Raw genomic sequence first — 288,358 nt, forward strand, 5'->3', positions numbered from 1 at the left:
TAAATGAAGAGAAGTGTGTGTTAATACATGTAACTTACGGAAAAATATAATTAATTATAAATATGTCAAATTTATCCCGAACACCCTGTATATATAAATAAACTTGGATAATCTAAATCTTTTGCTGCATATATTAGCTATGGTCAGCATATTTTTTTAAAGACTGGAATAGAAGTTTTTTTGTCAATAATCCTTGTTTTCTGAGTTGCATTATTTCATCTCTGATAGCTAGGCTTAATCTAGTTTTAGGCATCCATTTGAAGTGCTAGATGGTTTATGACTTCTGCCACCAAAGTGGTAGCAGTATTTCCCCCTCCGTCTCGCGAATAGGATTTACTGTATATCCAGTACTGAACTCCGTTTATTTGAGAATGAATGCAATAAAAATGATAGTCTTAGTTAGTCAACATGGAGTTTTGTTAGCACTTGATTTCTCCATCAGATTGTCATGACTTAACTTTAGAGGCTTAGATGATTTATTTTTTTTTTTTGTTTTACTACACATTCCTAACATGCAGAAAGATCACTTTCTAGCTGAATCTGTATGCAAAAGCACCCAATTTCTCTATCAACTGACTTAACTTTGTTTTGATTTAATTTATTTAAGTAAGCATTTCTGATAGCGTTCTTGATTCTATGGAGGTCTGTTGATAATATTATCAACAGACCTCCATAGAATCAAGACTCATCATACCTCATCCTTGCACTTACCACTCAGGCAACGCACATTCCAATCACTTAACACTCTGTGTAAAAAACTTTACCTCACACCAACCTTATACTGCTTCCAAGGATGGCCTTTTGTTCTCCCCGTCTCCAGATAAACTATGAAAAATGTCATCCAGGTTAATCTGGTAATTATCCCTTACCAACTTATACATCTCAATCAAGTCCCCCCCCCCCCTCTCTCTCTTCATTCTATCCACTAGGCTCTAATTTGCATCCTCTCAATCTATCCTCATCCTCATATTCCACATTCCAGGTCATTTGTCTCTAAATCCTCTCCAACATCATCCTTTTGAAAACCTGGTAACCAAATCAGTGCACAGTAATCTATATGCAGCCTAATCAAAGCCTTGTACAAAGGAATCAAAACATCCTTACTTCTACACATCATTCCATAACATGCTGTGTTGTCCTCACAATTTTAGTAAAACTGTAGGTGAAATTTCAAATATCCACCATAACCCCCAGCTTTCATATCTAAAATATCCTCACCAATCCTATGCTGTACATTCCATCTTCGCTTTCCAAATTTTAAAACCATACCCTTTGTTACATTAAACTGATATATCCCCACACACACACTTGCCCATTCAGTCTATTTAGTTAAGACATTTCCAATGTCAATTACATACAAATTAAACAATGTTCCCAAAAGAGACCCTTGACACATGTCACTAGTGACTTTCCTCTTCTCGTATATCACTCTCCCATACACAACCTGCCGATACTTATCAGGCAACCAATCTCCAATTCAACACACTAATCTACTATCCAACCCCATCTGTTCCAATTTAAATACTAGTTTATCATCTGGCAATTACTGAAAGCCTTTGCAAAATATAAATATACTGCTAATATAAATTTAGTTTAATCCTTTATCCAAGTGTAAGCAAACAAAGTTTGCACCTGAAGTATCTTCAGGACTGAGGCGACTCATGGTAAAGGGACTAAGCTCTCATCATCATGACGAGAGCTTAGTCCACCTTTGAGTTTTATTATAGTCAAACCAAGTGAAAAAAAAACTTCCAATAAATATACTACTGTATTTATTCCCTTGTCCAATTTATTCGTCACCTTATTATATAATTAAGCAAACTGCTAAAACACAATCTTCCTTCAGTAAACCCATGCTGTCCACTGAGTTCTGAATCCTTATCCTCACTAGTTTCTCCAATACCTTGACCACAAGTGATGTGTAGGAATATTTTCTAGTTGTATATATTTCCTTGAGGATAAAAAAAAAAAACCTAGAAGACAAGAACCATAAGCAAAAGAAACCCGAAGGAACATTATATCTAATGTTCCTTCGGGTATGAGGAGAAAAAAAAATCTTAATAGGTTCTATTAATTTATACAATATATAAATTAACCACAATATCAACAAGTAATACTTTAGTTGGAAGATAGAAGAATAAAACTGCATATTTAACAAACTACAAAATGAGATGGACAAATAAATCCCAATTAAATGTAAGATATCCTATTCCATGCCAAAGTCACAGAAGAACAAATGGAATATAAATAATAAAGTATCAAGTAGTAGATGAATTTCATCACCAGTATAAGATCATCACTAGCATACTGGAGACTTAAAATAGCTGGAAAGATGCCCACATTAATTCTACATAGAGAATGGTTTCTAGATCTAAAACTTAGTTTGTTACAGTATATACCATGGGTGGCCACAATGTGGATTGCATCCGTTCGTCATGCAGCTCTTCATAATCTACCAGGAAAAAAACAAAAAGAGACAAGGAGACAAAAAAAAAAAGGAACAAAATAAAGAAGAGAGAGAAAAACAGGGTTAATAAAAATTACTGCAATAAAAAAAGTTTAATTTGAAACACATTAAATGAAGTTTACTTTGAACATTTAGAATAATTTTAAAGTCAAAACAATCATTTTAATTATTTACTAGTGGAGGCCTTCCTTGCATCCATTTTCTTAGTAAGCTCCTTAAAATTAGGTATGTAATTAGTAAAGCAGTTCTTACAAGCTCGTTACAACCTTACCATGTGTACACTCACTCACTCCTGTACCATTGCAGTCAATGGTTGTGGCTCTTCTAAGTCTTACCGGAATTATTTTGGCTCGAAAAGGACGCATAGTTGGCCACCCCTGGTATATACTATAGGTTTAAACAACTTTTTGTGGGTGGTATTCATGGTTAAATAATTTTATTACTAAATCATTTGCTTCAAATATGCTAACAAATAGTGAACAGTTCTTGTTTTGCATAATTGTGTTTAATGTAGCATTATTGAGTCAAGCATTTTAAAATCTCATTCTACATATTTCACATATTTTAAAGTGTCAAGCTACTATTGATGTCTTTTTTTTTTTTTTTTTTTTTTTTAATTCAAGCAAAATACACTCAACTTTGAAGAAAAATTATAACTATTACCAATTTGGAGTATTTATTTCATTGTAAATTAAATTATATCTTGACCATTAAGGTCATCTGGAATATGTACACAAGCTACATTATATCTCCAGGACAGAAGTAGCAAATTACGTACCATTTAGTATTTCAGGAGTGGTTGTTGGAATAATGGAAAAGTTAGTTAAAGGTAAGATCCAGAAACAAATGGATAAGAATATGATACTATACGATGAGCAGAACAGCCTTGTGAAATGTAGGTAACCTAACTTTTGTGGACAGTTTAAAGATAGCAAACATTCTGATTATTGTAATACTTTCAGACAACCCTTATATGTTACACAGAATGGTTATTGCATATTTTTCCTTTCAGGTGTATTCTCATTGAGAATTGACTTAATCATTATTTATAGATGTTTTACCAATTGCTTGCTTATTGCATTATCTTTTAACACTGGCTCATTGGGAGTAAACTATTATTGCTTTTTTTTTGGTGATTGGGACATTGTGAAAAAAAGCACATACATTAAATCTGAATATGCCACTATCATTGAGTAATAAAATAATTTACAAAGTGATGTATTTCTTAAATTAAAAATATCCTTTTATACCTACCAACTTCTTGGCTATATAATTAAGGCTGTCAAGTTCCTTCGTCAACAGCCAAAGTGACATGCTATTTGTATATTTTTTGGATTACTCTCATGAAATTCTTTGGGATGCAGGGGAAAGAAGCTAATGTTAAAAAAAACAGTGCCACAATTTCGAAAGTGACTGACAGAACGCGGTTTTCTTTTTTGATGTGTTTAACTGATTTGAGTCATTATTTGACACCTCCAGGGAGTCCAAGGACTCATCGAGGGAGGGTACTTGCTATACAGCTCTGTCTCCACCATTCAATCACCAACTGATGCAACTACACCAATGTCATCTACAACTGACCACTACTGGTATTTCCACAGACAATCACAAAAATCCAGATACGCTATCCACTCGGCCATTGTTAAAGACTAATAGCCTTATTTTTTTCCTAGAAAGCTGTCAAAGTTGGGATAGTGGTAATGTATAGTGAGCAAATTTACAAAAATTTGATGGTCATTAATTCTATTTTGGTATAATTTCTGATTATTGGTTTTGTTTATTTTGTTTAATATTGTTTTAAATATTACTTCTAATCATATTTCATCTGCTAAATTGCTTGGAAGGTATCTTAGACCTCTTTCAATGAGATAAAAAAAAATTCGCTTACCATATCTCAGCTAATGTGTAAGTTACACTTTTAACAAGAGTTTGCCATTACTGAATGTGATCACTGCTTGCTGGTGGTTGGATGCTGTTGGTGTCACTGACATTGGATACTCCCAGTAGTTTTTTGTTTTTTTTTTTGAAGCAAAGTTTGAACAACATTTCAATTTATTGTTATATTTCTTTTATAACATGTCAAAAAACAGGTTTGATTTACATCAGTGCGATATACATGTTTGTTCCTGGTATAAACTGGATATACATGTATTTTGCTCTACAATTAGAAACAAGATTACATACAATATAAAAGATGCTGATTAAAGTTAATGAAATCAGATGAAACCAAAATATAAAAACAACCAAATAATCAAAATTGGTAGCAGTGGCAGAAATAAAAATTTGAATGAAAGCAAACTAATACTGGAACAAGAAAAATATCAAGATAAAAACTGATAGATATGGAAGAGAATATATTAACACGTGTAAAATAAAACTTAACTAGAAGTTATGTATTCAACACCCCCATCCGCAAAAATGGTTAGGTCTGACTGATAGAAAACAAAGGAATGAATACATTGGAAGTAACCCTACGAGTAAAAATTTAGACAGCAGCATTTTTATGTTTGAGGAAACTATTTTGTTCAAATCTCAATAATTTCAGTAATGAAATGAAAACATTCACTGAGGAAAAGCTTTATTACAGGAAAAATGTACTAAAATGCACCATGATTTTGGAGCAGTTACGACAGCTCAGTTTAAACTTTTTTTTTTTTTTTTTTTTTGTATTCATATACAAACATCAAAATAGAAATAACTTGGACATAATTTCAGTTTACAGGTATACACAACAGGATTCTGCTTCATCTCCCGCCCACCGATGCCGATTTTTACACTATTTATTTAGAATAGTGGGACTTGTTGCACATACTGAAAATTCAAATCACATCATTTGATTTTTACAAGTATATGAAAGTCCCACATTTCTTCATTCTTTACACAATTTTAATAGTACATATACAATGTGGAATCACTAAATTACATACATTATATCAAACTTTTTTTTATATATAATACTAAATATAAAATCTTTTTTGATAATATATATATATATCTCTTTCAGTTTAGCATAACTTCAAATTAAAACTGTTTGAAAATAGCTGCCTTCCCTTTCTTTCAGTACAATAGGTTGCAACCTATTACAGTATTAAAGACATAATTTAACAGCAAACATTTTTTGATTCGTTTTACTATTGCATCATACACTCTTGGATACTCAATTACAGAAATAATACTCTAGAATATATGTATAATATATTTATAAAAAGTGCTTTTAATACTGTATTAGGTACTCACTACCTATCTCTAGAAAACAAGCCCTTTCAAAATAACTACTGCACAGCAGAAATCTGGACTACCAACCTAACACTTAGCTACAATAGAATCTTGATGCATCACTTTGGTTTTATGTATCACATTTTTGATGAAATTATTTTACTTTTTTTTTTTTTTTTTTTAAGCATTTGCTAAAGTTTTAGCTTTGCTGGCAAAATGAAATAGGTAGTAAGCAACATCCACCCGAACAAGCTTTCTTTAATGTATATCAACTATTCAAAATAAACTAATATTAAAATTTTCATTGTCTTTTTTATATATATAAAAAAATTTTACAAAGAAAAAAAATAACCAAAAACTTCAAACAGACAAAACTTGTTAAAAGGCAACTGCCAGAATATCTATGAGCCACACAACAGTTGACCCATGCTATAAAATGGAGCACATGCTCTGTGGATGGAAAAAATGGCAAAGCCAATGTGCAACATATAACCTCTGACTAGAGAGTAAATTTTCTGGTCTTTGCCTGAACTGCTGGCAACCTACATATCCTGATTTAATCAAACAGAAAGCAAGATTATCAGTGATGCTCCTCAATACCTTCTGCTGCTACAGCAAGGTGGACGACTTCGGTTTCTGTCTTCAGTAATGACTCTGTTGCATTAGCTATAGTAGAAGGAATAGATAGACAAGCCAAGGTATCAGGGGTACCAACTGCTGAATCTGCTCCAGATGTTTCTCTCTTGTTGACTTCTAAAGAGCCTTTTTCCTCAGGTGTCTGAGAATTCTTGGGATTTTTAGTTTCAGTTATTGTTTCAGCTTTGTGTTCAGCCTTTAAGTTAGGTAATGTTGATTTGGATGCATTTCCACTTCTTGAAATAGTTTTGGTTTTGGTGTCTTTATTATGATTGGTTTTGTTTGCTAGATGTTTAGATGTGCTTACTGGAGGTTTCTGGAAGGCAGATCTTGCATCTGTTTTATTTCCTGATGAAGAAAACTTTGAAGGTTCGGGTTTCTTAGCAATAGTTCCAGTTGGTGCCACGTTCCTTCGGACCACATCTCTAGGATGAAGAGGCACTTTAGCAGTAGAAGAAATTTGTTTGTTTACAGTTTCTTTAGTTTGCTTTGTATTGAATCTGGAGGTAGTACTCCTGGTTGGTGCAGAAGTTGATAATTTTGGTTTGGTTTCACTAATAGGAGTATTGGACAAAACAGGTGAAGTCTTAGCTTTGTCTATTTTAAGATTTGAAACAATTCCTTTTGTAGAAAGGGGTGTGCTTGTTAGAGGAGCTTTAGGATGTGCTCTAGGAGGCAATTCCCCGCCATTCATTTTCAAAGTATTTCCAGGCTTGTTCTGGGGATGACTAGAGTTACTGCTTTTAAAACGATTTGTAGGTGCACTTAATGGACGTGGTGGCCGTGAAGAGGCAACTGATGGGACGGATGGCCGAACAGATGGCTTGGATAATGACATTGAAGAATATGGTGGAAGCTTATTAGACGCTGTTTGCTGTTCCCTCGTTGGGGCTGGACGTGAAGCCTTTGTTGCAGTGGACGGCTGGGAAGCACTTGGCCTGGGAGTGGAAAATAATCTAGCACCTGTACTACTGCCAGGTTTAGATATTGATCGTGATGGCAAAGTTGATGGTTTTTTAAATGTTGTAGATTGGGCTGCAAGTGGTTTTTCTTGCACCATTTTTAATGGGGCAATTTTTGTACTAGATGTGGGTCTTTCTTTTTTATCTTTTCCATCTAATTTCTTTTCCAACTGGGTTGCTGGAGCTGATTTCATCTGTTTTGGTTTAGGTCTTACACTTGATATTGGTTTTTGCACTGGCTCTTTCTTGGCAGGTTTGGAAGCAGTTCGCAAAGTTTTATCTTGCTTTTTTGCTTCAATACTTGGAACATCAGTTGTTAATGGTACTTTGGTAGCTTCAGTAAGTTTCCCATTTTGTGCTCCATCACCTTTGATATAACTCCAGCCACCATCCTTTTCTGAATCTGTATCAATATCTTCAGTAACACCTTCTGCCTCAGGAACACTATCAGGAATAGCTTCAATAACAGCAGTACTTCCTGGTAAAGTATCTTCGGTTAAAGAGTCTGAAGGAGTAGGTGTTCCAGTGGTTTCTTGGACTGAAGACTGTACTTCAGGAGGTAAATCTTTAGCTACAAGTGGTTCTGACAATTCATTTTCATGTAATTTTGCTGTTACTATTTCATTTTTACATTCTTGAGCATGTAGAAGAGAAAGAGATGAGGATTCTGCAGCCATTAAATTATGGACATTTTGTATCTGTTCATGACTGCTAATATCTGGAAAGAATGGATGTATATTCATAACACTGCGTACTGGGGAAGACGTTGCGGTGGGTTCTGGAAATTTCCCATCTTGAAGACCTCTTTCAAATTCCAATGCATTTTGGAGTTCAGCTCCCATGTCACTTGGGCCCATTATAGTTCCACATTTTGGAAGCACGTCACTGGTTTTTAATGATGTTTCATTATCATCTGTTTTTATTAAACTACTCTGATTAGAAAGTGACAACTGAGATGCATCTCTAATGATTCCACTACTTAAATCATCTAATGGTGTATAACTTTCTTCTACTGCAGAAACACTTGCAGTATTATCACCTGAAAGAAATTTATCTCTTATTTCAGATTTAAGGTCATTTTTATTCTGCATCTCCAAGATGTCCATATGCTCATGTTTCATTTCATCAATCTGTTGACTTTTAATTTGCTCATTAAATTCTTCTGTTGGTTCCAGAGTAAAGTTTCCCAAATTACTTGTCTGTGTTGAATGAATATCATAATTTACTGCATCTATTGTATCAGATGTTTCTTTTACTTCATGCAGAGACATAAAGCTCTCAGTTGGTATTTCATTTTTGCACTCTAACCCAGAATCTGAGTTACTGATATTTATCAAGTTTTCTACAGGATTTTCAATAGAAAGAACAGTATCTTTTTGAATGGCTGGAGGTACGATGTCTAACATTTTGTTTTCTGGGACATATTCAAACTGAGATTGAGTAACAAAGGGTGGAATGACTGCTGCATCGCTTTCTAGATGTGGTTGTTCAAACTGAGCTTGAGTGACTGGTGATGCAATGTTCAATTCTGGACTTTGTGGAAGTGGCTCTTCAAGTGCAACTTGAGTGACTGGTAATGGGAAGACTAATGCTAGACTTTCTGAGACCTTTTCTTCAGACTGAAACATTACAGTATCTTCAGTTTGACAGTCCAAATCCAATAAAGCATTTGTATCAGGTAACATGCCTGTTTCTTGAATGGAGGAGGGAACATTGTCGTTCATTATTAATTGTGGAGTGTCTTCCAAGAAGTTTGGAGATACATTATCTGTCAAAGGTGTCTGCAACATATCGGGTACATTAAAAATTTCATGTCCTTCAGCTACTGGTGGTGCTTCATTCATCTTTAAGTCAAACTCACCAAGGATGTGGCTTTCATTTACACCTTTGAATATTGGTGTTTCTGATACTGCCAGTCCAGTATCTTGAAATATATGCAAATCTTCTCCCACTGGAAAAGAAAGATCAGGAATATGTTGATCATCCTGAGAAGCAGGAAAATTTAATATCTCCTTTTCTTCCACAAAAGGTGCTCCAGTTGAAAACATTAACTGTTCTATGCTATTACTAGTAATACAATTATCATCTAACTTTGGCTGGAGAGAAGGTAAAAGTGGTTCATCAACCAAAGATGGCAATGTGGTAATAGGTTCATTTGAAGCTGGCTGTTTCAACAATTCTTTATACAAATCATGCTCCTCATAAGATGATCTAGAATTAATCGATGATTCTTCATCTAAATCTTCTAATGGACCTTCTTCAAGACCACTATCATCACAAAGAATATTTTGTGGTGATGTTATATTAGTAACTTGCTGAACAGCTGTTTCAATGGCTGTACATACTATTTCTGAAGCTAGGTCCACTGCTTCAGAGCGATCAGCAACTGGAGACTGCTGCAATTCATTATCCAATTTATATTCTTCTGCCTGAGTAGGCACTGGTATCTTATGAAGATTACAATCAAGAATTTCATTACTTTCCTGCTGGTTAAAATTTAACCTATTTGAGGGCTGTGTAATAAGAGCACCTCCCAGCTTCTGTGCAGCAATGACTTCATCTATTGGAGGGGTGGGAAGTTCACTGAAAGCTGTAGCTTCTGGAGGAAGACCTTCAGCAACTGGCTTGTTAAAATCTTGTTCATCTGTTAGTGGAAAGTGCATATTATTTGCATTATACTGACATGGTAGATATTCTTCTGCATGACCTGGTGAAAATCCCCAATACAGATCTAAAACACTTGGTTTGACAGCTTGCTCAGAATAATCAATACTATTGATATCTGAATGATCTTGAGCATCACCATTAAGGAAAACTTGTGATGGTCTTCCAAATTCAATATGAGGAAAGCAAGCTGTATATCCAGGGGCTGCAGCAATCAGAGTATTCAAATCCTTGAGAAACACTATGATGGTAGTAATATTATCACTAGAACCTTGATCCTTTGCTTGCTGTACTAGTTTTGATGCTACATTTTGTGCATCATCAGGACCTTCTGCTAGATAATGGTAAGTTGCACTTCCCACATCAGAAAATTTAAATCTATCCCACAAGCCATCACAAGCCAATATGAGAAAATCTTCACTTCCATCTAGAGGGATGGTGACAACATCAGGCTCACTGCTAATAAATGGTTTGTGTTCAGCATCACCTATAATTAAAAAAAAAAAAGGGGTTTTTGAACATTTAATTTTATTAAGCAATTTTTATCGAACTATTTTATTAAATAATTTATGCTAACATATCTAAAAATTAATTAATACTAAGTAATAGTAGTACTAATGGTAACATGAAAGAGATAACGAATGATTCAAGAGTAGCCATGCATGGATATTCAATTATCAGAGAGGTGGGTGGTAACGAGAGGGTGCATAAGGCTTGCTTTGCTGGGGGAATTTGAGCAGAGTGATTGAAGTACAGGATATGAGGAGTAAATGACCTCATTACCAATCAAATCACAAATGAAGCTGGTTTGGGTAATGTATGGCTTCCCTTGATGAACAGTTGACTCCCTGGAGGTTTAATAATAATATGTGAGGCATTATTATTATAAAGTCTTATAGATTTAGAGGAAAGAATTGAACATAAAAGAAAGGTAGATAATAATATTGATGGTTTAAAAATAAAGGACTGGCTGGGGTTGAATTATGTAGAGTAAGAGTTAACATTAGCTGAATAGAAATGATAGGGAGCTATTACCAGATTAACACAAATCAGATTTTTCATAGAATGAGTGAAGACAAGGGGAGAATAAGAAGCCATCCCTGGAAGCTGTATAAGGTATGAAGTTTGTTTTGTTTTTTTTTGTCCAGAGAGTGGTAGATAGTTGGGATGCATTGCCTAAAAGTGGAGAGACTGCGGAGATAAAATACATTTAAGATGTGTGTGATAGCAGCCCACCTGCAATGAGTTATTTTGACTCAATGGAGGTCTAATAATAATATTCTAGCAGTGTTTGCCAATCATCCATGAGAAGTTTGGGTGTGGTCATCCAAAAGCCTTTTAATCAAAAAACACTAAGCATGGCTGAAAAATCCAGTGTTCTCACCAGGGCCACCTAGAGGGGGTGACATCTGAGACTTTGTCACGGGCCCAGTATCAAAAAGGGCCCGATCGTCGGGCTCTGACGTTCACATAACTGTGTTTATAATGCATGGTTTTAATTCTCGTAATAATACAACAATGATAAAGGCATATCGAGAATGATACTGTGTTTTGTTTTAGACTGACAGCTACGCTCTTTAGCTTGTCGTGAGTGTCCGGAAGACACAGATTCTCTCTGTGCGGATCGCTATAGTTATAGCGGGTGATGACTTCAATGACAACAAGGCGTTGTTGCAGTCGGCTGTGCTAGCTAGTAATTGCATTCACAGTAATGTTCCCTGCCAGAATGCTTCGTTCTTGTTAGTATTTTGATAGACGAAGGTTTTGTGATTGTTTGCAAACTGTGCAACTGTATAGTGCAGGCTGTGCGCTAAAAAAATAAAAGTAAGTATTCTTATTAATTTGATTTTTTAATTATTGAAATTATATTTTTAATAATAAAAATTTGACCAACAGAAATGTATCATCATAAATCTAGAGGCAATAAAAATATAAAAATTCTCTTTTTATTTATTGTTTGTATTTTGTATGGTATGTAATGTATCGAATTTTGAATTTATTGTACACTTTTTTAAATAAATGTTTAATGTTTTATATGACTTTTTTTATTAAACAAAAGTGATGCACTTTTTTAAGTGGGGCCCGGGACCACAGACTTGTCAGGGGCCCGAAAATTTCTCTCGGCAGTCCTGGTTCTCACAATTATCTGTCTTTCACATACCTAAACCTTCAGTTAATTCCCTCAGTTAACTGACCATAATACATATCACACAAACCTTGTCATCTCAACTATATAACTCAGATCTCTTTCCTTAGGGATGGGGGCACCCACCAAATAAGCAACTGCTTTCTTAATAATTCAGATGATATTTAATTAGTGATTACAGAACTCATATTCCATGTTACACACACACACAATTTTGACTTAAGTCAATAAGAATACAATTTGATCAGTAAATCACAAATTTCAAGCCCAATATCATTTGTTTGGTATCCAGCAGATAGTGTGCCCATTAAATAAGAGATTGATTATTTACAGAGCAGCCCTTAGAATAAGAGTAACAAAAGTAATAAGAATACAAAACAGAATAATTAGAGCCACAACTATTACCGACTTCGCAAATTCAACCAATGATATGTATGTCATTCATAATATTCTACCACTTCAGAAACTATATATATCTATGGTTGTCTGTTATATGTAAAAAGAAACATTGAAAGTTTTTTGGTATATAATGTAGATTATGGATTACGCTGTGATCAAAACATGCTGATAGTAACCAAGGCAAACAAAGAAATATTTCATAAATCCTTCGAGTACCTAGCGACAAGCAGCTATAATAAACTTCCAAATGAAATTAAATTTATAATCTCAAAATATACATTCAGAAAAAGATTGAGAAACTACCTAGTGGGATTAAACAACGTTGACATTTACTTTAAACGTATAGTATAATAACTCATATATCATAACCAATTAAGGTATTGGTATACTAATTAGTTCATTCAATTATGTATTAATATATTAACATGCACATCATTATAACCAGTAAGATAGCCCTCATGGATGCATCCCTGGACTCAGAAGAGCTGTTTTTGAGCTAATTAATTCTCTAATAACCAGTATGGCTATGGCCCTTGGTTACACATAAATGTATAAACTAACTTACATTATCACTAAAACTAGTAACTTATAAACTATGAAACCATTCAAAATATATTATACTCTACTTGCATATGAGAAAACTTTTTATTAATTATAATAAAATAATAGCCAAAAATAAGTGTTAGTACCAATAGAATATGATAGTAATACTTGAATTTTTATTCTATAATACTGTACTGTACATTGAATTGTATTGCGAAATATTGTAAATTGAATTATACAAGTTGAATAGTATAATATGTATATCTTGTATACGTGATGTGAATAAACTGTTAAATTTGTTTATAATTTTATAAGTTTATAATTATAAGGTTGTTGTAATCACAGGTACACCTTTTGAGTTAGGTAACAGCTGTTTATGTGGTAACTGTTGGAGTAAGAGTGTGTGAGTGGAGCATGTCAGAAGGTGCATCGCAGTGCAAAGAGCTGTGACAAAATTTTACTATAAATTAGGAAAAACTGCTACAGAAGTATCAAGACCTAAAAAAAGTTTACAAGCAAATGACTGTCTGAGCCATGCACAGGTGTTCTGCTGGTTTTCAGTGTTCAAAGAGGGGGAAGGGGAATCCCTGGAGGATGACCCACATTGCAGATGGCCAGTTTTTACATGGACAAATGAAAATTGAAAGTTATAGAAATTGTTGCCCATAAGGAGATGAATAGCCATCAGGCTAATTGCTGTACAACTTTGTGTCAGTAAGGAATCAGCCAGATTAATCTTAATTGTCACCAGTGATGAAAGTTGGTGTTTTCAGTTTGATCCAGAAATGAAACACTAGAGCATAGAATGGTTTGGAAGACAATAGTCAAGATAATTGCCTTCTAGACAGTGGTCATTGTTTTTTTTTCAATGCTGCTAGAATTATCTACTGCAAATTTGTTTCTGAGGGCAGCACAGTTAACAATCAGTTTCAATTATTTAAGAGTAATGTAATGTCTATATGCAATGCATCAGGAAAAAAGCAAACTGTTCCACAACAATTGGTTTGTTGCATGATAGCATGCCTGCATATTATGCACTGTTTGTGAAGCATTTTCTGGCTTTGAAGTCTGTGTGATCTAACATCTTCCCCCTATGGCTAGATTTGGCTTCTGCAGAGTTTCTTCTTCCCAAAGATGAAGTGTGCCTAGAAAGGGTAAATTCGAACCCAAAAGAAGAGAAATGAAGTTTAAGATGCGTACTAAAACTGAACTAAGAACATACAGAAAGGAAAAATATGTTTATGCATTGTCATGTGATGTCACATATGGTCATATTCGATGTTAATAAATATAAAGTTATGCACTTTAGCATGATGCAATATAGAACATATTTTATTGGTGGGATTATGCTTGGAGTAAATGACTAGGCTAGAGATCTTGGAGTTATGGTTGATAGGAAGTTAAAGTCACATAATGCAATATTGATATGTAAGAAAATGGAAGTCATTTTGCCTCTTAAAAAGGCTTTGATATGATCACAGCTGGACTAATGTGCACTGCTTTAGTCTCCTGAGTTCAAATGAGATAAAGAAGCTGTGGAAGGGCTGCAAAGTAGTTAACTATGAAGATAACTTGAGTATGCAGACTACAGACAAAGGAAGACAGAAGAAAGAGGGGTGACATGATAGAAGTTTAGAAACTTTTGAGAGGGTGTTATAGGCTATCAGTTGATAACATTTTTCATCATATGGAAGGTGGAGAGAGGACAAGGGGGCATCTGTGAAAATTAAGTGTACATGTGTTAAGAAAGGGAGAGTTTTTTTTTTCTCATAGAAGTGTTAATGAGTGGAAAGTTTAACTGTAGTGAGTGCATCTAGTGTAAATGACTAAGAAATGTATGTCAGATGGTGTGGATGATATATAGCTTCCCTTGATTAATTGAGAGAATATGGTTCAAACCTGACTGGCTAGGCTGAATTATATAGAGTAAGAGAAGCACACAAACGAGCCCATAATAGCCAATTTCTGAATGGATATGACTATTTATTTACTTACATAAAATATTTATGTCAATAAATATTATCAACAAATTCCAAGTTCAATTAATATTAAAATTGTTGATTTAATAATCTTTCTAAATAAAATTCAGATTTATGAAATAAAGCAAGCAGTTGTTTTGAATTTAAAATGTTAGCACTTGAGACAAGGCTGGGAAAATAGCTCTTGGATCATCGGGAGTTTTAATGTAACCTCGACTACATACATGTGCAGACCTCTTCTCAGAAAGTTATCTATAGTCTGAGGTTATTATTATTACCGCAAGACCCCATGGAGTCAAACACACATCTAGGAGATCCTTTATCACACACACACACACACACACACACACACACACCTCATCATACCTTGCTTTAAACACACTCAAATTCTCTGCAGACATCACACTCTCAGGCATGGCATTCCAATTATTTATAACTCTACATGCAAAAAAAACCTGCTTTTCACTCCCCTGCTATTGCCCTCCTTATACAGCTTCTAGTGATGACCTCTGGTTCTCCACTGCTTTCCCACTGTTTTCTGTAGAACTTCACATTGATCCTATAACAACCTCTTACTAACTTGTAGTTCTCTATATCTCCCCCTCTTTTTCCTATCCCCTGAACTCTAAATTGCATCTTCAACCTTTACTTACATTCAACATTCCAGAGGTCAGAAACTACCTTATTTGCCTCTGGACCCTTTCCAACATCTTTGTCCTTTTGAAAACCAGGTGACCAAATGTGGTCACAGTAGTCTATGTGTGGCCTAATCAGAGCCTTATACAATGGAACAAGAATCTCCCTACTTCTATAAGTCAGTGTTCTCTGCATCATTCCCAGAAGTCTTTGTGTTGTCCTCACAATTTTGGCAATTGTGTTCCCTAAATTTCAGATCCTTATCCACTATCACCCTAAGATCTCTTATTTCCTCCACCTCCAACAATGTCTCCCCACCAAGCATAAATTCTACATCCCATCTTTGTTTCCCAAATTTTAAATTTGGGAAACAAAAATTCTAATATCCAACCCCATCTGCTCTAGATCTACAATCGCAGATAAAAATATCACAGTGGTTTTCACATGCAAACTTTTTTCCCCCTGGTATGAGAGCATCTCAAGGAGGATATAAGAAGCACATACTATGGTGCAATTAAATGAAATGCGATTAAAATTTCTTTGATAGTTAAATTTTCTTCCAATCTTGTTCTTTGTCAATTTCCTAATATGATCTATCAGTGATTAAAACCTTTAACATTTTTGGTCGTAACTGCATTCATGCATCTAATTTTGGTTTCCTCTGGGAAACCAAAGTCTTGTTCATACAATCTTTTCTTCAAACATCTGTTCTTCATCACCCTTCAAAAGGTGAAAGGATATATATATATATATATATATATATATATATATATATATATATATACACATATACATATGTATACACACACACACACACACACACCATTAGATTATTAATATTCAGGTATTTATAAGCAGCATAATTAGATTTTTACATTAACTAAACAGCAGTCAACTGTATTTTTAACACTTATTAAAAATACCTTTTCTTTCATATAATTTATTCAAATAGCAAAAATAGCAAGAATAAATCAAATCAAACAGTGCTAACAAAGTGGAAAATAGCTTATACTCATGCCAATAAGATTTTATTTTAACACTACATACTTTTTTTTTTTTTTTTTTTAATACCAGTTCCATCCCTACCTCCATTGATAATGTGTCTTGCTAATTTTCATTTCACTGACTTTCCTTAGCCTTTTCTCAAGCACATTTACACCATCCTTTCCTTCTGAATTATGTAAGAAGCCACCGTTACAGTGTCTACACTACATTGTAGTCATTTTTAAATGACTATTAAAAAAAAGCATTATACCTCCAGACCGAATGCAGGGGAATACTATTCCCACAAGCTCTCTGGTCAACTTACAAAACTTTCATAGTTTCTACATTCAACTTTGAAATAATTATACCTCCATATTTATGCATTTCAGTTCAAATTATCTACTTCAACTGCCATTTCCAAAACGTTTAATGCTTTTTCTACCTTTATTATTGAAATATACTCATGTTGCATTCATCCTTAACACAATTTAATGGTTACATAATATACCAGCACATCTAACCCTTAAAAAGCACACAAGATTACTTATTCAAATTTTCCACACAGGACAGATGGGTTGTTCTATATGGGATAACATGTTGAGGATATTAAGAAGAAAACACAAATCAGCTGTTGCTTTTCACATGGAAAGGCAATCATCTTTCATAGAGGAAAAACAGGCTTATGTTGATTATGGCAATTGTGTGTGAATATACATGTATACACACATGCATATGTTTATGTAGCTTTATAGAAATATTTGCATCTATAGTGCTAGGCTGCCTGAAGGACTGTTTTAAGTTCAATTTAGTCACCAACTACAGGAACGTTAGTCCAGAACACAATCAGAAGAATTGGACATTGCACCCTTCGACTGTAAAAGACCCAAGTTTGGTCCTCTTTGTGAGCAGAGATATCCTTATATGGGATTTTTCAATTAAAGGAAAGTTAACCAATCTCATACAAAACAGGCTGAAAACTCCAGTTTATTCTGCATACAATACAGGCAAATCGGCCATGGGAACACACACTTCACACAAGGAGAAGACAAAAAAAATACTATTATTGGGTGGGCAATAGATGGTATTATGTGTGCAGTTGGAAAATAATGAAGGAGAGTTGGTGAGGTGTGTGTGTGTGTGTGTGTGTGTGTGTGTGTGTGTGTGTGTGTGTGGTGAAGCAGAGCACCCTCCTGTGATGAATCTTGGACTTCTTGGAGACATGACATAATAATTATATGCATGTGGGAAGGGAGGGGATATAACTGGTGTTACAGAGATAAAGAAGACAAACAAGTGACATCCCACTACATAAGTATAAGATGTTATATTCAAACAATAACGATCGAGTAAAAAAAATAAAAAAAAAGGACTAGTGATAGCATTCAATACCAAATGAAGATAAATTTCTTGAGTGGAAGGCAATTTCAAGTAGTTATATGGGCAAACCTAAAAATGGGGAAAATGGACAACGAAACTTATATAGTACCAACAAGGTTCTCCTAAAGAAGTGAAGGAATTTTTCGAGTCATAAGAGCAGGCACGTGTTAAAGAAAATGGAAAAAGTGGTTCTTGTTGGAGATCTAAACAGCAAAGTAGGAAATAAACCCTGATCAGAATAGAAAAACATTTTGGGAAAATTTGAATAAAAGAACAAAGCTGATAGTAAGTAACCACTGAATTTTTGTTCAGGATATAGATTAGTCATTATCCATGTTCCACCATAAAGATAGGAACAAGTTCACAAGGAAAGAAGACAAGAAACAAGAGAACTATTACCAAAGTCAGAGCAAACAAGAATGGATATGAAGTTAGATAGCATGGATAATGGGTAACTGATATCCAGACATCAGTAGTATGTGGTAGAGTGGAATCTAGGAGAATGATGAAGACTCATTCTCCTAGGTGACTCAATGGAATACCTCAGAGTTCTATATTATGGCCACTACTCTTAATAAGGTTTAAAGGATTTAAAAGGGGGATTCAGTTGTTTGCTGATGCAAAATTGCGAGGGCAATAGTTGATAAAGGTGATATAGCCTGCAGGATGATTTAAATAAACTGGTATTGTGGGTGAAGGATAATCATTATCAATTTAATGTTGAAAAACAGGGAATGCAGTTCCAAAGCCTTGTGAATAGGAGAAAGAGCGAAGATATGATTAAGACATTTTAGTTGGTAAAAAGTTACCAGGTTAATGTGGAAGAAATATTTCACAGAATGGGGAGGGTCAAAATAAGAAGACACCACCTGTGAGCAGGGGCATAACAAACAAGTTCTTGTTAGTTATGAAATGCATTGACTGACATTGTGGTGAATGCAGATAAATTGAATGAGTTTAAAGCACAGTTTGATGGGCTTTGTGTGTCTCCTGTGATGAGTCAATTCCATGAAGGTGTGGCATTAATAAAGGATAGATTGGAGTAATATACAGGGAGAGTTGAATCAAGGAGAAGGCAAGTAACCAGCAGTGTACTGCACTGACTACTGCTATTTAATTTATATGTCAATAATTTAGAAATTATTTAATGAGGAATATCTAGTTTGCTGATGATTTAAACAGACTAACAGCATGGACATGGGATAGTTCTAGTTTAATATAGAAAAGTATAAAGTGATGCGTTATGGGATAAAAAGATTACATTCTATGTACTTGCTGGCCTGGTTGGCCACTTGGCAAACCAACAGGCTGCATGTTCAAATTCCCCTGTGAGCATAGATGTTTGTGATTATCTTTAGGTGGGAGATGAATTTCATCACCTGTATGAAACCACTGCCCTTGTTATTGGAGACCTGGAATGGCTTGAAGAAGTTCCATATTTAGTCTCTAAAGCAAGGTTTCCAAACTATGTAAAAAAATAAATGAAAATATACAAAAATATATAAAATTAATAATTATAAAATAAAAAATCCTTAGCTCACCCACAGTATAGATGTATTATAGGTTTATAGAAACCTTTTGTAGGTGAAAGCCACATAAAAAAAACTACACCAATGGCTAGACTGTACAAAATTGATGAGCTAAGGTTTCAAAGAAAAAGGTGGACAAGTTGAAGTTCAGAGTGCATGTACAAAAGTAGTCAAAATACTCACTGGATTATCAGAATGCTGAAGAACACTGACACAAAATAAGTTATGTCACTTTATAAAGTTTTCATGAAGTCACATCTGGGCTACTAAACACAGATCTGGTCACCTAGATTCCTTGGGGAATGAAGAAAGAGGATTTAGAACCAGGTGACCAGTCACAAATTTCTGGAATGCTAACTGAGGGCAGATGAAGGAGTGTGTGGGTTATAAAGAAGAAATTTTTCAATTCATGACAAGAGAACTAGAAGTCATCCTATGAAATTATATAACAATGTGGCTAGCAAGGATGATTATTTTGCTTAAATAGTGACTAATGGGTTGCCAGAATTGGTATAAGGGCTCAATCAATGATTTCAAGGAGTGGTGTTACACCTGATATCTTAAGAATGTAGAATTCTCAGCTATCATGGTGTAACATGAAGAATAAATAAATTAAAAACCCTGCAAAAGAGATAATAGATGAATTATTTAAAAGAAAAAGAAATATTCTTGCATCCAATAAAATATATAAAATATAAAGGTGTTTGTTAAACTAACTAACAAAACAGAAAGAATATATTAATGTTGTAATATGGTATAAATGAGAAAATTTAACTAAATAAGACAGAAAAGGATTAGTCATAAAAGATGGTATGTGAGAGGCTAGAGATTAAAATATTAAGTAAATTCATAGAAAAATTTTGAAAGGGGATTAAGTTAGAGGCTAGCGAAAGAAAAACAACAGACAATCGCTTAAGGTCAATTCCTGGATTGAGACATCGTTACGGGCTCGCCGATCAAAGGACGTTTGGCAGAAAAACGCCACCCTAATTGGTCGGTAAAGTCAAGTCAAGGAGGAGGGCAGAGAAAAGAAGTTAAAGAAGGTGCCGTTAGGAGAGAGAGGGTATAAAAGGGTTAGAAACACCCCCAAAGGGGCTGTTTAGACTTTTGGCTTTTGATTCTGTTCCAGGAGAGTTCTTCGCGAGCTCCTTCGTATAGGTTCCACGGGGTTTTCCTGAGTGGCGAGACGGAGTTATATCTCCTTCGTCACAACACGGAAACAAAAGTGAATGGGATTTCGATTCCGTATTTCCTATGTAAGAAGCGAAGAAGAATATAGTCAAGGAAAAGAAAGCATATTCTTTGTGTTTCAACTTCAGTGACAACCACGAAAAAGGGAAAGCTGTAAAGAAATCGATATCCATGTCGCGAGTTGCACAGCCGTTATATAGATGATTCAAAGTGTGTCTTGAATTACAAAAGGTTAAGACGACCATGTAAGCATAGTTCAATTCAAAGGGGAACATAGGAGAGGTTATACCAGGATACTTCGATCAGAAAAAGGTAGAGGCCCATATGGAAAATTCAAGAAAGAAAGGTACTGTAAAATATATCTTGTGTTAACTAAGATTCGTCTGTATTAGTTATCATTATTCTAATACTGAACTGTTGAAGTGACCAAGAAAACAATACTAGGACTTTAGTATATGGCAGAATATAATGAAAGTAAGCTTACTAATGTTAATATTATATGAGTAATTAAGTGTCCTGAGAATTTTGCATGTCTAATATATTGTATAAGAAAGTTTAAATGTCATAGTTATGTGTCAGTGCAGTAAATGGTTTAGTTAATTACTTAAGTTTGGATAGTTAAGTAGTGTGAACTAATCTTATATGTCCGTGTCAAATGAATTTACGTGTTGAATGTGTATGGCGGCATGATCGTAATACCCATTATAGGATCATAGCTTAATTATTTATGATAAGCTAATGTCAGTTTGTAAATATTTAGTATAGCATTGAATTGAGTAATAACTAATATTTGAATTGTACCATGTTAAGGAATTTAATAAACCTTTTGTCCAATGATAAAACAGTTGTCTGAAATTGCTGTCCAATGCACCACTTGAAAAATTACGAACCTAATCACGCGGGAAATTAATGTGTTAAGAAACGAGATGAAGTGTCACGACTGCAACAGTTTCACTTTCAGACATATTTTAGTTCTTTCTCCTTGTTTTTGTATATAATATCTTGAACTAAATGTCCCAAAAGGCGCAGGCATAATACAAATATTAGGGATACTAAGGGGAGAATTAACTTAAGTATTAGTAAAAATTTTGGTGATATCTCGTGCATAGATAATAGTTGAACACAGATAAAGGGGAAATAACTAGATAGAATAAAAATCATAAATTGGGACACAACAGTAGCATGATAAGTACTATGAATAGTCAGTTGATCATCCAGTTAGTGACTGTGATGATACTTGAAAAATTCCAGTCATTTTATAGAAAATGACAGATTTAATACTGAAACTAAGATACCTTTTTAGCAACCTTGATACTTTCAGCTTATATACCAATTACAAACGCCAAAGGAAGAAAATCTTGTAACTTTTACAGGAAAAACTCAGATTCCTGACATATACCCTCAGGGATATGCAGGATTTATGACAGTACTACATGAAAAGTTACATCATTAGTAACTTTCTATCAACAATTTTCCTCCAGATTAGCCTGTTATCTGTCAACATTCCAATATTATCAGATCTTATATTTCTGTCTTCTAAGGCACTTTTTACTGTATCAAATCTACCTACATTTTGGTCTTCCTCTGGGTCTTTATCCTGCCATCCTAGCAAATAACACTTGTTTAGCTAAATTTTTCCTCTCCCATTCTGTTTAAGGGGCCATACCATCTACAATTAGCTCTGCTCACACATTCCTGAATGCTAACAATGCCAAGTTATTTCCTAATATACTTGTTTTTAATATGATACTGCCATATACCATCTGTTCAGTCTCCTAATCTTTCTCAAGACTCTCATATCTGTGGTCTCCAGTTTAGGAGAAGTGTTTTATTTTTAACCCAGCTCTCAGATCTTCCTCTGGGTCTTTATCCAGAGGAAGAAAGCGGAAGAACTTCGGCGGGAGTTTATGAAAATGAAAAATGACCTTCATCTTCTTCATGAGGAAGTGGAAGTGATCGGTAAGGAGATACTGGAAGTTAAAGCTGAGTTTAATGTGTTAAACAGAGAAATTAGGACTATAGAGATTACTTTAGCTGAAGTAACTAGAACAGGATTACATATGGGTGAGTCTTTGGTGAATGATTCATTAATAAATAGTATGGGAGTGATTGGGAGTCAACATAATAAAACCACAAGTGGCCAAGAAGAAATGAGATGTAGTGAGAGTGGGGGGTAAGTAATAGAGAGTTGAGTAATGAAGCTGGGAGGGTCATGCTGAATAGTGTAGAGAATGAGTCCATGAGTGTGAACTTGAATGAAGTTAATAGTGGTAAAATATATGGTGATTCTATGATTAAGGGTATGGAGAGTGGTATGCATGAGGAGTGCTTGGCTGATGGTACAATAGAAAGAGTGGCTTTAGCAATAAAGAGAGGGCATGAAACAGATAAGATGATAGTTATGGTGGGTACGAATGACCTGAGAGGTAGTATAAATCGGGAAGGAAAAGATTTAAGAACATTATTAGATATTGTGAAGAGGAAAAGTGTCAATGGGAGAATAGTGTGTGTGCTACCTCGTTTTGACAATTACGAGTTAAGTAGACGAGCAATGATAATGAATGATATGATTGCAAGAATGTGCAGAAAAAGAGGTCTGGAGTTTGTTGATGTTTGGAGTGTGTTTGAAGGAAAAAGGCAGTTGTATGCTAGAGATGGACTGCATCTTAACATGGAAGGACATAAGAGATTGAAGAAGTTATTGTTTTCTGAACAGGTTGAAGTTATTGGGCAGGGAAACTAACATTGAAAAGGTTGAGTGTAAGAGAGAGAAACTTTAGCACTGATTGTGTATTTATTGATCCTTATAGGCAGAATAAATTGCAGAAGAGAGGAAAAAAAAAAATCGGCATAGGACTACGGTAGTTAGTGACTTATATATCAGTTCTAAAGCCGGTACAAGATCTAGAGGGAATCTGCAATTTTTGTATACCAATGCTAGAAGCATTAGAAATAAGAGAGAAGAATTTTTGGCATTAGTCAGTGAAATCTCACCAAAAGTTGTAGGCATTAGTGAAACTTGGCTGTCAGCAGAAGATGTGGTCACTGGAATTGAATGTGATGGGTACAGTATTTTCAGGGAGGATAGAGAAGATAGAACAGGAGGAGGAGTACTGTTGATGACAGCTGATGTGTTGCAGCCAAAGAAAGTAGTATATCATGATGATAGACATGTGAATGAGAGTTCATTTGAGGCAGTCTGGTGCGAAATAGTGACCAACGCAACCAAATATACAGTTGGATGCTGCTATAGGCCAGGGAGTACAGGGGGAGATATTGAATTCATGCATCAGCAACTTAGTGCAATGAGTGAAGGCTTAGTGATTATTATGGGGGATTTTAATTATGGTGATATCAATTGGAAGGAGGAAATATCACGTAGCAAAAAGGAAATGGAGTTCATACATCTGCTACGAGATAATTACTTGAAACAGCACGTAACTGAAGGGACACGTGGTGTGAGAGTGTTGGACCTGGTTATTGGTTCAGAGGTTATATGCATAAGTAAGGTGACCTCGTTACCTCCAGTTGGTGAAAGCGATCATGTGGTATTGACTTGGGAGGTTGCAAAATCTGTGGATTTTTCTATTAAGAAGGGGTATGTACGAAACTACAGGTTAGGCAATTATAACAAGCTTCGGAGTGAGCTTGCAGCCATCCCATGGCAGAACATATTGCAAGGGAAAGATGTTAGCAGTGCTTGGGATAAAATCAGCGGGTATCTGAGGAAAGCAATATCAGATTGTGTTCCCATGGTCAGGAGGTCAAACAAGGCAGGCATTAGATGGATGAGCAGTAGTATCAAGCTTGAACTACAAAAAAAGAAAATGTTATGGAGAATTTACAAGGAGAAGGGCGATCAGGACACCCATGAGCAGTACAAGGCTCAAGCTAGGAAGGTTACCAGCATAGTAAGAAAAGCTAAATCAGATTATGAGAAGACCTTAGCCAAAGAGATCAAGGGTAATCCCAAAGAGTTCTTCCGCTATGTGGCAAGTAAGAGGAAGAATGACTTCGGAAGGATAACCTTAGTGGGTGCTGATGGTATTGAGGTGACAAAATCAGATGTAATAGTCGAGTTACTGAGTGATCACTTCTCAAAAGTCTATCACCCAAGTGAGGATATCTCTATACCTATAGCAATACCTAATGTGAGAATTGAAGCTAAAGAATCAGAGGTATTAAATATATTGCGAAACTTAAATGCAAACACTGCGGTAGGCTTAGATGGAATATCAGCTCGGGTGTTGCGTGAATGTGCAAATGAATTGTCAACCCCTCTTACCTGGATATTTAATTTAAGTTTGAACTCTGGTATGGTCCCTAGGGAGTGGAAGTTAGGCAAAGTGGTTCCTTTGCATAAGGGTGGCTCTAAAACTGCAGTATTGAATTACAGACCAATCACCATCTCAGGAGTAGTGGTAAAAGTATTGGAAAAGTTGGTTAAAGACAAAATTCAAGAACGGGTGGATCAGGATATGATACTCTATAGAGGCCAACATGGTTTTGTTAAAGGTAGATCCTGCCTTAGCAATCTATTAACTATCCATAATAGAATAACATCAGAGTTGGACAAAGGAACTGGCTACACAGTGGTACTTCTGGATTTTGCTAAGGCTTTTGACAGGATACCCCATAGAACACTGTTACGCAAATTGGAGCAGATGGGAATGGATATTAAATTGGTGATATGGATAGGAGAATGGCTCAGGGAGAGATACCATAAGGTGGTGTATGGAGGAGCCGAGTCCAGAATGAGGCAGGTGACCAGTGGTGTGCCTCAGGGCTCTGTGCTTGGGCCAATGTTGTTTAATTTGTATATAAATGATATAGGAAATGGCTTAAAGGGAGATATTCAGTTGTTTGCTGATGATGCAAAGTTGTGTAGTGCAATAAAAAATCAAGCTGATGTTGAAAGTTGCAGGAGGATTTAAATAAGCTGGTAAAATGGGCAAAAGAAAATGGATGTCAGTTTAATGTGGAAAAGTGTAAAGTCCTGCATTTTGGGATTAAAAGATTACCAGCTGTGTACTACATAGATGGAAAGGTACTCCAAGAGATTGATGAAGCTAGGGACTTAGGGGTATTGGTAGATAAGGAGATGAAGTTCAGAGGACACATTGCTAAGGTGTCCAAGATTGCACATAGGATTACTTGGTTGTTGAGGAACACACTGACATCCAGAGATAAAGAGGTTATTATTCCCCTTTATAAAGCATTGATACTTCCACATTTGGATTACTGTGCTCAGGTCTGGTCACCTGGATTCCTTGGAGATGAGGAGGCTGTGGAGAGGGTTCAGAGAAGAGTGACCAAGTTGGTGAGTGATATAAAAAATGCTCCCTACATTGATAGATTGAGAGCTTGTGGATTGCAGAGATTGGTTGATAGGCGAAGAAGAGGGGATATGATAGAAACATTCAAATTACTAAAAGGTTTTTATAGGATTGATGCAGGGGAAATGTTTCAGCTGTGTGATAGTGATGGAAGAACAAGAGGTCATCTCTGGAAATTAAAGAAGAGTGTGGTTAACAAAGGTGTCAGAACAAGGTTTTTTGCCTGGAGGGTGGTGAATGAGTGGAATTCATTGCCTGACTTTGTTGTGAGCTCTTCATCTGTAAATGAATTCAAGAAGAGATATGACAGATATTGTTTTGCTAGTTTGGGTCTCCCGCGATGAGTCTACTGACTCCATGGAGATACCCGTAATAATAATAATAATAATATCCTGCCATCCTAGCAAATAACACTTGTTTAGCTAAATTTTTCCTCTCCCATTCTGTTTAAGGGGCCATACCATCTACAATTAGCTCTGCTCACACATTCCTGAATGCTAACAATGCCAAGTTATTTCCTAATATACTTGTTTTTAATATGATACTGCCATATACCATCTGTTCAGTCTCCTAATCTTTCTCAAGACTCTCATATCTGTGGTCTCCAGTTTAGGAGAAGTGTTTTATTTTTAACCCAGCTCTCAGATCCATAAGTTAAAATTGGTTTGAACACTGTCTTGTATACAGTGTTCAAACTAATTTTAACTTATGGATTTTTTTTAACTTTTGACTTCTCTCTCTTATTCCATATAATTTTATTCAGTTGACCCCCCCCCACACACACACCACACCAGCTTTGCTAATTCTTCTGTCTATTTCCAAATTTAATTTGCCTCTAAAAATTGCAACTAAATAGACAGCAGAATTAGCAAAGCTGGTAATTCATCTATTAGGGATCATAATGTGATCCATAATAGATGAATAATAGTGGAGATAATATACACCTTGTTGGCTACATGACTTATCAAACTATCATCCTGTAGCTCCTTCAATTCCAACTGCTGATTTACAACTCAAATAGAGATTATATATTGTTTAATATAATGTCCTATTTAAACCATATAACTGGAGTGTTTTGAACAGCTTTCCTCTTGGCACCTTGATGTCTTGTCATATTCCTTTACCAGGAAAAACTCTTCCCACTTAATATTTTCACACTGTTCAAACTATTTAGACAATACAATTTTTAGTTTGGTAAAATATACTATGGAGAAGGAAAGGTTAACAGGCTCAATTCCCTCACATAGTGTTCAATTTATTCACAGTCCTTTGAAAGACAGTCCATGGATGGTTACCACATGAAACTGAGAATGTGTTCTTGATAGCTAGTGGTATTCATGGGCTTAAATGGATAATTCACTTGTCTGCTTTACACTGGAACTAAAAGGCAACAAGTCTCTCCAATTCCTGGAGATTATTATTATTCGTGACACCTCCAAGAAGTCCGAAGACTCATCGTGGGAAGATACCTACTGTTCAACTCTCCGTTTCCACCACTACATCGAACCTCTACTACCAATCGTCTACATCATCGCCATCTACTGCCCACCACCACTAGTATTTTTTTTTTTTTTTTGTCTGTAAATTGTGTGTGTTCTGAAGGGGCGATGTGTCTGTATGCAGGATGAAAAACCAGAGTTTCCGGGAGAAAAAACCCTGCTACCTCCATATGAGATCAGCTAACTCGCCTTCAATTCAAAAAGTCCATATAAAGATTCCTCCTGTCATGATGGGAATCACAACAGGAAGAAAATACTGAGAGTATATGGCATTTGGGTGATAAAGAGAAAAAACAAGAACAAGACTACCTTTGAGAAATTCTGATGCAAGATGGTCATAATCCCAAGACAATAAAAAAACATTTTCACAATTTTACACCCACAACATTCTTAAAAAAAAAAGAAAAAAAAAAAAAAAAGGTGTTGGGGAGACTGCAAGCGCTCCTATTTTAGTATTTGCATTTACTACCCAAGTCAGAGGACCACTCAAAAGAAATCCAATTGGTAAAAAATGTTAGGAATGTTCAAAAGAGGGCACAAACTGTGCCTTGCTTTCCACACAAGTGAAAGTCAAGTTCTCTGTCAGAACAGCTAGAACTAGAATAGTCAGAACTAAACAGCTTCTGCTGCATATGACAGTTATATCTGAAAATATAAAAAGGCTTATGAATTGATATAAGTATTTTATCAGTAGACCTCCACAGAGTCAAGAGACTCATTGTGGGAGGTCTCTCGTGCACACAGCTCATCATACCTTGACTTAAATGCATTCACTGTCCCTGCACTCACCACACTCTCAGGCAATGCATTCCAATCACCTGCTGTTTGTCTTCACAATTTAACAAAATTGTTCATGAAACCTAGTCCATGCAAAAAAATTACTCTTACCCACCTACTCACATGGTCCTATACAGCATTCAGGGATGACTTCTTGTTCTCCCATGTCTCCAGACATTCTACAAAAAATTACACCCACATTAATCTGGTAATTACCTCTCATCAACTTTTATGTCTCAATCATGTCCCACTTTGCTTCCTTCTCTCCACTAGGCTCTGCAATTCACATTCTTTCAATCTATCCTCATACTCCACATTCCACGGACCAAAAACAGACAACTGTCTCTGAACCCTCCAACAACTCATCCTTTTGAAAACCAGGTGACCAAATCTGTGCACGTAATCCATATGTAGTTTGATCAAAGTTGTACAATGGAATCATAGCATCCTTATTTCTACACCTGTTCTCCACATTATTCCATAATTTTCTGTTTGTCCTCACAATTTAACAAAATTGTTCATGAAATCTAGTTCATATCCACCATCACCCTAAGATCTTTCATCTCCTCTGCCTCCTCTAAAACATTCCCATCAATTCTATACTCTGTATCCTATCTTTGCTTTCCAAATTTTAAAACCTTATGCTTTGCAACATTAGGCTGACATCTGCACACACTCACCCTGCAGACAGTCTATTCAAGTCCTCTTGCAAGGCCACATTCTACTGTACTTCTCATAACTCTCCACAATTTTGCATCATCTGCCGACCTGGTTGGCAGTGGTTAGTGTACCTGCTCTCAAACCAACAGGTCACAGGTTTAAATCCTGCCATGGGCATGAATGTTTGCAATTGTCTTTAGGTGAAAGATGAATTTCGTCACCTGGTGTAAGACCACCATCCCACTTATTGGATGCCTGAAGAGGCTGAAAAAGTTCCATGTTTGATCTCTAGAGCAGGGTTTCCAAACCATGTGGAAAAAAAAAAAAAAATCTGTATATGACCACTTAAGTCCCTTTCAATGCCATGTACATACAAATTAAACAATGGTCCCAAAACAGAACCCCTGGTGTACACCACTGGTGATATTCCTCTTCTGAGATTTTGGGATATCACTTCCCAATACACAACCTGAATATCTATCAGACAGATAATCTCCAACCCAATGCACTAATCTACTGTAGATAGTTTCTAATATTGAGACATGTTTTCAGATAATTAACAAGTTATGCAAGTCAGACATCGCCAGGAGTATCAGCAAAAGTTGTAAATTACAATTTAGATGTTATCAGAACATCAAAATTGATACATATTAGATAACCAGAATAAAAATCTTACATTTATTACTGTATACATGTTAAGATGGTGACAAGAAAGGCAAACAACAAATGAGTACCTCTAGTCTCGGCAGCATACCACTGTCTATTGCCAACAAACCGAATAACAATATGAAGTGCCACAGTTGTAAAACCGAATTATCAATTTCAACCAGCCTTTCTTCTGTTCGATGCGCCTTCCTTCAGAAAAACAGCTACTGAACTTAAGCAAACATGTCAAAAACCTCAAACAACACCTTAATTGAAACTTTCTCTTCCAAAATCCAAGCATGGGAAACTAAAGCTCGAAATACTTGACCAGCACCCAATCGCAAGTGTACCCTTGCCTGCTAACAAACTCCGTGACCTAATTACATCAACGGTACACGAGTTGATTGAGGCCAAAAAACTTATGCAGTTATTCTGAACTTCCCAACAGAAAATGGAAAATCATTAAAAGAAGCCATCAGCAAGTTAGCAGAAGAATGCAACTTAAATCCCAGAAACGTCAAATGCCATCGTTTCGGACCCATAAAGAAAAGAAAGGACAGAACGAACTTTCCACATCTCCTGAAAGTGACCTGTGACACACTGATATATGCATCGAAATTAATAACAGCAATAAATAACAAGTTAAAGGGCACTTGTCCCCAATTGCACATACATGCTTGACTTAACATTTGCCTAGAGCAGGGGTCGGCAACCTGCGGCTCGCGAGCCACATGCGGCTCTTTGGATGTGAAGCTGCGGCTCTTTAGTTCCATACGCAAATATTATTTATTTTATCAAAAAAAAAAAGTATTAAAAATCGTTCTGAATCGATTAACGAGGATTAGGCACCGATTCTATCTCTCAGCCACTTGTACTCGCTTTTCACCGCAACCCTCCCCCGTGACACGCATCGTCACTGTCGTCAGTCCGTCGGAAGCTCTCGGAAGTTTATATGTTTGGCAATTTTCATTGATTTCGGCATAGCTGGGCATAACACCTTTACTCGTAAACTAAGTAACTAATATTTGCCAAAATTAAAAAAAAAAAAACTAAAATGTGGAGACTGCGCCGTGATAAACACGTTCTGACAAGTCCGTTCGTGCCAGTCGGCGATCACCGCACACGGGAGGCGACCACAGATGCGACGAAACTATGTACTTATAGTCAATCAGTACGTGAGAGAGTGAGACAAACAGTGTTTCGTGTCTAAATTATTTATTTTAATAATTAAATTATTAGAGAATTATTTATTTTATTTAGGTAGGTATTTTTAATTGGGAAATATCGTTGTAAAATGTTTTTTGATAAATTATATTTCATTATGCCCAGCTTCTCGTATCCGCTAAAACAGTACAAGATCTTCTTATTGTGCTATCTTCTATCGAATGTCAGCGACCATCTTGGCGAACAAACCGCGCTCTTGTGCTAATCTGAGCAGTTGTGCACTGCTCTTTCCTGTCCAGTACAAGATAGAATAGCTAAAATGTCTTCAAATGTAACATATTTGCAGGTGGAAGATATTCAACCTTCTTCTGCCTTATCACTTGCTATAGATGAGTCTTGCGACATAAAAGACACGGCACAAGTTGCCCTTTTTGTCAGGTATATGTCTTCCCAATTTCCAAAAGAAGAACTTCTAGGATTGCTACCGCTCTCGGGACAAACTAGAGGGGAAGATATAGCGAATGCCGTGCAAAAATGCCTTGAAGACAATAAGATCTTGTGGCTCTTTAAAAACTTTTTAAAATTTTGTGGCTCTTTAAAAACTTTGAAATTTTGTAAATTGTAATTTTTGACTCTTCCGACTCAAAAGGTTGCCGACCCCGGGCCTAGAGGAAACAAAAATGCCAACTTCAAAGAAAACTTGAAGAAAAATGCCAAAATGGAGACAACAGTTAGATCAGACTACAAACAAGCCAAAACAGTGCAAAAATCAAGTGACACCACCAGCAGCCACCAAGGAGACCAGTATGCAGGCACTGCATAGGAAACGTGCAAGACACTTGCTATCAAATACATGCCTCACAATACCATGCATATCCACTTCAATATCCATGGCCTCAACTCCAGCCTTAGTGTCCACTACCATCTGCAGTCCAAACTCCACTTATTCTTTTTAGCAGAAACTCAAATTTCACCTCTTCCCCCAGCACTACCTCAAACCTTCCAAACCACACACTGTTTAACTCCTTTTGACCCAAGGATGGCATCTGCATACATATCTGCAGTGACATACCCTGTCAGAGAACACATAACCTAGAATCACCCAACTTTGACCTCCTTTGGTTGAAAATATTCCTTCCCCACTTAGTCAAATTCATCTACTGTCTATCACTCTCCTAATGCCACCAACCACTTCAGCTCTAATTTCCTCTCCTTAAAAATTGATTCTCTAGTCCCGCTCTCCTAACAGCAAAATCATCCTCCTAGGAGATTTTAATGTCCATCACACCAACTGGCTTTCCTCCTTCAGTTGTACAGATCTTGCAGGCAGAGATGCTGAAACATCTACCATCACTAACAACCTTGCACAAGTTGTTCACATGCCAACCAGAATACCAGATAACCTAAACCACTACCCAAATACCCTAGATCTGTTCCTTACCAATGATCCTTCCAAATATGCAGTAAATGTAATGAGTTCCCAGGTAATTCTGACCACAATCTAGTGTGTATCCCCCCCATGCAACAATGCTTACACAGTCACTCCCACACAAAAGTAGTTTGGCATTATAACAGTGCAAATGGGACAGCCTCCACAATTACTATGCTTCATTCCCATGGTTGGACTATTGTTTACAGTCTTCCAATCCAAACATTTCAAAGTAATCCTCACTGGCATAGAAACATACATTCTTCAAAGTTCTCTGATATGCCATCCCCTATCTTAACCATGGTTCTCCAGAAGATTTGCCAAGGCTGTACAAATGAAAAATCTAGCATACCACAACTGGCTCAAATCAAGAACTCCATCCATCTTCAATGCTTTTACTGAAGCCTGAAACAGATGCAAGAAAAACTATCAATGCTTCCAAAATAGAATTTGAATGGACAAAAAGCAGGAAACCTGCAGCCTGCCCAAATGGCAGCCATGCTTTTTGGTCTCTTGCCAAAGCAATTGGGTGTAACTTTTGCCCTACACTATTCCCACCTTTATTATACCCAGATGGCTATTGCATCATCGCCCACAGAATCTCCTGGCTTCACACTTTGCCTCCAATGCATGCATAACTGACAATGGCAAATGTCCCCCAATCATTCCAAATGCCCAACATACAATGTCCCCCTATATCCTTTTGCCAGAAAGAGATCAGAAACCTATTGTCTAAATACACAAAAAAGTCTCTTGGTCCTGGTGGCATTCCTCCAATTGTCCTGATGGTATGTGCACTAGAACTAACTTCTATCATATGCTGCCTGTTGCCTGTACATACAATACTCTTACTCCACTGGTATATATCCCAAAGCCTGGAAACTGGCCTATATTCAACCCATTCTTGAGAAAGGTAATAAATCACTGTTATCTAACTACTGCCCTATCTCGCCTCAGTCCTATCTAAAGTGATGGAGAAAACCATAAATTCAACTCCTACACTACCTTGGAATCACCCAGCTATTAAGCTACCACTAGCATGGATTCTGTCACTACCAATCAACAGGAGATCTACTCTGATATCACTCATCTCTGGACAAATGCCATGGAGAAATTTGGTGAATCTCAAGTGGTTGCACTTGATATCTCCAAAGCTTTTGACTGGGTCTGGCAAAAAGGCTTATTAAAGAAACTCTTATCATTTGGACTGTCTCAGGACTTCTGCAGTTGGACTGCTAGCTTTCTGTCTGAATGCACACTATGTGTGATGGTAGACTGTTCTCTATCCTCTCACCATCCAACCAATGCTAGGGTCCCACAAGGTTCTGTTCTCTCACCAATTTTCTTCCTTCTGGATATCAATGACCTATTTCGGTTGACCTCCAACCCAATATACAGTTTTGCAGACAGCACATTGCACTCCTCCCTTTCATTTGATAAACCTTACTCTATACAACTCATCTCAACCTACAGAACATCAACCACCACCCTCAATTTTGACCTCCAAGCCATCCTCCAATGGGGCTCATAACCTCATTAACTTCAATGCTAGCAAAACCCAGTTCTATCTTATTTCTCACAAAAAAAACATTTTCCCCCAGTATTATTTTTGATAACACTCAAAATTCCAGAAAATATGAGATCTCTCTTTTTGGAATTATCCTGACATCAGGCCTCCCTTGGCATAAACACATCGCAATCATTGCATCCTCAGTTTCCTTCACCTCTAAACAGCTGTTAACCTTATACAAATCACAAATCCACCCAGCTATCAAATACTACTCTCAACAATTGGAGTGGGGCTCCTAAAAAGCTCTCTCAAAATGTTTGACTCAATATAGAGGAGAGCAATTAGGTTGATAAATGACCCATCTCTTACCACTCTCCTCACTTTCATATAGATGTTGGTCTCTGCAATTTGTGTATTCTATTTCCATGGCAAATGTTCATCTGAAATAGCATCAATAATTCCCCACTCAGTACTAAGTCCATTGGAACACATACAGCTGCCACCCAACATCCTTACACAGTACACCTTGAAACCAACAGAAGCTTTTCTTCATCCCTGTTACTGATGTATTGTGCAACAGTCTTCCCCTGATGTAGTTCCCAAGGAATACAATATAGACTTAAATCAAATGTAAACAAGTTTCTCCTTTCCCAACCCACTACCCATATATGGTAACATATCCTTATGACTTCTGCATTACTTCAACACTGGTATCACCTCTGGGTCTGGCTCCCATTAATACCTGAAAGGTTGAAACCAGCCAGGATAGTAACCCTTCCCATAATGCACAGCATTATACATGTCTAAGGATATGTACTTTGCATTATGGGATACCAAGGCAAGTGATGTGAAGTCATTTGCTTCTATATACAAGTTGTCCAGTCCTGAAAATACTTCAGGTGTAAACCTTGTTTGCTTACACTCGGATAAAGGATTACACTAATAATATAATTTTTTGGTATCTTTAAGTTATGTATGCTCTATCTCTCATAATATTTTAATCATGACTATCTTTTGTAATGGATGATGGTGTGAAGCTGTGTGTAAAAAATCTAGTTGCGATAGGTTTTCTGTATACTGAAAAGGATAATTTCTTTTTTCTTCATTTATTTTGAAAAGGATATCAAGGAATGGTAATTTGAGATATTCCAGTTCAAGAGTGAATTTTATATTGGGATGCAAGTTGTTCAGAGTCTTTGAAATCAAAGACATTAAGTCATCCATTGTTCTTGACTTGCAAAACTTGTGGGGTTATGTTTCATTAAACTCTTTAATTATCTTAAGGATTTAGTCTCAATACCAGAAACCATCTACAGAACTGCTAAACCACAAACTTATGTATGCACTAATCTACTATCCAACCCATTCAGTTCCAATTCAACTACTAGCTTGTCATAGGGCAATTTATTAAAAGCCTTTGCAAAATCTAAATATAATACTGTATATGCATTCCTATTGTCCAATGTATTTGTCACCTTGTTTATAATAAGTAAGTAAATTTCTAAAACATGATCTTCCTTAAGTAAACCTATGCTATCCATTAAAGAGAATTCTGCTATTAATCCAGTTCTGAATCCTTGTCCTTAGTAGCTTCTCCAACACCTTGACCATCTTCCTACTGCTCAAGTTCTGCATTATGCTACAAGGATGAAATACTTTAATGAAATGCTCATTTACATCACTCCATTCTTCGCAGTGTATCATTCTTCCTTCAACTGGCCGGATATAAAAAAAAATCCCTAGGATAGCCTCATTTGCTAACTACTGCCTTCATTTGCTAAAGTCACCTTCCTTGCTTGCTCTTTATACTCAAGTAATGATTATTGCCACTCATTTTATGCTACCTCTCACATACTTTTTTTTTTTGAGAATGCATGCTCCACCTCTTCAGTCATCCATTTTATACCTGCCTTATTTAATCTCCTGATCTTTGGATTACACTCAGGCATTGCATCTGCCAGATGGTTCCTGATTAGAGACCAAGCATGCTGGCCTGGTTGGCTAAGTGGTTAGAATACCTGCTCTCCAATTCGATTCTAACCATGGGCATGGATGTTTGCGAGTCTTCAGGTGGGAGATGAATTTCACTGCCCAGTGGGACAACTGTCTCATTTATTGGCGACCAAGAGGGAAAAAAATTATATAATTGATAAAAATGGCAAAAAATCCTTAGTCCACCTATGGTACAAAAATGTGCAATAGGTTCATAACCTTTCGTGAGTGGGAACCATAAAAAAAAAGCATTGACTTCCTCCCCATCCAATTCCTCATTCCATGCTATTGTTGCAAATAGCCTCCTGAGTTAGTCATAATTATGTCATAGTTCTACATATAACACTTGATATGGATTTTTCACAAAAATCCATATCAAGGAATATGTGCCAACCTCAATTCCATGTGTAGCCTGTTACATACTGCTTAAGGTAGGTGTCCTTCAAAAACTCAATTCATTCTCTTTGGTTCCAGATGCTGTCTCTTCATTCTAGTCTATATTACCATAATTGAAATCACCCATAATGATCACCCTTTTATTAGCCCAGACCAATTTGCCTCACCACCTTCCAAATTACCAGGTCTATAGCAACAGTCAAAACATTTGATCTTGTCCACCCCACTTCACACCATACTGCTTCAAACCAGTTACCTCTGCATTTCCATCCTAAATTAGCAAAAGTCCTCTGTCATCATCATCAATAACACTCCTCCCTTTATGCCTTGTCCGTTCTGTCAGAATGTCATCCTCATTCAACCATGTCTCACTTATTCCAACAATTTTTGGGTGAATGAACTATCAAATGCTGCAATTTCATTCTACTTGTTTGAATACTTCTAGCATATGTAAATATATAAACTAACTCATTTGTTTCTATAAAGAGTTAGTGACCCTTCTCAGATATGACTCCTACACACTCCACTCCCACATCCTTGACTATCTTAATCCTTTCTTGCACACCCACATCTACTCCTAAAACTTATCTACACTTCTTATGCAGCGTCTCCTTGTCTAATCTGACCTCCCCATTTCCCTGTCCACCTTGTGTTCCTTCTTTCTTTTCACTTGTGCCACTCATCTCTGTTCACAAACTTCCCAAGATTACTCTTTTGCTTCCTCAGGTCTTACATTCACTTCAGTCATTTTCTTTTGCACAACAGTTTCTCCAACTGACTCACACTAAACCCATTTAAATGGAGCTTCTCTTTGAATCACTTCTAACCACCCTTCAAATTCATGCCATACATTTGCAACTCCTTTCTCCTCACACAACTCTGTTAGCATACTACTCAATCTTTGCTTGCCTTCAACTTATTATCATACCCAGACAACATGCTAACTACCTTACCTACCACACTATTATCTTTCTCCTTAAGTCTCCTGACATCCATCCTTACATTCTGCTTATTACCAGTCAAATCATTTATGCAAATACCAACTCTTTCTTGCATACTCCTCTTATCTAATTGCTTCAACTACCTTATTCATTCTAACCCAGAAAACAAACCACCTTTTCACTCACCTCTAATAATCAAATCCTCATACATTGCTACTCTCAATTCATTCGATATTTCTTTCAAATATTTTATCCCATTATTCACATTTCCATATGTACTCCTACACAGCAACAGAAATTACTGCCTTATTCTAAACCATGTTCAGTCCTCATTAGACATTTAAACCCCTTAGATATGAGATATGATAAACATTATACCTGTCATTTAAACAATAATACATGTAGTAGTTACATGCCATTAATAGTTTAATTATAAAAGTCATTATTGTTTAACTATTTTCCTTTTGAATGATATAAGGATTGCTCTGCTTTATATATCCAAAATTGTACTTATTGACCCAATGAATCATGTCCCAAAGGATGTAAAACAGTTAAAAATTTCAAGTGTGTTTTCATTGTGTGGTCACTCTAGATGTAGTATGAATAATCACAATAACAGCCTATAGGCAAGAATGTTTCTTGTCAAGTTGATGGAAAGTTTGGCCTTCTTAAAATTGCATTACACAGAGCACAAAACAAACTTTGTACTTAGTATAATGCAGTTTTAATAACTGATTTTATCAGTTATTAAAACTGATAATCTTTACCTTTCTTTTAGGCTTGCACGGTGATCCGAATGCATTTTTGGAAATTATGGAGACAACTACCGTGTTTGAATAAAAGCTTTAGTTTAATATTACTAAAATTGAGGCGGAAGTGGGTCAAGCGCTGCGGACGTGTTTTGAAGAGCTCCTGATTCAGATAAGTTTTACTAGGAATAATTAAGTATATATGCGTAATTGTTTAAGTAAGAGTGGCTGTAAACGTTGTGGGCTACCGATATTATTAGGGTGGGTTTTTTTTTTCTTGTTTAAACTAAATACGAAATCGTTAATATTAGACCTAGTAACCTGCAGAGAAGAAAAAAATAATAATAAAAATAAATTAAAAAAAAAAAAAAAAAAAAAAAAAAAAAAAAAAATGGCGACGGCATTGTCATTCCATGATTTTAATTTGGATTTCAGTCGTTTCGTTAAGTGTGAGGTCTGTTATATGTATTCCTCCGATTATATAAATGCTTTGTGGATGTTTAGTGCAGATGGAAGAAGGGTGTGTGCGAAATGTGACCTGAACGAGGAATTGATGAATGCGAATATGAAGTTGATGACAGAAAGTGCTAGTACCGATTGTGTCGTGAGTGCACGTTTGAAAGAGAAGGATGGCGAGAAAGACAGGAGAAAAAAATGTTAGAAAACAAAAAAAAAAGAAAAAGAGCGATTTGACAACTGTAACGGATGTTAAAAGGGACGAAAGTGAGGCGGAAAGAAACGAAATTGAGAGAACAAATGAAAGTAGAAATGGCGTGATGCAGAAATCACAAGTAAAAAAAATCAAAAGAATGAATGATAGCGAAAAAAGAATGACTGATGGCGAAAGTTGGACGCATGTTGGAACGAAAGTACTGAACCAAAGAAAGATGAATGACAGTAAAAGTGAGAAGAATGATAGCGAAAGTTGGACGCATGTTAGTCCGAAAGTACGGAAACAAAGAAGGATGAATGAGAGTGAAAGTGAGAAGAGGGGAGTTAGAAAGATTTAATGATAGAGAGAATGCGTCGCGAGGTTCGGAAGGTGAATTGGATCGGATGAAGCAAGAAATGAAATAAATGCGAAATGAAATCAAGATAATTCAGGTCAAAACTATTAAAATAAATCATGATGGCATGAAAGAGTTAACAAAAGATGGGTGAGTGGCGTTGTATGGTGACTCCATTATTAAAGGTGTGCTAGAGGATAAAATGCACAAGGTATGTTTTCCAGGCAGTAAAATGAGTAGAGTGATTGAGGCATTGAATATGAGGCGGGAACGGGCAAAAGAGTTAATTGTATTAATTGGTACAAATGATTTGAGAGAGAACAAAGAGCATGTCAAAATGAATGTCAGGAGACTGCTTGGAAAGATAAAGGAGAATAGTGTGACAGGAAGGGTAGTCAGTGTGTTGCCTAGGTATGATTGTGGTGAAATGAGGCAGAGAGCAAGGATTATGAATGATATTCTGGCTGAAATGCATGAGGAGATGGGAGTACAGTTTGTTAATGTGTGGAATGAGTTTGAGGGACGAAGTGAGCTGTATGGGAGCGATGGACTGCATTTGAGTGGTTATGGTGGGAGTTGCTTGGAGAGACTGCTGCTGGAAGTGGAGAAATGAATAGAGAGAATGAATCAGATTGAGCGGGGAATGATGTGAAAGAGCAGGAGAGTAAGACAGGAGAGATTGAAGAAGTGGAAATGAATGGGCAAGTGGGTGGTATGAGTATAGAAAATGAGAGAATGGGTGTGCAAGAGAAGCAGGGAGGCTCAGGGTGGACAGGGATACACAGCGTGAGAAAGGTGGATGCTCCAAGAGGAGGTGAGAGGATGTGTATGCAGGAAAGTAATGGGATGATCACGGATCAAAAGGAAAAGATGGAATTGCAAAGGGTTCTAAAATGAAGAAGCAGAAAGGGAAATGGTCCCAGTCCAGCATGGAGAGATCACATCGAGTGAGTGGTATCAGTGGAACTAGCTGTAGATCCAGAAATGAGTTGTGTTTGTATACCAATGCTAGAAGTATAAGAAACAAGGCGGATGAAATCATTGCACTAATTGCGTCTGTGCACCCAGAGATTGTCGGAATAAGTGAGACATTGTTAGATGAGGATGACATCCTTACAGGAATAGAGATGAAGGGTATGATGTGTTTCGTGAGGATAGAAGGGATAAAAAGGGAGGGGGAGTGCTATTGATGATAAAGAGTTGTGTCCATACAAGGTAGAGATGCAAGAGGGAAATGGGGCCAGTAGTTTTGAGGCAGTATGGTGTGAGATAGAGGTGAATAGAATCAAATACTTGATGGGATGTTGTTACAGACCTGGTAATGTGGATGGTGGTGATAGTGAAATGTATAGTCAAATAAACCAAGCAAATAAGAAAAGGGTGATCATTATGGGTGATTTTAATTATGGCAATATAGACTGGAATGAAGAGATAGCAACTGGAAGTAAAGAAAATTTGTTTCTTGAGTTTTTGAGGGATAACTAAATCAGACAGTATGTAGCAGAGGGCACAAGAGGATTAAGGATCTTGGATTTGGTCATCTCATCTGAGGATGTAATTATCAATGAGGTATCAAATCATCCACCAATTGGTGAAAGTGGCCATGAGGTGATTACTTGGGTGGTTGCCAGCAGTGCAAGGACCCCTGTGAAAATAAGGTATATGTGGAACTACAAAGGGAGTGATTATGAAGAGCTCAGGAGACAGCTTGCAGGTGTAGCATGGAATGAGGAGTTAGCTGGAAAAGAGATCAATGCAGCTTGGGGGATTTTCAAAAAATATTTAGTAGATGCAATGTCTAAATGTATACCATGGGTGAGAAGGTTAAATAAGGTAGGTGTGAGATGGATGAATAAAGAGATTAAACATGCAATACAGAGAAAGGACATTGTGGAGGCAGCATAAGAGAAGTGGAAGTAACCAATTTCATGAGGTCTACAAAGACCAGGCAAGGAGGGTGACTTGGTTGGTGAGAGTAGCTAAAGAGAGGTATGAACAGCAGTTAGCTAATGAAGCTAGAAAGAATCCTAGGGAGTTCTTTCGATATGTAGCCAGCAAAAGAAAGAATGATTATGGAAGGATGACATTGATTGGAGGAAATGGTATAAAGACAGCTGTTGCAGAATGTGTGGTGGAGATACTTAATGAGCAGTTCATAAAGATCTTTCAATCTTGTGAATGTGACTTCATGGAGAGATTAAGAGCAGTTGATGATGGGGAGGAGAGACTGACTGTAAGTGAGCAAGAGGTGTTTTGGGAGTCGAGTAAACTAGATGTAAATAAGGCTGTGGGACTTGATAATATATCACCGCGTATTCTGAAGGAATGTGCCAGAGAGTTGACACCTGCCTTGACATATTTTTTTAATACGAGTCTTGCACTCGGTCAAGTCCCTAAAGAGTGGAAGGAGGGCAAGATTGTGCCACTTCATAAAGGAGGTGATCGAACTCAAGCATCAAACTATAGGCCTATCTGTGTGTCAGGTGTTGTGGTTAAGTTGTTAGGGAGAAGCTTGTGAGAACTAGGATCCATAGTTGGGTTGACAACAATGGTATAATCTTTGATGGACAGCATGGATTTGCTAAAGAGAGGTCGTGTTTTAGTAATCTACTTAGTTATTACAATAAAGTGACTGCTTCCTTGGACAGAGGAGAAGTATACACAGTAATATACTTGGATTTCGCAAAAGCTTTTGATAGAGTACCTCATGATAAGTTGACAGTCAAACTAGAGCAGATGGGGTTGGACATTAGATTAGTGCATTGGATTGGAGACTGGCTATCTGATAGGTATCAACAAGTTGTGTATGGGGGTGCAATATCCAGGAAAAGGAAAGTCACTAGTGGAGTGCCTCAGGGATCTGTTTTAGGGCCATTGCTATTTAACTTGTATATTAATGATATTAGCGAAGATTAGGATGGAGATATTCCGTTGTTTGCAGATGATGCAAAGTTGGGACGAACCATAAATAGTGAAGATGTTGTGGCCTTGCAAGAAGACTTGAATAAATTGAGTGATTAGGCAAGCAAATGGGGATGCGAGTTCAATGTTGCAAAATGTAAGATTTTAAAATTTGGAAAACAAAGATGGGATGCAGAATTTATGCTTGGTAAGAATATATTGTTGGAAGTAGAGGAAATAAGAGATCTGGGGGTGATAGTGGATAAGGATCTAAAATTTAGGGGACACATCGCCAAAATCGTGAAGACAACACAAAGACTTCTGGGAATGATGCGGAGGACACTGACTGTAGAAGTAGGGAGATTCTTGTTCCATTGTATAAGGCTTTGATTAGGCCACACATGAACTATTGTGCCCAGATTTGGTCACCTGGTTTTCAGAAGGATGAAGAGATGTTGGAAAGGGTCCAAAGGCGACTGACTAAGGTAGTTTCTGACCTCTGGAATGTCGAGTATGAGGAAAGATTGAAAAGATGTAATTTGCAGAGTCTAGTGGAGAGAAGGAAGAGGGGAGAGATATGATAGAGACCTACAAGTTGGTAAGGGGTTGTTATAGGATCAATGGTGGAGAAGTTCTACAGAGAATAGTGGGAGATCAGAGGAGAACCAGAGGTCATCCCTGGAAACTGTATAAAGAGGGTGTGAGTAGGGGAGTGAGAGGCGGGTTTTTTTCGTGCAGAGTTGTGAGTGATTGGAATGCCTTGCCTGAGAGCGTGGTGTCTGCAAGGAGTTTGAATGTGTTTAAGACGCGGTATGATGAGGTGTGTGAGATAAAAGGACCTCCTAGATGAGTCTTTGACTCCATGAGGTCTTGTTTAATAATATAAAATTTTATATTTAATAATAATATAAAATATAAAATTTTACAATTTGACGTTTCGACCTTTATGTCAAGGTCATCTTCTGGAGTGTACAAATATACACAAGAAACAAGTTATACTACAATCAGATTGGTTCGTTAAAGACACTGACCAACCGCTACCACAATTTCACCTCTGGTGAAAAAATAAAAAAATAAAATAAAAAAAATAAAATAAAAATAATTAAAAAAAATAAAAATAAAATAATAAAAAAAAAATAATAATAATAAAAAAATTATACATCACTAGAGTCCTATTATTTGTGTTGTCTACTACATACATATATTAACATCATTCCAGCCAGTTGGAGTGGAATGGTTTCTAATACTAGCGGATTGGCTAGAGTCCTGACTTATGTTGAATCTTTCATATTAGGTTGGCTGAATGTGTGCCATCCAGATCCTTGGAATTTTCATACCATCTTTATTGTTGATATTTGGGTGGTTTATCAGGATTTCGTAGGATTCTTTAAATTTTCTTTCGTACCATGTTTTTGTGCGGTGTAAGGAGCAGGTGCTTTTCCAGTTGATTTGGTGTAAGGTGTTAAGTGCATGGTCTGAGAGGCCTGCTTCACCATAATGATTATATTTAATGTGTTCTCTCTTGCGTATAAGGATTGTCCGTCCTGTTTCACGAATGTACGGTAAGTTACAGGTGCAGCGGATGCAATAGACTCCAGGATGTGCTAATGGGAGGAGAGGATCCTTAGAGGAGCTGAATATGGTTTTAAGTTAAGTGGGTGGTTTAAAGGTGGCATTGAGGTTATAATGTTGTAGGATTCTGTTGATTTTTTCTGATAATCTTTACCAGTGGTCTAACTGATTAGATAAACAGCTTCTTCATCACCAGTGGAGTACATGTGGTAAAAACAGTGGCTGATTTTTATATCAATCAAAACATCTCACACAATCAGAACATATTCCCTTACTTAGGAAGATATGAGTAACATCCATTAGTATTTCTCAATGGAGAAACATTATCCAGCATAGGTGACAATTTTCTTACTTTTGGGTTCTCTAAAATTAGAGAAATCAGAGGAACACATACAATTCAATTATAATTAGAAAATTAATGACTTTCAATCACATGATCAACACCTTAACTTAAAATGTATCTTTTAAAACTATCAGTACATATGACTAGGAATATCCTCTTGTAATTGTACGATTACACCAGTATAATGCTAATAAGATTTATGCTTTGAAAAAATGCCTCATTTCACTAAAATAATTTTTTTTATAATATAATTTCTGCAGAGTAGAGCACAAGGACATTCATTAAATATCAATCTTTAACTATTAAAATTAACCAACAAAACAACACAAAAATATAATGCCAACAAATTTTCCCAATTCTTGTGATACAATAACAAACATACCCAAAGCTCTTGACACGGCTAGAGTACCATTTACTCGCCAAGTCCCATGGAAGACTACAAATCCTCCCAGTTTCTCTATCCTCTGTTTTTCATCCTGAAAGTAAAATTAAAGCATATTTCACAGATTAATGCTGAAAACTATAAAAAAAAATAACAAATATATATATATTTATTATCAAACTAATACTGAAAGAAATGGATGGGCTAGCAAACTGGCACCTAGTCAACAAGCCACATAATTACAATAGGTGTAATTATGTGGCTTGTTGGCCACATAATTACAATAGGTACCCAAGTTCATATCAGTGTATTACTTGTATTATTTAACCTTATAAATCACAATATGATGAAAAAAAAATAGGTGTGTGAACACTGTAGCTATCTAACTCTAAGACTGCAGCAACCAAATGGGTATCACTGGTTGGACGATGCACAGACTACATGCTGTGTCAGAAACATTTCATTAGAAGTTTTCTTTGGATTGACCATCTCCTGATTAACATAAACTTTCATTGGAAGCTTTTCCAGTGTCATCCTGAACTCTGGATTGGCACAAATCAGATCTACTTAATTTGGAGACTGCTTGTATTTAAGTTATAAGACTGGATGATGGTCTGATGTAAGATCAGGTGTGGGAAGGCACTATTCCACTTAGCTACACACATCTAATCATCTCTCCTACTATTTCATTCTCTTAATACACACAACTACCATCAATACCATCTGCCACCCAGCACAGACAAAAAACACAACAGTATTTTTTGTCTGTGCATCTACAAAGTTCAGGAACGAAGAATTTTGTTTCCAAACTTGTAGATGGGGAACACGTTGAAAGTTTGTTTAGTATAAATGTCAAAGACTGTTTACCAATTTAAGTATTAATATTACGATATTAATACTTAAATTGGTAATCCCTAGGTAAGTCCCTAGTCATCAAGAGATTGATGAGGCTAGGGACTTAGGGGGATGTTGATAGATAAGGAGATGAAGTTCAGGAGACACATTGCTAAGGTGTCCAAGATTGTACATAGGATTACTTGGTTGTTGAGGAACACACTGACATCCAGAGATAAAGAGGTTATTATTCCCCTTTATAAAGCGTTGATACTTCCACATTTGGATTACTGTGCTCAGGTCTGGTCACCTGGATTCCTTGGAGATGTGGAGAGGGTTCAGAGAAGAGTGACTAAGTTGGTGAGTGATGTAAAAAATGCTCCCTACATTGATAGATTGCGAGCTTGTGGATTGCAGAGGTTGGTTGATAGGCAGAGAAGAGGGGATATGATAGAAACATTTAAATTACTGAAAGGTTTTTATAGGGATGCAGGGGAAATATTTCAGCTGTGTGATAGTGACGAAAGAACAAGAGGTCATCCCTGGAAATTAAAGAAGAGTGTGGCAGTTAACAAGGGTGTGAGAGCAAGGTTTTTTGCCTAAAGGGTGGTGAATGAGTGGAATTCATTGCTCGACTTAGTTGTGAGTTCTTCGTCTGTAAATGAATTCAAGAAGAGATATGACAGATATTGTTCACACTGCTTGCACTCAATGAGTGCAAGCAGTGTGAATGAATGAATTGAAAAGTTTATATTGACAGATTGGTGCTTAGCAAGATCTGGGTTAGAAATAAAGTAGTTTAAAAAGATCCATGAAAGTTGAAAAAAAAAAATTAGGAGTGAAAAGAACAGAATTATATTAATAATATTAAAACATTGGACACTATTATCATTCAATAATGTATGCAGAACTTTTGTCTGTTTATATATACTTTCTGGAGAATTTTACAGCCAAAAGAAAGAGAAACCAAGATGTAGTGCAGTTAGTGCCTTACAAGACAAATTTAATATTTTACCATGGAGACCTTGTAAATTATATAAGTAAATTAGCTTACAGTAGAGCATATAACAGAGCATTTAGTATCCAGTTGTTCCTCAGCGCTATTTGAATGATGGTGGCAGCCAAAGCTCCAATTACAAATGGTATGTTGCTAAGTCCCCCCCCATTTAAGGGGTATTTTGCATAATATAATACAGAATTTTGTGGCATGCTGTACTTGTGGTATGTATGCATCCTGGCAGTTGGATATGTGGTGGGTGAGAGAAAGGGGAATGCATATATGCATAAAATATAGGCAATGGGAGTAACTTAGATATTACAATAACCAACCTCGTTGCATCTGGGGTGGGAGAATCTCAACCTAGAGAGACGAGTAGTGTGATGGAGGGTGAGAATGATGAGCACAATATGAATGAAAAAATAAGAGTGGGGAGTGTGGAAGGCTTGAATGATTATGAAGTTTTTGGAGATTGTCTTGAGTGGAAGGATGAATAGTGAGCAAGAGTGGCTAACTAGCAGAGAGATGAGCTGAAAGAGCAGGTGGAATGTCTTGGGAATGAGATAAGTATGAAAGATGAGATTAAGCGAATCAGAGTAGGAGTGAGAGTTATGGCAACAACAGAAGAGGAGAGAATGGAAACAGAGAGAGGGAATGAGAAGAATGAGAGAGAGTGCTGGAACCAGGGATACAGTGATGCCAGGACAGCAGGTAAGTAGGGGAACACACAGTGAGAGAGAGATGGATGCAGGTGAGCAATCAAGGAACAGAGTGGTAAGAGACGTGATGTATGGAGACCCGATGATCCGTGGTGTGCAAGATAGGATGCCAGAGGAGTGTTTGCCTGGAGGAACGATAGTGTGGCTATGGCAATTAAGTGAGGGTGAAAGATGGATGATATGATTGTGATGGTGGACATGAATGACTTGAGAGGCAGTAAATAGCATGGAGAGAGAGATCCGAGATTCATGCTCGAGGTTGTACAAAAGAAAACACAGAGGAAAGATTGTGTGTTATTACCCAGGTATGATGATGATGTGTACCCATTTATATAGTTTGCATATTCTTTACTTATTTTACGTTTATATCTTTATCTAATCTTGCTAGTTATATATCTTACTCACTCATACAAATTTCCCTTTTCTTAAACAAGCTAACTTTTGGCCGTTCTTAAGTTTAGACAAGTGTAATTTAATTTATGATTAGGGCTTTGTCCAAGTATGGAACGCTGCTCTTAAACATATACTCTGAGATAGTTCACCTGATAAATATTGACAAATTTATATTTTAACTACGCCAGCCAATACTGAGGATAGACGAGGCACTTATCCAAGGTGGCTCTCTCAGAGTGATACATAGTAATAAACTTCCAACAATAAATAAACTAATTTCTGTTCTCTTTATCTTAGCATGCAGTCATGGCTCTAAATATCAAATTATACTCGTGGGTCCCTCCCGCTTGGTTCGTTGGTAATTTTATGAGTGGCTATTTGAATTCATATAACAAGCTGGACACAGGCAAATTCTACGAAACATATTTATTAAATCAAGATATTATACATGAGAAAACATAAATGCATGGTCAACTATAAAGTGTTGCTAGTAAGACCTCAATTTCAATATTAACATTACAATACATGAACAAATTATCAGGACCACTTCTATGTATAATTTAACAAACTCCTAGCTTATGTAGCCTATCCTTTATCACACACGTGGTCACTTGTTATATTTCTCAACATATCACAATCATCTCTTATACAAATCCCTTCTAGGGAAACACTTCTCTAACAGGGACAGATCAATGTTAAATTAGGGATAGTTCCTAAAGTTCCTTACAATAAGTCCATTTATGTGCGAAATCCTAAAGATTTCGCACATAAATCCTCAACTGGAAAACAGAATAAGACAATCTACATTAGCGTTCGTAGAATGACTTTCAGTTCTTTCTTCAGCCTTGTCTGGACATCAAGGCTCCTTTAAGGTCTACAATTCTCCGGGTCACACACGATAGCTGCACGGCCATATTCTCTGAATTGGAAAGGCTAGTGCCGCTCAGGACTAGTATCGCAGGCACATATCTGGATTACAATCGCATGATATAGCATAGCTATCCTGGTCTGAGGAAATAGCTAGCCCCAACTCACATGCTACAGCAGATGACTCATACCTTCCATGGCCAGCCTAGAATCTTCTCCGCTGGCAGAGACCGAGAGCCAACATCCATGAGGTCAGGAAACAGGAACCAACAAGCCTCGTGTGGGGGAGAATTGCCGTTTATATTGCCTGCTTCAACCTCCGAGATTCGCGCACTTCGTCACATTGTTTATCGTGCTCCGCACACCTCCATGTGCATGTGGCATATTTTCTTGGAAAGCGTTCAAGCTTCCTTTTCGTATAACTTCCTTTCCCTCTGGCCATACGTTATTCTGGACGGCAAAAATGTGACCCTTGGGACCTTAGCTTATACACTTTGCTTTCTTATAATACATGAACAAATTGCTTTAAATAAATTAATACCCTAAATAGATTTCTCTACTAGACTTCCTGGAAAACAGGTTAAGTCTCACATATTTTCATATTAAATATTTCTTCACTTCTATCTTAGTGTTATTTATACATATATACACTGTGCTCATTGTCAAAACACCACATTCTCTACCTACAATCAAGGTCAGTTGTTCCTGAATAAATTAATGTTTTGTCCCACTTATTTCCTTGATTATTCAGGACACAACAGCGAGCTAAGTAGAAGAGCAGTAATAATGAATAGCTAAATAGCTAGAATGTGTCAGAAGAGAGAATTGGAATATGTGGATGCTTGGAGGGAATTTGAGGGATGAAAGGAGCTGTATGCGAGACTGCTTGCATTTGAATGAGGAAGGATGTAGGTATCTGGAGAGATTGCTGTGTTAATGCAAGGAAATTAGAATTCCCAGGGTGGATGGTAGCAGGGGTGGGATCTTGTGGGAATGGGTGCTTGGGGGAAGTGGGATGACATCAGGTAACACTGAGTCCAGTGGAGTCTGGAAGGGATAATGATAAATATAGAAGCAGTGACATTTTTATACTTTATACTAATGCCAGCAGTATCCAGAATAAAGGAGATGAATTGGTGGCATTGATAGCATCAGCCTGGCCAAAGGTTATTGGGATCCGAGACATGGTTGACAGAAGATGATATAACAGAAGTAGCAGGGTACAGCATTTTTCTGCAGGATAGGAAGGGAAAAATGCAGTGGTGGAGTACTGATTATGATAAGTGATGATTTATGTCGTGGAGGCTTTGGAAGGTAGTGATACTAATGGTTTTGAAAGCATATGGTGTGAGGTAGAGGTGGGCAAGACAGGATATTTAGCAGGATGTTGCTACAAGCCAAGGAACACAGAGGGTGGGGAACAGATGTTTAGGCAGTTGAACTTGGCAAGTGCAAGAAGAATGATTGTTATGGGAGATTTTAACTACAGCAGTATAAGTTGAGAAGAGGAAAATACATGTAGTAATAAAGGGGAATTTTGAAATTCTTGAGGGACAGATGTCTTAGGCAAGATGTAATAGAGGGAACAAGAGGTTTGGATTTGGTCATAACATCAGAAGAGCTGATAACTGAGATCACATCTCTTCCCCCCTGTTGGAGAAAGTGACCATGTAGTTTTACTTGGAAGATGAATAGACATGCAGGAACATCAAAGAAAAAGGAACGTATATGGAATTATAAGGCAGGTAATTATAATAGTCTTAGATATCAACTTGGAACAGTTCCATGGAGGCCAAAATTGGAAAGCCAGGATATCATTAGTGTGTGTGGGAAATTGTGAAGGAATATTTGTTAGCAGCAATAGTAAGCTGTATTAAACAAGTGAAGAGGACACAATTTGGTGCAAAGTGGATGACAATATCAAACAGGAACTGCAGGTGAAAAAGAGATCATGGAAGAGATACAAGGAGAGGGGGTGGAGAGCAGATTCATGAAGAATATAAGACTCAGGCCAGGAAAGTGACTAGTATGGTAAGGAAGGAAAAACTGGAATATTAGAAAAGATTGGCCCTAAGATCCAAAGAAAATCCTAGGGAATTTTTTAGCTATATGGCCAGCAGGAGGAGAAATGATTGTGGAAGAATGACATTGTGGGATAAAAATGGGAATAGAATGACTAATGCAGAGGACATAGTGGAGTTGCTCAATGAACACTTTATTGGAGTATTTCATTCTGAAAAAGTAAGTTTTACTACTAGAGAGATAGGACAAGATCGAGGTGCAAGAGGAGAGTGTGTTCCAAATACTGAGTACCCTGGACGTCAGTAAAGCTGTGGGACTTGATGGTATTTCACCATGGGTTTTGAGGGAATGTTTTGAAGAACTGACAGCTCTCTTGACTATGAAAGTCTGACTATGGGAAAGGTACCCAAGGAATGAAAGGAAGGTAAGATAGCGCCATTGCATAAGGGCAGTAGCAGACTGGATGTGTCTGACTATAGGCCAGTTTGTGTGTCATCAGTAGTTGTTAAGGTCTTGGAGAAATTAGTGAGGGACCATATACAGTGTTGGGCAGATGAAGATAATATTATCTATGAGAGTCAACATGGATTTGTTAAGGAGTGCTCTAGCTTTAGTAATATGACTGCCTTTTATAAAGTGACGAGAGCAGTTGATGAGGGAAAGGCATATACTGCTTTATTTGATTTTGCAAAGGCATCCGACAGGGTGTCACATGATTAGCTGATATTTAAGTTGCAACACATGGGTTTAGATGTTGCGTTAGTCAACTGAGTTGAGGATTGGCTGTCTGATAGGTATCAGAGAATTGTGTATGGTGGGGGGATCAGCTGGCAGTATCAAGGTTACAAGTAGGGTCCCATAGTATATATATATATATATATATATATATATATATATAAGTAGTTTCCCCAATATATATATAGGGAAACAGTGGTGTGTGGAAGAATGAAACAAGCAAATACCAAGTTATTTTATCACTGGATTGTTATAGTGCCTTTCATAAATGTTATGAAATGCTGGCCTGATTGGCCATGTGGCTAAAGCACCTACTCTGCAACCAGTAGGTTCAAATCTTGCCATGGGCATGGATATTTCTAAATGTCTTTAGGTAAGAGGTGAATGTATGCTGTGTGGTGAGAGACCACTTCCCTACTTATTGGGGCTTGAAAAGTTCCATGTTTGGTTTCTAGAGCAGAATTTTCAAATTGTAAAAAATAAGTTAAGAAAGCTTAATGTCTTAGCCTACTCACAGCATGATATACTATACATTTACAACCTTTCAAGGGCTCTACATAAAAAAAAAAAAAGAAGAAGCAAAACTAATATTATTAATATTTGACTTCCATGGAATCACTCATTGTGGGAGATACACACTGTGCCTTCCAACTTCAATTCAACTGTGCCTTAAACTGATTTAATGTATCCACACCCACAACACACCCAGGCAATGCATTCCACTCACCAACCACTCTCCATGCAAAAGAACCTACTCTTCAATCTGCTCACACCCTCCTTATACAGTTTCCAGCAATGACCTCTTGCCCCAACCCTCTCTCCCATTTTATGAAAAAATGTTGACATGATAACAACCCCTGACTAGCTTATGTTTCAATCATATCCCCCCCCCCATCTTTCTCCTATTCATGAGGCTCTACCACTTAGATTCTCTCAATCTGTCCTCATACTCCACATTCCAAAGACCACTGACCACCTTTGTGAATCTTCTCTGGACCTTTCCAACATATCCTTATCACCATGAAAACCAGGCGATCAAATCTATGCACAATAATCCTGAAGCCTGATCAAGGCCTTTCAGAATGGTATAACCTCTGTTTCTGCATGTCAAGGTCACTGCCATTATCCAATGTGACATCTTCACAACTTGTGCAATGTTGCCCATGAATTTCAGGTCCTCGTCCACCATTACTCCTAGATCTCTGATCTCTACTTCTGTTAAAGTTTCCCCACAAAGTGTATACTTTACATCCCATTGCTGCTTACCAAATCTCAAACCTTACACTTTGCAATACTGAACTGATAGTTCCATTTACCTGCCCATTCATGCAATCTATTCAAATCTTCTTGCAAGGCCATAAAATCTGCTTGACTCAGCATTGCTCTTCCTAGTTTTGTATCAACTGCAAACAGCTGCATATCATTAGTTAAACCCATCCCAATATCATTAACATACAAATTGAAAAACAGCCCCAAAACTGACCCTTGCAGCACACCACTAGTGACCTTTCTCTTTCAGGATATCACATCCCCCATATACAACTTTCTGATACCTATCTGACAGCTAGTCACTGATCCAACTCAGAAGTCAGTTATCCAATCCCATCTGTTTCAATTTATATTAGAGCTTGTCGTGTGGCAGTCTATCAAAAGCCTTTGCAAAATCTCAGTACACCACCTATATGCATCTCCCTTATCCAAAGTATGTCACCTTGTTATAGTATATAAGTTAGTGAAACATGATCTCCCCTTAACAAACCGATGCTGATAACCAGAGATACTGCTTTTAACCCATTTCTGTATCCTACTTCTCACCAATCTCTCCAGTACCTTCACCACAATTCCAGATATACAGACCAGCCTATAATTTGAAGCTACAGCCTTATCACCACCTTTATGCAGTGGAACAAATTTACTCTCCTTCCACTCCCTTGGAACCTATTCCAATTCCCTGGAATGTTCCCTTAAGATGAGTGGTGATGTCATCAAACCCTATTGCCTTATTGACAATCTTATTTCTTCAAATACCTCCTGCTCACTCACAATTAAGCCATCCCCTCTTATGTCATTTAGTTCCTCATGATTCCACCCTGATCAAGATGAAACACTCTTATAAATTGATCACCAAATACTTCAACAATGTCTTCTACAGCAGTTACCATTCTGCTACTTTCATCCATTAACTTCATCTTACCATGATCATTCTTCCTTCCACTTGCCACATATCTAAAGAACTAGTATTTTTCTTTGCCTGATTTGCCAATTTCTGCTCATACTCTACTTTTGTTTTTCTTACTGAGTCACTCTCCTGGCTTGTTCTTTATACTCTTCATGTGATTGATTACTATTATTCATCTTGTACTTCTTCCCAAGTACTTTCTCTTTCCAGATTATGCTCAAGCTCCACATTCATCCATTTTACACCTACCTTATTCAGCCTTTTGGAATACATAACAGCATCAATGTGCGAATGTATTTCTTTGCCAGTTCCCATGCAGCATTTATTTCCTTACTGCTCAACTCCTCGTTCATGTTATAGCTCCAAGCTGTCTCCTAAGCTTGCCATAATCACCAGCCTTATAATTCCACATGTATCCTTTCCTCACAAAAGTCTGCATATGACTAGCCACAACACAGGTGATTACTTCATGATCACCTTCAACTGTATGAAAGTGTGAAACCCCTCTCACAATCACATCCTCTGATGAAATTATCAGATCTAGGACTCTCGATCCTCGTGTGCCCTTCTTTATGTGCTGCCTGAGATAGTTCCCTCTCAAGAAATTCATTTTCCTTATTCCCAAATAATCTTTGTTCCAATCTATACTGCCATAATTGAAATCACCCTATAATAATTACCCTTCCTTTGTTCACTAATCCAAGTTGTTAACACATTTCTTAGTCACCCCCCTCCACATTCCCAAGCCTATAACAACATCCAACTAAATATGTCTTCCTCTCATATACACACACACATTCACTGCTGCTTTCATCTCCTATAATTTCTATAGACATTTTGTATAATTTATCTTTCAAGGGAAAAGAGGTGCAGCTCAATGTACATAAATATGCACTGCATATATATACTTTTTTTTCTTTACTAATCCTTCACATTTATTATTTTAATCAGCAAGCACCAAGCTAATTATGTTAATTTGGTCAAAGCATTAGGTTGTTTTCTTATTTGTGTGCTTAAGTGCTGGGAGGACATGTTGAAGATTTAATGGAGTATTGACAGTACTAGCAAAGGATTAAAAACTAATTTTAATGCTTCCAATATTGTCTCAGTCACTGAGATATCTTCAGGGAGTACAAATAACACTTACAAGTTTTATGCATCTGTAAAGATTACGTTGATTTCTGAGTGCTACTGCAGATTCCAAAAACAGTCTATCCTTTTTAAATTTACTATGGTGGAGCATGGCGATTTTCTTCCAGAAGATCCTGCAAGTTATATCCAATACATGGTCTACAAAGCTAGAATGACCATATTTGTGATTGTAGATGTACGATTTGTGTTCATCTAAATGGATAGTAGGTGAGCCTAACTGTCTGAAGCAAGCCAATTTGCAGGAACAGGGTATTTATATACTCCAGGCACTGAGAGGGGAGGTAGCTGATCTTTGGCAGAATGGATAAAAGTAACAAGTTTACGGCAGGGTCTAAAAGCTGTGTAGAGGTGTTTTTTTTTTTTTTTTTTTTTTAAAGACCTGGCTATTTTTTCTGATGTGCCACAGATGTAGGTGATGGTATTTTTGAAATCCTTCAGACATGATGGCCGAGAATGGAGAAGGAACTGATTATTATTTTTAATTCTGTAATCACTGTAGCCATTAGATAGGAAGGTGCTACGTATATGGTTGAGTTCAGTTGAAAGTTTCTGCTGGAAAAAGGATTATAGGCTCTATTGGTTAGTTTTAATGATGCCATATTGTTGAGAGGGAGGAAAGTGTGAAAGATTGTGAATGTATACGACTATGTGAGTGGGTTTTCTATATACCATGAAGAGCTGGTTACCATTTGGAAGGCATGTTACTAAGGTGTCTAAGGAATGGTAAAACTTATTTTCCATTGTAAATTGGATTGTTGGATGTAGACTATGAGGTGACTAAGGAAGGAGTAATGTCTGGAACATGAGGCCAAATAGAGAACACATCTATGTATCTTAGCCAGATATGTTTGAGATCAGCTGAGTCCATAGCTCGTTTTTCAAAATTTTCCCATGTGAAAAGAACCCTATAAATTAAAGATGCCATGAAATTATATTCTTTATTTAATCCTTCATCCAAGTGTAAGCAAACAAAGTTTGCACCTGAAGTATTTTTGGGACTGGGCAACTTGTATACAGAAGCTAATGACTTCACATCAGTTGCCTTAGTATCCCCATAATGCAAAGCATAGCATTATGCATGTCTGTAAGGATAGATGTACTTTCTATCCTTACAGACAGGATCTGGAGACTGAAAGATGTCAGTTTTCACCACTATATAAGAAGGGAGATATGAAGGCTTGCAAAAACTATAAGTTTAATATTTAATGCAAGCAAATTTTTATTGAAGATCATGCTAAATAGGATTGAGGCAGAAAGGCCCAAGGAACAAGGTTTTAGGAAAGATAAGGGCACCATTGCCATAGAAATCATAGAAAGTATAAAGAATTCAAACTACATCTGATAATGTCTCTTAGACTACACTAAAGCTTTTGGGTGTTCAGCATGTGAAACTGGGAAGGTAGTGAAAATAATGGGTTTTCCTCAACACACTATCAGGTTGATAGCCAACTTGTACAGGGAGCAAAAAGCCACAGTGTTGGATTGACTGATTGACTTCAAGGTGGGAAAAGGAGTTAGGCAAGTATGTTTAGTATATATGCAGAGGAGATCATGAATGAAGCATTGGATAAGCTCAAGACAGGAATTAGGATAAGTGATAGATTGATCAGTAATCTGAGGTATGCTGATGATACTGTACTCCTCTATAATGACAAGGAAGGACTAGGACAAATTCTTGATAAAGGTAAGAAGATAATAATAACAGAGGACTTCAATTCAATCTTAGCAAGACAAAGATTATGGTTCTCAAAGGAAATACAAATAGGGAAGCTCTTGAGAAAGAAGTGTACCTTAATGGAGAAAGAATTGAGGAAGTCAGCAAGTTTGAATACCTGGGATCCATTATTAATGTGAAGAATTCCTGTTCAGAAGATGTCAGAAGAAGATTACGAATGGCTAAAACAACAGTCAGGGACTTGACTAAAATCTGTAAGGATAGATCGATCTCCATGGGAACAAAGTTGAGGATTTTGGATGCAGATGTTTTTCCAACAGCAACTTATGTGAGACTTGGAACCTAAAGAAATCAAATAAGAAAAGAATAGCTGCTTTTGAGATGTGGTGTTACAGAAGGCTGTTGAGGACATTATATACTGAAAAGCATACAAATGAATAGGTGTTAGAAAAGATAAGCAGAACATTAAGGCTCCTCAAGGATAATGACAGAAGAAAGTTAAAATATTTTGGACACATTGAAAGGATGGAAGGAAGACTTCCCAGAATAGTAATAGAAGATAAAGTTCCTGGAAAAATAGGAAGGGACAGACCAATGAGATGGATGGTGGGAGTGACTGATCTTCAGAGAGTTGAAGCCTCCAGAAAAAGCATACAACAGGCTACATGGTGATGCCTGGTGTTGCACATCACTGAGCATCCGAGTGACTATACGGCATCTGGATGTCCAGTGAACATATGAATGTAGTGCAGCATCTGGTTTGGTTCCAATGAACTTTGTATAGTGTAGATGACATGAGAATTAGAGCATTTATTCCAGGATTCTAATTATATTTCCTCCTACTTATACAGCTGCAACTGAGACATGTGGAGGTATGTGCATGCTGTATGAACACAAGAACTTTGTTCTTTTGTTCATATAGCATATATTGGTTAATAAGAATTGGTTCATACCAATTCTTCTGTCTTCTCTCTGAATGAAGCTCATGATATGCAGAGTGAAATATACAGGAGTAACAAATTCCATTTAGTTTTCTCTTGCATGTGTGAAGCCATTATTTCAAATATACTATGTCTAACATGCATGCCTCCATTAAAACATCTAATATAACCAAATATAACTTGCCTGATACCCAAATTTCTAATAACAATTCAGCAAGCAACAAACTAAGTCAAGAGAAAAAAAGAAAATCCAAGAGAATGTTGCTAGCTGAGGGTTATTTGGGATTATGGCCAAAGCCACTGAGGCTATGAAGCCAGTGCACCATGTCTTAACTGCATATTTTTCTAGCTAGTTTGTCTATTTGCTGGATGAAAATTCCAGTTACTGAGAGGAAAAAATCTTGTTACACCCATATGAAACTGGAGAAATCCCCTTCAGCTGAAAATCTATTAAAGGTTCTTTGTGTCATAGACATGAAGGATATCATCAATACCAACCGAGCTGAACTATGGAAGCTCCTTTCCCACTATGTGGCAAACACGAAGTATAATTATGGAAGAGTGACACTGCAGATGGTAAAGTGACCATGACAGATGTAGAATTATTTAAAAAAAAAAAAGTCTGTGTATCATACTGATATGATGCTGTGCAACATCCATCCCTTCTAAGTGTACAGAAAAGTACCAGATATGAGGTGTGACATTAGTATTTTAACACCTATCACTACTAAAACTTTATGGAAATGAATAACATATCTTATAAACTAAATATCATAAACTGAATATAAATCATAAGCAATGAGGATTTAAAAAAATAAAGTTTAAAAAATTTACATACTTGTCTTTCAGGTTTGTGAGGACTCATAATAAATTCTGGAATTCCATTTCTCACTAAAACAGCTTGGGAATCACCAACCCATGCTAAATACAATGTTTTCTCTCTAATTAGGGCACATAATGCTGTGCAGCCACTTTTGACATTCTGAAAAATAATTAAATTTTATTTTGTCTCAATTTTCAAAACACATTACATTAAGACTTAAAAAGAAGCATGAAAAAATTGTTACACTAAAGCATAATAAGGTTGTAACTTGGAATTAGTGAGTTTTTATAAGAGCGTCATGTATTTGAAATTGTGTGTGTGAGAGAGAGAGACAGATTTATATATCAGTATTAGTCTGGAGACTGGTCTCCAGACACCAAAATCCTCATTCTATGAAGAGGGCAACCTGGCTAATTAATGATTCCCCTCTCTCTCACTCACACACACACACACACACACAAAACTTCAATCTCTGATATTCAGTTTCTGCCTTATGCCTCTTCTACAGATACTTTCATGAACAGTGCTCTGCTGCATTGGCTATTATCATTCCTCCAAACTCATTAGAATAAGAGCCACTGCTAACCAACACTCTAGTACAGTTCATCTTGAAACTTAGTGAACCAACTTCACTGCCTTTTCTTTCATACCATCTACTTCTGTTCTTTGGAGCTGCCTTCCCCAAAAAATACAACCTTCAGCTGGTCGAATAAAATGTGAACAGATTCCTCCTTTTGTTTCCTCTTGCCCACACATGGTACCTAATGTGCTTATAGGTTTTGTGTCCTTTCATGTGTGGATCAGATATTAAAAAAAATACTGCTTTGAAAATCAAGGTCTTTCTGTTCATTTTGCAAAATTATCTGGTTGTTCATGAAATGCCACCTAAAAATTAGATAAAACAATATTACAGAAATCATTAAATAGTGTAATTATTTTAATGGAAGATAAAATAACTCCAAGCAACAACTGTTCACATTTTATATTTAATTTGTTTATTCATTAGATTGCAGATGAATAAAGTGTCAGATAAACAGAGGAGGCTGAAAAAGTCCACAGTTCGCAATAGGTATTAGAAGGCAGTCTTTGTCCTGTGATAAAAAGAAAAAACTACATACAGGAAAAAACTCATTTTGGTAAAACTTATTTATATGTCCCCAATACAAAGGCTTCCATAAAACAAATTGAACTGCATTGTGGCAAAACTGTCCCCATCTGTTAAGTGTACATATAAAATACCAGATCTTTTATCAAAATTTCTAAACAATTTTTAGAAAAGATCAAAAATGTGCCCATCTAGAGTGGAGATGCAAGGAGCAAATAGCAGCAGTTGTTTTGAAAGAGTATAGTGTGGAGGTGGACAAGATGAAATGTTTAGCAGGGTATTACTATAGATCTGGTAATGTGGAATGCAGTGAGAAGGATATGTTTAGCAAATTATTCTGGATAATAAAAGGAGTTTCTGGCACTGTCAGCTCAACTTGTCCAAAAATAATTGGCATCAGCAACACCTAGTTGTCAGAGAATGACTTATTTATAGTAATAGAATGTAATCAATATTGTATTTTCAGAGAAAATAGGACAGAAGGAGGAATATTATTAATAATAGCTAAGAATTTCAACTAAAATAGAAGTTAAGATCATAGATCTGATGGAAATGGTCCATTTGAGGCTGTTTGGTGTGAGATAGAGACCAACAGGACAAAATATATTGTTGGATGCTGCTATAGACCTGGAGTCCAGAAGAAAATCTGGACAACATGCATCAGATTAGCACAATGAATGCAGGCTGAGCAACTATCAGGAGAGACTTCAACTATGGTGATATAGATTGGAAGGAGAAAAGGGCACATGGAAAAATGGAAATGAAATTAATACAGTTGTTAAGGGATAATTACACGAAATAGCACGTGATGGAAGGGACCAAGGGTTTGAGTGTGTTGAATATGGTAACAGCATCAGAAGATACCATCTATAACTGCAGTACCAACTCTACTTCTGATCAGGGAAAGTGACCATGCATGTTTGTCCTGGAAGGTTGCTCAACATGTAGAAGTTTCAATCAAGAAAGGGTTGATTTGGAATTACAATGCAGGCAATTATGAAAAACTTAGGAGGCAACTTCGAGCAATGCCACAGCATAAGAAACTACATGGAATTAATGTCAATGCATGGGAAGCAGTCAAGGATTGTTTGAGCAAGACAGTATCAGAGTACATACCCAGCTCAGAAGGATAAATTGAGTAGAGATTAGGTAGATAACTAGCAATATTAAGCAGCAGCTTAAAAAAAAAAAAAACATTGTGGAAGGAATATAAACAAGGTGATCAGCATAAAAGCAGTATAAAGCAAGCAAGAAGAGTAATTAGTATGGTAAGGAAGGTTAAATCAAATTAAGAGAAAATTATCTAAGCAGGCCAAAGTAAATGTAAAAAAGTTTTTTTTTTTTTTTGCTACATAGCAAGTAAGAGAAAGAATGATTATTAAAATTATCTTGCATGAAGCGGCTAAAGAATTATCAGTGCCCTTGACCATGTTGTTTAATCTGAGTCTCAGGTCTGGTTTAGTCCCGAAGGTGTGGAAAGAGGGGAAAATAGTTTCACTGCATAAAGGAGGATCCAAGACTACGGTTGCAAATTACCGACCGATCAGCATATCAGGAGTCGTTGTCAAGGTCTTAGAGAAAGTAGTCAAGGGAAAAATACAGGAATGGATTGATGAAAACGTGATACTGTACAGGGGATAGCATGGCTTTGTGAAGGGTAGATCATGCTTCAGTAACTTGCTCAAGTTTTATAACAAGGTGACGGCTGAACTGGATAAGGGAAATGGGTTTACAGTGATACTGCTGGACCTGGCAAAGGCGTTTGACAGGATACCACATGGAATACTAATCCGTAAACTACAACGTATGGGAATGGATATAGGATTGGTGAGATGGATAGGTGGTTGGTTGATGGAGAGATATCAAAGAGTAGTTTATTCAGGAGCAGAGTCCAAAAGACAACCTGTGACTAGTGGTGTGCCGCAGGGTTCTGTTCTTGGACCACTGCTGTTTAATCTGTTCATTAACGATATAGGGAAGGATCTAAGTGGAACAATTCATTTGTTCACTGATGATGAAAATTTGGGTAGGGCAATAGTGAATGCAGAAGATGTCAAAGTCTTGCAGGATGACTTAGATAGATTGGAGTTCTGGGCTAAGGAGAATGGATGTCAATTTAATGTGACAAAATGTAAGGTTATGCATTTTGGGGTGAAAAGATTAGCAGCAGTATACCACATTGGTGGAACTGTACTCCAAGAGATTGATGAGGCCAGGGACTTGGGAGTGTTGGTGGATAGGGAGCACATTGCAAAAGTAGCTAAATCAGCTCATCAACTCACTTGGTTGTTGAAAAATACATTGACGAGCAGAGACAAGCAAGTTATTGTACCTCTGTACCGAGCCTTGATAAGACCTCATCTCGACTACTGTGCCCAGATTTAGTCACCTCGGTTCCTTCTTGATGGGGAGGAGGTGGAGAGGATCCAGAGGCGAGTGACTAAGATGATAACAGGTCTATGGAATGAACCATATGAGAACAGGTTGAAGATTTGTGGGTTGCAGAAACTAGTTGATAGGCGGAGGAGGGGAGATATGATTGAGACATTCAAATTGCTAAAGGGATTCTATAGGATTAATTCAGAGGATATTTTTGAGATGAGGACTGGTGGTGGGAGAACTAGGGGACACCTGTGGAAGCTGGGCAAGAGTGTGGTTAGCAGGGGTGTTAGAGCTGGGTTCTTTACTTTTAGAGTGGTAAATGAGTGGAATAAGCTACCAGAGTCTGTGTGGGTGCTATGACGGTGAACGAGTTCAAGACAAGGTATGATAGATACTGTGAGAATGTAATCGCATAGTTGTGTGTATATGATGTTTAGGGCCTCCCTCGATGAGTCTAAGGACTCCTGGAGTCGCCCGAAATAATAATAATAAAAGGTAATTTCAGTCTGTGCTGATGGCAGGAAAGTAGCAGAAGAAACAGTTCAGTTATTAGGTGATCACTTTGCAAGTGTATATATCATCCAGGTGGTGACTATGACGTCACTGAGGTGACAGACTGATGTGAATATTGAGGTAGAAGAACTGGAGGTACTCATAATATGGAAAAATATCAATGTAAATACAGCAGTAGGCCTGGACATGTCAGCTCCTGTACTATGAGAATATACAGGTGAACTGGCAGTGACTGACAAAGTTGTTTAAAGTCTCAGCTCTAGCAGGGTTCCAAGGGAATGGAAAGAAGGCAAGATAATTCCATTACATAAAGGTGGCTCCAAGATAGAAGTAACAAATTATACACCAGTTAGTATCTCTGTAGTGATGGTTAAATTATTGGAAAGGTTGGTTAAAAGTAAAATTCAGGAATGGTTGGATGGGAATATGACACCCTATAGGAGGCAACATGGCTTTGTAAAAAGGTAGATCTCCCTCAGGAATTTATTCACATTTTATAATAAGGCAACAGCAGGATTAGATCAAGGAAATGGCTACACCATGATGCTATTGGACTTTGCAAAGGGATTTGACAGAACACAACATGGAAAACTATTATATAAGTTGGAGCAAATAGGAATGGATAGAGGGGTGACTAATAGACATGGTGGTGTATGAAGGAATGAAATCAAGGCATGGAAGGTGACTAGTGAAGTGACCCAGGGCTCTATTCTAAGACAACTACTCTAATTTGTACATTAATGATACAGCAGAATACTTGAAGGGTGATATTCAGTTGATTGCTGATGATGCAAAACTAAGAAGAGCAATAGTTGATAAAGGTGATATAGATGTCTTTATAGAATGATTTAAGTAAATTGGCAGTGTGGGCAAAGAACAATGGTTATCAATTCAAATGTTGTAAAATGTAAGGTGATGCACTTCGGGATGAAAAGATTACATACTTCATATCATATTGATGGTACTGGTTTACAGGAAATTGATGAGGCTAGAGATCTTGGGATGATGGTGGATAGAGATTTTAAATTCAGAGGACATATTGCAAGCGTTGACAAAATAGCTCACAGGATTACTTGGATGCTGAACAACACACACTGACAAGTCAAGATAGGGTGGTTATTATCCTTCTTTATAACAGTATGATTTGACCACATGTTGACCACTATGCAGATTTGGTCACCTGCATTTCTTGGGGATCAGGAGGTGATGGAGAGGATTCAGAGATGAGTGACTAAGATGTTAACAAGTCTGTGGAATGTTCCCTATGAGGATAGATTGAGGATGTGTGGTTTGCAAAGTTTAGCTGACAGGCAAAGGAGAGGGAATATCATGAAAACTTAGGTTACTAAAGGGATTCCAAAAGATTGACACAGAAGAAATTTTTAAATACATGGGGGAGTAAGAGGAAAGCAAGGGGTCATGCTTGGAAGTGTCTATGAGTGTGGTAAGTAAAGGGGTGGTGCAGACTAGGTTATTTACTTGAAGAGTGGTAAATGAGTGGAATGGATTTCCAGAGGTGGTTGTGAGCACCCCAACAGTGAATAGGTTCAAGGAGATGTATGATAGGTATTGAGTTAATGTTATTCCAAGGAGTAACCATATAAGTTACTTCAAGGAGTAACCATACAAGAAGAAAAGGGTGATATATGGGCGATTTCAATTATTGTAACACAGACTGGCATGAAGAGACAGTATCTGGAACCAAAGAGAATGAATTTGAATTGTTGAGGGAAAAACTACCTTAAGCAGTATGTAACAAAAGTTACACAGGGAACAAGGGTTTCTCATCATAAGATGTAAATGAAGTAACTTATCTTCGTCCAGTTGGTAAAAGTGACCATGAAGTGATCACTTGGTGGAAAAGGTAAGTGGAAAACATGACTGAAGAGGTGAAGCATACAATCTCAAAGAAAAAATGCATTATGGAGATGGCACAAGATGAATGGTGATCTGTTACATGAGGACTACAAAGAGCAAGCAAAGAAGATGACTCACTTGTAAAGATGGTAGCAAAAGTGCAGTATGAACAGCAATTAGCAAATGAGAAAAGAAATTATATAGTTTTTTTTCCCTGTGTGGCCAGTAGAAGGAAGAATGCTTATAGGAGGATGTTGATCAGTGATAATGGGAGAATGATTATTAGTAGTAGTACAGGCAACTCCAAGGAGTCCTTAGACTCATCGAGGGAGCTAACATCATATCAAGAACAACTATTTAACATTCACACAGTATCTATCATACTTCGCCTTGAACTCATTTACAGTCGTGGCATCAACGACAGACTCTGGCAGTTAATTCCACTCATTCACCACTCTCCAAGTTAAAAACCTAGCTCTAACACCCTTGCTAACTACACTCTTGCCCAGCTTCCATGGATGGCCCCTAGTCTTCCCACCACCAGTCCTATTCTCAAAAACATCTTCTGAATTAATCTTATGGAAACCCATCAGTAATTTGAATGTCTCAATCATATTACCCCTTTTCTGCCTATCAACCAATTTCTGCAACCCACAAATCTTCAACCTGTTCTCATAAGGTTCATTCCATAGACCTACTATCATCTTGGTCACTCGTCTCTCCACCTCCCCACCATGATACAGTAGGTATTAAATGAGCAGTTCATTAAAGTATTCTATCCTTGTGTTTATAATATAATGCAGAACTTGAGAGCAGTGGGAATAGCAGAGGAACCACTAATTAGGAATTGAGTGAACTTTATGTCAACAAGGCAATAGGGATGGTATATCACTGTCTTGAGGGAATATTCCAGGGAGTCAACAGCTTTAACTTACCTTTTTAACATGTCTTAGATTAGCCCAAGTTCTGAAGGAGTGGAAAGAGGACAAAATTGTTCTGCTTCATGAAGGGAGTGATAAGACTAAGCTTTGAATTATAGGCCCATCAGCATGTTTGGGAGTTGTGGTTAAGTTGTTGGACACTGCTAGTGAGGACAAGAATTCAGCTGGTAGTTAAATTGGAACAGACAGGATTACAGTAACTAGTGCATTAGATTAGAGATTGGCTGTCTGCTAATCAGCAGGTAATGTATAGAGGAGTGATATCCCAGAAAAGACATCACTAGTGGTGTGCCCCAGGGGTCTCTTTTGAGGCCACTGTTGTTTAATTTGTATATAAATGACACTAGAAAGGGCTTAAATGTATACTTAAGTATCATATACAGTTGTTTATGATATAAAAACAAAAATGACACTTTAACTACATATTTAGTAGTAGTTACATATACATTCAATGTATGAATTTTCAGGTATTGCAGTATAGAACAACGATAACACAGAACGAGCATGCAAGCATAAGTTGAAAATATCAGCAAGCAGATGGAATTTCCATAACACAGTAAGAGAGAGAGAGAGAAGGAATAGTTACCGATAGAAAAGCAAGTAAAAATGAGGAACAAGTTGTTACAATGGAGAGTTAAAAGCTCAGTACTGCTAGTGAAAACAGGAAATTCAATAACCATGAAATGAATTTTAAAAAGATATATGAATTGCCATAATGAGTTCTGAGGTCAGAAATCCATTATTTATTGATGAATGATCATCAATAAAGCCAAAAACTTCCACCAATAGCATTATTTTAGATTGCATTTTTGTCCCTGACACTGCAAAGAGTTAAATCTGCGACTTGTTTGTATAAAAAGATACAAAGCAAATCCTTTAGGATGCAAAACATTCAACTCTAAAAAAAATAATCATAAAATTATTAAATCTTGAGCACTGTTGTTAAGAATATTATTTAATAATTAGATGCTCAGAAGTATACTTACCGTTTTCTGTGCTCTCTCTAGGAACTGATTATCAGTAATCTGAAAAGCTTCTTTGATGGCCAATTCAGTATCTTCAAAGAAAGCAGGATGATTGACTATATTTTGATGTAAGTGTGCAGATGCATAACTAGCAGTATCAACTCCAGCATGACCGTCAAATACTGCATAATAACTATGGTGTGGTGCATCCTGACAAGGATAAATCAGTTTTTTAGTGAAACATAATTTAAAAATCACAAATGAGAGTAATAAGTCTGAAGCAAAAAAGTTGATTTTTTTTTAACTTTACTAAAAAAAAAAATATTCATTTATCAAGTTTATAAAAACTGATATTATCAATAGTTTAAATCAAGTAATGAATTTAAGTATTCTTATATTTTTCTTCTCTGTGTAAGTACTTGGACATGAAAGTATAATACTTAAATATCACTCTTGCACTAGTACAATAAATTATTTTATCTTATAAATTAAAGATACCAAGAAATTACATACTTGGTTTTATCCTTTATCCTAGAGTAAGCAAACAGGTTTGCAGCTGAACTATTTTCAGAACTAGATAAAGGATTAAACCAAGTATATAATTTAAATTAAAAGATTATATACTTGGTTTAATCCTTTATTATTACCCCAAGACCTCATGGAGTCAAAGACTCATCTGGGAGGTCCTTTTATCACACACACATCTCATCATACTGAGCCTTAAATATACTCAAACTTCTTGCAGATACCACACTCTCAGGCAAGGCATTCCAATCATTCACAACTCTGCATGAAAAAAACCTGCCTCTCACTACCCATACTCGCATCCTCTTTATACAGTTTCCAGGGATGACCTCTCTCCCCTGATCTCCCACTATTCTCTGTAGAACTTCTCCACCATTGATCTCATAACAACCCCTTACCAACTTGTAGGTCTCTATCATATCTCCCCCCAGACTCTGCAAATTACATCTTCTCAATCTTTCCTCATACTCAACATTCCAGAGGTCGAAACCACCTTAGTCAGTCGCCTTTGGACCCTTTCCAACATCTCTTCATCCTTCTGAACACCCAGTGACCAAATCTGGGCACTAATCAAAGCCTTATACAAGGAACAAGAATCTCCCTACTTCTACATGTCAGTGTCCTCTGCATCATTCCCAGAAGCCTTTGAATTGTCTTCACAATTTTGGCAACGTGTCCCCTAAATTTTAGATCCTTATCCACTATCACCCCCAGATCTCTTATTTCCTCTACCTCCAACAATATATTCTCACCAAGCATAAATTCTGCATGCCATCTTTGTTTTCCAAATTTTAAAACCTTACATTTTGCAACATTGAACTCTCATCCCCATTTCCATGCCCAATCACTCAATTTATTCAAGTCTTCTTGCAAGGCCACAACATCTTCACCACTCTTTATGGTTCATCCCAACCTTGCATCATCTGCAAACAACTGAATATCTCCATCCAAATCTTCGCCAATATCATTAATATATACAAGTTAAATAGTAATGGCCCTAAAACAGACCCCTGAGCCACTCCACTAGTGACTTTCCTTTTCCTGGATATCACACCCTATACACAACTTGTTCATACCTATCAAATAGCCAGTCTCCAATCCAATGTACTAATCTAATATCCAACCCCATCTACTCTAGTTTCACTATCAACTTATCATGAGGTACTCTATCAGAAGCTTTTGCGAAATCCAAGTATATTATGTATATCCTTCTCCTCTGTCCAAGAAAGCAGTCACTTTATTGTAATAAGTAAGTAGATTACTAAAACATGACCTCCCTTTAGCAAATCCATGATGTCCATCAAAGATTATACCATTGTTGCCTACCCAACTCTGGATCCTAGTTCTGACAAGCTTCTCCAACAACTTAGCCACAACACCTGACACACAGATAGGCCTATAGTTTGATGCTTGAGTTCGATCACCTCCTTTATGAAGTGGCACAATCTTGCCCTCCTTTGGAACTTGACCAAGGGCAAGATTCTTATTAAAAAAATATGGCAAGGCAGGTGTAAACTCGATGGCACATTCCTTCAGAATACGAGGTGATATATTATCAAGTCCCACAGCCTTATTTACATCTAGTTTACTCAACTTGCCAAACACCTCTTGCTCACTAACAGTCAGTCTCTCCTCTCCATCATCAACTGCTCTCAACCTCTCCATGAAGTCACATTCACAAAATTGAAAGATCTTTATGAACTGCTCATTAAGTATCTCCACCACACATTCTGCAACAGATATCTTTATACCATTTTCTCCAATCAATGTCATCCTTCCAAAATCATTCTTTCTTTTGCTGGCTACATATCGAAAGAACTCCCTAGGATTCTTTTTAGCTTCATTAGATAACTGCTGTTCATACCTCTCTTTAGCTACTCTCACCAACCAAGTCACCCTCCTTGCCTGGTCTTTGTAGACCTCATGAAATTGGTTATTTCAACTTCTCTTATGCTGCCTCCACAGTGTCCTTTTTCTCTGTATCACATGCTTGATCTCTTTATTCATCCATCTCCTCACACCTACCTTATTTAACCTTCTCACCCTTGGAATACATTTAGACACTGCATCTGCTAGATAGATTTTGAAAATCCCCCAAGCTGCATTGATCTCTTTTCCAGCTAACTCTTCATTCCATGCTACACCCACAAGCTGTCTCCTGAGCTCTTCATAATCACCCCCTTGTAGTTCCACACATACCCTTTTCTCACAAGATTCCTCTCACTGCTGGCAACCACCCAGGTAATTACTTCATGGTCACTCTCACCAATTGGTGGATGATTTGACACCTCAATTTATAATTACATCATCTGATGAGATGACCAAATCCAAGACTCTTAATCCTCGTGTGCCCTCTGTTACATACTGTCTGAGGTAGTCATCCCTCAAAAACTCAAACTCATTTTCTTTACTTCCAGTTGCTATCTCATCATTCCAGTCTATATTGCCATAATTAAAATCGCCTATAATGATCACCCTTTTCTTATTTGCTTGGCTAATTTGACTATACATTTCACTATCACCACCATCCACGTTACCTGGTCTATAACAACATCCCACCAAGTATTTGATTCCATTCATCTCTATCTCACACCATACTGCCTCAAAACCACTGGCACTATTTCCGTCTTGCATCTCTACTATGTATGGACATAACTCTTTCTCTATCATCGATAGCACTCCCGCTCCCTTTTTACCCCTTTTATCTTCACGAAACACATCATACCCTTCATCTCTATTCCTGTAAGGATGTCATCTTACCATGTCTCACTTATTCCGACAATCTTTGGGTGAACAGATGCAATTAGTGCAACCATTTCATCTGCCTTGTATCTTATACTTCTAGCATTGGTATACAAACACAACAGCTCATTTCTGGATCTACAGCTAGTTCAACTGATACCACTCACTCGATGTGATCTCACCATGCTAGACTGGGGCCATTTCCCTTTCTGCTTCTTCATTTTAGAACCCTTTTTAATTCCAACTGTTTCCTCTTGATCCCTGGTCATCCCATTCCTTTCCTGCCTACACATGCTCTCACCTCCTCTTGGAGCATCCACCTTTCTCACGCTGTGTACCCCTGTCCACCCTGAGCCTTGCCATTTTCCTGCTCCTCTTGCACACCCACTCTCTATACTCATACCACTCACTTCTCCATTCATTTCCACTTCTTCAATCTCTCCTGTCTTACTCTCCTGCTCTTCCACATCACTCCGCACTCCATCTGATTCATTCTTTCTATTCACTTCTCTACCTTCCAGCAGCAGTCTCTCCAAGCGACTCGCACCATAACTACTCAAATGCAGTCCATCGCTCCCATACAGCTCACTTCGTCCCTCAAACTCATTCCACACATTAACAAACTGTACTCCATCTCCTCACACATTTCAGCCAGCATATCATTCATAATCCTTGCTCTCTGCCTCATTTCACCACAGTCATACCTAGGCAACACACTGACTACCCTTCCTGTCACACTATTCTCTTTTATCCTTCCAAGCAGCCTCCTGATATCCATTCTGACATGCTCTTTTTTCTCTCTCAAATCATTTGTATACCAATTAATACTATTAACTCTTTTGCTTGCTCCCGCCTCATATCCAAATGCCTCAATCTCTACTCATTTTACCACCTGGAAAACATACCTTGTGCATTCTATCCTCTAGCACACCTTTAATAATGGATTCGCCATACAATGCCACTCACTCATCTTTCGTTAACTCTTTCATGCCATCATGATTTATAATAATAGTTTTGACCTGAATTTTCTTAATTTCATTCCACATCCATTTCATTTCTTGCCTCATCCAATCCAATTCAACTTCCGAATCTCGCGACACATTCTCTCTATCATTAAATCTTTCTAACTCCCCTCTTCTCACTTTCACTCTCATTCAACCTTCTTTGTTTCAGGACTTTAGGTCCAACATACATCCAACTTTTGCTATCATTCTTCTCACTTTCACTCTCATTCAACCTTCTTTGTTTCCGTACTTTCGGTCTAACATGCGTCCAACTTTCGCCATCATTCATTCTTTTTTCACTATCATTCATTCTTTCGATTTCTGCATCATGCCATTTCTAGTTTCATTCGTTCTCTCAATTTCATTTCCTTCTGCCACTCTCGCCTCACTTTCGTCCCTTTTAACATCTGTTACGGTTTTCAAATCGCTTTTTCTTTTTTACTGATTTTTAACATTTTTTCGCCTCTCTTTCTCACCGTCCTTCTCTTTCAAACGTGCACAGTTGTTTGCCTTGGTATCCCATAATGCAAAGCACATCTCCTTGCAGAGATGTATAATGCTATGCATTATGGGAAGGGTCACTACCCAGACCTGTTTCAACCTTTATTAAGGTCTCATCAGTGGGAGCCACACCCAGAGATGATACCAAGGTTGAAGTAATGTAGAAGTCATTTTCATATACGAGTTGACAAAAGGTGTCACACCTTATTATTATAATACTCTTGTCAAAATACTCAGGTATTATTATAATGAAGGTTGGAACCAGTCTGGGTAGCATTATACATGCCTGCAAGGAGATGTGCTTTGCATTATAGGATACTAAGGCAAGTGATGAGGTCATACCACCTTTACAAAGAGTTGACCTAGTCCTGAACATACTTCAGGTGAATCCTTAGTATCAACCAAGTGGAAAAGCTTTCAACAACTATCTATCTCAATTCCAGATTATTATAAGGTATGACACCTTTTGGCAACTTGTATATGAAAATATGAGTTCTGCATTACTTCAACCTTGGTATCACCTCTGGTTCTGGCTCCCACTAATGAGACCTCAACAAAGGTCGAAGCTGGTCTGGGTAATGACCCTTCCCATAATTTATTATTATTATTGTTCCAGGAAACTCCAAGGAGTCGACAGACTCATCGAGGGAGGCCCTAACATCATGTCTGGAACAACTATTCGCTAAATTATCAAGTTAATTGACCTAGCAATTAGCTTCATTATTGCAAATAGGCTCTTAACATGACAAAACAAGAAGAAATTATCATAATTAGTAAAATGAAAAATGTTTTATAAACTAAGTAGTAAAAGAAATGCTTGTCTTTGAAACTTAAATTGCAAAAGTGAGAGAGCTTACATGAATACAACCTTCATAATAGTATTACATAAAAGGTGATTAATCTGGGTCAGGAACTTGGCCTCAGAGCTGTTTTGAACTATTGATTACACAGTCCAACACAATTTTTGCCGATTTTTATATGAGACTTGTTTTTTTACTAATTTGGGTGCGCTGATTTCAAATATCAAACCCGTTTTTCTCTATCATGTCAGGTTTTTCCTTTATGGCATTTTCTTTTTTGCTAATTTGTAAGTTTTTGATAGTTTTAAGGAGGCAGTACTATTTAGAGGATCAAAAAAAATCGATTTTTTAATATTATTTTCCGAAAGTATGTACTTTTAAAAATCTGTTCCTAACTTTTTATCAAGAAATTCGAAAAATTTCCGTAGACATAGCCTATTATTCAAAGCAGTGCGCAGATCAGAATCGGAACGCTCACCACTCTCTCTTGTTAGTAAATGAATAAATGCGTAAGAACCTGCAACGGCCGTACTGGCGCTTTGAATATGAGAGAGGCTGATAATTAGATACATAACTATAACTACTTAATAATATTCATTAAAAATTACAACAATATTTATAAAAAAAATAACAATTTTACTTACACGAGTTTCAGGGAATAAATTTTTGTTTGTAGCAATTTCTGCTGTGTGTTCTGTTTTGGCAATCCCTTTGAATACTCCAACAGTAGTCTGCCATCATGTGAGAAACCCATCTTCCTTGGTACCAATCTTCCATAGTTTTTAAGTCTTGATGAAATCTTTCGCCTTGTTCATCACTTACAGCACCTAAATTCTCAGGAAATCTATCAAGATGACTGTATAGGAAATGAAGTTTTATGCTCATGTTGCAACCTAGGTGCTGGAAATTTTCAAGCATTGTTTCCACTAGATCTTTGTAATTGCATGCTTTTTTGTTTCCAAGAAAATTATTCGCAACCATCGTAAATGAAGTCCAGGCCTCTTTCTCAATTTCGTTCATAGAGTTGATGAAATTTGGTTCTCTCATTCAAGTTCTAATTTGCGGTCCATCAAATACACTGGCTTTAATTTTTTCATAACTAAGTTGTGGAAATTTTTAACAAATGTATTGGAAACAGTCACCTTGAAAATCTAAAGCTTTAACATACTGTTTCATAAGACCTAGTTTGATGTGTAGAGGTGGAAAAATGAATTTTTCTCTGTCGATTAAAGGTTGATTTATAACATTCCGTTCTCCAACATTTAAGGATATTCTAAGAGACCAATGTTTCTGACTTCAGTGTTGGTTTCTAGCTCGACTATCCCAGAAGCATAGAAAACACTGAAACTTTGTATATCCTCTTTGAAAGCCAAGTAAAAAGTTCACCATTTTAAGATCCACACAGATGATCCAGTTATGGTCTGTATATTTAAATAACTTCAGAACCTTTTTAATGTCCTCATATGTTTCCTTTAAGTGGACTGAATAGACAATAGGAATTGAGCCATATACATTCCCATTGTGTAGTAAGACACACTTGAGACTTCTGCTTGAACTGTCAATAAATAAACGCCACTCATTTGGATGATATTGTACAACACTCATTTCAGTTAGTAAACTTGAAACATTGTTACAGTAAACAAACCCACACTCGTGTTTAAAATATTGTACAAGATTACTTTCCCTGCTACGATAAAAAGTTATCTTCGTATCTTGCTCCAGAAAGTTTTTTTTTCATTTAATCTTGAACAATTCCGATGATTCCTCAATTCCACTTGAGTAAAATGTTGCGGTCCAGAACTAGAAATTAAATTTTCATGGTCTAAATCAACATCCGGGTCTTGCTCCTCCAGAACATCTGGCATATCCCGATCATGCTCGTTCTTAAGTAAAGGAAGTCCTTTATAAATTGGCACGGCTATTTCATTGGAATGAGCAACTGGCCGAATTGCTGAGTCGAGATTTGGATACACAATTTTTTCTTATTCTTCTTATTATAACCAGACGTCTGAACTAAACAAAAAATAGCAATCATCCATGTGATTTTTTGGTTCATGCCAAATCATCGGAATGCCAAAAGCTAATTTTTGGCATTTTCCCTTGCTCCACTGTCGTAAATTTTCTACACGACTTACTTTATTTGGAGCACGACTTGTCCTGATCAGCAATTTTTACGTCAAAGTATGTAAAGTACACTTTCTTAACGAAATTGGTGATATTTGTCCTTTAACTGGGAACAGTAAAGCTGCCACAAATGTAGCAGAAGGAATCTACACTATTGACACATTTTCGAGTAGTAGACATGACATTTTCTTCACTGCCGACTAACATGCAATTAACAAGACAAAAAAACCAGAGACTTTATTGAAACGTTATAAGCGCTCATACTTTCACGATCTACTGATTTCGATCGTTCTTTGTCCGCTATGACACATATAGCATTCGTTTGTTTTAGGCAGTTGTCATCGCCTACTTTTCATCACCTAAATGTATTAGGTCGGTTATCGGCCTCTCTCGCATTCAAAGTACCACTATGTGCCGTTGCAGATTCTTACGCATTTATTCGTTTACTAACAAGCGAGAGCAGTGAGCGCTCCAATTCTGATCAGCGCACCGCTTTGAATAATTGGTTATATCTTTGGGAATTTTTCAAATTTCTTGATAAAAAGTTAGGAACAGATTTTTAAAAGTACATACTTTCAGAAAATAATATTAAAAAATCGATTTTTTTGATCCTCTAAATAGTACTGCCTCCTTAAAACTATCAAAAACTTACAAATTAGCAAAAAGAAAATGCCAGAGAGGAAAAACCTGACGTGATAGAGAAAAATGGGTTTGATATTTGAAATCAGCATACCCAAATTAGTAAAAAACAAGTGTTAGATCATAATCAGCAGGAAAAAAAATTTTTTTTTGTTGGCCAGTGTTATCACAAAGAATCATATAAACTTCCTATAGACAAAAGATCCTCTCCATCCATGAAATATCATGGTAGTCTGAAATCATTAAAAATTGCTGTAAAAATCCATGGTTATAATTGCATAAAGTTGGGATCCTATTCCACTAAAATCCATTTAGGGTTGGAATAGTGAGTGTGTATATAAGAGCCAAAAGCCTTCATTTCACCAACATATTAAAAGAAATAGAAATTATAAATTCATCTTTATACACAGCAGAATGTACAGAAATTAAGAAAATTTTGAAAATAAACCTATAGATTATGAAGATACAACCTTCAGCATCAAAGCTGACTTAGCACTGTACTATTTAAATATGAGAATTGCTGAAAAGTTCATATTTGCACCTTACACCCCATGGATAAGGTGCATCATGCCGTGTAATGATTCCCGTGTTTGTAGCCAGTATAAATTGAAGTAATGCGATGCTCTCAAGACAGTGCAATTGTGTACAGATGAATTGGCTGCTTTCAAAAACTAATGGAGTTTGAAAGAGGAGTTGTGATATGATGTCATGTTGTAGGCCTATCTGATTAGCAAACTGTTCAGAAATTGGGTCATCCAAGGTCAACAAGCAATGATACCATACTGAGATGGAAGCACAGGGAGTCATGCAAGTACTACTTGCATGACTCCCCACCATACTCACTAAAGTGACTGTAGGGTACTACGAAGAATAATATGTAAAAAAAAAACACAATTTGTTGGCAGACACATTGAATTTGGAGTGCTAGGCATCAAATGGTTGACAAATCTGCACAAAAACATTTAGACCCGAAGCTCACAACGCAAGTTTCCATGGTAGGACTGCAAGATGTAAACCCAACATGAAATGTTGTCCTTGATGGTGTAAAGAGCATGTACAGTGAGATTGGATGGAAAGCTGTGTTATGGAGTGACAAATCATGCTACACTCTCTACCAAGCAGATGGATGGGTGTGGTAGATGCCCAGTGAACATTTCTTACCAGAGCGTGACCCCAACTGTGAAATTTGGAGGTGGCAGTGTTATGTATAGTCCTGTTTTCCCTAGTCCTCTCTGATGCCACAAACATTTATCTCCAAGATGTATCTGAACATTTTAGACGATGCAATGCCTCCTACTTTGTTAGCATTTCTCGGGAACTGACCAATGTCTCTTTTAGCAAGAAAATGCACTGTGTAATAAAGCTGCTGCTGCTGCTGTAACTGTAGTTTGTAGAAATGAATATCGCCATACTTAACCAGACGTCTGAACTAAACAAAAAATAGCAATCATCCATGTGATTTTTTGGTTCATGCCAAATCATCGGAATGCCAAAAGCTAATTTTTGGCATTTTCCCTTGCTCCACTGTCGTAAATTTTCTACACGACTTACTTTATTTGGAGCACGACTTGTCCTGATCAGCAATTTTTACGTCAAAGTATGTAAAGTACACTTTCTTAACGAAATTGGTGATATTTGTCCTTTAACTGGGAACAGTAAAGCTGCCACAAATGTAGCAGAAGGAATCTACACTATTGACACATTTTCGAGTAGTAGACATGACATTTTCTTCACTGCCGACTAACATGCAATTAACAAGACAAAAAAACCAGAGATTTTATTGAAACGTTATAAGCGCTCATACTTTCACGATCTACTGATTTCGATCGTTCTTTGTCCGCTATGACACATATAGCATTCGTTTGTTTTAGGCAGTTGTCATCGCCTACTTTTCATCACCTAAATGTATTAGGTCGGTTATCGGCCTCTCTCGCATTCAAAGTACCACTATGTGCCGTTGCAGATTCTTACGCATTTATTCGTTTACTAACAAGCGAGAGCAGTGAGCGCTCCAATTCTGATCAGCGCACCGCTTTGAATAATTGGTTATATCTTTGGGAATTTTTCAAATTTCTTGATAAAAAGTTAGGAACAGATTTTTAAAAGTACATACTTTCAGAAAATAATATTAAAAAATCGATTTTTTTGATCCTCTAAATAGTACTGCCTCCTTAAAACTATCAAAAACTTACAAATTAGCAAAAAGAAAATGCCAGAGAGGAAAAACCTGACGTGATAGAGAAAAATGGGTTTGATATTTGAAATCAGCATACCCAAATTAGTAAAAAACAAGTGTTAGATCATAATCAGCAGGAAAAAAAATTTTTTTTTGTTGGCCAGTGTTATCACAAAGAATCATATAAACTTCCTATAGACAAAAGATCCTCTCCATCCATGAAATATCATGGTAGTCTGAAATCATTAAAAATTGCTGTAAAAATCCATGGTTATAATTGCATAAAGTTGGGATCCTATTCCACTAAAATCCATTTAGGGTTGGAATAGTGAGTGTGTATATAAGAGCCAAAAGCCTTCATTTCACCAACATATTAAAAGAAATAGAAATTATAAATTCATCTTTATACACAGCAGAATGTACAGAAATTAAGAAAATTTTGAAAATAAACCTATAGATTATGAAGATACAACCTTCAGCATCAAAGCTGACTTAGCACTGTACTATTTAAATATGAGAATTGCTGAAAAGTTCATATTTGCACCTTACACCCCATGGATAAGGTGCATCATGCCGTGTAATGATTCCTGTGTTTGTAGCCAGTATAAATTGAAGTAATGCGATGCTCTCAAGACAGTGCAATTGTGTACAGATGAATTGGCTGCTTTCAAAAACTAATGGAGTTTGAAAGAGGAGTTGTGATATGATGTCATGTTGTAGGCCTATCTGATTAGCAAACTGTTCAGAAATTGGGTCATCCAAGGTCAACAAGCAATGATACCATACTGAGATGGAAGCACAGGGAGTCATGCAAGTACTACTTGCATGACTCCCCACCATACTCACTAAAGTGACTGTAGGGTACTACGAAGAATAATATGTAAAAAAAAAACACAATTTGTTGGCAGACACATTGAATTTGGAGTGCTAGGCATCAAATGGTTGACAAATCTGCACAAAAACATTTAGACCCGAAGCTCACAACGCAAGTTTCCATGGTAGGACTGCAAGATGTAAACCCAACATGAAATGTTGTCCTTGATGGTGTAAAGAGCATGTACAGTGAGATTGGATGGAAAGCTGTGTTATGGAGTGACAAATCATGCTACACTCTCTACCAAGCAGATGGATGGGTGTGGTAGATGCCCAGTGAACATTTCTTACCAGAGCGTGACCCCAACTGTGAAATTTGGAGGTGGCAGTGTTATGTATAGTCCTGTTTTCCCTAGTCCTCTCTGATGCCACAAACATTTATCTCCAAGATGTATCTGAACATTTTAGACGATGCAATGCCTCCTACTTTGTTAGCATTTCTCGGGAACTGACCAATGTCTCTTTTAGCAAGAAAATGCACTGTGTAATAAAGCTGCTGCTGCTGCTGTAACTGTAGTTTGTAGAAATGAATATCGCCATACTTGACTGACCCCCCCCCCCCCGAGCCCTGATCTCAACACTACTGAACATCTGTGGGATGAACTGGAATGTCAAGGGACATCAATGGATGTCCACTACACAATAGTCCAGGACTGCATTACATGCCTACAGAAAGAATGATCTAAAATTCCCATTGATCATGATCTTACGCTTGCAGAAAGTATGCTGCATAGGATCGCTGCAAAAGGAGGTCCACATCGTATTAAGTGCCATGGCTGTTTCTTCTTCTTCTTCACACTATGGTGACTTCTTTCCAAGGAGTGTATACATATAAACTCAGAAAATTTCAAAAGAAGATAAGAGCTTATGAAAATACAACCTATGGCATCAGTGCTGCCCAGGTGCCCATATTTTTGACTAAGGTTTTTCTTTATTATAGTTGTTTCACTGGCATGACAGCTGTTTAGAACTGTTGGTTCTCAGAGATGATACAAACCTTAAGAGAACAAAAATTCAATAACAATTGAAATCCTGAGCCAAATTTGCAATTTTCATGAGTGAAACCATGGTCTGTACACAAAAGTAATTGTCAAAGATAGGCCTAGAAGTCTTCATTTCGGATGGATTTAAATTTGCCTAATTAATTCAGGTCTATGAAATATGGATGTAAAATCCATATTTCATATGCCTATTGGATTTCTGTTCAGGATGGATTAGTTATTACTAAGACCACATTCCAACATAAAAATCTTTAAAAATGCATATGGAAAGAAGATGCAAGAAATAAAGTCTCACTGACTAGGTTTTTAGTTGATAGCAATGTTTCCCCACTGGTTCAAGACACAAGAGTATACAGAGGATTTGAAATAGGAAGTGATCACTATTTAGTTTTGGGTAGGATAAAATTGAATTTCATATTGAAGAGTGTGGTTAGTCGAGTGGCTATGCTTTTCGCAACTATATGCCTAGGAAAGGAGTGTCCTAGTTCGATTCCTTGCTAACATGAGAAGCTTAGGATCTTTCTCAAACATAGTCAAATTAGCCAGTCTTAGGCATGGACTGCAGGTTTTTCTCCCCAGTTTATCTGGGGTTTTTCATCCTACAAGCAGGCAAACCAGCTTTGAGAACTCAATGCTTCTACAGACATAGGATACACTGGGAGGCATAGGGCTAACTACCTTATCCTTGTGTACAGTTGTGGTTAAATGAATAGAAAACCCTTGACACCACAAGGGAAAAGGAAGAAGAAAGTAAGAAAGTTTTAAAATTAATCCAGGTTGAACAGATGTCAGAGATGAACTGTAGACTGAAATACACAAACATCATTCAAGAAAAAATGAAAGTTTGAAAACAAGAACCAAACCTTAGAGATTCAATGGCAAATTCTAAAGAAAACATTAATTCAGCCAGAGAGGCATGTGGCAAGGTTATAAGGATAGAAAAATCAGAACTCCATGCTGGGCTCAAAGTCAAAAAGGCAGTGAAAGAAAAGAAAGCATATTGAAAGTTCATGGTAAGTAAGTCAGCTTGTGCTCTTAGAGAATACAGAGCAAAGTGCAAGAAAGCAAAGCACTGTAAAACTAGCTAAACAAAAGTCATGGGAAGACTTGTAAGAATATAGAAAAAAATATTAGGAAGTTGGCAAAATATCCCAGAGGGTACCGAAAACACTTAGAAATGGAGTAAATATTACTGTACACAGAATCAGATGATAAAGATGACAAGAAAACTGAAAGATATTCCAGAAGTGTAGAATATTTACTTTCAAAACCTCCTAAATGAAACATGCAATGTTAGCATTATGGCAGAAAACTCTCAACAGAATACATATCCATACTTTAAGTAAAAAAGTCAAACACCTGAAATGTGAAAGGCAGATAGAGTAGATGAAATTAAACCAGAAATGCTCAAATATGGAGAGTAGCTGCATTGCATAATTCAGAAGGCATGGTCAGATGGTTGAATTCTAGATGATAAGATCAGAGCTCTCATAGTACCCATCTGTAAAAGGGAAATAAAGCTGAATGTGAGAATTACAGAGTTCCTTATTGAGTGTTCTTGGTAAGATTTATGCAAGTATACTTGAGAAACAAACTAAGAAAAATTGTGAAAGGGAAGCTTGGTAAAGAACATGCTGGATTCAGGTCAAACAGATTGACAGGATCAGATTTTCACTTTAAGACAAACAGTTGAGAAATCTTGGGAATACAAGGATTTGTATTCAAGTTTTGTTGATCTGGAAAATGCATATGACAAAGTGCCAGGAGTAAAGCTCTTCAAAACACTACAGTTATGATGTAAATGGAACATTAAGCAACTGCAAGTCAGCAGTTAGATTTGGAGGTACAGGAAGATGGTTTGAGGTGTGCAACAAGGGTGTACATTACATCCACTGTTATTCATTATCTATATGGATCACATTATGAAGAAAAGTGGCATTAAATCTGATATCAAAATTACTGATATTAATCTTAGCTCTTTACTTGCAGATGTTATATTTCTGAATAAATCCAGTACAAGTCTGCAAGATCCCTGGACTAAATTGAATAACTGTTGTAATAAATTTGGTATGAAAATCAGCAATAAAAAGACAATTAAAATAGGCTGAAACATTTAAAACACTGAAACCAGGATACAGTTGATGTTTAAAACTTTTTTACTTGATTAAAAACAAGTAAAACATTTTGGGTATTTAGGCAAAAGCCATCCCTGGAAGTTACGAAAGGAAACTGTGAGCAAGAGGGTAAGGAGTGGTTTCTTCGTGTGGAGGGTGGTTGAGCCGTGGAATGCATTGCCTGATGGAGTGGTGGGAGCGAGAACGGTCAGTGGGTTTAAGGAGTGGTATGATAAACTTTGTGTTTCTCAGGGGGGGACCTCCCCTCGATGAGTCTTGACAGACTTTATGTCTTAGAAAGGACCTCCCTCGATGAGTCTTTTGACTCCTTGGAGGCCTGAATAATAATAATAAAATTTTTAGTGAAGATTGTACATTAAATATGAGAATAGAAAACAGAATTAGTAAAGAATTAGCAAATTAGAAAACAGAATTAATAGGTATGGTAGAAAGACAGCTGAATAAATTTATAAGGAATAAGAAAGAAATTAATCAAACCATTAAATTAGCTGTATACAAGATGATGTTCAAACCAATTAACTTATGGAATTGAGAGCTGGGTTTGAAATAAAACACTTATATCAGAGGTCTCCAGTCTTTGATCAAGTTCTGAGAAACAGTGGAGTGAACAGATGGCATCAATGGCAGTATCACATTAAAAATGAGGAAAGCCACTGTTATCATTCAGGAATGCGTTAGTAGAGCTAATCTCAGGTAATATTGTCACTTAAACAGAAAATGGGAGAGGAAATATTAGCAAAACAAGATTTTGCCAGGTTTGCAGAGAAAAGACCCAGAGGAAGACCAAGATGTAGATGGATTGATACAGTAAAAAGACAGAAATATAAGATCTGATAATATCGGAATATTGACAGATTAATTTAGTGGAAAATTGTTGATCAGAAGTTAGTACTACATTAAAGTTACATCACTATCATAATTATCCTGTACATCCCCCTTAGGGTACATATTAGGAATGTGATAAATTATGATGTAAGAAATGAAATTTTTCAGCGTTTATGGAGAAGCTTATATCTGGTTTCTTCATATTTCCCCTTCTGAAGAACTCTTGAATACCACTTTAGCTGGTGATGAAAGAATTTCCTAAGAAACTGTATGGTGCAATAAGTTTATTCATTAGCCTTGGAAATTTAAAAAAGTATGGTGTTATGCAAAGCAATAATTTCAGCCATATGTGCAAAGATTTTGCCTGCATCATCTGCACTTTTTTTAGATTATCCATTGGCATAAAAAAAGCATTCTGGGGGATTTACTTTAGATTCTGCGTTCTTGCACTGTAGAACAATATTTCAGTTTGCATAATATTTCAGTTTAAAGTTTATTTTTCACTTGGTTAGACTATAATAAATTTAGTTTTAATCCTTTATCCAAGTGTGAGCAAACAAAGTTTGCACCTGAAAGTATCTTCAGGACTCTGGTAAGGTGGTACAATACCGGGCAACTCATTGCAAAAGTGGAGCAAGCTAACATCACTCCTATCTCAATATCTCCCATAATGCAAAACACATCTCCTTGCGAATATGTATAATGTTATGCATTAAGGGAAGGGCCACTACCCAGACTAGTTTAATAAAAAAGGTGGCACTTACCCCAGTCCTGAAGATACTTTCAGGTGCAAACTTTGTTTGCTCACACTTGGATAAAGGATTAAACTAAATTTATATTTCATTTATTATGCAAACTCGTCAAAATTGCATTTTTACATGATTAATCACAGATATGTACTTCTGTTTCCTGTGTCACTAAGATATTTTGTTTGCCTATCTTACATTACTCAAATTCTAAATCTTCACATAAACTTCCAAATATTGCTTCATTTTTCTATTCAAGGCCAAAACTATATTTTTTTAAGATTTTAAGACAAATTTTAATCATCATATCACTAATTACAGGTATAGACCATGTTGGTCTATTCCGGTCTCATTATCCATCCAATATCCTTTTTTGAGGTCTACCCTGCCTTTCTCTTTCTGATTGGCTTATATTTAACATTTGTTTTCTATGTTGGGTGTTGGCCATTCGGTTTACATATTCAATCCACTTTTGTTTATAATTGTTTAGTTTGTCTTCTATTGATTTTGTTTTTAGTTCTTTCAAAATGTCTTCATTCTTTTTTGATCTAATAATGTGTATTTTGCAGTTCTTCTCATAAATCTCATTTCACTTGTTTTTATTCTTTGTTTATTGCCCAAATTTCACTGCAATATAATGTGAGCACTTCTAAAGTATTGTATATTTTCAAGCATGTTTCTTTTTAGAAACACGCTTGAAAGGGTTGAGTGTTCTATTTATCATGCCTATAATCTGTAAAAATTTTGAAGTTTTTAATTTTGTCTTTTTCTCCATCTTATTGGATGGTGGCGCTAGCGTCGCCGTAGCACGTGGCGGTGAATTTGAGCTATGCAGAAGAAAGTGATTTTTAATCGGTGAATAGTCCGTTTTTTTCCCCGTTTTTCTACGTTTTTGAGTGCTGAATTGTTTCTCTGAATACAAGTGTACTTCAGTGGTTGTTTTTCGGAAGTTAGTTGCTGTCGCGATATAATATATGTTGGTACCGTCAGAATCGAACGCGTAACGGTGGAAGACAAAACGAAGCTAAGTTACTGTATTTAGTTATATTTCATTTTATTTAATTATATTAGTACTTAAATGTTCTGATGTTTGTACTTTTTTCCCCTCTTATTTATTAATTGAATAATTATTAAGGATTACGCTACTCGGCAGTAAGGAATGATGGTGGATTCAGCAGCAGTCGCAAGTGGCGTAACGCCAAGTCTCTCCGCCATTTAAGAACTCAATTATTAGCAATATCATAAGGGACTTTGTGGCATGCAGTACTTGCGGCATGTATGCTTCTAAGGAATTACATATGTGGTTTGTTAAAGAGAGTGGAGAGCGTATGTGCGCAAAATGCAGGCAGTTGGAGGAAATAAGTACATTAGATATATCGATATCCGACTTTGTTGCTCCAGGAACGGAGAATGAATGTAGGAAGACAAGTAGTATGATAGGAGAGAATGAGAAAATAATGGTTGATAGTGTGGAAGGTGTGAGTGACTGTGGAAGTTTAGGAGATGGTTTTGTTTGGGAGAGTGAATTTAGATTAAGAGTGACTGACCTGCAGAGGGAGATAGATGAGTTGAAAGAGGAGGTGGAATGTCTAGTGAATGAGAGCAGAAGTATGAAAGATAAGATTAGGAGAATGGAAGAGATGAATGCAAGGCGAATCAGAGTAGGAGAGAGAGAGAATTTAAGGAGTATGAGTGAGAGGTATGGGGGTGCTAGAAGAGGAGAGATTGGAAACAGTAGAAGAGAGGGAATGAGAGAGAGGTATGGGAATGCTAGCAGATGAGAGGATGGAAACAGTAGGAGAGATGGAATGAGAAAGAGATATGGAAGTGCTAGAAGAGGAGAGAATGGAAATGGTAGGAGAGATGGAATGAGAGAGAGGTATGGGAATGCTAGAAGACGAGCGGATGGAAACAGTAGTAGGAGAGACAGAATGAGAGAGGGATATGGAAGTGCTAGAAGTGGAGAAAATGGAAACGGTAGGAGAGAGATGTATGGGAGTGCTAGAAGAGGAGAGAATGGAAACAGTAGAAGAGAGAGGTATGGGAATGAAAGAAGAGGAGAGGATGGAAACAATAGGAGCGATGGAATGGTAAGAGGTATAATGTATGGTGACTCAATGATCCGTGGTGTTCAGAATAGGATGCGTGAGGAGTGTTTGCCAGGAGGAACAATAGAAAGGGTGGCTATGGCAATTAAGAGAAGTGAAAGGGTGGATGAGATGATTGTGATGGTAGGAACGAATGACTTGAGTGGTAATGTAAGTCGGGCAGCGAGAGATATGAGATTTTTGCTTGAGACTGTACGGAAGAAGACAGAGAGAGGAAAAATAGTGTGCGTGTTGCCTAGGTATGATAATGATGAGCTGAGCAGAAGAGCGGTGATATTGAATGGCATAATAGCGAGAATGTGTGACAAGAGAGGACTGGTATATGTGGATGCTTGGAGTGCGTTTGAGGAAAGAGAGGAGTTGTTTGCGAGAGACCGTTTACATTTGAATGAGGAAGGACGTAGGCATCTGGAGAGATTGCTGTTCTGAACGAGTCAGTGTGTCCCAGGGAGGATGATAGCAGGGGTGGCCTCTTGTGGGAATGGATACTTGGGAGAAGGAAGACAATGTCAGGTAAGACTCAGCCCAGTGGAGTCTAGAAGGGATAATGCTGGGTATAGAAACAATGGCATTTATATGCTGTATACTAATGCCAGGAGTATCCGGAATAAGGGAGAGGAATTGGTGGCGCAGATAGCATCAGCCTGGGCAAAAATTATTGCGATCACTGAGACGTGGTTGACAGGAGGGGATATAAAAACAGGATTAGAAGTCGCTGGGTATAGCATTTTTCGCCAGGATAGGAGGGGAAAGCGTGGTGGTGGGGTGCTGCTTATGATAAGTGATGACCTATGTCCTCTAAGAGTGGAGAATTTGGAAGGTAGTGAGACAAATGATTTTGAGAGCGTATGGTGTGAGGTAGAGGTAGGCAAGACAGGATATTTAGTGGGGTGTTGCTACAGACCCAGGAGCACAGAGGATGGGGACCAGGAGATGTTTAGACAGCTAAGTTTGGCAAGTGCAAGAAGAATGATTGTTATGGGAGATTTTAACTTCAGTAGTACAAATTGGAGAGAGGAAGATGCATGTAACAATAGGGGAATGGAATTTCTAGAATTCTTGAGGGACAAATGTCTTAGGCAACATGTAACAGAGGGAACAAGAGGTTCAAAAATTTTGGATTTGGTTATAGCATCAGAAGAGTTGATGATAACTGAGTTGACGTCTTTCCCACCAGTTGGAGAGAGTGACCATATGGTTTTGACTTGGAAAATGAATAGACATGCAGAAGTATCAAAGGCAGGTGATTATAATAGTCTTAGACGTCAACTTCGGGAAGTTTCATAGAGGGAGGAATTGGAAGGCCGGGATATCACCAGTGCGTGGGAAATTGTGAAAGAATATTTGTTATCAGCAATGGTAAGTTGTATACCACGAGTGAAGAAGAGGGCGCAATTTGGAGTAAAGTGGATGACAAACAATATTAAACAGGAACTGCATGCGAAAAAGAGGCTATGGAAGAGATATAAGGAGACAGGTGAAGAGATGCATGAGGAATATAAGACACAGGCCAGAAGAGTGACTCGTGTGGTAAGGAAAGCGAAACTGGAATATGAGAGGAGATTGGCCCTAAGATCCAAAGAAAATTCTAGGGAAATTTTTTAGCTATGTAGCCAGTAGGAGGAGAAATGACTGTGGAAGAATGATATTGTGGGATAAAAATGGGAATAGAGTGACTGATGCAGAGGAACATAGTGGAATTGTTCAATGAACACTTTATTGGAGTATTTCATCCTAGAGGAGTCAGTTTTAATGCTAGAGGGATAGGACTGGTATGAGGTCTGGAGGTACAGGAGGAGAGTGTGTTTCAGATACTGAGTACTCTGGATGTCAGTAAAGCTGTGGGACTGGATGGTATTTCGCCACGAGTTTTGAGAGAATGTGCTAGGGAATTGACAATACCTTTAACGTGGCTTTTCAATGAAAGTCTGGCTTTGGCAAAGGTGCCCAGGGAATGGAAGGAAGGTAAGATAGTGCCATTGCATAAGGGTGGTAACAGACTGGAAGTGTCTAATTATAGGCCAGTCTGTGTGTCATCAGTAGTTGTTAAGATCTTGGAGAAAGTAGTGAGGGACCGTGTACAGCATTGGGCAGATGAGGGTAATGTTATCTGTGAGAATCAACATGGATTTGTGAAAGAACGCTCTTGTTTTAGCAATATGCTAGCCTTTTATAATAAAGTTACAAGAGCATTAGATGAGGGAAAGGCATATACTGCAATTTTCTTAGACTTGGCGAAGGCATTTGACAGGGTGCCACATGATAAGCTGATATTTAAGTTGCAGCACATGGGTCTGGATGTCAGATTGGTCAACTGGATTCAGGATTGGCTGTCTGATAGGTATCAGAGAGTTGTGTATGGTGGAGCAGTTTCCAGGAGGCAGAGGGTTACAAGTGGGGTCCCACAGGGCTCAGTACTAGGACCTATATTGTTTAACCTTTATATCAATGACATAGCCAGTGGATTGCAGGGGGATATTCAGTTGTTTGCAGATGATGCGAAGCTTGGAAGGATTATTAGTAATAGTGCAGATGTGGTAGCCCTGCAAGAGGATTTAAATAAGCTAGATAGATGGGCAAATGAATGGGGGTGTCAGTTTAATGCAGCAAAATGTAAGGTCTTGAGGTTTGGGAAACATCGATGGGATGCTGCATACTCTATGGGAGGAGTTATACTGGAGGAAGTAGGGGAGACAAGAGATCTGGGGTTGATGATTGATAGAAACCTGAAGTTTAGGGGACATATTGCAAAGGTGGTGAAGGTAACACAGAGGATTGCTGCTATTATGAGAAGGACACTGACCTGCAGAGATAAGAGGGTTATCATTCCGTTGTATAAGTCTCTGATCAGACCACACTTGGACTATTGTTCTCAGATTTGGTCCCCAGGATTTGAAGGGGATAAATTAACTGTGGAAAGGATATAAAGACGGATGACAAAGATGGTTTCAGGACTGTACAAGGATAGTTATGAGGATCGGCTGAGAGAATGTGTACTGCAGAGTTTGGTGGATAGAAGAAGGAGAGGTGATATGATTGAGACTTTTAAACTGTTGAGAGGTGGTTACAGGGTTGACACTGGGGAGTTCTTTCGCTTGGGTGATCAGCGGGAAGGAGTGATGACAAGAGGCCATCCCTGGAAGTTACGAAAGGAAACTGTGAGCAAGAGGGTAAGGAGTGGTTTCTTTGTGTGGAGGGTGGTTGAGCCGTGGAATGCATTGCCTGATGGAGTGGTGGGAGCGAGAACGGTCAGTGGGTTTAAGGAGTGGTATGATAAACTTTGTGTTTCTCAGGGGGGGACCTCCCCTCGATGAGTCTTGACAGACTTTATGTCTTAGAAAGGACCTCCCTCGATGAGTCTTTTGATTCCTTGGAGGCCTGAATAATAATAATAATAATAATGATGATGATGATATTTCACCTTCAAGATAACTGAAAGTATTTATCTGTTCTATTATTTTATTATTAATAATCATTTTGCTTCTAATCGAAGTTTGTACACAAAATGTCATTGTTTTAGTTTTATCTATGGAAATGTTCATTTCAAAACTGTTCTACTATAATGTTGAAATTATATATTGCTCTTTATAAATTGCCTTCCTTATCTGATATTATTATCTGATCATCTGCAAATAATATTGTATTTATTTTGTTATGATGGGAAATTTCTATACCTTGATTGTTTAAGGTGTTCCACTGTATTAATATTTATTTCATTAATGTAAATATTGAATAGTGTCGGAGACAGAGGGCATCCCTGTCTTATTCCTTAGTTTATAGATGGCTTTTCAGACAACTTTTCATTTATTTTTATTTCATTATCTTTATATATATTCAATATTGCATGTAGTAAAATATTAGGTATATTTATTCTTTGTAATATATCAAACAGTATATATCTTTTTACTTTCTCAAATGCTTTTTCGTAATCTATAAACAAAAGATGAGTTTCCAAATTAAATTCTCTTCTTTTTTCTATAAGTAGTTTTAAACAGAAAGCTGCATGCATTGTAGAGTGTCCTTTTCTAAATTCATTTTGACATTCTAATAATATTTTTTCACTGTATATTTTTAATTTTTCATTAAGCATTCTGCTATATATTTTGTAGCATGTATTCAATAAACTAATACCTCTGTAGTTAGCAGATTTTGTTTTATCCCCTTTTTTAAATATAGGTATTACTATGTGCTTGTATTGGTATTTGTATGTATTTTATTTAAAAATTTTAGTAATTTTTGATGAAATTTTTTTTCCAGCAAATTTATAGTTCGGAGTTTATCCCATCTTCTCTTGCTGATTTGCCAATTTTTATTTTATTTAGGTTGTCCTTTAATTCTTTAATTGTTATCATATCATTTAAGGTATTTTGTAAGTTTCTGGTGTAATTATTTTTGATGCTAGTATTATCCGTCCAAAGATCTGTAAAGTAATCCAAGAATTCTTTTATATCTGCATTCATGTGTTTAAGTATTTTGTATGCAGTGGCTTATTTTGTACATGTCAATTTCTAGATATGATACAAATTTTTCCCAGCTTTCTCTGTCTCTTTCTGGTTTGTCTTTTTTTATATTCAATTTCATCTTGTTTTTTGCTACTTAACCATCTTTTAAAAGCCAGCTTTTTATTTTCAATTATTGTTTTTATTTTATTGTCCCATATATGTAATTTTTTGTTTTTATGATTTTTTTGTGTTCCTAGACTTTCAATATGCTGCTGATGCAATTATTTCTTTTATATTATTCCATTCTTTCTCAATGTCTTCATTTTCTTGTATTTATTCTTAAGTAGTTATTAATCCTCTGTTGGTATAAATTTCTTATACTTGAATCATTTAGTAGTCTTACTTTGTAATTAGATTTTGTTTCTCTAGTTTATTTTTTTTTGTAGCCAGTTTGGTGGAAATTTTAGTTTTGCCTGTACTAAATAGTGATCTGTATCAATTTCTAGCCCTCTTCTAACTTTAACATCTAGGAAGAGGTTTCTGCTTTTTCATTTGTTATAAAGTAGTCTATTATTGATTTTTGTCCTCTTGCACACCATGTATATTTTTATGTTTGTGAAATGTATTCATTATTTTTAAATTATTATATAATCAATGAGTCTCTTTCCATTTATGTTTGAGTACTTCATAATATAATTAACCTTTTTAGGACTGTAGAATAAATAAACCAAAATAAAAACACAAAAGCAAGCATCTATAGCAAATGCAACAAGTCTTTGAAGTCATGCAAGATAAGGGAAGGCTTTTCCTCTATTTATGAATCTTGCAACAGGAATTTTTCTTCTTTGGCGAGCTGAATGCCGAATATCTGAAAAACACACTGAATATTTCAGTTTGGGTGGTTGCCAGCAGTGTGAGGGCCTCTGTGAGAAAAGGGTATATGTGGAACTACAAGGGGAGGAGGGGGATTATGAAGAGTTTAGGAGACAGCTTGAGGTGTAGCATGGAATGAGGAGTTAGCTGGAAAAAAAAAAAATCAATGCAGCTTGGGAAATTTTTAAAAACTATCTAGTAGAAGAAATGTCTAAATGCATTCCAAGGTTCAAAAGGTTAAATGAGGTAGGGTGAAATGGATGAAGAAAGAGAATTAAGCATGTTAAAAAAAAAAAAAGGGCATTATGGCGGCAACATAAGAGAAGTGGTAATAACCAATTCCATGAGGATTACAAAGACCAGGCAAGGCAGGTGTGACTTGAGGGTAGCAAAAGTGATGTATGAGCAGCAAAAAAAAAAAAAAAAAAAAAAAAAAAAAAAAAAAAAAAAGGTGGGATGACATCGATTAGAGAAAATGGTATAAAGACTGTTTATAAAGCTGTTTTAGCAAACAGCTCAACTCCATCCAAGCAGCTTTATTGAAGCGGGCCTCCCGTAATGGACCAAATTAACTTCGAGGAATCAGCATAGCACCCTTCTGCTTCCAGAAACCAACAACAAGTGAATATAAAGGACATCTGTCGGCTTCACTTTGGGGAATCATAACTACAAAATTGATTTTTTTTTTGTTGTTGCCAAAGTTTTCTATATTCTGTGGCTTAGAGTAATCCCTGATATTTAAAACATCGAGGGAGGTCCCCAAAATTCAAGTTTGTGTACATATGTACCATTCTAGGAAATTATTATTATTATTCAGGCCTCCATGGAGTCAAAAGACTGATCATGGGAGGCCCTTCCTAAGAAACACAAAGTCTATCAAGACTCATCAAGGGAAGGTTCCCTCGCCCCCGAGAAACACGAAGTCTTATCATACCACTCCTTAAACTCATTTACCGTTCTCGCTCTCACCACTCCATCAGACAATGCATTCCATCCATTCAACCACCCTCACCCTCTTGCAAACAGTTTCATTTCGTAACTTCCAGGGATGGCCTCTTGTCATCACTCCTTCCCACTGTTCAACCAAGCGTAAGAATTCCCCAGTGTCAACCCTGTAACCACCTTTCAACAATGATAATCACCTCTCTAAATGATAATTATAATGGAAATGTCCTATTTAACAGAACTGAAACTAAAAAAAATTTTAAAAGTAAGTGCCATTTGAACCATGTAAAATCGAAACATACTGTGCAAAAATAGAATTGTGTAAAAATTGTGTAAAAAAAAAAAAAGTTGTGTAAAAAGAATTAGCTGTATTTGGTTTGATCCTTTATCGAAGTGTAAGCAAAGTTTGAGCCTGAAATATTTTCAGGACTGGGGCAACTCGTGGTAAAGGTGATATGATTTCGCATCGCTTGCCTTAGTATCTCATAATGCAAAGCACATCTCCTTGCAGACATGTATAATGCTATGCATTATGGGAAGGGTCACTGCCCAGACCAGTTTTGACCATTATTGAAGTCTCTTCAGTAGGAGCCAGACCCTGAGGTGATACTAAGGTTGTAATAATGCATTAGTCTTATTTTCCTATAAGAGTTGCCAAAAGGTGTCACACCTTATTATTAAATTACTCTGGATTAGAGAAAAGTTGGAACTTTTTTTCACTTTGTTATACTATAAATTAAAGATACCAAGAAATTACATACTTGGTTTAATCCTTTATCCAAGTTTAAGCAAATAAAGTCCTGAAGTATTTTCAGGAATGGGGCAACTCGTGGTAAAGATATGACTTTACATCACTTGCCTTAGTATCCCATAATGCAAAGCACATCTCCTTGCAGAGATGTATGATGTTGAAACTGGTCTGGGCAGTGACCCTTCCCATAATGCATAGCATTATACATGTCTGCAAGGAGATGTGCTTTGCATTATGAGATACTAAAGGCAAGTGATGTGAAGTCATACTACCTTTACCATGAGTTGCCCCAGTCCTGAAAATACTTCAGACTGCAAACTTTGTTTGCTTACACTTGGATAAAGTATTAACCTAGTATATAATTTCGACTCTTGTCGCGATGGGAAGAATCTTTATCTGGTCGATTTCAATCGAAGGTGAGTTAGCAAATCTCATAAGGAGGTAGCAGGGTTTTTTCTCATGGAAACTCGGGTTTTTCATTCCGCATACATACAAATCGGCCCTTCAGAACACACGCAATTTACAGAAAAAAATTACTAGTTGTGGTGGTGTTGGGCGGTAGATGGCGTTGATGGAGATGATTCGTAGTAGAGGTTAGGTGTAGAGACAGTTGTAGATGTCCTCCCACGATGAGTCTTCGGACTCCTTGGAGGTATCAGGAATAATAATAATAATTTCTCAAATTCCTGCCATGTACTCTCAAGGGGTGTACAGGATATGATAGTACTACATGAAAAATTTACATCATTACTAACTTCCTATCTACAATTTTCCTCCAAATCAGTCTGTTACTTGTCAAGACTCCAATATTATCAGATCTTATATTTCTGTCATCTAAGGCAGCACTTCCCAAACTGTGGGCCACGGCCCCCTTGAGGGCCATAGGTTTTGTTGAGGGGCTGTGAAATAATGAAAACAAATTTTAAATGTTTTAAGACTAAGAAGATTTTTTTTATCTTAAAAGAAACATATTTAATTTTTATTATTTCTTTTTTTTTTTTTTGTTACTTTTTATATTTTAATGGAAAAAAAAAAAAACACATTGGTGTTGGTTCACAAATTTTGCTTCTTGCATATTTTGGAGATTAATGAATATTAGTAAATATATGCTTATTCATATAAGTTTCATTTCAAAGCAGAAATCTAAGAATTGCAGTTTCAAATATTTCATCTGATATTGTTATAGCAATATTGAAACACATCCATCACATTAAATTATTAAACTCCTTTTAAGTTTTTAATTCTTTCTTTATTACTAATCATTTTACGTTTCATGTGCTTGTACTGCAAATGTATAATAACAATATCTCAATCTATATAAAAATGAGATAATGTGCCATGTCAAATGTGTATGTAAGATGTTAGAAATGTAATATTTGCATTTGATTTTTGCAATATTCACTGTGTATGTTTTGTATTGAATATAAATATAAAAAATATAATAATATATGTCTATATTACGATTTTTTTTAGGGGGGGGGGCGTGAAATATTTAAATTTTTCCAAAGGAGGCCCTGATATCCAGAAGTTTGGGAAGCACTGATCTAAGGCACTTTGTATCGTATCAATTAACCTATATCTTGGTCTTCCTCTGGGTCGTTTTCCTGTCAACCTGGCAGAGAACACTTGTTTTGCTAATCTTTTCTTGCCTATTCTGTTTAAGTGACCATACCACCTGAGATTAGCCCTGCTAACACATTTCTGGATGCTGACAATGTCCAGTTCTTTCCTAATATCCTTGCTTTTAATATGATGTTGCCATTGATGCCATCTGTTCATGCCTCTAATCTTTCTCAGGATTCTCATATGTGGTCTCTAGTCTTTGGTCAAGTGTTTTACTTCTGACCTAGCTCTCGGATCCATAAGTTAAAACTGGTTTGAACACCGTCTTGTATACTGCTAATTTAGTGTTCTGACTAAATTCTCTCTTATTCCATATGAATTTACTCAATTGACTTTCTACCATACCAGCTTTGTTGATTCTGTTGTGTATTTCCATATTTAATTTACCATCTTCACTAAAAATCATGCCTAAGTAGGTGAAATGTTCCACAGATTCTCTGTTCACAACGCAGTTGACATTTTCAACAATTCTGCCCATTTTCATTGTCTTTGCCTTTTTATTACTGACCTTCATACCATATCTATTACAACAGTTATTCAATTTAGTCAGGGAATCTTGAAGACTTATAGGGTATTTATTAGGAGTATTAATATCATCCGCATAAAGTGAAGAGATAACATTAACATCCCCAATTTTGATATCATGTTTAATACCACTTTCCTTCATAATGTGATCCATATAGATAATGAATAATGGAGGGGATAATGTACATCCTTGTCTTGCACCAGATTTAACATTAAACCATCTTCCTGTACTTCCTTCAATTCTAACTGCTGACTTACAACTCAAATAGACTAAATATTGCTTGATATAATGACACCATATAACCGTAGTGTATTAAATAGCTTCTCTCTTGGCATCTTGTCATGCCTTTTCCAGATCAACAAAACTTAAATAGAGATCTTTGTTATATTCCCATGATTTCTCAACTATTTGTCATAAAGTGAAGATCTGATCTTAACAGCATCTATTTGGCCTGAATTCAGCTTGTTCTTCATCAAGCTTTTCTTCCACAATTCTTCTCAAGTATACTTGCATATATCTTACCAAGAACACTCGTAGGGAAATACCTCTGTAATTCTCACATTCAGTTTTATTTCCCTTTTTATATAAGAGTACTATGAGAGCTCTACTACAATCATCAGGAATTTGTCCCTCTATCCACCCCTTCTGAACTATGCAGTGCAGCCACTGTAAGACTTTTATACCTCCATACTTAAGCATTTCTGGTCAAATATCATCTACTCCTGCTGCCTTTCCACATTTCAAGCCTTTGATGGCTTTTTCTACTTCAAGTATGGATATATATTCCTGACTATATGCCTGTTGAGTGATTTTTTTTTTTTTTTTTTTTTTTTTTTTTTTTTTAATCACTGTGCGCTCACTGCTTGTTTCATGTAGCAATTTTTCAAAGATATTCATGATTACTCCATACTTCAAGGATATATTTTTCTCTCGTTTTCATGTCACCTTTATCATCTTTAACAGCACTCTTTCCTACATTTCTGAGCTTCTTCAACAACCTCCAGAATATTTTGCCACCTTCTTGATATTTATTTTCTATGTTCTTGCCGAAGTCCTCCCATGACTTTTGTTTAGCTTTCTTACATTTGTCTCTGTATTCTCAAAGAGCAGAAGCCAACTTATTTGCCAGGAACTTTTGATATTCTTTCTTCTTTTCCTTCACTGCCTCTTTAACTTCTTGTGTCCACCATGGAGTTCTGATTTTTCTATCCTTGCAGACAACCTCATCACATGCCTTTCTGGCTGAATCAATCAGGGTTTTCTTCAAGGCTTGCAACTGAATCTCCAAGGTTTGGTTCTTGTTCTCAAACTCTTTCATTTTTTCTTCAATAATCTTTGTGTATTTTAGTCTACAGTTCACATCTGAGAGCTGCTCAACTTTTATTTGCTTTAAAACTTTCTTACATGTTATTCTTTTCAATATGAAATTCAATTTTATCCCACTCAAGACTAAATAGTGATCACTTCCAATTTCAAATCTTCTGTATACTCTGGTGTCCTGCACCAGGGAGAAAACATCACTATCAACAATAACATAGTCAATGAGACTTTTCTTATTCCTTCCCACTTCTCCCCTTGTGAATTTGTGCACATTTTTTATGTTGGAGCATGGTGTTAGTAATAACCAGTCCATTTCCTGAGCAGATATCCAATAAGCATATGCCATTATTATTAGATTTGCTCTTTTCTCCAAAAATTTTCCTAAAATATTTATGTATGTCTGACAATCATTTCCTATTTTATTTAGATCCCCAACAAGGACCAACTTTTCCTTTTTCATTGTGTCAGTTGCTTTCTCTAAAGCCTCAAAAAATTCCTCCACTTCTACCTTATTAGAACCTTCTGTGGGACTATAAGCACAAACAAGTCTCATTGTCCAGTTCCCCATTCTGATATTAGATCAGATCACTCTACTTGAGACTGCCTGCGATTCAAGAAGATTAACCTCGAATTTAGTGTTGAATACTATGGCTACTCGTGTGGACAGACTTGTGTTCGTCGAACATGTTGTTTATTATTTTAACGGTATAATAGAACACAGAAACTAAGTAAATAATTAATTTATTGACTTGATGCTGATATTTCGCTGGTATTATAACCAGCATCTTCAGAGCACAAAAACACTGTTTGTCACAATGCGCGAGACTAAAACAACATGGTGTACTTAACCAAAATTGTAGCAGCAACACAAAGACTAGAGTCCTGATTTGGGCACCTCTATCTGAAAAAAAAAAAAAAAAAAAAAAAAAAAAAAAAAAAAAAATGCTATCATATATTACTAGAGTCCTAGAAAAGTGCTAGTTTTTTTTTTAATATGACTGTCTCCCAGATCTTCGGCAAGTTAATACAGCCATATTTGTTGAGATTTGGAGTGTGTTTTACACACTCCAAATCTATTATTATACTGTTAAAATAATAAACAACTATGGCTACTCCTTTTCCTTGATTGTCATTGCCTGAATATAACATTGTGTATTTATTGCTCAGAAAGACCTTGCCAGTTTTTGTCATTTTCGTTTCAGTCACCCTTATTATGTCGCTCTGGTACTTACTAATTCCTCAGCTAGCTCCATTTCTTTGCCATTCAGGCTTCTTATGTTGATAGTACCAATCTTTAACTCTGATGATGTTGAGTTGGGGTGCGTTTTCAGATTTGTTCCAGTAGCTGACTTTTCGCTGTTCACCCTGGTTCCCTGGCAAAAACAACGGGGACCTTGTTTAACCAGGTGACACCCCAGCCAGCATGAAATGTTGTTATGTTGTACCATCATTTTGTATTTTGGTTTAAGCCAATAAGAATACAATTTGGTCGGCTAAATCCCAGATTGCTAGCCCATCCTTATTCATTCAGTATCCAGGTAGATACTCAACAGGGTGCACCACGAGAAGGTGAGGATTGGACATTAGGTCAGAAGCCCTGGTCAGTTCTCTGCATTCCTTTAAAGGCTATGTGGAGGTCTCCTCTCAGTTATACAGCTTTGATCCTTAAGCACCTCTATATAATATATATAATTTCTTGGTATCTTTAATTTGAAATAGAGGTGTATCAGATGTTGGTTGGGTCAGAATGTGAATAAGGCTGAGGAAATGGATGACATATCACCACGTATTCTTAAGGAACGTGCGCCACAGTTGGCTATGCCCTTGACCTGGTTATTTAAGTCTTGTAGTGGGTAGGGTTCCTAAGGAGTGGAAAGGCAAAATAGTACCACTTCACAAGCATGGTTCTAAGACTGAAGTTTTCAATTATAGGCCAGTCTGTATAACTGCAGTTGTGGTCAAGGTGTTGGAGAGATTGGTAAGGAATAGAATACAGAATTGGGTTGATGGACATGGCATTCTTTATGATGTCAGCATGGATATGCAAAGGTAGGTCCTGGTTTAGTAATTTACTTGCATTTTATGATAAGGTGATAAGTGTGTTAGATAATGTAAAATCATATACAACTATATTCTTAGACTTTGCAGAAGTGTTTGATAGGTTGCCACATCAGTTGGTGCATAAGCTGCAGAGGATGGGAATAGATAGCATATTGGTTAGATGGATCAGAGATTGCCTCTGAACAATACCAGGTTGTGTATGATGGAGAAGTGTCTGAAAAAAAAAAAAAAAAAAAAGGGGGGGGGGGGAACCAGTGTCATGCCCCAGGGTTCTGTTCTTGGACCCCTGCTGTCTAACTTGTTTGTAAATGATATCATGTGGACTGACTGGGGATCTTCAGTTATTTGCTGATGATGCAAAGTTAGGAAGAATTATAAGTAGCATTGCTGATGTTAATTCCCTTCAGAAAGATTTGAATAGACTTTTTACTTGGACAAAATAGTGAAGTTATAGTTTTAATATCAATAAGTGCAAGGTGTTGCATTTTGGAGTGCAGAAATAAGGCTGTGTATTATATTGGTGCTGTACTGTAGGAAGTGGATGAGATTAGAGATTTGGGAGTGATGGTCGACACACTGAAGTTTAGAGGGCATATTGCTAATGTTGCAAAGGCCACACATTGTAGTGCTGCTATGATAAGAAATACTTTAACATGTAAGGATAAGGAAGTGGTTGTGAGACCACACTTGTACTATTGTGCTCAAATCTGCTCACCTGGTTTTTCATTATGATGTAGACATTGGAGAGGATCCAGAGGCAAGTGACAAAGACAATGTGGATTACAGAGTTTGATGGATAGGAGGAAGAGATGTGATATGATAGACATTTAGGTTGGAGGATTTTATCAGATTAATCTAGAGGGGATTATAAAATGAGTAGAAGGTGAGAGAGGAAGAACCAGAGGTCATTCCTGGAAGTTATGTAAAAAAACTGGTTAAGAGGAGTGTGAGGAGTAGTTTTACATGGAGAATTGTCAGTGAATGGAACATATTACAAGGATGTGTTAATGCATGGAGTGTTAAGGATTTTAAGATTCTGTATGATAAATATGTTGTCAGTTGAATGAACCTCCCACAATGAGTCTGTTGACTCCATGGCAGGTGTAATAATAATACCAGAGCCAAACCAAACATTCTGTGCATCCCTAACGAATATCATGCATTCATTCCCTTGGCTTACAGAAATGCTCCAATGAACATTTTCTATTCACTATCCCCATATCGCACCACAGATCTTAAAGCAATTTAATATTATTGCCAGCCTGGTTGACCAAGTGGTTAACATATCTGCTCTCTAGCCAAAAGAATGCAGGTTTGAATCCCACCGTGGGCACGGATGTTTGCTATTGTCTGTGAAAATACTAGTGGTGGCAGCAGTAGATGGCACTGATGTAGATGAAGATAGTTGCAGTTGTTGGAGGCAGTTGTAGAGTAGGTACCCTCCCTCGAGTCTTTGAACTCCCTGGAGGTGTTATATAATATTTCCATAATAAATTTAGTTTTATCCTTTATCCAAGTATAAGCAAAGAAAGTTTGCACCTGAAGAATCTTCAGGACTGAGGCAACTCATGGTAAACTTCAGGTGCAAACTTTGTTTGCTTACACTTGGATAAAGGATTAAACTAAATTTATTATAACCTAACCAAGTGTAAAAAAAACTTCCAACATCTTTCTCTAAATCCAGAGTAATTTAATAAGGTGAGACACCTTTTGACAACTCTTATCGACGACACCTCAGTAAAGGTCGAAACCAGTCTGGGTAGTGGCCCTTCCTTTTAATGCATAGCATTATACATGTCTACAAGGAGATGTGCTTTGCATTATGGGAGATACTCAGACAAGGAGTGATGAGAGCTTGGTCTACCTTTACCACGAATTGCCTCAGTCTTGAATTTGCCCTTCAGGGGCAAACTTTGTTTGCTTACACTTGGATAAAGGATTAAACTAAATTTATTATAGTCTAACCAAGTGGGGAAAAAACTTCCAAAATAATATTTCCCTTTAGCTCTCCTACTGAGTAGCCACAGTTCATCTGCTATTCCTGCCCATGTCTGATTTTTGTAGTGTGTAAAACACACTCCACTCCAAATCTCAACAAATATGGCTGTATTAACTTGCCGAAGATCTGGGAGACAGTCATATTAAGAAAAAACTAGCACAATTCTTTAACAGATTTTGTTTTGATTCTGATGTGATAAATCATCTATACATACTATATGTATATATAGTATATAGATGAAATTACATAATAAATTGCAGAATTTATTTTGTAATTTCATGATCTATCAGACTGTGGATAACTACATGGTAGAAATATTTAAGATTTTTAGTAACCAAAATGTTTGCCATTGGTAAATAAAGGCAAATGATAATATTAGAACATTTTATATATAATACTTACTTGCAATCCAAATAGAATATTCAAATCATGTAATACAACATGTCTGTCCTCCATTTTCCTTCTTATATTTTTTATTGCACTTACTGATGCTGTATAGGGAAAAGGAGAGCAATGAAATTCTGATAAAGCTGGGTAATCTCTCCAGTGGTCACATAAATCATGCAAGCTATTGAGGGTTTCCATATACAAATGATGTGGCTCTAATACTGAAGGAGATAAAATTCTCATTAGTAGGAATAAAGATAACCACTAATAAATTACATTAAATTAGAATAAAATAAATTTCCAAATATTTTATTCATCAATTAAAGATGCTTAGAAGTCCTAAAAACTGAATAATGCACTGTAGAGAAGTACTCACTGGTTATATTATGCAAAACATATGCACCTAAGTCCCTCAAGACATTACACAGAAACCTTCCTGGAATCCAGACTCATTGCAGGAGACCAACACTAAATTATTCCTACATAATTAACCCATTCCACTCAATTCTTCCCTATAGAAGCAAACATCTAGCCTGACATCCTTGTTGACCATACTCTTACAGAACTTCCACGGGGAATTGTTTTCTCCTATCATGTATGGAAATTTTTTTCAGTATCTACTTTATAAAACCTTGGTAGTAATATGTTTGTCATCCATCTTTTCTGCCTATCAATTAAACTTTATAACCTTTAAACCTTCAGCCTATTCTCAAAGTAATCACTCCAGACCAGTTGCCATTTTAGCAGTCTGTTCTCAACACTTCACCATTGGCAAATGACCAAATTTGTGCTAGGTAACCTAGATGTGGTCATATCAAAGCCTTAGAGAGGAATAATTTATCTCTACTTATCACTGTTCAGCATTCAAGTGATCCTCTTTATTTTGGTCATTTTTGCAGTATGCCTTATGAACTTGGATTTCCTCTCCACCACCACTCCTCCAAAATGCACAGCCTCAATTCCTTGTAGTCCAGTTCAATAATGTAATATGAAACTTTTAATCTTCTCATCTTACTTAATCCACATTTTGTCTGTAATGAGCATTCAGACAGAAATCTGTCTGAACGCTCATTACAGACAAATTCAACCCAGCTGCATAAGTCAGCCCATGATGGGAGGTTATTATAATATAGTATCTCCATGGAGTCCAGAGACTCATGGGAGACCCAAACTATTGTACACACAAAACACATCATGCCTCTCCATAAATTCATTCACTGTCAGGAACTTCAACTAATTATAGCAATCTATTCCACTTATTCACTACTCTCCATGCAAATCTAGTCTACACAACCTTACCAACCACTCTCTTACACAATTTCCATGGATGACTCCTAGTTCTCCGACTATTTGTCAGACATTGAAAACTTTCCTTTGCACCAATTTTTATAAAACCCCTTTAATGACTTAAAGTTTCTATCATGTCTCCTCTTTTCTGCCTATCAAAGCTACAACAAAAAAAAATTTGAAACTCTCACCTTCAACCTATCCTCATAGAAAACATTTCGCAGACCTGTCACCAGCTTAGTCACTCATTTCTGAATCTCTACCACCTCCTAGTACCCAAGAAACACAGATCTGCACACAGTGGCAGCTGAATCACAGCCTTAAAGAAGGATAACTTCTCTATCTTTGTTAGTTCCTTTGCAACATTCAAGTGATCCTCTGAGCTATTTTACCAAATTTTGCAACATGCCCACCAAACTTCAATTCTGTCCACCATTATCCAAGTTCCTAGCCTCAATTTCCTGCAATCTAGTACCATCAATACGATACACTGTGTGCAACTTTCTCAATCTGAGGTGCATAACCTTACATTTAGCAACATTAGATTGATAATCATTATCCTTTGCACACAATGCATTTATTCTGCAAGATAATTGATTTAAATTATCCTGCAAAATACCTACATCTTTATCAACTATTGCTAAATTTGTTGGTTATAATTGTATAGCTATCAACAATAGCCCACTACTTGTCCTATTCCCTCTACTCTCCTTGAACCCCCCCCCCCCCCCACCCCCCCCCCCCCCCACCCCCCCCCCCCCCCACCCCCCCCCCCCCCCACCCCCCCCCCCCCCCACCCCCCCCCCCCCCCACCCCCCCCCCCCCCCACCCCCCCCCCCCCCCACCCCCCCCCCCCCCCACCCCCCCCCCCCCCCACCCCCCCCCCCCCCCACCCCCCCCCCCCCCCACCCCCCCCCCCCCCCACCCCCCCCCCCCCCCACCCCCCCCCCCCCCCACCCCCCCCCCCCCCCACCCCCCCCCCCCCCCACCCCCCCCCCCCCCCACCCCCCCCCCCCCCCACCCCCCCCCCCCCCCACCCCCCCCCCCCCCCACCCCCCCCCCCCCCCACCCCCCCCCCCCCCCACCCCCCCCCCCCCCCACCCCCCCCCCCCCCCACCCCCCCCCCCCCCCACCCCCCCCCCCCCCCACCCCCCCCCCCCCCCACCCCCCCCCCCCCCCACCCCCCCCCCCCCCCACCCCCCCCCCCCCCCACCCCAAAAAAAAAAAAAGGGCATTATGGCGGCAACATAAGAGAAGTGGTAATAACCAATTCCATGAGGATTACAAAGACCAGGCAAGGCAGGTGTGACTTGAGGGTAGCAAAAGTGATGTATGAGCAGCAAAAAAAAAAAAAAAAAAAAAAAAAAAAAAAAAAAAAAAAGGTGGGATGACATCGATTAGAGAAAATGGTATAAAGACTGTTTATAAAGCTGTTTTAGCAAACAGCTCAACTCCATCCAAGCAGCTTTATTGAAGCGGGCCTCCCGTAATGGACCAAATTAACTTCGAGGAATCAGCATAGCACCCTTCTGCTTCCAGAAACCAACAACAAGTGAATATAAAGGACATCTGTCGGCTTCACTTTGGGGAATCATAACTACAAAATTGATTTTTTTTTTGTTGTTGCCAAAGTTTTCTATATTCTGTGGCTTAGAGTAATCCCTGATATTTAAAACATCGAGGGAGGTCCCCAAAATTCAAGTTTGTGTACATATGTACCATTCTAGGAAATTATTATTATTATTCAGGCCTCCATGGAGTCAAAAGACTGATCATGGGAGGCCCTTCCTAAGAAACACAAAGTCTATCAAGACTCATCAAGGGAAGGTTCCCTCGCCCCCGAGAAACACGAAGTCTTATCATACCACTCCTTAAACTCATTTACCGTTCTCCGCTCTCACCACTCCATCAGACAATGCATTCCATCCATTCAACCACCCTCACCCTCTTGCAAACAGTTTCATTTCGTAACTTCCAGGGATGGCCTCTTGTCATCACTCCTTCCCACTGTTCAACCAAGCGTAAGAATTCCCCAGTGTCAACCCTGTAACCACCTTTCAACAATGATAATCACCTCTCTAAATGATAATTATAATGGAAATGTCCTATTTAACAGAACTGAAACTAAAAAAAATTTTAAAAGTAAGTGCCATTTGAACCATGTAAAATCGAAACATACTGTGCAAAAATAGAATTGTGTAAAAATTGTGTAAAAAAAAAAAAAGTTGTGTAAAAAGAATTAGCTGTATTTGGTTTGATCCTTTATCGAAGTGTAAGCAAAGTTTGAGCCTGAAATATTTTCAGGACTGGGGCAACTCGTGGTAAAGGTGATATGATTTCGCATCGCTTGCCTTAGTATCTCATAATGCAAAGCACATCTCCTTGCAGACATGTATAATGCTATGCATTATGGGAAGGGTCACTGCCCAGACCAGTTTTTGACCATTATTGAAGTCTCTTCAGTAGGAGCCAGACCCTGAGGTGATACTAAGGTTGTAATAATGCATTAGTCTTATTTTCCTATAAGAGTTGCCAAAAGGTGTCACACCTTATTATTAAATTACTCTGGATTAGAGAAAAGTTGGAACTTTTTTTCACTTTGTTATACTATAAATTAAAGATACCAAGAAATTACATACTTGGTTTAATCCTTTATCCAAGTTTAAGCAAATAAAGTCCTGAAGTATTTTCAGGAATGGGGCAACTCGTGGTAAAGATATGACTTTACATCACTTGCCTTAGTATCCCATAATGCAAAGCACATCTCCTTGCAGAGATGTATGATGTTGAAACTGGTCTGGGCAGTGACCCTTCCCATAATGCATAGCATTATACATGTCTGCAAGGAGATGTGCTTTGCATTATGAGATACTAAAGGCAAGTGATGTGAAGTCATACTACCTTTACCATGAGTTGCCCCAGTCCTGAAAATACTTCAGACTGCAAACTTTGTTTGCTTACACTTGGATAAAGTATTAACCTAGTATATAATTTCGACTCTTGTCGCGATGGGAAGAATCTTTATCTGGTCGATTTCAATCGAAGGTGAGTTAGCAAATCTCATAAGGAGGTAGCAGGGTTTTTTCTCATGGAAACTCGGGTTTTTCATTCCGCATACATACAAATCGGCCCTTCAGAACACACGCAATTTACAGAAAAAAATTACTAGTTGTGGTGGTGTTGGGCGGTAGATGGCGTTGATGGAGATGATTCGTAGTAGAGGTTAGGTTGTAGAGACAGTTGTAGATGTCCTCCCACGATGAGTCTTCGGACTCCTTGGAGGTATCAGGAATAATAATAATAATTTCTCAAATTCCTGCCATGTACTCTCAAGGGGTGTACAGGATATGATAGTACTACATGAAAAATTTACATCATTACTAACTTCCTATCTACAATTTTCCTCCAAATCAGTCTGTTACTTGTCAAGACTCCAATATTATCAGATCTTATATTTCTGTCATCTAAGGCAGCACTTCCCAAACTGTGGGCCACGGCCCCCTTGAGGGCCATAGGTTTTGTTGAGGGGCTGTGAAATAATGAAAACAAATTTTAAATGTTTTAAGACTAAGAAGATTTTTTTTATCTTAAAAGAAACATATTTAATTTTTATTATTTCTTTTTTTTTTTTTTGTTACTTTTTATATTTTAATGGAAAAAAAAAAAAACACATTGGTGTTGGTTCACAAATTTTGCTTCTTGCATATTTTGGAGATTAATGAATATTAGTAAATATATGCTTATTCATATAAGTTTCATTTCAAAGCAGAAATCTAAGAATTGCAGTTTCAAATATTTCATCTGATATTGTTATAGCAATATTGAAACACATCCATCACATTAAATTATTAAACTCCTTTTAAGTTTTTAATTCTTTCTTTATTACTAATCATTTTACGTTTCATGTGCTTGTACTGCAAATGTATAATAACAATATCTCAATCTATATAAAAATGAGATAATGTGCCATGTCAAATGTGTATGTAAGATGTTAGAAATGTAATATTTGCATTTGATTTTTGCAATATTCACTGTGTATGTTTTGTATTGAATATAAATATAAAAAATATAATAATATATGTCTATATTACGATTTTTTTTAGGGGGGGGGCGTGAAATATTTAAATTTTTCCAAAGGAGGCCCTGATATCCAGAAGTTTGGGAAGCACTGATCTAAGGCACTTTGTATCGTATCAATTAACCTATATCTTGGTCTTCCTCTGGGTCGTTTTCCTGTCAACCTGGCAGAGAACACTTGTTTTGCTAATCTTTTCTTGCCTATTCTGTTTAAGTGACCATACCACCTGAGATTAGCCCTGCTAACACATTTCTGGATGCTGACAATGTCCAGTTCTTTCCTAATATCCTTGCTTTTAATATGATGTTGCCATTGATGCCATCTGTTCATGCCTCTAATCTTTCTCAGGATTCTCATATGTGGTCTCTAGTCTTTGGTCAAGTGTTTTACTTCTGACCTAGCTCTCGGATCCATAAGTTAAAACTGGTTTGAACACCGTCTTGTATACTGCTAATTTAGTGTTCTGACTAAATTCTCTCTTATTCCATATGAATTTACTCAATTGACTTTCTACCATACCAGCTTTGTTGATTCTGTTGTGTATTTCCATATTTAATTTACCATCTTCACTAAAAATCATGCCTAAGTAGGTGAAATGTTCCACAGATTCTCTGTTCACAACGCAGTTGACATTTTCAACAATTCTGCCCATTTTCATTGTCTTTGCCTTTTTATTACTGACCTTCATACCATATCTATTACAACAGTTATTCAATTTAGTCAGGGAATCTTGAAGACTTATAGGGTATTTATTAGGAGTATTAATATCATCCGCATAAAGTGAAGAGATAACATTAACATCCCCAATTTTGATATCATGTTTAATACCACTTTCCTTCATAATGTGATCCATATAGATAATGAATAATGGAGGGGATAATGTACATCCTTGTCTTGCACCAGATTTAACATTAAACCATCTTCCTGTACTTCCTTCAATTCTAACTGCTGACTTACAACTCAAATAGACTAAATATTGCTTGATATAATGACACCATATAACCGTAGTGTATTAAATAGCTTCTCTCTTGGCATCTTGTCATGCCTTTTCCAGATCAACAAAACTTAAATAGAGATCTTTGTTATATTCCCATGATTTCTCAACTATTTGTCATAAAGTGAAGATCTGATCTTAACAGCATCTATTTGGCCTGAATTCAGCTTGTTCTTCATCAAGCTTTTCTTCCACAATTCTTCTCAAGTATACTTGCATATATCTTACCAAGAACACTCGTAGGGAAATACCTCTGTAATTCTCACATTCAGTTTTATTTCCCTTTTTATATAAGAGTACTATGAGAGCTCTACTACAATCATCAGGAATTTGTCCCTCTATCCACCCCTTCTGAACTATGCAGTGCAGCCACTGTAAGACTTTTATACCTCCATACTTAAGCATTTCTGGTCAAATATCATCTACTCCTGCTGCCTTTCCACATTTCAAGCCTTTGATGGCTTTTTCTACTTCAAGTATGGATATATATTCCTGACTATATGCCTGTTGAGTGATTTTTTTTTTTTTTTTTTTTTTTTTTTTTTTTTTTAATCACTGTGCGCTCACTGCTTGTTTCATGTAGCAATTTTTCAAAGATATTCATGATTACTCCATACTTCAAGGATATATTTTTCTCTTCGTTTTCATGTCACCTTTATCATCTTTAACAGCACTCTTTCCTACATTTCTGAGCTTCTTCAACAACCTCCAGAATATTTTGCCACCTTCTTGATATTTATTTTCTATGTTCTTGCCGAAGTCCTCCCATGACTTTTGTTTAGCTTTCTTACATTTGTCTCTGTATTCTCAAAGAGCAGAAGCCAACTTATTTGCCAGGAACTTTTGATATTCTTTCTTCTTTTCCTTCACTGCCTCTTTAACTTCTTGTGTCCACCATGGAGTTCTGATTTTTCTATCCTTGCAGACAACCTCATCACATGCCTTTCTGGCTGAATCAATCAGGGTTTTCTTCAAGGCTTGCAACTGAATCTCCAAGGTTTGGTTCTTGTTCTCAAACTCTTTCATTTTTTCTTCAATAATCTTTGTGTATTTTAGTCTACAGTTCACATCTGAGAGCTGCTCAACTTTTATTTGCTTTAAAACTTTCTTACATGTTATTCTTTTCAATATGAAATTCAATTTTATCCCACTCAAGACTAAATAGTGATCACTTCCAATTTCAAATCTTCTGTATACTCTGGTGTCCTGCACCAGGGAGAAAACATCACTATCAACAATAACATAGTCAATGAGACTTTTCTTATTCCTTCCCACTTCTCCCCTTGTGAATTTGTGCACATTTTTTATGTTGGAGCATGGTGTTAGTAATAACCAGTCCATTTCCTGAGCAGATATCCAATAAGCATATGCCATTATTATTAGATTTGCTCTTTTCTCCAAAAATTTTCCTAAAATATTTATGTATGTCTGACAATCATTTCCTATTTTATTTAGATCCCCAACAAGGACCAACTTTTCCTTTTTCATTGTGTCAGTTGCTTTCTCTAAAGCCTCAAAAAATTCCTCCACTTCTACCTTATTAGAACCTTCTGTGGGACTATAAGCACAAACAAGTCTCATTGTCCAGTTCCCCATTCTGATATTAGATCAGATCACTCTACTTGAGACTGCCTGCGATTCAAGAAGATTAACCTCGAATTTAGTGTTGAATACTATGGCTACTCGTGTGGACAGACTTGTGTTCGTCGAACATGTTGTTTATTATTTTAACGGTATAATAGAACACAGAAACTAAGTAAATAATTAATTTATTGACTTGATGCTGATATTTCGCTGGTATTATAACCAGCATCTTCAGAGCACAAAAACACTGTTTGTCACAATGCGCGAGACTAAAACAACATGGTGTACTTAACCAAAATTGTAGCAGCAACACAAAGACTAGAGTCCTGATTTGGGCACCTCTATCTGAAAAAAAAAAAAAAAAAAAAAAAAAAAAAAAAAAAAAAAATGCTATCATATATTACTAGAGTCCTAGAAAAGTGCTAGTTTTTTTTTTAATATGACTGTCTCCCAGATCTTCGGCAAGTTAATACAGCCATATTTGTTGAGATTTGGAGTGTGTTTTACACACTCCAAATCTATTATTATACTGTTAAAATAATAAACAACTATGGCTACTCCTTTTCCTTGATTGTCATTGCCTGAATATAACATTGTGTATTTATTGCTCAGAAAGACCTTGCCAGTTTTTGTCATTTTCGTTTCAGTCACCCTTATTATGTCGCTCTGGTACTTACTAATTCCTCAGCTAGCTCCATTTCTTTGCCATTCAGGCTTCTTATGTTGATAGTACCAATCTTTAACTCTGATGATGTTGAGTTGGGGTGCGTTTTCAGATTTGTTCCAGTAGCTGACTTTTCGCTGTTCACCCTGGTTCCCTGGCAAAAACAACGGGGACCTTGTTTAACCAGGTGACACCCCAGCCAGCATGAAATGTTGTTATGTTGTACCATCATTTTGTATTTTGGTTTAAGCCAATAAGAATACAATTTGGTCGGCTAAATCCCAGATTGCTAGCCCATCCTTATTCATTCAGTATCCAGGTAGATACTCAACAGGGTGCACCACGAGAAGGTGAGGATTGGACATTAGGTCAGAAGCCCTGGTCAGTTCTCTGCATTCCTTTAAAGGCTATGTGGAGGTCTCCTCTCAGTTATACAGCTTTGATCCTTAAGCACCTCTATATAATATATATAATTTCTTGGTATCTTTAATTTGAAATAGAGGTGTATCAGATGTTGGTTGGGTCAGAATGTGAATAAGGCTGAGGAAATGGATGACATATCACCACGTATTCTTAAGGAACGTGCGCCACAGTTGGCTATGCCCTTGACCTGGTTATTTAAGTCTTGTAGTGGGTAGGGTTCCTAAGGAGTGGAAAGGCAAAATAGTACCACTTCACAAGCATGGTTCTAAGACTGAAGTTTTCAATTATAGGCCAGTCTGTATAACTGCAGTTGTGGTCAAGGTGTTGGAGAGATTGGTAAGGAATAGAATACAGAATTGGGTTGATGGACATGGCATTCTTTATGATGTCAGCATGGATATGCAAAGGTAGGTCCTGGTTTAGTAATTTACTTGCATTTTATGATAAGGTGATAAGTGTGTTAGATAATGTAAAATCATATACAACTATATTCTTAGACTTTGCAGAAGTGTTTGATAGGTTGCCACATCAGTTGGTGCATAAGCTGCAGAGGATGGGAATAGATAGCATATTGGTTAGATGGATCAGAGATTGCCTCTGAACAATACCAGGTTGTGTATGATGGAGAAGTGTCTGAAAAAAAAAAAAAAAAAAAGGGGGGGGGGGGAACCAGTGTCATGCCCCAGGGTTCTGTTCTTGGACCCCTGCTGTCTAACTTGTTTGTAAATGATATCATGTGGACTGACTGGGGATCTTCAGTTATTTGCTGATGATGCAAAGTTAGGAAGAATTATAAGTAGCATTGCTGATGTTAATTCCCTTCAGAAAGATTTGAATAGACTTTTTACTTGGACAAAATAGTGAAGTTATAGTTTTAATATCAATAAGTGCAAGGTGTTGCATTTTGGAGTGCAGAAATAAGGCTGTGTATTATATTGGTGCTGTACTGTAGGAAGTGGATGAGATTAGAGATTTGGGAGTGATGGTCGACACACTGAAGTTTAGAGGGCATATTGCTAATGTTGCAAAGGCCACACATTGTAGTGCTGCTATGATAAGAAATACTTTAACATGTAAGGATAAGGAAGTGGTTGTGAGACCACACTTGTACTATTGTGCTCAAATCTGCTCACCTGGTTTTTCATTATGATGTAGACATTGGAGAGGATCCAGAGGCAAGTGACAAAGACAATGTGGATTACAGAGTTTGATGGATAGGAGGAAGAGATGTGATATGATAGACATTTAGGTTGGAGGATTTTATCAGATTAATCTAGAGGGGATTATAAAATGAGTAGAAGGTGAGAGAGGAAGAACCAGAGGTCATTCCTGGAAGTTATGTAAAAAAACTGGTTAAGAGGAGTGTGAGGAGTAGTTTTACATGGAGAATTGTCAGTGAATGGAACATATTACAAGGATGTGTTAATGCATGGAGTGTTAAGGATTTTAAGATTCTGTATGATAAATATGTTGTCAGTTGAATGAACCTCCCACAATGAGTCTGTTGACTCCATGGCAGGTGTAATAATAATACCAGAGCCAAACCAAACATTCTGTGCATCCCTAACGAATATCATGCATTCATTCCCTTGGCTTACAGAAATGCTCCAATGAACATTTTCTATTCACTATCCCCATATCGCACCACAGATCTTAAAGCAATTTAATATTATTGCCAGCCTGGTTGACCAAGTGGTTAACATATCTGCTCTCTAGCCAAAAGAATGCAGGTTTGAATCCCACCGTGGGCACGGATGTTTGCTATTGTCTGTGAAAATACTAGTGGTGGCAGCAGTAGATGGCACTGATGTAGATGAAGATAGTTGCAGTTGTTGGAGGCAGTTGTAGAGTAGGTACCCTCCCTCGAGTCTTTGAACTCCCTGGAGGTGTTATATAATATTTCCATAATAAATTTAGTTTTATCCTTTATCCAAGTATAAGCAAAGAAAGTTTGCACCTGAAGAATCTTCAGGACTGAGGCAACTCATGGTAAACTTCAGGTGCAAACTTTGTTTGCTTACACTTGGATAAAGGATTAAACTAAATTTATTATAACCTAACCAAGTGTAAAAAAAACTTCCAACATCTTTCTCTAAATCCAGAGTAATTTAATAAGGTGAGACACCTTTTGACAACTCTTATCGACGACACCTCAGTAAAGGTCGAAACCAGTCTGGGTAGTGGCCCTTCCTTTTAATGCATAGCATTATACATGTCTACAAGGAGATGTGCTTTGCATTATGGGAGATACTCAGACAAGGAGTGATGAGAGCTTGGTCTACCTTTACCACGAATTGCCTCAGTCTTGAATTTGCCCTTCAGGGGCAAACTTTGTTTGCTTACACTTGGATAAAGGATTAAACTAAATTTATTATAGTCTAACCAAGTGGGGAAAAAACTTCCAAAATAATATTTCCCTTTAGCTCTCCTACTGAGTAGCCACAGTTCATCTGCTATTCCTGCCCATGTCTGATTTTTGTAGTGTGTAAAACACACTCCACTCCAAATCTCAACAAATATGGCTGTATTAACTTGCCGAAGATCTGGGAGACAGTCATATTAAGAAAAAACTAGCACAATTCTTTAACAGATTTTGTTTTGATTCTGATGTGATAAATCATCTATACATACTATATGTATATATAGTATATAGATGAAATTACATAATAAATTGCAGAATTTATTTTGTAATTTCATGATCTATCAGACTGTGGATAACTACATGGTAGAAATATTTAAGATTTTTAGTAACCAAAATGTTTGCCATTGGTAAATAAAGGCAAATGATAATATTAGAACATTTTATATATAATACTTACTTGCAATCCAAATAGAATATTCAAATCATGTAATACAACATGTCTGTCCTCCATTTTCCTTCTTATATTTTTTATTGCACTTACTGATGCTGTATAGGGAAAAGGAGAGCAATGAAATTCTGATAAAGCTGGGTAATCTCTCCAGTGGTCACATAAATCATGCAAGCTATTGAGGGTTTCCATATACAAATGATGTGGCTCTAATACTGAAGGAGATAAAATTCTCATTAGTAGGAATAAAGATAACCACTAATAAATTACATTAAATTAGAATAAAATAAATTTCCAAATATTTTATTCATCAATTAAAGATGCTTAGAAGTCCTAAAAACTGAATAATGCACTGTAGAGAAGTACTCACTGGTTATATTATGCAAAACATATGCACCTAAGTCCCTCAAGACATTACACAGAAACCTTCCTGGAATCCAGACTCATTGCAGGAGACCAACACTAAATTATTCCTACATAATTAACCCATTCCACTCAATTCTTCCCTATAGAAGCAAACATCTAGCCTGACATCCTTGTTGACCATACTCTTACAGAACTTCCACGGGGAATTGTTTTCTCCTATCATGTATGGAAATTTTTTTCAGTATCTACTTTATAAAACCTTGGTAGTAATATGTTTGTCATCCATCTTTTCTGCCTATCAATTAAACTTTATAACCTTTAAACCTTCAGCCTATTCTCAAAGTAATCACTCCAGACCAGTTGCCATTTTAGCAGTCTGTTCTCAACACTTCACCATTGGCAAATGACCAAATTTGTGCTAGGTAACCTAGATGTGGTCATATCAAAGCCTTAGAGAGGAATAATTTATCTCTACTTATCACTGTTCAGCATTCAAGTGATCCTCTTTATTTTGGTCATTTTTGCAGTATGCCTTATGAACTTGGATTTCCTCTCCACCACCACTCCTCCAAAATGCACAGCCTCAATTCCTTGTAGTCCAGTTCAATAATGTAATATGAAACTTTTAATCTTCTCATCTTACTTAATCCACATTTTGTCTGTAATGAGCATTCAGACAGAAATCTGTCTGAACGCTCATTACAGACAAATTCAACCCAGCTGCATAAGTCAGCCCATGATGGGAGGTTATTATAATATAGTATCTCCATGGAGTCCAGAGACTCATGGGAGACCCAAACTATTGTACACACAAAACACATCATGCCTCTCCATAAATTCATTCACTGTCAGGAACTTCAACTAATTATAGCAATCTATTCCACTTATTCACTACTCTCCATGCAAATCTAGTCTACACAACCTTACCAACCACTCTCTTACACAATTTCCATGGATGACTCCTAGTTCTCCGACTATTTGTCAGACATTGAAAACTTTCCTTTGCACCAATTTTTATAAAACCCCTTTAATGACTTAAAGTTTCTATCATGTCTCCTCTTTTCTGCCTATCAAAGCTACAACAAAAAAAAATTTGAAACTCTCACCTTCAACCTATCCTCATAGAAAACATTTCGCAGACCTGTCACCAGCTTAGTCACTCATTTCTGAATCTCTACCACCTCCTAGTACCCAAGAAACACAGATCTGCACACAGTGGCAGCTGAATCACAGCCTTAAAGAAGGATAACTTCTCTATCTTTGTTAGTTCCTTTGCAACATTCAAGTGATCCTCTGAGCTATTTTACCAAATTTTGCAACATGCCCACCAAACTTCAATTCTGTCCACCATTATCCAAGTTCCTAGCCTCAATTTCCTGCAATCTAGTACCATCAATACGATACACTGTGTGCAACTTTCTCAATCTGAGGTGCATAACCTTACATTTAGCAACATTAGATTGATAATCATTATCCTTTGCACACAATGCATTTATTCTGCAAGATAATTGATTTAAATTATCCTGCAAAATACCTACATCTTTATCAACTATTGCTAAATTTGTTGGTTATAATTGTATAGCTATCAACAATAGCCCACTACTTGTCCTATTCCCTCTACTCTCCTTGAAAATATACCCTTCAACCAGGTGACACTGATGCCTATAATTTGACCAAGTTGAGCTGACCAATGCCAAAAACTTTGATACTTCTAGCATTCATGTACATGCATTTTGACATCTTATTGTACCCATGATTACCCTTGTATAATATCATCACTAACCCATTCAAACAGGAAATCTGTGAATAATCACAGATTATTCATGCTGAGTATATATGCTCATTTATCACAAGGATGACCAGACACTTGATTGCAATTCCCCAACCACCAATTTCTAGTTTTCCTGATTTCCACTTTTAAAACTCACTAAACACTTTCTTCAAACTCTAACAATTTGAACGTACAAGGGTGAGATGAAAAGTTAGAATTTTTTCAAAACTTCTGACATGTCTTCTTGTATATCCTAACATAAAAGAAAAATAAGAAATGATCACAATTTGATGAAACATGGGATTAAAAGGTTTTTAGATATGTTCTTTCTTGTGGTTATAGCAGTTGCTTTAATATCACTTTTGATCTAGGTGTTTATTAGTTATAGGTGTCCATCAAATTCATTCCATACAACAATAAACTGCACATCATTTCTCCTGCACAATCTTCTCATTAACAATCATGGCCCTTCTCAATTCTGTTTTAGCATACCAAGGCTTCATTTTTTATTTTCACTTCTTTCAACAACTTTTTTTTATATCTTCTCTCATTGCATATTCCTCCCCTTTCAAATCATTTCTTTCTGCCATAACAATCTGTTTCAGTTCTCCCATCTGCAAATTAACAGCTTCGCTAACATCCTTGATTTTTACACATGGGAAACTTGCTTTCATCACTTGACCATTAAATAAACCTCTTATTCAAATCTCCATACAATGCCTTTTTATTTCCAGTTTCTAGTCCTTATATAATTTCCAAATTTACTGTCATTTTCCTGCCTGCTGTACCACACAATCATTTCTCCAGTCAGTCTAGTTCCCGTTTTGTCTTGTGAAGGATGCAACATAAGAATGCTATTTCACTGCTTACTGTTTAAATTTTTGTTAAATTATACATACCTTCCTTAGTCTTTTTTGTTCTTAACTCAAACTTCATGAAATGGATGACTGCCTTAACTAATGACTGCTGTCATTTATTTATTTCTACTAGATCTTATGTTCTCACGCTCTATAGTCTAACAAATTTTTGTTTTTTTGAGTGTGCCAGTTAGACTATGTATTGAGTGTGAGATTATAACATTTTTTAAACTAAAGACAAAGCAGATAGTTTTTCCCTCCCTTGCTTATGTCAATCTTCGGCGGGAGTTTATGAAAGAACTTCGGCAGGAGTTTATGAAAATGAAAAATGACCTTCATCTTCTTCATGAGGAAGTGGAAGTGATCGGTAAGGAGATACTGGAAGTTAAAGCTGAGTTTAATGTGTTAAACAGAGAAATTAGGACTATAGAGATTACTTTAGCTGAAGTAACTAGAACAGGATTACATATGGGTGAGTCTTTGGTGAATGATTCAGTAATAAATAGTATGGGAGTGATTGGGAGTCAACATAATAAAACCACAAGTGGCCAAGAAGAAATGAGATGTAGTGAGAGTGGGGGGGTAAGTAATAGAGAGTTGAGTAATGAAGCTGGGAGAGTCATGCTGAATAGTGTAGAGAATGAGTCCATGAGTGTGAACTTGAATGAAGTTAATAGTGGTAAAATATATGGTGATTCTATGATTAAGGGTATGGAGAGTGGTATGCATGAGGAGTGCTTGGCTGATGGTACAATAGAAAGAGTGGCTTTAGCAATAAAGAGAGGGCATGAAACAGACAAGATGATAGTTATGGTGGGTACGAATGACCTGAGAGGTAGTATAAATCGGGTAGGAAAAGATTTAAGAACATTATTAGATATTGTGAAGAGGAAAAGTGTCAATGGGAGAATAGTGTGTGTGCTGCCTCGTTTTGACAATTACGAGTTAAGTAGACGAGCAATTATAATGAATGATATGATTGCAAGAATGTGCAGAAAAAGAGGTCTGGAGTTTGTTGATGTTTGGAGTGTGTTTGAAGGAAAAAGGCAGTTGTATGCCAGAGATGGACTGCATCTTAACATGGAAGGACATAAGAGATTGAAGAAGTTATTGTTTTCTGAACAGGTTGAAGTTATTGGGCAGGGAAACTAATATTGAAAAGGTTGAGTGTAAGAGAGAGAAACTTTAGCACTGATTGTGTATTTATTGATCCTTATAGGCAGAATAAATTGCAGAAGAGAGGAAAAAAAAAATCGGCATAGGACTACGGTAGTTAGTGACTTATATATCAGTTCTAAAGCCAGTACAAGATCTAGAGGGAATCTGCAATTTTTGTATACCAATGCTAGAAGCATTAGAAATAAGAGAGAAGAATTTTTGGCATTAGTCAGTGAAATCTCACCAAAAGTTGTAGGCATAGTGAAACTTGGCTGTCAGCAGAAGATGTGGTCACTGGAATTGAATGTGATGGGTACAGTATTTTCAGGGAGGATAGAGAAGATAGAACAGGAGGAGGAGTACTGTTGATGATAGCTGATGTGTTGCAGCCAAAGAAAGTAGTATATCATGATGATAGACATGTGAATGAGAGTTCATTTGAGGCAGTCTGGTGCGAAATAGTGACCAACGCAACCAAATATACAGTTGGATGCTGCTATAGGCCAGGGAGTACAGGGGGAGATATTGAATTCATGCATCAGCAACTTAGTGCAATGAGTGAAGGCTTAGTGATTATTATGGGGGATTTTAATTATGGTGATATCAATTGGAAGGAGGAAATATCACGTAGCAAAAAGGAAATGGAGTTCATACATCTGCTACGAGATAATTACTTGAAACAGCACGTAACTGAAGGGACACGTGGTGTGAGAGTGTTGGACCTGGTTATTGGTTCAGAGGTTATATGCATAAGTAAGGTGACCTCGTTACCTCCAGTTGGTGAAAGCGATCATGTGGTATTGACTTGGGAGGTTGCAAAATCTGTGGATTTTTCTATTAAGAAGGGGTATGTACGAAACTACAGGTTAGGCAATTATAACAAGCTTCGGAGTGAGCTTGCAGCCATCCCATGGCAGAACATATTGCAAGGGAAAGATGTTAGCAGTGCTTGGGATAAAATCAGTGGGTATCTGAGGAAAGCAATATCAGATTGTGTCCCCATGGTCAGGAGGTCAAACAAGGCAGGCATTAGATGGATGAGCAGTAGTATCAAGCTTGAACTACAAAAAAAGAAAATGTTATGGAGAATTTACAAGGAGAAGGGCGATCAGGACACCCATGAGCAGTACAAGGCTCAAGCTAGGAAGGTTACCAGCATAGTAAGAAAAGCTAAATTAGATTATGAGAAGACCTTAGCCAAAGAGATCAAGGGTAATCCCAAAGAGTTCTTCCGCTATGTGGCAAGTAAGAGGAAGAATGACTTCGGAAGGATAACCTTAGTGGGTGCTGATGGTATTGAGGTGACAAAATCAGATGTAATAGTCGAGTTACTGAGTGATCACTTCTCAAAAGTCTATCACCCAAGTGAGGATATCTCTATACCTATAGCAATACCTAATGTGAGAATTGAAGCTAAAGAATCAGAGGTATTAAATATATTGCAAAACTTAAATGCAAACACTGCGGTAGGCTTATATGGAATATCAGCTCGGGTGTTGCATGAATGTGCAAATGAATTGTCAACCCCTCTTACCTGGATATTTAATTTAAGTTTGAACTCTGGTATGGTCCCTAGGGAGTGGAAGTTAGGCAAAGTGGTTCCTTTGCATAAGGGTGGCTCTAAAACTGCAGTATTGAATTACAGACCAATCACCATCTCAGGAGTAGTGGTAAAAGTATTGGAAAAGTTGGTTAAAGACAAAATTCAAGAATGGGTGGATCAGGATATGATACTCTATAGAGGCCAACATGGTTTTGTTAAAGGTAGATCCTGCCTTAGCAATCTATTAACTATCCATAATAGAATAACATCAGAGTTGGACAAAGGAACTGGCTACACAGTGGTACTTCTGGATTTTGCTAAGGCTTTTGACAGGATACCCCATAGAACACTGTTACGCAAATTGGAGCAGATGGGAATGGATATTAAATTGGTGATATGGATAGGAGAATGGCTCAGGGAGAGATACCATAAGGTGGTGTATGGAGGAGCCGAGTCCAGAATGAGGCAGGTGACCAGTGGTGTGCCTCAGGGCTCTGTGCTTGGGCCAATGTTGTTTAATTTGTATATAAATGATATAGGAAACGGCTTAAAGGGAGATATTCAGTTGTTTGCTGATGATGCAAAGTTGTGTAGTGCAATAAAAAATCAAGCTGATGTTGAAAGTTTGCAGGAGGTTTTAAATAAGCTGGTAAAAATGGGCAAAAGAAAATGGATGTCAGTTCAATGTGGAAAAGTGTAAAGTCTTGCATTTTGGGATTAAAAGATTACCAGCTGTGTACTACATAGATGGAAAGGTACTCCAAGAGATTGATGAGGCTAGGGACTTAGGGGTATTGGTAGATAAGGAGATGAAGTTCAGAGGACACATTGCTAAGGTGTCCAAGATTGCACATAGGATTACTTGGTTGTTGAGGAACACACTGACATCCAGAGATAAAGAGGTTATTATTCCCCTTTATAAAGCATTGATACTTCCACATTTGGATTACTGTGCTCAGGTCTGGTCACCTGGATTCCTTGGAGATGAGGAGGCTGTGGAGAGGGTTCAGAGAAGAGTGACCAAGTTGGTGAGTGATATAAAAAATGCTCCCTACATTGATAGATTGAGAGCTTGTGGATTGCAGAGATTGGCTGATAGGCGAAGAAGAGGGGATATGATAGAAACATTCAAATTACTAAAAGGTTTTTATAGGATTGATGCAGGGGAAATGTTTCAGCTGTGTGATAGTGATGGAAGAACAAGAGGTCATCTCTGGAAATTAAAGAAGAGTGTGGTTAACAAAGGTGTCAGAACAAGGTTTTTTGCCTGGAGGGTGGTGAATGAGTGGAATTCATTGCCTGACTTTGTTGTGAGCTCTTCATCTGTAAATGAATTCAAGAAGAGATATGACAGATATTGTTTTGCTAGTTTGGGTCTCCCGTGATGAGTCTACTGACTCCATGGAGATACCCGTAATAATAATAATAATAATAATCTTTTCCTTTAAATTAGTCGTGGCTTCATTTGATCACTTAATCTTATGAAGGTTCGAAACATTTGGCATATAATGCATTGACAGAATCAGTCAAATGTGTTTCACAATCATGTTTTTGCAAAGCACATTCACAAACCATTTAATCAAAACAAAAGGCATCATTTACAGTCTTTTGTTATTGTCAATTCTTCCTAATTCAAACTTAGTTCTACCTTTAAAGCTAAATCACAATTTAAATATTCTGTTAGTCATATATACTCAAACTTAAAAATAGGGCATGCCTTGAGTAACCTACTTCAACGTTAACTTACAATCTTATTCTATCCATGAACAGACACTAGACGTACATTCTTACTCTGAAATACAAGTACTTGCAATTCTCGTTCGGCACTATCTTTTTATTTTACATGAATCTTTTGTTCACACAAAAGTGCTCCTTTTCTTTCAGCTGGTTCATTCTTTATCTCCCACAAATTTTCTTCTTTGAGTCTATTATTCTATGCCCTATAGGACCCTTAATATGGTGGCACTGTGTAGCTCCTTCCTAGTAAGATGCTCCAACGATCAGCATAATACTTCATGGTGGCAGACCCAGGTAAGAAAAGATCGAGAAACCCAAGACAAAGTCCTTGACAATTCGGCTTATAAAGGCCCAGACTTCCATTGTACGCATGCATGCATGTCTTCCATATATGGTCATGTACTGACATCTGAACGTGATTACATCATACTTCGCATGTCTTTCGAAATTGCCATATATGAACATGGGTTAACAGCATTACATACTATCATTCGTCACATTTTAACAAAGGATCGTGGTTAAGTTATAACAAATACAAAATTATATTATCCGAGACCTCCAGGGAATCAAGGACTCATCAATGGAGGCTGTAAATTACCTTCCCTTATATTCATTTACACTAGACTAGATGCACTCTAAGGGCAAATTATTCCACTCACTACTCTCTGGGAGAAAAACCTACCTTTTACCCCTTTCTTGACTGAGAACAACCTTAACTTCCATGGATGCCCCCACTGTTCTCTCCCCACCTTCCATATAACGAAAGATTTCATCATTTGAAATACTACAACACCCATTCAAAAGTTTATAGATCTCTATCATATCACCCCCTCTTTCTCCTGTTAACCAATCTGCAATCCACATACTTGCAATCTGTCCTCATAATCAAAATCCCATAATCCGGATATAATCTTTGTAACTCTTCTTTATCCCCTTGGAACCCGGGAGACCAAATCTGCGCAGAGTAATCCAGGTATGGTCTTACCAAAGCCTTATAAAGAAGCAAAATTACTTCCTTATCCTTACATGTTTTTAACTCACTTTAACATAGCAATCATCCTCTGAGTTGTATTTGCAACTTTTGCTAAGTGACCTTTTGAACTTTAAATTCTTATCCACCAAGTTCCCTTGCCTCTTCAGTTTCTTGTAGCATAATCTCGCTAATATAATTTGCTGCTGGAACTAAACACACCAAAATGCATAACTTTACACTTATTAACATTAATATAACAGCCATATTGATTTGTCCAGACTTCCATTCTATTCAAATCATTTTGTAATTGCTGAATATCAGTAGCATCTGTGATTGCCCTAACTATCTTCACATCATCAGCAAACAATTGCAAATCTCATGATAGACCTTGCTTGATGTTATTAATGTACAGATTGAACAATAATGGCACAACTGAACCCTGAGGTACACCACTGGTTACCTTAAATCTGGCAGATTCACAGCCACTGAATACCACTTTTTGATATCTGTGTCAACTATCCCTCCAAGTCAATCAATTATATTCCAATCCCATTTTCTCCAGTTTATGCAACAGTCTATAGTGTGGTATCCTATCAAATGCCTTAGAAAAATCAAACATTATCATAGTTTATCCATTCTCTTTATCCAACTCTGCTGTAACATTGTTATAAAATATGAGCAAATTGCTAAAACATGACCTTCCTTTAGTAGACCCATGCTGTTCCCTGCAGAGTATAAAATGCTTGTCTACTCATTTTTGTATGAAAGTTCTTATCAACCTCTCTAAAATCATCACTACCAACACCTGAGATACTAATAGGTCGGTAGTTAGACATTAGTTTTTGCACCATGCTTGTGAAATGGAACTATCATACATTCCTTGCATTCCTGTAGTATCATTCCTGAGCTGAGACTCAAGTTATACAAATGTGTGAAAGGCCTAGCCAATTCAGCTGAACATTCCTTTCACAAACAGCTGATATTTTATCTGTCCCTATTGACAAATTCTTATCCAGGTTATGCAAGAGCTCTTCATCCTCATGAAAATGAGGTTGAAAAGCCTCTAACTTTGAAAAGTTAGAGGTTGAACCTCTAACTTTTCATCCAATGTAGCAGTAGCACCATGCTACACACATTGATATATCTTAGCAAAGTGAGCACTCATTAACTGAACAATCCCCTTAGCTTCTGACACTCGTGTACCATCTGCATTCAATAAAGTTATTCTTCCACATTCATTCTTTCTTTTGCTTGTGACATAAAGATAAAATTCTTCTGGATTGCCCTCAGCTTGCACGGCCAATTTCTTTTCATACTCCGTTTTAGCTTTTCTCACAATACTCTTTACTTTTCTGGCCTGAGCTTCTTATATTTCATAACTCCTCTCGCTCTTATTCTCACGGTATTCTTTCCACATCTTTTTGTGAATCTCTTGCTTAATAAGGCTGCACATTCATTTCACTCCCAACCTATTTATTCTTCGAACGCTAGGGATACATTGAGATACCACCTCATTCAAGCACTTCAAAGATTTCCATGCATTGCTGACATTTTTTCCATTCAGTAACTCATACCATGGGACCAAAGATAGTATTCTTCTAAGTTGATCATAATTTCCAGCTTTGTAGTTCAGCATGTAGCCTGTTTTAATCGGAGCTTCAATACAATTAGTTATTTCCCAAGAAAGAACAGCATCATCACTGTCACCAATTGGTGGTAAAATAACCATATTCTTGACAGAGATCCCTTTTGATGCTATGAGCAAATCAAACACTCTTTAATCTTGAGTTCCTTCTCTCACATGTTGCTTGAGAAAGTTGTCTCGCAACAATTCAATAAATTCCATGAGATTTTTCTTCTACCCAATCAATGTTTGGAAAATTAAAGTCACCTATAATGATCATTTGCTTGGTACTCATAAGGCTAAATTGGCGATGCATTTCTTTGTCCCCTATAATTGAGCTGCCAGGTCTGTAGCAACACCCCACCATATATTTCATTCTGTTAACCTCCACTTCACACCAGATAGACTCAAACTCATCGCTACATGGGACATTGTTATCTTGTATTTCTACCCTAACTGGACTTTAGTTATCTGATATCATTAATAACACTCCTCCTCCTATCATTCCTAAAAATAATATCCGTTACACTCGATCCCACTTACCATATCTGATTCTGAGAGCCAGGTTTCACTAATGCTAACAATCTTAAGCCACATTGTATTCAATAAAGGAACCAACTCAACTCCTTTGTTTCTAATGCTCCTGGCATTTGTGTATAGACATAATAAATTACGACCTAGCCTAATCTTATAATTAGATATGCAATCTATTTGGTCTTGTTCTAGAATTTTCTCGTCCCTCCCCAGACATACTTAAAAGGTCCAAACCATGTTCAAAAGGCATTCATATCTTTATCACGTTTGTATACCATAGCTGAACTTTCACACACATTTTTCCCATTCCTCTGTTGATGATCTAGTTTCCCTGACTCTCTGCATTGGGTTTCATACCAAGAAGTAATTTCTCCAGGTTTCTGATGCCAAATGAATTCAAGTGCAATTTGAATTTGGCATTCAAATTTTGAAAATTTAGAAAAATTTGACATAAGTGCAATCTCCTTATAAAAACAAAAACAAATGCAAGTTACTCATCATGAAAGATTTTAGACTGTCACTTCATCATCCACTTTACTTTCAGTGACTTCTTTCATGTTCTCATTTTGCACACCATCATTCACTACTTCCTCATTCGCCAGAACACTTTTGCTATCTTTCTTTGCATTGTTAACATTCATCATTTCATTTTCCTACTTTCCACATAACTCATTTCTTGCACACCACACATTTATGACAAACTCCATTCTTGCTTCCATACCACAACTTGTTCAACTCTTGGCAATGAATACATAGTACATACACTACATCATACAAAATCCGACATGCTAAACTTAGTAACAAGGAAGCCTTGGCCACCATTTTCTTCTTTTTTTTTTTTAGTATGCAATAGGTGCCATTTATAGAAAATGCTTTCTAAACAATATCCCATATTAAATTTGAGAAAAACATACACAGTCAACATTAGTCTCAAATAAGCAAGATATAGCCAAAAATAATTAGTAAAAATTACTAATATTCACTAAAATAAGACTTCTGTAGAACACATGCAACACTACTATGCTAGTGCCATCCTTACTTAATAGTACGTACTTTATACCAAAATCAATTAAATGCCTTGAGATTAAGAGTGCCCACTTGAAATTCTTCACTGGTTCATGTCACTGATCCAAAAGGTAAGTTATCTTACCTATCCTTTATAAGCAACAAAGTCATTCCTGTTGAATGATCACGGGAGGTTTCAAAGTAGCAACAGCAGCTGACTTAAATTTTCTGTTACTTTGGAAAATAACAAAAGAAAATGGATTAGTTTAATGAAGATCTGTCACCCTTCTTAGGAATGGAATAACACTGGCTAATTTCCAGGCTGTAGGAAATTTCAGAGGAATAGGAGGAAACAAAAAACAGAAGTCGACACTGATGCAAAACGTCAGAATAATTGGCATCTTTTGTTCTTAATGCATTTCTTAAAAGTGCAGCAGTTAATTATGCCATATGCACAGTGCCCTTGCCTTCCTGCAAGGAGTCCTTGAACTCCATGGAGGTATCGTGTAATAATGAATCTTTTTCTCTTTCTGGCAAAGAAAGGGAACAGAATGTTGTATGTATGGAATGGTAGGAAGAAATTTACCAAGATTAACTTATGCAAAATTAGAGAGAAAAGTAAGATGCCAGGAGACTTATCTGCAGCTAATGACAATGATTACTGGCAAATGCTTTGACAAAAGAATTAGAAAGCATTTAACTGCCATTTGAACCACAATGTAAACTTTTTATTATCTGAAACCTCCAGGAAGTCAAAGACTCATCAAGGGAGGCTATATAAATCACCCAAACCAGATGTCATACCTTGCCTTAAATTCACTCACACTAGATGCACTCACTACCCTTAAAGGCAAACTATTCCACTCACTCACTGATCTCTGGGAGCAAAATTTGCTTTGGTTTATAGTTTATTTGGCACAAAAACTACAAAGTTCACACTGTGCTATACTGAGGTTACAACTATACATAAGCAGTTAAAGAAATTGTGAACAATATGCCTGTACAAAAATTAGGTTCCACAAAGCAGAACATATAAACAGGACTGCTGCAGAGGACACAGCAACACACAGGGTTAAAGGTCATGGTAGTACAGAAGTTATCAACAATACAAGTTAATAACATGTAGAAGACACCAAGCCAAGGTATGCACAGTATCTACATAGATAAAATTTTAATATTTATATTTTTACAGCAGTAAAAATAGACAATATATAGGCAAACAGGAATTATTATACAATATGCATGCATAAAAATTAAATTTATGCAATGTGGTATCTACATATAAACAAAATTACAAGAAGGTTACAGAAATATACAAGTGAAACAGGTGTGTTGCAATACATAATTAGTCAAAAAAATAAACTAGTAAATATGCGCAAAAGTTAAACAGTGCAGTATCTACATATAAACAAAATCACTGCAGCATTTAAGGCAGTACAAGTTAATAAACAAAATGTATGTACAAAACCAAAATCAAGGAATACAGTATCTACATATAAGATTACAACAAATGTTATTACAATAATACAAAAGAGTCAAAGAGGAATTATTATACAATATGTATATATAAAAATTAAGTTTGGCAATGTAGTATTCACATATTAACAAAATTACAACAAGGTCACACAAATATACAAGATCAATGGCTACATGATTGGTCAAAAATTAAACTAATGAATTATATATATATATATATATATATATATATATATATATATATATATATATAGTACTTAACTTTTGTATGTATATTGCAAAATATTACATATTTTGCAATGTAATTGTGGCAGAGGTTAAGTGATGCAATACAGTATTTACATATAAACAAAATTATAGTCAAATGTGTTTGTATAAATTAATTCTTTGTAAAAAAATTTAAAAACATCATGCAATCTACCTGAGTGTATATGGTCTGGCCACATAGACAAAAATTTCATTCCTCTCTCATGCAAAGTGCTGGCACTCCACCAAAATATGACAAATAATGAGATGGGTATTGCATTTTTCACATATAAGAGGGTCATCGCCCTCAGTAAATAAGAATATGTAAGATGACTGTGACCTACGTGGAGCCTAGTAAGAACAATTCCCTCTCTTCTTTTTATACGTCGACTAGAATGTTTAATTTCGGGTTTAATGTCACAATTTGTTAATGCTTCCTGCCATTGAGTAATTAGCTTTGATCTTATAATCTGTCTATAGTGTCAAACTGTATGTGGAAAAAATATGAGCTGATTTAGCAGCTGCATCTGCAGCTTCATTTCCCTTAATTCTAATGTGGCTGAGAATCCAACACAACTGAACATCAAAATTAAGGATTTTGTGAAACAGGTGTAAGTACTGGGATGTGGTTTATACATAGGAGAGGAAATAGCCTATAAGGAGCTCTATGAGTCTATATAAATTATACACTTTGGTAGCAGTTTTCTTTTATATACACAAGTGCAAGCTGAATGAAATGCAACTCTGCTGTATAATTACTGCAATCAGGTGGGATCTGGTTGGAGATAGTAATGTCAGGAAATACAGCAGCACAGCCAACAGAGGTATTAGTTGAACCATCAGTATAGATAGGCAAGAAATCAGAGTGCTGTTCTGTGTGCATTAAACAATTGGAGATAGACAGATGGAGTATGAAACTTCTGTAGCTGACAAAGTGAGAGATTGCAGGATGGCATGCAAACCTGCCATTATTATTGGTGCAGGCAACGTTGTCAACATTTATACCAACAGCTTGCACAGTCTCTTTAAACATGTATACCAAAAGGACGTATGGAAGAAGTTTGAAATATGTGTTACTGAGCTTCCCAATGCAGAGAGAAGAGACTTGTCCATTTAGGATGATTTGGGAGAGACTATCTTTAGGGCATAATTAAGAGAACGGTTTCCATCAAAATGATAGAGCTGGTTCATTTGCTTCAACATAGACTTTGAGTGGGTGATGCGCAAAAGGTACCAGTAGCTATCCGTATATTCCGATGATGGATGAAATCCAACCATTGCAGATCACTGTCTTGTAGAACCATAGACTTGAGACCCATAATCCAGCTTTGAATGGTAAAGATGAAGCAATGAAACTTGATCAGCACCCCCACTTAGAAGATAAAGTGTGAAGGAGGTTCAAAGCTTTCTTGCACTTTTCTTAGTTGACGAATGTGCTAGAAATGCAAGTTTTCTGTCAAAGATAAGTCCCAAGAACTTTCCCAATTCTTAGTTCAGGGTCTGGGTGAGGAGTGAGTTTTCAACAAGTGTACATAGACACTTTTCTATTGAAAACCTAAACCCATTATTAAAAGCCCACAGAGAAAGATGATCAATTGCTTGCTGAATTTGTCTCTCAGTTACCCTCATGTTATGAGAGTAACAGTAAATCGTGAAGTCATCAACATATAGAGCAGGGGTTCTCAAACTTTTTCAAATTTTGTACCACATAAATAAAAATCAAAATATATGTACTACCATGTATTTATGTACCACCATTCGCTTTGCTTTATATTTTCGATTAGTGTTTGTTTTACTTGAGCTGCCATTTCGTTAATTCATCCCAGAACAGTGTCATCTGACAAAGAAACTGTTTATTATAATTTTTTTTGTACATACAAAAATACTGTTTCAAAATAAATATTAAATATGAAAACCCTTATGACACACTAATGAGACTTCGTATCTGAAAATTCACATAAAACTGCAATAAAATTTGTTCGTTTTATAGCGAAAAGTGTCACACTTAAGACAGAGCCTTGGGGGGACACCCTGTTCTTGATGATATGGCCAAGATAGCATACTCCCCCACTCTGACTTGGAAAGTTTGCCTGGACAGAAAGTTTTTAATAAATACAACAAGGTGTCCTTTGAGACCTAGGTTATAAAGGTCTTAATATGCCATATCTCCAGGCTATGTCATAAGCTTTTTCCATGTAAAAAAAAAAATTGAAACAAGGTGTTCTTGCTTCAGAAATGCATCTTTTATACAAGTTTCTAAACAAACCAAATGGTCTAAAGTTGAATGATGTCTATATAACCCACACTGTGTATTAGAGAGAAGACTGTTGCTTTCTAAATATCAGAAAAGTCTGGCATTAACCATTTTCTCTAGTATTTTACAAAGACAGCTGAGCTGGTCAGAGCAATGGGTCGATAATTATTATTCAGGCCTCCATGGAGTCAAAAGACTCATTGCGGGAGGTCCCCCCTAAGAAACAAAGTCTATCATACCTCTCCTTAAACACATTGACCGTTCTCCCTCTCACCACTCTATCAGGCAATGCATTCCACGGTTCAACTACCCTCCATGCAAAGAAACCACTCCTCGCCCTCTTGCTCATAGCTTCCTTTTATAACTTCCAGGGATGGCCCCTTGTCATCACTCCTTCCTGCTGTTCAACCAAGTGAAAGAGCTCCCCAGTGTCAACCCTGTAATCACTTCTCAACAGTTTAAAAGTCTCAATCATATCACCTCTCCTATCTACCAAACTCTGCAGTCCACATTCCCTCAGCCAATCCTCATAACTAACATTGTACAATGCTGAAACTATCTTTGTTATCTGCCTCTATACCCATTCCACAGTTAATTTATCCCCTTCAAATTCTGGGGACAAATTATTTGCTGGTGTTGGATCTTTTCCTGGTTTTGGGATAGCATTGACAATTGAGTAATGCCAAGAATTCGGAAACTCTTCCTCTGCAAGTATTCTATTATATAATAAGAGAAGGAGATCCATAGAAGATGATGTAGATGTTTTATTATTTTGTAATGGATATCATCAGGCCCTACTGCATTAGGGTGAGATAATAAAGAGCTCTTTTTAGTTCGTTCCTCCTTAACAAATGGCTGATTGTATGGTTCAAGAACATTGGTAATTGTTCTTGAACCATAGAAAAATTTAGCCTTTGTTTCTCTTGCTGCTCTTTCAGAATTAAAAATTCAGGAGGATATGAAGCTATTGCAGAAATTCTGGCAAAATTTTCTCCCAAAGTGTCTGCAATGGTTTTGAGATCAGCAACAACACTTCCATTATGGTCTAAGGCAGATATAAAACACATCTGCCTTTCATTTTCCAGATTTTATTCCATAAAATATTTGGACTGGTCATTTGATTAATTGATGTAGTGAATTGGATCCATGATTATTTTTGACTGATGTTTCACATAGCATGCTTTGACTCTAGCACGTTTGAAAGCTATAAAGTTTGATGCGATATCTATAAAATATATCCCATGCTCTGCATTTTTTTTTTTTTTTTTTTTTTGGCTGTCTTGACATTCTGGGTTCCACCAAGGTTTTGGATAGAGTGGAAACTGAGATGTTTTTGGGATGGAGGCTGTTGCTGCCTGCACAATGCACTGTTATATACGTTACTGCATCACTGATAGATGTTTGACTTGTGGTATCAGCATTAAGTTTTGCAAGATGAGAAAAAGTGTTCCAGCCAGCCTGGTCCATTTTCCATATAGGTATCTATGTGGGTGAACATGGTTCCTGTGAAGACATTGTACAAAGAACACGAAAGTGATCACTTCCATATATGTTCTCTTCAACATCCCATGTGAGAAGTGGAAGGGGAGCAGATTGTAAGATCAATTGCAGACTATGAACAGGCAGGCATATGGAAGAAAGTACTGAGTTTATTTAAAAAGGGAGAGATTTTAGTGTTGGTACTACCCCCCCCCCCAGAGTACCATGACCATTAAAGTCACTCATCAAAAGGATGGGTTCAGGCAGTTGCGAGATAAGGTTATCAATATCAATTTCATTTAACTCAGCACTTGGTGGTAAATAAATGGAACATACTGTAATAAAAAATCCCACAGAGATGCAAATCACTAATGCTTCCAGAACAGTATTAAGTTGGACATGATGGAAAGGAATATGACTGCCCACTAGGATAGCTACTCCTCTATGAGCAGGACCACTTCCAGTTCTGTTCTTGTGTACAACAGTGAAATTCCTAAAAGTGGGGTTCTCACTAGGCCTTAAGAGTACATTTCTTGTAGACAGAAACAGAAAGGTTTGTGTTTCTGCAACAAAATCTTGATATCAGTATTCTGGCAAAATCCACAACAGTTCCATTGTAAAAATTTTTCTACTTATTTGATTTTATAGACTTATCTGGTTTTCAGGAGGTTGAGGGCTTACCTTTGTCATGTTTATCAACTGTTTTGGGAAAGTATGGACAGCCAGTGTCCACCTCTTCCTCTGGTAGGGTATTCAATACGTCTCTGTTAGGGTCAGTTGGCAAGTTTAGTTTACTTTCAGTGGATACCAATGTATCCATTTTTCTGTTGGAGTGTCTGATGGTTTATCTTTAAGTGATATCTTTGCCATAATTTTTTTTTTTTTTTGACAAGTGAGTTTTTGTTGAGTGGGACCATTTTGGAGCTGTCTCTGGAGTAAGGCCATAGATCATGTGATTGATGTGCTCAGAGAAGCACTGGTGATCATAAGGTGCAGGTATGGTGAAATTAGCTGATGGTGGAACAGACATACAATTATTATTATTTCGGGCAACTCCAAGGAGTCGACAGACTCGTCAAGGGAGGCCCTAACATCATGTCAAGAACAACTATTCAACATTCATAGAGTATCATACCTCGCCTTGAACTCATTCACGGTCATAGCACCCACAACAGACTCTGGCAGCTTATTCCACTCATTCACCACTCTCCAAGTAAAAAACCTAGCTCTAGCACCCCTGCTAACCACATTCTTGTCCAGCTTCCATATATGGCACCTAGTCCTCCCATCACCAGTCCTATTCTCAAAAATATCTCCTGGATTGATCTTATAGAAACCCTTCAGTAATTTGAATGTCTCAATCATATCATCCCTTTTCCACCTATCAACCAATTTTTGCAACCCACAAATCTTCAACCTATTCTCATAAGGTTCATTCCACAGACCTGCTATCATCTTGGTCACTCGTCTCTGGATCCTCTCCACCTCCTCCCCATCAAGAAGAAACCCTGGCGCCCATACTGTGCCCAAATATGGGCGCCAAGAAGAAACCCTGGCGCCCATATTTGGGCACAGTAGTCTAGATGGAGTCTTATCAAGGCTTGATACAGAGGAACAATAACTTGTTTGTTCTCTGCTTGTTAAAGTATGTTTCAGAATCCAAGTAATTTGATGAGCTGATTTAGTCACTTTTACAATGTGCGCCCTAAACTTCAACTCCCTATCCACCAACACTCCCAAATCTCTGGCCTCAATCTCCTGGAGTACGGTTCAACCAATGTGATATACAGCTGCTAATCTTTTCACCCCACAATGCATAACCTTACACTTTGCCACATTAAATTGACATCCATTTTCCTTAGCCCAGTCCTTCAAACTATCCAAATCAACTTGCAAAATTTTGACATTTTATGCACTCACAATTGCTCTACCCAACTTTGAATCATCAGCAAACAAGTGAACACTTCCTCTCAGATCCTTTCCTATATCGTTAATGAATACATTGAACAGTAGTGGTCCAAGAACAGAACCCTGCAGCACACCACTAGTCACAAGCCGTCTTTTGGACTCAACTCCTGAATAAACCACTCTGGTATCTCTCCATCAACCACCCTCCTATCCATCTCACCAACCCTATATCCATCCCCATTTGCTGCAGTTTACTGATTAGAGTTCCATGTGGTATCCTGTCAAAGGCCTTGGCAAGGTCCAGTAGAATCACTATAAACCCATTACCATTATCCAGTTCAGCCGTCACTGTGTTATAAAACATGAGCAAGTTACTGAGGCATGATCTACCCTTCACAAAACCATGTAGTCCCCCATACAGTATCCCATTTTCATCTATCCAATCTTGTATTCTTCTCTTGACTAATTTATCCAAGACTTTGACAACGATTCCTGATATTCTAATCGGTTGGTAATTTACAACAGCAGTCTTGGAACCTCCTTTATGCAGTGGAACTATTTTCCCCTCTTTCCACCGCCTCAGGACTAACCCAGACCAGAGACTCAAATTAAACAAAATGGTCAAGGGTACAAACAAGGGTACTGACAATTCTTTAGCCACTACACTTACGACTTGAGCTGGTATACCATCCAATCCCACAGATTGTATTGACATTTTGCAATTGACTACTCACCTCCACTTCATTCACCACAATTTCCATATAATCTATTGGTTCATTCATTTCTGCAATGTCACCACCTGGATGATATATTCTTGCAAAGTGCTCGCTCAGTAATTCAACTATATCAATTGATTCGGTTACCTCTCTACCATTGGCATTCTTTAAAATCATTCTGCCACATACATTTTTTATTTTACTTGCAACATATCAAAAAACTTTTTGGGATTCTCTTTAGCCTGCATGGCCAATGTTCTTTCATAATCCTTTTTTGCTTTTCTTACCACACTTGTTACTCTTCTGGCCTGCACTTTATACCGTTCATGTGCCTGTCAGTCACCTTTCTCCTTAAATTCCCTCCATAGTTGTTTCTTTTTTTGCAGCTCAAGCTTAATGGTGTTATTCATCCATTTAATCCCTACTTGATTTATTATTCAGACTCTAGGTATACAGTCAGCCATTGCTTCATGCAAAATACTTCTTAACTGCCTCCCATGCACTATCAACTTCTAGCCCTTGCAGTTGCATATGCCATGGCACTGAACCAATCAAACTCCTAAGCTTGTCATACTTACCAGCCTGATAATTCCACATGTATCCTGTCTTAATTGTAAGGTCCACACCTTTAGTCACCTCCCAAGTCAAGACCCTATGATCACTCTCACCAATTGGTGGCAACATGGTCATATTCGTTACAGTCAAATTCTCAGATGCAATTACTAGGTCAAGCACTCTCTGACCCCTAGTATTTAGTATTTTCCATTACATGCTGTCACAGATAGTTATCCCTTAATAATCACAAAATCCAATTCCTTCCTCCCATGTGTCCTCTCCTCTTTCCAATCAATGTTACCATAGTTGAAATTTCCCAAAATAATTACCCTCCTTCCACTCATTTCTTCTATGTGCTTATGCATACTATCGACACCATCTATTCCATCACCTGGCCTATAGCAGCACCCAACTGTATATTTTGTTCTGCTAGTTTCAATCTCACAACAAATAGCCTCAAATGTGCTCTTTTCTCTATCCTGCAGTTCCACTTCTATTCTCCTTGGCTGTAGCTCATCAGCTATATACAAGTCTGAGTTGCTGTTGCTACTTTCTTAATTGTTACCTTCTCAGCATAAGAGGATCTCAGAGCAGTGCGATAGTGGCTAGCTTTCTTTTTGCATCCTGATATGCTAAGTTTTGTTCCATTTTCATTCTTTGTACATCTTTTTCGTCTTTCCATTTCTGACATGTACGAGAGCAAGCTGGATGATCTCCCTGACAGTTGACACATTTAACTTTTTTTTGCACAGCAAGATTTGTTATGTTCTTTACTATCATATTGGACACAGGTAGTAGAACCACAGACTGTTTAAGCATATGCACATCTCTGACATTTAAAGCATTTCAGTGTCCTGTTAGAATGTACATCTATACATTCTAACAAGATAGATGAGATACCCTGCTTTTACAGATGTTGGAGGTTTAGGTGTATAAAAATTAAGGATGTTCTTGGTTGGAACCAGGCAACCATTACTACATATCAGGATGCACATCACACTACCACTCCTTGATCTTTAAGTTCTGAACATATCTTCTCATCACGAACATTAAAGAGATCCCAGTCTGATATCACTCCTCTACAGGAATTGAGTGTTTTATGAGGTGTTACTGTAATTTCTATTCCATCCATTGTTGTTGCTTTCAGTAGTTTTTCAGAATGTTGCTGACATAATGTTTCCACAAGGAAATCTCCAGAATGCAATTTCTTAACAGTTTCGGGAGGTGGTCCTGCCAGTCCTAAACCATTTTGAATAAAGAAGGGTGACATTTTCCCTATTGGTATTTCACTTGTAGCATGAATGATTAAAAATGTTGGTACATTTGTACTGGTATCATATACCTTTTGTTTCTTACTTCTGTTTCCATATGCTGTATCTATGGTATCAGTACTCTGATGGGAGTTTGTTAGAATCCCTGAAACATAGGATGAAGGATTCGTGCTCAAGGAGTTTTTGGTTCGGCACCAGAGCTCGCAACCCACTATGGAGCCACACATGGACACCCACTGCCTGGTGAGCAATGGCTGCGCTCAGGAGTGGAATGCTAAGGCTACCCCAGACACTATACCAGCACTACAGCAAGCCAAGGATCCCAATCCCAGACCACTGGGTGAAAGACTTAATGAAATACCCACTAGACGATTGATCCTGGCTGGGCTGTCCAGAATCACCAGTCTGGCTGAAGCAGGGGCTAAAGTAGAGCAAGACTAACTACCAGGATGGATCCCCGTTCAGGATACCCACGGGTTGCACCGCACGGCAAACACAGTAGCAATGCGTTGGATTCAAGTGATGGTGGTTTGGAAAAAGGATAGTGAAAAAGACTCAGAAGAAGTAGAGCAAAGAATACTGGAAGAAAAGCAAAGGAAAACAGGAAGAATGAAAAGGGCCAGTACCATCACTAGGAGGTCCCCTCCACCACAAACAGGTATCCCATATGGAGGGGCAGTTTTTTGAAGCATAATCACAGCTAATAGAAGGCTTGAGCCTTATATACTTCATAAAGCCTCTCGCTCTTATTCTTACAATATTCTTTCCACATCATCTTGTAGACGTCTTGCTTAATAAGGTTGCATATCCACTTCACTCCCAATCAATTTATTCTTCAAACATTAGGGTTACATTAAGAGACTGCCTCATTTAAGCACTTTATCAAAAGATTCCCATGCAATGCTGCCATTTTTCCCTTCAGTAACTGATACCATGGGACCAAAAGATAGTATTCTCCTAAGTTGGTCATAATTTCCAGCTTTGTTGTTCAGCATGTAACCTGTTTTAATCAGGGCATCGATATAATTAGATACTTCCCAAGAAAGCACAGCATGATCACTATCATAAACTGGTGGTAAAATAGCCATATTCTTAACAGAGACCCCTTCTGACGCTATGAGCAAATACAACACTTTGACCTCAAATTCCTTCTTTCACATGCTGCTTGGGAAAGTTGTCTCACAACAATTCAATAAATTCCTCTTCTTTCTTATCATTAATTTTCTCATCAACCCAATCAATGTTTGGAAAATTAAAGTCACTTATAATGATCACTCGTTTGGCACCCATCAGGCTAAACTGGCAATGCATTTCTTCATCCAGTGAAACTGAGCCACCAGGTCTTTGTTATCTGCCTCTGTACCCTTTCCACAGTTAATTTATCCCCTTCAAATCCTAGGGACCAAATCTAAGAACAGTCTAAGTGTGGTCTGATCAGGGTCTTATATAATGGAATGATAACTCTTATCTCTGTAGGTCAGCATCCTTCTCATTATTGCAGCAATCCTCTGCGTTACCTTTACCACCTTTGCAATACGTCCCTTGAATTTCAGGGTTCTATCAATCATCAACCCCAGATCTTTTCTCTCATTTACTTCCTCCAGTATATCTCCTCCAATAGAGGATGCAACATCCCATTGATGTGTCCCAAACCTCAAGACCTTACATTTTGCTGCATTAAACTGACACCCCTATTCATTTGCCCATCTGTCTAGCTTATTCAAATCCTCTTGCATGACTACCACATCTGCACTATTACTAATAGCCTTTCCCAGCTTCACATCATCCGTAAACAACTGAATATCTCCCTACAATCCACTGACAATGTCATTTATACAAAGTTTAAACAATATAGGTCCCAGCACTAAGCCTATGGGACCCCACTTGTAACCCTCTGCCTCCTTGAAACTGCCCCCACCATACACAACTCTGATACTATCTATCGGACAGTCAATCCTGATTCCAGTTGACCAACCTGACATCCAAACCTATGTGCTGCAACTTAAATATCAACTTATCATGTGGCACCCTGTCAAATGCCTTCGCTAAATCTAAGGAAATGGCAGTATATGCCTTTCCCTCATCTACTGCTCTTGTAACTTTATTATAAAAGGCTAGCATTCAAAACACCAAGCCTATATGGTGTAAATGAAAAAAATTTATACAGACTGAAAACAGAAGCAAAGGATATACAAGATGATCTGATGTTTAACTCTTCAATGGCACAATTATTTATCTACAGTGTGTGTGCATGTGAGCATGCACACGCACACACACACACACACTAATAATAATGTTTACACTAAACCTAATATTTAGATAGATGTTTAGCTTACTTCTTATAACATGGATGCTATTAAAGTTTCACCAATATCAAATAACTGTGTTGCAACAAACAATGAAAAGACACATACAGCAACTGCATTCTCAGAATTAGATGTATTGAACTAATTTAGCTATTCAAGAACAAATTCTTTGCAAATATGATAAATTAAATATGGAACAAAATAATGCTGGTATAGTGCAAAGCTGATGAAATAAATTCCACTCTGACATGCAAAAGGAGAAGAATTATGGAAGTAATACTGGGGGGGAAGGGGGTACCACAATAACAGATTTGGTTGAATTATGAACAATGCCATTAGACATTGTATATTTCACTCTGTGCATTGTTGCTATGATAAGGAGGTGGTTAAAGTCTGAATCACAGCACAGATATAGTCACTTAATTACTGTGATAAAAGTAAAAAGAGGATCCAAAGACATCTCTATAATCTTATATTCAGGTTTTCTTGTGTTGGAGTTTTACCATCATGTTCTGGATATTATATAGGTTGCAGATGGGTCCTCAAGATTCTTGGAATTACTAATGCATCATTCTTGTTAAGAATGCACAATACTATTACTACTACACTGGATGAACAGAAGTGCATGAAAATGAGGTTAAAGCAGTGTTGCAAAACCTGGATAACAATTCGGCAATAGGGATAGATGGAATATCCGACCGTATGCTAAAGGCATGTTCAGCCAAATTGGCTAAGTCCTTTAACATGTTTGCATAAATTCTCAGCTCAGGAAAGATATCACAGGAATGTAACGAATGCATGATAATTCCATTGTACAACAGAGGTGCAGAAACTGATGTGCCTAACTACTGAACTACCAGTATCTCTGGGTGTGAAGATTTGAGATGTTGGTAAGAACCTGCATATAGAAATGGGTAGACAAAACTGTACTCTGCAAAGAACAGCATGGCATCATTAAAAGGAAGGTCTTGTTTTAACAATTTATTCATATTTTTATAACAATATTATGGCTGAGTTGGTCTTTTCCATATAATATAAATCCAACTATGATACTGGATTTTGCTAAGGCATTTGATAAGATACCACATGAAAGGCTGATACATTAACTAAAGTACATGGGATATGGAATATAAAAACTCGACTTGTGTAAGTAGATGGTTGGTAAAAAAAAAAAAAAAAAGTGGTATACAGTAGATGTGAATATGCCAAATTTAAGGTAACCAGTGGTGTACCCTAGGGTTCAGTCCTTTGGCCACTGTTGGTGAACCACGATACATTAATGACATTAGGCAGGAGATGTGCAATTGTTTGCTGATGATGAGAAGATAGGCAAGGCAATCAAGGATGCTGATATCCAGCATTTACAGAATGATTTGAATAGGCTGGAAATTTGAAAAATGTTTGGAATAACATTAAACTGAGAGCCATTTGCAAAATGGCTGTCAGTTTAATGTTAGCAAGGGTAAAGTTATGCAATTCAATTTAATTATTGCCATAGTCAGAAGACTCAACTAAGTCAGAAATACTAGATTATTGAAACAAGATTTCACTCAACCAAACCATGTCCTTTGTAGACATTATCCTCAATCCAATTTTTTTCTATTACTACTCTAACCAGCTTCCCCAACACCTTCACATACACAAACTAGACTAATCTGCCAACTGTGATTTGGGTTTTCCCTTCCTCTCATCCTTTAGGAAACATTCCCCATTACCAATTTTGGTCCAACAGACCAAGTCAAGGACATTGTATCTTACAAAATAAAAATTTATTGTTACAAAGACCATATATTTACAACGTACTTAAGCTCTTACAAATTGCCTACCAGTTTCGCTAGTAACTGACCAGCTTTCTCAAGGCTTGCATAGTACAAAAAAGAGGTAAATGCAAAAAAAAGGTTTCAAAATACAAACAACCGTTGGTACCTGTTAGGTAGCTAGGGTGACACGTTCACGTGACATAACTACTCAGCATCATGAACATGCGTTACATGCAAACGCGTAATATTATTTGCGTACTGTAGCTCTGTTGAACTGAGGGAGTTAATTAGATTTTTCCAGGTATCGTTCAGAATGGCCCCTTGATTTCTGTTTAGGTTACTTCCCGTACGTAGTACAACTGCCGCTTCTTTAAATACTCCATGTCTGTAATCCTCGTCTAATTAGGGCATGGAGCTGTTATTCCAGTCTATAGTGTGGTTTGAAGTTGAAAAGCGATGTGCCAATCCTTTCAACTTCGAACCACACTATAGACTGGAATAACAGCTCCATGCCCTACATAGACGAGGATTACAGACAGAGTATTTAAAGAAGCGGCAGCTGTACTACGTACGGGAAGTAACCTAAACAGAAATCAAGGGGCCATTCTGAACGATACCTGGAAAAATCTAATTAACTCCCTCAGTTCAACAGAGCTACAGTACGCAAATAATATTACGCGTTTGCATGTAACGCATGTTCATGATGCTGAGTAGTTATGTCACGTGAACGTGTCACCCTAGCTACCTAACAGGTACCAACGGTTGTTTGTATTTTGAAACCTTTTTTTTGCATTTACCTCTTTTTTGTACTATGCAAGCCTTGAGAAAGCTGGTCAGTTACTAGCGAAACTGGTAGGCAATTCGAACCACACTATAGACTGTTATTCCAGTCTATAGTGTGGTTCGAAGTTGAAAAGCGATGTGCCAATCCTTTCAACTTCGAACCACACTATAGACTGGAATAACAGCTCCATGCCCTACATAGACGAGGATTACAGACAGAGTATTTAAAGAAGCGTCAGCTGTACTACGTACGGGAAGTAACCTAAACAGAAATCAAGGGGCCATTCTGAACGATACCTGGAAAAATCTAATTAACTCCCTCAGTTCAACAGAGCTACAGTACGCAAATAATCATATTACGCGTTTGCATGTAACGCATGTTCATGATGCTGAGTAGTTATGTCACGCGAACGTGTCACCCTAGCTACCTAACAGGTACTAAACGGTTCTTTGTATTTTGAAACCTTTTTTTGCATTTACCTCTTTTTTGTACTATGCAAGCCTTGAGAAAGCTGGTTAGTTACTAGCGAAACCGGTAGGCAATTTGTAAGAGCTTAAGTAAATGTAAATATATACAAAGACCATATATTTGTAAATATATGGTCTTTGTAACAATAAATCTTTATTTTGTAATACTTTATGACCAAAACATGTACAATTTAAATAGACATTGTATCTTGTTTGCATATGAAGTATTGTGATAATGCACCACAAATTTATTAACATCATGCTTGCTTAATATTTCAAGCATTTTATTATTATTAACTGTTAGTGTCTGCTCTTTTTTCAATAGTATTCTATGCTACTCCCAACCCTGTATGCTATCAGTAGCAATTAGATTGTCAGTTTTCCCGTACTTATCCTTTCTTTTACTAGCCAAACAAATGCAGAAGTTTTAGAAATTTGCTCTGTTTCTTCTACCAATATGGTGGATCGAGTGGAGACAGTTGTAGAGCAGGGCCCTCCCTCAATGAGTCTTTGGACTCCCTGGAGGTGTCTAATAATAATATCCTTTTCTATGCTAATTTCACCTTCTTCTAATGCTTTAATGTAACCTAATACTGTCCCAACTCTGAAATATTGGTAGTACCATTGATGGAATTAGTTTCAATTAAGGAATTATCCTATCTCTTAAATCTAGAGCTTAGCAATCTTTAAGAGAGAAAGATGACAAATGAGTTGCACTTATTATAAAGATAAAATTTTCTGCAAGTTGCATCAGTATTTCTTTATAATGTCAAATGCCTTATTTCATATTTTCTGTCAAAAAGATTTTTGCTGTAGTTTTACATATTTATATCTTGTACTTTGTACTGCATTTCTAAAAATAGAAACAAAACTGTTTTCAACTAGGATCGGTCCACTACTGGATGAAGATCTTCCCCAATTTCTTCCATTCCACGTTTCAGCTTTTCTCATCCTATGTACTCCAGCCATCCTTAGTTATCACCTTGCCATCTCTTCTTTCCTTTTATGTACTTTGCAACACATGATCTGATTTAGGCCATTGTATGTTGTAATGTGTCCAGTCCATTTCTACTTGGAATGTATAATGTATCTGATGTCCTATACACACCTGTTCTTGATCACAAATGGAAGGGTTTCTGCCTCTAAGCATCACACAAGCATACTCTTTTCCACCTTCCCTAGGTAACTCAATTTGTGAAACATTTTAAATCGCAGGTTTCACTGCCTCATGTAATTACAGGTAAGATATATTGTTCAAAAGATTTCCCTTTCAAACTAATTGGAATGATGTCTCCAAAGATATCTTCCAAAAAGCATACTATACCTCCAAATCAAAATTAGAATAATCAAAAGAAAATGAGTTGAATGATTTGTAATTCAAATTTATTGCATAGAAAATAATTATTGTCAAATATGAATTAGCATAATCTAATTCTACGAGGTGGTATCAAAAAGTTTCGAGACTAGGTTTGTAACACTCCAACAAATGGCAGCACAAGGCTGCACACACAGTCACAGGGAACACCTACCTTCATAAGTCAGTGGGCCAAAAGACATCGTCCTGTGTACACTAGGAGCTGTGCAACTGATGCTATTCTGACCACCTGCGTTACCACAACTGCGATTTCATCATGGGCAGCAAGTTAGAACAAAGAGCAAACGTGAAATTCACATTTGAAAAAACATGAAATTCGAGGATCATTACCGGTGATGAAACTTGGGTGTACAGGTACGACTCTGAGATGAAGCAACAGTCTTCACAGTGGAAGAGCCCATCATCTCCACAACCGAAAAAGGCGAGGCAGGTTAGCAGCTCGACCAAGTGCATGTTTATGGTCTTTTTCGAAATTCACAGCATTGTGCATCGAGAATTTGTGCTCAGGGTCCAGATCGTCAGTACCGAGTTCTACTGCCAGGTTTTAAAGGCATCTAAGGGAGGACATTCGGCGAAAGCGACCAGATCTGTGGTGTGCGAAAAACTGGATGCTCCACGACGACGATGCACCCTGTCACTGAACTCTCCTCACACGCGAGTTTCTCGCCAGAAACAACATGATCTCACTTCCACACCCACCCTACTCTCCAGATTTGGCTCCTGCAGACTTCGCCCTCTTCACGAAGATGAAGATCCAGCTCAAAGGTTTTGACACCATTGTGGACATCCAGCGTGAATCGCAGAAGGTGCTCGACATGCTTCGAAAAGAAGACTTCCAGGACACGTTCCAGAAGTGGCAAGAATGGTGGGAGACTGCATGGATATGCAAGGGGACTATTTTGAAGGTGATAGTGTGTAAACGTAGATAAAGTAATCTCTCATAAACAGAGCTAGTCTTGAAACTTTTTGATACCACCTCGTATGTACTTCGTAGATTACAGGGAATATAAATAGAATACAAAATGCAATATAAATTATAAGAACACATTCACAAAATTGGAATAATTTTTAATGTGGTACAAAATATTAAAATATTCCAATTTTTTCCCAATTGCTTTTGAGGAGAGCATAGAAATAGCATATTTCAGTAGCTGTGAGACTGACTTGTGTGTGTGAGGAATCATTTGTGGGTAGATTTCAGTCAATCATTTGCTAAACATGGGTTGAACGAGTGACATATCACAAGCTAAGAAGTTTCTTATGGTATCTCTACACAAAAAAGGCCAAACTCAAGAGTTTATAGTTAAGGAATTGAAATGTTTTCAAGCAAGCGATTCAAGTATTGAGACAGTATTCTAATATCTGGATTTTTTCAAAATAATCTATGCAGTAGCAGTTGAAATGTAATAATTACATCAAGATATGAGAAGATTGAAGAATATCGTGAAGAAAAAAAAACATTTACAAAGCGTAAGGTATTTTCACAGGAGATGGAAAGAACTAGGTGTGAACGTGTTTAAATCTATGATACAAAGATGACTTCAAATTGGATTTTAAATTATGTGTCCAAGACAAAGCAGCTAATGACTTCAAGCAAAAGGCAGCTAGAGTGCAATGGTGTAACAAAAACCATTGTGGGGTTAAGAAGACTGGAAAAGGTACTTTTTAGCAAATAAAGTAACGTTGTGTGTCCAATGGTCATCAAGGGATACGCGTTTGGCATCTTAAGAAAGAAGCATTTGATAAAGAATGCATGAAACATTCTGTGAAATTTGCAACTTCTGTCATGGTATCGGCTTGTATGACCACACAGGGTCCAGGTAGGTTATGTATTGTGTACGAAAGAATCAATTCCAAAGTGTACCAAGAAAATTCTTGAGCACTTTATATGTTACTGCCATCTGAAGATTTATGTAATGGGGATTTCCTTTCTTAGCAAGATTCAGCTCCTTGTCACACTTCCAAAGCCACTACTAGATGGCTCAAAGAAAAGCAAATCAATGCAATTCCTTGGCCAGCAAACTCACTAGATTAAAACCCCACTGAGAATTCCCAGGAAATTATGAATTGTCTTCAAGAAGTTGTCCCAAGAGACAAATTAACTTGTTTTTAGTCTGCAGACCATATTGACATGTTTTGATAAAAGACTGAACTGCTAATAAATAATATGCTAAACTGTTTAGTCATAAAAGCTAAGGGGGATGCAACGAAGTTGTAATTATCATGTTCCCTTTGACTGCAATTTGTGCATTTATTCTCCCATTATTCTAATATTCAACCACATTAAAATATTATTCTAATTTTGTGAATGTTTTCAAATAAGTTTTCTTATAATTTATATTGCATGTTTGTGTTTGCATGGTTATATAATCTACAAGGTATGTATATTTAGATGATGCTAATTCATATTTGGTAATAATTATTTCCTATGCAATAAATTAGAATTGCAAATCATTCAACACATTTTCTTTGATTATTCTAATTTTTTGATTCTGAGGTGCACTACTGGAATGCACCTTCAATTTTCATGATCTGTCCCAGATAAACATATGAATCTATTTCTCTCCAATCCTCATCTTCAGTATATTTTGATGTTACACTGGCAGTATGCTGAAAATTTTCAAGGGTATGGTGCAGAATTATGACTAATAAATTTCATATCCGAAGTTTAATCAGATTAAATTGCTTGAATTAGACTGATCCTAATAAGGATGATGTCCTAGAAAAAATATACAAATGAAGTTTGCGAAACACTACTCAAGAGAATCTCTTCATTTGAAGTAAAAAGCACTATCAAAACAAATGCTAACAAGTATTTGTTTTATGTTTTAAAAACAATTTTAAGTTCTTGAAATCAATTTCTATCCTTACAGTTTTTTTCTTCTTCCACAGAGTTGCTGCCATAATCTAACACCCACTGTTGGACAGATGAGGAAAGGCTGTCTGCCACATTCCTGGCAAGGACCAATGCTAAGGTGGGTGGACATCTCCTTATAAAAGAAAATTTAATTTCTAAATTAAAATTTAGAAATTAAAATACCATTTTTTAAAATATATATATATATAGTAAATTTATATAATTAAAATTTGTTTTAGTTTATATGAAACAGATTTCTATCAATTAATCATTAAGTTCCTCATAATCTGTTTGCTCTAATTTATTGGGACATGGGATACTCAATTTATGTTCCAAGACCCATGGAGCCACTCATCTAGGAGGTCCTTTTATCATATACATACAGCTCATCATACAACACCTTAAAAACTCAAATTCTCTGCAGACAACACACTCTCAGGCAAGGCATCCCAATCATTCACAACTTTGCATGCAAAAAAAACCTGCTTCTCACTCCACTGCTCACATTCTTTTTATACAATTTCCAGGGATGACCTCTGGTTCTCCCCTGATCTCCCACTGTTTTCTGTAGAACCTCTCCAACATTGATCTTATAACCCCTTACTAACTTGTAGTTATCTAATCATATCTCCCCCTCTTCCTCCTATCCACTAGACTCTAAATTGCATCTTCTCAATTTTCCCTCATATTCGACATTCCAGAGGTCAAACTACCTTAATCACCTCTGGACCCTCTCCAACATCTCTTCGTCCTTTTGAAAACCAGGTGACCAAATCTGTGCACAGTAGTCCATGTACAGCCAAATCAAAGCCTTATACAATGGAAAAAATCTCCCTATAAGTTGGGTCCTCTGCATCATTCCCATAAGTCTATGTTATCCTCACAATTTTGGCAATGTGTCCCCTAAATTTTAGATCCTTATCCACTATCACCCCAAGATCGCTTATTTCCCCAACCTCCAATAATATATCCCCACCAAGCATAAATTCTACATCCCATTTTTTTTTCCTCAAATTTTAAACCTTACATTTTGCAACATTGAACTCTCATCCCCATTCCTGTGCCCATTAACTCAGTCTTCCTGTAAGGCCACAACATCTCTACTAATCAAGATAACGAATAATTAAGGAATTGACAGCATACACTAGAAATATAAATATATATTTTCCGATATTTCGGCAAACGTCACGTTGCCATCTTCTTGGGAACTTAATACAAAAACACGTGCACACAAGTACTACATAACAGCAAATGAGAAATGAAGCTAGGAAGCTAATGTGTTTCCTAAAGTCCTGATGGTGCCCCCTGGCAGGCTATATTGGTAGTTCTTGGCCTTTGGGCTGAAGTTCTTCTGATAAATGTTTCCCAAATTTGGGGCAGTCTCATGCATCCAAATTTGTTGAGGTTTGGCATGTTCCTAAGGGCTGAGGCTGATTCCATGAATAGTCTTTCATATTTGAACTTGCTGCAGTGTATTACTGCGACTTTCTTCCATCTTATTCTGTGGCGAGTATCCAGAGCGTGGTCTGCAAGCCCAGAGTGGCTGTACTGGTGAAATCGGATGTAATCCTTGTGTTCTGAGATTCTGATATTTGCTGTCCTGCCTGTTTGGCCAAAGTAGGACAATTTACAGTTGCAAGGGACCTGGTATACACCAGGTAGGTCTAGGGGAAGTGGTTGGTCTTTAGTGGAGCGGATAAGGGATGCCAATTTTCTATGTGGTCTGTAACAAGTGGTCAAGTCATGTTTTTTTAAGATTTTGTTGATTTTTTTCCGAGATGCCTCGGATGTAGGGAATGGCGATGGATATTTGCCAAACCTCAACAAATTCGAATGCATGAGACTGCCCCAAATTTGGGAAACATTTATCAGAAGAACTTCAGCCCAAAGGCCAAGAACTACCAATATAGCCCACCAGGACTTTAGGAAAACGTTAGCTTCCTAGCTTCAGTTCTCATTTGCTGTTGTGTAGTACTTGTGTGCACGTGTCTTTGTATTAAGTTCCCAAGCAGATGGCAACGTGACGTTTGCTGAAATATCGGAAAGTATATATTAAAGTTTATTTAATTTATATTTCTAGTGTACGCTGTCAATTCCTTAATTATTAGTTATCATGTTCAACCAGCGTATAAGCCTCTCAACAAGAATAATGTCTACTATTCATAGTTTGTTCCAACTTTGCATCATCTGCAAACAACTGAATATCCCCATTCAAATCTTCGCCAATATCATTAACATACAAGTTAAACAGTAATGGCCCTAAAACAGACCCCTGAGGTACATTACTAGTGACTTTCCTCTTCCAGGATATTGCTCCCTCATATACAACTTGCTGATACCTATCAGATAGCCAGTCTCCAATCCAATACACTAATCTAATATCCAGCCCCCATCAGCTCTAGTTTGGCTATCCAACTATCATGCAGTAATCTATTAAAAGATTTTGCGAAATCTAAGTATATTACTGTGTATCCCTCTCCTCTGTCCAAGGAAGCAGTCACCTTATTGTAATAAGTAGATTACTAAAACATGATCTCCCTTTAGCAAATCCATGCTGCCCATCAAAGATAATACCATTGTTGTCAACCCAATTCTTGATCCTAGTTCTCACCAGCTTCAACAACTTAACCACAACATCCGACACAGATAGGCCTATAATTTAATGCTCAAGTTCAATCACCTCCCTTATGAAGCAGCACAATCTTGCCTTCCTTCGGAAGGTGACCCAGTGCAAGACTCATTAAAAAAATATGTCAAGACACATGTCAACTCCCTGGCACATTCCTTCAGAATACATGGCGATATATTATCAAATCCCACAGCCTTATTAACATCAATTTTGCTCAACTCCCATACACCTCTCACTCACTTAGTCTCTCTTCCCCATCATCAACTGCTCTCGATTTCTCCATCGAGTCATTCACAAGAATGAAAGACCTTTATCGAAAGAATCCCTAGGATTCTTTTTGGCTTCATTGGCTAACTGCTGCTCATATTTTCACTTTTGCTACCCTTAACAACCAAGTCATCTGCCTTGCCTGATCTTTGTAATCCTCATGGAATTTATTATTACCACTTCTTATGCTGCCTCCATAATGTCCTTTCTCTGTATCGCATGCTTAATCTCTTCATTCATCCATTTCACACCTATTTTATTTGACCTTCTGACCCTTGGAATACATTTAGACATTACTTCTGCTAGATAGTTCTTGAATATCCCCCAAGCTGCATTGATCTCTTTTCTGGCTAACTCCTCATTCCATGCTACGTCTGCAACTAAAGTCTCCCCATGAGTTATCTACTTTTACACATTGCTCTTCACATTCTTCTCTGTATTCACTCAGAGGACATGTCCACTCTCTTGCTAGGGACATTCTATACTATTCCAAGACCACCTCTTGGGTCCACCATACTTTTGATTTTTCTATCCTTGTAAACAGCTTGCCTCCATAGTTAAATCAATGTTTTGAGTCAGCTATTGAGTTGACCAGGTTTGACTATTTTTATACTCATTATTTTTGAATATTTGCGTATCTGAGTCATACAGTTTAACTCCGAAAGCTGCATGCCTGTTTTTTCCCAGTGTGAAAATATCACTATCAAGAATAACAAGAGACTTATTTCTTGCCTCTCTAGGTGAATTTGTGCTAACTTTATGTTGGAACATGGTGTTAGTAATGGCTAATCCGTATCCTGAACAATATCTAGCAGATATATTAGCTCTGCTCTTTACTCCAAATTTCCCAAGTCTGATATTCATTTCCCTCTCTGTTTAGATCTCCAACAAGAATCAACTTTGTTAGATGATTTCTCTAATGACAAAATCTCTCCTTCCATACCAGAAATTTGCAGGTCTAAATATACAAATAAATCTCATTATGTGCACTTTTCCATTTTGATGTTTGCTCTGTCTTGAAATTGATGTTTAGTGCTGAATACAGCTACTCTGTTTTCCCCAAATGTTATTGCCAAATAACTACAAGATGTAAACATGAATCACATCTATACTACTAATTCTTCTGTCAGTTTCACTTCTTTTCTGTTGATACTTCTTACAAAGATGATGCCTATCTTGATACTGGTGCTACATTTTAGCATGTTCCAGTAACTGATTTGTCATGGAACCATGGTTCTCCCTGACGAAAATAGTGTTAGGATCTTGTTTAACTAAGACATATGCCAGTCAGCATGTATATTATTATCTTCTAGTTTAAACTAATACAGAATACAAATTTTAAATTAAACTTGCCAAGAAACTATATTCTTGTTTGTTCTTTTATGTCACTTCAGTTTTAATGTCACCTTTATAATATCCAATTCATATTATAGTACTTTCCTTTACTATTTCAACAGCCTCCATAATATTCATTTAACCTCCCACAAGCATTTATCTTCAATATCTTACCAGTCTTTCTCTTCCTATTAATTTTGTTCACCTACCTTTATACTTAAATTCTTTCCTTCTTTTTTAGTTCTCTCAGAATAGATGTTAACTTACCCTACGAACTGTTGGATTCTGAATGAAGAGAAATTTAAATTATTAATACTCTCCTCAGAATCCAACATAATCCACCATGGCAAAGGCTACATTTGTAAATATTATTTAATGTAAATCACTTGTTTACAATTTAATATTCATATAACTACCTTAATTGTTATTATTATTCAGGCCTCCATGGAGTCAAAAGACTCATCGTGGGAGGTCCTTCCTAAGAACATAAAGTCTGTCAAGACTCATCGAGGGGAGGTTCCCCCTAAGAAACACATAGTCTATCATACCACTCCTTAAACTCATTGACCATTCTCACCCTCACCACTCTATCAGGCAATGCATTCCACAGCTCAACCACCCTCCATGCAAAGAAACCACTCTTCACCCTCTAGCTCACAGTTTCCTTTCGTAACTTCCAAGGATGGCCTCTTGTCATCACTCCTTCCTGCTGTTCAACCAAGTGAAAGAACTCCCCAGTGTCAACCCTGTAACCACCTCTCAGCAGTTTAAAAGTCTCAATCATATCACCTCTCCTTCTATCCGCCAAACTCTGCAGTCCACATTCCCTCAGCCGATTCTCATAACTATCCTTGTACAGTCCTGAGACCATCTTTGTCATCCATCTTTGTATCTTTTCCACAGTTAATTTATCCCCTTCAAATCCTGGGGACCAAATCTGAGAACAATAATCCAAGTGTGGTCTGATCAGAGACTTATACAACAGAATGATAACCCTCTTATCTCTGCAGGTCAGTGTCCTTCTCATAATTGCAGCAATCCTCTGTGTTACCTTCACCACCTTTGCAATATGTCCCCTAAACTTCAGGTTTTTATCAATCATCAACCCCATATCTCTTGTCTCCCCAACTTCCTCCAGTATAACTCCTCCCATACAGTATGCAGCATCCCATGGATGTTTCCCAAACCTCAAGACCTTACATTTTGCTGCATTAAACTGACACCCCCATTCATTTGCCCATCTAACTAGCTTATTCAAATCCTCTTGCAGGGCTACCACATCTGCACTATTACTAATAATCCTTCCCAGCTTCGCATCATCCGCAAACAACTGAATATCCCCTTGCAATCCACTGGCAATGTCATTGATATAAAGGTTAAACAATATAGGTCCTAGTACTGAGCCTTGTGGGACCCCACTTGTAACCTTCTGTCTCCTTGAAACTGCTCCACCATACACAACTCTGATACCTATCAGACAGCCAATCCTGAATCCAGTTGACCAATCTGACATCCAAACCCATGTGTTGGAACTTAAATATCAGCTTATCATGTGGAACCCTGTCAAATGCCTTTGCTAAGTCTAAGAAAATTGCAGTATATGCCTTTCCCTCATCTAATGTTCCTGTAACTTTATTATAAAAGGCTAGCATATTGCTAGAACAAGAGCGCCCTTTCACAAATCCATGTGGACTCTCACAGTTAACATTACCCCCATCTTCCCAGTGCTGTATACGGTCCCCCACTACTTTCTCCAAGATCTTAACAACTACTGATGACACACAGACTGGTCTATAATTACACTTCCAGTCTGTTACCACCCTTATGCAATGGCACTATCTTACCTTCCTTCCATTCCCTGGGCACCTTTGCCGAAGCCAGACTTTCATTGAAAAGCCAGGTTAAAAGGCACTGTCAGTTCCCTAGCACATTCTCTCAAAACTCGTGGTGAAATACCATCCAGTCCCAACGCTTTATTAACATCCAGAGTTCTCAGTATCTGAAACACACTCCCCTCATGTACCTTTAAACCTTGAACCTGCCCTATCCCTCTAGCATTAAAACTGACTCCTCCAGGATGAAATACTCCAATAAAGTGGTCATGTCATTGAACAATTCCACCATGTCCTCTGCATCAGTCACTCTATTCCCATTTTTATCCCACAATATCATTCTTCACAGTCATTTCTCCTCCTACTGGCCACATAGATAAAAAAAATTCCCTAGGATTTTCTTTGGATCTTAGGGCCAATCTCCTCTCGTATTCCAGTTTCGCTTTCCTTACCACGCTAGTCACTCTTCTGGCCTGTGTCTTATATTCTTCACGCATCCTCTCTTCACCTGTCTCCTTATATCTCTTCCATAGCCTCTTTTTCACATGCAATTCCTGTTTAATATTGTTTGTCATCCACTTTACTCCAAATTGTGTCCTCTTCTTCACTTGTGGTATACAAGTTACCATTGCTGCTAACAAATATTCTTTCACAATTTCCCATGCACTAACGATATCCCGGCCTTCCGATTTCTCTTTCCATGAAACTTCCCGAAGTCTACGTCTATTATAATCACCTGCATTATAATTCCACATAAGTTCCCGTCTCTTTGATACCCCTGCATGTCTATTCATTTTCCAAGTGAAAACCATTAATTGTCTAATATTTAATTATTTAATCAAAGATATGTATTAATAATGAAAAGACAGTATTAAATATTAAGCTATTTTATTCATTACTATATTAATATTATAAGAACTTGTATTTGATAATTTAACTGCACATTAATTGAAATGTAAATATTCTTTATTTATTCCTATTTGTAGAAGTTTAGCATTATGCAATACCTCAATTTTATTATGTTTTGTTTTGTTGTCACGGAGACGTATGTAAGTGAGCGAGCACGTTTTGGAACAGCACGTGGGGAGAAGGTTTATTGAAAAGAGTTTTAGAAAGAAATCACGAGAATAATTTAGGCACGAAGAAGGGATATATAAGCGATGAACGCTGAAAGGAGAGATTAGATTAATTAAGAGAGAGAAAGGAGAGAATTGGCATTAGGTTGGAATCTGAGCATTCGGGAATCACAGTGCGATAATAGCGAGTCGGCAAGTCACTCAAGCAGCTAAATAAAGTCTACTAGTCGAGAGGCGGTTAGCTAATAAGTTGTAGAATAACAATTATAGCTACGGAAGACTGCTGAGTGACTACTAAATAGACTAGCAATACTTGAGTTGAGATTTAATTTCAGGGCCGACCTGTCAAGGACACACAGAATCTTGAAATAAAGCACGGAGTTACTAGAGTAGTAGAGGCTGTAAAGTTGAAGTTTACCGTTAGCTGTGTTCAGAATTATAGTGCCTAAAGAATTATTTGAATGCAGGAGGAATGAACAACTGTGCATATAAAACCTCAAGTTAAGAGTTATTGTGTGTTGCCTTATTTCATGAGTGATCAGTAGCACTTTATGCGACAAAATTTGTTTATATGTATTGTGACCGATGATTAATTCAGGTTATTGCTTAGAAGAATTTATTTAACGAGTGCCACATACTGCTCAAAGTGTTTACAGTTATAAAAAAAATGTTTGTGTGTAAGTTTATGAAGAAAGAAGATTATCGGTAAGATTATTCCAACCATTAATATTCCTTTGCAGAGAAGTGTGCAAGTTTCATCCTAGAATTTCCTCATACTAACAGTAACTATTGCAGAAGTTAGCTAAAGCGTAAATTTAAAAGTGTTTGTTTTTGAAGAGGTATTATTGCAATTTTTATTGTATTTGAAACTTAAAGAACTATGAGATATTGATGTGAATGATCATTAAGGAACTTTACTAAATAGTTAAAAGGAACTGTGAAAAGACTGTACTAGAGATAACAGATTTACCATTGTATGATTGAATTTATCTGAGGAGTTAAAATGTTTGTGATATCTTAATTACTGATTTGAATTTAAGTGTAAAATTTGTGATTCTAAAATTAAATGTTCGTTTTTGTTAATCTAAAGTTGTATTTTGCCTGAATCTCGTTTACTGCATCATTCATAAAATATTCGAACTAAAGCAGGTGAATTAAGTAAGTGAAATATACTTGGCCAGTATATATATTAATAACATATTAAGGAGAAATAGTTGAGAGTTGGTTTATCTTCAATTCTTGAACTAATTCAGATATAAAGTGGTGCAGTCTTTAAATATAAATTTTCTTTATATTTGAATTAGAAATCAACTTGCAACCTATCAATTAGTAAGAACATCGTAATAGTAATCATGTCAGATCCAAAGTATAGATTGAGAAGAAGAAGGATCCAACAGAACTATATGCTTTCTTCCAGGACTGTCTCTATCTTAGACACTATACTAAATATAACAGCATGCTTATTTTGCTCAGAAGCTGCCTATCTTTTTGAGCCCATGATTCTTGGAGTTTTCTCATCATCATAACACTAATTATGGGTATAGACCATATTGGTCTGTTCAGGTCTCATTATCCATCCAATATCCTTTTCTGAGGTCTACCCTAACCTTCTCTTTCCAATTGTCTTATATTTTAGTATTTGTTTAGGATTTCAGGTGTTGGCCATTCGGCTTACATGTTCAATCCATTTTTGTTTAGTTTACGATTTAGTTTTTCTTCTATTGATTTTGTTTTTAGTTCTTTTAAAAATGTCTTCATTCCTTTTTTGATCTAATAATGTGTATTTTGCAGTTCTTCTGATAAATCTCATTGCACTTGTCTTTATTCTTTGTTTATTGCCTAAATTTCATGCTGTTTAAGCTACTATTTAAAGATTTTTTTTAAATTTTTAGTGAAAACACTAAAAATTATTTTCTGCTAAAGTATTGTATATTTTCAAGGGCGTCTATTTTTAGAAACACGCTTGAAAAGGTTGAGTGTTCTATTTATCATGCCTATAATCTGTAAAATTTTGAAGTTTTTAATTTTATGTCTCTTTCTCCTTCATGTGATATTTCGCATCCAAGATAACTGAAAGTATTTATCTGTTCTGTTATTTTATTATTAAAACTATTTTGCTTCTAACTGGAATTTGTCCACAAAATGCTATTGTTTTAGTTTTATCTATGAAAATTTTCATTCCAAACTGTTCTACTATAATGTTTAAATTATATATTGCTCTTTGTAAATTGTCTTAACTGATATTATTACCTGATCATCTGCAAATAATAGCATATTTATTTTATTCCAGGAAATTTCTATACCTTGACTGTTTAAGGTGTTCCACTGTATGAATATTTCATTAATGTAAATATTGAAAAGTGTTGGAGACAGAGAGCATCCCTGTCTTAATCCTTAGTTTATAGATGGCTTTTCAGACAACTTTTCATTTATTCTTTATTTCAGTATCTTTATATATATATTTTGTTTTATGAAGAATTAAATGACTAGAACCAAGATTTAAGTAAAAAGGTTTTAATATAAACACACTACTAGTTTCGGCCTGTAACAGCCTTCTATTATCAATAATAAAAGAAAAAACCTGAAGAAGGCTGTTACAGGCCGAAACTAGTAGTGTGTTTATATTAAAACCTTTTTACTAAAATCTCTGTTCTAGTCACATTTAATTCTTCATAAAACGATGTATGTTAACCGAGTCAATGATCATTCTGTCATATATATATGTAGTAAAATATTAGGTATATTTATTCTTTGTAATATATTAAACAGTATCTTTTTACTTTCTCAAATGCTTTTTCATAATCTATAAACAAAAGATGAGTTTCCAAATTAAATTCTCTTTTTTTCTATAAGTAGCTTTAAACAGAAAGCTACATCCATTGTAGAGCGTCCTTTTCTAAATCCATTTCGACATTCTAATAATATTTTTTCACTGTATATTTGTAGTTTTTCATTAAGTATTCTACTACTGTATATATTTTGTAGTTTGTATTCAATAAATTAATACCTCTGTAGTTAGTAGGTTTTGTTTTATCCCCTTTTTTAAATATAGGTATTACTATGCTTGTATTCCATTCTATTGTTGTCCATTTCTATATATTTTATTTAAAAATGTTCGTAATCTTTGATGAAATTTTTTTCCAGCAAATTTATACAGTTTAGAGTTTATCCTATCTTCTCCTGCTGATTTACCAATTTTTATTTTATTTAGGTTGTCCTTTAATTCTTTCATTCTTATCATATCATTTAAGGCATTTTGCAAGTTTCTAATGTAATTATTTTTGATGCCAGTATTATCCGTGTCGAAAGATCTGTAAAGTAATTGAAGAATTTTTTTACGTCTATTTCACAATTTATATTTGCAGTTTCTTTTATATCTGCATATATGTGTTTAGTATTTTGTATGCACTGGGTCTTATTTTGTATATGTCATTTTCTAGATACAATACAAATTTTTCCCAGCTTTCTCTGTCTCATTCTGCTTTCTCTTTTGGCAATTGCTAGTCTTTTTATATTCGATTAAATCTAGTTTTTTGCTACTTAACCATCTTTTAAAAGCTAGCTTTTTATTTTCAATTATTGTTTTTATTATTATTCCCTTCTTTCTCAATGTCTTCATATTCTTGTATTTTTTCTTTATAGCAAGTAGTTATTAATCCTCTGTTGGTATAAATTTCTTATATTTGAATCATTTAGTAGTCTTATTTTGTAATTAGATTTTGTTTCTCTAGTTTGTTTATTTTTTTGTTTGTATTTTTTGTAGCCAGTTTGGTGGAAATCTTAGTTTTGCCTGTAATAAATAGTGATCTATTTCTAGCCCTCTTCTAACTTTAACGTCTAAGAAGAGGTTTGCTGCTTTTTCATTTGCTATAAAGTAGTCTATTGATTTTTGTCCCCTTGGACACCACGTATATTTTTGTGTTTGTAAAATGTATTGATTATTTTTAAATTATTATATAATCAATGAGTCACTTTCCATTTTTGTTTACTGTTGGTTCTTCAAGTTTTTGTATATTATTTTTTTTTCATTCCTATTCTGGCATTAAGATCTCCAGCTATAATTAATTATATGGTCTGTTTTATTTAATTTTTCATATATTCCTTTCAACTCTTTGTAAAAGTAATCATTTTCTTTTCCTTCTTCAGGGGCAAACACTCCAACAACTGTTAAATTTTCTTTAATTTTAATTGCACTTCTAATATTCTTTCATTCTAGTATATATAATGAGTTATTTTTGCTTTAATTGATTTATGGATCCAAATCATTGCACCAGCTTTTGCATGCATTTGTTTGTCCACTCCACTATATATGATATTGTAATTATCTGTTTCTTTTTTTCTATATATTTTCTATACATTCTATACAATTTCTATTTTTGTCATTTAAAATTTTATCTAATTCTTTTTTGTGCTATGCTTCTAATGTTCCATGTAGCATATTTCACCACGTTTTTCTTTTTCCAAAGTTTCTTAAACTTTTCCAGTTTGTGGTCGTTTCCCATGTTTTCTGTCCAGTTTGGATTTCTTTGAGACTTTAAAGTAATGTGTTTCCCTATGTCAAGGGACTAGCATGATGATAGGTATCCTAGAGGTGGGGCTGCCACCTTAAGACCACTAGGCTTGCTTTTTTTTTTTTTTTTTTTTAGTAGATAGTGGAAAGAGTCACCCCCTCACCCTCTGATTGCTCCAATAGCATTGGTGAGGTGGGAGTAAAAAGTAAGAGAGTAGAGGGAAAGAAGAGTAGAAGACCAGTCTCCAGATATGATATACCAAGTGCATACTGTACGAAGCAAGATCAGGTCTAGCTTGAGTATCTCGGGTTTGTCATGCCCGTACTCGCCAATGTGAGCTCTTGAGTTTTCTATTTTTGCAATAAGTGCATACAGTGTGATGACTCCCTGGCTGAATCAATCAGCCAGGGAGTCATCACAATTTTCTTCAGAAAATAACTGGGTTTCCAAAGTTGAATTAGGTGTTTTCATTTTTATCTACAATTGAATCAATAATTCACTTCTGAAAGCTACTCAATCCAGATGTTTCAAATTTTCATACATCTTTTTCTTTTCCTAATGATATTCATTTCTTATCTTGCTTAGAACTATAAATAGTGACCACTTCCTTTTTCAAATTCCAGTTTATCTTGAACCAGTACAAAGACATATCACTATCAACAATAATACTGTCAATAAGACTTCTGATTTCATGTGTGCTGTCACCCCATGCATTTATGTTGAAACATGGCATTTGTAATAACTAGTACTACTGAAACCAAAATATAAAAATAAGAAATGGTGTAGAAATAAAAAAATCTCAGCCCACTTTTTTTTTTTTTTTTGCAATTCCCACACACAAGATTATCCTGTAGGTTTGCAATTTTGCAGGGGGTCACAACATTAACTCAGTTTACTTTTTCTTACCATTGCTTTTCTTGATTATTCCTATTATTCCCACTCTTGTGAGAATCTTTCCTTTGCCACACCTGTTTCTTGAATGTTATCTTCACAAGAAGAAATAACCTTATCACAGTATTAATTAGGTTTCCCTGAAGCCAAGTTGCTTGGCTATGACAAGCTATCAAATTTAACACAAAATGGAAGATGAACATTATATCAATTAAAATGTTACATAGAAGAATGAAAAGTTAAATAGTAACTAAAAAAATTGCTACATATTTAAGCATGATTAAGTGCACTGATTTTCAAAAGTATTTGAACACTGTATTTGAAAATTAACTTATGTGTCTATTCATATTGGTAATTTTGAGATTATCAGTGTGAATATGTAGTGGCTTAAACTCGCACAATACAAAACTTATAGCACATCAGTGGCATGTATAGGTTAATGTTTTTCTTGAACAGCTGGAGGATATATTCCTTAGGAAACAACATGGAGGCTAGAGAATAGACAGAATGGAAGATGAGAATTAATTTAAGTATGAAGCTAGACTGCAAATGAAAAGTTGACCGATACTGTGTATATATTTACAGGATTAGAAGAAAGAGGAATGATAACTAGTTGAGCAGAATAATGCCAATGAAAAATATTAAAGAAGGAATAAGACAAAAAGAACATCTATGAGAAATTAAATGATCATTCTCATAGATGTTCTTTATGATCAAGAATGATCAAGGGCTGGATTGCCTTTGTCTACATAACATGAAGAGTTTTAAAAGGTTTTTGGTACACCACCGAAGATCTGAAATTTGTAATATTAGAAACTGTATAGGCGAGGAGTGAGTAGTGCCTTGAGCAGAAAACAACTTTTTGAATTCAGAAAAACTATATATGCATTTGAACCAAACAGACAAAAGGCAGACATTTTGGTTTTATCAAACCAATAAAAGGGGTGGTGGAGGAGTAAGATATTGCTTGGAAGAAAAATGAGTAAATCTAATGAACATTAGATTTTCATTTCTAGAAAAAGACAAAATTGATTGCATATGTAATTATAAGAATAGGCTAGGTTGTAATTTATGTCTATACACAAATGCCAGGAGCATTAGAAACAAAGGGGTTGAGTTTGTTGCTTTATTGAATACGATGCATCCTAAGATTGTTGGCATTAGTGAAACCTGGCTATCAGAATCAGATATGGTAAGTGGGATCGAGTGTAACAGATATATTTTTAGGAGTGACAGAAGAGATAGGAATGCTACTAATGATAACAATGACTTAAGTCCAGTTAGAGTAGAAATACAAGAAAACAATGACAGTAACAATGTCCCATGTAGTGATGAGTGAGTATATGGTATAAAGTGGAGGTTAACAATGAAATATATGGTGGGTCATTGCTACAAACCTGGCGGCTCAGTTGTAGGGGACAAAGAAATGCATCACCAATCTAGCTTTATGGGTACCAAGCAAATGATCATTATGGGTGACTTTAATTTTCCAAACATTGATTGGGTAGAAGAGAAATTTCATGATAAGAAAGAACAGAAATTTATTGAATTGTTAAGAGACAACTTTCTCAAGCAGCATGTGAAAGAAGGAATTTGAGGTCAAAGAGTGTTGGATTTGCTCATAGCATCAGAAAGGGTCTCTGTTAAGAATATGGCTATTTTACCACCAGTTGCTGTGCTTTCTTGGGAAATATCTAATTATACTGATGCTCTGATTATAAACGGGTTACATGCTGAACTACAAAGCTGGAAATTATGACCAACTTAGGAGAATATTATTTTTGGTTCCATGGTATCAGTTAGTGAAGGGGAAAATGTCAGCAATGCATAGGAATCTTTTCAAAAAGTGCTTCAACGAGGCAGTCTCAATGTAACCCTAATGTTTGAAGAATAAATAGGTTGGGAGTGAAATGGATGTGCAACCTTATTAAGCAAGACATCCAGAAGATGATGTGGAAAGAATATTGTGAGAATAAGAGCGAGAGGCATTATGAAATATATAAGGCTCAGGCCAAAACAAAATAACTAGTATTGTGCAGAAAGCTAAATCTCAGTATGAAAAGCTTGCCATGCAAGTTGAAGGCAATCCAAAAGAATTTTATCATTATGCTGCAAACAAAAGAATGAATGTAGAAGAATGACTTTATTGAATGCGGATTTCAGAAGCTAAGGAGACTGTTAGTTAATGAGTGCTCACTTTGCTAAGTTATATCAACCAGTGTATGTAGTATGGTGCACAGTGCTACCTGTTATGTTGGATGAAGAATTAGAGGTTCATGAAAATGAGGTTGAAGAGCTACTGCATAACATGGATAAGAATTTGTCAATAGGGAGAGATTGAATATCAGCCTGTTTGCTAAAGAAATGTTCAGGTGAATTGGCTAGGCCTTTCGCACATTTGTATAACTTGAGTCTCAGCTCAGGAACAATACTGCAGGAATGGAAAGAATGCATGATAGTTTCATTGCACAAGGCTGGTGAAAAACTGATGTGCCAAGCAAACAACCTAGTAGTATCTCTGGTGTGGTAGTGAAGATTTTAGAGAGTTGGTAAGACATATAGAAATGGATAGACAAGCATTCTATACTCCACAGGGAAGAGCATGGATTTACTAAAGAAAGGTCATGTTTTATAACAATGTTACGGCCGAGTTGGATCACAATGATAATGTTGGATTTTTCTAAGGAATTTGATAGGATACCACACTATAGGCTGTTGCGTAAACTGGAGAATATGGGATTGGAATATAATCTATTGACTTGAATCACGGGTTGGTTGACACAGATATCAAAAAGTGGTATACAATGGGTGTGAATCTGCCAGATTTAAGGTAACCAGTGGTGTACCTCAGGGTTTAGTTGTACTATTATTGTTCAATCTATATATTAATGACATCAAGCAGGGTCTATCATCAGATTTGCAATTGTTTACTGATGATGCGAATATAGGCAGGGCAATCAGGGATGCTACTGATATTCAGCAATTACAAAATTATTTGAACAGACTAAATAAATCTGGGCAAATGAAAATGGCTGTCAGTTAATGTTAGTAAGTGTAAAGTTATGCACTTTAGCATGATTAGAGTTCCAGTGGCATATTATATTAGCAGGGTTATGCTACAAGAAACTGAAGAGGCAAGGGATCTTGGCGTATTAGTGGATAAGAATTTAAAGTTCAAAAGGTCACATAGCAAAAGTTGCAAATACAACTCAGAGGATAATTGCTACGTTGAAGCAAACCGTGACATGTAAAGATAAGTAATTTTGCCTCTTTATAAGGCTTTGATAAGACCACACCTGGATTACTGTGCACAGATTTGATCTCCCAGGTTCCAAGGGGGAAGATCTGGTTAACAGGAGAAAAAGGGGGGGAGAGGTGATATAGAGGTCTATGAACTTAGGCAAATGCAGTTAAGATACTGGCAGTCAATTACAAAGAATGGAAGACATTTGATATAATACTACTTAATCAGTAGGATTATATCAAATACATAATCCTACTGATTAAGTATTTGATTCTTTCTTCAGAAAGAAGAAGTGAAAAAATTTGGAACAAATTGCAATCTAACCTAAAAAAAAACATGACATCTTAACCAAGAACTAGGTATGAATGACCCAGATACTTAAAGAGCTTCATGTGTACTTTGACATAAATTTCTGATCCACCAAAAAAAGTTATTTAAAAATGCAAGTGAAACATGGAAGAATTAGAAATGTTACAAAATCATTTTTGAAAACCGTTACAATATTTTTATATTATACTTCTCCAGCCTGACTAGTTAAAAAACATTTCTCCTCTCCGATCTAAAACATCCCCATTTCTCTCCCTGCTGTCCCTAAATAAGTTATAAAGTTTACTAATTCTTAATGACTAATAATTTTATTAATTATTGAATATAAGTTAACTAATAATGCAAATTCCAAAAATATACTGGAGTTGTATTCTTGACACACCACTGATCTAATTATAAGGTGTGTGTATGACTTTTATTATTTTTTAAGGCAGATCTTGGTTACTGACCGGCTTGTATTGTAGATAGAACACCAAGGAGTCAAATGTTGAAGCATGTACAATCCTCACAGGGGAAATTTCCCACGATCAGTTTCGGTAGGGACAAACTGAAGGATGTGCTTCTAAACTCTCTTTCTCTAGTTAGATGTTTGCAACAGAAAGACTTAGGATTTGGAAACTTATTAACCAAGCTCGAGCAATGCAGGCATTGCTGCTTCCTAGTTTGAGTTTACGTGAGAAAGTTTATGAGATAAGGTGGGCAATGTCAGGTGTGTGACGTAAATAAAAAAATTGTTACTTTTATTAAAATTTTTAATCTTTTTTTGTTTGGCCAATTTAAATTCAGGAAAATTCTTATAAATCCATTCAAAACAGATAATATGCATATAAGCAGTTTCTATGATGTCTGTTTCCCCATGGATGCAAGCAATTGGTTGCTTTCCTGAAAGGTTGAATTCCAATGCATAACCTAACCAGGCTAATAAGCAGGTTAAGTACTACCCTAGTGTATTCTTGACATACCACTGGCCTGAATTATAAAGCATTTGTGTGTGTGCACACACAAACTGGAGAATGTTTTTTTTTTAAATAAAAAACTTTCTGTGAGGCAATTATTTTTCACAGCAGGATAGTCAAATGGAAATAGTTTTAACTGACAAATAAAAATAACTATCTGAAATTCGATGCAAGTTATTCTTTTAAATTTCAGTAATTATAAAATTCATGGAGATAATTTTTCTGGCATTTAATTATAATTGATACGTACTTCGCAAATATCCCAAAAGTCTTGCAATAGCTGCTGTGGTGAGATTGATTATTATTATTATTCCTGATACCTCCAAGGAGTCTGAAGACTCATCGCGGGAGGACACCTACAACTGTCTCAACCACTACACCAAACCTCTACTACGAATCATCTCCATCAACGCCATCTATCGCACCCTTCCACCACCACAACAACTAGTATTTTTTGTCTGTAAATTGCACGTGTTCTGAAGAGCCGATTTGTCTGTATGCGGGATGAAAAACCAGAGTGTCCGGGAGAAAATGGATAATAAAGATATGCAATTTTAAGTGGCTTTAAAAAAAAAAACGAGCGCCAGAATCATTCGAGGGCATGATTTGTGCACCTCATATCCTTGATCACATTGTCAAAAATAAAATTCACTAATGTGCTATCGATATACAATTTCTCTTATGCGGGTTTGATATTTGAATATATTCGTCGTTTATGCCATCTACCGACGATTTTTCTGACTAAATCGTTTTTTTTTTTTATTATCATCGAAATCAACAGGAACTAATGAGAATCTTATTAAATGTAATTTGCATAAACATTAATGATCGTGACAATTTATTCTCGCGGTCTGCAATTATCAGAAAGACAAACTCCTTAGCAATACTATAAATGTAAAAATTCTGCGTGGAATTCAGCCTCTCTACAAAGACTACCTTGTTTGGAAAAGGAAGTTACTGGGAGCCGATGCAGCAAACAGTCAATAACGGTAGTTCAGTCAGTACTAAAAGCCAAAACAAGGCTTTGCAACCGACGTCCGCTCTTAGCCTTGGGGAAACGTTCGCTCATGCAGCAGTACAGATTAGCGTTCGATTCCGCGAGCGGGACACTTTAGGAATTTGAGAGAAGAAAAAAAATCAGTGAAATGATGTAACGCGATCCATTCTCTGAGATTTGCAGTTCCCGTGATCCTGCGCTACAGATGGTAGTGCACCGTTAGTAGAATTCGTGATCTCTCCCAGGTAGGGTTCTCCTATCAGGGTGACGGTTGCTTTCTACTAACTCTCCCAAATAAGGGAGCGGGAGCAGCAAGAGATTAAATGCAATGTCTGATCACTGTCAAAGCTTTTTGAATAAACCAAAGCAAATCGTATTCTGAAGGATAAAGTGAGGTTAATTATAGCTATTATTATTATATATTATAACGACTAATACTCAATGAAATAGACTAAAAATTAATTCGTACTGAGCATTTTAAAATTAGTTATGTTATTACCCTTTGTTCTGTCATTATGAATGGCGAGGCGAACCGCAGTAATTCCAACGAGGATCCTAACGGTTAGTAAAAATCATTAAATATTTTTATACAATTAATTACCCATGGCTACAAAATTACTCATTAAAAGTGATGTTTTAATATGACTAGCGGTTCACAAACTGCTAGAATTCCTCGTGTCGTTTTTTAACACTAATTTGCGAATTCTGTCAATAACGCATTTCCACTTTGTGAATCATTACTCAACGTCAATTCCCTTCCGGTTTAAACGAGTTGATCAGATTACAATGATACTGTACTGTGTGACCTTTATTTATACATGTGCACTATTATCAACGATGTCATGATTATAGCGTTAGCATGTGCTGCCATCTAGTATCAAGCATTAATACTTGCACCTTAAAATGTGCACGTTTTCCATTTCTGAACCGAAAAAGCACTTTGAAGAAAATTTAGATTACGGCAAACAACTTTGAAAGCAGAAGTTCAAATTCGAGTGCAAATTATAGCAAATGCAGCATTATTTTGATGAAAGTAAAAGTCAAATCGCTAAGATTGTCAATCCCTAAATCGCAAAATAATTCGGGTATAATTGAAATATCTGCGAATCAGAACCTTTATACTTAAAGAATTTATTTTGAACTATGGACAGATGTAATCCTAGATGCTCGTAACAGAATTTAATGAAATTTGTATTTAGGATCTTTACTCAAGGTTGACCACCTGGCATGTTCTTGAGCATCGGAGTGACCATGCCGTACCTGATGTCCAATTAATAAATGGATAATTATTAAAACCATGTTGCTGATTGTAATCATTCAAACTAGTTACCAAATTAGTTAAAATCGCTAAATACAGTAGTCTTTTAGTGACTTTATTCTGATAAACAAGAAAAATCGGTACCGTACTGTAGACTATTTTTTTTTTTTTTTTTTTGCGAATATTTAGATCCAAAATATAGAATTGCATGAGCTATGCATCAGGAGGGACAAAATGAAACGAGGATCGCACTGTTGCGAAACACACTCAGAATAGCGAAGATCCATTGCTGTGGTAAATGATTTGACAGATAAAAAAAAAATGTAAATATATTTTAAATATTTTGTAAATTTTAAAAAGATATTTAAAACGCACCTGAAATATTACGTTGTACGTATACTAACATCGATATTTCATTGGTAACTCAATGAAAACTAGTAGTCCATCTTCAATATTTTGTTGGCGGGTCCGATTGTAATTACGGTCGAAGCAATTAAGGCTGTGAGACCAGTGTATTAAGCCTGTTGCTTAGCGTCCGGTTTGCCTCCTGTTTTTGCAAGAGGAAAACAGGAACTCCATATAAGACCGGGTAACTCGCATTCAATTGAAAAGCCGTTCTAAAAGTTCTTCACGTCGTAACCAAAGGTTTTTCATTTGGTTAAGAATACCGTGTTACTGCACTACGGTGTCCCGATTAATAGAAAACTGGGTTTAGGACAGTCTCTCAAAATGCTGCTAATCGCTCGTTTATCGATTTGTATTCGAACATGAAAAATCGTGTCCATTTGTGTGCTTGAAACAAAACGTTAAGTGTATTCAAGATACCAAGCAATTTTATATAAACTTGGTTTTTAATACTATTTCCGAAGTGAGCAAACAAACAAGAAAGTCAAGTTTGCGCCTGCACGTAGTGCAAGTCTGAGGCAACTCATGGTAAAGGTGGATTAAGCTCTGATCACTTCCCTTAGTATTTTTCCCTTAATGTAAAGCGCATCCCCTTGCGGAGATGTATGATGCTATGCATTAAAGGCAATGGTCACTACCCAGACCAGTTTCTTTATTGAGGTCTCGTCAGTGGGAGCCAAACCTGACAATGCTAAGGTTGAAGTAATGCAGAGCTTATGAATTTTACCTAAACAAGTTACCATAAGGTGCTTTGACCTTATTAAATAAAATCACAGGATGAGAGATAGATGTAGAAAGTTTTTTTTTTAACTTGGGTATCTTATGTATTCAAGATACCGAGTAATTTTATATAAACTTGGTTATTAATCCTATTTCCCAAGTGAGCAAAACGTTAAGTATTCATATGCTTCATTTAAATATTGCTAGTTTTAGGAACAGAAATACTTGCGAAAAATTAATGACCTAAATACACATAATTCGATTGGACTGTGGACCAGCAGCATGTAAAAATTAGGGTTCATATTAAAAAGTATGGCCTTCGTCGCTTGTTTTACGATTTAAAAAAAAAAAATTAAATTTTAAAGCATCAATTGAGAGGCAGCCGGTGGAGAAGAAACGTGCTGTATTTTCCGGAAGCCATGTGAAATCAATCCGCCCCTCCTCCCACACAGGCGAAAATACGTTGCCTAAAATCGATCTGTCCGGGGAGTTTAATTCATTTCGGTTCAGATCTGCTTGATGTTCAATACCACAGAAGAGAAATCACTCTGAAGAACATCCTTACTAATGAATAGGAGAGCAGCCCTATTCATCCAGGTGAATTAACGCAACCTACGGAATAGCAAATTAGCGATGCAAACGTCATCTGGCACACGTGCTCAGAATCTGCAACGCGCACCTTTTAATTTCGATGCAACCCGGGCCAGGAAGTTCGTAGGACGAACGCCAAGAGAATTAGAATACAGTACTAGCAAGCGGCTGTATTTGTGCGTGCACTTTCGAGCGCAAATCATTTTGTTTGATGGGCGTAAAGGGACTGCAAGCCCTCGATAAAAGGGCAGCGGAAGTTTTACAATTAAAAACACGATTTGAATTCAGATCGCGTATAAATTTTACCTGTCTGGGAATAAAGGGCATTACCGCAATGAATTATGAATTGCCAGATAGGTTAAGAAGTAATAAACGAATGGACCAGAAACTTTCACGCCATACCAAAAAAGGAGGACTATAATGAGAAGATCGTTTATCCCTCGCCAAGAATACCCATAATGCACTGCGCCCCCTTCACTTGCAAGTATTTCTCGAAGCCACAGGTTGAAGCTATTTGGCGAGTCAGAAATGACTCGTCTTGCCTCGTGAACTGTTTAAACTCGAATATTCTCGAGAGCGCACAAGAATAAACACGCGCATCTATTTCTGGCGATGTACTTCGATTGCAACACATCGTTTCATAGAGACGCTGTTTAAGATTGCCGCTACGGCTGAAAGAAATCGTACATCAATTCTCAACCGCTTTTCCGCGGAAGGATAAATTAGAGCTTGACAGGTACACGGACGGCCCATTTACAGTCAAGAACGTACCAGTCTCTGAGGCTACCCAAGAAGGGATGGGGGCGGTTCCGCAGGAGTTATTATGAAACGCACTTTAAAAGAGAATGTTTTCACTTGGAGCGAAAGAGATCTAAAGTGGCCACGCAAGTATTTGATCGGACGAAAGCAGCACTTTTTCCAGGGGTGGGCAAATAGGTTAGTGGAAATCATCCGCAAATTCGGACACTAAGAAATCTTTATCGTAAGTGACGACCACGAGTCGATTTGTTTACACAGCGCAACCAAAGCGAGATAAAAATCTGACAGTTGCGTGTGATCAATGACGTGGCAACGCAAAAGAAACATCGAAGAGATCCGCATATTCGGGCTTGAGGGATGTTTCCGGAAGTGGGTGCGCATCACGTTAAATTCGTCAGGAATCGCAACGAACGTGTATGGAATTAAAATACTCTGCTGATCGACAATAAGGTCAATGACTTTTAAAGGTTAAGCACATTTATTTGTAAGTAAATCAGGAGGTTCATCGCACATTTCAGGAATTTCTCCCTAAACCCCGGGTTTCCTGCTGGGATGCCACTTTGTAGATGAACTCCTGATTACTGTAAGATTCTCTTGAACAAGGCACGTTTTTGATCAATCAGGAAAAGCGCTTGGTAGCTGCAAGCTGAGACAGCCGCAGTCCGTTCAGGATCCCCGTCAGTATTAATATTAAAACAACGGGTCACAGTCTTAGCTACGCCGCTCTGGGACACCATCCAGTACTCTTATTCAACTTAATCAAAAATTTGGTTTCCACTGCGAAATTCTTTCAACCCCCCACCCCCCCACACACAACAAAACGCTCCTGATGCTCACCGGCCCGTTACATTGCTTCTGCGCAGTGGCTCAGGTGGTAGGTACACCTGTCACGGGTCGCAACGTCACAGTGGTTAAATTAGAACGGAATGCAGCCACGTAAATAGTGGCAGACGGAAAGAAGCTCAGTCGGCAAGGCACCAGTGCTAGTAGCAAAAGGGTTGTTTATGTCTAGGCAGGAAGTCGCTTGAACCACTCCAGGAAAGGTGGGATGAGAGAGTTCAAAAGGTTTCCTCGAGTGGGAGGGCACGGACTTCAAGTCCAAGTTAAAGGAAACTCAGCCAATAAAACTATGCCAACACAATGCTCCATTTTGAAGTAAAAATGCGCAACTGCAAGAGTGAAGGGGAAAGAAGCCATCAGCAACTTACTCGGCATTCTCTTCTACTCCTTACATATGCTCCCATCCTCGTGGGTGTGTGGAGGGGGGGGGGGAATTCTCTTGCAGAAGCCACACATTCCAGAGCACAACACTGCCGTTGGGGGTATTAACGGGATAACAGGGGAGTTTGGAAAAAGGTGTCAGATGTCTTTCCCTAGGGAGGGAGTTCAGGTATTTACAGAACCTCATCTCGCAGCACGACACAGGAAGGATTTTAACTCGAGGTGAAAGAAGGGAAGGACACCCTACGGCACATCTTTAAGGGGCTTAAAATAAACGTCACTTGCACGCTGCTCTTCGCGAAACAAACATTAAGCAAAACGGAATTAAGTTTCCTTCAGGAGGGAATTCCACAGCATCGAGAAAATACTTGAAATAAAAACACGATTAGGCTTTTTTTTTTTTTTTATTATTATTCGCGGGGTTTTGTCTAAGAACTTAATTCACAGAGCTAAAGCACCTTCTGATATTACGTAAGGCTTTGGATGCATTAAGCAATCGTATTTTAGTTATTCGAGCAGCGATGGCTACGTCAATTACTGTAATTATGTGACGCTTGGTATCTCATCTGTCCACTTTTGCAGACAGCTGGTAAACAGACACGGTGTCTCGATTATCACGGACAAAAGGAGATGGTTAACTTTCCGTTCTGATAAGAGGTGTTGATTCAAAAGGAAACTGAAATAGCCTATAAAAAACGAGTTTCATTGCCTTGTCTGTAGATTCATAATCCTGGGCACAAAAATCACTTTTACAAAACTGCTTATCCGAGCACTTCAATGAAATCTACATTTTGAATATTTGCCACTCAAACTGGATCCTCTTAGATTTGTTTTCATTCATTTCGTAGTAATTTATTTAAATGAAATAGCGTATACACCTTTAATGCAATTTTACAACCGACTCACAAAATCAAATACGCGAGTAATCAACTACTAAAATAGGCGACTTCTTACATCGGACTTTCACTGGATTTCACTTATTGGAATTGGTTGCATGTACAACTAATCCCAGTATATTCATTGGATACATACTAACGTATTATTAACAGCAGTATCTTCGGGCCAACTTTTTATAACAGAAGTTGAGATTAAAAAAGAAAATTCTTTGATTTACTAATCATTTCTGCTCCAGGTTTTCAATAAGTTTGGGAGCTCAAATTCTGAGTGATACTCAGAAGTCTCGTTGTTGCGAATAGTGACCGAGCATTTTACTATTTATTCGGAAGGTGCATCCGTAATCCAGTCGGTATCGACGCTGCTCTTCAGCTGCAAAGATCTAGGTTCGAATCTCGTCTATGATGCACTCATTCCGTAAAAACAAGCTAAACCGTGAGTCCAGACCAAATCTTCCTCCGAAATCATACGCTTGTAACTAATGCAGTAAATTAGCAGAGCGTCAACTCCTGTGTGAATCTGAAAGTTATGCTGATGTATGTGTAATATACTGGCATGGCGCAATCTTTAAGTTGAATGAGTACCCGATTTTTTTTTTAAAAAAAGTCATTCTTCAGCATCTTCCACTGGCAGTCAATCATACGATGTTCTACTCTCCTATCTTATGAGAATGCAAAGAGCATCTGGCAAATGTACAGTGTTTTTTTTTTTTTTTGCTTGTTTTTACTTAAGACGATCGTTACAAGCAGATAAGAGCACTGGTTCTCATGAAAAAACATGGAGTCCTTTTCTTTTTTTCCCCTTTTCAGACTTAATGCACTTAACTAGAAAAGGGGATAATGGGTCCCATCATTAGCCACGAATCTAGGAAAATTAAGAAATGATCCTATTCGTATTTGAACATTTCTATGCATGAATGGAACCAACAAGTCTACTTCATTAGCATGCTTCGATTTTTTTAAAAAAAGAAACCTGCTGTAACCACTTGTGCATATCAAATATGATGGCTCTCTGAGACTCTCACAAAATGAACGCTGAAAAAATGCAATCAAAGACGAACAAATCTCAAATGCACGCGCCCTTCAGGTACGAATACGGAAACAGTTATTTTACCGCCCAAAACACTTTCGCTATTTTCTTTCTCCAGCCGATATTTATTCTGAAAAAGGGGAAAGAGGAGTTTTAAGGCAAATGAAACAATGCAGAGTAGGCCCAGCGGTGTGTATGGGGGAGATCTGCAGATGGGCTTTTGCACTATCGAGTAATAAGTGTCTCTTCCCTCTACTTTCTTCGAAAGACATTCTTAAGATGCTCCGGGCGAACTTAGCTGCGATTCGCATTCCACCACGCCATTAACCATTCGAAAATAACTCTTTCCCTCATTCGCATTCCACCAGATGACAGACTCACTCCATCGCATCAACATCGACCTACACCGCATCCTTCCTTTATCTTCGCATCTTTCAACCTCCTCGCGCCTCTCCCTGCACCTCCAAGGCGTTCGTACTACGCACTCTCGGGGCTTCTCCGGCAATCTCTCCTTTCAAGGGCGACGTGGAATTATTCTGAGGGCGCGTTTATAAATTATGTCTCGAAGCATTCGCACCAATTAAGACCTGTTAAATGAACGTACACCACACCGCTCTCGGTAGAAGGGAATCTGTAGAGCAAATGGTGTTGGAGGAATTATTAATTGCTCGTAATAACAATCAATAAGCGGATAGCAAACAAAAATAATCGCTTACGCCATAAAGACAGCATCTCTTTAAAGTAAACGAATTTCCGTTGGTTGGTTTGACTGTCTTCCCACAAGGATGAAAATGAGTTAAAATTTCGTATTCAAGATATCGGAGGTTAAATTTTATGGCTTCGCCTGCCCTTCCAAATATTACCGTCAAGAGCTCAAATATTCCTTTGAAAAACTAACCCCATCATAATAGGCTGAAAGCTCCGTTTGAGGGAGGGGAAAGAATCCATACGATTGATCTTATTTTCAAGCAAATAAGAAGGGAAGCTTCTTAAAAGCGGGGCCTTCATATTGATCCCATTCCTAAGACGCATACCACCCCGACATGTTTCAGGGTTAACTGGCACCTCGCCAGAGGGTGCCAGTTAACAACCTAATTGCTATTTCAAAATGCAACAGAATGAAGCCCTGCGTTACACTGAATTGTCTCGGAAGACGTAGTACTGTCTGGAGAAAGATTTCTCCACAAAAATAGGGGAGAGGATTAGAATAGCCATCACATTACAGGAAAGAAACCAATTCGGACTAGTGATCAACAAAAGAAGTGATGATAAAGGAGAATATAATTATCTAATTTAAATGAAAACAAGTATACAATAATTTCCAGCTTCCGTCAAACCTAAAATCTATGCAATAAAATGTGACAGAACTCGCCTTCCTAATCGGTCGATATTTATTAAAACTGGAAACGACTAAATCAACTGTTATGACCATCCTATCCCACCATTATGGCTAAGCACTACCAGGCAAGAAAGTGACAGTGCACTTTCGTGATAAATAAGAGAAAAGCGATTCCAGAATAGTCCCGTTGGGAAATGATATCTTCCTACTTGGAAGAAAGACCAACTGGACATCTCGGATGATGAACGAACATCGTCATCTTTGCAATGGGCGAAGCCTAAAGTGAATGATGTACGTTTGGTTTCCAGTGCATCAGTTCCGGCATTTATTACTTTTTTCATGCCGAGTGAGTGTGTGTACATACGAACACGTTGTGGGGACCCACTCACTACCTTGCCTAGAGAATCGCTACTATCAATACCACGCGACTAATCTTTAGAGCAGGGTTCTCCCAACCTTTAATACCTTGCTAAATATCTACTAAGTTTAAAACCCTTCGTGTAGATTAAAGGGAGAAAAAAAATCTGAACCCAAAAGTATCAAGCTTTGCAAGAATTGGCTTAGTTTAGGTGCAGTTTGATAAATATATGTACAATATATCAAAAATATATCATGCATTCAAAATGTAGATGGGTTGGACAAATTTCAAACAATAACAAGATGACTGAAATTAACAGAATGGAGACCTGATGGCGGCAAAGGAAGAGATGGCAAAATGAAACTGCTAGGATTACTGGAATGCGATGGATGAGAAAAGTTAAACAGAAAATGGTGGAGTGGGGGGGGGGGTTCATCCAGCAGTGGACCCATTCCAGGTTCAAAGAGAAGAGATCAATGTCTTGAAGTTTAGGGACTCGCAGTACATGTGAGCTGCAGGCTAACCCACCCAACGTTACTCTGGAGGTAAAGCGGTTTTCTTTTGAAGAGTCTGCTTTGAAATCCATTTCATCTTTTTTCAAATCACCTGAAGGAAAAATAGAAAGAGCCACATGTTTAGAGAACACGAGGAAGATATCAGCCTGTAGTAGTCCATGCTGGAACAGTTGCTCAACCGTCATCCTGCCAAAAACTCTACGATGTGGAGGGTCAAGAGATCGCGAGACCTATGAGAACATGAAGCTTTGTGATGAGATTGGAAAATCAGTGATGTCACTGGTAGAAAGCTCAAAAAAATAAATAAATAAATAAAAAATGAACTGGACATTTTTAGTAGACTATTCTTAGCACAGCCTAAGACTGATCAGGTGACGTATAATGGTTGCGACGTAGAATAGTTTATTCATCAGAACCAAAGATGAAGGACCAAGTTTCCAGGCTGGAAAGTCTCTGCTGAAGACCATTTTGGTGCTGAACGAGAAACCATAAAAAAGTTCCAGTTACGGCAGTACCTTCACGGAAACCATTCAAGAATTTCTCCACTAATTATATTTAAAAAACGCAGCTAATATTACATTTGCCCTTAATCTCTTAAGTGTAACGCGAGCCAAAGGCAAATGGTCCCGCTTCCAGGTCGGGAAGCCACTGGAGAAGGGTAGTGATTGATTACAACTGACGTGATGAAATCCCGAATGTTCCACCCACCCACAAGTGCAATCGGAAACGCGATAGGACATACTCTTTGATTGAGAAAAGTCCCGTCGCCGGCAGAGAGAAGAACACGTCTATGAAGTTTTTTGTTCGTTTGTTTTTAAATGGAGGTGCGAGTTGGCCAGCCTCATAAGTTGGTGAGATTTTCCCTTTTACGGACTGGGAAAGCCATGCAGCGAAATTCACTGAAGTGTTCGAAGTTGCTTGAATGCAGGGAGATGAAATCTACGGGGCAGAAAACCTGGATTATCTAAAAATGGGAACAAGTGCGTTGTGTTGGCTGGATAAACGTCGAGTATGATCTGAGAACAGATGTCGAGAACTAACACTTTCGTACAAGTATTCGTCCCTCTACCCAATCCACAGAGAAAGCAAACCGAACAGATTAGAATTATCACGAAAACAAATTCGCGCATGCCCAGCAAGAGAAACCATATCATCTGAGTGTACCGTCAAAAATGTAGGCTTAACTTTGGCATGCGATGACAATCTCAATAGGGTAGCTTCAAATGGGTTGAATACCACCCATTAACAGAGAGGTTTAGGCAGTATTCACAGAAAAACAAGGTTTCCATTTGTATCGATTAATACACTTTTCAGTGTAAATGTACAACATCGAAAGAAGGCAATAAATGCCATTCTACAGATGGTCATCTAAGGAATAGGAGTGTTCAGGTTTTTTTTTTTTTATACTTTAATCTTATCTTAATAGTAATCCATTCGTTTATTGTAACTACACCCAACGAAGTACCCGATCTCAATGGCGTGTTGGCTCACATTATCCTGACAATTATCTGGCGTTTCGAATGACCTGTGCTCAACTCCGTGGTGATGACAATTATCAAGCTTTTGAAACAGGTCTTCGTGTTTCAACAGCTAGACGAGTTATCAGGAAGATAATTTATGGTCAGCTGTAATACATGTAAACAACCTTCAGCTCAACTTTTTCAAAAAGACTGGCGGGAATAATAAATCCACCCCAGGTTCAACGGCTGTGAGTGAAAAGATCAAAACACGTGCGATATTCCATTTTGTTTACTCAGTTCAAAGTTCGATGTGGTTGTCGGATGCGATGTCTGCAATACTAAACCTTGACCTAACGGAAGATTTCAGTAACGAAGAAAGCGCTCGAAAAAACGCCAAGAAAACTCAGCACTGAACAGAATATTAATATCTACGTTACTTGTAACACATAAAGTCAAGGTTTATAAAAATGCGTATCAAGGTCTGGAATTTAAGAGACAATCAGCGCCATCTATTGGAATTTCCAAGAGACTAGTATATACAATATTAATTGAGTAGTAACTTTAGAGCTGGAAAAAAAAAAAAAAAAAAGAACAGCAATTTACAGGAAGAAAAACGCAGATGAAATACAAAAGACGAATAAACAAAATCGGAGGCGATGTGCCAAGTTCGCTGAGAGCAAAAGTCAACGAAAAGGGTCAAAGTGTGTGCAGTGCGTTGTTTTATTCTTAAAATAGACAACTAGAACTCCTCTTGTGTTAAGTATGTGTGTCAGCAACGCCCAGTGACAGAAGTCGAACATTATCACAATGCAATTCACGTCCTATTAGGCTTAATTCTTGCTCACGTGAAAAGCCGTATTATAGTCGACGTGTGAAATTTAAAGAGCTTAATGCCGGGGAATAATAGGATTGATTAGGTTATTTAAACCCGTGTTTCTCAACCTCTAACGAGCTATACGTGACAATATTTCCCAGTAAAATTTATGCGAAATTATGTACGCAGTGCATTTAAGTACTTATTTGTGTAAGACTACTTAAATAACGAATTCATAATTGTAGCTGTATGCATTTCAGAGGAATTTAGACTTCAGTTGGTGGGATTTCGCCGGATTAATACGCAAGATTCAGAGGGAGAAAAGACCATTCCTGGACGTTGTATTAAGACTGGTGAGTAAGACAAGCGAGTATGCGTGTAGTATATTTCACATTGGGTCCTTTTTTTTTTTTTTTTTTTTTTTTTTTAGAAGTTTCGTCTTTATGAAAAGAAAATTTACTTAAGAACAATTTACAGAATTTCGTTTGTCTCACAGCCCTAGCGTAATCAAAACCACTAGCCTCACCCTACCTCCTTTTACGACTTGCATTTATGAGTCCCGCCATATATTTCAGTCTAAAATATTTTTCGCAGCCAAATTAATTTGAAAACATTGATTTCTGAAAAGTTAAGAGGAAATCGTGCTAGAAAAGTGAAGTCTGTTTCCCATGCACAGCCTGGATTTTTCTCATCTTCCTCCTCATCTTTTGGTCATACATTCTCTTGTCGGATCTTATCATAACGAACTAGAAAAGATCCCGAATCTTAATCAGACTTGGGATTTTCATCTGCGGAGGTTAATTTGCACTAATTGGAACGCGAGATAAAAGTAGATGCCTGATAACTCGCGCCGTTTTGGGATAATTAAAACGCCGAGTCAACGGCGATATGAACGATGATAGATTCCCGAAAGGGCTTATCGACTCAAGCAATTATTTGCTTTTTTGCATCCACTATTATCACTTGCACACAGCCATTCCTGTACATAACTCATTCGCGGTAACAATGGCTTACAGAACACGGTAGATGTAATGCTTGCAACCTGCATTCGTATTGGTCAAGATTGTAATCTTTTGTATGGAAGATGAGCGTTTTTATTTCGTCTATTTTCCATTGATATTTATCACGAACCATGGGCACACTGCCCGTTGGTATCCGATGCCTCCTTCACTATCTCCGACACCTTTGTCCAGAGCGCAGTTTCTGTAACCCCCATTCCACCAGTCCTTTGTCGTCTATCCATTCTGTTTACACCATCCACACCAAATTATGGATAATGCCGTGCAGCATATGGCTATGTATAGTAACGGTAACAGAAAACGGAGATTTGAAAGAACAAAGAACTGTGGTATTTCGATTAGGCCAAAGCAATTAAGTGATTGCATTTCATCTATGCATTTGTTTCTCGGACTGCCTCTCGCTATTTTCGTCGATTACAAATCAGTTTCGGGCGGGAAAAACTCACTGCTATCTCCATCACAAATTTCTCAGACGGGATATAAAAGTCAAGTCTCGATGCTAAAAGAAGTCATCGAACTTTGGGCATACGCTCTTTTTTTTTTTTTTTCAGATGGGAAATGTGTAAGAACCTATTAAATTCATTTCGTCAGTTAATCCGTTCTGAATGCAAGTTCCAATTAGAACTGAATAAAATTAGATGTCCAAATATTAGCTTTTGGTTTCGATCTCACCAGATCATTTTTAATGGAAAGATTCTATATTAATACTGAATTTATATTTGATAATTTCACACTGGCGGAATGAATTTGCAAATTTCGTATACAAGACCAATATCAAAAATTTAGTTTCCACTGGAAAATTGCAAAATTAAAATAGTCCAATAAACAAAACTGCCTACGATACATACGCAAAAATAGTCGATAATATTATAGAGAAGGGAATAAAATATGAAATATTATAAACTCGTCGTTTAATATTGCGAACGAAGTAAATTTAGCTTTCAACATTGTTTTTTTTTTTTTCAAATATAAAGTCAGCTCCCACACACGAGGTCTCAAGATCTTCTGGAAGAATAAAAGAATCTGCTAATCTGAAAGAATGTTTCTTGAAGACTTCCGAGATTTTATTCTTTGAAGAAAGTACGGGGAAGACTCTTCCAAAGGACAGACATGTGGAATGAAGAAAGGTGATAAACTAGTCGTGAATTCGAAGCTGAAAAAAAATATGGATATTGACGAGCAGCTGTTTGTGTTTGCACCTAATAGGAAAGTGGAGAATTCAGTGGGGTAGCGACAATCCAATCCAGAAGAAGCTGGCAATTTACCTAAGGGATAGGAGGATGCTTGGAAGGCCGTGACATCAAGCGTTTTGGAAATCTAGGGCGACCATGAGATTCGCCAAATCTTTCCATAGCGTGTCCAAAGGTGGACAAGGTTTGCTGTAGAAAAGAACGGCGGAATTCATATGGGTGATCAAGTACACCATCAGTTAATTAGTGAAGCTGGTCGTTAACTTCAATTAAGCACCGAGACAACAGTTTTAAGATGACTTATTTTCCTATGTAGAAAGGGACTGGATAAAAGCTTGCTTTCGTGCTATTCGCATTTCATGCCAGAAATTGAATAGTATGAGAAATTGTAAGGACAGAGGATAGGTGTTAGTTCTGGATTATAAGCTCTTAGAACTGGGGAGGGGGGTGATGTTATCTGGGGACGAACGACTTACTAGCAAAGCCAAAATAATATTTTTGTCCTAACGAAATATTAGGGGAGACAAAGGGCGAATTTGTGGAATAGTAGGGAAGATTTGCTTTGGTGAAAGAGTAAGGCAAAGAGGTCTGCATTATCATTAGATGTTGCTATCAGACGACAGAAGTTTTGCCTGACAGCCTTGGCAAGAAATCAGAAAGCTCGACTGCCATTCAAAGCGAAAGGTCTCGCCCTTACAGTCTACTTTAGATTCCTCCCTTTCCCGACTCAGTTTTGGCATATTTCTTGGCTTAGGTCGAAGATTTTTAGTGGAAAAGGGAATACAGGCACTCATCCCAGCACAAATCAATTCAGTTATTTGGCAAATTTAGCTTTTGCAGTCAAGGCTTAACTGAGTGTATGCTCGTATCTCACAGGCGGAAATATATTTCCTCGTGTGGAAATGATTACTGTTAAAAACTAAACATAAAAATCCTCTAAAGGCATAACAGAATTATGCCTCCTACACTTCAGTTTTGTTTTGTTTTTTAATGGAGTATTCTATTCATGCAGACTACGAAGGTTGTATTATAATTTAAAAATAAAAACTATTGCGCGTGTTATTTTAAAAAAAGTTAACAGTAGTTCATTCCAGAAAGCGAGCACCCCCACATATAACAACAGCGACTATTGCTTAGTGATGAAAGCAAAGAATTCACTAAAGCGAGCTTTCATCAAATACGTTTATGCACGTTTCCGGAGTAAAAAGCATGTTTTATTGAGCATTTCTAACAATCAAGCTCTCCTCTAAATATGTGTGGGGAAGGGAGTACAGCAGATAATCGATTAAACATCTTGTTAGGCGATTGATTTTGTTGGAATCTTAGGAGGGGGGGGGGGTGCTAGGGATGCGATCGGTCAGAAATCCACCATCAAATGCTGACAAATCACTACCACCTGTAAAGAATGTCAGGAAGTATTACATCCCTGAGCAATCTTTCATTTCTCCCCCCCGCCGACACTTTCAAATAAAGGACGATGTTCTGTAATAAATCAGCCTTTCGATCCATCTACCTGTCTGAGCAAAGAATGTCCGTTTTCTTTAAATTCGCTTGTGCCTATAGGCTACACTAGCGACATTCGAGTCATACAAGAAACTCGCCAAACACGCGTGACCTACAAGTGCATCAGACGGCGGGTAAATAACCTTGTCGAAAGGGGTTTTCACTGGGGACCTGGCAATGGTGCTAAGAATAGGGAAAGGTAAAAGACGCAGGCCACTTTTAGAAACCCCTTTCTTGTTCGGAAGCCACGCTTGGAGACACACGTGAACGGTCTACGGCGCAAGGCAAGCTGCACAGAAAGCGGGCATGCGTACAAGACATGTCGTGGATAAGATGAGCACGTGTAACCGTCTAATTAAAACTCCGAAAACTACAACAAGCCTGATTAAGCTGTCCATCAAACACTTAATGTATGCAAGCTAGCCCGCCAGCTACCGGTACCCCCCCCCCCCCCACCCCACACACACGTATTAACTCCCTCATCGTGTTTTCTACTACTGCTGGGATGGCAATTCCTTCTCCCGAAGACAGCAGTTCATGGATATGGCTCGAGTAAGCGGCAGAGAACCAAACTAAATCAATAAGGAAAGAAAATATTGATGCGACAACTCATTACCACCCACTCGTGAATATCGATCGATGGAAAGAGGAGCTAAAGAAAACAGGGAGCTTAAGCTATTCGATTCTATAATCATCTCCATGGGGATGTCATCTGAACTTTGCGGAAGATAACTTCCATGGCGTTTACAAGTAAGATCACATCATGCGTCGGGTGGACTTTATAAAAAGTCAACTTCATTATGCGTAAGAGAACACCTGGAATTCCCGAAAAAGGTCGTTTATCTGTACGAGAAAGGAAAAGACTGAAAACTAACGAGCATCGCCTTTGTAAATTACGATGTATTCGGTGGTGGTTATTCTTCTAAAAGAAGTTATTACAGAGAAGGATGGAGATTTGAAGACGTTTCAGATCGACAGAATTGCATGCAGTATTGAACTACTTCAAAGCACGACCACCACACGTGGAAAGGGAACTACGTTGTTTCTTTGGGAACGGGGATGTAGATGAATTAAATTCCCAATATAGTTATACATGATTTATGATGAGTTTATGCTCGAAATGTTCAATATTGAAAATTTCTGTTCTTTAGGAAGAGTGGTCCAGGAGAGATGCGATACGAAACGTGATGTGAAAAAAAGTTTGCTATAAAGGTAGACTGTGCCTACACAAACCGCCTCTGCACTTTACCTATGCCTGAATTACTAGTTTTAAATCTCATTATCACCGTTTAACCAATTAACAGTTTGAGATAGTTTGTCTATTAAATCAGCGCTTTAACCCTGAAAATCTTGAGGCCGTGTGTTAAATCCAAATGAGAATTTCTGGATCGCGTGTAAATAATGGGGGGTGGGGGATTTCCTGAATATTTAAGGAGTTTAGATTACTGTGAAGTAGCCTTGTGAAGTGTAATAAGTTGTCTGTTGCTCTGATTTTTAGAAGTAATTAATAGTTGAATGTAGATATTAAATGAGTGCATTGATGCATTTATAAAAAACTTATATTTACATTTTATGTTGATTACAAAATGCAAGAAATATTACAAAAAAAACGGGCGTGAATGGAATCAAAAATCTCGTCCACAAATAAATCTCTGAACAAATGAATTGTTTTTCATTTCGTTTGTTCCTTTGATATGCCCAAGTTTTGTCATATTACAAACCGGTTCTTTTGTTTATTAACTCTCTCTCCACCTAAAGACGTGGTAAGAAAAAATACTGAGCAATTTCGCCCAGTAAAAGACCGAATACTCGTACAATAGCCGTTAAAAATAACTATTTTTCATGAGAATGTCCTACAGAGATTTCTTAAAAGCAATGGTCTGCCCTTTACAGTCAATGTACAAGCCATGAAAAGCTAAGATGGCGATTAAATTAGCTTTAACAATGTCGTTTCGTTTATTTATGACTCAGAAGCGGGTGCAAGGCAAAAACACATACAAGATTCTGTACAGAAGCCAATAGTGAACATGTCAGATAACTTTTCACTTTATCTTTATTTTCTGAAGAACCGGCATGGGAGAATTTCACAGGTCAATATTAAAGGTGTTGAATGGGATTTAAACGGTATTGATGCGAACACAGATTGATAAGAAAATAACTATTTATTAACTTGAAAGCTAATATTTCGCTGGTATTATATTCAGCATCTTCAGAGCACACAAAGTTTGTTACAAATGCGAGACAACCACAATTCGGTGTAACAGTGGGGCTAGTATAAGTACCGTATTTTTCGGACGATAAGACGCACCCCAAATTTATGAGACGATTTTTAGAAAAAAATATTTTATTATAAAGGTATTTACAAATTCTTACTTAATTTTTATTTATTGTTACAATCATTTGTATTAGCAATATTCAGTTCATCTTCACTCTCGGTACCATCACTCGTCTCGTTGATGTCACCGTTCGTATTACTTTCGTCTGAACTATTGATGTCACTCCCTTCAAAAATTGCGTCATCTTCGGTACCATCCATCTCATTACTTATCCCGCATTTCTTAAATGACTATAATCGTCTCTTCTTTCACAGCTTCCCATGAATTTTTCACCCAAGTACATACTTCTGAAATTGTTGGCCATTTCATACGTCCCGTTGCTGTAACATCGTGATTTGGCTTTGCCATCCATTTGTTCCACTCTTCCCGCATAAAATTTTTGAATGGTTTATTAATAGATCCATCCAAGGGTTGTAAGTGACTTGTAATGCCTCCAGGAATGACAGCTAATTCTGTATTCATTTTTTTTTTTTTTAGATTGATTGGTTGATTCTGTTTTATGCACTCTGAATTGATCCCACACTAACATTGCAGGCTTTTTAAACAACGCGCCTGGACGTTTTGCCCATATCAAAAAAAAAAAAAAAGTATTCATAATTTCATTCTTGTTTCGTCCATCCAGCCTTTATCTTGAAGGTGGATAATAATGCCACGAGCAATTTCATCTCTCGGTAACGTTTTTCTCTTGAAGATTAACATGAGGGGTAGTTTTGTTCCGTCCACGAAACAAGCTAAAACTACAGTGTAGCGAGTTTTTTCGTGACCTGTTGTTTTGATCACTATTGGTTTGGTGCCTTTTGAATCTACTTTCCGATTTGAAGGAACATCAAAGATTAGAGGCGCTTCATCCATGTTCGCAATTTGATTAAGCTCAAAGTTAAATTTTCTTCTCGTTGATATGACAAATCTGTGGAATTCTATAATTTTAGCTTCATAGTCAGCCGGCATTTTTTGGGCTAGAGTGGTTTTTGTACGCATGCATAACCCGTGTCTTTTCATAAATCTAAAGCACCAAGACGGTGATTCGGTAAAATCTAAAATTCCATTAGCAGTTGCCCATCGTTTCGCTTCAAAAATTATCATTTTTGATAATCCCATGTTTCGATGATTTGTTACCCAATTTTTCATTTGTACTTCTAATTCTGGCCATTTTTCTAGGTACGAACGAAATGTTTTCTTGTGTTTCCATACCAGTTTTAATTGTTCCTCTTGTTTTCTCTACTCGCGAACTATTTTTTCTGTTGGTGGTGGACCAAAATGTGTTTCTGCTGCTGTTTCCATATTGTTTTGCATAATTTATCACATTTAATTTATAACTCACGTTATATGAAAGTCTTGTTTTACACTCACTTTTTCTAATTTTAAGATTAAAAATTTTAACGACTTATAAAAAATAATTCAAATGAACCGTACAAAAGCACATGTTTACACACTAATGACTATTGACGCTTTAAATCGGTGATTCACCCACATGCAGCGGGATAACTTAGGTACTACCTTCAGTGGCGTACTTACTAATTTTATTAAGATATTGCGCCAGTAATTGAACTTCGCTAACAGCTTCGGTACAGTGTAAAGATTCGTATTTTAATGTTACCTTCGAACCATAAGATGCACCCCAATTTTAAGTCGATTTTTCTATGTAAAAAGGTGCGTCTTATGGTCCGAAAAAAAACGGTAATTGCAACGTGCAATACAAGACTAAAGTCCTAATACGGCGCCATTTAAGTTTAAAAAAAAAAAAAAAACAGTAGCCCAAAGTTTTGAAAAAAAAAAAAAAATTTTATTTTTTCAAAACTTTGGACTACTGTTTTTTTTTTTTTTTTTTTTTTTTTTTTAAACTTAGATGGCGCCGTATTAGGACTTTAGTTTTGTGTTGCACGCTGCAATTACTTATACTAACCCCACTGTTACACCAAATTGTGGTTGTTTCGCATTGTAACAAACTTCGTTTGTGTGCTCTGAAGATGTTGGATATAATACCAGCAAAATATTAGCTTTTAAGTTAATAAATAGTTATTTTCTTATCAATATGTGTTCGCATCAATACCGTTTAAATCCAATTCAACATGTGTACGAACACATAAGACTATCCACTAAGGATGTTCCTTTAAACATTAAAGGAACATCCTTAATCCTTTGAGAAAAATTTCCCCACCCTTTTAAGTAAAAGGTTTAGAATCAGTTTCAAAAGGACTATACGTAGATGTAAAATGACCAGGTATAAAAGAAGCCTGAATACTGCGCCCGTACTGTTAAACATGTCCACAATAAAATAGATCTGAGCCATAAAAGCGAGTCTGTGCCAACTGCACTTCGTTCGGCCAGTTTTTGTGATGAAAAGAGATTAAACTGTACCTAAATTGCATCTATTCCTCTCATACGGTTGTCTTCGGACGCCCGCTCTGGTCTGTGCAAAAATCTGGATTCACCTCGCGATGGTGCTATCCTCCACCTCAGCCCAATTAGTTTGATATTGGAATTTCCTTCTGAAGCGAGCGATCAAGTTGACGGCATCAATCCCTAGTCTGGGTTCGAATCCTATCGTGATAGGGATAGCTGCACGAGCCTTCTAGTGGAAGATATTTCAATCGACTAATCGGTACGCTACTTTAAACCTAAAACATCGTATACAAAACCGTATTTGAGAAAAGTTCTTAATAATGAAAGGTTAGCAACCTATAATACCCAGCACAGGTGGGAAAAGGAGCTGGCAAGAAAGGAAATAAAATTAAAGTGACTGCAGTGTTTGAACGGCGCTGAGCACGTTTGTTCAACGCATAGTACAAAGTTGACTAGCTCTCCAGGAAGGTATCAGATTTCGGTGGTTCACAAACCAAAATAAGACTCCTTTCATAATTGTTGAAATTTACCCCCCCACACACAAACTTCCGGAACTTATCTTGATAATAATGCAGGAAGCGAGTTGCACGTTTTACCCATCTCAGATGATCTCTAATTTGCATAATCTCTCTTTCGAATACGGATCGTGGGATACGTCGAGTTTTAGGAAACCCACGGATGAGATGAAGGTGCACCTCATCCGTGCTACAGATGAACGGCCATTAGCTTTTTTTGATGTTTAGTCAAAGTGGCTTTTGACTGATGCCTGCTAAAGAAACCTATATCAACGGATTACCAAGTAGCTGGTTTTTCGTGATCGAGTACACACATGGACAACTACTTACAGCGGAGTCGAACAATAGAAGGAAAAGTAACAAGAAAATAACGTCACGACAAAGCGAGTAAAACATGACAGCGAGAGATTATCTTCGACGGTGCTGCCGATAGTAAATGGCACGCGACTTCGAAGTGCAAGCGTCTCTTGGGTGGAGTTGGAATAAATCATTCATCAAGTTTGTTGTGCGTCCGCACAGTCGGAAACCTGTCCATAGTTGAAGCGAATGGGAGAGTTTGTGTATCCCATAATGCTGACCGCGCGTTTCCGTTGAAGTGGCCACATCGTTTCAACGGTGAATCGAACTGCTACAGCAGCATGTTTCGAGGGCCACACATATAGAGGGTTTACAAATAACGCGAGCAATTGACAGACGCATCCCATAATCTTCCTGATACAAACCTTCATTCCCATGAAGGGGGGGGGGGGGAATCGCCCGCACATTCATGCATTAGAAATACTAATTAAAATTACGTTTCGCAATTCTAGAACAAGAATGACAACTATGATAAATATCGGTATAACATCAGTGATATCCTTTATTGCGTTTCATGTTTTATTTATTAAAACCTTGGGTATGAAATTGGGCAATAAAAAGACAGCCAACTGAAAATGGGTAAAAAATATCTTAACGCATCGTCAGGTGCATCCTGAATGGAGAACCTACAGAACCAATAAAAACATTTCAGTTATTGAACCATTTTTAGTGAAGATGGCAAATTAAATTTGGAAAAACAGAATTAGGGAAACTGGTATAGTACAGAGTTAAATGAATAAACTTGTGGAACCACAGATAATTAAAATACTAAACTAGCTGTTATGCAAGGTGTTCATGTAAAATATCGCGAGAAATAACTTTTGTTGAACGGATTTTCGCTAATTATTTTACAATTAAATTATCCAAATTAAGGGGATATTAAATCCCACATAGTTTTAAAACGGAATAAGAAACTCAAAGATTGGAATCGGAGAGTTTCATGCTGAATATAGTAAACTATAAAGTATCGGCGACCACTAGCGTGAGCTAATACAAGTGACCCTAGTACGTAGTACAATACCGGAGAACTCAATTAAATTACAATTAAACTTGCAACTTTAAGTTACAATTAAATTTTTGTCTAGAATAATAAAATATAAGAATGTACTATGTAATTGCAATAATAAAAGAATTGTAAAGATGCATATGCTGCTAAAAGTGCACCTGCACTAAAGAAATGTTACCGAGAGATTAAAAAGACATAAGTCGGATTAGCGCCGAGCGCCAAAACGATCGTAAAGTCAAACGGCCTGCGATGACGTAGGTTCATTCATTGCTCGTGGCTAATCCTGGAATGTTCCGAATTGAGAACAAAGAACAGTGATTTGAATAAAAGGGCAACACAGCACGTGGCTCAGGGCCATTTTTCGACCTGCGGCTGACCTTTCCTGGACTTGAGCGCAGCACCTACGAGGTCTCCTTCGTGAGTTGAAAGATGGTTGTTGTTCCCGCCGCCGATGCCTGATGTATTTTTGCCGCCCGCTCGCTCTAGGCTGCGGAAGCCACGGCAGAACTCCAGTGCATAATTCGAAGGAAGACCATCGAGGATTTGACCTGAGAGAAGTGTCCACGTGTATCATTAAGGAATCGAACTTCCCTCTCGGGAAATTGTTAAGTAAGCCCTCGTTTTGTTTTGCAGTATGTGATACGATTGTGTCTAGAACTCGTAAATAGAAAGAAAGACTAATTGTTAACTGGCGGCTATATGTGAACTGAATGTCTTTTTTTTTTTTTTTTTAAGACCTTGTTTTGTTCATGTTATCTAATTCTCGAGATGCTTGATACAATATCTGAATTAGCCTTAATTAAGAAGTAAATGTAATGGAAGAGAATTAACTGTGATAACAATTGTGTATGCTTATGAGTTATATTTATCACAGAATATCCTCTATGGGACAAGATTAAGTAATTTTGCTAGTAAAAGTGTGTTATAATCTATGATGTTCAGATAGTGAGTTAGTGTGATATACGGTGCATTTTGTTTAGGTTAGTGTTTAATCATTCTTTCTATGTTTTGTATCATGTCTTTGAAGTCTAAATAAATGTTTTGTTTTTACAACTGCCTGATTCTAATTCCTAAGCCAATGCACTATCCTGAAAATAATTAACGAACTTGTGGGAGTAAATTAGAACATCGAACCACGACTTGCATTTTTTGGATATTTGTGTAGAAGTGCAAGATTACATTTTGTCTTCTTCTCGTCCTGACTGTTAACATAAATTAGATCAATTAAATTAGATCAGTCGAAAAATTAAAATAAATTTCTTAATTGATTTGTGTACGATTGCTCGGGGATTTCCACGCCAGATAGATCTTAAAAAAAAAAAAAAAAAAAGAGGTCTATCTAGCAGCAGAATTAAAGGGGGAGGCAAGAAGTAATACTAAGTAAGATAGATTGAAAAATAGAAGACACTGTAAATATTACATTCAAAACCCGTTTTACGTTATGGATCTCAGAGCTGGATTAGAAATTAAAACTTCATTAAAGAGTGAAGAAGATAGGTATGAGTTTTGAGAAAGATTCGGGGAAGATGGCATCAATTACAAATCACATTAAAAACGATGATATTTTAGGAAGGAACATGGCATATAATGTTAGTATTGGAGAATGTGTTAGAGAATCTAAGGTAGTAAAGGTCACTTAAACATAATGAGAAAGGAAAAGCTTTTTTCAGGAGACCCAGAAGAAGACCAAGATCTCGATGGACTGATGCAGTAAGAAGTGCCTTAGAAAAGTAAAATAAGGTTCCATGATATTGGAAGTCCTGACACATTGATTTGGAGGAAAATTGTTGATAGGAAGTTAGTAATGATGTAAGCTTAACATGCAGTATTCTCATATCTTGTACTGGAGATCAATATATAGGAATTAATAATTTATTAACCTCCAGGACTTTTATTAGAGGATCGAAATATATCCCACAACAAACAAAGCTGCGTAAAGTGGAAAAGAAGTTGTTCTTTCTGAATCAAAATTAAATTTGCTTGTGTCAGTGGGATCTGATGCAAAAATTTATCTCTCCGTGTCAAAGAAACCACGACTATGTATTACGGACACACGGTATAGCCATAACACGTACTTTTATTTTCCCTTCAGTAGTAAAGAATGCATGAAAAAAATTATAATTACACCTTGATACTTTTTACGTGCAGAATTAGCTACGCCAATAGTTTTTGTAATAGACGTTACGTGTATTTTCAATTAAAAATAATTGTTATAAAATGGGTTGCGTTTGCAATCCAAGAAGTGAACAAAGGCGCCATACGATATTAGTTTAATGGTGCGGAGAATCGACTATGGACCTAGAAGAAGCTGTTTGCTATTTTTTTTTAATTTATTTAAATTACAACGTATTGTGAGCCAGTTACTTCTCTCAATAGTTGTGTTCATTATAAAAAAGCAAAAAAAAATTAAAATCCTGAAGTATTATCAGACGTAAATCACACTGTACATTTACAGAAATATTCAGCTGCAAAATAAAGATGGGCCGCATTAAAATGTCTGAGCTAATGTCAAGTGAAAAAACTGAATACCGTGATGAACATCTGCCTACTTAACCAGAAGAGCCTTGACGTGTTCAAGGATCATTAAATACATGGATCGAAGTACTGTATACTGAATTGAGATAACACGTGGATACTATTATCAATAACATGAAATAGTTATGCTTCGTATCCATCCATATGGCCATCTTTCGTTAAGTACACTGTTATACTCGTGAGTTTGATCATTACCCTACGAAAATAGTTTCCCTCTGATGATTACACTGAAATAATGAATTCAGTGCATTTTTCAAAATGCACCTATTAGTTTTCTCAGTAGGTCTACAACCAAGTTATTCCTGAACTCTAGCTAGACGAATTCTAAATTTGGTATTTGGAAACATTAAAAAAAATGAAGCAATTTATTTTTTCCCAGTCAGATCATTTGCAGGGAAAAAAGGATGAAACGTATCCAAGTTATAAGTTCCATGAGTTCCAGTCTGTTTATTGGTAAAATAATTTTCCCCATTCCCATGAGAACAGGCAGTCTTAACTTTGCGAAGACAAACTGGCAACCACACTTCCAACCCTTCAATGGTAACTGATTTCAGGACTACATCAATGCATTAATACTATCCGGGGAAGAGTGTGGTATAGAACATACTCGTTTTTTCGTTATATACTGCAGAAAAAACACCTGCAATTACAAGACAGCACACCAGCTTTTGCCTTAGTTTGTCATAATCACAAACTAAGTTTTTTTTTGCGAGTTTTCAGCATCTTCAAGATGCTGAAGTGCTACTAATAAGATTAAATCGGAGCTATTCTCTGCGAATTATAAAAATTACTAGCAATCGCCTATAAGAATAGTGTGAATGTGTGTCTGGCATCTTCAACTGCGGTACATTCGTGTTTGTCTACTTGCGTGATGTCGATAATAGCTCGCCAATTTCTGTATTACGTAGACGCACGTTGCGATAAGTTACATAAAATACCCTCCCGAGATTGCTCGTCACGTGGCAACTGTTAACACTTCCTGTGCACAACGAGGCAGGAAGCAGCTAATACGCCGATTCATTTTCGTACAGAGGCCCTCAATAGTTCTCTTAACCAATTATGTCGGCAATCAACGAACACGGAAAGGGGTTTCGACGAGTGCTGTAATTCTTGTAGAGGTAGTCGTTAAACCGTTAATAATGTTTAAGGTAGGCTCCACCATAGTAGTGAGATATTAAAATAAAAAAGTAACATCGAAAGTTCATGCACCTTGCAAGTGTCATGACTGATTTAAGATGGAATTGATGCAGAACACAGGGATGATAAGTGACTGGCGAAAGATGAAGTACGCAATCCCACTCCACTGAGCAAGGTCCAGAAAGCCAATTCGATCAACTAAATGGTCCCACTCAAGTAGAAGTCAGAAGGCGTTAAGACACGTCCTCTGAAAAATGATGCGAGGTGACGCTTCCCGATCGCGCGACTATGTGCTAAGGCTTTATTCCATCGCGAACTCTCGCCATTCATTCTCCCCCCCCCCCGCCCCCCTTCTTGGAGAAGTGATAGAGCGCGTTATATCAAATGACATACATACTACTCTATCCCAAGAGAAGTGCAAATCCTTTCCAGATCTGATCATATGTCGACCATCGGATCGATAAGTTAATTACTATGACAGTGTCTCTAAGATATAGGGGAAACGTGTGTTAAGTGGCTAGTTCTGGCAGATCGGAGAACTGAATGTGCCTATAACTGAATGTCTGATGCGCAGAAAAAGAGAAGGCGTCAAGTTAGTTTTGTTCAACTCCATTTTTGAGGAATCCCAAGCAATGCGACATCACGCAGTGCTAAGGAATGCGAAAGAAAAGATGAAATTCCAATCCTTACTCGTGGGGCCAGATGTATAACGAGTTTCCACTTAGGAGGCAGACGATGTCCGTGATCGAGAGCATTATCTGTAACGTTCCCCAGAAGTACCTTACGAGACAAATGGCTGTCATTAGCACGCATGAAGAAACTGGCAGCGTTCCGCCCTTGCGCCTCCCTGCACGCACGCACGCATAGGGTTCTTACATGGTAAGATAATGCGGCGATGGATGAAAATCGGGTGAACTTTGATGGATTAACAGGTTTCAGTAGGAGAATGTGGAGGGGGATGTTATGGAAGAGTAATCCCTGCTCATTTTGAACGAATCGAACATTCGCTGATCAAAATATCCCAATTAGTGAAAAAAGCAACGACAGTTAATTAAACTATTATGACTTTTTTTTTTATCACATTCGAAACTACTAATGTGCAATCCATAAGGACAACGTAATCCCTGTTAAATACGCTGTTTTTTTTTTGTTTTGTTACACCAGGGAAGATTTAGTGTGCAGATTTTAACATCTTGCAATCAATAAATAATCACTTGTGTAACAAATACACCATACTAACATACTATCCTTTAAGATATTTATACGCCTGTACGGTAGAGCTGTTCATAAAAAACTACAATGAATACGTAAATATCAAACAAGATGCTTTCCTTAGTAGACATAAGAGCCTAAAATATATAGCCTAAAGCAAATAAAAGAGGAAATACACAAACTTATTTTGCCAAAAGTATTCAACACACTACCTTTAACAATAAGAAAATAAATATTCTTTTATTCGAGTTTTGTATTTCTTTGAAACTAAGCCAAAGAAATACAAAACTCGAATAAAAGAATATTTTCCCACAGAAACGAAGCTGTTCAAAATAATTGTATAAATGATTAGTTTTTCATATTGGTATTAAAAAGATCCAGTTGCAGATGTAAAATGTAAAAAATTTAAATGCTATTTAACTGCTTCGTTTTATTTTATTCCTAATTAATGTTATGCAACTTTGTACATATTAGCATGTTTTCAGTGATTTTATTATAATATGCATATTATATGGATGTGTATACAACTCATAACTTTGTTACTTTATGCATATTGTAACCTGGACGAGTTGTTGCTCTTAGGTTACACATTGATTAAATTGTATACTAGAATATGAAGCTTACAATACTTATATGGAAAGAAAAACAATTGCTGGTATAAATTCAAGTATCGTTTTATTTGGGTAAAACGATTTCCAAAAATTAAATTTTCTTGCATTTTTAAAGCAAAGCAATTCGAAGTGCTTTTTTTTTTTGGCAGGTACGCGTATGCGGTTAAGATGGAGTTAAAACGATATTGAAATGACTAACCTATATTCCTGGAATGAATTTTCTAGTGATCAACAACAGTTGATGTTTACGATATTGCCGATTAGAATTTCCAAAAACTTCTGCCATACGAGACAAGATGAATCTGAAGTTCCCTTACATTTATTCGAATATCAGTTTCCCTATTTTTTTTTTTTTTCTGGTTTCTCCATGAGAATACACACGATGCCATTACTCCACGTAATTTTTTTTTATGTACGAAAATTCATTGCCCTTTCGCGACGAGTTTTTTTTTTTTTTTTGGACTGCGAGAAGGTGTTATGTAATAAAAAAAATTAAAGGATATACAGACCCATTTCAAGAACCTTCTTAGCCCATCTCTCTCGTGTACACATTAAATCCTATGGGAAAATATACTACGAGATGCCAACGGGATTTCGAAGAATGCGTTCTGAATTGGGCATATGATATAACCGAAAACCAAAATAAAATTTTTGTAGATGGATTTTGTCATGGTACATGTCTACAATGTGCTTGTAATGCAATTGACCAGAGCAATCATTAAGCAGAAACGAAACAAAGGGTCATAGTAACTGGCTTATTACTTATTTTAATGGATTCTTTGTGTCTCTGCAAGGCTTCCCCTGTCACTCGATAATAATCCGTTACGCGAAGGTCTTATCTCGTCATCTTGTTCTGGGTGGCTCCCAGAGACCAAATTGGATAACCTATCACATGTGCTCTATTTGCAAGCCCACACCGAGCGCGTCAGATCTCATAAAAAAGCAATGAATCGCGTTTCAGGAGAATATCGCATGATGTCCTCGCTAGCAAAAACGACTCTTGGTGAAACATATCCGAAGACAGGATACGGTCTCGCATCAGGAATACATATTCATTTTATCCCCTTTTCATTTTTGAAACTGGAGGGAAGAAAAATATTACACGGGGGGGGGGGGGGGGCTTTCCATATTTGAGAAGAGCTAAATACCAAGATATTTTGTACTAATTTTCATACCGTGGCACAAAAATTCGTTTCAAGAACCTTTAAGTATTAAAATAACATTCTACTAACTAAAAAAAGGAAAAATTCCCGTGAATATAACTAGAAGAGCCAATAATGCAATAAAGTTTTTGTAAAAAATGAATTTTGCTCATGGTGAATCAATGAAAATTACAACTAGTTGATTGCCGAAAAGATCGGTTCCCCCCCCCCCCCCCCTTAAAGGAGCATTGGCAAGAACCACGAGTGAATCCTTTTATAATTACACTGATCTTAAACATTTCAGCGTGCTAATTCGAAAAACATACGATGCAAATATTACATTTTGCATATGAAATACAATGTAACATTACGACTTTATAATACAATCACAGCAAAAAAAAAAAAAAAAAAACTATAATAAAATAACTCAATACAATTAAATTTCATTCTGGTATCTTTTGTAGTTAGTACTGGACAAGTCTACTCAAAAAAGCATGAGATTTCGTTTAGATTTGCAGTACATTCCAGGCTCGTATGCTAAAGAAAGAACCATATGTTCGCTTAAGTATTAATTCAAAGTCAGACAAGCAAAGTAGTCACCAGACGGCACTTCTGGGAAATTACTCCGACCCAAGTGTCGGTGCTATTTCGAAACTTGCCTTAAATACTTTGGATTCCTTTGAAAGAAACATGAGGTTGTCCCTTTTCTAAAAGATTTTTCCAATTCTCCAGCAGGAATACCAAATAACTCGACACTGAAAAACTGCAGAAACAAAAATCAATGCTTCGAAAGAAGCAAAAAAAAAAAAAAACTGGGGGAGGGGGAGGAGAAAAGCGCACATCCAAACTAAGATCTGTTGCCAAAGAGAAACGCGTCTCACAAATAGTTGGCCGATGGCACGAGACGTAAGGCACGTGGCGTTGCCAGGGGCGACAGCAAAAGCAAAACGGAAAGGTAACAGGATGGAGATAATTTCTATCAGACGACACACAGCTCCAGCTGGATGCAACTCGGAAAGAAACGACATCTGGAAGGGTTGCCATCAATGTTATTCTGAGAGGCATACTACTCCCGAGTCTTTTTTTTTTTTTTTTTTTTTTTGCGAAATTGTGGAATACTTGAAAAACCAAGACATGACAGTTTGTCCTCCAAAAACGACACTCATTACAAATGCCGAACTACACAGTTCCTTGGACACGCTGCGTTCTAACAGCATGGAGAACTCGACCTTCCGACTTACTCCTCTTGCAATTACTGTGCATGTTAGTTCTACCTCGTGCACACCCTTTAAAGGCGAACGCGGCACAATCTTCAGAACGCAGGGTGGGGTAAGAAGTCGTTATTTGAGCAGTTAAGAAAGTCCGGGTGCACTTCAGAAGCTGTCGATCGAAAAGCCACAAGACAATCCACGCCTCTAGCACGAAGTACGAGCTAATTGGCGAACCTTATCGATTTCACGACAATAATAAAAAAAAATATTTCCAAAAGCCATTCAATTTACGACCGCGAACGAAGAACAAAATATAGCCTGCACATAAATTAGTGAAGGGGTGCTTTCTTTCAGAAAGCCGGAGAAGATAAAAAAGGGGGGGAAAGAGGGGGTGTGTGTGGGAGGGCACAGGCCAAGAGAAAGAAACACAGCTTCTAGAAGGGTTTGCAAGACTATGAAGGGCCATGAATTTTTCATTACAATTCTTGTCAAATGTGCCGGGAAGCAGATCGATTAGCGTGTCCCGTCAATGAAAAACCTCATCTCAGAAAGACATAAAATGAAGTGGAAAGAAATTTGCAAGTCGAGACAACACTGAAGGCGGGCAACGAACTGATTAAACCCATCCTCTAGCTTCAATTCCTGAAAAAACCTGCCGAATTATACATGCAAAGCCGAAATTAAATTTGGAAGCATCTTGCAGTCGCAGTTTCGATCAACTTTAAGGTGCAAAAGAAAATTGAACTCCATTGTACAACTGTAATTGCGAGCACTACTAGACAGCAAGCAGGATCGACGCACTGTTAAAAACAGCACATGCCAGCGAGTCCCACTTCCTCGGGAGAGGGATACAATTTGCCATTTATATTCACGCACTGAATATATCTTTCGGGTAGATAAACTAACAGACTTCCTTACTTTTCAACGTTTTAATGGAGATTTCAAAAAATGAAATGTTGCCCAGTGGTTTAGATTAAGTCAAAGCAACTAAGGCGTTGAAGCAAGTGCATTACGAACGAAAATGGCATATTCAATTGCGAGAAGAAAAGGAGGTTATGATACTGGCTATAAGGACCTTTTTAAAGTCCTTATTGAAATATTTTTCTTATTACGCGATGAGAACTGAATCATCGTTGTTGGTCATAGAAGCAACTGGAGTTGGCATCAGTCGCGTTAGGAGTTGAAAATTGTGTCCGTAGCAAACAAGCAGGGGAAAAAAAAAAAGAAAAAACTTCTTTCCTACGTTCAAGGCCCTCCAAGAATAAGTGAAGACTAAAAAAGGTACCAATCAATATGAACGCCACACTACTTGAACTGCGAAAAAAAAAAAAAAAATTACTGATGCTGAACAATTTTAGGTTTCTTTGGTTTGGTATTAGGGTTGGCGCAACTAAGATGTGTTCCTCGCGTCCTACAAGGAGATTAGATTCCAGGTGTTCAACTGAAGATTAAATGTAAATAGAGCCTATGTTAAATGATTTCTCTAACATTCAATATTACTGGTGCGCATTCATATTGATGCTTCTGTATGAGAAACATTTCGGTTGAACGTAGGCCTAATACTGCACAGACGTTTAATCGGGATTTGCTGTTTGCAATTGCGACTCGAGGAACTATGTGTTCTTGTCCGTTTGCGAGATGAAAACATCCCACCTCGTCAAGACCGGTTTCGAATCGAAACCTTTCTAACGAAATGGCATCGTTAATACTCCCGTAACGAGTTCGGGCGTTAACTATGATTTGTGGTAACTCCCATCACTCCAGTGAAAATCATTCACCGTTTCCATGTTACACTAGCAGACAGGAGATATGATTGAGACTTACAAACTTCTGAAAGGGTCATACAGGATTTCAATTTATGGAGAGCGGGAAAAGGACGAGAGGGCATCCTTGGAAGCTGAGAATGAAGGCCGCTAAGAAGAGGGCGAGGGCTAAATTTTTCTCTCACAGGGTGGTGAGTGTGATTCACAACATCCAATGGATTGCCACTGGATGTTGCGAGTGCAAGCGAATTTAAGAATAAGTACGATAGCTGGTGTGTAGTATGCAGCCTCCCTGCAGGTCTTTCTTAATAATAATTATAGTTTAGCAATTTAGATAGAGAACCGCACTGAAAATATTCAAGATGGATCAAAGCATACGTCGATTGGTCGTTTTTGAATTATGACTAAAGCAATTAAGGCTGAAATCAATGTAGTCATATTACATCGTGTTCTCGGTATGCCTGCATTTGCGGGATTAAAAAAAAAACTGTCGCCTCCTTATGAAACCAACTCACTTTTAGTTGAGTTAGAGCATAAATAATTAGGGGGGAAAAAATCGAACCTTTAAAGAAAAACTAAAGATTGTGGGAAAAGTTCATAAAAGATGAAAGCAACATGGGATAGGTCGACTACGAACAAATTAAAAGCACTAGACAAATTTATTTAAAAAAATTAAAGCGATTTAAATAAATTTTATCTAGAAAAAGGTATTCAATAAAATAATTTGAGTATAAGAAATTACAAGGCTATAAACTCAAATGACTCATGCCATAGTCGAAATTGTACTGAAATGATTTAAATACTAGAATTAGTCAGTAGTTGCTGCAGGCGGTATCTACCTAGGGCAGGAAATACATGGCTCGGAGGCAGAGTAATCTCTCTGAAGATACCGGGGGGGGGGGGGTAATTTTATTTACATCATTAACAGGAATTCTTCGACTAGAGGTGGGGGATCTAATTCCAAGTTATTCCACATCATTGCTTTATAAGGGATAGAATAAATCATTTGAAAATAAACTGCTGACTTCACATCCTTCAGTACTTCAATGTACACATTTTTCTTTGAAAGCATTGGCACGAGGTCACCTCAGAGACCCATTTCGATTGCGAGGTCTTACTGGAAGCAAGACCTGTGGAGAAACTGACAGCTGCGATAATAATGCATAATTTCGCTACTCATATGGAAAATTACCTTTTCCATCGATTTAGCTCTAAATGTCTATGGGTTTAGATGAGACCGCAAACGTCGGAACAGGTCTAGACAGTGATCCTTCCCGTAATACAAGACAATGTAGACGTCCAAAGGAGCTAGCTGTGCATTATGGAATACTGGAGCAATCCGATACGAAGTAATCTCCCTCCAATACACAAGTAGCCCAGTCGTGAAGACACAATGCAAACTGTTTCCTCACAATCGGTAAAAGAATAAAAACAAGTATATAACTAATGATATATTAAGTGTAGACACAGGTATACAACTACTAAATCCCGAAGATGTCTGTCTCCATAGCAAAGTGAATAAGAGACAATCATTAACACCCCAGAGTCCACTTTCATATGGTAAAAACACATCAAATGCTACCTTTATGGAATAAACTATACAGCAGAATTTATCAGGGGAAAATTGCGTCTACAGGTTTTGAATATGTAGTTCAGACGGTAACAATGTTGTCTTTTGGAAAAGACCTTGATTCGAATCCCAACTAGAATGAGAACATTTATAAGGGATTTTCAGATGACCGAGTCGGCCGGTCCCCTAAGGCAGCGCTTTCCAAATTGTGGGTCGCGGCCCCCTTGGGGGCAGTAGGTTTTGTTGAGAGGGGGCAGTGAATTATTGAAAACAAATTTAAGATGTTTTAAGACTAAGTATTTTTTTTTTTATCTTAAAAGAAACGCATTTAATTTTTATTATTTTTTTTGTTATTTTTTATATTTTAATGGAAAAAAAATCACACATTGGTGCGTTTTACGTTTCATGTGCTTGTACTGCAAATGTACAATAATAATATATCTATCTATATAAAAATGAGATAATGTGCCATGTCAAAATGTGTATGTAAGATGCTAAAAATGTAATACTATTTGCATTTGATTTTTGCAATATTCGCTGTGTATGTTTTGTATTGAATATAAATACAACAAATATTATAATATGTCTATGTTACGATTTTTTTTCGAGGGGGGCGGTGAAATATTTTAATTTTGCCAAAGGGGGCCCTGACAATTCAAAACAAACCAAATCAATCCATAACATTAATTCCCGTGCTATTATTAGCACTACATTTTGTCTAAAGGAAAAAAAGTGCATTAAAAATAGGATGGGAGAGTACATCTCTAAGAGTTCAAAATGCTGGTTTCGCTTCCAATATGTAACCGTTCTACTTGTACTTTAAACAGCACAGACTGAAGCCTGATTGGACATCGCAAAGTCGGTTAAAGTAATCTCCACGCTAAAATTAAGATATGCTAGTAATAGTACGCCAAGATGCAAGAGAACTGGGTTATTGACCTAGCTTCTACTAACACGGGGTTAAAGGTCAGTTTGACTGCTGTACTTCTACAGCGTCGTTCCCGCCAGCACTCGACATATTTAATGAACAGCATAATGGTATGCAAGTCTGCGTGTGGGAGGAAGGTCATCGGTGGACAGTGCTTTGTCATGTTGGAACCCACCATATTATCTCTCGTGTGTGTTAAAAGCAGAGGAAAAATTCTTGCCTACTTGAAGATTCTTCACGTATACATTTTTTCATAATTTTGCTTTGAGCAGACATCGAGCGAACACTCAGTTTGTTTTTTACCCAGGGGATAAAAAACGAGGCGTTCAATCCCTTTTCTTCTATAAGCAACTCACGGTAAAAATCCTAAAATAAGCCCAATTCAAAACAGGGGTTCAACTTCAGATTATGCTGGTTTAGAAGACAAAACATTTGTGGGTCCCAAGCAAGGTGTATAATTACTCTTCTCAAATGACGTACAAGTTTTGGTTCCAACAGTATTGCTATCAACACCGTACACCAAACTAAACCTCCTTATAACAGGTTTCGTTGACATATACAAATTACATAAATTACTTCCTAAATGAATGCTTATTACTTGAGTTAAACCAACCGATCATGTCATGGATGCTATTGATTATTTCACTAAAAACACCTTTCATACGGCAATAATAGGCAAGTCAAAAACAAGGGAATCGTAGCTTCGTCTGCATCTAAGTCTAAGAAACCTTTGATAAACGCACTTAGTCGATACCTTCTGGGAGTGAGAACAGAAGAAAATTACTCTCTTCCCCAGTCGGATGGAACATTCCCTTTGGTGCATGCAGAGTGGAACTGAGACAAGATACTTTGATGTGCTACAGAAAGTGATAGTCTTCCCACTCCTCTTTGTTAGCACAGGATTGTTAGGAATTGTCCGTTAAATGCATGGTTTTTTCTGTTCTGCAAAAGAGGGAGAAACTGTTTTATTGAGGAAAATCCGGAGTTAATTTAAATACCGCACTGTGAGCAAAAACAAACCTGCCATAGAGCTTGATGCCATCCAAAAGGGGGACAGTCGCTTATGACCTTCCCTTACACCGATTCCAGTCACTTTCTCAAAACATTCTTTTTCTGTATTTCACCTTTTCCTTCTTTCATTCCGTCTACTTCAGTTCTCTGTGGGAAAAAGACTTCCTCACACGATTTCCTCCAAGACGGGGAAACCATATTCTCTGGCTGTTCAAGAAAAAGTTTCTTGTTTCTCCGTAACCACTCATGAGGCACCGCAATGTTAAAGTTCTGCTACTTCTAGTGCAGGAGATAATTATGACTTGAAGCTTTTGTGTGAGCTCTTCGAAGTCGATTATAGAGTGATGACACCAGTAAGATCCAAAAGGTTACTACTTCGGATATGTTTAGAAAAAATAACCTGCTGAAATGGGGAAAATATCGATTCTTGTTTGACCATCGCATAAAACAATTTAAAAGCTGGAGTAACCTTAGAAGCGTGTTTATGCAATTAGGAGAAAAATATATGCGGTGTAAACACGAACATGCATCATAATAGCACACGCAGGATAACGTAAGGGGAAAAAAAAAATAAAATGAGGTAGTGAAGCGTAACGGGAGTGGGGAAAAGAACACTGCATGAGCTAGTAGATGAGAACTAAAGCGATACAAAACTGGAGAGGAAACTAGATGCAATTAAAATTTAAGAGGAAAAAAAAAGAAAAAATGATTAATTCTCATTTTTAAGTGGGAAGGTTAATTTTATTCACTTTTTAATTTCGTCTTTTTCCAGTTAATTTTAATTGCATTCATTTTCTTCATATTCTTGCAATCTGATTTTACTATACGACTTTAATTTTTTTTATATGAATCCTACACACGAGAGTTTGTATTTCATGCATTAATACGCGGGAGATGTTAACGGTTAGATGATAGGGAACCCTGTTCTAGAGACAAACATGAAACCTTACAAATCACTCCTGGCCTCCAAAAAGGGACAGCAGGTTTCACACTGACGATGTAAGTCACTTAGGCATTCAAACATCAATGTTACACTGCGATTGGAAGCAAAAGCCTGACTGGTGGAGAGCAGACAATCCACTCGACCAACCGCACATAAAATATTTAGTCACTATCCCCTCCCCCTTCAAGTCTTGGGATGATCGCAAATTCTACTACTTTGTTACATATTAAAAGAAAGACAAATACCAAATAATATCCTAAAAGCTATCATAAGTGCGTGTGTGTGAAAATAAGCAAGATTAAATCATGAACTATCATATACGAGAGATAAACCAAGGAGTCGACAGGGATGTCCCTTCTCAGCAACTAATATTTACCTAAATGAAATAATAAAATAGAATAAAAATTTCCATAAAAAAGGCATTAAACTTTCCCCTACTGTGAACTTAAACACTCCTTTTTGCAGATGACCAAATAATTACAAATTCTGAAGATAATTTACAGAAAAATAAAGAATGATGGCCTTTAAAGGACAAGATCCAGCAAGAACTAAAATAGTAATAGATAAGATCTTAGAACAGGTGAATTCATTCAAATACCTAGGATGTATGATCACGTGTGAAAATGAAAAGATATAAACGTAGAAATTGCAAAATATTTAAAATAGCAGGTGTACTTAACTATATTTAAACCAAACCTAGTTCAAAAAATAAACCAGACTAAAAGTATACAATACATCAGTCCTAATTTATGGAAGTGAAATCTGGACAATGAAACAAAGATTAATAACAGCTGAAATGAAGTTTGAGAAAAACTTCAAAGAAAAAATTAAAAAATATAAACAAATGAATGGAACACGTTCAAAGAATGAAAACAGAAAGATTACCAAAACAAGCCTTAAAAAGTACAAGCCATTAGGAAAACGAAAACCACAGGAAATCCTCTTAAAAAAGGTTCACCGATGACTTAAGGTCAGACAGAACAGGCCACACTAGGCCAAAATCCTTAATAGGCATGATGACTGTCCCCCCCCCCCTCCAAGTCTTGGGATGATCGCAAATTCTACTTTGTTACTAAATATTTTATTTTCTGATATGCTACAGATTAAAACATGCTGCAAACATAATGAATATATTACGATTCGTGACGATACATTCGGGTAAGAATATCTAAATGATTCTGAATGGAATCTACTTAATGGCGGCACCAAACTTTAGTGTGGCGGCACAAATACGAAACAGCGCAGGCGTTCATTTCGTATTTAATCATGGCACAAGCCTTCATGCGTTCCCAAGGCACTGGTCGCAGTTGTTGGGCAGTTCCAATGCACGAGCACATTTAGGCGATATGGTTGTACGATCCGCACGTGATATTTCGTCATGAAAAGGAAACGAAGCATAAGATCAACCAAATGGAACATTCAGCAAGGGAAATTCTCATTCAGGTCATTTACCTCCGTTCAGGTCTACGAAATTATACTTTGATGTGGTACATGTAACAAGGTAGCCTTTCTCGACGTGCATAATAAAAGCATACGCAGGATTTTAAAAATGCAAACGTCTTTCGTTCCTCAATAACATCGAGGGTTTTTTTTTTACCCTTTCAGAACTCAAATTCTTATATCAAATGCGAACTAAACTACTGGATAACCGGCGCAAAAACAAACGGCATATCGTTTTGTTCTAATCTACCGTTTATCAAAGAGTTTTGTAGAGTCGATAATAGCTTCACAATGATGTTTGTTCACGCATCGTGCGTGCTAACAATTCATGAAAGACAAGCACCCATTTCCAATACGAGTCCATCGGAAACAGTATCGCCATACACGATAGGACGTAATAAACAATGGCCGACTCCCACGCTGCCGTTAGTGTTTGAAAGAAAAGGAGCCTTTAAAACTTTACACACCAGATGGCAAATACGACTACTAGTGGAGGCTGTCGATAAACACGCGAAACGAACAAAGAGCAGAAAGATGCATCAGCAAGACCGTCCTATGTCATCCAATAAATCGCGTATTCGAGCGCTGGCAAACACTGTCGAATAGAGAAACAGAGGTAAACAGCGTTCGGAGATGTTCAACGAATATAATTTTAGGGATGGGGAAGGGAGAGAGAGAGAGAACGGCGTTTTCAATGAAATGACTATGGTCAGTCTTTGCGCACGCCTTCTTGCAGAGAAGGGAAGGCAAATCTGATTTGCCAGAAGATGGGTTTTTACATTTCTCAACTGACACACCATACAAATGACGACAAAGTCTATCATATTCCGCCACGGAGTTTCATCCTTAGAAATCGATTTGGCCGGTGTTTTTCAATGTGAATGGTAATACTGTGTTTCTCCAAGAACACGTTCAGCATTCCTGAAGACGCAACTGCAGTTCTTGTATCGATTTGATTCTTAGAGTAAAATGCAAGTTGGGACGACGGGGAAATACAAGGGAGGAGCCTCCCGTAAAAGTGTCGCGCTTTCACAAATGTTGCCTGCCGGGTTCCCACACGATTCTGTAAGTAGTTATCTAAATTTAAAACTTTAGTTCCTATTAACCGGCTTGAAATGCGACGTGGCTAAGACAGCACAAAAAAGGTCTATTCACTCCAATTCGTGCGCCATGTTTTCATTCACAGCCATCCCGAACACAAACGTCGACCTTCGAACTGGACGTTGACTTAACTGGGTTTGACCGTCGAGACCGGTTTTTCTCCTCATAGTGCACACTGTCATACATACCCGGATGTACGCTCCCAGGGGAACGTGTCAAACAGTAGCTACATCTAGTACAGCAACCTGCACATAAAACAGGTGATCACACTAATTCCCCAACCCCGAAAGGGGAAAAGTGGAGGATCAGCGGGGAGTGTGCAACTCAAACGTGAAATAAGTTATTTTGTTGTTATTTAAACAAACTTCTCTTCGGGAAAGCACATAATTATAGCAGAGGAAATTATCGTGAGCGTTTTGAGATAATGCATGAATAATGTTGGGTCACTTAATGACCAGCTACCGAGCGCCTCGTATGATCATTTCAAATGATTCAAGGTTTAAAAAAAATGATCACACCATGTGTATTCAATAAGACTTGAGAGGGGGAATAGAAAAAGTTTTAACTATTTTAAAACTTCAGCTTTGAAGAAAAATGTTGACGAGTTTTTGAAAGTACACGTGTAAGCCTTCTCCGTTTCCGAAGAAAAATCGTTGGATTCGAGACAGAAAGGGAGTTGGTAATCTGCTGCATCCGTCAAGATAATGGGATCGATCTCGATATCAACCACACAAGCGTACTGATGCTGTAAAATGCGGATTTGGCCCCTCCCCTCCGTCATCTCGAGAGCAGCAGACGAAAACGCACGTTTCAACATACAAGAAGCTGTCTACAGTTTGTCATCAACTAGTAGGGGGCGGTTTCTCCTTCCCCCCCCCCCTCCCCCGAAGCATCCATCGCTATTTCGTAACGGCAGTGGATGAGCCATTTCGAAAGTCGATGCACGAAAGAAATTCTCAAAAGAAATCTTTGCCGGAATATAAAATAAGGCAGACGAATGGAGGGAATAAAGCAGGTTTGTCTATAGTTCGCAGTTGCACGCTGCGAGGGCCCACGGGCAGGAGAGCGAGAAAGTAATATGCTTACCGTAAGTCACCACGGTGTTGCCTTCGAAATAAAACGGCTTTTGCAAATATCGTAACATATGAAAGGAGCAGGATGAGTACATATTAATGCACAGCATCCTGAGAAGGTCAACACTGTACACAAACTCCCAAACATTCCGAAGATTAGTTATTGAAAAAGAACAGCAGTGATTGCTCAGAAAATGAACAAATAAGGCTAGACGGAAAGCACACTGCGTATCAGAAGATTATGACTACAGCCAACTGTTCGTCCGTACGCACGCACATAACTCTTTGGTCAGATAAATGATGTTTGGCATTTCGGAACCAACTTTCAGTAGAAAAAAAAATTTCCCTACAGTAATAGGAAAAAATTTAAAGTTGTTTTTTATACATTTATTTTATACTGGGCAACCTTTGGTGCTAAAATTAGCAACTGACGTTTTAGGATGAAGCGGTAAGAAACAGAGTATGGAAATGTGGTGGTGGTATGTAACATTACTGTACAGCTGAAGGACGAGATTAACAGTCTTGCAGCAGGATATATAAACAGGCTTGTGGTCGCAAAGTTCATCCAACCAGTGGTTACACAATTAAGTTGTAAATGCTCTGATCCCAGTGCTATAGGTGGAATTCCCAGGAAAAATAAAAATATAAGCGACCTTTTCCGGGAGCTCCAACCTCTGAGATTGAGCCTTTCGTGAAAATTCCACCCATAGTGAGAGCAGGCTAACGGTTAGTAATCCACGAATTTTGCTGGACCACACTGGTTTTTTTTTCCTCTTCCCAAGCCAATTCAGTCCAAGCAGGACGACCTTTGAGGTCTCTTCAGAGACCTCAATAAAGATCGAAACCGGTCTGGGTAGTGACCCTTCCCTTAATGCGTAGCATTATACATGTGCGCAAGGAGATGTGCTTTGCATTATGGGATACTAAGGCAAATTATGTAAATACCACCTTTACCACGAGTTGCCCCAGTCCTGAAAATACTTCAGGCGCAAACCTTGTTTACTTATACTTGGATAAAGGATTAAACCAACTATATAATTTCTTGGTATCTTTAATTTATAGTATAACCAAGTGAAAAACTTTCAACAACCACCAACTGCCTTCATCTGACAACCGCGTTGTCGGAATTGTGTAAAAGACTCAAAGGATGCATACAAGAAGAGGCCTTATCCACTATCAAAGGAGACATGTCAACTTTAATACTATTGTTTAAGTTTGAGGTGCAAGCGGACGCTAGTAGCTTAACATTGTATCGATCCCCCCCCACACACACACACCATCTCGAACTGAAAATAGTCATACGCTTTCGAGTGAAGTAATTAACGATGGAAGCTGATCATCGTAACCATACCGATTTTTTTACGCGAGCATGCTAAACCTTTTGGCAACTCCCATAGGCACAGATGACTTGCTACTGCTTCTGCCTGGTATCTCCCGCTCTGGGCCTGGCTCCCACTGAAGAGACCTCAATAAAGGTCGAACTAGTCTGGGTAGATGGCCAATCCCTTTAATGCATAACAGTATACATATCCACATAGGAAATGTGTTTTGCATTATGGGAGATACTGGGTTAGAAGTGCCTGGTAGCTTGCTCCATCTTTGCCACGAGTTGCCTTGGTGTTGCACTACTTACTGGATAAGATAGTACAACACTATATTTAGTCCTGAAGATATTTTCAGGCGCAAACTTTGTTTGCTCTCACTGGGATAAAGGATTAAACTAAATCTATTATATATATCTTCGGGTTGTTGGAAATTTTTTTTTTCTCGTATTCTGGAAATGTCAACTACATGCGATAGCCCTCCGGAGGGTAGCTGCAGAAAGGAAGGAACGTCCAATACCCGTAGTTGACAGTTTGACTTAAGTAGTTCTCTTCCCGTTGTCTTTGCAGAAAATCGATAGTGGCGTCGTTATTGTTTCTCGCTTGTTTGGTAGAATACTTGAACGGATGGGCAGAGCTTGACAATTAAAAACATGATTTTCAGAAGACAAATATTAACGCGATAGCGTTTTCGATCTCTGAAATGGAGTTAGGAGAATAACGGAAGTGAATTCTGGATGGTGTTCGTGCTCGAATTAAAGTTTAACATAATACCAAGCTTTATTTAAGCATTTGGAATAACGTATTCCAGGCATTTTTAGGGATACGTTTTGTCTTAAGTGTCCGGTAACAGTATTCGTATTCGAAGATTACTCCACATGTAACTGATATGCTGACCGAAATGGGGAGGCTCGGCAGTGCGAATTTAAATTGGCCAACTGTGCTTTTCAGCAACGCATCATAACTAGGGTACGGAAATAGTCCAAGGTCTCCTAATCCACATCTTCCTCTTTGAATTCAGATATAAAGGACGCTTTGTTGAATATCGCGGTAAAGAGGTATTTATCTTTACAGCGGCGGTGAGGACACACTAAACTGAATTCGTCAACATGGAATAATCTCACTATATCGAGTTTCTCTATATTTCTACTGCCAATGAAGAAATTAATGATTTAAGCAGAAGAATCTGCTTAAATCATTAATTTTAACTACAGTTATCAACTTGGAGTAGCTTTGATATTAGCATGCTGCATTAATTCTCAAAACAACCAAGAAAAAGAAAGCTTAGTCTTGAATTGCTGAGAGAAACAAAAACATACCATTGAGAATACACGGATGTATTATCGAACTGTCTCCAATGAAACACAGAACTTAATCTTATAAATATAACTGTGTTCATCAAAAGGTTGTTTCATACACTAGATAATCTTCAGTCAGGTGTTTACAGAAATATCAATGCCAAAGTAATCGATATCAGGCGGAAAAATAAATGCGTACAGAGGATTCTCGAAATATCGCCCACAAGAAAGATTAAGTTGTGTAATCGCAACAACTGTCTGATAAAAATTCCATCCCCGAAAAATCCAAGTGCATATTACTCGCACTTGGACGGCAACTGTTAGGGTACAGATCTTAGTTTGTGATTATAGGTGGGTACCCGCATCATGCATGCATGCGACGGAAAGTAGTGAATAGTGAACATAAAGCAAAAAAACTAGGGAAATGAAAAAGACTAAATTACTTTAGCTTCCAAGGAAAGTTGTTAGTCATTTTTTTACTTATCTTGCAGACATTCTTTGGGTTACTAACAAGTCTGACTTTTGTGGGTTTTTCATCCCACAAAAGTCAGACTAGCCAGAAGAACAGACGCCATTAAAATCACAGAATACACAACGATCGAGTCCCCTAAGAACAGCAGGATTTAAATGCAAGTCTTCCCGTTTCTCGATTGCATCTCCTGAGGAACCTTATTTGTCAACTGCGTTTCGTTTTACACGTTCAATGAAAGAGCTTTTCTGAAAGATGTTAGGAAATCGTTCTTATGTTAATGCTTCTATATTTTCAATGAAGGAATGTATAGTTGCTCAACACGTCTATCTGAACCATTATATATTAAATAGATTGGCCCGTACACCATGAAACAACTGGCGAAGAAAGTCGAAGCCAACAAGAATTGGCGATATCCATATTCTGTGTCAGTCCATGTTTAGTGCTTCCTCCGTCTACGAAGAGCGGTTCATTATACTTTCCGGCACACGCTGCAATCTTAATCAGGAACCAGTGAAGTGCACAGTAGTGTCCTAATGGATACTAATTAACTGCAAGTTATTCTCACAGTAGGTCTTCTTTGCAATTAGTATGCCAGTAGGTGTCGGACTAGAGGAGAATTTTTACTGAAAATTAGATCCTACTGTTTAAAACGAAGGGCAATAAACTGCAAAAATTGGTAACTGTTGAGAACTTTGGTATTAAGGATGTCGAAATAACATTGACGATTCGTATATCTGGACCTTCGTGCCAAATATACCAAACACAAACCCGAAAATGTTGAAATGAAGATTTTAATTTAGGTGACTGCCCTTTACCCATTTCAAGACAAATTGCGAAGCCAACACAGCATCACCCGACATCCTGTGTCTGCTTGCACGAAGGGGTAGTGGTGGGCGAGGGCGATTAAGAGGGAAATTCGCTTCAGCGAATGTGCCACACCGAAGTTCCGCTTTGTATAAAAGCGAGGATTTAATCACCTGTCTGTGGAACTCCACCAGGCAAGTACAGTATCCAACTTGAACTTCAAATACGCCCACGTGTCTGACAGCGCACAGAAAGGAGAGAAACAGTTGCAGGAAAGTGCAGTTTAAAAAAGCAGTCTCCGTATTTCTACGGCGCCTTCCTTCTCGCAGTTTTAATAAACACACTTGGAAAAAGAAGGGGAGGGTGGAGATTGTCAGCGACTGTACAGGTCACGCAACGTTTGTCTTTAAAGCATTTCCTGAGCATCGAAAGAAACTTCGACATTCTGTTGGAATTAATCCCGGTAATTGGTTTTGTCGAAGGTTTAAAACTTACCGTGGTACCTGGAGAGAAAGAGGGCGTGATTTTTGAAAACGTTCTCTAATTATTAGCAAAAATCTCGAACAAAGCCGGCCTAGCGAAAGCTACTGTATGGAACGAGACGAAGCTAAACTAGTTATCAGCAGCCCATTGTTTCCATCGCGTTAATTACACACGCGAATGCATGGCGCGCGCACTTTCAGTGCAGGGAACCTTAATTATACAGTGTTGACAAGAGGACTTTCTAGTGCAACGATTCACAACTCAAAAAAATAAATAAAATAAAGCGCTTATAAATTAAAGTGTTACTACCAGGCATCCGTCTTTCCCCACCTAAAAAGTGTCATGGACGCTTCACCAGGTATTGTATATGAAGCGTTCAGTTGTTGCACATTTGAAGACATCCTCTGAGCAAAGCAGCCTTTCGAGCGCGCACACGTCAAGTTTTTTTCTTTAAATGTGTACCCAACCCACGAAAGGTAAACCTACAGTATCGTGGATAACCTAAATATTTTTTTCGTTCAATTTTTTGGACTTTTACGTGAATGTGCATTCATCTTCGGCACTTCCAGTCAAACCGATTTTAAAGCGAAACTGAATTTTTCACTATTAATACGCATAAAACAAAGTGAATCAGCCGAGAAAAAAAAAATTACTAGTCAACTACTTGAAGTTTATTTAACCATCACTAATTGAAAAAAATACCGCGAGCTTCCAAAGCTCAGCTGGTAACGTCGTCCCTCGACTGGGTTCGAATCAGATCTGCACTGTGGGGAGCGCTTCAATTAAATACGAAATCACTGGACTCAAGATTCCTGAAAGTGTTTCGATCCTACAAAAATGTGGCTCAAAGAACACCTGCAATAAAATAGACATACTGGTATTCACAACCTTCGATGCTTCGGCAGTAATTAAAATCACACCAAGTTTCCTGTGGATGAAAAAAACCGGAATAGTTATATTTACTGCCTCTTTCTTTGAAGCCACTCAAACCAAGGCAACTGGTGTCGATTGAGGCAATTGGCACAGATTCCTCTTGGTCGGATGTCTAGGTATCTGTAAAGAGTTTACCGCTCAAAACCAGCCCAGGTTACTGCATTGACGCCATTTGTGGGAGATGATAAAAACTGATAGGTAAAAAAAATAATGAATATAACATTAAAAACAAGTATACAAGGTGATAAATCTTGCATTTTAAACCAGCATATTGAACTACCTTGGACTAGCGTGTCCTATTGGAAAACATGATGAAATGGAGGGCACCTTGCCTACGGAAGGAACAAGTCCACCTCTAAGACAAGAGAAATCTAGCAGTGCGTCATTGTGAGTTTGATACCTAAATTTAATCTGCATGATGTCGGTCGACATCATGTAGATTAAAATTAGTCTGAAAGATAACTGCTATGCTTCTAGATTGGGAGAGATGGAATTCTGCAGCTGTATTTCAATACAGAGCATTAAGTTCTCCTGTGGATTAAGTTATGGAGGTAAGGGACAGCCATAAAAAGGTAACCGATAGACAGAACCGCAACGGAAAAATGCATCTAGAAAAGAGCTCTCATATGGAACATTCCCGATGACTGGAAATGGTTTTAATATTTGGAAACATTTTCTCGTCCAAGGATTCGTTGTATGAAGGTGTATATAGTTATCGACATACTGAACCTGTTGTTCTTTGCAAAAACAGACATGGGCACCTCACCTCAATCATATCTAGGAAGGACCTTCATAGAGACTTCCTCAGATGAAAGCGAGTCTCAAATGGCGGTTGCTGGTTTTTCATCCCGCAAAATAGGCAAGCCAGAATATCTAACAGAATACACGGGCATCAAGGCCTTAGTTGATTTCGTCGTAATTCAGACCTCACTCTTTACTCCAATCATTTTTACTGTTCACCCCAATAGTAGGATTCGGATTTCATCGGAAAGGATCATTTTCGCGCAAGATAATGACTGCCTTCATTCTATGCTGCACAGCAGTTAACCTGAACGCCGCCTTTGAAGTTCAGTGGTGCCCGTAGCATCTTGTTACAATCAACTTTTCTGAAGTTATTTTTAATCGCAATTTGTAATTAAAAATAGCACTTCTCAATAATGCTAGACTGGATATTTCTTGTATGGCACCACCAAGTCCTTTCTTGAAGTCAGTTTATTGTCACATTTTTTGCTAGTTTAAAGAACTCAAGGGGATTTCTTACAATCAACTTTAGTGATCTAATTATTAATACGATTTGACGGTGGCAATAAACACCACTTCTTTAATGTTATTGACTAAGCAAAGCAATATTTTTATGATTAGTGGATAATACCATTTCCTGGCTGCACTTCATCACTATGTATCTGTAGCATACCTATTTAGCATAACAGTACGCAAAACCTCATCCTATTTTATTGATACAGCCTAATTTGTAATTAGGCTGTTTCATCATTACATGAAGACACTATAGGCATAGTAGTCTACATATGAGGGGCAACCTACCAGAAAGCAAATTCAATTTGAATTTTTTTTAGCTGTTGATCGTTACGATTTTATAGCGTCCTTTTCTGTTAACTTCCAAAAACATCCTAAATAAATTTAGGTCGAATCGAAACAATTTTTGTAGATGCGCAGTTCCTAAGTAGCAGATAGACAATTCAGTTAGCGCAGGGTTCCAGGTTTGTGACAAATGGACCGAATGCAGTGGAATCGATGCTAGTTAGGATGGGAACTAGCACTTCGCACCTCTTTCAAGAACCCACCTAAATCGGCTCGAAAGATACTCCTGGTGATGTATCTAAGCATTAACTGTATTCATTCCAAACATAAGGAGGGATTCAGTACTTCAACTATCTCCATCTGAACCCAACTTACCACAAAGAGAATAGTCAGTTCAAACGATTCCAGCCAAAGAATCGTATCAGATAAGTGTCGTTACAGAATGTACACAGAACAATTCGAAACGATTTTGGGTTAGATAAATGAAATCCGTAAAGATTAAACTTTACAACGTTGACCGCCTTTTATCTTAAAATGTTTTAGAGTAGCTTTGTATTATTTAGTATGCAGTCAATCAAAATAAGCATTAACTAAATTAATCGATATGAAATTTAGCTAAAGAAACACCATTAAAAAGTTTAACCATAACACCCTTATGGTTACTATAAAAACTGCACTGTTGTTGGAATGAAAAATTAATATTATTCAGAATTTTTTTTTTCATTTTAACAAAAGCAATATCGTGTGATTAGGTGATTTCGTACACGGTTTTTTCATGCTTTGAATTTTATGTTATGTGTAGTGCATGGAGTTGCACAGGAGTCTTCTTCATAGCTGTCTTAGGCGCTTTCTGAAGAACTGAGTGATCGATTACAGTACATCTCGATAGCCAATTTCAGTTATGAAACGCCATCTTCAAAAAAAGGTTCTGAGCTTATATTTCTAGTCGAAATTCAGGGTCATAAGAAATGCACTTTAAGAAAATCAAAAAGTAACGGAGAAATTTAATTCTGAACAAAGTGATCGACAGGACATCGGAATGAAAATATCGCGAGTAGAGCAGGTTAAAATGTTTTCGTAACACGAATGAGTGGTAAAGCAAGTGCAAAGCGATATCATACGCGTGAGGTGTTAAAACCAAACGCCTGATCTGTTCAAAAGGTTCTCTTAATGTTTAATAGAAAAAGATGTCCGCAGTTTTGTAATAAAAAATGAAACCGTACGATTAGTTCTAAAATTTCTATGCGTACACGACACATTAAAATTTGCTGCTTGCCTGAAACAAAATTCCACTTTAAAATCAAATGCGTATAAATCAATGAGAGCGATGAATGGAGCGTGGAATTCAGGACGAAAAATAAAAAATATAGCGGCTAAATTATTCTCCAAAGTTCGTGCGCAGAAGCATTAGTACATCGTTATGGGCGCTTCTACATACCTCTCAACCATGGAGGTTATTTACTGTTTTTGCAGGGCTCAAAAAAACAGGTCAACGGGAAGATTATGGGCGTCTGTCCCACATCAGGAAATGACATTTCCGATTCGCGAGCAGTAACAGCTAATCTAGAAGAATTACAAAAACATGCATTTTCTCTCCACACACAAACCTGGATTTTCATCAAGTTAGGTACGTTCATGGTTCAAAAAGTATTTTATAGATTGACTAACCAATTCTACAAGAAAAAAAAAGATCAAGTATACATAAAACAAGTCTTTATACAAATAAAAATGATACAATGCAAATTGCTGCATTTTTTCCCCTTCCAAGATGTAAGCGATTTTTAATTGGATCAAGAGAAAGCAATCCTCTACAGGAAGTCCAGACTTATCGAAGGAAGGAAGGAAAATGACAATTGAATAATTCAGGCTCAGCTATTCACGTAGGCAACGCATTTCATTTCTTTCATAACTCAATGTTTTTGTAGTGTTAAATGCCACAACCATGAAAGTATTAAATGAGATGCAGTATTTTTCAGTTCACTTCAATCACATCACTCAAATACTGGAAACTCGATGCATGGAATCCTCATGTGTCAATCAATATGGGTTTAGATCCGGGTGCAATACTGAAAAAGCGCTATTGGAGTTGTATAAAAAGGTCTATAGTGGAATAAATGAAGGAATGCACACAGCAGCTGTTTTTCTTGATATATCTAAAGTCTGTATTCGACTGTGTTCATCATGATCTATTGCTACCGAAAATGTCCAAATACGGCATTAGGGGAATTACTAATGTGATTCAGATCCTATCTGAATAATAGAAAACAATATATCAGCTATGATATATTTAAAAGCACAAACATAAAATACGGAGTCCCACAAGGATCAGTACTAGGACCCATCCTATTATTAATACATGTTAATGATCTATGTAAATAGAAACTTTTCGACAAAATGATATCCTCTGCTGACGATACAGCTTTAGTATATACCGAAACAACCTTTGAGGATCTAAAAAATCGAATTAATAGCAACAACTGATTTAACATTAATACCGGCAAAACGAGATATATGTACTTTACATTAACAGACAAATTAGATCACAGTATAACTAAAATGGCATGAAAGGAAATGTAGTGATACTCTAAATTGTAAATGTAGCTTAATCAAAAAAACAAACTCATGTATTTGGGCCTCCATGTCGATAGCAATTTGAAGTGGAACTCCCACACCACTTTCTTAACAAAGAAGTTTAGGTTCATAATTAACAGAATATATTATGTTTAAAAATTTGTAAATGCAGCATTCTTAAGATGTTTATACTATTCCTGGGTAAATTCCTCACTGCAATATGGCATTACCTGTTGGGGCGGAGACTATTATAACAATCCGCTTCCATTAATAAGAATACAAAACAGAATAATTAGAGCCATAACTACTACTGACTTCCCACACTCAACCAATGATCTGTATATCGTTCATAATATTGTACCATTTCAGAAACGATATCTCTTATGGTTGTCTGTTATATGTAAAAAGAAACACTGAAAGATTCTTGGTATATAATGCAGACTATGGATTGTGCTGAGGGTCGAAACACGCTACGCTGGAAGTACCTAAGGCTAACAAAGAAATTTTTAATAAAATCTTTCGAGTACATTGCGACGAGTAGCTATAAACTTCCGAATGAAATTAAATCTATAACCTCAGAAAAAGACTGAGAAACTACCTTATGGGATTAAACAATGTTGACAATTACTTTAAAAAGTATAGTATAAGAGATTATAACTTGTATATCATATCCAATTAACTTATTGATTTACAAATTGGTTCATTCAATTAGGAATTAAAATATCAATGTGTACATTATTATAACTGGTGAGGGAGCCCTCTTAGATGCGGTCCCCGGACTCAGTGTCTGTTTTGAGCTAATTACTTCACTAGTAACCAGTATGGCTACGGCCCTTGGCTACACATATTTGCATCAACTAACTTGCATTACTCTAAACCAGTTACTTATAACTTTGAAACCATTCGAAATATATTATATTCTACTTGCATATATAAGTAAACTTTTTATTAACCATAATAAAATAATAGCCAAAATAAGTGTTAGTACCAACAGAACATGATAGTAATACTTGAATTTTATTTTGTAATATTGTACTGTGCATTGAATCGTATTGTGAAATATTGTCATAATTATACAAGTTGAATAGTATAATATGTATACGTGATGTGAATTAAAAAAAAAAAATTCCTTGGTTGATGAGATACACAGGGGCAACCGTTTAATCAGATGGAAACTTGAGTTCAAATCTGTGCACAACAATAATAATAAAGTTGCAGCGATATATGTGCAGTGGAATCGTAACCCCAACGTCGGGGTTTTTATCTACCTATAATCGGAAACCCCGTTTCCAGAGACAGAATGCTTACAATAAGCAAGGTCTCAGACAAGGCGATGACATTCAATACCTAATGTGGGATTCGAACCCACAGCAGCTTGAAGAATGGAGACCAAGCATGTATGAACCAATACATGGTTGGGGCTTCCGCGAGTTGCTATCCATCAAATGTGATACTCAACCCAGTTATGCTGACAAAATGCATAGCTTTACACACAGCCACAATCCCATTTCTTAGTTCGTAAATAAACAGCACACCCAAGGCATTCGTATACTTAACAAAAATAGAACCTGATTAAGAGATTCGGGAATAATAAATCCAGTGAAAAACCGAAGTTATCCAAAACAGTGGTTTTGGATAAGGAGGTCACAAAAGGTGGTCAAAACTAGTCTCTCTCGGATTCTTTATTCAAAAGCAGAATCCGGACTAAGTTTGAAGGTGAACCGAAAGATTTCATTTGATATCAAGAACATATTACGAAAAAAACATTATGTAAAATACTTAATTACAAAGACGTGAACACTTAAATTATGAAATCAAGATAATCAAATGGATTTCCACTTATTACTACAATAAAAAAGTTCATGAAATCCTGAAAAACTTCATTATAAACCCACAAACCTATACAATCCTTTGTATAGGTTGGCGGATTATAAGAGGTTTACAGCTATACCAGTTAGTCATCGCGTGCTTCGCTTTTTAATTGGTCTAGCTTTGATATTAGAATTAAAAGAAAAAGATTAACTCATCTTAAAAATGGCCCATCATATGAAGGAGCGTTTAAGTTGGAAGACAAAAACACGGAAGCCACCAAAAAGAGTGGCTCGATGGTAATTGAACATTAACTCGGAAGGGTTTCTAACTTTAGAAAACAAACGACGAGTGGTTAAAACTGTCTCCGACTGAGTGACCTTTATAAGATCATGCGTTCATCGCATCTAATTTCCTTCCGCATGATTCCCCGACCGACATTAACGATCGGCAGATCAACCCGATCAGCATTCTGTGCCGCTCGTCCATTTTTATCCAGTTAACTCGTAAGAGTTCTATTTCCTGTTCGACTGCCATTTTCATGGGTAATGGTGGGCGCAGATCACAAATCCCCCCTGCGCTATTAGAATAAGGTTAACCAGGCAGCACAAGGGAGCGAGTGTTTCGTGTCTTTGAACGCCAACAGCCGCAAGTGGTCAAGGTTATCGTCTGCTCTCGGCAAACTGTCATTTAATATCTGGCGTCAACGTACACTTAAACGAGCACCCTTTCCGATTAATATTAACTGGAGTGTTTCCATGAAAAGACAGCACAAGAAATCAAATCCAAAACAATACTGAATTTAAGTCACCTGATGGCTAAACATGGCTACCTACAGCAGATCTAACTACATGCAGGTTATGTAATTAGCACAGTTAACTTTTTCATTAAGCTATGTCACAATAACCTTTGCAGTGTGGTATGATGAACTGTCGAGTTAGAGAAAAATGAGTTTCTTCCAAGGAAGAAACTCATTTCACATGTGAAATGACATATCAGAAATGAGGCGTTATCAGAGGATGCCCTACAACACCTCTGTGGAAGCCCGTAAGTTGTTCGTGTGTTGGCCATAAAAATGCAGCATACGCTAGCTGCCGATAAGAATACACGTTTCACCCTAAAATGGGAACGTCTGCATGTTGATTTCTACAGTGTACGCAAGGTATCATTATGTTTAAATATGAAATCATCAGAACATGAAACTTGTTTTTCAGAGCAATATTGTATGTATGAAGCTCCTCCATTAGAGTATCAAGACACGAAATGAGATTGGGTTGCTGAAAACACTTGCATTTGAACCTCAAAACTAAATTTTGGTTTCTAAACTATCAGAGATATCAGATCGGACTGGCTGTGACAAAGTCGTGTATACGGAGCATGAAAATTTAACTAGTGGGCTCAGTACAAGACTATTACTGTTCAACCTTTATATAAATGTTACTTTTACTGGAACCTTCATCTGCAACTGTATGCAGATGAAGCTACAGAGGGTTATTAGTAATATGCCGATGTTGTACTTCAGGATATGAAGAAGCTCGGCGAATAAATGAAGAGGTCAGCTTAATGCTGCCAAGTAGAAGTGTGGATCCCGAAATTGGAACGTTGGGATCTACCGATGGAGAAGCATCCTACTGGTCAAAGAAACTAGTGATCTTGAAGTGACACAGACAAATTTGAAGTTCAAGGAACATGCTGTGAAGACAATCCAGAGGACTGCTGTAATACCAAGATGCAGATGATTGTTCCATCATCTGCATCTTGCTGTAAGGGCTGTAATCAAATATGCAGTAACCAGGAGTTGGAGGGATGAACAAACAAGAGCAGCGGTTTTCAATCTTTTTATTTTTATCTTACGGCACAATTAATTATTATTAAAATTCTACGGCGCACCATTCAACCATTCAGGTATTAAGAAATGTATCGACCGTTTCAAAACAGACGAAACCCGTGGCAACCTTTTATGGACCAACCCTCTTTTGGAAGATCTTTGAAACGCCATTTATTTATGACACCTTGTAACGAAATACAACAGAATAAAGTTTCCAGTAATTAACTATTACTTTTTCTAATATAGATGTAACAAATGTTTTTTTTTTAATCAATGAGAGACCTGAGCTTGGCCTTGTTTCATTATTTCCCTTTCAGTTGTTCACTGATTAAATTTACCTCGTCTTTATACGGCGCCAATGCTAAAGTGTAAGCGCAGCGTAGGCTATAATTGTCGCACAACTGGAGGAACCAGTAAACGTGAACATTGACTCCATACTTTGTAAGTAATGAGGGGAAAAAAAAATTCCTTTATATATCAAAATCTTGCGGCACACAGGTTGAAATTCGCTGAACTAGAGGATACAAAGATGGCTAACATGATTATGACCGCATCGTTTAGGCTGTTCAGAGGTATGAACCAGATGCACCTGGGAGAGGTTTTTTCTGATGGCCAAACGGGGGGGGGAATGACGGTCTCTGAAAGTTGCTTTTAAACTGAATCTGGAACAATGATTACAACTTGCTGATTAATATTGCTCAATAAATTATGTTATTTGCATTTTCTTTTGCTTGTTAAATATTAACTTTTTTTGTAAGGTACACTAAATAGTTTCTCCTTCACGCATTAGATGTATCTGTTGCGCCCAAGATCATCTTAATAGCAAAACTAGCTAACACTAAATAACTATACACAAATAGCTATTATTATTTATATATAAATAGCTATACAAAATAGCAAAAATGTTATTCAGGCATGCAGATTAATGTCGGTTAAAGCAGTAGATCATGGCTAAGAGTCAAATTCCAAGCTGAGATAAAATCCATTAAGTATGCAACAATATTTTCGGTATGACTGTTACGGAAATTACTACCATTTCGCTTTCGTGCACCTCTTTGGATGAGAAGGAATTATGATTACGCATCGGATCGAGAAAAAAAATAAACTGGATTACAATTTTACTGTTTCTCAGAATATTCCACGGGTTTCCATCACTAGTAATAAAAATACACGGCGCGTTTTATAGCCTAATGTTATTTTTCCTCCATGTGCGTTAATTCAAACCATTTCAAGAATGAGACACGCTCCCTAGCGGATACACCTAAGATGCAAACACAATTTGCGTACTTATATTACGCTTTCCAGATGTTCCATGCATTATTTAGTACTATAAGAATACAAGACATGCAGCGCCACTGCAGGAAAACAATTTGGGTCTCTTGAAAACCGCATTTATTCACAACAGAAATTTTAGACAGTCTTTCAAGTAGCTTAATAATAATAAAAAGCTTTAATAAACTTTCGCACCTAATTTAAATATTCGGTGGACTAGAATGAAACATTTTAACCAGCACAACGTTAATTCCGTTAGAAGACAAGTGGAAGACACAGGTTAAAAAAAATTAAGCCAACATTAAAACTGCTGCACTGCGAGAGTATTTCTAGTTCTAACCAAGTGTTTTTCATCAAGAGTCGTACGACGACGAAGCAAAAGGACTGCAAATTATAAGATCACAGGGTTAAAAAAGACAACTCGAAGAGATGACTCAGGGCAAACGTGATGGGCGATTTAAGTTACAGCTAAGTATATTTAGTTGCAAAATCAGAGGAGGTTGAGTCATGGCTGAGTTACGACATCGACGCATCCGCATACTTCGTCGTCGACTGAGAAAGAAAGGGAAATGTCTGGTGCGGAGGTGGAAAAGATGAAAGCAATGAAGCAAAACCCGGAATGGACATTAGTGTCAGATTTTTAAAAAGGGCGGGCTGATGTCCTTGTTTATTAAAACTCAGGACGCTCAGCGAAAGGGTTTAAGTAACAAAAAAGTGGGACCAATGGTATTGAAAAGAAACAAAGCTAGTTTTTTACTTCCACTCAACTACATGTATAGTTGAGTGGAAGTAAAAAAAAAAACAAAACTCGAGAAATATGTATGCGAATACTTTATGAATGCCAAGGAAACGAAAAAAAAAAAAATTTTTTCCGTTTAAAATGTTGACAACTCTGGGCAACTTTTAGAACGTTTTATAAAAAGTAAAACACTAATTATCTTTAATTTCACAACTGTCAAAGGAAAGTAAACACGTGAAATAAGTTCCTGACCCCTTCCCACCCTTCGTTCAAAGTGTATTTTGTAGCCACGCTTGCACGCGCACTCTTTCCACCTGACAGGTAAGAAAAGTGTCCAATTGTCTCATCATCTCTTGCGTGCAGCGTCAATTATAGTTCATTACAAAACCGTGCATACTACTAGTGAGGGAGGGGAGAAAATGCAATAAAAAAAAAAAATAAATCCTGGTCTTATATCTGCCCACGACCTGGCGGAGATATGGATGGTGACTAATGATGCCATCTGGTTGCGCTACGTCAACGCGTGGCAACAGACTTATTTTCTTGGCAAAAGTAATTTCCTTAAAGTCATGGCGAGTGCGTAGTACAGCAACGTTAAGAAAATTAGTTCATGTCCGGTGTTTAAGGAAAAAATTCTGTTTTTAGTGTCAGGTCACAGATGCATATCAAATATGAAGTTTCAGGGGAAAAAAAAAAGTACATGTATATTTGACAGGCGACTTCAATGCAGAATCAAGGAACTTTTCTGACCGTATTCCACAAAAGCTGAGTAAGCAGAAATGACCAAAGAGTCCGCCACTATTCATTTTGAAACCTCAATGAAACTAATGTCCATTCTACACAAGTAAGTAATGTCTTGTTAGACTACCGGATGATTTGATTTGCCCATATCATGTTTGTGCAACCACGTGTTGATCGAGTAATACTACTCGATCTACAGAAAGCTTTCAGCACTAAAACTGACATTTCGAATAAGAATGCCCTTTTGGCTAAAATAAAAAAAAAAAAAAAAAAACCCTGAGTTCGAATCTCATTTTGGTAAATGAAAAGAACCGATTAATTCAACCTTCAAATGAAAGCCCATGTCCAGGGTTTTCAAAATGAATTTAACAAGTCTCATATGTAAAATATGACGGATTTATCTTCTCAGAAGAATAGTTTTTCATCAGGCAAAACACACAAACTTGCCTCGTAGTTGCTTGAGCCGAATTCCGAAAACTCCAACCCAATTCGAATAAAAAGCTTAGCCGCAGCTGATTAATTTTCCAGCATTTAATTCAGCGATTCATTTAATGCAATCATTTTACCTTTATAGACTTCAAAAAAGCCTTTGATTCCATTAATAGAGAAGCAATGTTTATTCAGCTTCTATGGTCTACTCTCAAAAATCATATGAGCAATCTCAGCACCTTATAAAGATTACAATGCTACAGTAATCTTTAAAACAGAAACATCTGAATCCTTTCCAGTGACAACAGGAGTCCTGCAAGGTGATGTACTAGCACCTTATTTGTTCTTAGTATGCTTGGACTACATCTTCCGGACCATCAACACAGAAGATCTTAGTTTTAACATTAGAACATCCACCCACACCATGCAAATGACTGATCGTAGCTTTGCTGACGACTTACTGATACAGAACCAACAAATGCACGAAAACATCTCAGTCTACTAGGAGGCACAGGCTAAACTTATTGGTCTGCAGATCAACATTCAAAAGCGTTCCCAATAGGTTATGAAAACCTTATACTTCATAACAACAAACCCTTAGAAAGAGTAAAGGACTTTCATTACCTTGCATCGTACATCAGCAATACAGAAAATTATATTAGGAAACGTAAACAGCTGGCTCTAGTCTTCCATAACAAACTCCACCTCATCTGGAAATCATTAATATCATTAAAGATAAAATTAAAAACAAAATTTATGCAACCAGCAGATCAATCTGATTATATGGTTCTCAAACCTGGACAATAAGCACCAAAAAACTACAGATCTAATTAACTCCTTTGGAACTATATGTCTCAGACAATTCCTTGGATACACTTGGATGGACCAAGTCACTAACTCTGCTGTGCTAAATATGGCTAAGCAAGAACCACTTGTCAATATAGTCAAAAAACTACAACTTAGATGGCTTGGACATCAACTCAGACATCCTGAAGTCTCACCCTTTTTGGAATCCCTAATCCTAAACAAACCAGATGATGGCAATCGCAGTAGATGAAGACCAAACAAACAATTTTGCTAATGCATATGTGAAACCATCAGTAGGCTGAACTGCAAAACTCCATCTGACATCTACCAGTTAGCTCAAGATAGACTTGGAAGACTAATTTGCAATATTTAATTTTTAATATAAATCTTTGCCATTTTCATACTGTATCATATTGTGAATAAACTATGATGATGAATTCAGTGACTCAGCCCTTCCAAATTCATCAGCTGGGATTCTTCTGAACACCTCCAAGAATACTCAGCCGAAATTTAAGTTTCTAGAAAAATACTAAGATAATAAAAGTGGAATTTGTCTTTTCCGCTCAGGAAAAGAGGGAATTTTTTTTTTTACTTTCTTCTGCAAGGAAAAACTATAAATAGTTTCTCCCTCTATTACACATTACTGAGTTATCTAAGCTGGAAATTTTTTCCTATTAACATATAGATGCCCATCATAAATTTCAGCAGTCAAAAAAGGAGAAATTTACAACTGGAATGTCGTGGATATTTTTTATGGCTTGTTTCACTTCTCCGTTTTTATCGTTGAATGCGTCAAATCTTTATTTTTGTGAACAGCAGGGGAGGGTTAGTTAAAATTCTCCATATTTACTGGATAGCTTTGCGTAGCCAACTGTAATAAAGAATACCATTAAAAGTAGATTCGTTTTCCAGAAAAGATTCCAACCCCGAACATTTACTAGTGAATTGGAGAGATGAGTTGTTCTCGTAGCTTTGCTAAAGCGATGGATTTCAAGTTTAAAGCACGCCATTGCTATATAAAAAAAAGCTGAGAAGGAAGTGATGTCACGTTCAGTTTAGCTTAGCGCGCATGCAAGACTATTCTTTTTAATAAGTAGAATACTATATTCAATGGGCGCGCGAGTGCAAATGTTAAGAGACATTAAATGACAGGTTACAATATTTCCAAATTACAAAAACAGATGTGTACGGTGGGTTTGACTGAAATGTTACAATACCGTCTTTTGCTACAATGGTTTTATTAGTGCCCATAACGGATGTACCATATTTTGGCAACTGCAGCATCCACAGGGAAAACTATTAATGTCCAGTACAACCAATGAAGGTATTACCAAAATGTAATCAGGAAACGGATTTTCCAAACCACTGGCGATTTCAACTTACGCCGACAGTGTATGCACAATTCAATTTTACCTTTCGGCATGTCCAACGTAGCTCATGGATTGAGCTCGCAAAAAAATAAATAAAATAAAATCACTGTCTTTATTCTCCTTAAATCAGATAGAGGCCATTCCCCACCTTCGGCATCGCCACAAAATGAGTACAACTATTGAATATAAATTGACTTAAGAATTTGGATTTCTAATTTAAAATGAATCCTATTTTTCAATGTTTTAATTTACGATAAAATTAAATATTCGTAACAAATGCGACAGCGAAATAAAAATTTGTAATTCATTGTAATTGGTTTGACAATTTCGCGATACCAAAATTTTCGCATTTATTACAAATAAATGCGTCAAAAATAATTTAATTTTGAAAAAATAAAATAAATACGTAGAAAATCTACTAAACATGAACAGATTATGACCACTTATATTTATATAAAATCAACTACAGTTCTGGTATGAGGAAAGCAACAGAAATGAAATAAAAATTGTTCGGCGGTTAATATATCTCAAGCGTGTCGAATAGCTTTACACAGGGATTCCAAAGATGGTAAAGTTTCACCACGCCATGTAGCTAATAATCATTTGTCCACTTCCTCATTGTTGAATACGCAAACCAGTTCCAGATGTTTCTTTGCGCCTTCACTTCCTCATCGAATTCCCAAGAAATCACATCGTGATCAGGGTCACGTTAAAAATCAAAACCCATTCATTTCCTTATTCAGTGAAAAAACAAACTAAGGAAACATTGGATAGGTAATCAGCTGTTTATTTTGTTTGATTTATTGCGTCACCTCCATCGGAGTTAGAAATCTTTACGTTGAAAAATTTTGATTAAAGAAATCAAGGGCAAAATAAATTGACCATTCGTTAACTAGTCCTTTTGACAACAGTCCCCCCCCCCCGCTTCTCACTTGAAATTAATTCACCATCACTAAGAATAGGAACGGTCAGTTTTCGCAATCACTAATGAAGTGAACATTCTTATTCGTTTTGGAAGCTTGATAACTGTCCAACATACAAAATGGATCTCTTAAATATCCGTATGTACACTCATTTTATGTTATTCCGAAGAGTGACAAGTATTTTCCACTCTTTCCTCAATTTAGAACATCATATAGTGTTAGGTTAAATATAGTATATTAACAGTATGACATATGAGTATGTACCACGCGGAAATGACATTTGCTTCCATAACACTAAACCATCAGAAGACAGGCAAGTCCGATTCTGATGACCGACTACAGAACTTTTCAGCTGATTCACAAATTAGTAAACAGACAAGTAGGGTTTTACTTCCCAGAAATTCGGGTTTTTGAACCTGCAACTTAAGAAAATTGACCGGAGGACAGACTATTTCCGATAATGTATTGTGATCCTTAATACTACGCCGACAATTCTCGGCCATACTCTCCTCTCTAGGTTACTAAGAGAATCACCGATAGCCTCAGGCCAACCGTCAGTGACAGCTAAGGGGAGCACCATCAGTCTTCAAAAAAAGAAAGATAGTGTCAGGGCCTCGTCTGCTTCCTTGAGAGAATATGAAGATAGATTTTTATTTATACCGTGAAATGTCCAAATTGAAATTCCACGGAAATTTCTCGCTGAAAATTTTAATTCAAAAAATGAATTCTGAATTCATGCTCTAATTATACTCTGTACCTTGGAATGGTTTAAATGATACGAGTATGAAAGGCAGTGGTAGATTAAGGATATTTGGGGGTCCCAAAATAATAATAAAATATAATAGTTAGGTGGCAAATAAATAAAATTTTGTACTTTTGAATTTTTTGAACTTCTAGATTTTTCTTTATCATCCTGTTAAAGGATGATAAAAAAATTTAAAAAAGTTCAGTTTTTTTTTTTTTTTTTCAATTTTACGAGGTTTTTTTTTTACTTACACTACACTCAAATAATGAAAACACGAAAAGTCACACTAAAAAGTTAATTTTTAAAAAATAAACACTCTACTCTTACACGATTCAATAACAAATGAAGTTAAGGAGCAACCAGGCGAAACTTCCTATCTCGGCAATGCAATCAGTTTTCGTGACCTCGAAGCTGTCAACAGCGCCGTGCGCCGACATTGGTAATGCGGTTTAATTTAAAGCGTAGATAGCGCGCGCTGTTCAAAATACGTATTGAAAACGTAATAATTGTTTTGAAAAAATTTTTCGCTTAAAATAAGATTTTTTATGATGTTTACTGAAAACATTAATCTATTTTAAAACACTACAGGAAAATGTCTTGGGGCCCCCAAAGCTTGAAACTCCTAGGCACGTGCCTCATTGCCTTAATGGGTAATCCGCCACGATGAAAGGAAAAACTGGGAGATTACCGTCCACAAACAAAAAGTTAACGTTTTTCAAAATTCTCCATTTATTTCATGAACATGTCTAAGCCAAAATTATTTAATTACAGACGCATACGCTTAAGCCTTCGCGTAAAGATTGGTCACAAGATTCGTTACTTGGCAGTTTATTTACTGCTCTTCAAAAATTATCAGCGACATCTCAGAATAATATTGCTTTCTATAACTAATATTATAGATCTAACTGCTTCAAGATGAAGGGCCCCCTCCAAAAATATGTAACACATACTTTAAATAACTGCATAAGCACTTATTAAATTCGTTTGTCAGTCCGCGAAGTATTTCTAACTGGAAAGACCACTGAAATTAAGTATTTGGAATCCTTGTATGTTGAACCATCTCAATTTTCAATCGGACTGCTTGATGAGACAAATCAAGAACAAAGCGTGTTGAAATTAAATAGTACAGTAACTTATCTCTGAAAGTGCAATTTAATAAAACCGGCTTCAAATTCAATTATTCTAATAACGAATTTCGTAACAGCAATCTTGTTATTACGCAAGAATACCATTACGAAATTGTGCCTACGGTCATCGAACAGATAAGGAAATCGTTTATGTACTGCGGATACATAATTTTGTCACTAAACGATCTGAAAGCCAAAAATCGATTACTCGACAAACAGACGAAATATTAAATACCATTTAGCCATAACGAAATCATTCAGAATCTTTTTACTGATAAAGAATGGTCCGACTACAACCGAAATAAATGAGTGGACACGTTACGATCACGTGAGAGATATTGCATCCAACCAGAGGGGAGTTGTGGATTTATGCTAAAACGTTTTGTAAAATTATGTAAGCACAAAAGAAAAATCGACATTCTCAAAGTTAAGCCATTCCATACATTGAATTTCAGTAAGACCAACAAAAAACGATCTAATAGGTGCTCGGGCGAGATTCTTTGTTAGGTATACTTAATTTAAGAAGGCAAATCAAATGTGCCTAAAAACAAAAAGGTTGCATACAACTAGGTTTCATTTAATGAAATGAAGTCCTGAGCAATGGCGGCTCTTGGCTGAAATCGTGAGGATGCTGCAACTTTCGAAATATACAACAACACACTGTAAGTACAATGCATACGTGTTTGGATAAAATATCAAAATTATGGTAAAAATTAAAAAAAAAAAAAATTAAGCATGAAAAAATATCGTTTATTATCGATAAAATTATACAGTTTAGTATAATTCAAAATTACTTAAAAATGAAATCCATTCCTTTAATTGTAATTAAAGGAATGGGTTTACAATTTTTGGATAAATATTTAAATGAGACAGAGTAAAGACGATAAGCACTACGAACACTCCACTGCTGGCGCAAACTGCATATAAACAACAGTGGAACTGCGCGACGGACAGTGCCGCATTCCACTAATAACTCGCATCTCACTATGACGTACATATACTTGCGGGCGTAGCAAAATATGACTGTGGTAAACAGTGCTGCTAGCGTCCTTCGCCCTCTTAAGTGCTACAAGATACAAAATAAGAGAATTGTATGGGATTGTTGATGATAAAATTAAATATTGCAAGCAAATATAAATAAATTAATAAATATATTTATATATCGAGAAAATTTGGGGGTGCTGCAGTTGCGCAGTGCCTATGCACGAGTCGCCCCTGGTCCCAAGTATTAAACAGTGAAGCACAGAAAAATGAGCACATAATTTGCTTCATTTTTATACGACGTTAAAAGCACTTATCCGTATGCTTTCTATAGGAAAAGAAACTAACGTCTTGTAATTTTGGGAGGAAGCTAGTTAGAGGAAGTACACCACTAAGCGCAGATGAATAGTCAAAATAAGCCTATTTTTCATAAATACAAATTCACTTATACACTCCACATTACAAATAAAGCTAGGTGTCCATAAAAGGCAAACGGCGCAAGCCTCTTTAGCACTCAGAAAACCAATTCTTTCTCAACAATTCCATCATGACAGGTCATTAAAGCATATCGATTCACTTTATCCAGCCAGTAATATGAAAATTATCTTCGATGGCAGAAATTTATGAAGTACAGATATAACTTGAATTACTGGATGAAATTGAGTTTATCATCCAAATACTATTGCGTTTAAAAGAAATAGTACAGCTTTTTTTTCTTTAACTTTTAATGCCAACGTTCAGGGCTATGAATAGAATTCGAGCCGTTCATTACTTTCATGCATGAAACAGTTACCACGATTGCATGGCCACGAATATGTAAATCACTAACTCCAAATAACGCAGACGCATGCGAAGTACTTAAATGCACTGCGCCTGCTTGCTTTCTCAGGAACAAGAAATTTATTATTTGGAAGTGGCGCTCCACGAGATATGAATACGAAAAGTGTATGTGAAAGAGAAGGGGCTTAAATGACACTTAACTGAAACACCAGGGCGTGTTTATTATCGCTAAGGTGTATCGCGTGGAATTTTCTCCGACGACTGCTGTAATCCACGGAGTATTGTATTACGTTGAAGTTTCAGTCGAGCACTTTAGTTTCCATAACATCCATATTTCCATATTTCATGCGAGATGCTTTTTGTTAGGCATAATTGATTTAAATGGCAAATCAAAGCAGCTTGCTTCCAGGTAATCACACTTCCCATTAAAAGTAATCCTGAGCACTTTTACCGATCTGTGTATATACAAATATATTTTAATAATTGCTTTTCCCTCTCGAAACCATTACAAACATTCCAATTTTTAAGTATAATGGGAGATTTTGGTAAATTTAAAATGTGCGAATGTCATGAGAACGCAATTCCAGTTCAGATCGCCTTTTTTTTTTTAAAAAAAAGGTACAAACGACTTTTTTTTTTGTAAAAACTGAATTGTGCAAAGTGATAAAAAAAAAAAAAATCAACCACCACCACATCATGAAGGCTTACCACATTCTACTACGTCCAAATGTTTAAAAATTCACTCGAGTTCTATATAACTGAAATAAATAAAAAAATAAAATAAAAAAAACAGATCAGTAACCACACAAACTGGCTTAGTGCCAAACAGGTGAAAGCAGGCAGATTGGACGGTAAATTTTAACAGTAGCATTTACCAGGAAAAATGTTTGAAGAAAAGAGGTGAAGGTATGGTATGCTAACAGAATAAGACTGAGAAATGTTTGAGGAGTAATAAGTTTTCCAATAAAGCACTTTTGGATGCGATACTAAAAAAACCATGCTAATTATATGCATTTTGTAATTGTAAAATTAGCAAGTTCTCGAATATAAACGATGTTGAATATTTGAATACGGAAAACACGTGGATTATTGATTCTCCTTAATCTGTAAAAATATTTGAAACTTATTAAAATTACTATCAGCATAAGTTTATCTAAGAAAAAATGATACTAAGAGAAAGCTATCTACAAAAATTAAAAGCAACGGGTTGCAGTCCAGGAAAGTAGGTGCGTACTAATTGTCAACACCGTAAACGGGAAATGACACACAAATCGCAAACAGAAATAGGAAGTGATTCTAGGTAAGAGTAATGAGTCAACAAGCCTACAATGTCATCACAGCTGCCTGGAACAGTCCCGCTAAGTCTTACGAGGTGCAGTATTTGAGAAAGTGTTTGGTGCTGGCAGGAAACTTTGAAACCTTTCCAGTGAAGTGAAATAGGGATTCCCAAACGATGGTTGACACATATAATGGTGGTGCAATTTCTTCTTCTTTTTTTTTTTTTTTTTTTTTTATTATTTGTCATTATCGTGTAGGATCTACTAGGCTTTCAATTGCCGCACTTGTAATGCCTCCCGATAAGTAGTATTTGCGTTTGGGTTTTATATAATCCTTGGAGGAAAAGGATGTAGAAAACCGAGTAGGTACATCTAGAACACTAAACTCTTCTTCAAGCCATCCTCGAATTCTTAACTGACGAATTTCTGTTGGAGCATGTATTTTTAAAAGGAGTTATTTATTTTTTTTTTAAATGCGCTTATTTTCTTTTTTTAAATAATTTTCTGGTAGTATCCCTTCTTGAGTACCAAGTTAATAAATTTGGTACAAACTCGATTTGAAATAAAATTCAAATGTATACACAATTGTTGGTACATAAAATGGAAATTTACAGATCTTATTTTCCAAATACACAACTACTGAATAACAATAAAACGTCTACTGTCGACCCACAAATACTTTGGGAGGAGAGATTGGGGTATGCTATTGAAAAATGAGGATATTTAAGAACATCAATATAAATGTCACAGTGCTTCAGATATTGAGGAAAAGCTGGGGGGGGGTGGGGGGTGGAGACGACGCGGTTATTTTTAGCTGCATTTTTTTTTTTTAACAGGAAATTTCACCACTAAGGTTTTTCACTTAATTCAATATGCACTGAAATATTCTACTAGTGGTTGTAACACAGCTTTTTGACACATGATGGGAAGTGACTTAAGATCCACCGTGCCGCAAACTTCAAAATTATCCAAGGCATGACGTGTTCATACGTAAAATATTTTATATTATTTAAATTTTTTTTTCGAAAATCGGCGTACCTTTATTCATTCCCTAAAAATAAAATATAGAAATGCAGTGTTATCGTTATCATTAGAATAAAATTCTATATTACAAATAGTAGAAAAAGGGCGTTCACTACGATGTAAAGTTCATTTTTCATCAGCGTCTCGATGTTTGAATAACAGACTGAATGTTGATGACATGGGGTTGGCTTTAACACTCAGCCCTAAATTTTGAAGCTGGATGCCCAGATGCAAGTACAACCATCGCATTAAATATTAGGTTAATGAAATTAGATTTTTCATAATTCTAACCTATTTTTAATGCTTTTTCTTTATCCTATTAAAATTTCCTTTATGCAAATATGGCGGGGATCGCAGGTTACTTGGCTATTATAACAGGGAATCGCGACTCGGGGAGGGAAAAAAAAAAAAAAATTGAGAAACAACGTTGCCAATACAGCATCTACTAACAATGAAAAACAATGGACTGATATCGATTGGAAAAGCAAAAGCTATTTTGGTAATGGAGTGTTTCGCCAAAGCAAAAGTTTGTTAACATGCTTTTGCTTCTTTGAAAAAAAGTTAGATATTGGTTAGCCAAGATTTTTTTTATTCCAAAAGGTTGTCTTCTAATCAATAACAGCGTTTCGACGTAAAGATAAGTTCGTCTTTCTTGTTGAGCTGTCAAACTCTTGGTTGACTTAATTTCTTCCTTTTACGTATCAACCAGGGCAAGTGGCAATACTTGTTCTAACCATTCAAATTTTGTTCTAAATGAGTACTGTCACCTCAAGAGTAAACTATAACAAGCAAGTAATGGTTATTCTTTAACAAATACTACTGCAAACATTATGATCACAGCCAGGCCGGCCTTCTCTATAAAGGAGCCCAGGTGCAAGAACCCTTTTGGGGCCCTAAAATATTTTTCAAAGGTAAAAATTAATGGATTCGAAATAAACGTATTGTAAAACCTCTTACCTGCAAATGATTTTGGAACAGGAAAACAAAAAACACATTCGAAATAATACTTTTCCGCAAATGTGTACCGACTGTGCCCACTCGATCGTGGGACCCAGGTATATTGCACCCATCGCACCATCGAGTTGGTCGGCCCTGATCACAGCAGGATAGGAAGTACAGCATTTGTTGCCATTGGAAAGTATTATTGCCACCCATCTACACCACTCAAAACAATTAGCGGATATTTTGGTTTTCTTGTAAGTTATAAAATTAATTTACATAATTTAACACATTTTAAAATATTTGAATATGCAAGTGTACAACACGTAACTGCGTACAAAATAATGCTAAGACTTGTCGAAACGATCGCTTCAAGAGCTCGGAATTGCTCTCACAGAAGAGTGAGAAATATTCCACAAGAACTGTTTGATCATCTTATCCGGTCCATGCAATCAAGATGTACAGCTTTTTTGGTTGTTAATGGACACCATATGCCCTATTAAATATTAATAGAAGCGTTTATGACTATTCTGGTTAAAATTATTTCACGCTAAAATGTATAATTTGTAATAAATATCGATTATTTAAACTATCTCAATTATACCCTATCCATAAGTAAGAAATATTTATTCATGTATAAAGTACCCAATAATTAATTATTTGCAGGAATTTATAATTATCCGACAGAAACTAAAATATCCCCTAATTGTTTTGAGTAGTATACCTTACCTAGTAGTGCTGTCTTAGTTGTAATGTAGTTTTTTTTTTTTTTTTTTAATTATCACTAATATTATGCCATACTCTAGTGTCAAAGTATGAAACTCTCCATTGAGATGTAGTTACAGAAAATTTCACAACTAATGTTTTGTGAAATTCTGCAGAACTTTCATTAAAGCTATATCAAAAAGGAATTTGAATTTCCTAACCAAAATACATACTAATTGACTTTCTACTTAAACAATACTGTTATGCTGTTTACAGTAAACAGCCATGAACAAATTCTAGTGATTTGTATATCAATCACAGGCATGTTAGACAAATCAGGAGTCAAAGTGCAAGCCTTGGGATGTCAAAGCAGTGAAGTTTGGACCCTTGATTACTCACACCTAATGACAATGCACAGCAAGGAAGGGCAATGAAATGCTAACAAGTTTCAGTTGCCATAATGAGTAACAGTGAGTTTCAGTACCATGCTAAAAAAAAAAAAAGGTAGTCGAACATGTTTGTCAGATATAAAATCTTCCACACTTTGATAATGTTATGATTAAAATCAGTAGTTCTAAATGCTTATTACTATTACTTCCTCTCACTGATCTTTGCTTCAATACTCGCCCCCCCCCAAATGGCTCTTTCCACAAGCATTATCTACAGACAGATACTGTTCACTGTGCTGCAACTAAATTATGCTTGACAAAATACATTCCTGTTTATATCCTCATTTCAGCCAAGCACCAATGAACAATATCTGCATGTCAGATATCTTAAAGGGAGTGTGCTATGCATTATAAGATATACTGAGGCAACTTGGTGTGAAGTCAATTACTCAAAGCAAAAATAGCCTAGTTGTAAAGATGCAAAATGATGATAAACCATAACAATTCCTGGTCAAGGATAATTTATATTCCTTCTTAGTGAGAGGAAAACAAAACTAACTCTTTTCTCTTCCCCTATTTCCTAGGAATAAACTATTTAAACTCAACTGTAAACAACTTTTTCAAAAAAAAAAAAAACTTCAACTAACCTATTAGTCATCAACAATAACAAAAGGCGTTTGTTTATATATTTCAACTTTACTTGAATAGAATATGTAAAAGTTCATAAGATGATTTTCATCCATTTAGATGAAAATCATTTGTTTGAAACTGAAAATTATTCCAAGGCGACCATGAAATAATTTGCATTGTGGATGCGTAATAGATTAGTTGTTGGAAGACAGTTATTTCATTGAAAAAGTTGTTTACAGTTGAGTTGTAATTATTTCTAGGAAATAAAGGAGAAGAGAGAAAGAGTTCTAAAATTGTGTCAGAGATACATTTTCAAAATGTTATTATCAAAATGTATTATTAGATGAAACAGCATCTCTAATCCTACACATGCAGTACATGCAAGCTTACAAATATAAGCCAATGTGAATCTTAAAAGATATGGACTTGCGAGTCCTCAAATAACTGCTAATGGATACTCTCAAAACACCTGGTATTGAAAGGTTACTACTATAGATGAATTAATGAGCAAAGAAACAAATTAAAAAGTTCTAATGTAGATGTGTCAAATTTCCAAAGTACTTCTGATCATCATAATCTCCCAATAACACTACAGAAGTTATTTCAAGAGTAAAATGAAGAGCCAAATTAGTCAGACAACTGTTTTCAAAAAAACATGACAAATTATAAAGCAAATAATCATTCTTTGAGAATTATTGCTAAAATTCACTCTCATCCTAATGTAAAAACTTTACATCTCATTAAATTTAAGTTTTTTTTTTCTTCCTGATAATAATCAGGAAAAATGAAGGTGTTGATGTTGAACATCGGCATTTAAAAAATAGCCATGCAGCTTTCCCAACCACATAAGATCATAGGATTACAGTTAATTATTTGTGAAATAGAAATCAAGGGGCTGCATTAATACAGATCTGTTCCAATAACTATTAAAAGGGGATTTTATCACCACCTAACACTTTGATCTTGCCAATCTAAGCAAAGATTTTGGTTAGAAACCATCTCAGTAGTAGGGCTGTTTAAAATCATGGTAACAAAAGTAATAAAGAATTAATATATTTTGCATATTTAACTGCATGTTCTACAACTAAGGGAAAACTTGCCTCCTGGCAGCAAATTTTTAAAATTATGTGCTCTTGCAAGAGAACCTTCAGTGTCATATGAAAAGAACATGAATTTTTTTTTATAATTAGAGCATGTCAAGTAATATTGAAGTACAAAATTTTAGCCATCAATAATCAGTATCAATTATAATATCTATTTTTAGTGGTGCACAGATTAAGTCACATGCTACTGCAAAACCTGTCATGACTGGGAACTGTACAACTGCATTTATTCAATGTTAGAGGTGCACCAATCTATGCACCAAAATAAAACAAGTACTTATTTTAAAGTGTGCTATTTTGCCAGACATCTTATGTTAGGGAAATAATAACTTTGTAACATTAAGCTCCATAGATGATGGTGCAATAGCTACTTTCTAATATCCATAGGGTCATATATGATCTGTCTTCATCATGCACAAGGACTATGGTTGTTTGCGACTGCAGCTTCAAAAATTCACCGTTTTATTTGGCACTTGCTAAATATGCAGTTCATTAACATTAGCAGCTTAAACTTGCACAGAAGTTACTTGACATGCTCAAATTGAGCAACACTTGAGATGAGCTTTCCAATATGAAAACACTGGAAGGTTCTGTTGGAAGTTTATTTTGCACATGGTTAGACTATAATAAATTTAGTTTAATCCTTTATCCAAGTGTGAGCAAACAAAGTTTGCACCTGAAAATATCTTCAGGACTGAGGCAGGGTGGTGCATCTGTTGGCAACTCTTAGCGAAACCGGTCAGGGTAGTGGCCTTTCCCTCAATGCATAGCATTATACATGTCCGCAAGGAGAATGTGCCTTGCATGGTGGGAGATACTGAAACACTGAGTGATGAGAGCTTGGTCCACCTTTGCCAACAGATGCACCACCTTGCCTCAGTACTGGAAGGTTCTCTTATTTAACTGAAAGATTAAATTAAAAATTTAAGCAAACAGTTCTAGTCATTAGAATCTAAATCACTAAGTATAATGCAGGCATGTAAAACTAAGTACAATGAGGAATCAGTCAACAAAAGACATTTAAAATAATTGTTTTAACTATAAAATATAACAGTTTAAATAGGAAAGCACATGTTAACATCTTTATAGCTGCAGTATTGAAACAAATAATTAAATCTTCCTCCCGATAAAGTTTTTTTAAAACATAATTCATAAGCCTTGCTCTAGAGGCCAAACATGAAACTTTTAAGCCACTTTTAGGACTAATAAGTAACACAGTGGTTTCACCAGGTAATGAAAACTGATTGCAACTCCAAAATCATGGACATCCATATCCAGAGTGGGAATTGGCTTTGCAGCCTGTTAGCTTTGGAATTGGTATATTAACCACTTAGCCAACCAAGGCCAGGCATGAAAGTGTTTCATGGCTTTTTGTAAAATTTGGAGAACTAGTTTAGTCGAAGTAAATATTAACACGTACATAATATAATTTGTATATATATGCTCAAGGGATGAAACTAATATTCCAATACATTTAATATTTCTCTAAATGTTTCTTACCAAGAATTCTCTTCCAAATTTGTCTCGTTTGTTATGAGTGCAATTAGATACTTAATTGCAATCCATTTATATCTATTTTCTTTTTGATCTTTTTAAATTACTATTTTTATTTCAATTGATAATTCTATTAATTTTTCATCTTCCATTCTCTTAAATATTTATGTCAATTCTGTTTAAATGGGCTTCTCCATCCTTAATATCTTCATTTTAATATGACTGCTATTACTACCATCTGTTCACTTTCCTAATTTTCCTTAGAATTATCTTTTATAGTGCTGTCAGCTGCTTTACTCAACAACTTGCCACTCAGATCTAGTTAACTAGTCTGAACATTATCCCATAAACTTAGCATTTGGTTATTTCTCTTGAATAAATATGGAATTAGTTTTCCCTCATACCAGTTTTTTTTTTTCACAAGTTGGTTTACTTAAATCAGAATAAATTTAAACTCTTCACTGTAAACAGCTAAAATGTTAGCCATTATAAAATTTCACTATTCAGAAATGCAGTGTTTTCCTGCCCATTTTCATAGTTCAAAATTATTTTTCAAAAATTTAAGACTTCTGTATTTAATGGTATAGCATCTGCACAGAATAGGAAAATCATAATATCCCTGTTTTAATAATGAATCTATAGCTTATAAATTGGAGATAATGCTCAAGAGACCTTGATTTTAAATTCAAGGATCTTTTTTATATATCCTTATAAAAAACTGCTTTAACTGTTTATTTGCAAAATACGTATATAATGACCAAACGAGATTTTTTTTTCAATATTATTTGGATTTTCACGAGATCCATGTTAGATCATCCACATTCTTTGCAAAAAAGATTAAGAAATATTACATTCAAGTATAGCATTTCTTTACATGATGAATATGTAATAATGAATAACAAAACTAATAACTACTTTCCTGAAAGTGACTAAAGAAAATGTCAATTCCAAGTACAATTACCAACCCTATAGTGGTATAATGCAATGGCTTCTTAGTCTCTGAAATAAGAAAGTAGGCATTCAAAAAAGCTTCAGCATTGCAACCCTGATGTTCAACTTATTTCAATTCTTAATTCCTTCAGACCTTAAATGATCCATGACAAACAAATGCCTAAATAGCTGGAATTCAGATCAGATGAGTAATGCAACAGGTTAGAGACTGGAAACAAGATTTTCCAGATCTTCAGTAACAACTTAAAACATATCTTTAAAGTATTACAGTAATCCCATCTCATTGGGAAACTTAATTCAAAAAGAAAACTACTGAACTGTATACACTTTCCAAATAATGCAAATTTGTATTCAAATGAAGTAATTTACAGCTTCCTCACCATTGCTTTTGGAAATAATGACTGTTCTAGTGGTATGTTCTAGCACTTATGTACACCAGGAGCAACCATGCAAGGGGGTAACTGCCTCAGTATGAAAAGGCATCAATCATCCTAAAATCTAGTAGCTTTTGCTATATACTTCTCCACTTGAGAAACTGGCCTCAAGTCATGAAATGACAAGCTATGGAACTAATCATTACACTACACTCAAATAACCCTCTTGTCAGGGACATTACTCTTAAAAGGAAATGATTCACCATAAATTTTAAAAACGCAGGAATTATATTAAGCTAGCTACCAAACCAACAAGTGCGTGCAGCAATATAAACATTGTTGCATACTTCTATATCTGGAAAAAAAAAAAAAAAATCCCATAAATAGTTTTCAATTTCTGTCAGTTTATTTCACTTTCATATTAAGTAAAAAAACAATGATACTAAACATCCAATGGACAAACAATTGTATAATAAATTTATATAATGAATCACTTGTGAAAAGTCACTTACTAGGTAACTATATGCTGTAAATGAATGTGCAGAATTGACTATAATCAAAAGCTATCCCTTAATTTGGGTTTTCTTTAAGAAAGTGAAATAAACTATACAAAAACAATTACATGGATATAAAATAAACAGAAGAATTGGAAGACCAAGAAAGATGGTATGATACTAGAACAGGCCATTTTGGTCTAAAATAGATAGGAAGAAGGAACTGTATAACCAAGTTTGTCTACATATCTTTAGCCCGTTCATGGTCCTAATGTATTATATGTTTACAACCATTCATGGGAAAGAGTAACAAAAAAAAAATAATAATAATAATAATAATCAGCACTATATGCATCCATATGGTGCAACTTTCTACTAGATCAAAATAATGGATGGTCCTGAGAGCAATAGCTTAATTCATTCCAAATCTATCACTTAATAGAGAATTAAACAGCTTATTTAGATTTTATCTGAAAAAACCTTTAAGGCCAGACTTGTTAGTCAAATATTCGAACAGCAGGCTGCAGACTTGAATCCCATTGTGGGGCTGGATGCTTGCAAGTGTCTTCATGTGGAGGGGAGAATTTATTATCTAGTGTGAGATCACTATTTTATTGGAGTCCTGAAGTGGCTTGCAAAAGTTCCATGTTTGGTCTCCACAAAGGTCTTCCAGATTATTTAATCATTAGCCCAGGTACATGTTGACAACCTTTCGATAGGAAAGATTCACAACAAAAAAAATACGTTGAGAAATTCATTCAATAAGCCATGGAATGAAGAGTATTGTATACATGAAATCTGACTTAAATCTCATGCTCATTCATGCTTTAAATTTATAAAAATTAGCTGCACTTATATATAATGAGCAGTACAGTTCATGTTTCTAGCAATGTAAACTTGATAATGTACTGAGTAACAACTGTTTTTCTTTCGTCATTCTTTTCTTTCACAAAGTGGTGCAATATACAGTTGCATAACTACTTAGAAATTGAAAGAATAATCTGTCAGTGAATTTCCTTTAGTTCAGTAACACATGAAAGTTTTTTTTGGTAGTTTGCTACTGCAGGCAAGTTCACAATAATGAAAAGATGACATCTTCTTTTCAGCCATTTCTGTCCACTGCTGGTTGAAGGCCTCCTCCAGTTCTTTCCACCTTTCTCTGTTCTTGGCAATTATTGACCAACTTTTCCCAATAAACTCTGACAGTTCATCACTCCACCTTCTTTTAGGATGTCCTCTGCTTCGTTTCCTTTCTTTAGGAATCCATTTCGTAAGTATGGTGGTCCATCGCTAATCTTCTTTTCTGGGTAAATGTCTGGCCCATTTCCATTTTAGTCGCTTGTGGTGAAGAATGATGTCAGTGATGCGAGTCTGGCTTCTTATCCAGGTGTTTCGCTTCTTATCTTTTAATGCGATGCCTAGCATCAACCTCTCCATTTTTCTTTTTTGAGTTGTTAATTTATTTGCCAGTGCTCTTGTTAGCAACCAAGTTTCACAACCATATGAGATGACTGGAAGTATATGCTGGTTAAATGTCTTCCTTTTTAAACAGAGTGGGACATCATTTTGAAAAATGTTTTTCAATTTTCTGAATGCACTCCAGGCAAGTTTGAATTCTCCTATTTATTTCCTTTTGAAGAGATGACTACATAAGATAATTCATAACACTGAATAATATAAAATTTATCCTTCTAAACTCTAAGCATGAATTTTTTTTCTGCATTCTTAACAAAAAATTACTTTGCAACAGCATTAACTTTTCTGTCTTTCATATATAAGACAATTTAACATGAACACCTTTATACTGATGAAGACTGATTAAATGATTTACTGGTCAGCTTCATGCTTACATTTAAAAAGAAAGTGGCTACTCTGCACAATTTGTCGCAATCTACTTTAAATTTTTAAAATTTGTGAAACACAAACAACTGACAGAATTGTACAGAATACAATGACAGGTAACAAATTTCCAGACTGGAATACTGGCTATGAGAATAGATTAAGAATATGTAGTTTGAAATACAGTAGACAAAAGGATGATGTAAACGAGCAATGAGTAAGTTGTAAGTTCATTTTATAAAGCAAAATTAAGAGCACACAAATGATAAACATTATTAGAGCCAGAAAATAAGGCATTTTCATTTCTTGATCTAATTTTTTTTTTTTATTTTTTTTTTTTATAGTAAAAGATATATTAAGAGTAAAATACTGTTGGATTTAGATATGTTAAAATATTTTGCTTTTGAATCTACATTAAATAACATCAGTATTTCATTGTATATTTTAACTAATTAAAATCAATATGAACGTTTATTTTGCAAGTGCAAATGATGTGAAACCAATCAGTGCCTCTCCTCTTCTCTGAGGGGAGATATTCATCCCATTCAAGTGCCATCTCATATCTAGTAGGATGACTACCGATTTGACTCATGGTTAACTACAGGCATTACAAGGCCAGACTGCCTGTACTATGATGAAAATCTTAAGTTTTTGAGTGAAAAAACTCCCTACCTCCATGACTGGATAACTCTCCTTTAGTTGAAAGAGACCAGATAAAGATCCCTCACATCACAGACAGGAATCAAACCCAGGTCTTTCTGATCAAAATGCTTCATCTATACTGATTGAGCTACAGAGGCCAAGATATAATACTGCTTTATTGTATAAACACCATAAGAGCAAAAGTAACTTGCTGAGTAATTAATATTTTCAGGATTTCAAATCATCTTCAGGCACAAATTACAACTGATAAATTACAGCACTCAGATTTGTAACTACAAAGAACTAATGTTCTATTTAAGGAATCCTCTAGGAACAAGAGGAGTGGGAGGGATTAATTTATGCTCAATAGTCTTAGAATGAGTCTCCCAGATCTTAGACAAAATAATGCAATCATGGAGCAAGAGAAAAGCTGTTTTAAGTATAATTAGCTGTTCAATTTTATGGTGTAGAAACAAGACAAAACGTAACGGCTGTATCTAAGATGTAAGTCGGCAATCAGAACTGATGGTAGAGGAAGATGATCTAATGTAAAATTCAGATGCAAGACAAAGATGCACACTGTCTCCACTGTTATTCATAATTTATGAATTGCATCATAAAGGAAAGTGGCATTATGAAAATTCACTAACATTCCTCTTAGATTCAGTACTTACACTACTTTAATGCTATTTAATTAAGCACTGAAGGAGTGCTTAATAGAATCTGTAACAAATTGGGTATGAAAATCAACAATAAAAACAGACTAAAAAAATAGAGAAACACTGAAAACAACTGCATCCAAAATGGGAAGTTCATAGAACAAAACATTATGGCTATTTAGACAATTTTTTAGTGAGTGAAGATGAAAAATTAAATATGAAAACAGACAACAATAAAGAAAGCTGTTATGATAGTCAACTTCATATGGAATAAGAAAAATTAGTCAAAACACCAAACTGGGAGTAAACAAGTTAAAATTAGCTTGAATAATTATTGGTCTCAGATCTGGAAATAAAGCACTTTCATTAGATAATAGAACCTAATATTAGACATTACAATCTAAAAAAAGTTTTGGAAGAAGAAAAAATAGGCAAGGGAACAGATGCATCAATTGCAGAATCATAAAAATGTATATTAGAAAGTAACTGCACATTGTTAACATTCAGGAATGTAGTTGATCTCAGATGGCATAGCCACTGAAACTGAATAAAGGAAAGGTTAGCAAAACAAGCATCTGATGTCAGCATGGCAGGAGAAAATAGAATGTAGGCCTAGATGGATTAATGAAGTCAAAAGTGCCTTAGATCAAAAATTGCAAGATTGACAATATTGGAGTCCTCATAGATAAGACAAATTTGGAGGAAAATTGATAAGTTAATAACTTCAACTTTTCATGTAGACCCATTGAGGGTATATATGAAATTTGATGAGGCTTTTTGAAGTTAAGGGAGGAGTGTTTATGGATTATTTTTAGAATCAGCTAATGCACATTCTAAAAATAGTCTTTCAATGTTATAACAGTTCACTATGCAACATAACTGTCTGCTTCTATTTAATTCTGTTAGAAGAGTATCCCAAACATGGTCTGCCTGTCCTGAGATATGTAGTTTATGTTCTCCAAGATGGATATTAAGAGGATGTGCAAGATGAAGAACCTCGATCCAAATGACAAACTTCGGCTACATTTTCAGATGTACCCATGAACATAAGGAATAGGAATAGTTTAATCTTGTGTCACAAGATTAAAATTATTCCCATCTAGTTGTACAACCAACAAGGAAAGAGTTTTCTTTTTCTATAATGAAATATATTCATGCATATTTAAAATGTACTAAAAATGTTATCTGATGTGTCTATGCTCCAAAGACTCAAATAGTAAAAACATCTCTATACGACAGCAAAATTGTAGTGATGCTAAGTACTTGGCTTTCTAGATTAACTTTGAATTAACTATGCTTTTTTTATCTGGCCTCTAGAAACAACTTTGATTTTGAAATCAAAGATGTTTTGAAATCAATGAAAAAAAAAAAAAAAAACAAGACAATAAAATTCGAAGATAGCTACAAATATTTGGGAATTTTAGAAGAATCAGAAATTTTGTACAATAAGATCAAAGAAAACTAGAGCAGAATACATAAGGCGGCTAAGAAAACTCTTTAAGCCAATGCTTAACGCTGAAATTTGATAAGTGCAATTAACACCTGGGCCACACCTGTTCTGAGATATTCAGTAGGCATTGTTGAATGGACCCAGCTAGAGGTGGAGGACTTAGTCCGAAAAACTCGAAAATTAATGACAAGGCACCACCCTCAATCTTCGCCGTGACATTGATAGGCTCTACCTATCACACAAAAAAGGAGTCAGAAGATTATTACAAGTAAAGCAAGTTGTTGAAGAAAACGACACCTGAATGATTATCATCTGCAGCAAACAACGGAAATTTTTGTAATTGAGGTAAGGAAGGAGTTTATTTAAACCCATAGAGCCAATAATTAGAGTACAAGATCAACCAAGTAAAAGTGAGAACTGAAAGATGGAAAAAAAGGCATTTTATGGAAAATACCTTCACAGCATAGAGGACAGCGCTGGGTGCGCTTGACCTGGCAATGGAACACTAAAGAAAGAAACAGAGTTCGTAATTTTTGCATCACAAGAACAGACCATTAAAACCAAAGTTATGAAAGCAAAAATACAAAAAAAAAAAAATTCAGGAAGACAGTAAATGCAGATTATGCAAAGAGAAGGAAGAAATGGTAGACCACACTGGGTGCAGTAAAATCGCACAAAAGGGCGAGTTGTGGGAGAACTGTGGGTGAGGCAAGAGGTATGCGAATTTTAAAACCCGGGTTTTAAGGGCGAGTTGAGAATTCTTTGGGAAGAAGGCGAAAAAATTTTTTTGGGGGGAAACAAGATTAGTAGTGGGAGTAACGGGGGCGGGGGGGGGGAAGAGCACTTTCGACACTACGTAGTCTTCGGAGCTCCTGGGAAAAGATTTTGCCAACGAGATGGCTCATACCCCTAATCTTGTTCCATCTTAATCTATTCTTCTCCTTTCCCCTCAATTTTTTTTTTTATTTTACACCTTGTTCCCAAAGAATTCTCAGCCCACCCTGAAAACCAGGGTTTTAAAATTCCCATACATCTTGCCTTACCTGCAATTCTACCCCCCCCCCTTCCTTTCAGTCATACTTTAGTAATACAAATGCATATTACCATACGCTGCTCAATAAGAAGATAACCACGAACATCCTACAAAAGGTAGGTACAAAATTATTCTTCCCATTATATGGGAAGAATAATTCCCTAAAACTTGAGTAAAAAGCCAATGACATTATAAAAAAGGGTAACTCCTATACAAAAATAGCCATAAAAATTAATATTTATTTAGAGGAGTAACATGGAAATTTTTCCAGAAATAAGAAAATTACTTTAAAATAAAAAATAATCCTACGTTTGATTTAGTGTGAACATTATGAAACTGGCCTCAGCAAATTTTGCATGTAAATTATAATATTCGCAATGTCATTTTTTAGAATGGAAATTAATCAGCGACAAAAAATAAAGCGTACTTTAAAATTGCCACCTATGGCAAAGTGCCAATTTTTATGGTTGAGATATACAGAATGTATTAGGATAAGTAATTTTCCACTGCAGTTACCTACATATTTAGGTATATATTATTATTATCAGTGAGTACAGTAAAACTAAGTTGTAATCGCTTCAGTATCTAAACAATTTTCGTGTATAAGTAGACTCAAAATTATTTTACCGCCTTCACACACTACCGATTAAGATTTATCAATTGCGGCCGCAACGTCCGGCTACAACACGGTAGGTTACGTTACAAGAACGTACACCTAAGCCTAAAGAAGGACTTTTACTACTCACCTCTGTTCCAAGTAATGCAATGCCCAGTCGATAATTTCGCCTTTGACATCGCTCGGATCGAGAGCATAATTTCCTACGATTCCTATCCTAAGTTGAACCGCATCTTCACCCGTTGGCGATACCCTCTCACTGTTAAAATCCTTGAAAAACCGATTAATTTCTGTATCCTCCATCACCGTCCGTCGGTTGCTCTCACCAAACTGACGTCACAAACATATACGAGCGGTATGGAACGAAGTGATTCCACGCCTTTTATTTTCTGATCGATAGAGGGCAGCATCAAAAAGGAAAGCGCGCACACAGCGTCCTCTCTCGTTTCGAAATTTAATATGAAAAGTTGTTTAAAATAGCGTCAATATGCGGCTCTTTAAAAATAATATTTGCTAAAAGAATTACCAAAATTCAAGGACTGGATTGAAGAAATTTTAGTTGCGTTTCTGATGTCTTAATATAACTTAAGCGCATAAAGAAAGCGTCAAAAGCATTTTTCTATTAAAATAAAAATAAATGAAAAACATACAACAAAGTACTTCATTCGAATTTGCTGAACAGGAAAATAAAGTATATGCCCATAGTACAGCTAGAAATCAAGCTTCCTTCATAAAACCGTGCAATAATAAATAAATAAATATAAAAAAAAAATAATGATGATGATGAATACAATGAATCTCATATTTTCCACAGAATCGCGCCCTGTTTGTACGTCAGCAAATAGCTTAATTAGGGGAAAAGAAAATCAGCTCTTTAGCTTTGAGCTAGAATACCCTATCATGCAGTTTAACATTACAGCATGAACGATCATGTGCCTTAACTAGAGTGCAACATTTATCACGAAAGCAGGTAGAATTTAAAAAGTAATAATAACAAAATATTTTATTAAATTACATGCATTGTTTCAAAAGAAAATATCTTAGAATTAAAAGAAAATAAATAAATAAGACATTCTGCTAATAAATGAAGATACATATTATAATTTTGTCAAGGGCGAAAAATATATATAACTACGTATGGATCTTGTCATGGAATTCTTTGATAATTAACAGATAGCTTAGGTCAGGGGTTCCCAACCTTTTTGTTTCCTAGAGCACATTCTAAAATACCGGTAGGGCGACGGGCACCATCTATTTTTTCAAGCAAATTTTTTGAATTCGTTTGTTAAATGAATAAAACATACAAAGTTTACGTTATAATCAAATGTTTTATTACTTAAAAGTTTACATTATATAAAAATTTAAATATATATATGTAAGTTAGTGTGATCTTTGGCATTCCATTTCATTGGCCAGTGCTTCATAATTAGGAGAATATGATGATATTCCAGTTCTTAAACTGGAATGAACAACTTCGAATGCGCGTCTACTTTACATTGTATGCGTTTAATACTCGTCATGTGTATGGCATGCTATATGACGCATTAACGCATGCGTCATATAGCATGCCATGAATTGTTGGGTGATTATTTCAAACTATACGGCACACGGTTGAACAGCGGCGGGCACACACAAATTGGTCGACGGGCGCCATGGTGCCCGCGGGCATAGGGTTGGGAACCCCTGGCTTAGGTGTATGACTTTCAGTGCCTTTACTAAATTTCACACTTCACACCCTATATCTCCTGAAAGGATCAACGTTCAAATTGTGTTATTTTTTATTTTTTTAATTATTCAATTTCTTGTTTCGAAGCAGAAAGAATAAAACTGCAGATTAACAGATGTCATCTATGGACCTTTTTCGAAGTTGGATCGATTACGGTACCAATGCGTAGTATAATGTTCTCTCAATAAATGCCGTTACTCACATGAATACTAGCATCAACACATGACCGGTAGGACAGTCAAACAAAAGGGCTGATCACGATGGTCGTTCGAGGAACACGACCATTTTAAAGTTGTATTTCTAATTTGAGAATGTTGTTGAAGTTCAACGACAATGGAGGCGTGAGTTTGCAACACAATCTCCAACACGCCTGACAATTGCACTTATTCGTGATAAGTTTGAGACCCCATGACCGTGTGTGATGTGCACAAAGGAAGATCCGGGAGGTCTAACTCTTACAACTCATATTCCACCGAAACGTGAGAACTTACCTTGATGAGAGTTTTCAGGGAAAATGGATAGGATGAAAAAAAGTGCGTTTGAGTTCCCCCATGTTCTCTTGATTTAACACCCTTGGACATCTACCTATGGGGGACTCTAAAGGATGTAGTGTATCGTAGAAAACCAGCTACACTGGTCGCCCTTCAGAAAGAAATTGAAACCGCATTGCCAGCAATCCCACTGGACACTTTGGCCAACGTTGCCCAAGCAGTACTTCACCATTATAAGTGTCTGTACACTAATGGTAACCACTTTGAACACCTCGTGTAAATGTGGAAGTCAAAGGTAACTTATATTCATCCCTTGATGTCAGTATAAATTTATCATTACAATTTTTATACAGGTTTTTTTTTTGCTAAAGCGTGTATACATTTTTGACGGACTACTCTCTCTCTCTCTCTCTCTCTCTCTCTCTCTCTCTCTCTCTCTCTATATATATATATATATATATATATATATATATATATATATATATATATATATATATATATATATATATATATATATATATATATATATATATACACAGGGAGAACAACGGTACGTTGCGTCCTTCGATTGGAAAAGGAGGATTCTTGTAGTAACGAGAGGAATCGTCATATGTTTAAAAAAAAAAAAAAATTGAAGGTGAGTTCGCCGATCTTATACGGGAGGAGCAGGGTTTCTTCTCCCAAAACCTAGAGTTTTTCATCCGCATAGAGACAAATCGGCTTTCAGGACACATGCAATTTACAGGCAAAACATACTGGTGATGGTGGTGGGCAGTAGATGGTGTTGATGTAGATGATGATGGTAGTAGCGATTCGGTGTTGTTGACGAAGAAGTGGAGACGAGAATAATCGAGTTGGTGCCCTCCCTCGATGAGCCTTTGGACTCCTTGGAGGTGCCGTATAATAGTAATAGTAAAAGGAGAAATTTTGCAGACTTCAGTACTCTAATAAAACAGCCTTTCGGCAGAGAGCTTTCATCCCTGGAGATGACTGTCTTGACAATATCTTTATGAGAATATATTATTATCCTCACACCAACTTCGACATCTCTTTATAGAGTCCCGGGACCTCCAAAATAGGCTTTGACAGTGCCTCATTTCAAGGTATATTTCGAGCTCTGTTAGTTGCAGAATGTACTGAAGCTTTCCTAACCTAAGTATCGGTGATTTACCCGGCAAATTCCCTTATTATCACCCTGGTCTTCAAATCGATGTCCATCCCAACATTTAGGGGTATACTCTCTCTCTCTCTCTCTCTCCTATTTTCTTCAATTGTGTCATTGACGAATTTCTTCACTCTGTTCCAAACCATATTGTTACTCTCTTGACAATTCCACTGTTAATGATATGGCATTCGCTGTCGACCTTATCCTCATTGCCTCTACTAGAAAAGGCGTGCAGCAGTCGACTTCTTTCAAGTTCGAAGTCTAAATATCAATGTGACAAAGTGGAGTACGCTTCTTCTTCTTCCCTCCGGTCGAGACAAGAATTTGAAGGATGACAACTTGAGATTTCCCTGCATGGCATGTCCTTTCATTCTATCTCTGTTCTAAAGAAGTGGCGATACTTTGATGCGCTCTTCTTTCCAACAGGACGTCCCGACCCATTACCTCTACGATCTTTTTCTCTCTTCTCTCGGTAAAGCTCCACTTCAACAGAGGATCATCATTACGAATTATTTCCTTACACTCTACTATAGATTAGTCCTAGGTAGTCTCTCTAAGTACTGTCTCGGATGAATGTAGCAGTCCGTTTCGTAGTTACGTCGTCCTCAATGTGCCACTAGCATTTTTCTATGCAGCTATAAACCGTGGAGACCTTGGAATTCATTGATTGCCATGATTATTGTGTAGATTACGTCAGGACAGAAGAATTCTCTCTTCACTTCAGAAGTGAAGTGAAGCCTCTTGCTGCCTCTAGGACTTCATGTATTAAGGAAGATTATAGACGTACCACTGAATTGTTGATTGATGGAAGGCTACTGTTACGACTGCCTCGGCCGAACGAACATGCGCTTTAATGTTGCACCATTCAGTCGATGGAGCTGCATTAAAAGAATCGAAACACGTTCCCTCTCCGCATCAGTGGATCAAGGATGGGACTAGCTTTCTGCCTGGTTTTGAATATATATATATAGATAGATAGATTTAATAAGGAAAAGATTTAATGCTCTGCAAACTAGCGTTTGTACATTTCAGGGAAAAAGTGTTGACAAGAACTGCAGACCATGTTGTTAGATTATGGGAACTTTGACTCATGTTGCTTAAAGTTATTATCGCACATATGGAGTATGTGACAGAAGACACAATCCTTAATCCGATGTTATTCCTAGAGTTTGGATAACAACAATAGAAGGCCGCTATAGAACTAACATTGGATTAAGGAAGCCTGACTGCGCAGAGGATATGAGTTAGTCGTCACTGACGTACAAGTTGTGAGTGCTAGGCGACCACTCACTACCCTACATCATGAAAAAGCCGACTGCTATACAGAAAATCGACTTGGTATGGTTACTTCAGGAAGAACATATCATACCAAAATTTACTCATGCGATTGTACCTCTTAACACTTTCATTGCCAAGCTGAAAATTGGAATTTCGTGTGGTGGCCAATTTTTTTTTATTATTTTTATTTAGTTAGCGACGTCCACGCGATAACGCGTGATCTGCCGTTTGGTGAGAGCTCGCATCGCGCGATATCGCGTTATTGGCAATGAACATGTTAAAGGTGAATTGTGCAATCAGAGTTACATGGACTTATTAAGATTTGGACTCTCTCAGGATGGTTTCAAGATGTTCTGTGTGCTTTTGAATGTCCTCTTTGCGTGCCGCCAGTGTACCCTTTGCTTGGCACGCAGGCTAAAACAGCACTTACCACATAACTTCTCGAATTCTCAGGTCTGGAGTTGGATAGCACAGGATATTGTTAAGTATCTAGGCCTATTCTATTTCTATATGTGGAATCATAGTATGTAACATTACACTGCTCTGTGTGTGTGTGTGTGTGTGTGTGTGTGTGTGTGTGTGTGTGTGTGTGTGTGTGTGTGTGTGTGTGTGTGTGTGTGTGTGTGTGTGTGTGTGTGTGTGTGTGTGTGTGTGTGTGTGTGTGTGTGTGTGTGTGTGTGTGTGTGTGTGTGTGTGTGTGTGTGCGTGCGTGTGCGTGCGTGCGTGCGTGCGTGCTTCCCGTTAGAGTTCAGCGAAAGTGGCGTTTGCGCTCCTCAGCGCTAGGCCGCTTGAATGACCTAAATTCGGTTCTAGTCGCTGACTACAGAAATTTTCCTTAAGCTTTCCGGTTCAAGAGTTAGTCGATCTTCGGCACTGCCAAGTGGATTTTTTCTTCTGGAAACTCAAGTTTTTCTTCCCGTAAACTCAAGAAAATCGACTGTGGAACCCACACTACCGTAGGTCAGACATTAAAAATATTGTATTAGGGTTGGGGACATGAGATAGCAGTACTTTTTAGTCGTCTCTTCACTGGATTCCACTTAAAATTAGTGGTGGTCTTTGGTCAGCTATCTGTGATTGGTTTCCAGTGGGAAATGTAATGCAAACTGACTCTCCAAAAGTTAGACAGGAATAAAACAACGGCTCCTCCTACTGCCTCTAACAGAATAAAAGGCATTTTCACACACACACTGACTGGAAAGAAGTCAAAAAACAACATAGTGTGTGGAACAAACAGCCATTGCGCCCACCATAATAATATATAGGAACTAATTTCGCCGAGATGAATGCAGTAGTCCTACCGAGCATGCTTTCCACAAGCGTACGATAGGGATCAAAGGGAATTTTGGACCATGTTTCCTGTAGATTTTCCAGATTTTTTTGTGGCGCGGACTTCCATTAACCTTATCCGACCCTTCAGTTCATTTCACAGGTGTTTAATAGGGTTGAGATCAGGGCTCTGTGGAAGCCAGTGAAGTGTGATAAAGGTCATGTCCCAAACCACGCAGTTACAACAGCAGACATATGACACACTTAAGGTATTACAGGAGAAGAGAATGTTGAAGATAAGAAGAGAAACAACAAACAGGAGAGCAAAATAGAAGAAAGTGAATCGAGGTGAAGAAAGCAATCAGAATGATAGGATGAAACGGTTAGATTCCCAATGCATTACTATAGAGCTAGGGAGGTGTACAAAATGATTTGAACCATTAATGAAAATATGGCAAGCAAAACTGATCACAATTAAAGATGAAAAATTCAAAGTACTGATGTATAAAGATAAAATTGTAAAGCGGTGGGCAAGATACCGTTGTGAGTTATATGAAGAAAATCTATATTTAGATGGAATTGGAGAATTGAAGCAGATAACACCAGGACATGGATATTTTAAGAGGAGGGGTCGAAAAAGTAATAGGACAGCTAAGAGTCCTGGTAATGATAACATCACTGGAGATATAATTAAATATGGTGGCGAAAGTATGGTTACAGAAATGCACCAACTATAAAATGTAGTATGGAAGGAAGGGAAAATGCCAGAGGAATAGGTGAAAACTCGTAAATGGCATTATAGACGTAAGAAAGGAAATAAGCTGGAATGTAAAAATTATAGAATAATTATAGAACAAGTCACCTTGGTAAGGTGATAATGATGATACTAACAGAAATATTGAGAACACAATTGGAAGCACACGTTGCAAGCAGGATTTAAGAAAGATAGAAGTACATTTCAACAGATTTTGACAATTTGGTTAATAGCAGAGAAAGCTAGGAGAAAAAAACCAAAACATATATACTTTTTCTGTTGATTTTCAGAAGGCATTTGACAATATTGTCCAGAAAATGTCATTTTCTGGACAATTCTAGAATCCTATGGAATTGACAGAAAACTAATAGCTGTATTAAACGACGTTTCTAAGAATGCAGTTGCAGCGGTTAGAATTGGCGATGATTTGGGGAAATGGTCTAAAACAAGCAGGGGGACTAGACAGGGGGACCCAATATCACCAAGCATTTTCATCGCACGTTTAGAAAGATCAATGGATAAAATGAAAAAAGATGCAAAAGGAATATCAGTGCATGGGATGAGAATTAACAATCTGAGATTTGCAGATGATATTGTTATTATTGAAGAAGACGAAAGCGAGCTACAAAAACATTGAAAATGTTAAATGAGGATGGGAAGAGATTTGGACTTGTTATGAACTTGGAAAAAAACAAAGACAATAGTATTTGGTGAGAAAAACATGAAACGAAAAATACAGGTGGATGGAATTGATATAGAAAATGTAGAACAGTTCACATATTTAGGAAGTAAAATGACGTATGATTGGAACTGGGAAAAAGAAATAAAAATCAGGATTGCAAAGGGAAGAACAAATCTGAAGGCCATGGATAACATCTGGAAAAGTAAAGCGATCACTCTGCTACAAAACAAACAGTGCTGGAAACATGCATCTTTAGTGATGTATTTCATGGATTTGAAACGTGGGTAATAAATAAAGAATCAAGAAAAAGAATTTTGGAATTGAAAGAACTTCTAACAGGAATATTCTAAGAATGGAATGGGTACAGAAAGTCACAAACGAAGAGCTCTGTCGGAAGATACAACCAAAGGAGAATCTAATGCAGAAAATTATAAAACGGAAGCTACAATTATTTGGACACATCTGCAGAATGAGGGAGGACCAGAAGATAAAGACATTTATGTTTGGTGTTATGGATGTTGTAAACAGAAGAGGTAGACCATACAGAGAATGGACAGACACCAGTCCTTTATGTCGTCTATCGGAATGGGTTTACACAGACTGCGATACAATGCACCGGACAAAAGAAAGGTGGAAGAAGATAGTGAAGTAGGTATCTGACACCAACGAACAGTGAGCCCATGGTTCATGATGATGACTCTGGTAAGAGACATTCACCAGGCATCTGCCACGCCCACACCGGTCCATCTGCTCGGTGGAGGATGCAGTGCCAGATTCATCGTTCCATAACATAAGTTTCCAAGCTTCTGCATCCCACTCTACATGCTCTTTGCACCACGAAGACGACGCTGCATGTTGGTTTGGGTAATATGGAGATTGCATATTATAGTCGTATTATGGAAAACCATGTAGTGAGACCCGGTTCTGAATGCTTTTGTGCAGATTCGTGTTCCAGTCGATGTCCAGAGCTCTATATTCAACGTGTTGGCCTCTAAAACCCTTGTTATCCTGCTGGGCTAACAAAAAGAAAGCCAACCCAAATATATCCCATTTATGAAGGTGACTTCCCACAAAGAGAAATCTAATGGCAATTTTTTAGTTATGATGGTCGAAATAATTATCAGATATCAAATACTCAATACAAAAATCCAAGATTATGGAATTGATCCGCCTATGTGAAAAACAACTTTATTCATCTAAAAACATCCACACAACACAAGCTAATCAATACAATATTCGAAACAGGAAAGATTCCTCTTCAATTAAAAGCAGTTGTCAGTAGTTATGTCCTTATTTCTACTTTTATAAATGGAAGTACTGACAACTGCTTTTAATTGAAGAGAAATCTTTCCTGTTTCGAATATTGTATTGATTAGCTTGTGTTGTGTGGATGTTTTTAGATGAATAAAGTTGTTTTTCACATAGGCGGATCAAATTCTATAATCCTGGACTTTTTGTATTGAGCATTTGATATTTGATAATTATTTCGACTATCATAACTAAAAAAATTGCCATTAGATTTCTCTTTGTGGGAAGTCGCCTTCATAAATGGGATATATTTGGGTTGGCTTTCTTTTAGTTAGCCCAGCAGGATAACAAGGGTTTTAGAGGCCAACACGTTGAATATAGAGCTCCGGACATCGACTGGAACACGAATCTCCAGTCTCTCTACATTCGGCTTGAAGTGTGTCTTCTAAAAAATCAAATAATAAGCCCGAAAGAGTATGGTTTCCAAAAAGAAGAAAAATTCAGTTGTGCAACTTATTTACTCAAGGACTTTGCAGAGAAAATAAATAGCTCTCTTGGAAATAAACAAACCGTGGTTCAGCAACTACCTCTCAGGAAGAAATCAAAGCATAAGAATAGGTAAAGAACTTGATGAAGCAATAGAAACATGCTGTGACTGGCCGCAAATGACCATTCCGTCTCCTACGCTCTTTAATATTTACATGAATGACATCCATCAGAAATGACGGTCTACTTCAGTATGCAGATGACGATATTGATTGCACCAACCATCGGGAATGAATACAAGTACAAGAACATAAATTAATTTTCAAAATTGTTCCATAACAGTTCTATTCACCTCAACAGCGCAAACACATTACTTTTCATAAAATCCACATTTCATTCACCAGTTATTGAAAAGCTAATAATTTGCCAATAACGTTGCCATAATGTATGAGTAAAATGTTCATGTACTTTAGTAACGCAGGACGCAACAGCAAAATATCTCGGCCTTTCCGTAGATCACGGTATGAAGTGGACTAGCCATATTAACTACCTTCAGATGAAATGAATAACTATCGCTAAGAAACAATTTCAAATTAGAGACACAATCTCATAGAGTAGGGCTCTTCAACCTTTCAGACAGTGCGGGCCGCATTAAAAATTTCAATGAAACCCGCGGGCCACTAAGCTGTACTGCGCTATTTATTTATTTATTGTAAGATGCTTTCCAGATTCACAAGGAAAGCCGTGCATTTGATACTTTACATAAAATCCTATAAAAATAAACTCAGCTTTATGAGCGTAGGTAGGATTCGGGTTCATGATAAGTATATACAATCAATACTTGAAAAAAGATAATTTAATAAAGAAAAAATTCAATTTTTACAATGTCAATGGGCAACTTGGCAATGTTTTTCCTTGACCAACTTGTCGATGTTGGCATCAATGTTGGAAGTCGCTATGCGCAGAGTATTCTCGAGATGTTGGTCCGTAATCTGAATTCTTGTCTTAAACTTCACATGCTTAATTCTGGAGAAGAACTTCTCACATAAATATGTGCTTCCTAACACAGCGTACATCTTCAAAGCATGCCGGCAGAGATTAGGGAAGGCGTCCTCAAAAATGTGTTCTTTGTAAAATGTAAGCAAGGGCACACTGAATAATTTTTCTCTCAAAGAGTTGTTTTGGAGTTCAAGCAGCTTCATTTGTACTAAACCTGGCATTTCGGCAGCATTGACACTGAATGGCATTGAACATAAATCTAAATAAGACTGTTGGTTACGAAAAATCACTAAATCTCTCTTCGAACTCATTTCTCAACACGGCTAATTTTGTAGCGTGTTTATCAAGAGACAAACAGTTGGACTCAGAGAGAAGCTGAAAATGAGTTAAGTCTTTTTTGTGAGTTGTGCCTCCCAAAGTTTGAACTTGACCACAAAAGCTCTGATGTGATCAAACAGAGTGTGCACCAATTGATCCTTGGATTGTAGCCGCGTATTTAGGTCATTCATATGCAATGAGATGTCGGTCACTTCGGATCGTTAAATTCCGCAATCGGTTTTCCCTTGGTTTGCATGAACTGCTGTATTTCGCTCCTTAAGTCAAAGACTCTTTTAAGAACCTTCCCTCTGCTCAACCAACGCACATCACTATAATAAACCACATCGACGTGATCCGCTTCGCACTCTTGGGTCAAAAACTCTTGGAAATGAAGATGATTCAATCCTCTTGCCCTAATAATGTTAACGACAGCCACAATAACAAATACAAATGTAGCAGTTGTCACATTGAATTGTTGATCAATGCCACGGACAAAGATAGCCAGTTGTGCTGTATCCTTCACATCTGGGCTTTCATCTAAAGCAAGTGAATATGACGTAAATTCGGACGACCGTTTTTTAAAGTTCCTTCAATGTCATTGGCAAGTTCTTCAACACGTCGTGCTACAGTTACCCCAGACAAGCTCGGTTTTTTAAACATTTACTTATTATTTGGGCAGAGAATATCCCCAGAAGTAATGAGACACTCTTTCACAAACTTGCCGTCCAAGAAGGCTTTTGATTTTTTAGCAATTTTTTCAACAATTACATAACTTACTTTGATGCACGCTTCACTCATTATCCCCTTTTTAAATGGCATTTTAAATCAATTTGCAGACGGTTCACTTTGTCCACACGAAGCCGCCCTTGAAGATGATAGAAATTAAATGCATGCTTTGTCTCATAGTGTCGTTTTACATTATATATAATTTTTTTTTCATTAAAAATCCGACAAGAATCACTTGATTTACTACCCTTTTTACTCGTAGACGCTATAGTAATGGAAGGTGAACCCAAAAAATGATCCAAAAGGGCCCTGTAACGGTTATTATCCCCTGAATATGTCTCACACTAATGAAAAAAGTCTGGCAATATAAAACCACAATAGGCTATGGCTGACAAGACGAACCTACGTGCTCTTATACACGAATGTGACACTGTTCACGACTGACTGTGGATGAGATCCTCGTGTATTTATATGAAAATAACGAAGTATCGAGAACCTTCGAGATGTATCTGGAAGGCACTAGACAGCGCACTCGAACGAACTACTGCTTCAGCCATCTACCTGCGACGTTAGTACTAATACTTAAGTATCGCTTTGAGCTGATAGATGGCTGAAGAAGCATGTCTATTTAATATTTATTTTTATAGGATTTTATGTAAAGTATCAAATGCACAGCGTTCCTTGTGAATCTGGAAAACATCTTAGAATTCTAAATACCGCAGTATAGATTAGTGGCCCACGGGCTTCATTGAAATTATTTTTTATTTAATCGCGTTTTAATGTTAAGTAGGTTTTTTTTTTTTTTTTTCAAAATGGCCGGTGGGCTACGGTAAAGAGCATCGCTGGCCACAGGCGGCCCGCGGGCCACGCATTGAAGACCCCTGTCATAGAGCATCAAAACTGATACACAAATATTTATGCGAAGCTACTCTGGCGTGACTATGTATATGGAATTTCACCTAACTATTTACATCAGTCCTGGAAGAAATTTAAAAAATCTGGATTGGAAAAATACAGGAATTATAGTTAATGGGAAAGAATTAAATCTCCTGCAATTTGCTGATGACATTGTCCTCTTAGAAAATTGTGTAGAACCTCAACAAGTGATGAATGATTTGAATGCAGAAAGGAAGAAGGAAGGTTTAAATATAAAGAGACAAAACAAAAATAATGTATAAAAAAACACATCACCAAAAAGCAGGTACAATTGGAACACCACGAAATGATATAGTAATTCCTTATGTGTACCTAGAACAAAAGATCACAGTAGAGGGAAGCTGTGAAGAAGAAATTATACGTAGAAATCAACTTGGTTGGATAGCCTTTGGAAAACACCCTGAAGCACTCCAATGAAACATCTCAATCTGCCTTAAAAGAAAAATATTCGATGGTTGTATACTTCCCGTTATGATATATGGAAGTGAAACGTGGACTTCGGCTAAAAAATGACCAGCAAGTTTAGGATTGCCCAGAGGAAACTGGAGAGATCATTGTTCGGTATTACTAATATAGACAGAAAGTTTAATGCTTGGATCAGAGCTCAGACTGGGGTGAGAAACAACAGCAATTAAAAGATCCAAATGATAACGGGTAAGTCATATTGCAAAAAGTAACTTTCCAAAATGGACGAAGTTGATATCTGAATGGTATCCCAGAGATGGAAAGAGAGCTAAAGGAAGACCAAAGAAGCCATGGGATAATGAGATTAAACAGATGGCAAGAACACAGTGGCATAGAAAAACTCAGGAGAGGACTGCATGGACGACTTTGGGGGAGGCCTTCGTCCAGTAGTGGACAGAAAATAGATGAAGATGATGATGTATGTTACAGCAGGTGCATACAAAATACAGAAATAGGAAAACTTAGAAGAGAGAGAGAGAGAGAGTTCTGAATAGCAAATTACAAATATAACAACTCCCCGCAGCATATAGAAAGCACTCAGTGACAGAAGATTTTAAGCATTCCTTCTTTACAACATTCCATGATAATGTAATGAACCAAGATTTTGCGTCGTAATGAGGTTTGCACTATTCTCCGTGTCGTTGGTCATTCGCTTGTAGTCTCTATCATGCGGCACTACTACAACAAAAAAAGAAGTGCAATACGAGAATTAATTTACGTCGTTCGTCAACGCACAAAGTAATATAATTTCAGCTTCTACAAGAACACTTGTGGTCAAACAGTACGAAGCTACCACATACTTTGTATTTGAAATTTATTTCCAATACAAGGATTGAGACTGATTTCGACCTGCACAGAATTTATGAATACCCTGTGGACTCTATGCAGAAATTATAAACAGATGAGACACCTCGAAAATTACACCATGCGATACCCAATTAGGTGCTGAGTAATTGTCATCTAATTACTACGCTATCTTCGAAAAAGTTACACAAATGGCTTCGAGAATAACATTTAGAATTGTGATTATGACAAAGCTACTGTTCGTAAATTATGCCAGACATCATGTGATATGATTAACAATATTTTTCCTGATAAATCGGATACAAACCATCTCCCTAATTCCTTTCAAGGTGTAGGACTATGAAACAGTGTCTCCGGTACTCTTTTTTGTTATATGCCGTTAAAAATCTTGATTTCACTCGGCTATTTCTGATTGGCTATGGGTGGAGATGAACTTCCCTTGAGTCTCCATTAAGCGCTCTTTATTGGAGTATTAATTACTTAATTACTGGCATTTGTTTTGTACTTTCTAAACCTTAGGGTAAAAGAGAGAAAAAAAAAGAAAAAGTATATGATTTCCTCTTTTTAGTGCGTTGGCTGTGTTTTGCCGATGTGAGAATGCTTTTTTTTATCTTGATAAACACTGACGTCAACGTGCTACAAAGTGGTCCTACATTATGAAAGTTAAGCTGATATTTTTGGCAATGCTTTGTTAATTGCATGGACTTTTGTTTACGAAACCTTATGATATGATAAAAGGTTATGATATGATTTTGGAAAATGGGAGTGCAAAGTTTAAATGGGCAGCAGGGTGCTGGTATGGATCGTACATTCAGTGCAATTTCAGGATACGGTTCAATTGAGGGAGGAACGAACATCCATCAAATTTCGGTACAGAATAACTGTGTCTATTTACAGTATATCCATTTATATGTGTATGGATATACCTTATATATGGATATAGCACTCTTACTACTTCACTGAGATTGAGTACATTCTCACGGTGTGTTAGATAAGAGTGACATATCTTATTTAGTATTTACTTGCATGTACTCTGTGGGTGGTGCAGTTGATTTTCGTAGGTTAAAATTGAGTTCTTTTCTGGAAAAAATCTACTTGACTGTGCTAAAGATCGATAAAATTTCTGATGATAAAATCGTCAGAAAAAAAAACCTTTCTGGGAGAAAAAACCCACTAACCGTGCCAGAGATAGACAAACTCGGGAATCGGTCGAAAAAAGGCTTAGAAAAAGTTCCTCAATATAAATTTAATATTGAATTGAGCCTATAATAGTTGAAATTTGGTTGAAAACAAAAAAAATAGGTCCAGTTTTCTTTAAAATTAAGTGATTTTAGGTGGTCAGTTGGTTTTCATTTTTATTTTATTATCAGATGTTATTTCCTCTTGCAAAATGCAAGTTCAATTTGGACATATAAATAACTTCTCTTTTGAAAACTTCCACTTTAGATGTGGAAAAATTATGAATAATACATAAGCGCGGAAGTCTTAAACAAAGCCATAAATGTTTTCAAGCAATTTCGCAGAAGTCTGCAGGAAAAGTGTTGAAGATGAGATCAAGTTACGACTTCATGGAGAGAAGAAGGTGACAATGGTCCATTAAGCATTGTACACTTTGTACTAGGCAGCTTAAAAGTCGAAAAATAATTTCATGCGATTCAACAACTCAGTGTCATTTCTATCACTATTATGTGATAGAAATCACTATTATATTAGGTGACCGAGATCTCTGATTCGCTGGAGTTACATGCTGCCCTTTAGTAGAGTTTTCGTGTGGCCTTTCAATTTTTTTCGTTTTAATTGCTCAATGCCATTAGTAAACAGCTGTTTCTGTACGAAATTAAATTATCTTGCTTCGAAAAACGTTTTGCAATTCAGAGTAGAAAATTTCAGTGACACTTCCCAATCTTCAATCTACTTAATTATTCCTTTTTTTTTTTTTCAGGAAAAAAATCGAACTCGATTATGATGCCCATTCTTGCTGAAATTATTTCACAAAGTAATCAACTGAAGTGAATATTTGACGCGATGTGTGTGCAAGAGTTTAAAAAATAGTAATAAAACAAAATAAAATCTTTCGAGACTTTTTTGGTTAGCAAACTAGTCATTTGATTTAAATATTTTTAATTACTTAATGTTATTTTATGTAACGTAATCTTCGATCGCTAAAAAAAATCTAAAATCAAATTCGTCTTCCTCTTTATTTGTTATACTCTTGAGACAGTTTTTTAAACTTTCAGTTCAGAAAGATGAAAGTTATAAAAATGTGATACGATAAGGAATGCGATAAGTGTTCTTCAAACATAGAGAAAGTTTGAAGATATCTCACAATTTTGTTGATAAAAAAGAGGTTTGACACGCTAGCGCGCCATCTAGTTTAGAAATACAGTACTGCAATCATGCTACAATTAGCGTTTTAAGATTATTAAGAAGCTCTGCAAGAAATGGTTTACTTTCCATAAATTGCTTCATCTAAGTGTCATATCAAAATTTGTGTTCGAATAATTGCAACGTGGCTAGGTATTTTCCTTATTCCATAATATCTTGCACATCTAAGTCTTTATTTTAATTTATCCTGATGCGTTTGCTCATTGTTTTAAACTTGCCTTACACGAAAATTATTTATTTTTTTCCTGCATTGTAAAATGATAAATATCGCGATTTTTAAAAGATAAACAAATAGCTGTCTTAAAACAATGAGTTATACTTTAAAAAAAAAAGGCTGAAATTTCGGATAAATTAGCTATAAATAACGAAGCAAAGATGATAAATATGACTCGATGCAGACCTTTCTCACAGCGGCACTGCAAAAGGTATATTAATAAACCAAAGGTACACCCTCCAAAATTTTTACTGTACGACTGTTAATTTTGTTGTCCAGTATTATAATATTTTGAAGCATTCAGTACATAAATCATCTTTGTATTCTTTATAGCCAACACAGTTACATTATATTAAATGCTATTTCTTCCCTTCACACAATCGATCACAGCGCCCTCGCATGTGAGTAAGTGCATTTTCTTTTTCTGTCCATAGCAACGCTAAAACCATATACACAACAGGCACTTCTAAAACTGGCTATGAAAGCCAGTTTCCTTTCTCAATAGCAGTTTGATACTGCGACTTGATTTATAACTTCGTTTAGTACACTTATAGAACGAAAAAAATTTCTAGGTGTTTAGAACACATTTATATGACAGCATAAAGTTACTCAGTTATTCTGATTAGAACTTGATATTTAAATCCACAACTTTATATCTTAATGCAATTCTATTTAATTATTTTTAAAAAAAATCACAAAATGTTTGTACTCTCCAGATAACACATATACAAGTTTTACCTTTCCCCACACAAAGTAAGATAAAAACACACAAGCAGTATATCCAGCAGCATGTGAAAACATGTCGTTGAGTCATCTGTGCAAAAGGTTCATTTTTGAAGGAACAGCCAGGGTAGGGCATCGTAAGTGTAAACAGTACTATAAGAAAATACCATAGAGTCGAGTGACTTTGGACTTAAGGTAATCGTTCATCCACTGCAGCTGTTGTTTTGTGTTTGGTAATGTAAAAATAATGGGTGAGCCACAAATTCTTTGAAAGTTTCTTTGTGAAAAGTTTTATTGTTTAGAATTTTTTAAACGAAAGTTACCATAAAGTATACGATCAGAGCTAATAATCAGTGAAATAATAATAATAATAATAATAATAATAATAATAAATAACTATTTATTTGTGGTGCCATATGAAGTAATCTAAGAAGAAGAAGAATGAAGGAAAACGATTATGAAAAATCGACAGTGGGTGAAAAATACGAATTTTCAGTTATGATTGTGATAATTGATTGCCAATTTCTTTTGAATAACAGTTCAATTTATTTCCTAAAGAAATTTGTATTTCTGATGGAATTATTGTAAGAATTTGGCTATTTTACATAGCCATTTGTTAATAATATTACAGTCAAATAAAAGGTAACATAGAAATTAACAAAGTATATATTACAGAGGTAATATTCATTGACAAAATCACCTTGTATTTGGAAAGAATTACCTGAAAGAGTTAAAAAACAGAATTCTTGGTTAATAAAATATAACCATCAGCTGAAGTGGGAAATTGGTTCACTAGCTTTGGACAAACTAAGAAATTGGATGATAGAACCAATATGCAAATATTAAATATTACTCGCCAAAGGAAGAGAAATATCAAAAATATTAACAAGGTTAATAGGGAGGCCTGTTCTTGATTTAAATGAAATTGGATGCCCAAAACGTGAAAACATAATGTGTACTTTTAAATGCTTTTGGAAACATAACGAAAGATTCTGTGCTTTTAATAATTCTCAGAAGTATATGTATTGGTTTCAAAAAAATAAATATGCAACCCTTAATTTTACTACAGTAATAAATTCCAAACGATCAGCAAATGAAAAATTAACTTTCAGATGAGAGTCACATTGTCAAAAACCACATGATGGCAATTCCACAAGCATGGGAAGAACCTTTGATGTATTTTTCAATTTATTTATTTATTTTCTGTATTGTTAGATTCAGTAAATACAATTTGTAAATAATATTTCATTCAAATAAAATGTGTAAATTTAAATGAACAAATTGGGTGTCATTGATGTGTTATACAAATTTAAGTAAGACCATAACGTTTTTTTTTCCTTGTGAAATTTCATGCCACAAACTAAACAGAGATTTTTTTTTCACTCAGTGAATTAAAAGTCTTATTTGTTCATTCAAGTCCTCAAATATTTCATGAAACTGTCAACTCTTGGAAGCAAAAGTAATAATTTGGTATTAAATTAATAGCCAGAATTTTAGTGGAGAAGATTTCACCTGAAAAGTCACAATACTGTTAGAGTTTGGTTATTTTACAGAGACATTAGATATTTTAAACCGACACATTACTAAAACTCTTAAAAAGATTGCTGTAGAAAACGCTGCAGAGACTTCAAAACCTTGTTTGTCTCATATTAGTTACTTAAAATTACTAATGCTAAAGAAAAAATAAATAAAACAAATAAATTCCACTTACATAAATAGGTTAAAGCACAAGGAATCGAAGGTAAAATTAATAGTCATATTGGTAATTTCCCACGGAAACCAAGAATTCGAACCTAAACACACGATTTCTCACCTATGTACAACAAATTGGCGACCGGATAAGAGAGATATCTTTAAGATAAGACTTAATGAGAAATCTACAATGTTGGAAAATAAATTCACATACATTTTATATGTTTATTAATTTTGCTCAGTTATTCTGTTAGAATATGAATTTTAAAAGTAAAATACAGAAAATAACCAAGCAATTTGAAAAAAAAAAAAATAATAATTTCACTTGTCAGAATTCCATACTCTAATACTATAATCGGATAGGAATCTAATTAAGTAGTTAACTAGCTTTTCTGGTTATTTACAGAAATATCTTTCAACTCCTATGTTTTGTGTGTTTTAGTGGAGTGAATATATGTTAGCCACAGTAACCTATAATGAAAAAGTCAACTGCATTTTCAGACTTGTGTTTGTGTCTGTGAATATATGTTAATCAACAATTTGGAATATTCAGAAAACCTAGATAGTACCAAGATGTTCCCATTCTGGAAAGAAATGTAAGTTAATTATTTTTTTAACTTGAACATAACAATTGATAATTGTAGTTTCGATAATCATTGCTCGTATGTTTTGGTAAGCATAATTGTAACACTGAATAGTGTTTTTTTTTCCATAAGAATAATCATAGGGTATATATTAGAGTATCAACATAAATACATTAGCGACTTTTGATGTCTAATGTGTATGTGTGTGTGTGTGTGTTTGAGGGTCACCAGCATATAATTAAATTATTCAGAAAATCTCGAAACACAGCCGCCAATAGACTGTACTCTACTCTAAGAATTGCAACCCTTTAACAGGAAAGAAATGCCCCAAAATGTATTGGAAATTAGTACTGCCATCTATAGAAAAAAAAAATGTATGTTTGAGTGACATAGCATATAATTAAATTATTCAGAAAACCTCGAAACTGTGAATTTCCAAACACATAACGTCACGATTCTTATCTCTAAGTATTACCCATAAGGCAATAAGTAAACCAAAAACACTACGTGATGTCACTGCCAGATGAGGGCCCCAGCGAAAATTCCAAAATCTATAATAACAAACGTTCACGTCACGATTCCTTATCTTAGCTTGATCTTGATCTTGTCAGAAGTGTCCCACCAATCACGACACGATTCCTTATCCACTAATATATCTTCCTTTTCCATTCAAAACAACGTCACTTATTTACAACTAACAAATGACGTCACTTATCTACATCTGAAAACAACACACACCCACGACGCGATTCCTTATCTTATCTTGATCTTGATCTTGTTCAAACCGCCTCCCCTACTACTAAGCTTCTATGTTCGTAATTCTTGCAGGGGTGGGCTGACGTCTTTGAGGTTTGTGAAATACTCAAATGTAGATATACCTTTTCCATCATAGTGTATATATATACATTTAAAGTATGTGATTCCATCTGTGGATATGTAACTGCATCCTTATTTCATAACATTATTTATTAATTTTGTGTACGATAATCGTATTGTTGATTCATATTAAGTTCCATAAAATATGTATAAATAATAATATACTTAACAATTTTGGGTAATTCGATTATATTTTCTGTAAATTCAGTCATGGAGAGTCTTGAGCACTTATGAAACCGCGAAATGTTATTAGATTCTTTGAATATCCTACAATTTTATTTATTATTTTAATATTTGATTTAAGGAAATCTAGGTTTTTCCAGTCATTATCTTGAATATCTCTACCCTTTCGTGGAATTACTGACAGTTAATGCGCTAAATGAAAAATAAATAAATGCATTCAAAAATCGTCATAATAGCAAATCCTTCCTCTTGTACAGCTAAAACGCTTTCCGAACGTAATGAAAGACCTGCATGAGGAAACCGCGCAAACACACGTGACCAATTTGTTAATCGTTTGCTTTCTAGTTATGTATTCGAATGCCGGAAAAACACGTGCTGTTTGTTTCCTGTCGCGTTTCATTGCGTAAGGAAGTTTTCTTCTACTATTTTTGATCAATTGAAAAAATTACTGAAATTCACCGCATTTCCTTAAGACGGTATCGTTTATTGTATTGTATTTTATGCAACCTTTCTACGCCGATGATTCTGATCAGTCCATAAAATACTTTCAAGGGTATATTGTGTTTACTTGATATATATGAAGCAAACCACTTCACATTAATCCACTTTCGTTCTTTTTCCTGCAACTGCTGTTATTCCGCGCCTCAATTCTAAAATCTTCAGTACATGTGTCCTTTCTTTCTTTAAGTCTTTCCTTTTTTTTGGACCACATACGTTACGTAAATAACTTCTTTTTTGCTAGAGCATTAGTTCTTTCACTCCTATAAAGCTGAGCTCTATAAAGCTCTATAAACTTCTATAAAGCTGAGCTATATATATATATATATATATATAAAAAAAAAAAATCAGCTAACGCCTTTTTATTCCCGTATATACGGGAGTAGGCGAGGCCATTTAGCCCTATCTAACTTTTGGAGACTGAGTGGGCAGTTCAATCTCCACTGGTACCCAATCAGAGACAGATGGCCCAAGGCTATCACTAATTAAGCGGTACGCAGTGAAGAGAGACGGCTCAAATGTGCCGCCATCTCGTGGTCTCTAACCCTAACACAATATATTTTAATGTCTGAAATAATGTGGGTTCTACGGTCGATTTTCTTGAGTTTACAGGACGAAAAACCCGAGTTTCCGGGAGGAAAAACCTGCTTGCCCGTGCCAGAGATCGACTAACTCGGGAACCGGTCGGAAAAAGGCTTAGAAAAATTTCCTCTAGTCGCCGACTAGACTCGAAACCAAGACTTCCTTCGTGCGGCCTAGCGCGGTGGTGTGCAAATGCCACATCCACTGAGCTACACAGGCTCCTATTTATAAACTTAGTTATAAAATAACTAAGTTTATAAAATTACTTAGTAACCCTAATATACATTACTCGAAGTAAAAAAACTAATTTACATCTCTATCTCCTCCAGAGATTTTTATTAAAAATAATAACACCTTGTTGCAACTTGTATAGGTAAAGTTGATAAGGCTCTGTATTACTAAAACCTTGAAAACATATCAATCCAATTCAAGGTTCCATATATAAGGAACCTTGAATTGAATTGAATTATGAATTGGATTGATATGTTTTTAGCGATTTATATTTATGCTTATTCATTAGTAATAGTAGTTAATTGTTTGCTACCATAAACGGTCACTTTATTTTCCATAGTGCTTTATCCAGGTAAGTCATTTGTAATTACAAGGGCGATTCGCTAGGCCTACAGCAGCTAGTATCGCCTTTGTTTGTTTCTTATAGTGACATTTTATTGCTGGTAGACACCTAAAAGTGTCTACGGGATTTGCTAGTGCACCCTCAAAAGTCTACAGGATTATCTTTACCTGCTCGGGACACGTGAGAAATCTCTACTCATTCTCCATCTGTGTCTTGAAATGGCTAAACTTGTGAATGAAACCAAATTCGAGGAAGTATATAAGGAATTCCTCAGACTGGGAAAGCTGCTGAGTGATAATTGGCCGGGAAAAGTGAAATTGTATGACACGTTTCCCCCCGAATGTGTCTCAGACGTTGTCGCTGAAGATCATTTAGAATCGGTGCCTTCTACTTCTTCAGACTTTGTAGAAGTGCGCGCACGCAAAAAGCGAGGAACAACAGATGAACCGCACAATGACAATACTGAAATGGAACAGGATTCTCAGGGTTCGGACGCCGCTATTTCTCCCAAAGAAAAGGTCCCTCCGATCATCCTTAGAGAAAAGCATAAGTGGGCAGCTTTAAGATCCACAATGTCCAATTTGCATATTGGCTTCATTAAGGCCAAAAACATGGATGAAGGCATAAAGATCCAGCCAGCAACAGTGACAGACTATAGAAGATTGACCAAAGAACTGGAACAGAGGCATCCAGTATCATACCTTTGCACTCAGCTCTGAAAAAAACTTAAAAGTAGTGCTTTGTGATGTCTGTGAAGACATCACAAAGCACTTACAAACTTACAAACATGCTACAAAATTTCAGCCTATCAAACCCTACTGAAACCTCCACTAAAAGATATCTTCGTGAAACACAGGTCATCCTCACAGCTCTCATAAATGAATAGTAACAAACTCATTCCAGCATCTCTTCAGATAGTTGCTTGGAACGCAAATGGCGTTAAAAACAAAATTCTGGAACTCCGACACTTCACATCTAGGTATCAACCAGATGTTATTTTAATCAGTGAAACTCATTTAAAACCCTCAGACAATCCTACAATAAGGGGCTATCACCTATACAGAAATGATAGACTACTCTACAGAGGCGGCAGCACTGCCATCTTTATTAAAAACTACATTAAGCACTCTGTGAGCATTCCTTCAACCACTAACCTTGAGATCACCAGAGTGGAAGTAGTTACCAGCTCCACTGGCAAACTGAAAATCTACTCAGCTTACAACACTCCCCAAAAATCTCTACTTCACTCTGATCTAAATGGCATCTTATGCACCAAAGAGCCCACCATTATTGCCGGGGATCTGAATTCCAAGCATCCTGCGTGGAATTGTACAACCACAAACAAGAATGGTTGCACCCTTTACAATTACTTAGGATCAAGCAACGCTGTTGTGGCAGGCCCCACCGAACCAACTCATCTCAGTACGTTCGGCACTGCTCACATCCTGGATATAGCTATCCTTCAGGATATTAAACTTCAATTCAGCATCATATCTATGGATGAACTATCATCCGATCACAATCCAATTCTACTACATCTGGGAAATCAAGAATACCTATGTCTTCCTTCTCACTCCTACATTGCATGGGAAAGACTATCAGCAGCACTGAAGGATTATATTGGACCTGTTCCTCACATACGCACAAAAGAAGTAGAAACTGCAGTTACAATTCGCATACAACAAATTAATTCTGCTATAAAGGTAGCTTCCTCCTACAAATCTGCCCGCAAGCCAGATCGTTTGCCTGAAGACATCATGAACTTGATCAGAGACAAAAACAGAGCTAGGAAAAGATACCGTAACACGTGTGCACCACAAGATAAAACAAATCTAAACAGATTAAATGGGGCAGTAAGAGATGCACTCAAAGACCATAGTGACCAAGTAGGGGATGAAAAGTTATCCTCCATTTCACCTACTGATCACTCCATCTGGGGACTACTGAAAAATATCAAAAATAAAGAGAGATCCCTACCCCCAATATTCTCTGACCAGGGCCTTGCTCACACAGATGTAGACAAAGCAGAAGTTATAGCACACAACTTAGAGGAGCAATGCAGGCCTTCGTATGGAAACCTTGACTTTGACCACATATATAAGATTCACAGCAAGGTCAGACACTCACTCAAACTTTCTATCTCCAGCACTGACCATATTGCACCAACATCACCTGCTGAGTTATATGACATTATTAAAAAATTAAAGAACAAAAAAGCTCCTGGGCCAGACGGCATTACTAATTGGGTGATTAAACTTCTGCCCCGAAAAGCAGTAGTGCACCTGACCATTATAATAAATGCAATTTTAAGATTTCACTATTTTCCTTCCACCTGGAAACGGGCTGACGTAATTCCTATACATAAGATAAGCCAGGCAAAGATCCACACCTACCGCAAAATTATCGTCCAATCAGTCTTATCTCAAATCTGGGTAAGGTTGCAGAGAAGGTCATCCTCTCACGACTCCAAACCTCAGTAAATGACCTAAACATCCTCCCTAAAGAAAAGTTTGGTTTCAGGCAACACCATGGTACTACCCAGCAAATCCACAGAATTGTGGAATACATCACCACCAGCTACAACTGCAACTGGCACCAGTGCACAGGCGCTGTTTTCCTAGACTTAGCTGTTTTCCAAAGCATTTGACAAAATCTGGCATTTTGCACTCCTGCACAAACTTATCTCAGCCGGTACCTCGCTAAAAATGGTTCACTTAATCCATTCATATCTTCAGAATAGAACAATGCAAGTAAAAATCAACGGTTCTACATCCTCCCAGCGCCATATCTTTGCTGGAGTGCTGCAGGAATCTCTACTGGCTCCATTGCTGTTCTCTATATACATGTCAGACATCCCACACAATCCGATGACTTCCATTTTAGCCCTGTATGCAGACGATGCAGCAATACTAACCAGATCTTTCAAACCCCATTTAATTACCAGAAAGCTTCAAGAAAACATTCTAAAACTGGAGGGTTGGTTCTCTAAGGGAGATTGGAAGTCAACGCCCAAAAAAGCTCAGCCGTTCTTTTCTCAAAAAGACCAATGTCGCCTGTAGGAGATGTGTTACTATTCAATACTAAAATTCCCTGGCAGAAAGAAACAAATTACCTGGGTGTGATTCTCGGCAAAAAGCTATCTTTCAATGAGCACACTAAGTCTGCGTGCACAAAGGCATCTAAAGCCATAGCTCAGATCTATCCGCTAATTAATAGAAATAGCAAGCTCAGCAACAGAATCAAATTGCAACTATACCAGATGACAATTCGTCCTATAATCACCTATGCCTCTCTGGCCTGGAGCCACACCTCTAATGCTAACATTATCAAAATACAGCGAGTGCAGAACAAGTGCTTGAGAATGATTCTGAACGCCCCGTGGTATGTAGAAACAATCAACTCCGCAGAGACACAAATATTCCCTATATTTTCTCTTTTCTGCAATCCTTAGCATCCAAGTTTTTCCTAAAGACGTCCACACATCCGAACGATTTGGTTCAGCAAGCTGCAGCATACGATCCAACGGACATATTCAAATATAGAAGCCCAAAAGCTATATTAGCCTCCTTTAGTGATGCATAATCTCTATGCCCTTTCAGGGCGAGCAATCTGCTCATAAATTTTACCTTCACTGTAACCACAACAGATAGCGGGGAATATGAAAAGCATCTTGCTTCACCCCTAAAGTCATAAATGTCAATTGTCAACCTTGGTATGGTATTTAGGGTATAGCTACTCACTGAGGAGATCTCAAAAAAAGGTTGAAACCGGTCTGGGTAGAGACCCCACCCATAATGTATTGCAGTATACATCTCTTAGTGAGATGTGCTTTACATTATGGAAAATACTAAGAATAGTGATCAGAGCTTTTCCACCTTTACAATGAGTTGCCCTGGTGTTGCATCACCTTTAGACTTGAACTACGTTCAGGGGCAAACTTAACTGTTTGCTTACTTGGGATTAGGAGTAAAATAACCAAGTTTATAAAATTACTTGGTAACCCTAATATACATTACCCAAGGTAAAAAAACTAATTTATATATATATATATATATATATATATATATAATATTCATCAAAACTTGATTTGCTTTCTCAAAGAAAATTTTGCTTTTCCTTAAGAAAAAGCTGGTTAAATTCGACTAATTCGAGCCCTACCCAAGGGCCTATGAGTTGTGGAAATACTTTCTGAAAATGAAAGCTGTGCCGAACAAAGCGGCCTTTTGCAGCTGCCCAATTTTTAATCCATCTAACTCGAGTGCTTCTAGATGTTTTTTCAATATTTTAGGGATGGCGCCTAAAGCACCTATTATTATGGGAACAACTTTCGTTTTCTTTTGCCAGATTCGTTCAACTTCGATTTGCAAATCGCGATACTTTGTAATTTTTTCATTTTCTTTGTCGTCAATCCGACTATCTCCTGGTACTGATATTTCGATAAACTTAAGACCCTTGTCAGGGTCGGCGGAAGCGAGCATGCTGGCTACGAAGGGGGAGCCGGGGAACCGCTCATAAGTTCATTTTTAAGAAAGAAATTTTTTATCATAAAAACAAAAAATTCTTAGAATGATCAATATGAAAATAAATAAGGCCAGATACACCGAATAAAAATTTTTAAAAAATTGTATATTGCCGGCTGTTTACAATTTTGCAGCGAGAGCAGGCTAAATGCTCACCTCCAGAATCTAAAGTGAAACGGTGAACGGTTTTTATGCACAGAAACGAATTTTCGTACAAAACATTTGTTGTTACGTAACCAATGGTACTGTAAAAACTCGATTGTAGCTTTAATATTCCAAAGCACATTACATTCGATTGTTTACTTAGGTTGTAAACAATCGAATGTAATATGCTTAAGTCCCATGTGAATATTGTAAAATAAACTTTGTTTGTCTCTGTATAGTTTGTTTTAGATGTTATTGTAAATAACACTCTGGAAGTTAACTGTATATACTGCTTTAATAAGAATATGTTAGAGTGTTAAAAACAAGGGCAATGTTTATATCGCCGAAGCTGCATGTAATAGATCTACATGGCGGCATTAGAAAGATTGTTATTAAAATTTGTTTGTATGAAAAAGGCTTGCAGGCTGTAAGTGTAAACATCTGCTAAGTCAGTCAGAAAGGTTGAAACAACTTTCCTATGGCCGGCAACTTACAATTAAAAGAAAGCGGAGGAGAACAAAAGGCGTGACGAACTTGAAACTTAAGATGAATGAATCATACTGATCCTTTGGGGGTTGCCAAACTTCACGCAAGGTCTCAGAGGAGGTATAATAAAAAGGGACTGAAGCAAACAGAAGGGGCTGCACGGATCCAGAGATTGCTGCAAAAGTAGAGGGGGGGGGCTGGTTCCAGAGACGTCCACAGAGAGACAGGAGAGGCTGCCCGGTTCCAGACGCTGTCAAAGAGGAGGCAGCTCGTTCCAGACATTGCTAAAGCTGCCAAGTCCCAGACGTTGCCGAAGAGAGACAGAGCTGCTCGGTATCCAGACATCGTCAGAGAGCATCCCAGATCAAGACGTTGGTTGAGAGAGGAGTTTTCTGCTTCCAGAAAGGAGCTTCTCAGTTCGAGACGTCGCTAGAGAGAAACGACTTCTAGGCCACAGACAGGGCTTTCAAATTGACGAAAGGAGAAGTCTCAAACGCCGTAGACGAGAAAAGTTTCCAGTCCAGAGGGATCCTGATTGATAGTTGACAACAGTTTCATTTTTCTTGGAGGCGGCATTTTCAGTTTCTTAGAGGTGGCAATTCAAGCTACTTGAGACGGCAGTCGTCCAGGCATTTTCGGTGAGCCCAAGTAGAGGAGAAAAGGCGAGGCAAATTTCCCGAAGTACCTTCACTTGTAAGTTTTTCTTTTCGCCGTGGGAGAATAACAATTTCCGGAACTGTACGAGTCCCGCTACATTCCCAATTGATATAGCCGAAGCCAAAATTCCAGATGAAGATCTGAGATGAAAGAATTGCCATAGACCTTTTAGTGAAAGACTTTTGACTAATTGTGAGATACAGAGCCTTTGTAAGTTCAAAACGTTTTATATAATTCCTCTTATAGTTGTATTAGAAAGACTTTTAAGATATATGTTTAATGTTTAATACGGTTAAGAAGTGTCCTTAAGAGAATCAATTGGCATGTTAGAAGTTGATATCAAATTTGTAAAGATAACTTAACAGAGAGATTTAGGTGACCTCTTTGCGAGTAAGCTTGGAGTTTAATAAGTAAAATTTGTAAACTGAGAGTAGATAACGTTTTGTGTTAAAGAAAGTATTTTAAAGTTGAAGAAAAAAGGTTCTAAATTTTGCTCAAGAGTTTTTATAGAAGGATTGAGAAAGCATTCTCCCTAATGTCTAAATTCGTGTACATTTCATAGTAATGTAAATAACTGTTATTTGACTTTCTTGTAAACATAGCACGTAATAATATAAACAAGAGAGATTCTGAGAGATAGAAAACATGCATAGCTACATTAGAATAACTGAGAATAAAGTATAAATTAAAGAAAAAAGACATCACAAGTAATTAATAGAAATTACAAGTATACAAAGTTAAAATAATAATAAAATTTTACAATGTCGCAGTAATGACAGGATAGCAACAGTAAATTATAACAGTATGCATCTCAATAGGCTACTGACAGTAGCGCAGTGCGGACTATTATTTCGTCTCTGTGTCGTGTCGTGTTGTGTAATAATTTCTTGTGGGTATAAAATAGAAATGGAATCAAAAATTTACAAAAAAAGTTATCTGGTGCACAAAATCTTAAGCGTCATGCCGCGAAAGAAGCAGATATTAAGAAACAAACTGGGGCTCTTAATAAATTTGTTAAAATATGAAATATTCTGATGCAGATTATAACCAACTCGATACATCAGAAATCGGAGTTGATGGACCGTGCACATCATCTAGTTGAATGAAAGTACTATTACAACTGTTGAACAAGATATCAAGACGCAGGATTTAAGTGAAAAACAGTTAGGAGAAGATTTAGTTGTAGTTGACCACAAAACTAACACATTGTTAGTCTCTGTAAATTTAGAAGATCTAGATGAATGGGGAAATATTGATGAAAAATTACGAGTTGTTTTAATTGAAATGGGCCTGTTCAAAAGAAAAATATAATATATCCCAGAGATACATATGGTCGTAAATTTAGAAGATCTAGATGAATGGGGAAATATTGATGAAAAATTACGAGTTGTTTTAATTGAAATGGGCCTGTTCAAAAGAAAAATATAATATATCCCAGAGATACATATGGTCGTAAATTTGGCGACACGTATTATAATAGAAAAATGGAAAACGGGGAGCTCGTGCCAAGAACATGGCTCATTTATTCCGAAACTTTAAATTCTGTTTTTTGCTTTTGTTGCAAACTTGTTACACCTTAGAAGGTTATAACGATTGGAGAAATGTAAGTACAACTTTGCATAGGCATGAGACTAGTTTAGCTCAGATGAAAAATTTCTTAAAATAGAAGGAACTTGATAAAAATTTAAAAAACAACAGTACTCTTGATTGCCAGACGCATGTATGAAATAGAAAAGAAACATTGGACGAGTGTTTTAGAACGCTTGATTGAAATTATAAAATTCCTTGGTAGCCAAAATTTAGCTTTTCGCGGATCATCTGATAAATTATATGAAAGGAATAACGGCAATTTTTTAAAATTAGTCGAACTGTTTGAGAAGTTTGACTGTCTTTACTATTTGAGTAAAGACAGTCAAAATGAAATATTGGAAACTTTAAGTAATCAGGGATACAATTTTATTATCAATTCTAAAATCTAAGTATTATTCCATAATTTTAGACTGCACACCTGATGCAAGTAAAACAGAACAAATGACCATTATTATTCGCTTTGTTTCCTGTGACAATGGAATTGTCAAGATCAGGGAAAACGTTTTAAGTTTTGCAGATATATCAGATTCCACAGGACGTGGTTTATGTGCAACAATAGTGGAACAACTGGAAAAATGGAACATTCCTATTGAAGACATGAGAGGTCAAGAGCATAACAATGTGGCAAATATGAAAGGGAAAAAATATGGCCTCCAAAATTTGCTTTTGAACAAAAATCCTCGAGCTTTTTACGTGCCATGTGCTGCTCATACTCTAAATTTAATCATTAACAATGCAGCCAAAGTGAATACAGATACAATTAGCTTATTTGCAATTATTCAAGAAATATACAATTTCTTTTCATTCTCTTACAAACGTTGGGCAATCCTTTTAAAGTTTAAAAAAAATTTAACATTGAAACAGCCATCAGAAACGCGATGGGAAAGTAAAATTAATGCAATCCGCCCTCTTAGATATCAGTTACGAGGAATTTAGGATGCACTTTTTGAAATATTAAATAATGAAAATTTTAATAAAGAAACTCAGCATGAAGCACAAATATTATGTGCTAAAATGAAGAACTACAAATTTATTTGCTCTCTTATAATTTGGCATGATTTACTTAACAGAATAAAGCCTGTGAGTAAAATGCTTCAAGACAAAAATATGAACATTACACTTGCTTTAGAATCTATCGAAAACTTAAAAATATTCTTACAAGAGTATCGATCAGATACAAATTTTAAAGTTCTAAAAACGGCAAAAGAACTGAGTGAAGAGGTGGACGGAGAACAAGAACTTAAAACTGGTACGGAAGTTCGATGACGAAAGAAGACACGACAATTTGACTACGAGCATCATGACGAAACGCCACAATCGCCAGAAGATAAATTTACAGTGAATGTGTTTTATACACTTCTAGACGTTGCAATGTGTTCGTTAATAGAACGTTTTGAACAACTAAAAACATATTATGATAATTTCTATTTCTTGTATAGATTACTACAAATTAATAACGAAGATTTACGAAAAAATTGTGACGATTTAGAGATTCTCTTGAAGGACGGCGACAATAAAGACGTAAATGCAATAGAACTATATGACGAGTTATGTGCTTTCCGGGATATTTTTCGAAAAGAAAATTTAAATATTCAAAACCCTTTCGATATTCTTAATTTTATCGTGTCTAATAATTTATTTTTCCCTAACTTTTCAATTGCTTTAAGAATACTATTAACCCTGCCTGTTAGTGTATAGCGAGCGGTGAACGTTCCTTTTCCAAGTTGAAATTGATTAAAACCTACTTAAGAACAAGTATGTCACAAAAAAGGCTTGTTAGTTTGGCGTTAATAGCTATTGAAAATGATGTATGTGCGGAATTAGACGTTAAGACTATTATTTCTAATTTGGTGAATATGAAATCAAGAACCCTAAAATTTTAATTTAAAAAAATTTCAAGTATATTTATGTAATTTAATTTATTTTCTGTTATTCTGTAAAGATGTTATTTTTTGAATACTTATATTAATATTAATAAAATGTTATAATTATTATTTCTGAATTCTTTTCTATTTTCTCATCTATCTTGAGTTTCTTTTATTTTCCTAAAAGATAGTTCCACTTATAAAAATTATTAAAAAATTTTTCCAAATTACTAAGAATTTAGTAAAATGCAAGAATTTTTTAAACTTTAGTTCAAATAAATTTTAACTTTAATTAAAATTCATTTTAATTTTGTTAGCGATTCGGTCGGTGAGAAGGCTAAAATCCCTGTATCATTCTATTCAACGATTAAAGCGAAGTGGCTTTATCAAAAGTTGCTTTAACTTTTGAGAATTTTTTGAATATTCGGGTATTTAACGATTATCCTGCCTAGTCAACCCCCCCCCCCGGTTCGTTACATTTAGCGGACCAACGTGTGGCTGTTCTGTCAAAATTTATTTAAGAAATTTCAAATAATTAAAATTTTTATTATCGTAAAAGAACCACACACGCCCGGATCGTTTCAGGGGCACTTAGGTAGACATTGCATGCGGGCGACAAAGACCCTAGCGCCGGCTCTAACCCTTGTTTTTACTTTTTTCAACCACTGTGATATCGGGTGTATTACATTCCATTCTTTTGTCAGTCTGGATTTTGAAATCCCAGAGTATTTTAGTTTTTTCATTCTCAACCACCTTCTGGTGAACTTTATGCTTCCAATGGTCTTTAAACCCGTACTTTTTACATAAATGCCAATGAATTATCTTGGCTACGTTGTCATGCCTTTTACGGTACTCAATTTGTGCGATTTTGCTGCATCCACTTATAATGTAGTCTACCGTTTCTTCCTTTCTTTTGCACAATCCACATCTACTGTCTTCTTGAATTTTTTGTATTTTTGCATTCATAACGTTGGTTTTAATGGCCTGTTCTTGTGCTGCAAAAATTACCGATTCTGTTTCTTTCTTTAGTGCTCCATTTCTCAACCATTGCCAGGTCAAGTTGCTGTCAGCTCTGTGTCTTCTATGCTGTGAAGGTATTTCCCATGCAATGCCTTATTTTTCCATCTTTCAGTTCTCACTTTTACTTGGTTGGTTTTGTATTCCAATTTTGTCTCCATGGGTTTAAATAAACACCCTCTTTCCTAACCTCAATTAGAAAATTTTCCGTTGTTTGCTGCAGATAATCATTTAAATTTCGTTTTTATTCTTCAATAACTTGCTTCACTTGTAATAATCCCCTATCTCCTTTTTTGCCTGATAGATACAGCCTATCAATGTCACTGCGAGGATTGAGGGCATAGCGCATTTTCATTAATTTTCCAGTCTTTCGGTCTAAATCTTCCATCTCTAGCTGGGTCCATTCAACATTGCCTGCTGAGTATCTCACAACAGGTATGGCCCAGGTATTAATTGCTTTTATCAAATTACCAGCATTAAGCATTGGCTTAAGGAGTTTTCTTAATCGTCTTATGTATTCTGCTCTAGTTCTTTCTTTGATCTTATTGTGCAGAATTTGTGATGCTTCTAAAATTCCCAAATATTTGTGGCTGTCTTCGAATTTTATTGCCTTGATTATTTCACCATTGAGCAGCTCGATTTCGTTCATATCTTCAAACTTTCCTCTTGTTATTCCAGCAATTGCATATTTGTCTAAGCCAAAATCCATTGATATATCTTGACTAAATATGTGCACAGTGTTAAGCAACGATCCGAGTTCATTCTCTGATTTTGCATACACCTTCAGATCGTCCATATATAAAAGGTGAGATATCTTTGCACTCTTTTGCGCAGTTTGATAACCATGAGCAGTTTTATTTAAAATTCTAGTTAAGGGGGATCAATGACAATATAAACAATAGAGGAGATAATGAGTCTCCTTGAAAGATGCCCCTTTTTATGTTTACCTCTCCAATTTCTTCTCCATTTAGAACCAACGTTGCTTTCCAGTTTTTCATGCTGGATTGCAAAAATTTTTGCACGTTTTTGCTAATACCGAATAGTTCTGTGCATTTTTAAATCTAACTATGAGGCACCGAATCAAACGCTTTTTTATAATCTATCCAAGCCATATGAAGGTTGGTTTTTCTATTTTCAATTTTTAAGAATCATTTTATCAATCAGCAATTGGTCTTTTGTGCCTCTTGAAGTTTTGCTGTTACCTTTTTGTTCAATTGGGAGAAGAAAATTTGCTTTAAGATAGCTGTATATTTATCAGCTAGTATGCCTGTGAGTAGCTTAAAAGTTGTTGGAGGGCAGGTTATTGATCGGAAGTTTTCTGGGTTTGGACCTTTTTTCTTTATCCTTTATGATCAAAAACGTTTTCCCTGCTGTGAGCCACTCTTCTTTGCTTTTTCCTTCTAAAACATCATAAAATTGGTTAGCAAGTCTTTCGTTTTTGGTTCCTGAGCCTTACTGCTTTTTGGTTCACTAATCTTATATCCTGATTCCGATGTTACAACGTAGGCTATTGAGTACCTAAGTTGATTCGTTTGCCCAATAGTTCCAGTAGGAATATCCCTTGCAGCTTTATTGGCCTCTTGTAGGAGTTCCTTCAGTTTTTGTTGAGGTACTTGTCTCAATACTGGAAGCCTAACTCGTTCCTGGTTGCTGTTCATTTGCTCGATAATTTTTCTTGCGAGTTCTTGTTCCTTATCTGATAGCTTCCTTTCAACTATTTGTATATTTTCAAAATTTTCAGCATTCTGCTCGCTGGAATCTAGTTCTGCTCCAGTCATATTATTGGTCACTTCAGGGTCAGTACAATCTCCTTTTACAGCTTGAGGTTTCAGTGTTTCCAGCTCAAGTTCACTAATTACCTTGCGTTTGATAATGAAGTTGCGTTGCTGCATCAGCCTTTCGAATGAAATTTCAGAATTTGAGTGTCGTTCAAGCCAAAGTTGGAACATTCGTTTCTGAGATCCCCTAACTGATGGGTTTGAACTGTAAAAGCACTGCATGACTTGTCTATTTTCAGCCATGCTCCACATTTTCCTAGTAATTACTTTGAGCTCTGTGGATCTTGCTCCTGTAGCCCAGCTTCCTGGACAGCCGGTGGGCTGTCCAGGAAGCCTAACATCCAGTCTGGGCCTTGGTAACCCGCGCGACGACCGATGCGGTATAGAGTTCTGATTTGTCTTCACCATTTTTAACTGGGGGTGGGCAGGTACATGAGATAAAAAAATAGGTAAATAGGACAGAATCACCCCTAGCCCTCGACAGAATCACCCCTTCCTCCTTGGGGGGAAAGAAGAGTATGGACCAGTCTATAGATAATATAACAGGTGTATATTACATGAAGTAAGGCGTTGTCCAGCTTCAGGTGCCTCGGGTTCGCCATGCCAGTACTCACTAGAGTGAGCCCTTGAGGATTATATATATACAGTATATATATATATATATATTACGGATACCAAGTAATTTTATAAACTTGTTTTTTTTTAAATTTTTACACACACACACATATATATATATATCATCATCATTGTCCATCCACTGTTGGATAAGACCTTTCCAAGATTACTCGAAAACTCTCTGTCCATGGCTCTTCTTTCCCATGTCAGTCCTGCAAATCTGACGATATCATCATTTCACTGTGATTTCGGTCGGCGTGGTGGTCGTTTTTCCTCTCGTGGAATCCAATCCACTACTTCTTTTGTCCATCGTTGATCTTGTCTTCGAGCAATATGCCAGCTCATTGCCATTTCAGATGTATCGCTTTTCTGTTGACACATACATGGTTGTGAAACATGGCCACTAAATGTAAAGGAAATTCATAAATTAAGAACTAAACAATTTAGTGTGGAAAGAAGTCTGTTTGGTATCAGAAGACTGGATCACAAAAGGAATACGTGGATAAGAATTCAAACCAGATCCAAACAATTCAAACTAATCCAAACAATAAATTAAGAACAAAGTCTCTGACATCAGAGACTTTGTTCTTAATTTATGAATTTCCCTTGCATTTAATGTTGTCCATACATACATTATATGCATGGTCTCAGACAGTTAATAGCAAATATATATCATAAAGATATAAAGAAAACGTTTCTTAGCCAGTTTCGATACAAATTGATGTACTTGAGCACAAAATCCAAGGAATACCATCTGCGATAAATTAATTCTTTCCACATATTTGTCTTACCTTACCTTACCTCTCCCCTTCCCTTCCTGCAGAGCAAAGGACCTCAACCATTGACTTCCATCTGACTCTATTCAAATTTAAAAAATAGTAATAAAACAAAATAAATCTTTCGACACTTTTTTTGGTTAGCAAACTAGTCAGTTAATTTAAATATTTTTAATTACTTAAAATATTTAAGTAATTAAATGACCCTCCCTTTTCTTTCCAGGAGCATCCCAGCCGTCTTGCCTGTTTCTAGTTCTCTTCTCCATGTTATCCTGGGTCTGCCTCTTTTCCTCTTGCCCTGGAGATTCCATTCTAGTGCAATTTTTGCTATTTCTTTATCTGGGTTGGTTCCTGATTGTGTGACCTATCCAGTTCCATTTTCTTTTAGTGATTTTTTTTCTGATGCTGGTTTGACCTCTTCTCTCCCAAAGTTTTATGTTTTTTATTTTATTTGGCCAGGATACCCCTAGTATCTATCTCAGGCATTTGTTTATAAAGACCTTTATTTTATTTATGTTTTCCTTTGTTAGTGACCATGTCTCAGCTCCGTATAGTAAAATTGGTTTAACGTTACAGTTGAAGAGCCTAATTTTGGACCCCCAAATTTGGGGGTCCAAAATTAGGAAATCTCTCCTCAATTACATTTTTATGTTTGCAGGTCGACTGAGCTGTTTGAAGTACTTTCATCGCAGCCAGAATTTGCTTTGTAACCAATCTCCACCCTTACAGACGAATTCGTAAGTATTATCGCACCAAATATATTATCAATAATGGAATCGAAATGATCATTAATTGGAAATTTTAGTATAAAATCTATCTTCTTATATCAGTAACATATCCCTCCCCTCCCCATCGCTTTCGCTTCTATTCTAAGTTATGGAAGTTGCGTGTTTAAATCCGCAGTTCTGAACATCAGAATGATGCAAGCTTTCTGTTCCACTTATCTTATCTAGTTTCGCGCTACTGATTATTAGCTGATATTCGCGATATTCGTCAGTTATACTTCTACTGTTCGTATAAAGCCCGTGATTCTTGACGACACTGTAAAGATCCAAGGCAGGAAGAACTGATAGAAATTATTAACTTCATTAAGTAGCGTCCTTTGATAACTATTTTGTCCTCCTGCGAATTAGCATTTGTTTACGAAAGTTTATCCATGATTTTTATCACTATCACTCTATCACATAAAACAAACACAACGCTGTCAATGGAGTTTGATTCTGTTGTCAACCCCCCCCCCTTTGCGACCACTTGTTTAGTTTCTAGCTCTGATAATAAAGGCAAGGATCACGTTTTCTCATGCTCATGGTGTTTCTTAAACAAAGTCCCAAAGAAATAAATCCATCCTTGCAGCAGGTATTTCTTATCTTTGGATTCAAATCGGGCAAGTTGCGTCCTGTTGAATACCCGTGTGGAATAAACGTGGCGCTGCTTTACTTGGAATCGGAGCTGGAAAAGGTTTATCTTTGACCTCAACGACTCCCGTAAATAAAAAGGTGTCAGTGACTCACTAGAATTGGATTGAACGCTTCAAATTCGGCAGGCTGCGTCACGATGAACACCTTTGCTGATGAAAGCGGTGGGTCGATAATATTAAACTTAGCACCGGAATTAATAGGGTCGAATTTCGGCCTAATGATTCTTTGCAATCGGAACAGTCAGTGGCACGCAACAGCACTTTGCTTAGTCACTGGCCTGACTCTTCATACAGTTAAATCGTTTCAGACATAATATAACCGAAAATGTATTAGAAAATAGAGTAAGGGAAAAATAACCACGGTAAGCGAAACATGGAATCTTTTTTAAGCAAAAATAATACGAGTACGTCTGGTTAGCATCCTCCGAACAATTCAATAAACATAGTAAAGGTTTGCGTGAATTTTAGCCATCATTCGAACGAGCATTGTTTATTGGTACGCGTTCAGAAAGTATCCATCTCTCTATTATTCTTTCTCGTTATCTCATGGGCAAATATGAATATTGCTCCGTTTGAAATACTGTCCCAGATTTGACCTGCTGTCCGATTATAAAAACAAATCCTTGGCTCTGTTTAGATACGCAAATTAAGTGAGGGAGGGGAGCGTTTTTTACATATTTTATAAACCGCTAAATTTGCTTTCAAAATGAAAAAAAAAAAGAAAGAAAATAACCGACCAAAACAACATGTGATAATTTCCGTAATTAGACCACCCACAGTAGTTACACGTTTTCAAACAGTTTGTGAGAAGATTCGCATTAAAATAAAAAATAAAGCAAAACAGCAGAATTCATTTTAAGCAAACACGAGACTTGATGACGCAGGACAAAATGCGATTACGTCGAAATCACGTGGGAATTAGTTTCAGAACCGAAATCGGCATTCGTTGACATATTTGAATTATCGCAGGGGTGTTGACTCCTCTATCTTCCCTTCCCTTTTTACCCTTGAAAAACTTTTGTGAGCGTGTCGTGTGCATAAGTGTTTAAAGAAAAACATTACGAGGTTGTGAGTCACGATGACCTTGTTCGGTGCTGTATTAGTACCGAAGGTCACACCATGATTCATAACGACACAACAACAGGTAATTACGTTTGGGTTTTTATCTCTCTCTCTCTCTCTCTCTCGCATTTCATGACGGGGGTTTCAAACAAAATCGGGATTATATATTTCTAATGGAAAATTATAACCTGAGTTCCATTCTGGTCGTAACAACGGGCTCCTTACAGGGGCTTTTTCAACTGAAGATCAGTGAACAGGTCAGCAAATTTTCTTCCTTCTCGTAAAGGATTTTTCATCCACCCATACAGAATAAGCCCCGGAATTCACACCATTTACAGAAAAAAAAAAAAAAAAAAACTGTTATACTATTACTATGTGATAGATGGCGCTGTATGTCAGGGATTTAATAGCAGAGACGGTGTATTGTGTATATCAGTGATTATTATTATTATTATTACGTGACACCTCCAGGAAGTCCAAAGACTCATCGAGGGAGGGCATCTACTCTACAACTCTCTATCTGCACCACTCAGCTCATCAACTACACTAACGCCATCTACTGCCCACCACCGCCAACAATAGTATTTCCACAGAAATTAACTGAAGCACATCCATGCCCACGGCAGGATTCGAACCCGCAACCTGTTTCTTTTTATCTTGTCGAGTGCTACCACGTGGCCTCTTTGCGCGCGATTCGAAAATTTGAATGTGCACCCGCTTTCTACGAAATCGACAGTTATAGAAACCGCCACGAGCTGTTTCTATAACCGCAAGAAGATTACAACAAATTTTGTGGTGTAATCTTCAGAAATGGGGTTCGTTTTGAACACCACTGTGTATATAAGACCAGAAGAGGTACTCCGAGGAGACAGGCGTCTTACAGCAAAGGCGAACAAGCCGGAGGACTTCATCGCCTTCTAAAAATCGGTTATACAGGGTGGTTCAAAATTCCACGTACAAACTTTGAGGGGAGGTTGAGAACATCGAAATCAACCATATTCACATAGGAAAGCATGACCGGAAACGCCACCGGAAGGTACTAACAGGGACACAAAGATACAGAAATAACACAAGGCAGTAAGTAGTGTAAAAAAAACTTTATTAGGCGTAACTGAGCAGTTCAGTAGTAGTTGTAGATACATAACATGGTAAACGAGGTGCATGTCTGCCATCTCAGCGTTCGTAAAATGACGCATGTTCTTCGTACGACGTCGAAAGCTTGAATGAGGAAGCCCCAATTGCTCACCTGAAGCGCTGGCGAACTGCGCCACCTATCACTTTCGGGTGGCGTTTCCGGTCATGCTTTCCTATGTGAATAGGATTGATTTGGATGTTCTCTACCTCCCCTCAAAGTTTGTACGTGGAATTTTAACCACCCTGTATATATATATTGGTCGGAAATCCGCTTATAACTTTTGACTACCCAAAAACTTAACTACTATTAGCCTACTTTTGACCGGAAGCCTCACCAATAAATAAACAGTCGATTAACACACATTTTGTATTCTATGCATGTATATATGCTGTATTCTTACAATACGGTAAGCTACAGAAAAGAAAATGCTATTAGCGAAAATCATAAGGAAGTGAAGATACATTATTGTTCTGTATTTATCGATAGCGTAAATTTTCTTCTGTTTGCATGATGAATCGCATGCCTGCCAGTACCTACATCAGTATTGTGTTATATGATACAAAACACTGTAGATGTTAGTAACACTAGACATCAAAAATGAAAAAATAATTGAAAATAAATTCATACTTATTTACAGGTATGATTCATGCATTGATAATGAAGCAGCAGCAATATGATGGCTTCCCGGTAGCCTAATCTATACACTAATGAACGAATCGTTATAAAATGTTTATAATGCTAATTAATTAATTTAACTAATTAAAACAGTTAAGTTTATAAAGTTGTGATTTAATACTGCATCTTTGCGTTTGTTTACATCTCTCTCGACTGCGAATGGCCATGTACGGTGTGTAAGTTTGTGTGCGTTAGGTTTGATAGATTTTCACTTTTTATAATAGATTTATGAATACTTTATGTAGTAAATGATAAAATACACTAATATCTACATATATTCTATGCATCCATGACATCTTTTTCTTAATTTTTTCAATATTTCTAGGCTACGCAATTCGTCTGCGAGTTTTTTCAAATTATCAAATCTCCAAAAAATTTTACAATATTTTTATTCAAAAAAAAAAAAAAGAGTAAAAGTGGATATTACATTTTAAAAGAGCTCTATTTTTATTGATTAGGTAATTTTATACGAAGTGTAATTTTATTACAATAAAATATGTATAAAATGTTATAATATTTAATGCATTGATAATGTTTATAAACATTATTAATAAATATTTATTCTATGTTATTTTTAATATTTGAGGCGATGATAAAATCTTATTTTGAAAATCCTTTCTCGTTTACTTAAAGCAGCTTAATTTTTACGTCAGATATTTCCAATTTAATTGTTATGATAATATGAAACAACAGGCTCATTATGCGTTTACATTTCTGATTTCAGGCGACAGGATGCCGTCCGCTTATCGGCTACTTACACTTTTATGTGAGCAGCGTAAAAAGATATGCCATTGATACCAACCTTCGCATTATATTGTTGTTCTTCTTTCACATCTTCCCTTTGTGCGGTACGAAATTCAACTTGTCTTGTTTTAATCACTGTCAAGTTATTAACCTTTGGTAATAACATTCATAGTGATTAATGTCTGAATTTATCGCATCACTAATCGGAATATTGTTTACAATTATAATTTTAGATAACTACATTTTACTTGTTATTTTCCAGCTAGTGTCGCCATCTAGCGATCATAATCAAAACTAGATATAAACGCTTACGATCGCTAATAACAAATTTCAAGTGCTGCATCAATTAGTAACAGGGTGACAGAAGATAAATTAATAATAATAATAATAATAATAATAATAATAATAATAATAACTTTTACTTCCTTTTTTATAAAACAGCAAAAGTGCGGTTAAGAGTAACCTGAGTGATAGAAATGTAGAATAACTATGGAAAGAGACATTCAGCGCCAAATTCTTACAAGCGACAAATATTTTTGCTTGCTTTTAAAATAGATAATGGTTTTAATTTGATTTGACAATTTGATTTATTATAAATATGTGAAATTTGATATATTATAAATTATTATTTGGAGCGTATTATTATTATTCATATATATAAATTTTATTATATATATCTTTTATTAAATTTCATTACAGTAATCCCTGGATTAATGCGCCCCCAATTAGTGCGTTTTCGATTAGTGCGCCTTTTACATTTTTTTCGATACCCAAATTCGATTAGTGCGCCTTATACATCTTAAAAATAAATGTTACAGATTTTAAAAATATTCTATCTATACATTTTTATGGCTAACTATTTTAAAAAAATCACTCACCAGAATGAAATAATTTAGTTACCGATTTAAAACATTTACAAAGTTATTTTTAATGGCAAACTACACTACTTCCATGTGCATTATATATACTATGTTCCAAATTTTTACCTCCAAAATTTATGTCATCTGTTATAGTACGCCCACAGATTCGAGACCTTTCGACACTTCTGCGCATGTCACAAAAAAGGAGAATCCATTCCGATAATAGGGTAATCAATCCGTCTTCTGGGATGAGCTGTTTATTATTACACTTCGGAAAATTAACTTCTCTTTTACGATCATTGTAGTTTTTAAAGTGGTAACTATTTTACTTGTATAAAAGTTGGGAGATTTTATCTATAAAGCACGTTATTTCGCGTGTTGGCGACCAATTCGTACGTCCTTTCTTTCTTTCTCCCCTTCAATGATAACGTCCAAGAGTTGACTAAATCTCATTCTGAAGAATTGAGTGATTCTGACCTGCTAAATTTAGCCGAAGAATATGAAGAAATTTAACCACTGATAGTCAGCCAAAAGAGATTTCACAGAAACAATTGAAAATATTTTTCGTACAATCGAAGATTTTAAGCAGCAATGCTTAGAGATTGACCCTGATGAAGAGAGAAGCAGTAAAATTTGCAGAAGAGGCAAAAGGGCCATACCGTCGGTTGTATGAAAAAAAAATAAATAAAAAATGCTCGCCAAACTACGTTAGCTCAATTCTTTGTTAAGAAGTAGAATAATAAACTTTATATTCTGAATATGTTTTATTGTCTTTCAGCTTCATGGTTTTCCTTTAACTAGGCCCTGAGACATACCCTAATTCTTTTATTAAAAAACTTAAGGATCAAAACAGAAATTTGAGGAATAAATTATACTTTTTCCCATAGGTTATTATATTCGATTAGTGCGTTTTCGATTAATGCGCCTGTTTTAAAGAGCGCACTAATCGAGGGATCGCTGTATTTGTGTATAATATATATATATATATATATAATACACAAATAATACACAAATTTTTTTCCAAATATGTATTGGAAAAACGTATTTGGAAAAAAAGTTCTCTGCGTGGTAAATCAGAGAGTAGGTGGGAAGGGTTTTGTTACGTGGACAGCGAGTCTTAGAGTGCCATATAGTTTTACACTCTTACCAGCATTTTCTACGGGAAGGGCTGTACTTACAGTTTCAGAAGTAATTTTGCTTTTAATAGGCCTTTTGCATAAGATATATGCTAATAACGATAGCAGTCGTAGCGCAATTGGAAAAACAGCGGAACATTGCGCCCTTCGATTGGAAAAGACCTGGGTTCGATTCTCGTCGTGACAAGGGGTCGAGTTGAAAGTGAGTTAGCCACTCTCATACGGAGGTTGCAGGGTTTTTTTTCTCCCGGAAACTCGGGTGTTCATCCCGCGTACAGACAAATCGGCCTTCAGAACACACGCAATTTACATACAAAAAATACTGTTGTTGGTGATGATGGGCGATAGATGGCAGTAGTGTCGTAGTTGGATAATTAAGTAGTGGTGCAGAGAGTGGGATGTACTGGGCGAGGTAGAGTAGTGTGTCCTCCCGCGATGAGTCCTTGGACTCCCTGGAGGTGTCACGTAATAATAATAATAATAATAATAAATGAATTTTTGTGTTTATGATTTTCTTTTGGGACGGGAAAAAAATACATTGGCGAGGTCTGAGTGTCTCAGAGCTAAGAAGCAGAGTTATGGTTTGGGAAAGGTAAAATTGAATATTGTTGTTACAATCCCCGTGACAACAACTAATTTGCGAAATACCAACATGTTTATATTAACTCAGACATGGCTTTTCCGGTGTGAGACCAGTACCTTACGGAAATTCTGCAATGGCGTAAAAGACAATATTTGATCTTTAAATTTATGTTTTCAGTCCTGATTTATTAATTCCTATCTGAGGTACAGTAATAATATGCACTACATATGTAAAAAAAATAATAAAAAAAAACCTGTACGACATCTTCAGTCTTATTGGATGAACAAGATAATTATTGAAGATGGTTTAACACTATATATAGAAACATTCAGTAATCTTAATTTCCTCGAAATAATTTAAAAAAAATGTTGATCAAAAGAGTTGAATAGTGGTAGTCACATATCATTAGATGTTAGGCACAAACATCAGCTTTAAAACAGTTTATTGTTGGCTGGCCATTAATTATTTACTGATTTCACAGAATGCAATTTTAAAAATTTATTTAAAAATTTTAAATGTTCACTACAAAAAAAACAAGGACGTTATTTTTAAATGATAAATGAGATGTTGATAAATATCCCATTCTCACTAGATGGAACTTAATTTATGTTTCCAAAAGACACACACACACACACACACACACACACAAAGACAGAGGGAGAGAGAGAGAGAGTACTTAATATAAATCTCTTGATAATTTCATATCATCTCAAAACAATTCCTTTTGAATTATTATTCTACATACGTAATTACTTTCCCGCTGTTGTTTATTATTTAATTATCCTGTTAAAACTTTTATTCAGCAAACAAATATAGGAAATATGTCATTACACGAACCATCATACTTTTTTTTTTTTTGAGAGGGAATGACTAATAATTCTTCACGTTAAAGAAGTAGCATACCTATTCATTATTTTGAATATAAATTTCCGAAAACGACACTTAGCTACATCAAAATGTGCTTGAAAATTTATGTCTTAAATATTGTAGTTATTTTTGTTTTGGTCGCAACTTTTGTGTGGCGCTGTTTCAGGCTCGAGATCGACCGCACGTACAAAGTCTAGCAGACGAAACTTGTTCTCTTTTTAATTAAGTTGATGACGAACGATATCCCCATTTACCACCGCGCATATTAAAAGTTTCATTTCGGAAACAAATTTAAAATGCTAGTTTTAAATCAGCAGCAGCTTTATTTATTATTTTGCCTCAGGATTTATTTGTTTCTATTATTAAATTTCCGCACATGCAACAGTTGAGATATAATAAATGGTGGTTTTCGTTTTTCTTTTCCCTTTCAGTGTGTTGAGCGCATAAATTAAAACCAGTGAAAGCTTTCGTGATGTTTATTACCACGGTAAGTTTTCATTTATTTATTAAAATGTAATCCTTTCATAAAAAATTCAAACTATAGGAAATAGAAAATCTCCTTACCTTGGCCTCATTTCTTTGGGTGGTTTGCAGAAATTACGTGTGTTTTTTTAATAGGCAGAGAAAGTTTGCTGCTTGTTCGAGTAGTTACGCCTAACCTTGTCAGGCAAGGTGAAACTACTAAACCCACATAACAGAACCTGGGAAGTACCGAAATAGTTAATATTTTGGAAGACGTAAGAGGAAAAGGTAAATAAAAACAGTTTTGATAAACATACACAATTGATAAACACTGCTTGCAATAACCTCCTTAGAGGGTATTACAAGCAAAATTGCGATTACCGTTTGAAGAGGGAGAGAAAATGTAACAAAAGCGAATATTTTACTTTCCTTTAATTTGTTGTCATGTAGGTATCTCCACAGCCGAAAACTCATCGGCAGGCCCAACTATTATTCACAGGATTTCTATTATATAGCTCATTTGTCCCTTAATGCATCCAAGACTGACCCCGTAAAGCCGAACCTAACTGATATCCTTATTCGCACTCCTGTCATACCTCTCCTTATTCTGACAAAGCACTGACTCCTCAGACAAACCCGTTCCACTCATTCCCAACCCTCATAGTAAAAAATGTAATCTTGCATCCCATCTATTAAACATTTATCAATCAATTATTCGCAGATAATTGGGTGCTGAACTACAGACTTAAAACCATCTTGGTCTAACCTCTGAAACTTCTCAACCACTTCCATATGATTAAGAAATGCAGGTGACCAACTATGAGCACAGCAGTCAAAATGCGGACGGCATCAAAGCCTTATAAAGAAGGTCAATTACGTGTTTCTTCGTATTAGTCGGCGTGTGTTTATGCATCCAACTGCTTTTGTGGTCTGTTTTAATCATTTTTGCAATATGACCTCTAAACTTCAGTTCGCTGTTAACCATGACCCTTCACCCTAAATCCCTGGCCTCATCCATTTCCACAAGTGAAATCCCATTAATATCAACTGATGAAAATTTTCGTTATATGGAAGGTGGGGAGAGAACACGGGGCGTCCATGGAAGTTAAGTACAGTATATTAACAGTCAAGAAAGGGATAAGAGCTAGGTTTTTCTCCCAGAGAGCAGTGAGTGGGTGAAATAATTTTCCCTTAGGGGTAGTGAGGGCATCTAGTGTAAATGAATTTAAGGGAAGGTATGATAGCTGGTTTGGGTGATTTATAGCTTCCCTCCATGAGTCCTCGACTCCACGGAGGTCTCAGATAACAACAACAATTATTATTATTATTATTATTATTATTATTATTATTGTAGTACCACCTATTGAAGGAAGTCATTATTATTATTATTATTATTATTATTATTATTATTATTATTATTACCACCTTGTAGTACCACCTATTGAAGGAAGTCATTATTATTATTATTATTATTATTATTATTATTATTATTATTATTATTATTACTAGTGATGGTGACGAGCGGTAGATGGCGTTGGTGTAGTTGCGGTTGTAGTTGGTGGAGACAGAGAGATGTAGAGTAGGTGCCCTCCCTCGATGAGTCTTTGAACTCCCTGGAGGTGTTACGTAATAATAATAATAATGTATGGAATGAAAGCTTTTCAATTCAGAGCGCATAACTTTACATTTCGCCACATCAAAAGAAGCCCGTTATCCTTTTCCTACAGTCCAGTCATCGCGAACGATATTTTATATCTCTTTTATTTACAGTTGATCTCCCAATTTTGCATTATCATCAAACAATTCACTATCATTAATTAAATCATCTCCAGTATCATTAAATGCATACTGAACAGCAATGGTTAAAGAACAAAGCCTGACAATACACTAGTAGTCACCTTTTGGATGATGTCTTTCTGACAGCTACCCTCTGTCCATCTCACCAACCCAGTATCCACCCCGTTTCATTTCGGTTTACTTTACAGATTACTATGCAGTATCGTGTCAAATGCTTTTGCAAAATCTAACAATATAATACATTTATCCAACTTTACCTTCGCTCCAGTATAGAAATAGAGTAACTTGCCAAGACAAGACTTCCGCCTAAAATGCTGTATCAATGCTTGTGACATCACACGAAGATTTACCTTCATGCTGATGGTAAACCTTTGCAAATAGTCACTCAGTAATTGATTTCTTCAGGTTCTGTTGGCATCATACAAGCGTAATTTCTTGCAGATATCCTTACTAGAATTAATTTTTTTAAAATATTTTTTAGATTCCATATATGAAAAAGTTCATTCCTTATGCACAACTAGTTTTTTTTTTATTCGTTTTTATATCGATTCCAGCCTGTATAGCCTTATGGAAATGAAATATGAATCCATACAGCGAGTCTTCCCACAGAAAGACCATTATAAGTTCGGTTCTGATTGTGAATTACCATTATGGTTCGATCTAGTCTTCCACTAGAAAACTTTTTCTGAGACTTCTTTCAAGCGATCCCCGAGTTAGCCAATCTGTGGCATCACAAGTAGGATTGTTTTTTTTTTATCTGAAACTCTGGTTTTTAATCCTACAACTCAAGAAAATCGATCGTAACACTCACAGTATTTCAGACAATAGTAGAGATTGTTTGGATTATGGATAACTAGATGGCATCAGTTGTCTTCCATAGACAACTGATGCCATCTGTTGTCTATGGAACACTGCTTGCAGATGATCTTGAAACTCGGAATGTCTCAGCATTGTAGGGTTTGTCAAATGAGTATCGTGAACGAAGTGTATTATTATCAGCAAATCTGTAAACAGGATCAGCGGTGGTAAGAATAATTCATTTATATAAAGGAGAAAGAGGCCAGGTTATATATAGAACAGAGCCGAGATGCCCTCCTGAATGGGTGGAGAACTTGAAGAGAAAGGGGGGGGGATTCAACATACAATAAGTAACGATCAGAGAGAAAACTGGTTATCCAATTACAGAAGGTGGTAGGTAGACTGAAGGATGGAAATTTACTGAACAGATCTAGGTGCCCAAATATCTTGGAAATGTCAAGAGTGATGCCACTGTTCCAAATCTTTCCATGGTGCCTGTCCTGTCGTAGGACATATAAGCTAAGAGACCAGTTGTAGATCGAGTCTGGTGTAATCCTCACTAGTGATCATTGATTAACTAGAGCCTCTGTGTAACGGAGAAGTTCATTGTTAATAACTGTCTCCGTCATTTTGGACAGGATTGAGGTAATGGCAGTAGAAAAGTGGCAAAATATATCCTCATTTTTGGAACAGGTTGGATATGTGCTTGTTTCCATGCATCGGAATACCACCTTAGATGTGGAGCACAGCGTTTGAGTACAACTGGAGAGTTAACATTTTACCGTCCAAGGTATTGAGTATTCTTCTGATGTCTTTTTGTAGAAAAACCAGAAGAAGTATATTGTGCTTAGTTTCTGGAAGAGTAGGATAACCTTGATAATTATCTATTAGTAAGCTTCTCAGGTTTCAACTACATAATTCAATTTCAATTTTTACAATAAAAAAATAAGATAAATCTGCTAATGCCTTTTATTCCTTGTAGGGAGTAGACGAGGCCCTTTTAGCTTTATCTAAACTGTTGGAGACCGAGGAAAAAGTCCAATCTCCACTAGTAGCCAATCAGGGATATCTGGTCCAAGACTATCTCCAATTATAAATATCCAGTGAATAGAGGTAGACAAGTGTTGCCATCTCATGGTCCCTAACCCCAAAGGCGCATATTATTCTTAGGGTTGTACGCTCGATGTCCTTCAGTTTACGGGACGAAAACCCTCACTTTCCGAGAGAAAGAATCCACTCCCCCTTGTCCGAGATCGACTTACTCGGGAATAGCTCGAGGAGAGGCTTAGAAAAGGTTCCTCTCGTCGGCGACTAGAATCGGATTCAGAATGTTTTTTTCTGGCGACGTTAAGCTATGGATATAAACTCCACTTCCACAGAGCTACACACAGGTGTTTGGAGATTTTAACAAAATGAATTTTATTGTTTTCTTCATTGAGTTATTGTTTTTGTTGAATTTCATATTTATGTGTAATTTGGGATTACTCTTGTTTATATGATGTATACCGTACACATCTTTCCCCCCCCCCCCCTTAAAGCTTACAGTTTAGCTGCTCGTCGAAATCCTTTTATACCATCACTCCATCATTATTGTTTTTTCACAATTTTATAAATTTTGGTGTCTTCCAAACCTTACAGGAATTGTCATCTGAAAACATAAATTTGCCACATCAAAAGTAACTTTGTTATGATAACTACGACGACCAATGATTTCTAAGCCGAGATAGGAAATAGCCTTAAGCACACATCTCGGCAGCCCTTTTATCCATTTCATACTGCTTTTTGCTCCGTCCTTTAATCACTTTGTTAAGCATGCCCTACTTTCAGGAAACCTTCTGCGACTTAGATTACTGTTTTATATAAATGTTTCTGTAATAATTTCGGAATGAATGTCATTATTCTTTTTATCCTCTTACTGAGGTCTTAGATTGTCGTTCTTTAGTTTAGCCTTTCGGTCTTTGACCTATTTAAAGTCTGCCAATACGACTTCTAACTCACATCCATTAATTACGTTTAATTTTGACAAGATGGATGAGTGATATCCCTTGTTTCTTCAAAACACTGCCTTTATATATCCTTCTGTTTGAACTCTATATGCTCATAATCATCTGAACATTTTTTTAAAATCTTCAGATTGCTTTCAATCTAAAAAGGACTTCGAGCATGGCATAAAAAAAGTCAATTATGACTTGGCCAAGTAGAAATTAGTCTTGGTTAAAAGAAGCAACTAAAAAAAAATAAAAAATATTCAATTATTCCTTCAATAGGACTTTTCGTCTCATTAGGATTGCAGGAAGTGCATACACGTTAAAGCATTTACGACAATCAACCTTAATAGTGAAAGATGAAGGTTCTTTCTCCAAAGTCTGAAGCCGTGTTTGGAGGACTGAAATGGGTTTGAAAAAGTTTCTTATTTAATCTTTAGAGCAGTTTCTGAATTATCTGTTACCCATTCACATATCTGAGTATTATATTATTAATTTATAACCTTTCATCAGTGAGATTCACATAAAAAAGGCAAGGAATGTTTATCCTGTCAGATATTAATGGGTTGCTGATGAATAATCGGCCCAAGCGAAAGAACACTCTTAGAGAGAGAGAGAGAGAGAGAGAGAGAGAGAGAGAGAGAGAGAGAGAGAGAGAGAGTCTTTCTCCAGTGATTCATCCTTTATCGATAAAGGTTTCTTTTTTAGATTTTGATTTAGATTAGAAGGTTCATTTTTTTCTAGATTTGTTTCTTTTGTTAGAAATAATCTGCACCACTGTTTATTTAACATAAATCTATGAAGAGACCTGACTTTTATTTCTTTAATGCTGGTATACCCTTAAAGAAAGTCCTGATTATCTGTTATAAAGTATTACAATAACATAATTAATTAGCTTTCATTTCTATTGCTAACATTCTATTCGTGTCTCTTTTTGTTGGTCTCATATCTTGGCTAAATAAGTCAAAATGGACAAAGAATAACTTTATTAATTACAAGCTTGCACTTCACTCTCCCAAAGTAGACTACTCACACTGTTTAAAAAATAAATCTTTGACATATTGAAATCCTTCTCGTTATCTCTTTGTGTCAACTTCCATCACAAGAAAGCATAATTCCCAGATAACTGATGTTTTCAATATTCTTCAATTCTTTCCCATTGAGTCCAACTCCATTAATATTTATAACTCAACTACAATTTACAACGATGCTCTGACCCTTTCTCTATTAATATGTAATTCACAGTTCTGTGCAAGCAAAGGTTGGTCGATTGGTAGTCTCTGCTACTAATGGCTCACGCAATAAGTTAAGCAAGTTTGAGTGCGGTTAGTAGTTAGAAGGGATCAATCGTTCGATGCTGTTGGCACACTCTCCCTCGATAAGTCTTTGGACTTCCTGGAGGTGTTACATAATAATAATAATAATAGTCACATAGTTCCGTTTGTCAGTTCATTCTGTAATTCTTCAGATATGCCCAAGCCACCACATGATCTGCAAGCACAGTTCTTTCTCCTTTCTGGTCATAAACGATATCTAGGACATTATTCATCACCACGATGTATAGCAATGGAGATAAGACATTTCCTTCTCATAGTCCATTTTAAAATGTAAACCATTTCAAATTACAAAAGTAAATCTTCACACATCTCTTAGACTTAACATACATATTCTTTATCGTGATTATTTCTTCTTTTTCTAAGCCTATCTTTTCTAAACCTTTTCCCGTTCAACCCAGTCAAAGGCTTTTTTTTCAAATAAAGAAATGCCATAAATAGACTTTTTTTCCCCAAAATTCCAGTGTTTTTCCATCATTTCTCTTCCAGAAAAAATCAGATCAACAGTTGATCGCCTTTTCTAAAGCCAAACTGCTCTTCTCTTAGACCATCCTCTGTTTTATCTCTTATTATTATTTTTGCGATTATTCTTTCACAAATCTTCGCAGAATGACACAATAATATTATACCTATATGATTACTACGCCCCCTTCTTGAACCTCCTTTATGCATTGGAACAACAATCCCCTTGGTCCAATCATCACCTTTCTCCGGGTCTCTCTAATATGGAATATAACCATCTAAGCCTTTGCATGTTCAATTGACCAGAAGCTCTGATCAATTGAACAGGCAAACCAACTATCTCGGGGATTTTCTATTTTTCATTTCCCTTAATGTTCCTTCAACCTCTTCCAGACTTATTTCCTTATCATCTCTCTCACCACAGTATTCATTTCGATGCATTTCACCATGGCTTTCAACTTTAACAGATCTCTAAAATAATGTTGCCATATTATTTTAATTTCTCTTCCAAGAGTCAAGATTTCCATCCTCATTTATTAAAAATCCTGGCTCCTCATTTCTTCTTCTTCTTCTTTTTTTTTATTCTTCAGAAGTCCTTCCAATTTTGTTGCCATTAACTTGTTCTCCCAACTTATGTATAAATTCCCAGCTTTTTATCTTTAATTATTATTATTATTATTATTTGCATGGCTTGTTCTCTGATTATAAACAAGTCTATCGATATTTGATCTAGTCTTCATAAACCTCCAAAAAGTTTTATTTTTTAATTTTGACTATTTTTTTTAACCATCTCATTCTACCAGCATGTTTCTTTTCCTTCTCTTCTTCTACTTGTCCTTTCACACACCTC

At 36.7% G+C, this 288,358-nt stretch overlaps 2 protein-coding genes across 2 annotated transcripts; both read right to left on the reverse strand.

Annotated features, from left to right (window-relative positions):
• Positions 1 to 5,028: 5,028 nt before the first annotated feature.
• LOC150102063 (uncharacterized) lies at positions 5,029 to 98,473 on the reverse strand. The gene is made up of 5 exons (XM_090399982.1): positions 98,274 to 98,473; positions 65,154 to 65,342; positions 57,385 to 57,528; positions 44,033 to 44,126; positions 5,029 to 10,432 (listed from the first exon to the last, which is right to left on the reverse strand). The coding sequence occupies exons 1-5, from the start codon at positions 98,454 to 98,456 to the stop codon at positions 6,264 to 6,266; spliced, it is 4,779 nt and encodes a 1,592-aa protein (XP_090256108.1). The 5' UTR covers positions 98,457 to 98,473; the 3' UTR covers positions 5,029 to 6,263.
• Positions 98,474 to 110,080: 11,607 nt separating this feature from the next.
• On the reverse strand, positions 110,081 to 237,423 carry LOC150102064 (protein phosphatase 1E-like). The gene is made up of 3 exons (XM_090399961.1): positions 237,216 to 237,423; positions 141,135 to 141,253; positions 110,081 to 110,313 (listed from the first exon to the last, which is right to left on the reverse strand). The coding sequence occupies exons 1-3, from the start codon at positions 237,386 to 237,388 to the stop codon at positions 110,081 to 110,083; spliced, it is 525 nt and encodes a 174-aa protein (XP_090256087.1). The 5' UTR covers positions 237,389 to 237,423.
• Positions 237,424 to 288,358: the final 50,935 nt, after the last annotated feature.

This window comes from Typopeltis vanoorti, chromosome 11, assembly GCF_054136105.1.
Source record: "Typopeltis vanoorti isolate ZY-2024b chromosome 11, IOZ_Tvanoo_1.0, whole genome shotgun sequence".
NCBI lineage: Eukaryota > Metazoa > Arthropoda > Arachnida > Uropygi > Thelyphonidae > Typopeltis > Typopeltis vanoorti.

What these genes read in the sequence shown, in the direction of transcription:
- LOC150102064 (XM_090399961.1), bottom strand. Translation starts at nt 237,388, where the DNA reads ATGGAGGATACAGAAATTAATCGGTTTTTCAAGGATTTTAACAGTGAG. An exon ending in TTGCATTACTTGGAACAGAG is followed by an intron (nt 141,254 to 237,215) that starts GTGAGTAGTAAA and finishes TTCTTTTATAAG; the next exon opens with GAGATGTCCACCCACCTTAG. An exon ending in TGTGGAAGAAGAAAAAAACT is followed by an intron (nt 110,314 to 141,134) that starts GTAAGGATAGAA and finishes TATCTCCTTCAG; the next exon opens with TATTAGAGCCACATCATTTG.
- LOC150102063 (XM_090399982.1), bottom strand. Translation starts at nt 98,456, where the DNA reads ATGGAAACCCTCAATAGCTTGCATGATTTATGTGACCACTGGAGAGAT. An exon ending in ATATTCTATTTGGATTGCAA is followed by an intron (nt 65,343 to 98,273) that starts GTAAGTATTATA and finishes TATCCTTGTCAG; the next exon opens with GATGCACCACACCATAGTTA. An exon ending in TAGAGAGAGCACAGAAAACG is followed by an intron (nt 57,529 to 65,153) that starts GTAAGTATACTT and finishes ATTATTTTTCAG; the next exon opens with AATGTCAAAAGTGGCTGCAC.